At 43.5% G+C, this 251495-nt stretch overlaps 1 protein-coding gene across 3 annotated transcripts; it reads left to right on the top strand.

Annotated features, from left to right (window-relative positions):
* Nucleotides 1-20817: 20817 nt before the first annotated feature.
* On the top strand, nucleotides 20818-195350 carry SLC1A2 (solute carrier family 1 member 2). Of its 3 annotated transcripts, XM_077462948.1 has the most exons (12): nucleotides 86645-86821; nucleotides 128950-129089; nucleotides 138642-138794; nucleotides 151437-151687; nucleotides 155834-156002; nucleotides 157993-158119; nucleotides 164283-164516; nucleotides 169743-169937; nucleotides 171615-171749; nucleotides 175577-175805; nucleotides 181567-181637; nucleotides 194557-195350. In XM_077462948.1, exons 1-11 carry the CDS (start codon nucleotides 86793-86795, stop codon nucleotides 181600-181602), a joined length of 1698 nt encoding a protein of 565 aa, XP_077319074.1. In that variant the 5' UTR covers nucleotides 86645-86792; the 3' UTR covers nucleotides 181603-181637; nucleotides 194557-195350. The 3 variants fall into 3 exon arrangements, with proteins under 3 accessions (XP_077319063.1, XP_077319074.1, XP_077319052.1); XM_077462937.1 differs by lacking the exons at nucleotides 86645-86821; nucleotides 181567-181637 and adding an exon at nucleotides 20818-21240; XM_077462926.1 differs by lacking the exon at nucleotides 181567-181637.
* Nucleotides 195351-251495: the final 56145 nt, after the last annotated feature.

Genomic DNA, 251495 nt, shown 5'->3' with positions numbered 1-251495 from the left:
GCCCAGGACTTCATGTCCCAGGTGCGGGCGATGCAAATTGTGCATCATTGCAAAAGTGAGTGGGCTGACAAATGCCCAGGTGCCAGGAAACAATTTCTAGTCGCCATGGTGACCTGGTACTTGAGATTTGTCGAATCCTGCTCTAAGATCAGGTATATATTTGTGACGAACCCTTGTCCTCAACAGGACTATGGCAGCCGTAAATGCTTCCTTTGTCCAGAACCAGCACTATCCAAGACCCTTTAGCTCAACCAACTCTCATTATTCAAGCACATGTTACAACAGATATATAACTCAGGAAACAATCCCCCCTCCCTTTGGAATTCAGGCCAGGGTAAACTGTCCAATCAGCAAGGAGGGCTGTTGGAGGAACCCCCCCTCCACAGAGATACACATCCCATAATATACTTTTCTTCCACGGCAGACAAACACAATGGAATACAACTACACCCCAAACGATCCCAGCAAAGAGTCCACAACAGCATGAGACAACACACAATATATACATATATACAACATTCCAGTATGGTTGTACAGTGAGTCCGACTAGCACAGATCATAGTGGTGTTCTCAGTTATCCTGTGCCCCTAATGGACACAGGGTTATTTACACATAAGGGGGGGTGAGGAAGCTGGACATGGAGTTTCCAGAGCTCTCCTAGGTAGTCTGAGTCGCACAAACCCCCCACCCAAAGTGACTCCGGGAGCTCCTGTGGTAGTGGATGGGACTTTGGACTCCACTGGCACAACCTCAAAAATTGGTGCAGCACTGAGACAGGAGGATGTCAGCCATGCTTTTACAAGCACTGGAGGATTTTCACCTACCAAAAGTGGATGGGACTTCAGTCTCCACTTGTATATCCCAGGGATGTTGGGCAGTCGGCCCAGATCCCAAACAGCATGATGGAGTGAGCCCAGTCACCCTGTCTTCTCTCCAGCGGCTGAAAGGAATCCACGGAGAAGGGCTAGTCCACACCTCTCCCCAGTGGTGGGTATGTTCTCTGAGAGAGGCAGAGGTTGGCTGGGTGAGTAATGCTATGTTTGGTATAATTTATTTGGGGTACTGTGTGGATACCGGCATTGGGGGACTGGAACTACTGACTAATTTTGGAGTCAACTCATGTGGGGCCTCCTCCTGTGTTAGTCTCCTGCCGAAAGGGGAGATGTGTGACGGGAGTCACTTTGGGCGAGGGGTTTGTGCAACTCAGCTTACCTTGGAGAGCTCTGGAAACTGAGTCCAGCTTCCCCTCTTATGTGTAAATCACCCTGTGTCCATTAGGGGCATAGGTTGACTGAGAACCCCATTATGATCTGTTCTAATTGGACTCGCTGTAGTTGTATTCCATTGTGTCTGTCTGCCTTGGAATAAAAGTATATTATGGGATGTGTATCTCTGTAGGGGGAGGGAGGGGTTCCTCCAACACCTCTCCTTGCTGATTAGACAGTTTATATCTGTTGTAACATGTTCTTGAATAAAGAGAGTTTGATGTTTTTCACCCTACACTGAGTTACAGCTGGTGACTGGATGAGCTAAAGGGTCTTGGATAATGCTGGCTCTGGACAAAGGAAGCATTTACGTCAGACATAGTCCTGTTGAGCACAAGGGTTCATTACAGTATTGAAAATGGAAACATTTTTTTAAAATTCCATTATTTAATTCATGAAGGACCAGGGAAGACAAAATATAAGCGGATACAATTTCAGCTTTAAAGTGTACATAAACCCTGACACTAAAATCGAAACAAATAATCACGTTAATGTCATTTTTAAAGTAATTCAAACTATTTCAGCCTTTAGTAAAATAATAGCTGGTGATCCTTTCATAAAGGTCCCTGTTGGGACACTTCCTGTCATAGGGTGACAACATTCTGTCATTGTGTTCTAGTTGTGCTCCTGCTTACGTGGGCTTTCAATGGAACCAACAAGTTGTAGGCTAACACACATTAGGCAGGTATGGTCCACTGTTGTCACCATGGTGGTGGAGTGCATGCAGACAGGACATGGTTGCAAAGAGGCTGCTGGAGACCTGCAGCATGGGTATGCATTAGTGCTGGTTCACACAGGGGCGACTCAGATCTGACTTCAAGTCGCCCCAAGTCACCTCAGGTCGCACAACATGTAGAATTCAATGTAAGTGAATGAGAGCTGTCTTAATGCACACTACTGAAGTCGCTCCGACTTCAGAAAAGGTTCCTGTACTACTTCAATCCGACTTGTAAGCGACTGGTACCCATTGATTTCAATGGAGGTCGCCTCCAAGTCGGATCTCCGTCTATACGGAGGCGACTCTCAGAGAATTATCAGCTCTCAAAAGGAGTTCCCCCCTGAGAGCTCATTCTCTGATTGGCCACGGCAAGTCGCCTGGCCTGGGGCGACTTAAAGTAGTGTTGTAAGTCGTGTCCAAGTCACGTCCAAGTCACGTCCAAGTTGCCTCCAAAAGTCGTGTTGCCCCTGTGTGAACCGAGCCTTACAGGATGAAAAACAGATGAAAACAAGTTTTAATTTAACAATATGACAATTTCTTAAGATACAGTATATATGATACTTTAGCAAACCAAATACCATTCAGTTAGGGTTTATTTATACTTTAACAAGTTTTTTTTCTTCACTAGTGCAGGTTACTGCATTGGAAACTACGGGCACTTCAAAGAAAATGCCAAATCAAAAAATAAATGTAAATCAAAAATAAAGATGTATTAACACCATGCCATTTTATCCTTCCTGACAATCAGAACAAGAAGTCATATTATTTGTAGAACTTGAGAAACTGATATATGCATCAAACTACTTATAAGGCCCCCAAAGTTTAACTGGTTGTCCATCAGTGATGTAGTCTTAAAAGTAACATTTACTCACAAAGGCTATCATCGACAACGTCTCTTTCTCCAAATGCTAGTTGCCTATGTGTCATATTGACCCTCTGGCTTTAGTACTTTGAGCCACTAACCTAGCCTTTCTGAACCAGGATTTCATGGAATTCTAGGTTTACTCCAGTGGGTGCTCCTCCAACAGCAATGTTGCCTCTCATAATCAATCATTGACACCAATGATCTTTTTTAGCTATCTGCAAGGGGGGCATTCTTCCCACTGACCCCAGATGTGAGGAGCATTGTTCCCACTGTTCAGCAATGTAAGGAGCATCCCCCCCCCCCCCCCCGACCACCAATGTATGGACCATTCCACAGTACCCAGTGATCACCAACATAAGGAGCATTCTATCTACTGACCACCAATGTAAGGAGCATTCTTTCCACTGACCAGCAATGTAAGGAATATTCTTACTACGAATATCAGGAGCATTCTTACCACTGACCACTAATGTAAGGAGTAGTGATGGACGAACTTCCGACGGGACGTTTCGCGAAAGCGAAATGCGAACGGACCCAAACGTTCGCGAAACCGAACGTTCGCCGCGGGCCCCATTGACTTCAATGGGAGGCGAACTTTGCAAACCTTCATGTCGAATTTGCGGCCACGTGGTAATTATTAGGGGGTAAAACGTAGTCCCACCATCTGGACAATGACATAATACATGTATGAGGTGAATTTGGGATCGATAACTACAAGCATTTTTATTTTATTTGGGAAATTGTTCTAACAATTCAGGACTATGGAGCTAATGAAGGCAATGGAGGAGAGGGAAGGTCAGGGACCAGGGTAGGCAAAGAAGAGGGTGCAGGAGATGATCACCAGCAGCGTGACATACCGGAATGACACATGCACCGTGATAGAGGCATCTGACAGCAGCACCGTAATACAGAGCACTGACAGCAGCACCGTGACATACAGCGCTGACAGCAGCACCGTGACATACAGCGCTGACAGCAGCACCGTGACATACAGCGCTGACAGCAGCACCGTGACATACAGCGCTGACAGCAGCACCGTGACATACAGCGCTGACAGCAGCACCGTGACATACAGCGCTGACAGCAGCACCGTGACATACAGCGCTGACAGCAGCACCGTGACATACAGCACTGACAGCAGCACCGTAAGCAGCCCCAGGAGGAAGTCAGCACAGCACAGGGATGGTGTGATCCCCTCATAATAAGAACCCCCAGGAGGAAGTCAGCACAGCACAGGGATAGTGTGATCCCTTCATAATAAGAACCCCCAGGAGGAAGTCAGCACAGCACAGGGATATCATAAGCAGCCCCAGTAGAAATATGACACCGCTCAACCTCTTCAAAGAGGAGGGTAGGGGCATATAGTACGGTGTGCTTTTTTGGGTCAAGGAAGTGAGCAGACTGTACGTCAGTCCCTATACCGCTGAAGGACTGCTGCAGTATAGGGCAGCGGTCAGCAGTGGTGCACGTCAACCCTATCTATTGTGGACCGATAGCGGTCCTTACAGAACAGCAGACTGTACCGCACTCAAGCCTATGTACCGTAGCACCCTATACCAAGTTACCAGTCCTTATAAGAACTTTTGTGGAACAAGTGAGTTGTGAATGTTTAGCAGACTGCAGCAGAAGGGCAGCAGTCAAGTATAATATCCTTTCTATATTTGGAAGAAAGAATATTATACATGTACAAGCCTATTACTGTACCACTGATACCAGTCCTGAAAAGAACCTTTGTGGAACTAATAATAACAGCAAGTCTTTAAAATTACCCTCACTGCCTGACAACACTGCTTCCTTCCTGTCCCTATACAAATTGGCAAAAAAAGAGAACGATTAGTGGTTACTGGAACAGCTCTTTTGTGGACCTTGATAGTAACAGCTAATGATGATGATGATGATGATGATGATGAAAGACTAATCTGGCTGTCCCTGTAGCATACACCGTCCTTTCCCTTTCTCTAAACTAACAAAAGACACTCAGGCTGCTGCAAGAATCAGCAGCACAGCAAACCTATCAACACCTAACACCTATACCAGTCCTGAAAAGAACTTTTGTGTACCAAATAGCTAGTGGTTTATCTCTCCCTACTCCACACAGGAACCTGTCCCTATCGTAACAGAAGAAAGAATGTAAAATGGCCACCGGATCGGGTGTATTTATAGGTTAGGGGGAATGTCCAAGTGTCCATGTGCTGTCATGTCTCAATTGGCTGTCCTGTATCACATGATAAACGTGTCACCAAAGGTTAAAGTTCTTGTATACATTAAACACGTAAGTCCGCCGCGGCGAACGACGGAAAAAGGCGTTCGAACGTGCGGACCGCGAATGTCGGAAATTCGCCGCGAAACGACCGCCGGGCGAAACGTTCGTCCATCACTAGTAAGGAGCATTCTTTCAATTTACCACCAATGTAAGGAGCATTCTTCCCACTGAACACCAATGTAAGGAGCATTCTTCCCACTGAGATGTAGCTTTAATAAATATTGGCAGGGGTTCCCTGAGACCTGAAGGTTATTTTAAGGTCCATGCTAAAAAGGTTAAGAACCTGACAAGGACTTTTGACTTTTCTTCAACTTTTACAACCTGCATATTTTTTCTGGGTCAGCTACTCACAAAGCATTAAAAGCAGAGGGTTAGCACAAAAGTCAGCCAACTAGCATTTTCAAAAGGAGGTCAGCTACGGTCACCACCATCCAGGAAACATTTACTTTAAAATACCCAGAGAAAAAAGGATTGGAAGAAATGAATGTTTCTGGCACTGTGTAAAGGGTATTTCTTAAAGTTGTTTCAGATGCTGATTGGAGTTGCAGTTGGTTGCAGTTTTTCGTCTTGTAGTGACTTAGGATTCAGCAATGATACCTGGCTCTCGCACAGAAGGTCAACGCTTCCTGAAGTGCCAGTTTTTGCGCAGGCTTAAGCTTAAGATTTCCAATCAATGGTGTGGGGTTCAGCGCCAGGAAGGTATTAGCAATCTTACTTCCAGGTATAGCTCACTTTTAAGTGACAAAGTGCATTCCCTTGACCAGGGGCATTGCTAGACCCTGCCACCCAGGGCACATTTCCCAGGTCTTTTACACAGCACCCCGGGTTGCCTTTGAGGAGATGATACATTCTATGCATTTGTATCACAGACCCCGAATCAGTCTGGCAGTTTTTGTCCCAGGTTCTATTTCCTGTGAGGTACATGCCAGCCAGGCACACAGCAGCTTCGCAGCCTCACAACACAAGAAGCTGGCAGTGCATGTCTTTTTGTAGTTTAATGCTCATTAAACTTGGTAAGGCTGCAGGGTAAGCTTTGGTATAATCCAAAGTTAGTGTGCAGAGGACACTTTCTGGCTATAACGGAACTCTTCAGGGTGAACCCCCTTTGTGTCTAGGTGAACATACAGCTCAGAAAGCTCTAATGCATAAGCAATCATAAGCCAGCAACTCTGGAACGGTCTATGCAAGGGTTAGCAAGGATAGTCACTAGAATCTATCTCAGGTCTTTACTCACTGTGCCCTGCGTACTTGGGCGCCTTCTTCCAGTACCAGCTAGATTCTGTACTGTGAGCCTCCAGGCCAAATCTTTAGTGGGCTTCCTCCAAACTGCTCCCAGCTATTTCAGAAATAGGTCTCTGCTCTCCCTGAGCTGGAAACGTGTTGGCTTCCTGACCTCAGCTAAGTGACCCAGAGGGCTATAGCCCTCCAGGCTAAGTCTTCTCTGCCAAGACCAGGCCCAGCCTGTATACACACTCCAGCCTCCTACTGGTCATTCTTCCTCCCAGGAATTGGCTGAGGTTGTATGAATATGCAAGTCCCAGGTCTTCCTCTTCCAACCCACTAAATTCTAGAACTCCTTAGTAAGCAAGAGGAAGCAGTTGAACTTGCAACCAGCAGAACTCAGAGCAGTAAAAAGCAATCAAACTCTGCTCCACTGGCTACACAGGAGCAAAAAACTCAATTTGCCTTAAAGTGGAGTTACGCTTAAAAAAAATAAAAAAATGAAAAGTCAGCAGCTACAAATACTGCAGCTGCTGACTTAATAATCGGACACTTACCTGTCCCAGGGTCCAGCGATATGGTGGAACGAAGCCCCGCTCGTGTCCCCCTCCTCTCTGCGGCGCCGGTATTGTCATTGTGGGCACCCGGCTGTGGCTTCACAGTCGGTGCCCCGGGAGGAAGTGGAAGCTGGGACCCTCTAAAAAGAGAGTTTCCTCTCCCCCTCCAAAATAATTACATGCCAAATGTGGCATGTCAGGGGGTCAACTTCCCTTAAAGCAGAAGTTACATTTTTGGGTGGAACTCCGCTTTAATCCTACTAGCAACCTAACTGGGAGGGTGCTACACACTGTACAGTTTTGAAACATTGTATAATGTTTCTACTTTTCAAATCATCCATTGAATATTTTGCTTTCATATGACATTACAGTTTTTAGCCCAATTAATTTTTGTTCCGTTACAAACATTGGATTAGTCTTATGCCGCATACACACGACCGGACTTTTTCGAGGGACTAGGTCCGACGGTCTTTCCGACGGACTTTCGGCGGAGTTCTGACGGACTTTCCGAATGAACGGACTTGGCCACACACAATCACACCAAAGTCTGACGGATTCGAACGTGATGACGTACGACCGGACTAGAATAAGGAAGTTCATAACCAGTAGCCGATAGCTGCCCTAGCGACGGGTTTTTGTCCGTCGACTAGTATATACACAAACGTATTTCTCGGTCCGGTGGAGTTCCGGTGGGAAAATTTAAAACATGTTCTATTTCTAAAGTCCGCCGGATTTTTGGCAAGCAAAGGTCTGATGGAGCCCACACAAGATCGAATTGTCCGACGGACTCGTTTCGTCGGACCTTTGCTGTCAAAAAGTCCAGTCGTGTGTGCGTGGCATTAGATTTGATCCAAAGTAGTATCCTACAAACCACTTAACATTTTAATCTGTGTGCCCAGAGGTGCTCCTGGTCTATTAGGACTCTAGAAACGCCCGTGCCCTTGACTTCAATGCATTTCACCAAAATTAGTGCCAATTGTTCAAAATCTCCTGATTTCACCAAAAGTTTGGGAAAAGTTTGGGAAAAAAAACAAAACTCTGTTGCGCTCATTCCTAATCTTTGATGTTATTTTTGTTATTTGTAGGTCTAAAAATATAAGACAAGGAGACTTTTTTGCAAACTTTTTTTGCTTCTTGGGTGGGAAAAGTCTGAATGGCAATTCTAAAAACTAAATCTTTTTACTTTTATTATCCTGCTTATGGGAAACTCTCCAACACTTCAGAATTCTGACATCTTCTGGCTCTTCCCTCCATCCATATGTTCTTTGGATTATAAAACTGGGTCAATAATATTCATCTGCCCCCAAGGAAGACAGCTGCCAGCATCCTTCTGGCTACAGCAAATCTTTTCCTGGCAGTGGAGAGTGCACTCGGAATACTTACAACCCTACCTCGCAAAGGATCTGAAACAGAACTCATGTGACATGGGGTGACTTGTGTCAGTTATGTACGGGAGAATTTATACACTGCTGGAACCCATGACTGGGTGCTTGGAGGCCCCCGTGCAAGTCATTTCTGAAGTTCCTGTGAGATTACACCTCCTTCGCCCATGTAACATCAGATATGATGGAGGGATACCTGTGCTGGGAGAAGTGCATGAACTGACCTGAAAATGCTTGTTGACTGGCTGTCATGTTGATGCAATGGATATAGCTTTTGGCCTGAAACAAGCATGCAGCAAGTGGGGTCAGAAATTGCACATGAGTGCGTATTTGTTCTGGGTCAGTGACCCAAAAAGGTCTAAGGTGACTGAGTCAGGTGGCTAAATTGATGTATATGGGGGAAAATATTTTATTTTCTGTACTTTTACGATGTTGCTCGATTACAAAGCGCTTGTACATAGGTGTATTTATATCAGTTCTTATACCAGAGGAGCTTGCAATCTAATCACTCTAGCAGTTACCAGAGATCAGCAATATCACTGACAGTGCAGCCTATCCAATCACCAGAGACCACACAGATCACTGACAATGCAGACTATCCATTCACCAGAGACCACACAGATCACTGACAATGCAGCCTATCCAATCACCAGAGACCATGCAGATCACTGACAATGCAGACTATCCATTCACCAGAGACCACACATATCACTAACATTACAGCCTATCCATTCCCATGTGACCCGTGAGACTGTTCCATTGTCCATGGCCGTAAGGGCTCTTCACCATGATATAATCCAATTCCAGGTTATTTCCTCGCCTGAGTTTCCGCTGGTTATCCTTGGTTACAGAGGCACAACCCCTCTTTTGATCGGCTCTATGCTAAGGTTCTCTCCTGGTCGCCACAATGCAGTAAGACATGCTTCCAGACGATAGCCAAGGTCCTGTGCACCTCTTCACGCTTCTCCCTGCGAAAATCGCAATACTCCAGGGGTTCCCTCACTTTAGAGGGATTTCCTCTCACTTCCTGTTCTTTGTCTATAGGAGAGGAGGTGAAGGAAAATCTCTACACTGGGACATATAACCCTCCCATACTCTTTTTCCTTTAGTCCTTTAACCATTTCCCGACCAGCCGCTGTCATTATACTGTGGCAGGTTGGCTCGTTCCCACAAATCGCGTGCTCCCATTGGCCAGCGGGGGAGCCAATCAGCGGGTGGGGCGGACTCGCTGTCCGCTGGCCACCCGCGATTGTTCCCTGCAGTGACAGAACGGGGATCTGCCTGTGTAAACAAGGCAAAACTCCATTCTGACAGGGGAGATCATACAGATCCTGTGCTTTCTGCTATGCAGGAAGACGGATCTGTGTGTTTCCCCAGGCAGTTATCCCCCATACAGTTAGAAAACACAGTGAGGGAACACATTTAACCCTTTGATCGCCCCTGATGTTAACCCCTTCCCTGCCAGTGTCATTAGTACAATAACAGTGCATATTTTTAGCACTGATTACTGTAATGTCTCTGGTTCCCAAAAAATGTCAGTTATGTGTCCGATCTGTCCTCCCCAATGTAGCAGTTCTGCTAAAAATCACAGATCGCCGCCATTACTAGTACAAAAAAATAATAAAAATGCCGTAAATCTATCCCCTATTTTCTAGACGCGCTAACTTTTGCGCAAACTAGTCAATATACATTCATTGCAAATTTTTTGGCCGAAAATATGTAGCAGAATCCATATCGGCCTAAACTGATGAATAAAGTTGTTTTTTTTTAAGTTTTTTTTTTTTTGGAAATGTTTTATAGCAGAAAGTAAAAAAATTTAATTTGTCTTTTTTCGAAATTGTCGCTCTTTTTTTGTTTATAGCACACACAAAAAAAAAGCAGAGGTGATCAAATACCACCAAAAGAAAGCTCTATTTGTGGGAAAAAGAAGCACATCAATTTTGTTTGGGTACAATGTCGCACGACCGCGCAATTGTCAGTTAAAGCGACGCAGTGCCGTATCGGAAAAAAATGGCCTGGTCAGGAAGGGGGTAAATCCTTCCGGGGCTGAAGTGGTTAAGCAGCGCAATGAGAAAAGTGGTTTTCTCCAGGACCTGGCAATTGTCTGTTTTGCTGCAGTAAAGGCATCCAAAACTCGGATTTGTTATGGTGAAACACAATCATTTCATTTGGATTTAAAATGAGACGTTTTTATGATCTCACGTGCCTTTAGCGAAGGATGACTTGTATCCTTAGAAATAAATAATAACATCGACCACTAGGTGCCGCTCTCAGCACAGTAATGAGCCCCCCCCCCCCCCCCCCTTACCCTACAATAGCCAGACTCGGCCGTCTGCAAATTTTTATTATAAGCCCAGCGCTTTAGCAACCTATACATCAGCCTCACTTTATTAAATTGCTTAACAAGATCAGTAGAACCTCGGAAAGCCCATCACGGCTGTTTGATTCTTCTTATTTCTTCCTACACAGTTCTAATCCCTCAGATCAGGCCATTTGGTGAATGGGACCATTTTCTCGCCTTTTAAACAAATCTCTGTAGATTATTGTGAAATGAAAACGCGCAGAGATGTAAATGTCACAAGAACAAAATCCCTTCCTGTTGAGCATTAAAGCGTCTTTATTCTCCGATAAAGATCTTTCTCGTTTAATTACTTGTCCCGTTGTCAGACAAGCTGGGAATTCTGATTGGCTGGGCGACTTTATTTGCTTTCCGGATCATTTCTCTCGTTTTAAGGCCTTGCGCACATTGGCATCATGTTTTTTGGTATTTGGTATTTTTTCTGCCAGTGTCTTTTTGCCCAGAAAAAAATAAGATTGGAATGTGTAAAAACATGTCTGTTTACATCGCATAAGCAGTTAAACCCACGCTGAGCAGACCACGAAAAGCAATTTTTTTCTTGACTTGGTAATCAGATCTCAGTGTTTCTATTGGAAGAGGTTCTGACTGGTTCTGTTGCTTTTGGATCCGTTCACCAATGTTTGCTTTATGTGCCTGAACTCTCAGTTTTTGAAGCTAGTGTGTATGGGACCGTATCGCATAGCTCCCAATTGTCCCTGATTTGGAGGGACTGTCCCTGATTTTTAACAAAGTCCCTCTGTCCCTCATTCCTCCTCATTTGTCCCTCATTTTGGTCTGATCTCTATAGTTGTATAAAAAGTTCACTTTTTATCTTTTAAAAAGTGTTTCCCAGTGCTAAACCTTTCATCCAAATTCTAAGTTGTTGCATTTGTAAATTACAAAAGCCAACATAAAGGACTGGTGGTGGTAAAAATAAAGCACTGGGTTGCACTTTTTTTTTTTGTAGAATTCTCCATTAAGGGGGAGTGGCAGGGGGCATGTCCTATGCCTACATACTTTTACTAATAGGTGTCCCTCATTCCCATCTCAAAAAGTTGGGTGGTATGCCGTACTGGGAAGGGTTCAGAATATACGGCTTCATACACATGTCTACGAATGGTAATATAGCGAACAATATTATAGCTCTCAACTATCCTTGATTTGGAGGCACTGTCCCTGATTTGGAGAAATGTCCCTCTGGCCCTCCAAAATGTCCCTCTGGCCCTCCTTCCCCCTCATTTGTCCCTCATTTTGGTCTGATCTATATAGTTGTATAAAAAATGCACTTTTTATCTTTCAAAAAAGTGTTTCCCAGCGCTAAACCTTTCATTAAAATTATAAATTGCTGCATTTGTAAATTTTAAAAGCCAATATAAAGGAATAGTAGTGGTAAAAAAAAAAAGTCCCTTGTGGATTTAATTAACCTTTTTTTTGGGTTAATTCTCCTTTAAGGGGGTGTGCCAGGGGGCGTGTCCTATGCCTACATACATTTGCTAGTAGGTGTCCCTCATTCCCATCTCAAAATGTTGGGAGGTATGACAATATGACTGTCTCTTCTCTGCCAAGAGTGACAGGTGCAGCATACTGCTGCCGCCAACCTGTACAAATCAATGGCAGACAGCAAGCAACTGTGCACATATACGAGGTATGTCTATTGAATAACGAGACTGCGATCCCACCTAGTAAACAAAGCAGTCTAAACCGGTTATAACTGGTGACCTTGAACATGTTTGATGCATGACAAGCAGCAGCACTCTAGAATGTTCAGTTGATTGTGAGTCGCCATTTAGTTTGGTTGTGTTTTCTGTAGTGTGCCGAAAAAATGCTGAGTTTAAAAGTTGAACAACGTGTCAATTTGAAGATTTTTGTAAAATTTCACAAAACACCAACAGAATGTTTTCAAATGCTTACTACAGCTTATGGGAATGACGGCCTGTCTCGTGCGCGTGTGTTTGAGTGGCACAAAAGAATCTTGCGAGGGACGTGAGAATGAATTCCCAAAAGTTAAATCAGTGCTTAAAGGGACACGTTTTGTGTCAGTTGATGCAAATGGCAGATGTGTTGAAATAGCTGACAGAAATGTATTTTCTCCATGCCTTCGACCAGTGGAAAACAAGACTGCAGCAATGTATTAGTGCATATGGGGAATATATTAAAGGGGACAAGCATTCAATTTGGAACACATATAAACAATGGTGAGTTATTTAATCAGTCTCGTTATTTAGTAGACACGCCTCGTGCGTGCAAATCTGAGTGGCTACATGCATACAGGGCCATATCCATGGACAGTCAGTGTACAGGGAGGCACATAGGGTCCTGTACACATGTAGCTGTTTGGATATGCATTCAGCTGTCACCTGTCATCGAATCTCTACAGGCTGACAGGTGGTGGTCATACACTGCACCTAGCACACCCAGCAAAGAAAATATGGCTATATGGCCATTTACGGTGAAGCCTAAGATGACTGTAGTGTATAGGAGAGCATTTTCCCATAATGCTCTGAGAGCATGAAATGGATCATCTAAATCAATGTTGGTCAATGTTGTTTCATAAATGTGGTCCATGACATCTTCAAAGGGACTGCAGACATGCTACAAGAGATAGTCAGAGACTGCAGCCATACTACAAGAGATGATCAGAGACTGCAGCCATCCTACAAGAGATGGTCAGAGACTGCAGCCATCCTACAAGAGATGGTCAGAGACTGCGGACATGATACAAGAGGTGGTCAGAGACTGCGGACACGATACAAGAGGTGGTCAGAGACTGACAATCTCTTGTATTATGTCTACAGTCTTTGACCATCTCTTGTAGCATGTTTGCAGTCTCTGACCATCTCTTGTATCGTGTCTGCAGTCTCTGACCATCTCTTGTATTATGTCTGCAGTCTCTGACCATCTCTTGTATCATGTCTGCAGTCTCTGAACATCTCTTGTAGCATAGCTGCAGAGACTGCAGACACAATACAAGAGATGGTCAGAGACTGCAGACATACTACAACAGATGGGAAGACACTGTGGACATGATATAAGAGATGGTCAGAGACTGCAGACATGATACAAGAGGTGGTCAGAGACTGACCATCTCTTGTATTATGTCTGCAGTCTCTGACCATATCTTGTAGCATGTTAGCAGTCTCTGGCCATCTCTTGTATCGTGTCTGCAGTCTCTGACCATCTCTTGTATTATGTCTGCAGTCTCTGACCATCTCTTGTATCATGTCTGCAGTCTCTGAACATCTCTTGTAGCATGGCTGCAGAGACTGCAGACACAATACAAGAGATGGTCAGAGACTGCAGACATACTACAACAGATGGGAAGAGACTGTGGACATGATACAAGAGATGGTCAGAGACTGCAGACATGATACAAGAGATGGTCAGAGAATACAGACATGATACAAGAGATGGTCAAAGACTGCAGACATGATACAAGAGATGGTCAGAGACTGCAGACATGATACAAGAGATGATCAGAGACTGCAGACATGATACAAGAGATGGTCAGAGACTGCATACATGATACAAGAGATGGTCAGAGAATATAGACATGATATAAGAGATGGTCAGAGACTGCAGACATGATACAAGAGATGGTCAGAGAATACAGACATGATATAAGAGATGGTCAGAGACTGCATATATGATACAAGAGATGGTCAGAGATTATAGACATGATATAAGAGATGGTCAGAGAATACAGACCTGATACAAGAGATGGTCAGAGACTGCATACATGATACGAGAGATGGTCAAAGAACATAGACATGATACAAGAGATAGTCAGAGACTGCAGACATGATACAAGAGATGGTCAAAGACTTTAGACTTGTTATAAGAAATGGTAAAAGAATAGAGCTAAAGAAAATGATCAAAGATTGCAGGCATACTACAATAAAGGGCAAAGCATGCAGACACGCTGCATGAAAATGGTTGGAAACTAAGAATACAGGCTACAGAAACAAGGGACACATTACTAAGAAAACTGCTAGAGATCACTGCCATTACAATCCTTTTACAGACAAATACAAAATATAAGAAAAATAAGAATTTTTACTCTTACCGTAAAAACGGTTTCTTGAAATTCATTAAGGGACACAGGATCAGCAGTAAATCATAGACAATTCTGCAGTATAACCAATTGTCTATGATTTATTACTGATCTTGTCTCCCATAAGAAGCGATAAAGAAAAAACTCTCAAAGAAATGTAGGAAAGTTTAAAGAAAGAAACCAAATCATTTAGCTAGTAAAAATAATTTTAATGAACATTTTCCTCCACTGTCCCTGAGTAAGCAGTGAGGCTGCTAGGGTCATAGGATGAGCACCAGGTGTCTAAATGCTTGCTGTGTTTGCTATTATAGCCAATACTCATATAGTTACATAGTTACATAGTATGTGAGGTTGAAAAAAAGACACAAATCCATCAAGTCCAACCTAAGTGCCCGTTCACACTACCGCGACTTGTCAGGCGACTTGGTCGCCTGACAAGTCGCGCTCCGTTCTGTACTATGAAACCGTTCTAATAGGAGCGACTCAAGTCGCTCCGACTTAGAAAAAGGTTCCTGTACTATTTTTGGGGCGACTTCAGGCGACTTGCATTGACTTCTATACAGTCGTCGTTTTGCAAGTCGCTGCTGAAGTCGTGTGCAGGTCGCGTCTGTGAGTCGCGCTGCAAGTCGTGTCGCCCCTGTGTGAACGGGCTCTAAGTGTGTGATTATATGTCAGTATTACATTGTATATCCCTGTATGTTGCGGTCGTTACCCCCCACTGAGACCACCGCCTGTGGAAGGGAATTCCACATCCTTGCCGCTCTTACAGTAAAGAACTTTCTATGTAGTTTAAGGTTAAACCTCTTTTCTTCTAATTTTAATGAGTGGCCACGTGTCTTGTTAAACTCCCTCCCTCAAAAAAGTTTTATCCCTATTGTGGGGTCACCAGTACGGTTTTTATAAATTGAAATCATATCCCCTCTCAAGCATCTCTTCTCCAGAGAGAATAAGTTCAGTGCTCGCAACCTTTCCTCATAACTTATATCCTCCAGACCCTTTATTCGTTTTGTTGCCCTTCTTTGTACTCGCTCCATTTCCAGTACATCCTTCCTACTGGTGCCCAGAACTGGACAGCATACTTCAGGTGCGGCCGGACCAGAGTCTTGTAGAGCAGGAGAATTATCGTTTTGCCCTGCTTAGCTTAGTATTGTCCGTTGAACTTTATCCCATCCTCCAGGTCATTTATGAATAAATTAAATAGAATTGGTCCCAGCACAGAACCCTGGGGGACCCCACTACCCACCCTGACCATTCCCCATTTATCACCACCCTCTGAACTCGCCCTTGTAGCCAGTTTTCAATCCATGTACTCACCCAATGGTCCATGTCAAAGGACCTTATTTTGTACAGTAACCGTTTGTGGGCAACTGTGCCAAATGCTTTTGCAAAATCCAGATACATCACGTCAATGGGCCTTCCTTTATCTAGATGGCAACTCACCTACTCATAGAAGGTTAGTAGATTGGTTTTGCTCCTATCATGGATATCAGCCAACAAGAAATGTAATGAACTGGTGCAGATCATATAAAAAAAGCTTGTCAGGCTACAATCTGCTACAGCATAATGCCAACCGATCGCTCACAGGACGCTAACTCACTGTGACCAAAACTAAACCAGGTAATGGAAGCTAGCCTGAAAAGAACTTTGTTCCATGTATTGTCCCAGGACAGAAAGTACTGAAGCCAATGGATCAGCGTGACAGACAGGCATTTTCAGTGATCAAAGCCACTGCTTTAGTGATTTCTCAGTGGAGGTTTTCTTTAATAGGTAAGGTCCATAGTTGTCCCCAGTTATCAAGAGGCTTGTGGGAAAAATCATCTTAGGCAGTCAGTGCTGCCTTCCAGCCAGGGCCATGTTTAATATTGATTGGACCCCGGGCAAAAATTTTCTTGAGCCCCCCATGCAATTTCACTCATCACCTGCTCTGAGACATACAGTAAATAGCGGCTAGACTTAAAATCAGTTTACTATATTAGATCAGGCAGCAATTGCGATTGGTTGCCAGCTGTTACAGCATATCATTATTGCTTACTGACTGGTTGCTAGAGGTTACAGCACACATTAAAGCTCACTGATTAGTTGCTAGAGGTTACAGCAAATGATTTCTGCTTATTAATTGGTTTCTAGAGATTACTGTACAGTAATACTGCTCACTGATTGGTTGCTAGAGGTTACAGCACATCATCTCCTCATTGCAGGGGGGGGCATGATATACATATGAATGCCACCTTTATTTACATATCAATGCCGCTGGCCGCAGCTGTTTACTTATGAATGCCGCCGCTATTTACATATGAACGCCGGTTATTTACATGTAAACACAGGTCTGCAGGTGAGTCATCTGTACACAACAATAGGGCAGAGCTGGGCAGCATTAGCACCAGCACTTCAAACTGAGATATTGGGACACAGCACAGGATTAAAACTTCAAGAGACAAGGTAATTTAAACTGATATAGTTGGCAAGTATGAGGTAGCTCCTTTGTGCCCCACAACAATGACAGGGCCCAGGGCAGCTGCCCCTTTTGCCATGCCTTAAAGACGGCCCTGCTTCCAGCAACCAGTCAGCTGCTCCCTTTCCGTCTTTCAGTGCAGAATTGCTGAATGAATGGACAATTCTGGTTGGTTCCTATGGAGCACAAAGTTTGATACAGATGTCAAGTGTTTTGATCCAAAGATAGAATGGAGCTGGCTACCCAATGTCATCCATAAAGGTAAATCTTTATTGGCTACATGATGGAGTACAGCAAATATGACTCAAATGCATCCAGCTAGAGAGCCTTGCTCATAGCATGTGTTTTGATAAATGGCATTAAATGCAATTCACTTGTAAAAGGACAAAAAATAAATGATCTATTGTTTATATCAATGAATCAGATATTAAAGACATTTTCTTGAGCTGTTGAAAAGTGAACGATTGGTTGCTAGGTGTGATATCACCATTGTTCTGGTCCTATAAATGTGTTGTGATGTCTTTGTTTAGAGCCTATCCATCACATTTTTTATTTTTGAAAATTTCCTATTTACGCCAAAGATGTTTGCATAGGCAATGATTCCCATAAGTTGCCTTTGTTGACCATGAGAGGCCTACAGTTAATAGGCCATACACTTTGTTTTTGTAGCAGATCCTTTATAATTTAAAGCATGATTGGATTCAGTTAAATAATCCACCAATTATCCACCACAATCTTCCAGTTTCAATCACTCCCCATTTTCCAGTGAACACACAGCAGTGGGACTCAAACTACCAAAAGGTTGGGAGAAATGTTTCTTCTATACAGTATATTTCAGTCACAATTTCAATCATTTTGGTTGCTTGACACTGGGAAGTGAAAAGATGATAAGCAGATTGTTGGGGTGTGTGCAATTCCATGCAATCAAGTTTTTAGTGAAAAACTGGTGGTGTATTGACAGGAAACTGCTCAGGATTTGCCTTTTTTGAATATGGGGACTGATATTGGGAGTTGTTGAGTTGACCCTAATGGCATTGCCAAGTGTGTGCCCAACATAAGTGATAGCACAATCAGCTGCCCAGTAATACAAGTTATCTTTTTTTAGTTCACATCATTGGAGCCCTATGCTTGAATGCTATGCAGGAGATCTTTCCCTATTGCTTGAACACAGAACAGGGGATAAAGGGTCTTCTGCCATTGCTTGAACTCAGAGTATGGGACTGAAGGTCTTCTGCCATTGCTTGAACACTGAATGGGGGGCTGAGAGTCTTATGTCTTTGCTTACACACTAAGTAAGGTGATTTACGGTCTCCTGCTTTGCTTGAACAATTAACAGGGGATTAAGTATCTTCTGCTATTGCTTGGTTACTAAGCAGGAATTGAGGGTCTTCTGCTATTGCTTGAACACTGAGTAGGGTAATAGAGGGTTTTCTGCCATTGCCATGGAGTAGGAGATTCAGGGCCTTATTGCTCAAACATGGAGTAAGAGATTCAGGCCAATCACAGCGCAGGCAGCGAGGAGAGCCATAATTGGCCACAGGCAGGATGCCTGAGGCCAATTATAGCTCAGGGGGTGTAGTACACGGCCACACTATATAAGGCCACCAGCACAGCGGCCTTGTGTAGTGTGTTCCGGCGTGCAGGGAAAGAGCTAGATAGGCAGAGACAGTGTGTTCTTTTCTCAGGCATCTTAATGTTAAAATGGTATTGTGTGCCTCCAGCACAGTATACACCTGTATCTACCCTTTATTGCTGTTTTTCTCTAATACAGGCATCTGCAGGAGTTAGTGGGTGTTGTGTGCCTCCAGCACAGCACAGTATACACCTGTATTTACCCTTTATTGCTGGTGTTCTCTAATACAGCCATCTGCAGGAGTTAGTGGGTGTTGTGTGCCTCCAGCACAGCACAGTATACATCTGTATCTACCCTTCATTGTTGGTGTTCTCTAATACAGGCATCTGCAGGAGTTAGTGGGTGTTGTGTGCCTCCAGCACAGCACAGTATACACCTGTATCTACCTTTCATTGTTGGTGTTCTCTAATACAGGCATCTGCAGGAGTTAAAGTGGGTATTGCTGGTGTCGTCTGTTGCATATCTTGCATATTAGCCTTTAAAATTAGCACTTTTGATTTCGAATGTTCGAGTCCTATAGACTTTAATCGGGTTCTAAAGTTCGTGCGAATTTTCAGTCCGTTCGAAGGTTCTGGTGCGTACCGAACCGAGGGGTGTTCGGATCATCCCTATTTGTGACCCCCAGTACATTGTGGGAGCATCTAAGGATAGAAAGATCATCCCTACACCTCTCAGTCTCTGTTGCCTCTTGCATTATCAATGGCTACAACCTCAATTACTTTCTCATTACCTTTCCTTGTCATATGTCAGTTTTTTAATTATTTCCTCTATGTATGGAATTTCTTATAGAATCCAAACATTACAATTTATTTCAGCTATACAAAATCCAAAAAGTAAAATTTCTTTTGAGATTAAGAAATGGGTCCTAAACTATGATATATGAGTTGCAGTTCTTCTGGTATCCAAAACTCAGCATTGTAATAAAACCTCCAAATCATTAGATCAGTTAGTCCAAACCCCTATGATGAGGCCTAGGCTAAATTTTGATGTAAAGCGCACAAATGGCAAAGCTTAACCTAATTTTGGTTAATGTTCAGTATATCCCCCATCTGACCATATTTATTTAAATATATAATTATAAATAATAATAAATAATTTTAAATATAAAAATATCAATTGTACACTTGCCACTTTATCTCTTTTCAAATGGTTTATACTCTTTTTCAGTTATAAGCGATTCTCTCTAAAAATTGGCCTATGAAATATTTTAAATTAAAGAGAACAAATGAAAAAATGTAACCTTATTCTGATTCATGTATAACCCCCATCTGACCATATTTATTCAAATATGAATCGCATACTTATCACTATATTTTTCTTCAAATGGCTTAAAATATTCTGCAGTTATAATTGATTCCGTGTTTAAATCCCCACTAATTTGGTATAAATAATCTATGATTTAAAGAAAACAAATGGCAAAATGTAACATTAATCTGGTTTATATATATCCCTCATCTGAGCGTATTTATTCAAATATCAATTGTACACTTATCACTTCTTTCTTTTTCAGTGTATAATTGTGTTCAGTTTTTATTTGAGTTTCTGTATAAAAGTTACAATATCATAAAATTTTGGTAAGATAAATTTTAATATAAAAAGAAAAATGGCAAATTTGAAATCTCCTTCTGGTTTACATCCACCCCTCCCCCCTTCCCTTTTCCAACCACACGGCTGTATTTATTAAGATATCAATCATACATTTGTCCCTTTTTGTGCAACGGTCTATAATTTTTTGGGGTTTTCATCAATGCTTTGTATAAAACACCGATCTATGGGTATTTTCTATCTGATTCTATTTAAATTTTATTTTTATTTATTTTTTCCCTAAACAAGAACCATAATTTTCTCATCATCAAAGATAGCACATCAATAGTTGCGTACGATTGGCATTCATTGCTATACGATTCCAAGTCTAATGTAAGGACGGCTTCACTGGCAGACAGAGAATACCCAGCTCACAGCGAGCCCTCTACAGCTATGTGTAAAGGAAGGCTGAGGATTTAAAAGAGTAACAACAGCGAGTGATGTCAGCTCTGCCTAAAATAGAGAGGGATAGACTGCAAATCCACAGCTAGGGGACTTAAAGCTTTCAATCCCTCTGTAGCCAGCAGCAGGTCAACACATACAGCTCCTGAAAGAGGAGAAAGCAAAAGATCAAAGCTAGCCCACGAGTCCACCTCCCCCCCCTCCCCACCTTTTGTTTTGCCCCCCCTGGCATCAGCCAGCAAGAGCTCACTACTTCACCAGGGGTGGCAGTGCAAGCCCTTGAGTCATTTCAGGTCTGGATGCTGGAGAGGCATTGAACTGCAGACAGGTGCTCAGCTCTGCCGGTTCCTCGTCCCCTTGCTTGGGTTTTTGGTTGGAACTCTGAGGATTATTCCAAGCATCTTATGTCACCATTGACGGACTTCCCGAAGATTTTTTAAAGTGACCCAATCCCACGGGCTTGCTGGAGAAAATTGAAGAATCTACGGCGCCATGACGACCAATGAAAGGTGAGTTTCCATCGTCTAGGGTCTGTAACATGGTACCTTATTTTTAATTTTTTTTCCTTCCATCAATCAATGGGTGTTTTTGATTTTTTTTTTTCTGATGGCCCTGATTTGCCTTGGTCAAGGCACTTTAATGGCTTTATTGTTGGGGATAGGGATGCGGAGATCAGAGATGGCAGGGGGCACTCGTAGCAAATTAAGGGGCTTTTGTTGTCAACAGCTGTTCACATTCATTATGTATCAGGCGAACAAAAGACCCTGAGCTTGTAACTGGGGGGGTTTGTGTATGGTTGCCTCTAGCCGGAGCTCCATTGACACTATGGGGTCTACTGATAGGCTGACTTATTGTTGTTTTTTTTTCATCAAGTCGTCAATACACTTGTTCTTGGACTGCTTGCAAGGATTCGTTCATTGTTCCCCATCAGGAGAAAAAATAAATAAAGAAATCAGTGCCGTTCAGCTGAGACAGCAACTTGCACTCAGCTGCTTATTTAAATATAAGAATACACAGAAGAAGCAGTCATTCAGTCATAAGGTTGAACGACTTTCCTTTTTGAAAGAAACCCGATTACAACCAGACATTTTTGCATAACAATGAGGTATCTTTTTTAACATTGGATGAGCATCTGTGATTTGAAGAAGTGGCTTGGAGAAGCCACCAAACGTCTTCAGCATGACAGAACAAGTCCAGTTGAATGTGTCCAACTAATACTAGAAATCTGTGTTCCAACTAATTGTTCAAGACACCCCAAAATTCCAACTTGTCCAATGAACTATACGATCATTGTGTTCCAATTTCCTATTGGAACGCTTATGTGGTCGAATGGTCCTCTAGGACAGTTGGCATTGTTTATATCATATTAAAAAAAAGGGATCATGCATTGGGGCTTGGATTGCTGATGGGTCTTTGTGATGGTGTTCTGATTTCCTCTTGGAACGCTTAGGTGGTCAAATGGTCCTCTAGGACAGTTGGTATAGTTTATATCTTATAAAAAACAAAGGGATCGCGCATTGGGGCTTTGATTGCTGATGGGTCTTTGTGATGGTGTTCCAAATTCCTCTTGGAACTCTTATGTGGTCGAATGGTCCTCTAGGACAGTTGGTATAGTTTAAATCTTAAGAAAAAAAGAAAAGAGAGGGGGATCGTGCATTGGGGCTTGGATTGTTGGTGGGTCTTTGTGATGCTCTTGTAACAATTACCGTGTAGCTATGATGCCATTACGTTTTTTGTTGACTAGTTTTAATTTGGCATTTGTATGGGTGTCGTGAAAGTGCGGTTACATGCACAGAATTTCCAGAAAGCTGAGAATTGATCTGCAATTGATGCTATAATTAGGATCACTCAGTCCATGCATGGCTGGTCACAATGGGGGTTATTTACTAAAACTGGAGAGTGCAAAATCTGGTGCAACTATGCATAGGAACCAATCAGTTTCCTTTTATTTATTTTTTTGCCAAAGCTTAATTAATAAGCTGAAGTTAGAAGCTGATTGGCTACCAGCTGCAACAGATTCTGAGTGCTCCAGTCTTAGTAAATCTCCCCCAATACTGCCAAAAAAATCACACCGTGATACTTTGTAACCATGCACTAAGCTGGAGGGCTTATTCAATGTGACAGTGCAAAGGACAGTTAGGATGTGCAGTGCAATAACCAGTGATAACCAATCAGAATTTATCCTTTTATTGCATTGTCAGAAATCAGGTTCTTAGAACCATCACTGCTCTTTGTCTTGTTGGCTAAGCTTAAACATTCACTAAAGCTGCCATAATTCAATGATCTTTTTAAACAGACAGTTTCCCATTTGCTGAACCACTGGCTTCAGAAATTTTGCAGCATTGAATAAAAAAAAAAAAAAAAAAAGATTAACTGACAAATATCCAAAACAGAAATCACAAATTAAAACTGAGGCTGGAACAGGCAATCGATACACTCATGGGCAGATCCTGCGGTTGCCATGGCGATTTGCGGTCTCTTGACAGCTTATGAATAAATTCAAAGATCTTATTAATAACTGAAATTCTCACCACATCAATAATTGACGTTTAACACAATTTTCATCTTCGGGGTCAGGCTCGTCTGCGGTTTCCCTAATTGTAAAATAATGTCTTCATTTGATGTTGGCAGCCGTTGGCTCATTGAGTATTCTCAGCTTGTGGCAGCTCGGCGAAGTCTCCAGAGAGCGTCTCGAAAGATCGTTCCTAGATTAATACTTTCTACCATTGCAATCTCAGTGATTGAATTACTTTTTACCAACAGATAGAGCATGTCCCTTGGGACTTCGAGGTGGCAAAGGGCCACAGTTGATGAGCCTTTTAAACGCCGCTTCACTAGAGGGGGTGGTAGGACGGGCGTCTGGTCCCATATTATTTGTCAGCTCATTTTAAATGCCTCAGAGTCATTTTGCAGTTTGCAAGGGGCTGAGTGATATAAGAGGACCCTCTGTTATACGAATGAAGGAAGACTTTGGCAAATGCTATATTTTGAACTAACATACATAAGTCTTCCATTATCCTCATCTTGCTCCTGTACATGTTAAAAAAAAAAAGGGACTCATGTGCTTTACAATCTAGGAACTGCTATTGCTAAATTGTTATTAAAAGTGCAGGTTCCAGGGCTGTTACCTGTTGCTGGCTTCATTGCCTAGAAGGCAACACACATGCAGTGTGGCGCACATGGCAGCAGGGTGTAGTGCAGCACCTTACAAGGAGTAACATGGTAGTGCATGCGTTACAAGGAGTAACATGGTAGTGCATGCGTTACAAGGAGTAACATGGTAGTGCATTGCTTTACAAGGGGTAACATGGTAGTGCAGTGCGTTACAAGGGGTAACATGGTAGTGCAGTGCGTTACAAGGGGTAGCATGGTAGTGCATGCGTTACAAGGAGTAACATGGTAGTGCATGCGTTACAAGAAGTAACATGGTAGTGCATTGCTTTATAAGGGGTAACATGGTAGTGCATTGCTTTACAAGGGGTAACATGGTAGTGCAGTGCGTTACAAGGGGTAGCATGGTAGTGCAATGTGTTACAAGTAGTAGCATTGTAGAGCATTGCGTTACAAGAGGTAACATGGTAGTACACTGTGTTACAAGAAGTAACATGGTAGTGCACTGCTTTACAAGGGGTAACATGGTAGTGCATTGCATTACAAAGGGTAACAAGGGGTAACACAATAATAAAAAGTGTAAGCTCTTAACAAAGAAAAGCTGGTCCAGGGACTCAGATAGGCCAATTCCCTGGAATCGAAGTGCGTAATGACGTCACAAGCGTTGGCTCCTCCCTACGCGTTTCGTCACATTCGGCGTAATTAGGGGCAAGGACAGTTGTACTTGTAGTTGTATCTGCACTAATCAGTCTCGCCTACAACCACAGCCCTTTCTACTCCAAAACTTTGCACACCTTCTGTTTTGATGTGCCTGGAATGTATTTAGGTGATTCCAATTGAAAGTTTAGTTGTGCATTAATACAGGACCAAATTAAATCTCTGCCTAGGCTTTAGCTTTAAATAGAAAATCCGATGAGTCTTTGATATTTTTCAGTTTGTTTAAGTGGAAAGGTGAAATAGTATTTTAGTGACATTTTATAATACATTTATGGATAAAGCTAGTTAGAACAATGAGGCCAGACTCACATTGGTACATTGCAGTGATACGCGCAGTAGCATACATTATGCGTGTTGGTGCGCTGTGATGTCATTTATTCTAAATAGTACCCCAATGAATTTTGCCAATGGACAAGCATTGCAGGGCATCAGGTTCTTTGGGGTGAGCAACCAAAATGCTACTTTTGGGTGAATTTTGATGAATTAGACAGCCCATTCAAATAAATGGCCAGCCTTAAAGCAACACATTTTAATTTGCAACATTATGTGACTTACACGACCAGTGATTGTTATTATACAGGATAGATATTGGGCCAACAGTTTACACATCGCTTTACAATATAAAAAAGGAGATAGTACAAGTACAATTACAATAAAATTACAAGAGGTCTTATATGGAGGATAGCTATTATTCACAATGGTAAAAACAAAAAAAAACAAAAACAGAAAAAAAACTAATTTTAAAGCCAGTAGATTGGTTCATTCCCAGAATAGCCCGGAGTGTTACAAAGTCATACTCTTCTTAAATGTTATTGATCGGGAAAATCATGCAAGTATAAAATCATTGTCATCATTTTTTTGCCCACTGCAGGCACTATAGGCTCAACTCACAAAGCTAGACACCAAAATAAGAATTTTTCAAAAAAAAAAAATAAAGTGACAGTTATTTTCAGCCAATCAGATTTGAAATTTTCAGTCACATGGCTGTAAATAAATGTCCTAATTTTTGCATAAAGCTTTGCAAATTGAGCCAGATCTCACTATATCCTGAAAATAAATGATGCTCCCTTTTAGATTTCTTGTACAATGTTCCTTTAGATTTACAAAAAACAATACAATATGAGTTCAAACCTAAACAAAACTTTCAAATTGTATCCAATCAGGCCATTGCATTACATAAAACAAATGGTAACGACTAAGCTCACGTGAAGTGTGTGAAACGCGACTACCCAGCGTTCTGATGCCTGTAATTTTTGGAATGAACAAATAAAGAGGATTTTGATCTACAGTGGCCATAATTTCATTGTGAGCCAAGGCAAGGATCTGCTGGATCATTAGGCTTCCTCACCTACCCTGGAGCGGCAGGTTTTCTTTTTTCCATTGCACTACATAGTTGAAGGTAAATCTAAAGAAAATTGTACAGAAATTTTACAAGAAAATTGTATAATGTATCACCAGCTTAAGCCCGGCCATAGTTGGTCCAAATCTTGGCTGGATCAGCAGGGACCAGCCAAGATTCGAGACATTGTATGATTGTACCCATTTCGATTGTTGTACGACTTAGGTACAACCAGCATGCCGGATTTTACATGTGAGTATCACCAGAATAAATGAACATAATGACAGAGACAAACGACAGTCGAAGATAAAGTGCTAACATCTCCTAACCTCCCTAGTCCCTTACTTTAGACCTTTGGCTGCACCGTTATACCTGTTCAAGTTAAAGTCCAATACTAGTTGAGTCCATGTCTGGAATATAGCTCTGTTTTCAGCATGATACTGGCGATTCAGACTTTGGTAAAGGCATTGAGCACGGCTGGCAAAGTGGACCAGGCCTAACCCAAGCTCCTTCTCTTTCCCCTTGCTTCACTCTGCACCATGTCTCTCGCTGAGTACGGGCCTCCATGTATTTTATATCACACAGGACAAAAATTTACCAAGAAAACACAGAATTATAGTTAAACCCTAACTTCCTGCTGGGGCAGCAGTAAAAACAACAGTAAAACCTCGGATTGCGAGTAGCGCAGTTTACGAGCGTTTCGCAATACAAGCTGTTTTAAAAAAAAATCCTGACTCAGTTTGGGAGCGTTATCTCGCAAGAGAAGCAGGATTCAAGCCTCTGGGGTGTGCAGTACTGTATATGGCAAGAGGTGTGAGGCGCCGGTGACGCTCGTAGACGTTCAGAAAAACTCAGTTCCCAAGTGTCTTCCAACAGTTCCCGAGTGTCTCCAAGCATCTCTGAGTGACTCCGAGTGGTTTCTGAGTGTCTCCCAATGTCTCCGGTGCACCCCCACCTCTGGCCCCATGCGGTACTGTGTATACTAGCAGTGATACTGGAACAAATTATCTGAGTTCCCATTGATTCCTATGGGGAAACTCGCTTTGATATACGAGTACAAGCACTCTTCTGGAACAGATTATGCTCATAATCCAAGGTACTACTGTACCTGCATACAAGTTTACTAATGGCTTACCCTAAATGTGACTTTTTCCCCTTTTTTTCACCTCGTGAACCTGCCAAGAACACCCTTCCTGTCCTAGGCTGAAAACATACCTTGCCATACTGTACCTATGGAAAAGCAGCTTTGTCACCTTAGGAGAAGACTAAAGAACCCCCCCCCCCTCCCCCACACCACTCATCTCCATAACCTTGGGGAGGGGTTCTGTCATCCACAGAGGTGGCCTGGGCAGGGTTAATACGACTTTTTGGGATATTCATGATCACTGGATTTCTGGCAGGATCAGTATTTGTAACAGATATAACAAAATGTTTTCAATGTTGTATTTAACGGACCAAAAAGCAGCAAATTAGAGAAGTTCATTGCCAGGCTTTCCACTTTAACCTTTGAGTTAGCCCCTAAAGCAAATTTGTATTTTGCTAATACTGCACCAAGTATCAAGTGCACTATATAGGAGGCACCATAGGCAGGTTTTATTCCTCTTCCCTCCACTGCCAGGTATGGGAGAACCCCTAACATTCCCGCTTTGCTCGAGTCTCAGTACTTGTACATGGTGGAAGGGAGGAGATTCCTAAATTTTTTATGGAGATTCAACTTTCAGAAAATCAAAACTTGCTCAAAACTTCTGAATTTACCTGGCTGCAAATGGGGCAGAGGGATAACCGGAGAACGCTTATGGCATAGCCCACCACTGTCCATTTCTTGGATTGATAGGCCCTCTTCTGAAACCCAATATTCTATCCTTTTTTTCCATTTAGAGTGTTCCTCTATCTGATCTGATATATAAATCTCGCTATATAATTATACTATGGGGTAGATTTACTAAAACTTGAGCACTCAGAATCTGTTGCAGCTGTGCATGGTAGCCAATCAGCTTCTAACTTCAGCTTGTTCAATTAAGCTTTGGCAATAAAACATGCAAGCTGATTGGCTCCTATGCCGTGTTGCACCAGATTTTGCACTTGTCGGTTTTAGTAAATCTACCCCTATGTATCTGTCAAAAAGTTTTACATTGACTTAGTACTCAGCATTTATGCCTTGAAGCACTGGGATCCTTGGTTTGAATTGCAGCCAGGACACTATGTGCATAGGGTTTGCATGTTGTCTTTGTACTTGCATGGGTTTCCTCCAACGTTCAAAAGACATGCTGGTAGGGTAATTGGCTCCTGTCTAAATTGGACCCAGTATATATCTGTGGGTCCAAAAAAAAATCTCCACAGCAGACCAGGTAACACTCCATTGAGAGGCTTATGCAGCTCTGATACTAATTTCAGGCATGGAGCCACAGAAAATTGTGGTACTGAAGACCACAACTTGGTCATGGTCCTGGGATGGGATGGGAAGTATTACATTACACTAAACTTTTCATCCATCTTCTAACTGCATTTGTTATTTTTGCACTCAACTATGAAAAGAAAAAATCTAGTGATAAAAAACATCAACTGGTTTAACTGATCATTGCTTTCATTTGAATTCTTACTGGTCCAGGTAATGCGTCAAGGGGTGGGGTGTGCCTTGCCTTCATACTTTGCGCCAAAAGGTTTCTCTCTTTCTGTCGAAAAAAGTTTGGAGATTCCCCTATGACTCCTTATATTAAGGACACCTCTTAGCCCTTGTACACACGGTCGGAGATTCCATCGGAATGTTTCCTATCGGAGCGTTTTGTCGGATAATCCGACTGTGTGTGGTCTGCATCGGACTGTTTCCGTCGGAATATCCGCCGGACCAACTTTTCCAACTTAGCGGAAATATTTTCCGACAAAATGCTCCGATTAGACATACTCCGATCATGTGTAGCCTACTCCGACGGACAAAGTGCCACTCCGACGGACAAAGTGCCACGCATGCTCAGATGAAATTCCTAGACCAAAGCTATTGGCTACTAGCCTGAACGTAGTCCCGTCGTAACGAAATAACGTCATCATGTTATGTACGATCGGATTTTCCGACAACTTAGTCCGACCGTGTGTATGCAACATCACTTCCGGACCTCGTCCGGAATTCATCTGTCGGAATAACTCCGACGGATTTGGTTGTCGGAATCTCCGACCGTGTGTACAAGGGCTAACTTTGCCTAGTATGGTTTCAGCAATGTGATGTCTGCAAGCCCCCTTGCTGGTGCCAGCATCTTTTTCAGGTCCTGCCCAGTTTTGCCATCTTCGGCCATCTTGATTGGCCGGATCGAGGTGACATAACCCCCAAACATGTGCATGAAAGCTCATTTATCCCCGCAAAGAAGCATGCCGAGAATAAAATGGGTAGCTCATGTACATGCTACAGAAACTTGCGAGAAGGAAGGTAAGAAGGACTTACTGTAGAACAGACATTCCTACTGGCAAGGTTTTTTTTCTTTCTTTCAAGCTAAAGTTCGACTTAAAGCCCAAGTCTGGGCAACTAAAAAAAGTGCTTGTTTATGTCTAGGGGAACAATAAAAGATTTACTTACGCAATTTTCCGCCCCTCTCCACAGCTAGACTGGTTCCCATAGATTTTTCTCTCCCATGCTACATCATTCTAGGATCCTGAGGAACGTGAGTACACTGAGGGACAGTCCACCACCAGATCGCAGAGGAGCGCCATCTGCTGGAGGAACTGTGCTAGAAGGTGTTGCGGGGGATTTCAAATCAGACCCCCTCCAGTACAAATCCGATCCCCTCCTGAAGTACCCCCCAGCACATATTCTCTTACCCCCCCCATCCCTCCTCCAGATGTCAATCCTTATTACCAATCAGATGTTTATGTTTGTATATTAGCCCCTGAAGAAGGTGGAGTTAATTTTCCCCTTAAACGCATTGGCTCAATTTATACATTCTTTACTTTTAATAAACAATTGTTATCCTCTCATCAAGTGTGACATTACTCCTGACACTGGGCATGCCTCTCTCCTCATTCATGTATTTTCCCTGCTGAAGCAACATTGCTGTTGTACCAGTAAGGCAGCAGCCCATACCTCCAAAGGGAGTTAAACACCACCACTCATCCATGGAACCACCTAAGGCTCCATGTACACTGGCAGCTCCTAAGTCGAGTTTAGGAGCCTTTGGCATTTTTTTTGCCAAACCTCTTAAACTCAACTCCATAAAAGCCTATGGGGTTGATTTACTCAAGACAAATAGACTGTGCACTTTCTAAAGCGCATCTGCGTTCTGGAAGAACAGTTGCTCCAAAGTCTAGTAAATGAGCAGAAGCTCTGCTGACTTCCATCATCCAATCACGTGCAAGCAAAAATGCATTTCTTTTATATTTTCCTTACACATGGCACTGGTTAGGTATTCTTTGTAAAGTGAAGCTTTACCACATTTACTAAGCTCTGGAGCAACTGTACTTGGAGAGTGCAACTGTCTATTTGCCTTTAGTAAATCCACCCCAATGTGTCCATGCGCACATAGGCTTTTAGTAGAGTTTAGAGCTGTTGTAAGGTGAGGTTAAGGCCTCACGCACACTGGACGAATTAAAACCGCCAGTAGCATTAGCTGTAGAATGTTGTGTTAAAAAGTATACTTCTACACAGGGGCGGACTGACCATTGGGCCACTCGGGCACTGCCTGAGGGCCCCGTGCCACTAGGGGGCCCCATCAGGGTTGCCAGCCTCAGTAAAACCAGGGAAAGTATGTAAAAATCTGTGTTTTTTTTTACATCTTTCTCTGAAATGTCCCTTACCGACATCCTTTTGGTCTAAAAATCCTTAGATTATAGCTACCCCACCTCTCCAGTACCTTTTCAGCCAATAGAAACATGTCCGTGTATACTGTGTGATTGTATACTGTGTGTGTGTGTTTGTGTATACTGTGTGGCCCCATAATGTCTGATTGCCTGGGGGCCCCATAATCTCCTATTGCACGGGGGCCTCATGAGTTGTCAGTCTGCCCCTGCTTCTACAAAAGATTGAGGCTCAAAAACACCCAAACACCGGATAGCCACGTTTTGCTGCGTTTTTCAGCTTTAGAACATTTTTTTACAGCTGAAAAACTCCTTTTCAAATGCAGTAGTTCTGGGTCTATTTACAGCCTAAAAATGCCCCTGCCAAAAACATGCTGATAACAGCCTATGTGTGCATGGACACGTAGGCTAACATGCTGGGGAGTTTACTGAGTGCAGAAAAAAAACGCCTGACGCCCAAAACAGCAACTGTAAAAACGCCCAATGTGCATGAGGCCTTTAGGAATGTCTTGACTGCCGGCCACGTTTTGCGTTTTTGCCACGTTTTTCCGTGGTCAGTGTAGGCAAGTGTACAAGTAGACTAATATCGACTGCAAACAATTTAACCAGTCCAGCGTGGTTTCTAGCCCAAATTAAAGCGGTTGTATAGTAAAAAATTTAACTTTGATCTACAGTTAAGCCTATAATAATAATAACGCCTATAATAAGGCTTACCTATAGGTAAAAATAATATCTCCTAAACCTGTATGGTTTAGGAGATATTCCCCTCGCAATGAGCCGCTGACTTCAGCAGCGTTTGTGCATTGGGGATTCTCGGCTGCAAGTTTGGCACACGCCAGACCCAGCCTGGAAGAAATCTCTCACACGCATGCGCAGGAGCGGCCGGAGCCGCGATACCCATAAGACACGCAGAGGGAACATGTCGGCTCCCTCGGCATGGACCGGGTGAGATGCCGGCGCCTTGTTCTAAGGTAAGTATTTCATAATGAGCTAGTATGCGGCATTCTAGCTCATTATGCCTTTTCCCTTACTGGTATAAAAAAAAAAGTCAGCGGGTTTGTTTACTCCCGCTTTAACCACTTACAGGGGAAAGCTTCTAGTAATGCTAGTGATGCTTTTATGTAGGATGTTCCACTCCCACCGAATTGTTGGTAAATGTTCGGGTGCTCATCCGTATTGTCCCAACAGCCAAGGTTTAGTCCAAACTTGTGTTCAGACAGAACCTAAAGATTAATGTAAGCTGAGATCAACGTGTGCTGAGATGTCAGCACAGGATCAGTTGATCCATCTTTTCCTTTTTGGTGCAAAAGAGCAACGGCCATGTGCCATATGCAACCAGTCAATCAGATATCACTTCTTAACTGATGAATCTTAAATCCTATTGGCTACCACAATTAATGCACCATCAATGCTCTTTGCAAAAAGACCCACAATGATAAGACGGGCCTGGTGGGGGAAGATAAAACATACGAAGATACAAGGAGACATATGTTCCGGCCTCTATAGGTACGCAGCTAAGGAGATCGCTCTTTTAGTTGAGCGCCTGGAGCTGAGAAGATCAATGGAGTGCTGTCAAATCCCAAATCCCGAACTTCAAAGCTTGTCAATGGACAGCTCCTCCTTTCCCCACAATGTGTCACCAGAGAGAGGTGACATTTCAAAGCCACCACCTCCGTATACCTTGGGAAGGCCTAGAACACAATAATTTATACATCAAACGGGTGACTGAAGCTAGCAATATTAACGGCTCATGCATATTGCCAATCAAGGTGTCAGGGATGGCTGGGGAAATAAAGCCTGAACATACAAAGTTTAAAGGGAAACAACATTACACACCAGAAAATTAAAAAGAACAAACAATAGATCCTTTCCACGTGTTTATACTTTTTGTTTTCAGGATTCTCTGCGTGCATTAAATGAGTTGCACAACGCATTACTGGATTTTGGCTACATTTCACTGAATCTCAAATACTCATAGTTACATAGTTAGTCAGGTTGAAAAAAGAGTCCATCTAGTTCAACAATAAAAAAAAGCACAAAAAAACACACAAATCGAAGACCTCCATAACTAGAGGAGGCAAAAAAAAACAAAAAAAACTCAGTTTCACGCATTGAGCTACTTCAACAAAATATTCTACTCTTTTGTTTTTCCCCTTTTTTAGGGTGGGTTGATATGTTTTGGGTATCTTATTTTCTTTTATATAGCATTTCCATAAAAGAAAAAAAAAAAATGAAAGCAACGAAGTTAATGAGTAACTGTTTTTGACACAAGACAATGGTAGTAGAAAGGAGCTTACCCTCAGGAGCCATTTAAAGCCAATTCCACCCTGGAAAACCACCTTAAAGCACCTTAACCCCTTCCCACCGAGCGTACGCAGATGTGCGTACTCGGCTTCCGGGGGGTATACTGGGATGATGCCCGCACCTGTAGGCATCATCCCGGTACCGTTTTTTACAGCGGGCGATTGGCTATCCAGCCATAACAACCGAAGCGGCTAAAAGCCGCTCGGCTGTTATGCCGGAGGAGCGGGAGGGGACGTCCCCCCTCCCGCCGCCTCCCGCCGCTGTTACCGGTGCTCCCGTTCAATTGGGAGTACCGATTGCACATCCGATGCCTCCGGCTGCTGGGGAGGAACTGAGAGGATTACGGCTTCATTCCAGTCTCCTAATAGTAAACACGGAAGCAACGTCATGATGTCACTTCCCATTTACTTGGCTGCCAAATGCACCGGTTTTAAAAAAATATACAGTATTCAGAATCGCCGTTTTCGGCGATCTGAATACTTTGAAGTGTAAAGGAGGGATCGGGGGTCACATTCCTTGTGACAGCAATAAAAGTGATCAAATTTTTTATTTTTTTTTAAAAACAATTTATTAATTTTAAAATAAATAAAATAAAGGAAAAAAAAAAACATTTTAAAGGGCCCGCCGTCCCCGCGAGCTCGGGAAGCAAAGAAAACGCATACAGAAGTCGCGCCCGCATATGTTAAAGGGCGCGACTCTGTAACGCTAACCTGGTAACCGTAAAAAATAAAATAATTTAAAGCGTCGCCTATTGAGATTTTTAGGTACCATAATTTGTCGTCATTCCACGAGTGCGTGCAATTATAAAGTGTGACATGTTTGGTATCTATTTACTCGGCGTAACATTATCTTTCACATTATGCAAAAAAATTGGGCTAATTTTACTGTTTGATTTTTTTTTAATTCATGAAAGTGTCCCTTTTCCCAAAAAGTTGCGTTTAAAACACCACTGCGCAAATACCGTGTGACATAAAATATTGCAACAATCACCGTTTTATTCTCTAGAGTCTCTGCTAATATATATATATATATATATAATGTTTGGGGGTTCCAAGTAATTTTCTAGCAAAAAATATGGATTTTAACTTGTAAACACCAAATGCCACAAATAGGCTTAGTCATGAAAGGGTTAAAGGTTGAGTTCCCCTTTACAAGAAAATAGATAATGTTTCTTTTTTTTTAAATGTGAACTTAGCCTTTAATTGTGTCTTCCCTGTTGACTCATTTTGACAAACTCCCGAAATGTTGGGTATATGAAAACTCTCAATTTTTCTTATTACTACTGGTGGAGTGAATGATAAAAAAATGCATACCTTCAGTAAAAAACACCTGCCCAAATTGTTAGCCTATAGGGAAATAAAGGCAACTGAATTTATCTGCAAATTTCCATTTTTCCTGTGAAAGTCTTCCTTGGCCCCAATCCAGGAGCCTACATGTTGGTTGGTGGACCCACCTATCACTTTGAAGGGTCAGTAAGAGGAAGGGGGGCATGATTAAGCATGGAAATATCAAGATCTTAACCTAAATTCAGCCATGTATACCACTGCCTCTACAGACTGTGACCCTATGCTTACCTTTATCCAACCCTTGGGACATTATTCCTCCAACTAACATCAATGATGGAGCACCATTCCTCCCACTGATGCCATCCATGGGTCACTATTCCTCCCATTGACACCAACGATGGGGCACTATTCCTCCCACTGATACCAACAATCTGGCACTAATTCTCTTGCTAAAACAAGTGATGGACATTATTTACTCCCACTGATGGCAGGGCATTTTCTACTCCCGCTGGCCACAGTCTGGCCCTGCCAGAGCTTGAACGACAGTAAAGTGCGGAGACCTCTGGTTTATACTAAAGGTCTTCTCTAATTATATTATACATTTTTTTAATCCTACACTTAGTTTGCCCAGATGAAAGTTTTAGACAAATACAGTAACCCCATGTACTCAGAAAGATAAATAAAAACAATTATTTTGCCTAATTATTGCAAAATTTGCCATTGTACCAGAAAATATGACATGCTTGGAAGCTTGAAAATAGGTGCTCTAGGACCTTATTGGGGCCAGGGCCCAAAAAAATCTTCCATATTCTCCCATGCCCCAACAGTAAAAAATAAATAAATAAATATAGGAATATAAAATGTATTGAAATGCTGGAAGGCACTGAATGGGTATGGATGTCACCAGTGAGGGTGATGGTGGTTGTGGAATGTGTAAAGTAGGGGATTCAGCAACAGACTTGTTGGCCCTGTCGAATATTAGGTTTCTTTAGGGAGCTGGGGAGCACTGTGAGACACTGTTGGAGATTGGGAGCACTATGGCAGCAAGCTGAGGGGCACTGTGGTAGGCTGGGGGGCACCGTGAAAGGATGGGGGGGGGCAGTGTGAGGGCTGAGGGCTCTCCGCTGGCCTAGGGGCACTGTGGGTCACTATGGGAGGTTGGGGTTACTATGGAAGCCAGGAAGCACTGTAGAAAGTTAGGGATCTGCAGCTGGCTGGAGGCCTGGGAGAAGGGAGGCCAAATCCTGACAGTGAGCCATGGTCGAGTAGTTGAGAACCACAGCACTAGGACATTGGTTCTTAACCTTAGTATGACCTTAAAAAAATTAGAGGAATTTAAAATACATATTTAAAATTTACTAAAAAGGGAGAATAACACCCAAAGCATTGTTGTCAATAGGACTGTTACCCCTAAGGGAGAATACAGCTCATTATTTCTTTGGTGTCAGATAGATAGTGGCTCAGAAAAGTGATTATCCCCTCAAATCATTGGGAGAAGAGCCCCTCAGATCATTGGTGTCAGTGGATTAGTGGGTCTCAGGGGAGAATGCCCCTCCCCCAAAAAAAACATTGGTGTCAGTGCGATAGTGAACTTCAGAAAAAAGCGATCTTTTAAATCATTAGTATCAGTGGGATCCTGATCCCCAGGGGAGAAGAATCCCTTAGATCAGGGGTCTCCAAACTTTCTAAACAAAGGGCCAGTTTAATGTCCTTCAGACTGTCACCAGTGGAAGTGGAAATTTCAAAAAGCATCAGTGGGAGTAAATAGTGCCACATTTGGTATTAGGGCAAGGAATAGTGCCCCATCGTTGGTGTCAGTGGGAGGAATAGTGCCCCATTATTGGTGTCATTGGGGGGGAATAGTACCCCATCATGGGAGAAATAGTGCCTCATCATTGGTATCAATGGAATCGTGTCCCATTGATGATGTCATTAGGAGAAATGATGTCCTATAGTTGATGTCAGTTGGCAGAATAGTTTCTCGTATCAGTAAAAGGAATAGTGCTACAAGGGCCTAATAAAGGCAAGAAAGGGGTTGCATCAGTGGAATAGCGGGCCTCACAATAGTGGAGAATGGCCCCCAAATCACTGATGTCAGTGAGCCGCAGATGAAGAATGATGATCCAGCATGCTGCCCGCCAGTTCCCCATCTATTGACATCCTTCTGTGTGGAGGTGCATCAGTGGCAGAACTATTTCAGGTCCACTGGATGCAGATCAAGCTGCCCACAGAGTAATTTAATTCATAAATGGTAGTAGTAATATCCTGGCTTTTTTAATGCATTAATGCATTGGGGTACCATTGAAAGCAAATGGCATTGCAGCACAGCACACTTTAGTGCAGTACAAGCTTTGTGACAATGCGTTTGTGTGAATGAGCCCTCTGATTTTTGTTTTTTTTATTTGGGAGTGGTAGTGACTGTGGGATTGGGAAGAATTGTTATAACTTTCCGTCTCCCCAATGTAAAAATTCCTATAGTCGCCCACACCTCTGAGCAATGCAATAATAACAAATGTATTTGATCAATATCTGGCTTCACTACTGTCAGCCTATGGACACAGAGTGGCAATCTGGCTACTAAGGCATCAGCCAGAGTGGCTCGGTTGCCTGATGATACACTATATTACCAACAGTATTGGGACGCCTGCCTTTACACACACATGAAATGCAATGGCATCTTAGTCCATAGGGTTCAATATTGGGTTGGCCCACCCTTTAACAGCTTCAACTCTTCTGGGAAGGCCGTCCACAAGGTTTAGGATTGTGTCTTTGGGAATGTTTGACCGTTCTTCCAGAAGCGCATTTGTGAGGTCAAGCGCTGATGTGGACGAGAAGTGGGAATACAAGAAATTGTGAATGCAGCCACACAGATATATCACAATGTACAGCTACAATGTATTTTTCGAAAAAGCTCAACCTTTAGCCCTTGTTCACATTGAAGTGACTTGTCATGCGATTTGGAAGGCAAATCGCATGACAAGTCGCAGCCTATTCCTGGCAATGGCACCATTCTCATCAGTGCGGCTCTGTCTTTGCGGCACAGCACCGATAATTCCTGCACTACTTTTGCCGATTTCGAGTGCGACCTCCATAGACATCTGTGCATGAAGCCGCACAGATGTCTTTCAAGTCGGACTTGACAATGCAGCTTTGAAATCGCGCGAGTTCAGATGAAGTTGCACGATTTCAAAGCCATGTTCAGTGTGAACGAGGGCTTAATCATTAACCACTCAAGTTCTGGAAGATTTTACCCCCTTATGACCAGGCCGTTTTTTGCTATTCAGCAATTTTCTTGAGGGGGCAGCTATGAGGCAGGAAGTGAGGGGAACTCTCTTCAATGGGACACAGATGACAAAAAAATAAATAAACTGACATAGATTATAACCCTCCGTTACCCATCTCAGCGCTGACCCCCCTTCATGACCAGGACATGTTTTGCTATTCAGCACTGCGCCACTTTAACTGGCTATTGCGCAGCCATGCAACACTGTACCCAAACAATATTTATATAATTTTTTTTTGTTACACAAATAGGGCTTTCTTTACGTGGTATTTGATCACCACTGCGTTTTTTATTTTATATTATATAAAAGAAAAAATACAGAAAATATATATAAAAAAAGTTTACTTTCTGTTATAAACCAGATCCAATAAAATATATATATATTTTCTTAAAAAATGTAGGCCAAAATGTACTCTGCTGTATGTCTTGGGTAAAAAAAAAAGAAATCCCAATAAGTGTATACAGTATCTCACAAAAGTGAGTACACCTCTCACATTTTTGTAAATATTTTATCATATCTTTTCATGTGAGAACACTGAAGAAATGACACTTTGCTACATTGTAAAGTAGTGAGTGTACAGCTTGTATACATTTTCTGCTCCCTCAAAATAACTCAACACACAGCTATTAATGTCTAAACCCTTGACAACAAATGTGAGTACACCCCAAAGTGAAAATGTCCAAATTGGGCTCAATTAGCCATTTTTTTAACCTCCCCGGTGTCATGCGGCTCGTTAGTGTTACAAGGTCTCAGGTGTGAATGGGGGGCAGGTGTGTTAAATTTGGTGTTATCCCTCTAACACTCTGATACTGGTCACTGGAAGTTCAGCATGGCATCTCATGGCAAAGAACTCTCTGAAGATCTGAAAAAGTTATTGTTGCTCTACCTTAAGATGGCCTAGGCCAGTGATGGCGAACCTTGGCACCCCAGATGTTTTGGAACTACATTTCCCATGATGCTCAACTACACTGCAGAGTGCATGAGCATTATGGGAAATGTAGTTCCAAAACATCTGGGGTGCCAAGGTTCGCCATCACTGGCCTAGGCTATAATAAGACTACCAAGACCCTAAAACTAAGCTGCAGCACTGTGGGCAAGACCATACAGCGGTTGAACAGGACAGGTTCCACTCAGAACAGACCTCGCCATGGTCGACCAAGTCATATCCAGAGGTTGTCTTTGGGAAATAGACATATGAGTGCTGCCAGCATTGCTGCTTAGGTTGGAGGGGTGGGGGGGTCAGCCTGTCAGTGCTCAGACCATACGACGCACACTGCATCAAATTGGTCTGCATGGCTGTTGTTCCAGAAGGAAGCCTCTTCTAAAGATGATACACAGGAAAGCCTAAAAGTTTGCTGAAGACAAGCAGACTAAGGACATGGACAGGGCTGGACTGGGACAAAAATTTGGCCCTGGACTTCATCCAGACCGGCCCACTTTAATTTTGCAAACACGCAAAAAACAGTATATAAACTGTATGCAATTGCACAAAAAAGCCTCTAGAGAGCCCCCCTTACATCAGGGTCCCCAGAGAGCCTCCCCTTACATCAGGGTCCCCATATAGCCTTCCCCTTACATCAGGGTCCCCAGAGAGCCCCTCTTACATCAGAGTCCCCAGAGATCATCAGCCTTACATCAGGGTCCCTAGAGAGCCAACCCCTTACATCTGAGTCCCCACAGAGCCCCCCCTTACATCCGGGGTCCACAGAGAGCCTCTCTCTTATATCAGGTTCCCCAGAGAGCCCCTGGCTTACATCAGGGTCCCCAGAGAGCCCCTCCTTACATCTGGGTCACCAGAAAGAGGGCAGGTAGTGGGTCGGGACCCTGTGGTTGGGGACTCCTGGACTGACTTGGGGCTATGGGCCCTAGATTCAGGGCTATAGCCCCAAAAGTCCCCAACCCAGCGATGCCACTGGCTTTCAATGAAACTGGCCCACTGAGCCATCGGCCCACCGGGAAACTCCCTATAGTCCCTATGGCCAGTACATGCCTGGACATGGATTACTGAAACCATATCCTGTGGTCTGATGAGACCAAGATAAACTTATTTGGTTCAGATGGTGTCAAGTGTGTGTGGCGGCAACCAGGTGAGGAGTACAAAGACAAGTGTGTTTTGCTTATAGTCAATCATGGTGGTGGGAGTTTCATGGTCTGGAGCTGCATGAGTGCTGCCGGCACTAGGGAGCTACAGTTCATTGAGGGAACCATGAATGCCAACATGTACGACCGTGATGTCGTCGTGGAGGGGAAGAGGACTCCAGTGGTGGCCTGTGAAGCTCTAGTGAACTCCATGCCCAAGAGGGTTAACGAAGTGCTGGAAAATAATGGTGGCCACACAAAATATTGATGCTTTGGGCCCAATTTGGCCATTTTCACTTAGGGGTGTACTCATTTTTGTTGCCAGTGGTTTAGACATTAATGGCTGTGTGTTGAGTTATTTTGAGAGGACAGTAAATTTACACTGTTATACAAGCTGTACACTCACTACTTTACATTGTAGCAGTGTGCCATTTCTTCAGTGATGTCACATGAAAAGATAGAATTAAATATTTACAAAAATGTGAGGGGTGTACTGACTTTTGTAAGATACTGTATATATTGGTTTGCATGAAAATTATTGCATCTACAAACTAAGGTATATAGAGCCCTCTGATTCCTCCTGTATTGAACTATATTGTAACTGTACTGTCTGCCCTCATCTTGTAAACCACTGCGCAGACTGTTGGTACTATATAAATCTTGTATAATAATAATAATATTCTGGAATTATTATTTTATATTTATACTACTAATGGTGGTGGCGGTGACTAGCGACTTGTAATGGGGCTGTGATGGGCAGTCAGTCACTAACTGGCACTGAGTGGGAACTGACTAACTGCCACTGACATTACCAGTGACATTAATGAATGAATGAATGAAATACTTGTATAGCGCACAATGCGAACTGAATCGCCTCTAGGCGCTGTGGCGAGCTTTGGTCATCTGCTAAAAGAGGAAGGTCTTGAGTTTTTTCCTAAAAGCCAGGTGATTTTCTTCCAGGCGGATGTTGATTGGTAGAGCATTCCATAGCCGAGGCCCTTGGACAGCGAATCTCCGATCCCCCTTGGATTTATGCCGGGCTTTGGGCACGAGGAGGAGGTTTTTGTTGGCTGATCGAAGACTGCGGTTTGGTGTGTAATGATTTATTTTCTCCATTAGGTATTGCGGAGCTTCTCTATGCACGCATTTGTGGGTGAGGCAAAGGGTCTTGAACATGATCCGATTTTTTACGGTTAGCCAATGTAAGCTCCTCAGTGAAGGAGAAATGGATTCCCAGGGTTTTTTTCCTGTTATCAGCCTTGCCGCCGTGTTTTGGATCAGTTGTAATCGCGCAAGTTGATATTGTGGTAATCCTATGTAAAGTGAGTTTGCGTAGTCCAGTCGTGAATTAATGATTGTTCCAACTACCACTGCTTTGTCATTCTTTGGGATAAAAGGGAGGAGTCTGCGAAGCATGCGCAGCAGATGGTGAGATCGACTGACTACAGATCCTATTTGCGCATCCATTGACATTTGTGCGTCTAAAATAACCCCGAGACTCTTCGCTTTGGTCTTTGGGGAGATAGTCTGCCCAAAGACGGTTGGTGGAGACCAGGAGGTTTTGGTTGCGGGCTTATGATTTGGGTGTAAGATAAGAAGCTCTGTCTTTGATTCGTTCAGCTGGAGGGAGTTGGTGGTCATCCAGTCCTCTATTGATTTGAGGCAGTTTTCAAGTTGTTGTTGGTGATCTTTTTTTCCATTGATCCGGAAATAAAGTTGCGTGTCGTCAGCGTAAGAGTGGAAGCAGAGATCTGAGCATCTGATGATTTGGAGAAGTGGGCGAATGTAAATGTTGAAGAGAACGGGTGATAAAGGAGAGCCTTGAGGGACTCCGCAGGTGACTGCCCGAGTTTCGGAGAGGAATTTTCCTAGTTTCACTGTCTGTGACCGATTTCCTAGGAAGGACGCGAACCATTGGAGATCTATGTCTTGGACTCCGGCTACTTCTGTGAGTCGGGCGAGTAGAGTATTGTGATCTACTGTATCAAACACTGCACTTAGGTCTAGCAGTACGAGGAGACACGGCTCTACAGTGATACAGTGATCAGTAATAATACTAAACACTGTCACTGTACTAATGACACTGGGAAGGAGTTAACATCTATGGCAATCAAGGGGTTAATGCCTTAAGCCCAGAAACAGGCAGTGACGTGCCAGTACATCGATTTGCCTGCTCAGGCTGCCCGTCTGCAGTACATTGCGAGCGGGCAGTCCACAAGTAGTTACTCTATCGAAAATGAAATAAAAAAAAGTTTGCCTTTAGTTCTACTACTTTTAATAACGTTTTTGTGCCTGGTGATCAGCTTTAACCACTTGCCGACCGCAGTTATACCATACCTCCCAACTTTCAGCAACCTCCCAAAGGCCTCTGACCCCATGGTACCTGGAGCCCTTGTGAAGGAAGTACTCTATGTTCTCCTCAAAAATGTTGGCTTGTTGTCTTGAACTTGACTAAAGAAATATTCTGGGACACCAAAACTTATTGGTGTTGAAAATCCTGGACTTGAATGGATTATAAGCTGTGGAGTAGGATGACTCCCTGTAAGCCCTTGTACACACGGTCGGACATTCCGACAAAAAAATCCATCGGATTTTGTCCGACGGATTTTGTCCGAAACATACACACAGCATACACACAGTCGGACAAAGTTGTCGGAAAATCCGATCGTTCAGAACGTGATGACGTTTTTTCGTTACGACGGGACTACGTTCAGGCTTGTAGCCAATAGCTTTGGTCTAGGAATTTGATCTGAGCATGCGTGGCACTTTGTCCGATCGGAATTCTCTACAAACGATCGGACAAAGTCCGATCGGATCATGTTGTCGGAAAGTTTTATAGCCCAGCTCTAAAACTTTGTTGGTCGGATATCCAACGGAAACAGTCCGATGGAGCCCACACACGGTCGGATTATCCGACAACGCGGTCCGATCGGACATTTTCCGTCAGAATGTCCGACCGTGTGTACAAGGGCTTAGTGTTCACATTGAGAAGTTAGCAGTCAGTAAATATGCAGATTTTAAACTTTCTCCAACCTACTAAAAAATAATTCTTCTTGTTGTCACTTTCTTTGTTGAGGGGATTTTTCCTCATTTCTTGTCCCTCTGACCCCATGGCACCAGGACAGATAATGGAATCTGCCCAGTAAGGACATAAGGCAGATATAAACCCAACAGAGGTTCTAATGACGCGTACACGTGGCTGACCAGACTTTTTCGACCGACTAGGTCCGACGGAACGAATCCATTGGATATTCCGATCTAGTATGGGCTCCAGCTGACTTTTTTTCCCCAAAAGTCAGACGGACCTAGAAATAAAACATGTTTCAAATCTTTCCGACGGACTTGAGTCTGGTTGAAAAATCCATTCATCTGTATGCTAGTCCAACGGATGAAAACCGACGCTAGGGCAGCTATTGGCTACTGGCTATGAACTTCCTTATTCTAGTCCAGTCGTACGTCATCACGTTCGAATCCGTCGGACTTTGGTGTGCTTGTGTGTGGCCAAGTCCGTTCGGAAAGTCCGTCAGAACTCCGCCGAAAGTCTGTCGGGAAGACCATCGGACCTAGTCCCTCGAAAAGTCAGGTCGTATGTACGCAGCATAACTCTTCCCTACTTTATCCAAACCAAGGAAGAAAAAACCTGGAGTTGGACTTTTTAAACTATTTCAGCCAAAAATAGCAAGATAACAAAACCAGCTTTTGCTGCAATAACATCCTCAATTCAGATTTTTCCCCTGCGGTACTTTTCCTATGCTGCTAGATGTCCTCAGTCAGATGGCTGTTGTATCATGGCCACGTGATAGTTTATGTTTTTTAGGGTTTTTATTTGATATGTGCAAGGAGAGATCACAGACGAACTTATAAATATACATTTATTAAATATAATGACAGATACAGATAAAATTAGGAAAATATAACAAGAATCCTTAACTAAAGATGCTGTTTCGCCATGGAGTCCCCCATAATGGTGTGGCATAGGTGACCATAGACGCATGCATAACACAGCTCTGACACGAGACTAAAGTCTTACAAGTTTTGGCTGTGGAAATAAAGAACTTGAATGTAAGAAAAAAGCCAGAACAAAGTGGGCTCGGCCACATCCTGGTCAGTTAACAGTGACATTCCTTTAGTGTAAGGTAAAGCCATGCTTATATCCTTATATGGCCTCCTTAACCAAGATTTGGAGGCTTAAAATTCATTGTGAGCCACAATATGAGCCAACAATAATAAGGAAATATAAAATATACAAGTTCCCCATCAATGGCCAGCATAAATCAACCCACTTCCTGTGAGATCAGGCCATCCCGGACATGCCCCACCCTGTGACTGGACAGTGAACAGAGAGGCAGCACAGTGAAAAGCTCATCTCTTTGCGACTTTGCTCTCTCTTCCTGTCAACATGAACTGATTGGCTGCTTGTGCTGCTTCTTCCTCTCATACTGCAGCTTGGTTAATACCAGGTCATATCCAGATATTTACACTGCTCACATATAAAATATTATAGTTCATGGTATGTTAATGGTTATAGCGTTGCATTAATTGTGTTATTTACATCTGCCTGGAGTTCCCCTTTAATTCCTTGTTAGTTTCAGGCATGTGATGTCCTTCCTCCGTGAGTGTTGGAGATGTACACATGCTTTCCTTCCCAGAATAGTTGTAGTATTGGCATGTGGATGAAAAGGAGGTGAGCATCCCGGCCTTTCACTATCACTTGCAATCTTGTATATCCCTTAGGAGTGAGCTTAGTACCACCGCATGACACTAAGCACTTAGCAAAAGATTTAACTCATTGCTGGCAATTTCTTCATTTGCACTCCACTCATTTCAACTAAAGCTGTTGTACTCAGGTACTTGCAGTGTAACGTCAGGAAAAAAATAAAATAATCAAGCTATGTATATGGTAAAACCCAACTCCAGCATGCAATGGCGTCACTGGGGGGGGGGGCAGAGGGGGCCCTGACCCCCCCAACATTATGCTGTGCCCCGCCATGTGCCCCCCCCCCCCAATTATTTTTTTTATTTTTTTAACAAAAAGGCAATGTCTTTTAGTTTACATTCGTAGGGGATGCGCCACATCTTACTCAGGCCACCGCTGGAGTAACACAGTCTCTATTGAGAGGGAGAGCGTCCCCAGTCAGCTCCTGCGGTTGATTCCTCCCCCCTCCCTCTGTTCGCATAATGCGAATGCTCAGACAACCACGGCCGCCCTATCTGCTCCTTCCCCTGCATCCTCATTGGCAGGGAGAAGAGCGAGTTGCAGGAAGGACTCCACCAGGACTCTCAGTTACTGAAAAAACAGACTGATTTCTCCTGTCCTTAGGATAGGAGAACCAGCCTATAAATTCCAAGAGATGCCAGACCAGCATTGTCAATAGCAGGGGCAGGACAGCAAGAGGAGGCTGGGGAACCCCACAGTGGCAGAACAACAGGGTCCGGTGGCAAGACAACCTTTGCAACCCTGATAGTTCTTCCACTGCTTTGGACTTTATATTTTCTTGGTATGCTTGACATATACCTCTTGTTTTCTGCCACAATACAATAGGAAGGGAGCTCACTGCAGAACATGTGAAAGGGCCCGTTGTGGGATCGTAGTAAAGGGCCCCAGGATATATATATATATATATATATATATATATATATATAAATAAATTGCATTTTATAGTTGCCCCCCTACTTTTGTCCCTGTCCCCCCATGTGCCCCCCCTAAATATGAAAGCTGGAGACGCCACTGCCACAGATAGGTACCAGCCATAGAGACTGGGTACTTTTCTGGGGGTTCTGGCCTGGACTTGTGACTGTGTGTGGCTTTTTCAGCTTTGTTACTTCTTGGGGAGCACCTAATGGCACCTACCAGTCTCCAGGACAGCTCTCCTACTCAGTCCCAACACTATTGTTGGATTTGGTCACAGAGCAACAAAGACCAATACTAACTTGCATAGCAAAGTTTTTTTTCACCAAAATCCAAGGTTTGTCTTAAAGGGTTAGTTCATGGAAAACTGGATAGTTTTCCCTTCTCATAGGCCTACTTCTCCATAGGCTATCCCCTCTTCAGTCTATCATGAATGCTTCTGGCAGACTCATCTGTCTTACCAAACACTCAGTGTTTGCCATCCATCTCCGCCAATCCCTACACTGGCTTCTGATTGTCCAGAAAATTAGATTAAACACTAACTACAACATACAAAGCCATTCACATCTGTGCCCCAAGCTACATCACCAATCTTGTCTCCAAATATCGCCCAAACCGTCCTCTACGTTCCGCTTTTATGCTCTCAAGCTCCCTTGTCTCCTCCTCCCTTGCTCGTCTCCAGGACTTATTCAGAGCATCTCCCATCCTCTGGAACTCGCTACCTCAATCTGTCCAGCTAGCTCTTACTCTGGCTGCGTTTAGGCGATCTCTGAAAACTCACCTTGTCAAGGAAGCCTATCACGCCACCCAACTAATCTTTTATTACTTCCATCAGCTCATCCCCCACAGTTATAACCTTTTGTACCACTCAACCCTCCCTCTCAGACTTTGAGCTCTTCTGAGCAGGGCCCTCTTGTATTTTATTGTATTGTAACTGTACTGTCTCCCTTTTATATTGTAAAGCGCTGCATAAACTGTTGGTGCTATCAGCTAATGCCTGTACTGCTACAGAGATGGCCATGGCTTCCTCCTTAGAGACCCTCCGTAATAAAATTTACAGGCATTGTGTGCCGGCTCGTCCAAGTACATCAATATTACGTACTTCACTCTCCCTGTTTAACCACTTCAATACTGGGCACTTTCACCCCCTTCCTGCCCAGGCCATTTTTAGCTTTTAGCACTGTCACACTTTGAATGACAATTGCGCAGTCATGCAACACTGTACTCAAATTAATTTATCATTTTTTTCACACAAATAGAGCTTTCTTTTGATGGTATGTGATCAGCGGTATGTGATCAGCTCCTTCACTATTGTGCGCTGATGAGACTGCACTGATAAGCACTAATGAAGTGGCACTAATGGACACTGATGAGGCGACGCTGATGAGGAGGCACCAATGGGCACTGATAGGCAGCATTGATAGGTCGGCAATCGGTTAATGCATGCCGTAGAATGGGTGTACCAACCTGTGTCCATTTTTTGCCCCTTTGCTTCACTGTGCCCAGGACAACTTCCCCTCCTGCCCACCCCTCATCCCGACCCTGTACTTTAAGACCATTATTTAGGAGAGCCACTCAACCAACCTGCATGTCTTTGGAGAGTGGAAGGAAAGCCATGCAAGCACAATGGAAACGCCATATAGATAGTGTCCTGGCCAGTAGCATTGGATGATGGGTCTCAGGAGTCAGGACCCGCTTTCTGATTGGCCGAGAGGCGAATTAGGAAGACAATATTGAATATTAATACGCTATTGTCACACAACTGGGTGTGCTCTGCGCTCTTTTTGAAGCCAATTAGAGCCTCTAATCATGTACTTCTGCATGTAGATTAGGGGCCGGACGCGTGGATTAGGGGAGCGGCGCCCCTTCTCCTTATATGGACGGGCCACCACTGCTGGCCAGGACTTTAATAAAGGACCACAGTGCTGCAAGGAAGAAGTGCTAACCACTGAGCCACTGTGACGCCCATGGTGCACTGGTTATGACTATTATGATGGACTTCCACTCTGTTAGCTTGATTCGTTTTATTTTTTTATCATTAACCACTTAAAGTGGAGGGCCACCCAAAAAAAAATGCATTAATAAAATAAAAAATAAAAAAAATGTTTCACTTACCTGAAACGCTGTTACTAGGCAGTCTTCCTACTCTGCCTCTTCCTATTCCGCTGCACTTCCTCCTCTTGGTGAGCGGCCCCATTGCCTTCTGGGACATGTGTGTGTCCCAGAAAACAACGGGGCCATTCACAAAGCGCCGCGCGACTCGCGCATGCGCAGTAAGAAACGGGCAGTGAAGCCACAAGTCTCCACTGCCTGTTTCCCTTCGTTAGGATGGAGGCGCCGATGGACGGATCAGCCTCAGGGTGGCCGACATAGCGGGATCATTGGACAGGTAAGTGTTCTTATTAAAAGTCAGCAGCTACAGTGTTTGTAGCTGCTGACTTTTAAAAAAAAATAATAGCGGCCGGAACACCCCTTTAAGGACCGAGCCTCTTTTTTAGATGTGTTGTTTACAAGTTAAAAAAAAAATTCTGCTAGAAAATTACTTAGAACCCCCAAACATTATACATTTTTTTTCTAACACCCTAGAGAATAAAATGGCAGTCGTTGCAATACTTTCTGTCACACCGTATTTGCACAGCAGTCTTACAAGCGCACTTTTTAAAAAAAATACACTTTTTTGAATTAAAAAATAAGACAACAGTAAAGCCCAATTTTTTTTTATATTGCGAAAGATAATGTTACACCAAGTAAACTGATACCCAACATGTCACGCTTCAAAATGGCGCCCGCTTGTGGAATGGCGACAAACTTTTACCCTTAAAAATATCCATAGGCGACATTTAAAAAATTCTACAGGTTGCATGTTTTAAGTTACAGAGGAGCTTTGGAGCTAGAATTATTGCTCTTGCTCTACCGACCGCGGCGATACCTCACATGTGTGGTTTGAACACCGTTTTCATATGCAGGCGATACTCACGTATTCACTTCTGCGTGTGAGCTCGGTGGGACGGGGCGCGTTTAAAAATGTTTTCTTGCTTATTTATTTTACCTTTTATTTTTTATTTTTACACTGTTTTTTTTTTTTTTTTTTTTTTAAATGTGTCACTTTTATTCCTATTACTAGGAATGTAAACATCCCTTGTAATAGAAAAAAAAGCATGACAGGAACTCTTAAATATGAGATTTGGGGTCAAAAAAACCTCCCATCTCATATTTACACTAAAATACAATAAAAAAGAAAATAAAAATGTTATCATTTAAAAAAATGGCCCTTTAAGAGCTATGGGCGGAAGTGAAGTTTTGACGTCGCTCCTGCCCTGCAATGATATGGAGATGGCTGGGGGCCATCTTTCCCTCACTCGTCTCCATGTACAGCCATGGGAAGGACCCGATCGCCTCCGCTGCTGCCGATGGCTCTGGTAAGTGGCGAAGGGCCCCGGATTGTGGCGGGGGGGGGCCTCTCTCACCGCCGATAAAAGTGATCTTCCCGTGAATCTGCCACAGAGACCACTTTTATCTTGTACTGGACCACCAGCTGAAAACGGTGATAGCGGGGTTTAGGCAGCTAGCTGCTGCCATAACAAGGATATCCCTCAAAGTGAGGACGTACATCGGCGTGCGGCGGTCCGGAAGTGGTTAAGAATCCAACAGGAGAGGTGGGGACACCCAAATCTCCCCCCCCGGCGGACAGGAAAAGAGTTGTAAATTATGACTGGCGGTCTCACTGTTGGAATATGCAAGCCATAATAAGATGCCAGGGACTGACTAAGCCCACTAGTCTCCATCTACAGTAATACCTTGGATCACGAGCATAATTAGTTCCAGAAACATGCTTGTAATCCCAAGTACTTGTATATCAAAGTGAATGATATTAATATTTCCCCATAAGAAATAATGGAAACTCAAATGATTCATTCCACAACCATTTCTTCATAAGTCCTTCAGTTTATAGTCCATATAAAAAGATTATAGCAATGTGATAGGTTGCGTAACCATAAAATGTCCATCCACAAATAGAAGCCTCCACAAGGGGATTAGAAGCAAAATCCAGCAGGAGCTCCAGAGTATAAAAGAGAAGAGAGGCGCCTCTAAGTGTAGCAATATGGTTACATTTAATGAAGGTACAACATTTAGCAACTCACATGGTTGATCATTAAAAGAGGCACATCTCAGTATGCAGGCATCCGGGGTAAAGCTGTCCACATAGACCATCCTCCTAATCTCCGGCTCTCACCACTGTCAGTCTGCAATCGTGACCAGGAAGACTACCCTGCAGTAGAGCGATCTGAAAGCGAGGCTTGAAGCGCTCGTGGAGCGCAGCCTGGAAGGGACGACATTGATGGCGGTGCTGAGGACGGTCTACTCTATATGGACAGCTTTACCACAGATGCCTGCATACTTAGATGTGCCGCTTTTAATCATCAACCATGTGAGTTGCCAAATGTTATACCTTCATTAAATCTAACCATATTGCTACACTTAGAGGCGCCTCTCTTCTCTTTTATACTCATTTGTGACATGACACTACTTGTATATCAAGACATCGATTGTATATCAAGTCAAAATTTACAAAAACAAATGTTGATTGTCTTTCAAAACGCTCTCAAACCAAGTTACTCTCAAGCCAAGGTTTTACCGTATAGCTAAAATATCACTCACGATCGGAATGACCCTTTAAGACTTATCCTTTAACTGATCCTCTGTGTCTGGCTCTTACTATTATTATCCATTGTAGTTACACAAGTCTCTGCAACGGCCCAAAACAGAGCGGCGGCCAGAAAGAACCTCTTAATCCCAACAGAGGGCAGCATGCACCAACCTATAGAGGACAGATGGCGACTGATTCCACTTCATTTCAGAATCTCTTGTGGGTTCCCAGCTGCTAATTAAGAAACACAGACGATTCTCCGAGACAGCGGGGGGGGGGGGGGGGGGGGGTTGGGGATTCACTAAGGCTCGCGTGAAATACATTCCTGCAAAAATGTGCGCACTTTGCAGATTTCTGTCGGTAGAACGCGGTACAATTTCCCGTGTACATTTGTTTGATCTATTAGCATCATATGCAACATGATTTTCGGTTTTGCAACGCTTGTAAGTGCGTTTTATTTTTGGACACCTTGCAAGTCCCGTAACGTAGGTTGTGCTAATTGGCTCTGCCGCTAGTTAAATGAGTTGTACAAAAGCAGCGCCTGTAAAGAAAAGGGTTAATGCTTTCCCATCCCGCACCACTGTTCTGCCCTGTTTTGAAGAAATATGGTGGCTGAGGGATCTTCAGCATTTAAAGTTGAATTCCAGGCAGATATAAAAGACCCACAACTCTGTATTCACCAATACATAACTAAATGTATGTTTTAACCACTTCCCGTCTGCCGTATGCAGAATGATGGCCGCAAGGTGGTTGCATTATTCTGACTGGGCATCATATGACGTCCAGTAGGATAAGCCGCGAGGGCGCGCAGAGCGGCGATCGGTGGTGCAGTAAGTCGCTCTGACACACCGCACCTCTGATCTAGGTAAAGAGCCTATGACGTAGGCTCTTTACCATGTGATCAGCTGTGTCCAATCATAACATCCCTTGTAATAGAAATAAGGATAGTAGATCCTCTTTATAAAGAGATCTAGGGAAAAAAAACAAAATCTCTTCTTTACCTTTAAAAGCAAAAGATCATACATTTTATTTTTATTTTTTGATCTTTTGCTTTAACCACTTCAGCCCCAAAGGGTTTTACCCCCTTAAAGCGGAGTTCCGCTGGAATTTTTTTTTTTTTTAAGTCAGCAGCTACAAAAAAGTGTAGCTGCTGACTTCTTACCACTTAAGCCCCGGACCATTTGGCTGGCCAAAGACCAGAGCTTTTTTTGCGATTCGGCACTGCGTCCCTTTAACTTTTACATGTCTTCCAAACAAAATTGATGTCCCTTTTTCCCCACAAATAGAGCTTTCTTTTGGTGGTATTTGATCACCTCTGCGGTTTTTATTTTTTGCGCTATAAACAAAAAGCAGAGAAGTGAAAAAAAGAAAATAAGAAAGAAAGGAGACACTAATACAGAAAAAAAAAAAACAAAGGATCTATCACATTTACAATTTACATAAATACAATGATATATATAGATCGTCTGATGGATGTACTCTCACCCCAAGAAAGTGATTAAGGTTCCAAATGGTCCTCAGGGCCCACCAAGAGGTCCAATGAGGTGTCAGTGTGATATATGTCATATGGCACAATGAAACCTTATTGGACCTCTTGGTGGGCCCTGAGGACCATTTGGAACCTTAATCACTTTCTTGGGGTGAGAGTACATCCATCAGACGATCTATATATCATTGTATTTATGTAAATTATAAATGTGATAGATCCTTTGGGGGGTTTTTTTCTGTATTAGTGTCTCCTTTCTTATTTTCTTTTTTTTCCCCGTTCTCTGCTCATTTGGATTTATTAAAATGTATAATTTATTTATTTTCCTGACATTGTATTAAGGTCCTACAAAAGCTCCAGAAGAAGCCACGATTGTGGAGAAACATGTAGAGGCAACAAACTTTTGCATTGTGACCGCATGACTTTTCGTGCTCTAGTTTTAAATATTCTTGTCTTTTCTAACCATGCTTGTTTAAATAAAGTTATGAAATTTGTAATATTAATTTGATTCGATTTTTTGCACCTCCCAATTTGTGTTTCTTGGTACTCTTTGAATATATTTAGAAGAGGTGGTCCTTCATAAGAATTCTCCGGCCTCTAGTATCAAATTGACTTGTCTACGGTCCTGATAGGGGTTCTAACCCATCCCTTCTCTATCTTTTCTTCTCTAAAGTTTAGGCTTCTCATACTCCTTCAGATACCTTTCTATTGCTGGCAAAATGATATTTTATTGTAAAAGATTGCACCCGACGCCAAAAGCATCTTGCAAAACGGAAAAATCCTTCCCAATTGTTAGCTCCCCTCAGAGACGCTCATTTTTAGCTAATCCAATTTCAAACAAGAAGCATAATTAGGAAGTCATTTCCATTTTCCTCATAAAGCGATATAAATCCACTAAACTGGCAAAGCTTCATGATTCGGCTAATGATCATCAGAAAAGGAAAAATGGTCAAGACGTCTTGTTTGTTCTGCTATCATTCATTCCCATGCTTCGCGAATCTTTAAAAGGCAAGTATGGCCAAAGCTTTTTTGGCCACTCCAGGCTCTGAAAGCATTCTGGTCACAGGGGGTGTGACAGGTGTGCCTGGGCACACCCTAATCACTCTGTGCAGTGCTGATTCCCCCTACTGCCTGGGCTCCACCCCCCCCCCCCCCCCCAGAGTGCTGCTGGACTCCCACCTCTCCCACTGGGTCCTGCAGGGATGTTTCAGGATGGAGAGTGGGTGAAGTGGCTAATCAATATGTTATTTACCGACCCCTTCCTTTTCTAAATGAACACACTCACTCACTGTGTTAAATCATAACTCAAGCATAGTAAACTGGGCTTCTGCTTGTGAATGAATAGGAAGCCGCTCAGCACAGAGCACTCCCCATTCATTCACTGTCCCATTTTGCTGAAGCTGCAGAGAAAGTTATGTGTGTTTGAGCTTTGGGGTGCACACCCTAATGCAATAGGCTGTACATACCTGATCATATTATCGGGATCCACCCGGATACCTGATTAACAGCTGGCTCTGGCTTTTTAGCGTGCCTCTGAGAGCCTGAGCCGGCCGCTCGCTCCCCCACCACAGACAGGTGCTCCAGTGAGTGCTGGAGGGGCAAAGCAGAGAGCGGTGACTGGCGGGCACTGAACTCTGCTCCATGAAAAACGAAACCTGAGCAATCAGTGGTCATGTGAGGCGTTTTTCTTCTTGTTACATTGGTAACCTGTACAAAATCGCACTAAAAACGCAGTAGAAATCACTGTAAAAACTGGCAACTTTAAAAAAAGCTCAGGTGTGAATGCAGCCTTAACGTTGACCAATATAATGGGGGCTAAAGCATGCATGCATCATACATTCCAGGAGGGTAACAGCTGGGGAACCAATAGATCTGGGTGTTCTGGTAGATCTTAGCCCTTGTGCAGACGGTCGGACATTCCGACAACCAAATCCATCGGATTTTGTCCGACGGATTTTGTCCAAAACTGGTGTTGCATACATACGGTTGGACTAAGTTGTCGGAAAATCCGATCATTCAGAACGTGTTGACGTTTTTTCATTACGACGAGATTACGTTCAGGCTTGTAGCCAATAGCTTTGGTCTAGGAATTTGATCTGAGCATGCGTGGCACTTTGTCCAATCGGAATTCTCTACAAACGATCGGACAAAGTCTGATCAGATCATGTTGTCGGAAAATTTTACAGCCCAGCTCTAAAACTTTGTTGGTCGGATATTCCGACGGAAACAGTCTGATGGAGCCCACACACGGTCGGATTATCCGACAACATGGTGCGATTTGACATTTTCCGTCGGAATGTCCGACCGCGTATACAAGGGCTTAGATCTAATAATAGCATGCAGTGCCAAAGTGCAGTTTCTAAAGCTAGCAAAATACTTTCTGAAGAGGTATGGACTCCAGAGAGATATACCGGTACATCATTTTGCCCCCCTGTACAAATCATTAGGAAGACCTCATCTGGAATATGAAGTTCAGTTGGGCACCAGTTCGCAAAAAAGCATGTCGGAAGAACTGGAGAATGCTCTGGATCCACTATGGCTATAGGGTTCTGTAGATGGCGGGTTTCTATTTATTTATTCTATTTATTATTTTTTTCTATTGGTGGAACTAGATGGACTTGAGTCTTTTTTCAACCTAACTATGCCAGATATAATGCTTTTTTTCATATATGTATATCACTGGTATACAGTATTCAAATGTTTAGCTGGAGTTCAATTTCAAGAAAGATTTGTTTTCACAAATATGGTCTCAGTGCTGAAATACAGAAGAAGACTTCCTGATATAATATTTAACATTTGCAACATGAGTTCCTCACAATTCCATCACCTCACCTCACCTGCCAAACTAGTTACTTATCACTCTGTGTATTGCATTCACAATACATTTACCACTGATAACACATCCCGGGGAATGTGTGATGGGTGACAATTGCTGGATATGGCTTTTTGTGCTCACAATGAAAGATATATTTTACCAATTTAAAGCAGAAGCAGACTTATAGATTAAATATAGCAAGTAAAAGAACTATATCATTTTATTTTCCTTATGCCGCATACACACGACCGGACTTTTCGACGGACTTGGTCCGGCAGACTGGAATCCGTCAGACAATTAGATCGTGTGTGGGCTCCAGTGGACTTTTTCTTCCCAAAAGTCCGGCGGACCTAGAAATAAAACTTGCTTCAAATCTTTCCGATGGACTCGAGTCCGGTCGAAAAATCCGGTTGTCTGTGTGCTAGTCCGACGGACTAAAACCGACGATAGGGCAGCTATTGGCTACTGGCTATGAACTTCCTTATTCTACATCATCACATTCGAATCCGTCAGATTTTTGGAATGATCGTGTGTGGCCGTTTGTTGTTGTTAGTCTGGCGGACCTCAGCTGCAGAGTCCGTCGGATTGTCCGCCAGACCAAGTCCGGTCGTGTGTACGCGACATTAGTTGCATTTAGAATTATAGTTCTATTTTTTTTACATTTACAATTGGTTAAATATGGATTATATGAAAATAATTCTTGTAAACCATTTCGGTGGCATTAGCAATGTGTTGTTCTTAAAACCTTATTCATTCAGTAGAGCCTGGGTTCCTAGCCTGAATTTTCCATACACATTGGGGGGTATGGAAACCAAATCATAGGGGTATGGGAGTGGTTCTCTGAATAAAAAAAAAAAAAAAAGACACAATGGGGGTTATTTAAGGAAAATAAAAAAAAGCATTTTAGCTTGCACATGATTGGATGATAGAAATCAGCAGAGCTTCCACTCATTTCAGATCTACCCCTTAGATTTCGAGCGACTGCACTTCCAAGTGCACTTGTAGTGCAAAGTGGATTTGCCTTTGGTAAATAACCCACCAATATTTCTTGTAATAATGCAATAGGCTGCGCATACCTATGACTTCAGTGCATTTACAACACCCTGTCCCCAAACACTTACTAAAAAAATGGATTTGGTATCACTGTGTTATAATTGACTTGAAAATCAAGACATCAAATTACACAGTCTATTCACAGCATTATAGTAAATTAGTAAAAAAAAAAAAAGTGACGAAAAACAAGTTGGAGTGCACCACCCATTGGTAAATGTTAAGCCTCATACACACAATTGGACTTTGCACAAACGTTCCTGTCCCATGGACTTTTGTACAAAGAGCGTTGGCCGTAAGTTTGTATTGCATACACACAATCTGACTTTTTAGGCAACAAACACGAACGTACTGATGACACTTCAAAAGAGGATGTTCAATTACTCCAGCGCCACCTTTGGTCAACTTCTGTATTGTCGTCTGATCTTTTGCATTGGTTCTGAGCATGCGTGTTTGTACTTTGTACAAAAGTCCGATGGTTTTGTGTACCCACGATCAGACTTTGCTCCATCGGACTTCTGTTGTCAAAAAGTTTGTCCGTTCGCACAGCCAACAAAAGTCAGATGAAAACCGAAAAAGTTTGTCCGATGGAGTGTACACACAGTCGGATGTTGCTCCAAAACAGCTAATTTGCATGTTTGTTGTCAAAAAGTCCGGCCGTGTGTACGGGCCTTTAGATAGGATATATTCAAGTCCAGTATTTTGAATTTGCTTGACCTAAATAAATAAAAAAATAAATAAATAAATAAAAAATGAAATAAAATTTTCATCCTGAACAGAAATAAATTTAAAAAAATATATATTTAAAGAATGTAGATTTCCGTCTCGCCTGTGGTAAGCCCTGGTTGTGTAAGCACTATCATCAACCTATTAATGGTTGCGTCACAGACCTATAATCCCCCTACATCCCCTGCCTCCCGCTAACTGCCAGGTGAGCATAGTATGTTCTATAACAGAGCTATAGATCTCAATTAGGCAGCCCGATACACAGAAAACGTATATGAAGCCATACAGCTTAAGTGGCAGCCATGATGAATGTGTTATGCTTTGTGCTGATACCTGGATTTTCTCCAGTTTTAGGGCATGGGCTGTCTTTCAAAGATAAATGGCTTATTGTTTCTAAAGGCGGCATACACAGTACACCCTACAACACGCAACTGACAGCTAGAGATGTGCGGTGGGGAAAAAATAACGAGACTGCAGGGTTTCCTCTCAGCGTTTTGCTCGGTCAGCAGAATTCCGCTCTATTTTACTCAACAAAGGTGATCCAAATGTGCCAATAAATAACGGACTGATTTTAGAAGACGATTAAATTATGCTTGGTATTTAAATCATGGTCAGAACGTTATTTCAGGGGTATTTATTCCTTGATTCTCTTCTGAAGTACAATGTAATATTCTTTAAATGGAAAGTATTCACATGGCAATATTGGAATAAAAATGAGGTGCATTGCTCCACCACTATCCTACATTTGGGAATATACCTCTTTATTATTAGATTTTTATGTAAGTGTTAAAATGGTGCAGGAATTAATGCATGGTGCAGTTAAAAATGCAGGATTCAGAGGTGTGCTATGTACAGATTTCAGGGGTGCGCTATGCACCAAATGCAGGATTCAGGGGTGTGCTATGTACAGAGTTCAGGGGTGCGCTATGTACAGAGTTCAGGGGTGCGCTATGTACAGAGTTCAGGGGTGCGCTATGTACAGAGTTCAGGGGTGCGCTATGTACTAAGTGCAGGATTCAAGGGTGCGCTATGTACAGGGTTTAGGGGTGCGCTATGTACAGGGTTTAGGGATGCGCTATGTACCAAGTGCAGGATTCAGGGGTGCGCTATGTACAGATTGCAGAGTTCAGGGGTGCACTATGTACCAAATGCAGGATTCAGAGGTGTGCTATGTACAGAGTTCAGGGGTGTGCTATGTACTAAGTACAGGGTTCATGGATGCGCTATGTACAGGGTTCATGGATGCGCTATGTACAGGGTTCATGGATGCGCTATGTACCAAGTGCAGGATTCAGGGGTGCGCTATGTACCAAGTGCAGGATTCAGGGGTGCGCTATGTACCAAGTGCAGGATTCAGGGGTGCTCTATGTACCAAGTGCAGGATTCAGGGGTGCGCTATGTACCAAATGCAGGATTCAGAGGTGTGCTATGTACAGAGTTCAGAGTGCACTATGTAAGAAGTGCAGGATTCAGGGGTGCATTCACAATACATTTACCACTGATAACACATCCCGGGGAATGTGTGATGGGTGACAATTGCTGGATATGGCTTTTTGTGCTCACAATGATAGATATATTTTACCAATTTAAAGCAGAAGCAGACTTATAGATTAAATATAGCAAGTAAAAGAACTATATCATTTTATTTTCCTTATGCCGCATACACACGACTGGACTTTTCGACGGACTTGGTTTGGCAGACTGGAATCCGTCGGACAATTAGATCGTGTGTGGGCTCCAGCGGACTTTTTCTTCCCAAAAGTCCGGCGGACCTAGAAATAAAACTTGCTTCAAATCTTTCCGATGGACTCGAGTCTGGTCGAAAAATCCGGTTGTCTGTGTGCTAGTCCGACGGACTAAAACCGACGCTAGGGCAGCTATTGGCTACTGGCTATGAACTTCCTTATTCTACATCATCACATTCGAATCCGTCAGATTTTTGGAATGATCGTGTGTGGCCGTTTGTTGTTGTTAGTCTGGCGGACCTCAGCTGCAGAGTCCGTCGGATTGTCCGCCGGACCAAGTCCGGTCGTGTGTACGCGACATTAGTTGCATTTAGAATTATAGTTGTATTTTTTTTACATTTCCAATTGGTTAAATATGGATTATCATTATATATTATATGATCATCCTCCCAACCAGGATAGGCCCCACTGGGAAGCGGCTAGGAACACACAGGAGCCCCCAAATTTCAAATATGTCTTCTCAGATTAAAGACGTTCATGGCAATGTATTTATAAACATCTGACTGTACCGCCAGATCTCCAATATATAGCACATGGCGCAGCTGTGTCACTGATGCAACTGTGAACCTGATGTAACACTGTGACAGGTGCAGGAAATCAGGACATGCTTGTCTTCATGTACTGGAAGCCTTTACCACAAGAATGAGAAGAGTGCAATGATACAGCTGTCAGTAAACTGAGTATACCATACGGGACACTTCAGTCTGTCCAGTTGGTAAGTGGCACTCTGAACAAGCACTGCCCCCCAATCAGCTATAATGGTCACCCATGGGATGTCTATATCTTTAACCTGTAGGCCCCTAGTGCCCAACATGCAGCCTGGGAGCCATGTGGCACTCTTTCCCACGTATTGTGTGGCCCTTGGAGCCCCTGCACACAGCAGTCTTTGTTTTTCTTACCTAGGTGCATACTCAAGACAAGTGAAAGAAAAATATTCTTTAGATTGGATTCTATCAGGTAAATGGCCAGGCTTATTTCTTTCGTACTATCTGACTTTTTTTTTTCTTTGTATGTTTTTGTATCATTCAATCTTTTATATTGGCCTTGTTGTAAAACAAATAATTTATAAAGGGGTATTTTTTGTAAAAAGGGTATTAAAGCAGAACTTCAGTCATGTTTTCATCTTTCCATCTATGAAATCTTTTGCCCTTGTTGTTTTAACTTTGGATAGTAAAACATTTTTTTTCTGCCAGTAAATACCTTATACAGCCCACTTCCTGTTTCTTGTCTGGTCATTAGCCTAGGCTTATGACATCATGCACAGCTCTCTCTCTCACTCTCGTGAGAGTTTGTCGGATGGTGGGGGAGTCATTAGAGGGCCAATGAGATCTACAGAGCTGGAGCTGTGTCTGTGACAGGAAGCAGCTTCAGTTAAAATGGCTGCAGCCAGACTCAGTGGAGGGGGATTTCTGCAGCATATTTGGCAAGTACAGAATCACAGTGTATATAAAATAATATGCAAAGTGTCCCCGAATAGAAGAAGCAGCCGGCAACTTCATAACATCAAGCGTATTTATTTTCACGCCTTCATAGTGAGTACAGTCAGCAGCAGACTAGTTTCGGCGATAAGCAGCACAGCACTCATGTATGTTAAAAAGAATGAACATTTATACATAAAAGACTGTCCCATACAATCAGAAGGTCATCAATGTAGCGACCATAACTAATTGTAGAACCGGCACATGGGTTGTATTGGGAGAAGAGAAAGGTCTCCTCCCACCAGCCCATGTACAGGTTCGCCAGGGATGATGAAAAATGGACCCCCATCGAAGCTCCCCTACATTGCAGATAAAAAACCCTTGTCACATGTGGTTTGCACTGCATTGCAGTGCGAATCAAATGCGATCTCATACCACGCAGTAGTGTGGGCCGGCCCTGCATGTGCACTAACTTTTATGTATAGTCTTTATATTTCACATCAAGCAACATGATTTTTTAATCTATACATTTTTTTCATTAACCACTTAAGGACCGCCTCACGCCGATATATACGTCGGCCGAATGGCACGGCTGGGCACAAGCACGTACAGGTAGGTTGCCCTTTAAGTGCCCAGCGCGTGGGTCACGTGTGCACTGCTGGCGGCGCACTCGCAACCCGGTGGCACACTCGCAACCCGGTCCTGAGCTCCGTGAACATGGCCGCGGGACCCGCGGACCCGATTGTCGCCGGTGTCCTGCGAACGGGTCACAGAGCTGAAGAACAGGGAGAGGTAAGTGTAAACAAACCTCTCCCCGTGCTTCCTACTGAGCCTGTCACTGATCGTCTGTTCCCTGTCATAGGGAAAGACGATCAGTGACATCACACTCCCAGCCACGCCCCCTACAGTAAAAAAAACACACACACATTTAAGCCCTACACTGCCCCCTAGTGGTTAACCCCTTCACTGCCAGCAACATTTTTACAGTAATCAGTGCATGCACTGATCGCTTTATTAATGGCAATGGTCCCAAAATGTGTCAAAATTGTCCGACGTGTCCGCCATAATGTCGCAATCACAATAAAAACCACAGATCGCCGCCATTACTAGTAAAAAAAAAATATTAATAAAGATGCCATAAAACGATCCCCTATTTTGTAGACGTTATAAATTTTGCGCAAACCAATCAATAAACGCTTATTGTGATTTTTTTAACCAAAAATATGTAGAAGAATGTGTATCGGCCTAAAAAAAAAAAAAATTTTATATATTTTTTTCAGGGATATTATTATAGCAAAAAGTAAAAAATATTGAATTTTTTCAAAATTGTTGCTCTATTTTTGTTTATAGCGCAAAAAATAAAAACCGTAGAGGTGATCAAATACCACCAAAAGAAAGATATATTTGTGAGAAAAAAAGGATGCTTTTTTTGTTTGGGAGCCACGTCGTACGACCGCGCAATTGTCAGCTAAAGCGACGCAGTGCCGAATCGCAAAAAGGGGCTTGGTCCTTTAGCTGAATATTGGTCCGGGGCTTAAGTGGTTAAAGATTCTCTTATTGAGCATTTGATATACGTTTCTCTTCACATGTCAAGATAGTCTTTGTATTTTTTGTATCTCAAGTGTGTATTATAGCTAGACTTTTTGCTTCTCATTTGTCATCTACACATCTGTTGACAATTTGTAACCAATCACCTGACTTGAACTGAACACTCTGTTGATTGGAGAGGAGGAGTAGTCATGTGATAGTCTTTTATGTATAAATGTTCATGCTTTTTACATAGCTCCCAACTGTCCCTGATTTGGATCAATGTCCCTCTGTCCCTCATTTTGGTCTGATCCATATAGTTGTATATAAAATGCACTTTTTATCTATCAAAAAGTGTTTCCCAGTGCTAAACCTTTCATCTGATTTCTAAATTGCCGCATTTGTAAATTCCAAATGCCAATATAAATGAATAGTAGTGGGGAAATAAAACACTTGTGGGTTTAACCAATCTTGTTTTTTTGTACAATTCTCCTTTAAGGAGGCACGGCAAAGGGGTGTGTCCTATGCCTGCATACTTTTGCTGATAGGTGTCCCTCATTCCCATCAAAAAGTTGGGAAGTATGTTTTTAACATACATGCGTGCTTTGAACAAGGCTTATTGCCGAAACTATTCTGCTGCTGACTGTATTCACTGTGTGGCGATCTTACCAGGAAGTGGGAGCAGGTACCTGTCAAAACCAGGACTTGTCGTTCTATGGTGGCAACTGTGCAGGCCTGCTCATGAGCCGCCCTGTCTGCATCTATTGACACAGACTTAATGGCTTGGCCCTGCCCCCTGCTACCTCGTCACAGCATTAAGTAAGTATAAGTTGCACAGAAGGTTTTTTTTTTACCTTAAAGTGGTTGTAAAACCTCACATATACCCAGTGAAGTGAACAGTCTCAGGTGATACTCAGAGATGAAGCAAATCATCCTACATAAGTTTTACTTGTACATCTGCTGTCTTCCCCTTTATACACCCTTTGAGAAGTGTAGATCATGTTAAAAATCTTTCTTCATCTGCCAGCAGTACATAGGGGTGGGCAGGGAGACTTGACTTACACGGTCTGAAAGCTGATTGGAGGAAATGGACACCCCCCTTCTCCAGGCAGAAGAACGAAGGAACATGCAGAGCTGTATTCTGAATAGACAAGATCAGTGCTTATCTCCCTCTAAGCTCCCTCCCAGTCACAAGATTTTAGCTCATGTTATCTCATGTGTTGGAAAATTTGTCAGAAGTGACTCATGCTGATAATAGAGGAACAAAGCACCAGAGAGAAACGACACTAAGGCCGCGTACACACGCGCGGACTGTTCGCCCAACTTTGTCCGTCCAACAGTTTCGGCAAACAGTCCGCTCAAACTTAGCATGGACGGACATGGCCACACACGACGGACGAACAGTTTGCTGAAACCGTGCGCGATGACGTGAACGGCACGTACGACGGGACGAAAAATACGACGTCCTATACACTGCATTATAGCTTTCGGCGTGAAAATCCTTTCTGAGCATGCGCGCAACTTTGTTTGACGAACAAGCCTACACACGAGCGGACTGTTCGCTGAAACAAGGTTTCAGCGGACAGTTTTACGGAATTTCCGAAAAACCTTGTCCGTCAAACTGTCCGCTGAAACTGTCCGCTGAAAGCCCACACACGAGCGGACTGTCCGCCCAAACACTGTTCAGCGGAAAAAGTTGGGCGAACAGTCCGCGCGTGTGTACGCGGCCTTAGAGCTTTGGAGAGAGACAAGTAAACACAACAGATATATGTGCTTAGTTCAAATTTTACTGTACTTTAATGCATTGAAAAAAAAATAAATTTCTACAAAAATCAAGACATTGACACAGTGTTTGAAATTAGTTGAGTACATGATGAAGCCACCATCAAATGGTCTGACAAGCTATTTTTATACTTTCTTCCCGAACCTTCAAAAGACGTTCTACAGGTGAAAATCTAGCATCACTCTCTTGATTTCCAGTAGACAAATGAGCATTTAGGAAGTGAAGAGAAGATGAGCATGTGCAGCTGGTGGGGCTGCCAATGAAGTGAACCTGTTGATTTGCCCTGTATGAGCAAAGCATATACCCATATATTACCAAAAGTATTGGGACACCTGCCTCTACACACACATTAACTTTAATGGCATCCCAGTCTTAGTCTGTTGGGTTCAATATTGAGTTGGCCCACCCTTTGCAGCTATAACAGCTTCAACTCTTCTGGGAAGGCCGTCCTCAAGGTTTAGGAGTGTGTCTATGGGAATGTTTGTCCATTCTTTTTACAGAAGCGCATTGGTGAGGTCAGGCATTAATGCGGACGAGAAAGTCTGGCTCACAGTCTCCACTCTAATTAATCCCAAAGTTGTCCTATGGTGTTGAGGTCAGAGCTCTGTGCAGACCAGTCCACCCCAAACTTGCTCATCCATGTATTTATGGACCTTTTTTTGCACTAGTCCAAATCATTTGGTGGAGGGGGGATTATGGTGTGGGTTTCTCTTTCAAGGGTTGGGCTTGGCCCCTTAATTCCAGTGGAGAGAATTCTTAAGGTGTCAGCATACTAAGACATTTTGGACAATTTCATACTCCTAGCTTTGTGGGGACCGTTTGGGGATGGGCCCTTCCTGTTCCAACATGACTGTGCACCAGTTCACAAAGCAAGGTCCATAAAGACATGCATGAGTGAGTTTGGGGTGGAGGAACTTGACTGACCTTCACAGAGCCCTGAACACCTTTGGGATGATTTAGAGCAGGGGACTGCGAGCCAGGCCTTCTCATCCACATCAGTGCCTGACCTCACAAATGCGCTTCTGGAAGAATGGTCATACATTCCCATAGACACACTCCTAAACCTTGTGGACAGCCTTCCCAGAAGAGTTGAAGCTGTTATAGCTGCAAAGGGTGGGCCAACTCAATACTGAACCCTACGGACTAAGACTGGGATGCCATTAAAGTTCATGTGCGTGTAAAGGCAGATAGCTCAATACTTTTGGTAATATAGTGTATATAGTTTAATTTGCCCCTTAACTCTTATCCCCCTCTTTAAGCAATCTGGTCAGAAAAACACATTTAGAAAAAAAAAAGCTCCCCATGTAAAAGAAGACAGTAAATTCCCCCTTGCCCATGCTACGCAGCACTGCTCTACTGAAGAAATACCTTCCTCTGAAGTCTCCTGAGAAACTGACCCCGGGTCCCCTGTCCCTTTTGCTGATTGATATATACGTTGGTTGGTGGAAGAACCACTGTGCAATGGGAGACCAGCCAATCGACACACAGGGTCTCTTCAAAGTAAAAAAAAAAAAATTCAAAAACTATGTTCAGTAGTCTGAAGCAGCACAGCACTCATGTATGTTAAAAAGAATCAACATTTATACATAAAAGACTGTCCCATACAATCAGAAGGTCATCAATGTAGCGACCATAACTAATTGTAGAGCCTGCACATGGGTTGTATTGGGAGAAGAGAAAGGTCTCCTCCAACCAGCCCATGTACAGGTTCACCAGGGATGATGAAAACTGGACCCCCATCGAAGCTCCCCTACATTGCAGATAAAAAACTCGATCAATCATAAAATAATTATGGCTAAGCAGAAATTCAACTGCAATAATTATAAACTTTCTCAAATTGGTGTCATAAGTGCTGTAGCATGTCAGATGATGTTCTATGGCAGGGGTAGGGAACCTTGGCTCTCCAGCTGTTTTGAAACTACAAATCCCATCATGCCTCTGCCTCTAGGAGTCATGCCTGTGATTGTTAGGGTCTTGCAATGTCTCATGGGACTTGTAGTTTCAAAACAGCTGGAGAGCCAAGGTTCCCTACCTGTGTTCTATGGCTTTAACCGCAAGATTGTGTGGAATACAGGAATATATATGTCTAAGCACTTTAAGTATGAACATAATGGCAATATGGCATCCTTCTCGTACTCAGGGTTGAAAAGAGTTAAATTATCCTCACATGGGGGGGGGGGGGGGGGATCCACCATGCACTTCTTTTATGTGAAGTTTGGTGGATTTTCCACCTACAGACAAGGGCACCTGTGGGAATGAACCATCGCTACGATGTGGACCTTTTTATGAAATAAGTGTTATAAAGAGTCCTGGAGCAATGGACATTGTATTATGCCCATGGCTTGTGATACACTTTTGGGTCTACTTCACACTGCTGCGATGCGGGAGCCCTGCGAATGCACTGTTTTCGCAACTGCACTGTTTCCGCATCGCACCAACTCACACGGCAGTTTGTGCTGCCGTATGCAAACTGCAGGGGAGTGCCAATACTCAGCTAGCGGCACCCCCATTTCAGCTTGCGTGTCACACTGCGGGCTGTCAGTTCGGGCACGAATTGGATCGCTTGGGTCCTGTGCATTTCTGGAGTCGCATCGCACAGATGTCACGTTTGCACTGCATTGCAGTGCGAATCAAATGCGATCTCATACTACGCAGTAGTGTGGGCCGGCCCTGCATGTGCACTAACTTTTATGTATAGTCTTTATATTTCACATCAAGCAACATGATTTTTTAATCTATACATTTTTTTCATTAACCACTTAAGGACCGCCTCACGCCGATATATATGTCGGCCGAATGGCACGGCTGGGCACAAGCACGTACAGGTAGGTTGCCCTTTAATTGCCCAGCCGTGGGTCACGCGTGCACTGCTGGCGGTGCACTCGCAACCCGGTGGCGCACTGACAACCCGGTCCTGAGCTCCGTGAATGTGGCCGCGGGAGCCGCGGACCTGATCGCCGCCGGTGTCCCGCGAACGGGTCACAGAGCTGAAGAACAGGGAGAGGTAAGTGTAAACAAACCTCTCCCCGTGCTTCCTACTGAGCCTGTCACTGATCGTCTGTTCCCTGTCATAGGGAAAGACAATCAGTGACATCACACTCCAAGCCACGCCCCCTACAGTAAAAAAACACACACACACTTAAGCCCTACACTGCCCCCTAGTGGTTAACCCCTTCACTGCCAGCAACATTTTTACAGTAATCAGTGCATTTTTAATCGCACTGATCGCTTTATTAATGGCAATGGTCCCAAAAATGTGTCAAAATTGTCGGACGTTACCGCCATAATGTCGCAATCACAATAAAAACCACAGATCGCCGCCATTACTAGTAAAAAAAAAAAATATTAATAAAGATGCCATAAAACTATCCCCTATTTTGTAGACGTTATAAATTTTGCGCAAACCAATCAATAAACGCTTATTGTGATTTTTCTAACCAAAAATATGCAGAAGAATGTGTATCGGCCTAAAAAAAAAAAAATTTTATATATTTTTTTCGGAGATATTATTATAGCAAAAAGTAAAAAATATTGCATTTTTTCAAAATTGTTGCTCTATTTTTGTTTATAGCGCAAAAAATAAAAACCGTAGAGGTGATCAAATACCACCAAAAGAAAGATATATTTGTGAGAAAAAAAGGACGCCAATTTTGTTTGGGAGCCACGTCGTACGACCGCGCAATTGTCAGCTAAAGCGACGCAGCGCCGAATCGCAAAAAGGTGCTTGGTCCTTTAGCTGAATATTGGTCCGGGGCTTAAGTGGTTAAAGATTCTCTTATTGAGCTTTTGATATACGTTTCTCTTCACATGTCAAGATAGTCTTTGTATTTTTTGTATCTCAAGTGTGTATTATAGCTAGACTTTTTGCTTCTCATTTGTCATCTACACATCTGTTGACAATTTGTAACCAATCACCTGACTTGAACTGAACACTCTGTTGATTGGAGAGGAGGAGTAGTCATGTGATAGTCTTTTATGTATAAATGTTCATGCTTTTTACATAGCTCCCAACTGTCCCTGATTTGGATCAATGTCCCTCTGTCCCTCATTTTGGTCTGATCCATATAGTTGTATATAAAATGCACTTTTTATCTATCAAAAAGTGTTTCCCAGTGCTAAACCTTTCATCTGATTTCTAAATTGCCGCATTTGTAAATTCCAAATAGTGATGGACGAACTTCCGACGGGACGTTTCGCGAAAGCGAAATGCGAACGGACCCAAACGTTCGCGAAACCGAACGTTCGCCGCGGGCCCCATTGACTTCAATGGGAGGCGAACTTTGCAAACCTTCATGTCGAATTTGCGGCCACGTGGTAATTATTAGGGGGTAAAACGTAGTCCCACCATCTGGACAATGACATAATACATGTATGAGGTGAATTTGGGATCGATAACTACAAGCATTTTTATTTTATTTGGGAAATTGTTCTAACAATTCAGGACTATGGAGCTAATGAAGGCAATGGAGGAGAGGGAAGGTCAGGGACCAGGGTAGGCAAAGAAGAGGGTGCAGGAGATGATCACCAGCAGCGTGACATACCGGAATGACACATGCACCGTGATAGAGGCATCTGACAGCAGCACCGTAATACAGAGCACTGACAGCAGCACCGTGACATACAGCGCTGACAGCAGCACCGTGACATACAGCGCTGACAGCAGCACCGTGACATACAACGCTGACAGCAGCACCGTGACATACAGCGCTGACAGCAGCACCGTGACATACAGCGCTGACAGCAGCACCGTGACATACAGCGCTGACAGCAGCACCGTGACATACAGCGCTGACAGCAGCACCGTGACATACAGAGCTGACAGCAGCACCGTGACATACAGCACTGACAGCAGCACCGTAAGCAGCCCCAGGAGGAAGTCAGCACAGCACAGGGATGGTGTGATCCCCTCATAATAAGAACCCCCAGGAGGAAGTCAGCACAGCACAGGGATAGTGTGATCCCTTCATAATAAGAACCCCCAGGAGGAAGTCAGCACAGCACAGGGATATCATAAGCAGCCCCAGTAGAAATATGACACCGCTCAACCTCTTCAAAGAGGAGGGTAGGGGCATATAGTACGGTGTGCTTTTTTGGGTCAAGGAAGTGAGCCAAATGAATTAAGAAGGTCTGTGTGCTTGATTAAAAAAATAGTTTATAGACATATACATGGTCTACTGGTCACATGTGTTGAATTCCTCCGAGATCCATGCCTCATTCATTTTTAGAAATGTGAGGTAGTTAACACTGTGGTGAGCTAGGCGAGTACGCTTATCGGTCACAATCCCCCCTGCTGCGCTGAACGTCCTTTCGGACAGGACACTGGATGAGGGGCAAGCCAACAGTTCGATTGCAAATTGGGCAAGCTCTGGCCAGAGGTCAAGCCTGCCCACCCAGTAGTCTAGGGGTTCATCACTCCTCAGAGCGTCCACATCGGCCGTTAACCCAATGTAGTCGGACACCTGACGGTCTAGGCGTTCCCTGATGCTGGATCCGGATGACACCTGTCGATGGGTCGGCTGAAAGAATGACCTCATATCCGAAGTCACCAACACATCTTCAAACCGGCCTCTTCTTGCAGGCGCTGTTGGATTGGTACCCGCAAATCCTTCTCTGGGAGTGGGAATTGCTCCTCTGCCAGCGCACGCAAAAGCAGAATGCAGCATTTCTCGAAGCAAGGCCTGGAAGTGCTGCATTCTGACAGCCCTCTGCGACGGCGGTAACATTTCCGCCATTTTGTGTTTGTACCGGGGGTCTAAGTACGTTGCCACCCAGTACTGGTCCTTGACCCTCATGCTTTTTATACGGGGGTCCCTATTAAAACACTGGAGCATGAAGGCCCCCATTTGCACTAAAGTGGAAGCGGTGTGGTGGCCTGGCTCCTGCTCATCATCCAGGATAATGTCGTCCTCTTCATTCTCCTCTCCCCATCCTCGCACAACAGGGATCCCAGAAAGGTTTAAAGCATGCTCTTCTTGCTCCTGCTCATCCGCCCCGGCACCATCCTCCTCTGACTCCTCATCAGACTCCTGTTGTTGACTTGTCTCAGATAGAGTAGCCCCCCCTGGGAATTCATCCAGCATTGCGACTTCCTCATCTTCCCGCTCCTGCTCCTCCACAGCCTGATCAATGACACGACGCAATGCACGCTCCAGAAAGAAGGCATAAGGTACCATGTCACTGATGGCGCCATGGCTGCGACTGACCAGTTTGGTGATCTCCTCAAATGGCCGCAGAAGTCTGCATGTGTCGCGCATGAGCAGCCACTGGCGCGGTGAAAAAAAACCCAGCTCCCCAGAACCGTTTCTTTCGCAGAGTTCATACAGGTAGACGTTAACTGCACGTTTCTGCTGGAGCAGCCTATCAAGCATATAGAAGGTTGAGTTCCATCGCGTCGGGCAATCGCAAATAAGACGTCTGACCGGCAGATGGTGTCGCCGCTGAATGTCAGCAAGGCGAGCCATGGCCGTGTAAGATCTTCTGAAATGGGCCGAGATTTTCCTTGCCTGCCGCAAGATGTCCTGGACCCCAGGGTATTTGACAAGGAATCGCTGCACGACCAAGTTTAAGACGTGTGCCATGCACGGCACGTGCGTGATTTTGCCCTGTTTCAATGCGCTAAGCAGATTGGCACCGTTGTCACACACCACTTTACCAACTGTCAAATTGAGCGGTGTTAGCCACTCATCTGCCTGTGAACGCAAAGCTGAAAGGAGTGCCGGGCCAGTGTGGCTCTTTGCTTCCAGGCACAACAGACGCAGCACGGCATGGCAACGTCTCACCTGGCATGTGGAATAGGTTCTGGGGAGCTTGGGCGGTGCAGTGGAAGAGACGCTAGCAGCGGAAAAGGAGGAGGCAGCTGAGGAGGAGAGGGAGGAGGATGGAGTAGGAGGAGGAGAAGAAGAGTCAGGCCTGCATGCAATCCGTGGCGGTAAAACCAAATCTACACGGGTGCCACGGGTTACATGCTTGACGGCCGTCAGAAGGTTCACCCAGTGGGCAGTAAAACTGATATACCTTCCCTGCCCGTGTTTGCTAGACCACGTGTCTGTGGTCAGATGTATCTTGGCACCGACACTGTGTGCCAGAGATACATTCACTTGCCGCTGAACATGGCCATATAGCTCTGGGATGCCCTTCTCTGAGAAATACTTCCTTCCTGGGACCTTCCATTGTGGTGTTCCAATGGCCACAAATTTGCGAAAGGCCTCCGAGTCCACCAGTTTATATGGCAGTAGTTGGCGGGCTATGAGTTCTGACAAGCCAGCCGCCAACCGTTGGGCAAGAGGGTTATCCGGCGTCATCATTTTTTTACGCTCAAACATTAGGCCCACGGAAGCCTGCCTTTTTGCAGAAAAATGTGAGCTTGGCGTGATGGAAGGTGGAGTGGAGGACAATTGTGAGGAGAGAGGAGAAGGAGAAGTAGAAGACGAGGCTGGACGGTGAGAGCCTGCAGTGTGGCTTTGTGTGTTCCGTTGCTCCCACTGGGCTCGGTGATGGCTGCTCATGTGCCTTCTTAAGGCGGTCGTCCCTAGGTGAGTATTGGGCTTACCGCGACTAACGCGTTGACTGCAAAGATTGCAGATGGCAACGCTATTGTCAGCAGCGGACACGTTAAAAAAAGCCCACACTGCGGAGCCATGTGCCGGTGTCCTGGGAGCGCCAGATGTGACCGTACATGGTCGATGACTCGCTCCTGATACATTTGCAGTCTGCTTTGTCCCTGCTGTGCAATGTAAGTCATTGCTGCTTCTCCTCCCTATCTGCTGGTCCATATCTCCCTCTGAACTCCCCTCCTCTTCCTCTCTTGTGGGCACCCACGTGACATCACTAGACACGTCATCATCAACGTCACCTTCCCCACCGCTATAAGTAGAGATCTCGGAGTAGGCAGCAACACCGGGGACCAACCTCCTCCTTGGGCTGATCTGGGTACTGGCGTCAGACTGCTGAGTAGCGCTTGTTGCTACCTCCTCTTCCTGATCCAATACCAAGAGTGGCTGCGCATCAGAAATGTCCTCTTGATATGGATCGGAAAATAATTCCAGTGACTCAAGCGGAAGGTATGTGGTGGTGGTGGTGGTGGTCGTGTTGTTGGTGGTAGTGTCTTTGGGGGTGCACATAGCAGAGAGTGAAGAAGAGGGTGCAGATCGAGAGGATGAGGAGGGTGCAGAAGAGTAAGGCTGAGCGAGCCACTCAACCAAGTCTGGTGCATCCTTTAAAGTAATTGAACGCACCTTCTGCAACTTCCCACTTTGGCTCAAGCCTGTTGCTCCTGCCCTACCCCTACCACCCCTGCGGAAGGGCCTGCCTCTTCCTCTGCCTGTCATTTTTTAAATGACCCTGTGACAAAACTCTTAGTCCCTATACCGATGAAGGACTGCTGCAGTATAGGGCAGCGGTCAGCAGTGGTGCACGTCAACCCTATCTATTGTGGACCGATAGCGGTCCTTACAGAACAGCAGACTGTACCGCACTCAAGCCTATGTACCGTAGCACCCTATACCAAGTTACCAGTCCTTATAAGAACTTTTGTGGACCAAGCAGGTTGTGTATTAGTGTTTAGCAGACTGTACGTCAGTCCCTATACCGCTGAAGGACTGCTGCAGTATAGGGCAGCGGTCAGCAGTGGTGCACGTCAACCCTATCTATTGTGGACCGATAGCGGTCCTTACAGAACAGCAGACTGTACCGCACTCAAGCCTATGTACCGTAGCACCCTATACCAAGTTACCAGTCCTTATAAGAACTTTTGTGGACCAAGCAGGTTGTGTATTAGTGTTTAGCAGACTGTACGTCAGTCCCTATACCGCTGAAGGACTGCTGCAGTATAGGGCAGCGGTCAGCAGTGGTGCACGTCAACCCTATCTATTGTGGACCGATAGCGGTCCTTACAGAACAGCAGACTGTACCGCACTCAAGCCTATGTACCGTAGCACCCTATACCAAGTTACCAGTCCTTATAAGAACTTTTGTGGAACAAGCAGGTTGTGTGTTAGTGATTAGCAGACTGTACGTCAGTCCCTATACCGCTGAAGGACTGCTGCAGTATAGGTGAGCGGTCAGCAGTGGTGCACGTCAACCCTATCTATTGTGGACCTATAGCGGTCCTTACAGAACAGCAGACTGTACCGCACTCAAGCCTATGTACCGTAGCACCCTATACCAAGTTACCAGTCCTTATAAGAACTTTTGTGGACCAAGCAGGTTGTGTATTAGTGTTTAGCAGACTGTACGTCAGTCCCTATACCGCTGAAGGACTGCTGCAGTATAGGTGAGCGGTCAGCAGTGGTGCACGTCAACCCTATCTATTGTGGACCGATAGCGGTCCTTACAGAACAGCAGACTGTACCGCACTCAAGCCTATGTACCGTAGCACCCTATACCAAGTTACCAGTCCTTATAAGAACTTTTGTGGACCAAGCAGGTTGTGTATTAGTGTTTAGCAGACTGTACGTCAGTCCCTATACCGCTGAAGGACTGCTGCAGTATAGGGCAGCGGTCAGCAGTGGTGCACGTCAACCCTATCTATTGTGGACCGATAGCGGTCCTTACAGAACAGCAGACTGTACCGCACTCAAGCCTATGTACCGTAGCACCCTATACCAAGTTACCAGTCCTTATAAGAACTTTTGTGGACCAAGCAGGTTGTGTATTAGTGTTTAGCAGACTGTACGTCAGTCCCTATACCGCTGAAGGACTGCTGCAGTATAGGGCAGCGGTCAGCAGTGGTGCACGTCAACCCTATCTATTGTGGACCGATAGCGGTCCTTACAGAACAGCAGACTGTACCGCACTCAAGCCTATGTACCGTAGCACCCTATACCAAGTTACCAGTCCTTATAAGAACTTTTGTGGAACAAGCAGGTTGTGTGTTAGTGATTAGCAGACTGTACGTCAGTCCCTATACCGCTGAAGGACTGCTGCAGTATAGGTGAGCGGTCAGCAGTGGTGCACGTCAACCCTATCTATTGTGGACCGATAGCGGTCCTTACAGAACAGCAGACTGTACCGCACTCAAGCCTATGTACCGTAGCACCCTATACCAAGTTACCAGTCCTTATAAGAACTTTTGTGGACCAAGCAGGTTGTGTATTAGTGTTTAGCAGACTGTACGTCAGTCCCTATACCGCTGAAGGACTGCTGCAGTATAGGGCAGCGGTCAGCAGTGGTGCACGTCAACCCTATCTATTGTGGACCGATAGCGGTCCTTACAGAACAGCAGACTGTACCGCACTCAAGCCTATGTACCGTAGCACCCTATACCAAGTTACCAGTCCTTATAAGAACTTTTGTGGAACAAGCAGGTTGTGTGTTAGTGATTAGCAGACTGTACGTCAGTCCCTATACCGCTGAAGGACTGCTGCAGTATAGGTGAGCGGTCAGCAGTGGTGCACGTCAACCCTATCTATTGTGGACCTATAGCGGTCCTTACAGAACAGCAGACTGTACCGCACTCAAGCCTATGTACCGTAGCACCCTATACCAAGTTACCAGTCCTTATAAGAACTTTTGTGGACCAAGCAGGTTGTGTATTAGTGTTTAGCAGACTGTACGTCAGTCCCTATACCGCTGAAGGACTGCTGCAGTATAGGGCAGCGGTCAGCAGTGGTGCACGTCAACCCTATCTATTGTGGACCGATAGCGGTCCTTACAGAACAGCAGACTGTACCGCACTCAAGCCTATGTACCGTAGCACCCTATACCAAGTTACCAGTCCTTATAAGAACTTTTGTGGACCAAGCAGGTTGTGTATTAGTGTTTAGCAGACTGTACGTCAGTCCCTATACCGCTGAAGGACTGCTGCAGTATAGGGCAGCGGTCAGCAGTGGTGCACGTCAACCCTATCTATTGTGGACCGATAGCGGTCCTTACAGAACAGCAGACTGTACCGCACTCAAGCCTATGTACCGTAGCACCCTATACCAAGTTACCAGTCCTTATAAGAACTTTTGTGGAACAAGCAGGTTGTGTGTTAGTGATTAGCAGACTGTACGTCAGTCCCTATACCGCTGAAGGACTGCTGCAGTATAGGTGAGCGGTCAGCAGTGGTGCACGTCAACCCTATCTATTGTGGACCGATAGCGGTCCTTACAGAACAGCAGACTGTACCGCACTCAAGCCTATGTACCGTAGCACCCTATACCAAGTTACCAGTCCTTATAAGAACTTTTGTGGACCAAGCAGGTTGTGTATTAGTGTTTAGCAGACTGTACGTCAGTCCCTATACCGCTGAAGGACTGCTGCAGTATAGGGCAGCGGTCAGCAGTGGTGCACGTCAACCCTATCTATTGTGGACCGATAGCGGTCCTTACAGAACAGCAGACTGTACCGCACTCAAGCCTATGTACCGTAGCACCCTATACCAAGTTACCAGTCCTTATAAGAACTTTTGTGGAACAAGCAGGTTGTGTGTTAGTGATTAGCAGACTGTACGTCAGTCCCTATACCGCTGAAGGACTGCTGCAGTATAGGTGAGCGGTCAGCAGTGGTGCACGTCAACCCTATCTATTGTGGACCGATAGCGGTCCTTACAGAACAGCAGACTGTACCGCACTCAAGCCTATGTACCGTAGCACCCTATACCAAGTTACCAGTCCTTATAAGAACTTTTGTGGAACAAGTGAGTTGTGAATGTTTAGCAGACTGCAGCAGAAGGGCAGCAGTCAAGTATAATATCCTTTCTATATTTGGAAGAAAGAATATTATACATGTACAAGCCTATTACTGTACCACTGATACCAGTCCTGAAAAGAACCTTTGTGGAACTAATAATAACAGCAAGTCTTTAAAATTACCCTCACTGCCTGACAACACTGCTTCCTTCCTGTCCCTATACAAATTGGCAAAAAAAGAGAACGATTAGTGGTTACTGGAACAGCTCTTTTGTGGACCTTGATAGTAACAGCTAATGATGATGATGATGATGATGATGATGAAAGACTAATCTGGCTGTCCCTGTAGCATACACCGTCCTTTCCCTTTCTCTAAACTAACAAAAGACACTCAGGCTGCTGCAAGAATCAGCAGCACAGCAAACCTATCAACACCTAACACCTATACCAGTCCTGAAAAGAACTTTTGTGTACCAAATAGCTAGTGGTTTATCTCTCCCTACTCCACACAGGAACCTGTCCCTATCGTAACAGAAGAAAGAATGTAAAATGGCCACCGGATCGGGTGTATTTATAGGTTAGGGGGAATGTACAAGTGTCCATGTGCTGTCATGTCTCAATTGGCTGTCCTGTATCACATGATAAACGTGTCACCAAAGGTTAAAGTTCTTGTATACATTAAACACGTAAGTCCGCCGCGGCGAACGACGGAAAAAGGCGTTCGAACGTGCGGACCGCGAATGTCGGAAATTCGCCGCGAAACGACCGCCGGGCGAACCGTTCGGCCATCACTAATTCCAAATGCCAATATAAATGAATAGTAGTGGGGAAATAAAACACTTGTGGGTTTAACCAATCTTGTTTTTTTGTACAATTCTCCTTTAAGGAGGCACGGCAAAGGGGTGTGTCCTATGCCTGCATACTTTTGCTGATAGGTGTCCCTCATTCCCATCAAAAAGTTGGGAAGTATGTTTTTAACATACATGCGTGCTTTGAACAAGGCTTATTGCCGAAACTATTCTGCTGCTGACTGTATTCACTGTGTGGCGATCTTACCAGGAAGTGGGAGCAGGTACCTGTCAAAACCAGGACTTGTCGTTCTATGGTGGCAACTGTGCAGGCCTGCTCATGAGCCGCCCTGTCTGCATCTATTGACACAGACTTAATGGCTTGGCCCTGACCCCTGCTACCTCGTCACAGCATTAAGTAAGTATAAGTTGCACAGAAGGTTTTTTTTTTACCTTAAAGTGGTTGTAAAACCTCACATATACCCAGTGAAGTGAACAGTCTCAGGTGATACTCAGAGATGAAGCAAATCATCCTACATAAGTTTTACTTGTACATCTGCTGTCTTCCCCTTTATACACCCTTTGAGAAGTGTAGATCATGTTAAAAATCTTTCTTCATCTGCCAGCAGTACATAGGGGTGGGCAGGGAGACTTGACTTACACGGTCTGAAAGCTGATTGGAGGAAATGGACACCCCCCTTCTCCAGGCAGAAGAACGAAGGAACATGCAGAGCTGTATTCTGAATAGACAAGATCAGTGCTTATCTCCCTCTAAGCTCCCTCCCAGTCACAAGATTTTAGCTCATGTTATCTCATGTGTTGGAAAATTTGTCAGAAGTGACTCATGCTGATAATAGAGGAACAAAGCACCAGAGAGAAACGACACTAAGGCCGCGTACACACGCGCGGACTGTTCGCCCAACTTTGTCCGTCCAACAGTTTCGGCAAACAGTCCGCTCAAACTTAGCATGGACGGACATGGCCACACACGACGGACGAACAGTTTGCTGAAACCGTGCGCGATGACGTGAACGGCACGTACGACGGGACGAAAAATACGACGTCCTATACACTGCATTATAGCTTTCGGCGTGAAAATCCTTTCTGAGCATGCGCGCAACTTTGTTTGACGAACAAGCCTACACATGAGCGGACTGTTCGCTGAAACAAGGTTTCAGCGGACAGTTTTACGGAATTTCCGAAAAACCTTGTTCAGCGGACTGTTCGCTGAAACTGTCCGCTGAAAGCCCACACACAAGCGGACTGTCCGCCCAAACACTGTTCAGCGGACAAAGTTGGGCGAACAGTCTGCGCGTGTGTACGCGGCCTTAGAGCTTTGGAGAGAGACAAGTAAACACAACAGATATATGTGCTTAGTTCAAATTTTACTGTACTTTAATGCATTGAATGCATTACTGTAAAAAATATTAAGGCTTTAGAACCACTTTAAACATAATGTAATGTTTTTTTTTAATAATAAATATACAACCTGAATAGAAATATGTTCCTGGAAGTCAGATTGAGCGCCACCACACTAGTACATTAACAGCCTTTAACACATGTCCAATTAGCCACATATTTCTCAGCTGTCCCTATAAGATCTCATCTACTGGCCTCCTTCTTTATTGATCTAGCCATGAGATACACTTTTATCGGCTCAGCATCAATCACCCACAACCCAATATCGCATGAAATATCACCCCACCTCTATTTCAAGCCCCAAGGCTCCTTAGAGGTCAGGAGGTTAAACAAGCAATCTGCAGCTTGTACAGCAATTCATCAGAACACATCTGTCATGAGAATCACTTATTGATTGCTTCATTATTTATAAAAAGGCCCGGGTCATGAATGGCAAATGAGGATCCCAATTATCAATAAAGACTACCTCAAAACACAAGTCACCCAGTGTCCAGTACCAGTTCCTAGGTAGTAGTTCCTAGGTAATACAGGTTCTCTTACCTATTTCACTCCATCAAGATAAGCAAAACTGTAGATTCTCAAAGAAGGATAATTCCAGATATAGTAAACGCTTTATATTATAAGTAGTCATTCTTCTAAAATGAAAAAGGACTTGGAGCTTACATGGGGCTAAACCTGGCTCATAAAATGTTGTTGGAATATTGTTGTTTTCAGAACATTCATTTGATTACCTAAGAGTTAAAGGGGAAAATTCGCCCATTGGCTTTGACCAGAGCGATTCAAAAATGGAAGGCCAAGGATGGAAAATTTTTGTTCACTGTAATGGGAACACATGCATTTCTAATTGCTGAATATGCTCGCGAAGGAGAAAAAACTGTATCAAGTCTTATGTGCATGTACTTGTCAAAAAAAAAAACATTTCTACAAAAATCAAGACATTGACACAGTGTTTGAAATTAGTTGAGTACATGATGAAGCCACCATCAAATGGTCTGACAAGCTATTTTTATACTTTCTTCCCGAACGTTCAAAAGACGTTCTACAGGTGAAAATCTAGCATCACTCTCTTTATTTCCAGCAGACAAATGAGCATTTAGGAAGTGAAGAGAAGATGAGCATGTGCAGCTGGTGGGGCTGCCAATGAAATGAACCTGTTGATTTGCCCTGTATGAGCAAAGCATATACCCATATATTACCAAAAGTATTGGGAGGCCTGCCTCTACACACACATTAACTTTAATGGCATCCCAGTCTTAGTCCGTTGGGTTCAATATTGAGTTGGCTCACCCTTTGCAGCTATAACAGCTTCAACTCTTCTGGGAAGGCTGTACACAAGGTTTAGGAGTGTGTCTATGGGAATGTTTGTCCATTCTTTTTACAGAAGCGCATTGGTGAGGTCAGGCATTAATGCGGACGAGAAAGTCTGGCTCACAGTCTCCGCTCTAATTAGTCCCAAAGTTGTCCTATCATGTTGAGGTCAGAACTCTGTGCAGACCAGTCCACCCCAAACTTGCTCATCCATGTCTATGGACCTTTTTTTGCACTAGTCCAAATCATTTGGTGGAGGGGGGATTATGGTGTGGGTTTCTTTTTCAAGGGTTGGGCTTGCCCCCTTAATTCCAGTGGAAGGAATTATTAAGGTGTCAGCATACCAAGACATTTTGGACAATTTCATGCTCCTAGCTTTGTGGGAACAGTTTGGGAATGGGCCCTTCCTGTTCCAACATAACTGCGCACCAGTTCACAAAGCAAGGTCCATAAAGACATGCATGAGTGAGTTTGGGGTGGAGGAACTTGACTGACCTTCACAGAGCCCTGAACACCTTTGGGATTAATTAGAGCAGGGGACTGCGAGCCAGGCCTTCTTGTCCACATCAGTGCCTGACCTCACAAATGCGCTTCTGGAAGAATGGTCATACATTCCCATAGACACACTCCTAAACCTTGTGGACAGCCTTCCCAGAAGAGTTGAAGCTGTTATAGCTGCAAAGGGTGGGCCAACTCAATATTGAACCCTACGGACTAAGACTGGGATGCCATTAAAGTTCATGTGCGTGTAAAGGCAGATAGCTCAATACTTTTGGTAATATAGTGTATATAGTTTAATTTGCCCCTTAACTCTTACCCCCCTCTTTAAGCAATCTGGTCAGAAAAATACATTTAGAAAAAAAAAGCTCCCCATGTAAAAGAAGACAGTAAATTTCCCCTTGCCCATGCTACGCAGCACTGCTCTACTGAAGAAATACCTTCCTCTGAAGTCTCCTGAGAAACTGACCCCGGGTCCCCTGTCCCTTTTGCTGATTGATATATACGTTGGTTGGTGGAAGAACCATTGTGCAATGGGAGACCAGCCAATCGACACACAGGGTCTCTTCAAAGTAAAAAAAAAAAAAAATCAAAAAATATGTTCAGTAGTCTGAACATCCTTAAGATTCCGAGGCCTAGAAGAAGGGTGAACACATCAAGCTATTCACAGCATAGTTAATACATTTACTCAAGCATGTATAAAATATGTTTAAATGTATTGTTGTAAATTTAAAAGAAAGACTTAAAAGAAATTAACGATTTGTTTCATCCACATAAACATAAAAAAAAATATATATACAATACACCCATAGTTAAAATACATGTAATACACACTCTAGAATGTCTATAAAAATAGTAGTGAAACAAAAGAAGGGAAAAAAACATACATAAAACAAAAAGACACACAACGGTCCTTTTAAATGAGCTCAATAAGGTTTACAACACTGCAGTACAGAACTGGTTAATAGACAGTAAAATGCAATGCTTTGGAAGGCTGAACCCAGAGCAACAATATGTGACAACTTCACGTGTCACAATGTGACAGCTGTGCAAAGAAGGGCTGACAGCCTTTACTGTCACATCTACACATCCATTTGGGCAAATGAAGTTAAATGAGGGACATAAAATTCTGATTACTTCCCATTCCAGCCTTTAATAGTGTAAGCGTCACCCATTAATGTCTAGCTCACAGCACTGGGCAATGCATGTTTTATATATACTGTATATGTATGTATGAATATATATATATATATATATATATATATATTGTATCATCAGAAAACATTTTTATAATCTCCAAGTATCCGTCTGTCTCTATAGACATACTCATCTACTATACTAAATGTAATTCTGACCGTAAATGCTGTTACAGACATGGTAATAGTAGAGATGGGGGCATATAGGCAGCCACCCATTATGTAGCTTTATAGTGGGTCCTCAGCCAACTATGAAGGTCTTGTGGCTCCCTAAGGACAATGCTAGTTGAAAATGAAAAGCTTTGTCAATTGGTTTTAAGGACCATTTGGTTTCCTTCACTGGTGTATCTGTAGAAACGCAACCATGGGTCTTAAAAACAACAACCTCCCTATAGAAACATATGGATCATTTGGATCCCTTAGGACAGTGGTCTCCAAACTGCAGCCCTGGGGACAGATGCCCCTTTGCTTGCCTTTATCCGGCCCTTGGGGTACTATTCCTCCCAGTGACACCAACGGTGAGGCACTATCCCTCTCACGGACACCAATGATGGGGTACTATTCCTCCCACTGACACCAACAATGGGGCTTTCACACTGGAGCGGTGCGCTGGCAGGACCTTTGAGGCGCTTTAGGAGTGGTGTATACAATGCTCCCTGCCCACTTTGCCAGCGCTTTTATCCCTTTTTCGGCCGCTAGCGAGGGTTAAAAGCGCTGCTAAAACAACGGTAAAGTGCCGCTAAAAATAGTGCCGCAGTGTGAAAGTTCCCTCATTATTCATTATTCATAAATAATAATTTAAAAAACTATAATAATGGTTAGTAATTAAATTATATATAATAGAAAATACGAAAAATTTCATTATCCATATGTTTTTTGTTCTTTCGGATTTTTCGTTCTTATTTTTGGATTTTCCCCCCTCCGTGACTCTTCCATCAAAATCAATAATGCAGCCATCAGTCCCTCCCCTCACTCCAGGGTTCTCGGGTGTAATCTTATGCCACCTACACACGACCGGACTTTTCAACAGCAAAGGTCAGACAGAGCGAATCCGTCGGACAATTCGATTGTGTGTGGGCTCCAGCTTTGCTGTCCAAAAATCTGACGGACTTTAGAAATAGAACATGTTTCAAATTTTTTCGCCGGAACTCCGCCGGATCCAGTTCCTATCGAGAAATCCGCTCGTGTGTATGCTAGTCCGACGGATGAAAACCGACGCGAGGGCAGCTATTGGCTACTGGCTATGAACTTCCTTTATTCTAGTCCAGTCGTACGTCATCACGTTCAAATCCGTCGGACTTTGGTGTGATTGTGTGTGGCCAAGTCCGTTCATTCGGAAAGTCCATCGGAACTCCGCCGAAAGTCTATCGGAAAGACCGTCGGACCTAGTCCGTCAAAAAGTCTGCTCGTGTGTACATGGCATTAGACTCTGACTTTTCTGACTCATTTCAGCCCCAAGTGCAATCGTTGTCAAAAGTTTGTAGAATTCACCTCTTTAACATCTCTTAAATTTGCCCCTTTTTAACAAATGAAACCACCACGCTCCGCATTCACTCCCTTGTTATCTCTCGCCTTGACTATTGCAACTCCCTTCTCGTTGGCCTGCCTCTCCATAGGCTCCTCCCCTCTTCAGTCTATCGTGAATTCTGCTGCCAGACTTATCCACCTTACCAACCCCTCAGCGTCTGCCAACCCTCTCCTCCAATCCCTACACTGGCTCCCAATCAGCCAGCGAATTAAATTCAAAATACTCACCACAACATACAATGCCATTCACAACTCTGCCCCGAGCTACAACTCCAATCTCGTCTCCAAATATTACCAAAATCATCCTCTCCGCTCTTCTCAAGACCTCCTACTCTCAAGCTCTCTCGTCTCTTCCTCCCATGCTCGTCTCCAGGATTTCTCCAGAGAATCTCCCATCCTCTGGAACTCGCTAGCTCCACTGGTCTGGCCATCCCCTACTCTTGCTACCTTCAGGCGATCCCTGAAAACTCATCTCTTCAGGGAAGCCCATCACGTCTCCAACTAATCTTCTACCACTTCCATCAGCTCATTCCCCACAGTTACAACCTTTTGTACCACCTGCCCCACCCTATTAGATTGTAAGCTCTTCTGAGCAGGGCCCTCTTAATCCTCTTGTATTTTATTGTATTGTAACTGTATTGTCTCCTTTAATATTGTAAAGCGCTGCGTAAACTGTTGGCGCTATATAAATCCTTTATAATAATAATAATTTTCAGATTTTTGTTCTTATTTTCAGATTTTCGTTTTTTCAGATTTTCTGATTTTTGCTCTTATTTTCGTTGTTTTCGAATTTTGGTTCTTTCTGATTTTCGTTTTTATTTTCGTTCTTTGTGAATTTATGATTTTCGTTCTTATTTTCGTTCTTGGTGAATTTATGATTTTCATTCTTTTGAATTTTCCTTCTTTCTGATTTTCAGATTTTCGTTCTTTCGAATTTTCCTTCTTTTAGATTTTTTTTTTTTTTTTTTAATTATTAGTCAAATAGTCTATTGTTCAATCGAATGCTTCCAAATAAATGAATATGCTGAATTTTGATGAAAAACTAATTTGGAACAAAACGAATTGCACATGTCTACCCAGAATGCTTTTTTTTCTCAACAAAAGTGAAGTTACTCTTTAAAGCGGGGTTCCACCCTAAAGTGGAACCTCCGCTGATCGGATCCCTCCCCCCCTCCGGTGTCACAATTGGCACCTTTCAGGGGGGAGGGGGGTGGAGATACCTGTCAAAGACAGGTATTTACACCCACTTCTGGGCATAGATTCCCGTGGGAGTCTACGCCATTTCCTGTCCTGCCGCGCTGTCTGCTGGGACACACACGGGTCTCAGAGACAGCGCGGAGAATTCCTATTGCGCTGCGCATGCGCAGTAGGGAACCGGGAAGTGAAGCCGATTCGCTTCACTTCCTGATTCCCTCACCTAGAATGGTGGTGGCAGCAGCCGAGAGCCGAGCGATCGATCGGCCTCGGCTGCCGGCATCGCTGGAACCCGGGACAGGCAAGTGTCCATTTATTAAAAGTCAGCAGCTGTAGTATTTATAGCTGCTGGCTTTTAATATTTATTTTTTTGGTGGAATCCCTCTTTAAGGTTGTATTTGTAGCAGATGTAGAACACTCACTATTTGGCACTCATTTTGAAACCTTTCAGCAATGCCATTGTGAAGGTATGTGCTCAATTATATTTAGTAAATAAATATTTTCTTTAATGATTTTTTTATTTAACCTGGGGTGTAATGCAAAGAGTGTAAAGAAATGTCGATTGCCTATAGTGGTTGTAACCTGTTCTAAATTATTCTTACTCATTCTTTTATTGCTTGCCAAGTCAGTTTTGGCAGAATGTTCATTGCCGACATCACAGCTGCTGCTCTCGTGATCATTCACTATGGGCTCTCGGCTCTGCCCATACAAGAATCTGCTTGCATCTAATTACAAGGAACACTCATCGATGCATTTCTATAATTACCAGTTTTACCAGCTTCAGTACATGACCCATCAAGTATTGTCTGATACCATGTCCCCGCAACCAGTCTTCAAGACAAAGCCTATATCTCCGAATGAATGTACAATTTCATACATGACTGTATTTAGAACAGGCACTGCCCATGGCATATGTAGTGAAATGTTGTCTTGCAAATGTAAAAGGAAATAACATACTTTAAAGTGGAACTTTAGTGAGAAAATGAAGTCCCGCTAGATGATGTCAGGTTGTCCCCTTTTGCAGGTATAGCTATGTAAAACATTAAAAATAAGTGCCTATACTGTTTAAATGAAAGTAATATATTGGCGTTGATTTACCAAAACTAGAGAGCGCAAAGTTTGGTGCAGCTGTGCATAGCAGCCAATCAGCTTATAATTTCAGTTTGTTCAATTAAGCTTTTACAAAAAAAAAAAAAAACCCTGGAAGCTGATTGGTTTTTATGCAGAGCTGCACCAGATTTTGAACTTTCTAGTTACAAAAAATCAACCCTGTTGTCTCACCCTGCTCTGCATATGCTCAGTTGCTCTCTATTTTTAGGCAATGTGCCAAAACTGTTGAGGCCAATTTGCTGACAGCTTACAGATTTACTGCTGCTCAGGGGCTCTGGGCTTCATTAAAATGGCGGCCTCCAGCAAGAAGACACAGGAGCAATGTTGGAGGCAATTTACAGCGCACGCTAATTTTGGTAGCATAATTATTAATGTGGAATGTACGTGCCTTGTTCCACTGTACATAAACAGTGGGGGTGGGAGCTTTGTTGTTCTAAGTCGACGTATCGGTACATCGCTCAGAACGAGTGCCAGTGTGTGGCCATGCAGCGGCGTGATCCTGTGATGGTTGTAAATCAAACACAGATTGGGATATGGGCGCTGTGATTGGCCCTCCAAACTGCAGCCAGTGCTGACAACTCTGCGTGTAAGTGATGATTTTACACAGAGCTGTCACAGATCACACAGACTACAGCCATCCCCACACATAGTAGACCAAGCACCACTGTCCCAGTCCCATGAACATCTGTCCAAGTGTCCCCATCAACATCTGTACTGGTGCACAAAACATCCACCACAGTGCCCCATCAACTTCTGTACCAGTGCACAAAACATCTGTCACAGTGCCCCATCAACATCTTTACCAGTGCAAAAAACATCTGTCACAGCGCCCCATCAACATCCGTACCAGTGCACAAAACATCTGTTATGGTGCCCCATCAACTTCTGTACCAGTGCACAAAACATCTGTTATGGTGCCCCATCAACTTCTGTACCAGTGCACAAAACATCTGTCACAGCGCCCCATCAACATCCGTACCAGTGCACAAAACATCTGTTATGGTGCCCCATCAACTTCTGTACCAGTGCACAAAACATCTGTCACTGTACCCCATCAACATCTGTACCAGTGCAAAAAACATTTCTCACAGCGCCCCATCAACATCCGTACCAGTGCACAAAACAACAAAACATCTGTCATAGTGCCCCATCAACATCTGTACCAGTGCACAAAAGATCCGCCACAGCGCCCCATCATCATCTGTACCAGTGCACAAAACATCTGCAATAGTGTTTCACTGTGACATCAACGTCTGTCAGAGTCTGCCGGTGGACAATCAACATCTGTCATAGTGTACAAGTGCACAAAAACATCCGTAATTGTAACACCAATAAATAAATAAAAAATGTAAAGTGTCCCGAGATGCAACCCCCCCCGGCCATGCTCGCATGCAAAGGCGAACACACACATTGGTCCCATAGGCCCATAGGCTTTCGTAAAATGGCTATCGCACCACACATGTGAGAAATCGTTGCGAACATCAGAGTGAGAGCAATAATTCTAGCACCAGACCTCCTGTGTAACTCTAAACTGGGAAGTAATAAAGGCTAATAAAGCATTGCCTATGGAGATCTAAAAATACAGAAATTTAGCTCCATTGCACAAGCATGCGCAATTTAGAAGTGTGACGTCTTTGTCATCTGTTTACCCGGTGCAACGCCATATTTTATGTTTTACCAAATACCTTTGGGTATTATATTGTCTCTATGTGCATTGTAATTTGTAAAAATGTGTTAGAAAAACTGCTGCGCAAATACTGTGTGACATAAAAATTAGCAAAACCCACCATTTTATTCTTTAGGGCCTCTACTACACACATATATCATTTTTGGGGGTTCTAAGTAATTTTCTAGCAAAAATACATATTTTTACTTGTAAACAAAAAGTGTCTGAATAAAGTCTTGTCTTAAAGTGGTTGTAAACCCTTACAAATAGGGTTGCCACCTGTCCAGGATTCACCCGGACAGTTCGGGTTTGGAATCATGTGTCCAGGTTTCAGACTGTCTGAAACCCGGACACATTATTTAGACTGGACTATGGTTTCCCAGCAGGGTTTCTGGCTGCAGTTTTCACTGCTGAGAGTGTCTGTTACACTGTCTTTCACACTGCCAAAGCCACCACTAACAAACCATACCCTCCACCCCCCCACCAACACATAGAGACGGGAGAAGAGAGAGGGCTTGATCTGCACCTCTTCCCCCCCATCCCTACCCCTCTGTGTCTGCCCACACTCCAATCCCCGGTGCTGTGCCTCAGAAAAGGAAAGTTGAGGCTGGAAATTTGAAGTCCAGCAGCCTCAGATCCATCTGAATGAGAGGTGCAGACTGCCAAGGGGTGAGTGAGCTCACCATCCATCCCTGTCTCTGAATGAAGTCTCCCCCCTTCCCTCTCCTTCCTCAGAGAGAGTACACTAAGTCAAATCAGGGTTCTCAGAGCACCCCTTACATCAGAGTTACCCTTTACACCAGTGTTTCCCCTTACAGCAGAGTCCTCTCTGTACATCAGAGTACTCAGTGTTCCCCCATTAATCGGGGTTCACAGAGCATTCCTTATGTCAGAGTCCCCAGAGTTCAGAGGTCTGTGGACTCTGATGTAAAAGAGGACTTTTGTTATTAACTTATATACATATGATTAGAAATGTTATTTAGTAGCAAAATATATGTATAGCTTATACTATAAAAAAGAAATTTCTGTGGGCCACAAAACTGTTCGGGTTTGACTTGAAGAAAAGGTGGCAACCCTACTTACAAACCACTTTGACCTACAGGTAAGCCTAGATTAAGGCTTACCTGTAGGTCCAAGAAATATCTCCTAAACCTACACGGTTTAGGAGATATTTCGCATGCACCGCAGACAGCGGCGCGCAGGCGCACTGAGCGTGCCACTGTCAACGGCGATATGCCGCCAGTGACGGCTCCCGTGCGCATGCACCTGAGTGACGTCATCGTGGCTTCGTCGAATGACAGCGGCGGAGCAGCGAGACCCACCGAGAAGATGGATGCGCCGGACTACAGGGGACAGCGGTGACTTCGCTGGCTCCTGTGTCAGGTAAGTGACACATAATGGACTACTATGCGATGCATAGTAGCCCATTATGCTTTACCTTTGCAGGGAATGAAAGAGGAAGTAAACCCATCAGGGTTTACTTCCTCTTTAAAGTAGATAATGACCGAAGGTGCTTCTGGATGCCTGTTTGTTTGTTTTTTTGTTTTTTTATAATACCGATGTAGTATGTTTGGATTTAAGACTAGTTTACTTTAATATTACTTCAGCCGCTGTAGGCCACAGAAACAATGGGGGCACCTAATAAATCAGCCCACCCTATAAAATAGGTGCCTAAATAGGTGGATGGTCAATGTGCGCAGGACACAGGTTCTCTTAGGTATGATGATCTCTGGATCTCCTATGGGATGTAATTAGTGTAGCGGCGTAGCTGATATTCCCAAATGAACTGAAATGATCCCAAGGTGGGAGAAAAAATAGACACTAGAAAACAAGTGCAGCTGTTGTATGGTGATGTTAGTTTGGATGACGCTGAGTGCAGCGAGAGGTGGAGAGAAAGACTCTGCAGAGGAGAGGTAGACAACAAAAATTGATATGTGGAATCGTAAAGAATTTCCTGGTACATGGAGTGCACACTAGAACAACCATCATAGTTCTGTTTTAGAAGCCTCCTTGGATCATGAGGGGGATCCAAATACGCAACCAAAGGTCAGTAGATCCAAAAATTTTATAGATCCTGTTTGTGTGTCATAATCCTTTAATTTATTTTACTAATATGCCAGTAATTATAAAAGGTCATTTCACCCAGGTTTTATATTTTAGTATAAGTGCAGCCTACCCAGCTTCTTTAGCTTCATAAAAGTCTCAGATGTTCCAAACGTGAGATTTCCCAACCATCTTTCTTAACTTTCTTCCTGTCTACCTGGAAGTTTTAGGTGTCCCCCCCCCCCACCTCTTGGGGTTCCAGCTCTTACTGTTAAATTCCCCATAATATAAAATCCATTAAAAATCAATAAGGCAGAGCAGGAGCTCTCATAATGATCATCCCAGGCAACCATTGAGGAATCCAAATATTGATGGCGCCCCACAAGTAGAGGCAAGAGCTAGCAACAAAGGGAGTGGTGGAGCCAAGTGGTCGCATGACAAGCAGCCTATTACTTTTGCCACTGTTGATAATTGCCTGTACACTGGAATTTGCCATCATTGTCTATATACTATGCCAGCATCCTACAAAATAGTCATTGCAACCTGTTTTAGCCCTTGTACACACGGTCGGAGATTCCGTCAGAATGTGTCCGATCGGAGCATTTTGTCGGATATTCCGACTGTGTGTGGTCTGCATCGGACTGTTTCCATCAGAATATCCGTCGGACCAACTTTTCCAACTTGCCGGAAATATTTTCCAACAAAATGCTCCGATCGGACATACTCCGATCATGTGTAGAGAATTCCGATCGGACAAAGTGCCACGCATGCTCAGATCAAATTCCTACATCAAAGCTATTGGCTACTAGCCTGAACATAGTCCCGTCGTAACGAAATAACGTCATCACGCTCTGAACGATCTGATTTTCCGACAACTTCGTCCGACCGTGTGTATAAAACAGTTTCGGACAAAATCCGTCGGACAAAATCCGACGGATTTGGTTGTCGGAATCTCCGACCGCGTGTACAAGGGCTTAATGTTCCACCTTTCACTTCTACTCCAATTAAAAGCCCTGAACATCCTTGTCGCTCTTGAGGGTGGCCAACTCTGACAAAAACCATGAAGAAGGGGACATAGTAAATTCTCAAAAGGCGTTTTCTGTGGTTACAATTAAATAAATAATCTTTGAATAAGAACCACTGGATCTAGGGGAGGACATAGAGGATGAGGACTGGAGGTGTGGTCCCTTTTGACCTACAAGGATATTATGAACATTGCTCTTGCAGAAGCGGACTTTAAAGAACTTTCTAGATGTTATCTGATCTGATGGGGGAAACTCTCATATGATGGGAAGACCTCTGATGTGATGAGAGGACCTCTAATGTGATGAGGGGAACTCTGATGTGATGGAGGACCTCTGATGTGATGGGAGGACCTTTGATGTGATGGGGGAACTCTGATGAGATGGGAGGACCTCTCATGTTATGGGGGACCTCTGATGTGATGGGGGTCCTTGATGTGATGGGAGAACCTCTCGTGTGATGGGGGGAACTCTCCCTGCCCCTCCACAGCTCAGCGCTCCAGTGAGCATGGAGGAGCAGAGCAGGAGAGCTCCGGCATGACAGGCAGCAGCTCTCCAAAGGGGGAGGTGAGAGAACCGAGCCATCGGCAGTGTTCGGTGGCTTAGTTCTCAGTTAGGAGGCAGCGGGTGGGGGGGGAGGGGGGATTGCAGCATCAGCCTGATTCTGCATCCACATAGATAAGTATGAATTTACAGAAGAAAAAAAAAACATACTTCTCATTTAAAGGTTAACCTCCAAATACCCACATTCAATAGAATAACACAAATAAGGGCAAACACGTAAAAAGGGGAAAATCACATATAAATGACTTTCAATTAAACACTACAATAATAGTTCATTAAAAAAAAAACTACACTCTACTTATAAACAGTCGAATTATATAGGTGTAAAAATGCTCGATATTTGCATTTTTGCTGGCGACCTTTAATTGTTCATGTATGTAAAACAGACAAATGTGCAGCAGCGGGGGTTTTTAAACTGTACACTACATTTATCCCACTTATTTTATATTGATTTCTCCATTAAGCCATGTATTCACCTCTGTGACCAAGCTGCAGTTTACCATAGGAATATCTCAATAGTATGGATTGCCCTAAATAACAGAAGCAAATGGCCCACTGAAAAAATAGGTGGAAAAATATAATAATTTTATATTGACGTATAATGATTTTCTCGGGGGTTCATTGCAGGACACAATTCTTTACATGTAGGTATATATTGACACTGTAGGAAAAGAGATTTTATCTCCAAGTACGGAAAGGTTTCTTCACAGTAAGAACTGTGAAAATGTAGAATAGACTCCCTCAAGAGCTAGATCTGTCCAGCTCAGTGGATTGTTTAAAGAAAGGCCGGGATTCTTTCCTAAATGTACATAATATAACAGGATACTAACATTCATAGGTAAAGTTGATCCAGGTAATATCCAATTGCCTCGGGGCATCAGGAAAGCATATTTTCGTCTGGAGCAAAAGGGATCATGCTTTATGGATCAACTGTGGGTATTGGATAGTGTATATGGAGGTTTTCTAATTGTGTGTGTTGTTTTTTTTTTTCCTTTGCTGGTTAAATGGGATGGGCTTGTGTCTTTTTTCAACCAGATTAACTACAAGACTATGTAACTATGCAAATAAAAAAATGGAGCCAGCTCCCTCTAGTGGCTGCACACATGCACCTGCAGAAAAAGAGCTCAGTTTTAACTTTGTGTCCTGAAGAAGTAGAACATGTTTCCCAAGCTCTGTTGGATCTGGACATAGGGCCAGTTTCGACTGGCTTTTGTTCACAACTGCTTATCTCCCCAAGTCTACAAGAAATGCAAAGGTAGCTTATAGCAGGTTAGAAGGAGGTCAACCTATAGGTGGGACCTAGGCCCAGGGTATCCAATCAAAGACAGACACACGCACACACAGTTCTTGATGTTGTAATATATCTTGTAGATTGTATACAGGTTAACAGTAATGAAAGAAGACAGTTTTTATAGGCACTGATAAGAGGTAATATAGCAGTTGCAATTTATACATTGTCATGTTGTCACCAGTCTTGGACCTGTATTCCCATAGGACGGGTTCTGCCAGAGGGGTCTTAGTTTGCAGGGTGTTGGGATGACCCTATAATGCTGCTGTGAAGAGCCATACATTGCTGGTCCAGATACTGGAGTGCTTCCTTAGAAACAAGCATTGTCTTGGAGTTGACCCTACTCGCCAAGAACCTTTCCCTGTGCTATACACTCTTCATAACCAGTGGGGTCTCTGTCCCTGACAAGCATGCCCAAATGATTTGGGTACCCTAATATATAGGGTCCCAGACCAAGATTGCTGCCAGTGATCCCGAGAGGTTGCAGCTTCCAATCAGACAGCTCTCTCCTCAGAGATACTGACAAAGTCCCAAGGAGGACAATTGCCCTAAAAAACTCTTCTCCATCTGTAATAATGGCACAATGCCAACCTACAGAATGGAGGGGGACCTGGACCTGCCTACAAACTTCACTTGTCATTAAATTTTGAATGATCTCAGGTGCATATTACATTGATGTCTAAAACATGCATTTAATCAAGCATTTACTGGCAGTTTTGTGTCTTGTTTTTTTGTTTTATTACTGACTTGCTGTTTCCATGGGGGGTCGGGGGACGGTTTACTTACGTTGGCTTTAAAAAATAAGGTTAATCCATAATGTATACTGTTATTTTCAATACAATGGTTTTGTATTCAGGACTATGAGCACGTTGACACATATCCTTAGCTGCACCCAGCCATCGATAAAGACATTGTTCATATTCCATGTGCATGGCAGATGAATTCTTTTTCGAAAAAGCAATTTATTTTCCTCTAAACACCAGCCAGCACACAGCCTCTGCCATTTCTAACAAGCTCACATCGGTAAAAAGAGTTGGATGTTTTGTATAAATGTGTAATGCACATGCCAGCTGTGATCTGGAACATATGGAGGTAGAAAGGGCTTTGTATTGTGTTAGCACAGGTGATAAATCTAGCAAATGATAAGATTTGAGATGGCAGAAAATGATTAACACCAATAGGATAACCTGTGTTTCAGAAAGCAGTAAGTTCTATCCATAGATTTTATAGGACGTTTTTAAAACTTGGTTAGTGTTTGAATAAGCAATCATGGTCCGCGTTGCACCTTTGGATGTCCATCAGAATGTTGGTCGCATTTATGAAGCTTGGTGGCTTGGTGGCCATGAAGCTTGGTGCTCTTCAAGAGAAGATACTAATCCCCCCTTCCATCTAGGGGCCGCCATTGGAAATCATGGGTTCCTGTACAGCCTATCTAACAAGTCCACCTTGCCACTGCCCTGATGTGGTTGCTGGAGAGGTGTTGTGTGAATGGTGGTCACACTGAGATACCCATACACAGCAAGGCTGTCATGAGCGGCTCCTCTTTATGCCGCGTACACATGACCAGACTTTTCGACAGACTTGGACAATCCGATGGACTTTGCAGCTGAGGTCCGCCGAACTGTCAAACGAATGGACTTGGCCACACGCGATCACTCCAAAAGTCCGAAGGATTCGAACGTGATGACGTAGAATAAGGAAGTTCATAGCCAGTAGCCAATAGCTGCCCTAGCGTCGGACTAGCACACAGACGACCGGATTTTTTGTCCAGACTCGAGTCCGTAGGAAAGATTTGAAGCAAGTTTTATTTCTAGGTCCGCCGGACTTTTGGGAAGAAAAAGTCTGCTGGAGCCCACACACGATCGAATTGTCCGACAGATACCAGTCCGCGGGACCAAGGCCATTGAAAAGTCTGGTCGTGTGTATGCGGCATTACTCTCCAGGCAGCTTTTGCTTCTTCCTGTATTTTCTATACTGCTGCTTCTTGCTTTACACGGAGCTGCCTCAATTGAACTGTACCTGGATCACATATGGACTACTCCTAATGGACTCTGTTTCCTATGAGCCATTTTTTTAAATGATTGTTTATCAATTGCTTCCCCTTTTGCTTTTATACTGATTGTATGATTAAGTGCCCTCAATATCCATCCTCTCACTTTTCATTGTCCAAGGAGTGAATGGAACACCTCTGCTGACCCAAAGGGGCCTGGTTTGGAAGTACTGCCTAGACCCAAAGTACTTCCAAACCAGACCCAAAGGGGCCTGGTTTTGAAGGTTTTGAAGTACTGCCTAGACCGCCCCCCCCCCATCGATGGTAATGCTCTCCATTCTTTGCTCACACCACCCACCTCGCCATCTCTTCTACCAGTATGCACTGATGGCACGCGCACTGCACTTGTCAAACAGCTGGCATCTCTCCTGCACTGGTGACATGCCTACCAGTCACACATTTCAATGCAATAACCCAGCCCAAAGCCCAATGACACAGGCCCACGGTCATCTTGCTAGAGCCCCAACACCATTCCTTATTCTCTCAGAGAGCACTATAATCTCAAGTGTCAAGCAGTATCTGACTTTAGGGGGAGTATTGACATCACTCCCTCAGTCATGACAGTATGTGGGCCTTGAAACTGGCACAATGATTGGGGCAGTGCAATATTGGAGGAAGTTCCTTTTTTCTTTATTACAGGTACTTATATAGCACCATCAATTTATGTATATATAATGCATTGACATCAGTCCCTGCCCTCCAGGAGCTTACAATCTAAGGTTCCTAACTCACACATACATACACATACTAGGGCCGATTTAGACAGGTGTCAATTAACCCACCAGCATGACTTCGGAGTGTGGGAGGAAACCCATGCAGGCTCAGGGAGAATATGCAGACTCCATGCAGGTATTGCCATGGTTTGGATTCAATCCAATGACCCAGGGGTGGACTGACCATTCGGCCACTCGGGCACTGCCCGAGGGCCCCAGGCCACTAGGGGGCCCCATCAGGGTTGCCAGCCTCAGTAAAACCAGGGACAGTATGTAAAAATTTGTGTTTTCTGTTACATCTGTCTCTGAAATGTCCCTTACCGACATTCTTTTGGTCTAAAAATCCTGAGATTATAGCTGCCCCACCTCTCCAGTACCTTCTCAGCCAATAGAAACCTGTCTGTGTATACTGTGTGTATATGTATGTGATTGTATACTGTGTGTGTGTATACTGTGTGGCCCCATAATCTCTGATTGACTGGGGGACCCATAATCTCCTATTGCCCGGGGGCCCCATAAGTTGTCAGTCCGCCCCTGCAATGACCCTAGTGCTGCTAAGCGATAGTGCCAACCACTTAGCCATTATGCTGCCCAGGCTTCCTCATACACAGAAGCACTGGGTGTTGTTGCTGGTTGTGAAGGAGTGGTGGGAAAATGTTGACCATGTGACTATTAATGGATCAAGGGGCCCTTTGCCGAGACTCTTGCATTGTCTGTTCGCCCTGAATGGGCATGCTGACAGTGTCTCTTTAAATAGCCATGTATTCAGATTGTTCCAGTATATAGATGAAGCTACAGAGCAGAAGATGTCTAAAATTCTTGAATTCCAGACCACACAGAGCTGAGTTTTTCTCCTCGTCACATGCCAATAAGGATTGGTGGAGAAGTAAAGGACAGGAAGGGAACATGTCACCCAGGCTGGAGACTCATTTCCCCCCTCTGGTGATAAATTGGTGTATACAGGGGTCCCTGTGCTCTTTGAATTCCCTTCTTGGCTGAGGCTGAACATCTTTATTTATCCTGCTGCAGCTGCCCTGAATGTTGGAGATTGATGGTGGCCCAGGCTGTCCTCTACCAGCTCATATATCTCTTTAATGCATTCCTGCCTGGTGACATTTGTATATTTGTTATTCAGAAAGAGGGCACAGAAAGGTTTATGGCCTGTCTACGTACAGCCATTGGATGCATCGAAAGAAAGAGAGGAAGTAAAGTGATAGCAATACAAAACCTTCAACAGTTTTCTCCAGCATGCTCGGGTTCCTTAGGTTTCTCTTTTTTTGCTCTATTTTCGATGTGGCCACTTACTTGTTTCCTTCTCCCTGGAAAATTCTTATCTTCTTTACGTGAAAAGCGCCAGAGCGCTAAAAACATACAAATATTTATGAAGGTTAAAGCAGAACTAAACTTTATATGAGCATCACATACTGAAATCTGTATTAAATTCTGCTGCTGCCAGACGTATCCACCTTACCAACCGCTCAGTGTCTGCCAACCCTCTCCTCCAATCCCTACACTGGCTCCCAATCAGCCAGCGAATTAAATTCAAAATACTAACCACAACATACAAAGCCATTCACAAATCTGCCCCGAGCTTCATCTCCAATCTCGTCTCCAAATATCACCCAAATAGTCCTCTCCGCTCTTCTCAAAACCTCCTAATCTCAACCTCTCTCGTCTCCTCCTCCCATGCTCCTCTCCAGGATTTCTCCAGAGCCTCTCCCATCCTCTGGAACTCGCTACCTCCACTGGATTGGCTATCCCCTACTCTTGCTACCTTCAGGCAATCCCTGAAAACTCAACTCTTCAGGGAAGCCTATCATGTCTCCAACTAATCTCCTACCACTTCCATCAGCTCATTCCCCACAGTTTAAAGTGGCTGTAAACCCTTACAAACCACTTTGACCTACAGGTAAGCCTAGATTAAGGCTTACCTGTAGGTCCAAGAAATATCTCCTAAACCGACACAGTTTAGAAGAAATGTATTAAGTCACAGCTGTCTACGGCGCATGCGCCGTAGACAGCTGTGACTTAGTAGTTAGTTAGCCGTTAGTGGCAGCTCCCGTGCGCATGCGCGGGAGTGACGTCATCGCTGCTCCGGCGCTGTGAGTGGCCGGAGCAGCGATACCTGGAAGAAGATGGACGCTCCGGACTACAGGGGACAGCGGTGACATCGCTGGCTCCTGTGTCAGGTAAGTGACACATAATGGGCTACTATGCGATGCATAGTAGCCCATTATGCTTTACCTTTGCAGGGAGACAAAGAGGAAGTAAATTCATCAGGGTTTACTTCCTCTTTAACCTTTTGTACCAACTGCCCCACCCTACTAGATTGTAAGCTCTTCTGAGCAGGGCCCTCTTAATCCTCTTGTATTTTATTGTATTGTAACTGTATTGTCTCCTTTTATATTGTAAAGCGCTGTGTAAATTGTTGGCGCTATATAAATCCTGAATAATAATAATACATTTAAATATTGAAAGCAAACTCCCCCATCCATCCATGTCTCCATGCTTTAATTTGTTATGAAATCACTTTGAAAAAAAAAAAAACCCTATAATTTCTAGCTGTGGCCATCTTGAGTAACTGAAGATGATTCTTTTAGCATTCACTTCCTGGAATCCATCTGCTTTTAACTCAGGCATGCAGGTAGGAAGGTGTACTTAGCAGAGAAAGCCCCTCCTCCAGATGAAATAAAAAAAAAAGGAAGACTTCTACCATGTATGACATCATTTTGGCCTAGGCCCAAAACCCGGAAGCAACTGAAATGTAAAAAAAAGTTTAAAACAAACATAATATACCTTCCAATCTATTTACTACTGCTAGGATTAAGGATTAAAAATAGCTAATGTTGATTGATAGAATTTAGCTCCTCATGTATCTAAAGCCAACTTTTTAGTTTTGGCTATGGTAGAAAAGGGTTAGAATCCCTGTCAGGTTTATTAATTGGGAAAGATGTTTTTTTTATATACAGTATATGTATTTAGCATTATTTTCATTATTAACCACTTCAGCCCCGGAAAGGATTTACCCCCTTCCTGACCAGAGAATTTTTTGCGATTCGGCACTGCGTCGATTTAGCTGACGTGCAACGTGGCTCCCAAACAAAATTGACATCCTTTTTTCCCCACAAATACAGTTTTCTTTGGTGGTATTTGATCACCTCTGTGTTTTTTTTAGTTTTTGCGCTATAAACAAAAAAAGAGCGACAATTTTGAAAAAAAAAAAGCTATATTTTTACTTTTTGCTATAATAAATATCCCCCAAAAATATATAAAAAAACAAAATTCTTCCACAGCTTAGGCCTAAACTACAAAAACTATAGCTGCTGACTTGTAGCCTCCCTGGTGCTATGATTATGTCAGATTTTTGAATCTCAAAGCGGGACAATTGTTTTGCATATAAATTTGTTTTTTTATATTGTAGCCCTGAAATTCTTAGAAATAACGCACTTAAATCTGTCCAAACTAGTAGACAGAAGTTTGAAACACTAAATCATAAATTATAATATAATAAATAACTATAAATAATTATAAAAAAATAATAATATAATAATAACAAAATTGGTCTAAAACCACGTTTGATGTAAAGGGACACTTTTTTGTTGATATGGACATTCTCCAGTTTCCAGGCAGAAAGAACAGTATATATAATATAAAACTGCATGCAGGGCACTGGACAAAGCACTGGGGACAAAAGGGAAGTGAAATGATTTGATACAGTAATGTAATCTTAGAGAATACAGTGTACTGTATGTGTTGTGTTTTTTGAATTTGCTGCCAGGCTCTGCCCCCCTCATGCGTCACGACGCTTGCAGGGAATGGAGCCCGGACCACAGAGCATCGGACAGATGATCTGGCAGAGGACACAGCGAGGGGACATCGCAGGATCCTGGTGATATGGTAAGTACATTGTACCAGGATTCTGCAGTGGCTCAGGGTTACCGCTAATGGTACTGAAATGTAACCCTGAGCCACTTTCAGGAATACCACCAGGAGGGCCAAAACACAGCCACTCACCTTCTCAAGATCCAGTGGTGTGCTCACCCCAGTCGGTCTCACCTGCTGCCTTCGGTCCCTGGCGCCGGCACCTTCACTATGGGCACCCGGCTGTGACAGCCAGCCGCGTTCCCACTGCGAGTCGCGCTGTGAATCGTGGATGATGGATGCAGTCTTCTGGGTAACATATTACATTATACACTCTGTTGCAAATTTAACTTGAAGTTTCCATGTTCCAGCACTTACAGTTTTGCATGCTCCCTTCTCTCTGAAGCAGACAGTACTCATTCAAAAAACATTTAGTGTGCTTGCACACTGAGGCGTTGGGGGGCGCCGGCGATAAATTTCACTATGACCATGTACCCTGCCAATGGCAACCTGTTTGCAAAGCCAAGGCATTTCAGGGCTATAATTTCACCCGCTCAATACTTGAAATTGAAACAATGTATGCAGACTCAAAAATTAATGTATAGTTGAGTGTCAAGATAATGTATAACACCAACCAGCTGGGCAAACCCACTCACCAGTTCTCCTCTTCAACATTTACATCCGCCCACTCCTCCAAATCATTAGATGTTCAGACCTCTGCTTTCACTCATACGCTGACGACACGCAACTTTACTTCCGTATCACTGGACAAAAAGATCACCACCAACAATTAGAAAACTGCCTCAATTCAGTAGAAGACTGGATGACCACCAACTCCCTCAAACTCAACAAATCAAAGACAGAGCTTCTTATCCTTCACCCAAATCATAATTCCGTAACCAAAACCTCCTGGACACCACCCACCGTCTTTGGGCAGACCATCTCCCCAAAGGCCAAGAGTCTCGGGGTTATTTTAGACTGTCAATGGATGCACAAATAGGAGCAGTAGTCAGTGGATCTCACCATCTGCTACGCATGCTACACAGACTCATCCCTTTTATCCCAAAGAATGACAAAGCAGTGGTAGTTGGAACAATCATTAATTCACGACTGGACTATGCAAACCTGCTTTACATAGGATTACCACAATATCAACTTGCGCAATTACAACTGATCCAAAACACGGCGGCAAGGCTGATAACAGGAAAAAAACCTGAGGAGCTTACATTGGCTAACCATAAAAAATCGGATCACATTCAAGACCCTTTGCCTCACCCACAAATGCGTGCATAGAGAAGCTCCTCAATACCTAGCTGAGAAAATAATTCATTACACACCAAACCGCAGTCTTCGATCAGCCAACAAAAACCTCCTCCTCGTGCCCAAATCCCGATACAAATCTAAGGGTGATCGGAGATTCACTGTCCAAGGGCCTCGGCTATGGAATGCTCTACCAATCAAAATCCGCCTGGAAGAAAATCACCTGGCTTTTAGGAAAAAACTCAAGACCTTCCTCTTCTAGCTGATGTTTAAAGCTCGTCACAGCGCCTTGAGGCGATTCAGTTCGCGTTGTGCCCTATACAAATATTTCATTCATTCATTCACTATTAGAACACCTATCGACTGTACAATGATTTTTTTATTTCATTTTCTTCAAGTTCTGATAAAAGGGGAAAAAAATTGCAGCCCCCCGAAAGGCCTTGACATTGTAAACAGTTTGTCATTGACCTAAACTTATATCTGGACCGGAACATTACAAGGTGGTGCATCAATTCTAGATTACTCAGGGGTGCCCCTATATATTTAAATGTAGTGCTGCTGTAGTAATAGTTCTGTTTTCTGTAGGTTTTCCCCTAAGTTCCAGGCTTTAGCCTGCTTTTGGGGATTGCCCCTGGAAATAGTGCAAGAAGGACCAATAGCCTGAGGTATCAATATTTATGACTTCCTGGCCACATGCTAGAAGGTTTGGTGCCAGTGGGGCATGTTGGAAGGGGGGGTATAAATATTAGTGGGAACCTCCCGGAAGCTCTTTTGCCTCCCGGGCTTTGCCTGGGGAGGATGTGTGTTCAGTTGTTGCTGCCTGGGGTAGACACGTGCTTGAAGACGGAAGGCCTGAGTTTGGGGCCTGAAAGTTTGCCCTGCCTGGCCGGAGGATATAGGTGAAGCTGGATAGGAGCATGAGGGAGGAACTTCATCTGCCAGAGAGTGTTCTGAAGGGCAAAGGGAATACTTGAACACTGCAGGAAGTTTGGTGGCTCATCCAGAGGATTGGTGGAAAAACTGATAACCTTTTCAAAAGAGACTGCACCCATTTCTTTCCACTCCACTAACAGTCAAGAATCCAACTCTGATAAGCAATGCTAGGCCAACAAGCCACTTGATGGTCCCTGTGTGCCTCCAGGGGGTGAGTGGTGCTTCAACTGAATCAGGATGTGGTGGGAAATTTTCCAGTGGGCAGCCCTTTGGAAGCGCCGTAACATGGGCATTTTTAATCCCTTTTTGCCCGCTAGCAGGGGTTTGAAAGTTCCCCCGCTAGAGGCCAAAAAGTGCTGCTTAAATAGTGGTAAAGCGCCGCTAAAACAAGCGATGCTTTACTGCTAACGCATGGACGGCCCCAGTGTGAAAAGGATCTTAATGACGAGGAGAGGGAGCAAGCTCTGAAAAATGTATTTGCGGTATCCTCATCCTCCTCACAGCGTTTGACTCATTCGTAGATCCCATTATACTCCTTTAAAGTTACATTCCTGGAGCAAAGCAACCACATCAAATTTTGATGATACAGGTACACTTATACATATGCTGTGCCCATTTCCTAAACTGCATCTCTACTGGTCATGTGTATTTGATACTTTAAATTCCTTTTGTTTTACACAGGTTCATTTTGATCCAAAATAGCATTGTTAGGGATTGTATCTGAAGGCACTCTATCAGCTGAAATGCATGTGATGTGGTTGAGATCTTTGTATATGGCTCGTAAACTTATATTATAAAAATGGATATAAAACTATCCGCCAACAATAAATCAATGCGTTGAAGTGGTCAATCTTATTTGAAGACAGGAGGAATTGACATATAAACATAGGAGGAGTCCTAAAAAATTTGTGAAAATCTGCTACTGGTGGCTAGTTTCCTATGTGAGCAGTCAGCACATAGCTCCAGCCAATGGGTGTCTTCAGGAGACTTCAGTGTCCAACTTTAAATATATTTTTTAACCACTTGCCGACCGCCTCCTGTACATTTACGTTGGCGCTTTGAAGAGGGATATCTCGGTAATGGCAGCAGCTGCTGCCACAACAGAGATATCCATCTTTTCAGGAGCCGGTTGTGTTTATGATAATGGTGATCTCTGTGGCAGATTCGCCGCGAGATCACCGTTATCGGTGGTGGGAGAAGGGCCCCCCTCCCACTGCTCACCCGCGCCCTCTGCCGCTGCCGACGGCTCCGGTAAGGTCCTCTCAGTGCCTGGGTATGGAGATGAGTGAGGGGAAGATGGCCCCCACTCATCTCCATACCATAGCAGGGCGGAAGTGACGTCAAAATTTCACTTCCGCGCATAGCTCTTAAAGGGAGATTTTTTCAAAGTAATTTTTTCGCATGCCACTTTTTTTTTTTTTGTCCAAATATGAGATCTGAGGACCTGCCATGCTTTTTTCTATTACAAGGGATGTTTACATTTCTTGTAATATAAATAAAAGTGATCCAGATTTTTTTTTTAAAACAGTGAAAAAAGTAATAAAATGAAGAAAAATAAATAAGACATTTTTTTTTTTTAAGCGATCTGTCCCGACGAGCTCGCGTGCAGAAGTGAACACATACGTGCGTAGCGCCCGCATATGAAAACGGTGGTCAAACCACGCATGGGAGGTATTGTCGCGATCGGTAGAGTGAGAGCAATAATTCTAGCCCTAGACCTCCTCTATAACTGACAACTGGCAACCTGTAGAATTTTTAAAACGTCGCCTATGGAGATTTTTGAGGGTAAAAGTTTGATGCCATTCCACGAGCAGGCGCAATTTTGAAGCGTGACATGTTGGAAATCAATTTACTTGGCATAACATAATTTTTCTCAATATAAAAAAAAATTGGACTAAATTTACTGTTGTCTTATTTTTTTTATTCAAAAAAATGATTTTTTTCCAAAAAAAGTAAGACCGATGCGCAAATACGATGTGAAAAAAAGTATTGCATTGACCGCCATTTTATTCTCTAGGGGTTCCTCCAGAGGTTGTAGGGGTTCCTTGAGCTGTGGCTGATGAACCATCTTTTTGATGATGCCTACAGTGTTCAAGGTTCAGCATCACTTAGCAAAGCCAGCAGCATGACACCAAATATCTTTTTAGCTGTCTTTAAGGGTGGCATTCGGAGCACCACTTTAAAGGGAACATTATTCCTATTGGTCACCAGTATCTGGGGCATTGTTCCTATTGACCCCTGATAAATTGGTTTTAGTAAGGCTTCCTCGAGACCTGAAAATACTTTTTGGGGTTTCTCTTGGGTTAAAAGGTTGAGCAAGCCTGCTCCAGGGTGTTAGAAAATATATATAATGTTTGGGGGTTCTAAGTAATTTTCTAGCAAAAAAATATGTTTTAAACATGTAAACACCTAAATTCCAAAACAAGGCTAGTCCTTTTAATAACTATTTAACAAATATAAATACAAACACACGTGTACTTGGAATAAGCGTCAGCCATGTCCCTCTATATCCACCTTTCTCAACTTTTTATCCCAAAGGAACAGTTTTCAGGTCTCGGGAACCTCTGCTAAAATCAATCTATTGGTGGCCAATGGCCCTTACAATGGTGGCTACTAGGAAGAATACGCCTTTTACATTGGTGGTCAGAATGCCACCCTCTACCCGCTTCCAATAACATCAACCATTGAGTTCATGCAACTGGCTCTGTCAAGTAGCACTAACCCTGAAACTATACAAGCACCAACCCACAGGAGGTCAAACAGCTACAGCTCAAGGATCCTCTAGCAACCTCTTGAGGAACCCTAGGGCTCCATGGAACCATGGTTGACAATGGCTGTTCTAAATGATCTTGAGTTATCACACCCAGTATACACTGTGCTCTCATTTCCCAACAACAGGAAAGTTTGCTGTTTGTCCTTGTATAATGTCTTGTAGAGCAAATTGGGTTAAGAGAGGAAAAGATTAATCCTCCTAAACATACACCGCATCCTGTATGACAGAATGGCCTGCAAATGTCGCCGCATATTGTCAGTTATTGGGATTTCTCCACTGAAACGTCTCAAGCAGATGGCGCGAATCCTGTGCCATACTGCACACACAGCAGAGGGGAGCATCTGCCAGGGAGGATAAAAGGCGTACGCTAAGCCTTGAGACCCAAATAAAGCGCCTCATGAGATTCCTTAACGCTGGGCTTCGCTCTCATAATCCTTTCAATGCAGTCCGAGCCCCGGCCTGAGACGCAAAGACGTCTGAAGGTGTAAGAGGCAGAGATTATTGGTCCAACAGTCTCGCACAGGGCCTTGTGCATCTCTGTGCCTCCTGACCTGTTCTCTGTAGTGACTAATCATGTGCCTTCTTTGATATTTGGAGTGCCGAATCGGAGAAGAGGACAGAAAATCTGATTGGCTGTTTTATGTAAAAAGAAAGAAAATACATTTTGGGAAAGTTGTAGTATCTAGGTTCTTTGAGACAGAAATGCCATTTGTTGATTTTGCTTAGAGAGTTAGTGATTTTATATAGTACATATTATTTATAAAGCATTTGTCTTTTAAAAAAGCAATATAGTAAACAATATATAATATAATATAATGTAATTTTATATAATACAATACAATATAATCGAAAGAAAATCCCAGTGGCTTAGTGGTATCTCTATCAAGCATCTGAGACGCTGCTCTCCCAACCCATCTTGTGTGCAGTGTTATACGGCCTCAGCCAGCTCTGTTGTACTGACCATGCAACTTTTACTGCTTCTTCCCCTCTTTCTCTCAGCATTAAAATATGTGCCCACTTATAGCCATTTTTCACCAAGTGGGTTCTTACACGGGTCACCTTTTGTAGCATGCAGGCAAGTGTGAACGGCCTTAAAGAGAGAGGTAAAACCGTCCAGCTGAGTCACTGTTTTACCTCCCCCAACTGCCCTCCTGAGCACAGACATACAGCTGTTCAGGGCTGTACATGTGCAATGGTAAAGATGTTGTGCAAAACTCTACCCATGCAAGTCTTTTTTTTTATCTCAAAAAGAAGTTTATTGAGATCATACAACAATAAACAAACAGACCTCCGTTCCATAGATGTTACAATTCGCAAGGCTATACAACAAACCAATATTCAGTATTTGTCACATCATCACAAAAGTGGTTTTGTTTTTGTTTTATTTTTCAAAAACCCACTCCGGCAGTAGTATAACCTGTTAATCTAGCACCATCTTCCACACCGATACCTCTAGCAATCAGAACTCCAATTATCCCACAAAAGTCTGTTCAGAATTACTGGTAGGTGTACTGGGGAATGGGGATAAGCCTTGCGTGTCCAACCAAGGAGACCAAACCACCTGGTACATTCCCGAGCAGCCTTTGTGTTGGAAAATATATTTTTCTAAATGTAATGTGTTTCCCATTTGGACTACCCACTCCTTCCAGGAGGTCCATTGACTTCCAGTGTCTAAGAATCAGAATACAGGCCTGAAACAGAGCCCTGGCTAAAGCTTGTTTAGTGACTTCCTCTACCTGGAGATCATCCACAATACCCAATAGACAAAGTTTGGGATTTTGGATCAACTGGAGACACCCTACCAAGAGTATCCACTAACTTCCTCCAATATATATGTATATATGATCTCTTAAGAACCTGGTACACATAGGGTCATCTCTCTTCCCCATTTTGAATAGCCTCTCAGGTGTTAGGTGGAAGTAGTATATATAATTGTGATAGCCGCTGTGTGACAATAAGGGAACACAACTACACAGCCTGCATGGCCTCCTCCCCCTGCTCCTCTCCAAAAGGTCCCACATCCTGCTCCCATCTATGTTCAGCTTTGGAAGGAAAATCCTTCAAGAAAATGAGCAGCAGCATGTAATAGCTCCTGGATATAAAACCCCGGTATATTTCCACCTACGACATAGTTAAAGATTGGGGTAGGAGACATTACCCATATGTCTTCTCCTAGCTGTGCCTTAATGGTGTGTTGCAGTTGCAAATAGTAAAAGTGCATCGATTGTGTGAGATTGTACTTAATTCATAAAATGGGGAAGGGACGTAGTTTACCGTTATTAAATATGTAAGACAGATGTGTTATACCATACTGTTAAAACTTAGCACTGTATTGTAAAGGCTTCAACTCCGTGTAATGCTCATTGCCCCATATAGGGCTAAATCTGAAACCCGATGACCTCCTTGTACCTGCCTTACCTTGTTCTAGACGTTTTGCATAAGGGCAAAAGTGTGAAAAACCTTACTGGGCTTACTAAAAGTTTAGGGCCTCCAGTCTCATGGGAATACTCTTTACCCCGTAACATAATACAATATATGAGTGGTGGGATCTACCCTGGCATCTTATGGAAGCATGGTGCGAGCAATATGTTGCAGCCATGCCACCAAGTAATATAGCCATGGGTTAGGCAAGGCTAGACCACCCCCTTCCTTCGACCTTTGGAGTTGTTCCAGCTTGATACATGGAGGTTTAGTGTGCCAAATAAATTATCTGAATATGGAGGTAATAACTGAATATTTTTAGAGGAATAACTATCAGGGAGTTGTGTAAGATATACAACTGTGGCATTTTTAGAGGAATAACCATCGGGGAATTGTGTAAGATATACAACTGTGGCATGAAATCATCTTTATAAGGTTAATTTTCCCACTAATGAAAGCTTAAGTCTAGCCCACATCTTAGTCTTGTCAGTTATACGAGTTAGCAGAGATGACAAATTTAGATACAGGTAGTCAAGTGGGCTTGAAGTAATTTGTATTCCCAGATATTTAAATTGGGATGAAACATGGATATTATGTAGATCTGATGCTGGACTACCAGGGATCCCATCTGGGAGCATCATAGATGATTTGGACCAATTAATTGTGAGACCTGAATATTTATGACTGACATTGCCTCCTGGAGTGAAGCGGCAGTGTCTCCAGTAGGAGCATGGTGTCATCGGCATAGAGCATAAACTTGGTCTTGAGTATTTCCATATTTAAAGCCACAGATGGATGGACTGGACCGGATCATAGCCGTCAAGGGATATGGCAAAAAGTAGAGGGGACAACGGGCATCCCTGACGGGTACTTCTGCTCAAGGAAAAGGTGTGTGAAATGCCGCCTGCTTCTCTAATTGCTGTTTGGGGGGAACTATACAGCAGTTGTACCCAGAAAAAGAATGTTGGCCCATTCCCAAACTTAACCAATACTGCCCATAGAAATTGCCATTTAATGCTGTCAAACCCATGTAAGTCTTTAGGGCCATGCCACAACCACCCCCCCCCCCCCCTCATGCTTTGCACACGGTTGCGGAGCAGTGGTGTGGCATTTATAGGGTTAAGTCAGGCAGTGAGGAGGTGATCCAGCAGCCTCAGCTCCCTTATGTCGGAGAAGAGCTGCAACAGGGGAAAAGATGGAGTACTGACAAGAGATGGGCCATGGGAGCCTATAGGTGACATGGCTGGGTAGGAAAGGGTTAGATGATGCTGCATGTCCTCCAGCTAGGAAAAGAAATAAGCTCTGTTTTACCGGGGATTTTTTTTTTCATTATTTACCCGAGTCAATTTAATTTTTTTCATTATTTTTCCTAGTCTTACATAACATGACAGGTCTATATTAGAGATGTCTGTAGAGATCTCTGACTGATAAACTTGTCATTACTCCAGCCTTGTTTACACACAACAAAACACAATCAAATAAGGATTACATTTAATGAATGGCAGGAATGTGTGACAAAGGTAAGGTTGTACCCCAGGGCCCGTATAGCACTCTTTTTCTCCAAATAAGCGTTTTCTGATTGTTAATGGAGCGGTGACCCTATTCTAGCCTCATGTAATTCCTAATAACTCCCTCCCCCCCATGTCTCATTCACCCCTTGAGAGGACAAAAATAAATCCAATTCATTCTTGCAGAACGAGACTTGGCAAGCCATTCGATTCAGATGGGCAGACGCAGCCAAGCAACAAAATTGGCTGATCTGGCTGAATTTAATCAGTCGGTGAAATGAAATTACAAGTATCACTTGTTACAAAGAACAGACAGGCTCCTGTGATATCAACCTTCCAGCCCAGACTGGCAATCTGTACAATTAGGTGTTTGCCAAAAATGGTTGGATAGAGGTTCTATTTTAGAAAAACAGTTTGGACTTTCCTTTGACACTTGTAGACTTTACTCGTTCATAGGTGCTCATTCCTTGCTGCCTTGGTGCTGACACCAGTCTCCATCAGGAACTTATTGTGCTTGTACTATGGGACTTGTAAGCCATTCCTAGGTGAAGACACCAGAATAAAACCAGGCTCCTTTAATACTGACCTTCTAGTTCTGGCTGGCAATCTGTACACTTTGGTGCTTGCCAAAAAGAGTTGGACGGAGATTCTATGCGTAGCAAAATTTAGGCTCTCCGACACTTGTTGGTTTTAATTGTTCACATATGTTCATGCCTTCCTGCCCTGGTGCTGGTCGGGTCTCTATAAAAAACTAATTGAGCTTGTACTATGGGACTTAGGAGCCATTTCCTAGGTGAAGATGCCAGAATAAAACCAGGCTCCAGTTATTTCTACCTTCTGGTTCAGACTGGCAATCCGTACATTCAGATGTTTGCCGAAAGGAGTTGGACAGAGATTCTGTGTGTAACAAAGTTTCGGGTACTCTTTGACACGGGTTGGTTTTAATCATTCATACGTGTTCATGCTTTCCTGCTGTGGTGCTGAGACCAGACTCTATCAGGAACTTATCGAGAGTGTTGAGCCCCTGGGTACTCATCCACTGGCCTACTCATCTGCATCCACAGCCCTACAGAGCGGGTTCGTTGGCCATCATCTGTGGCAGCAGCCATACAGAGCAGGTTCACCAGAGCTCAAGCCATTGTTCCTTAAGGGGCCCTCTGCTGCTGGAACCCACCACTGAAGAGCTGCATTGGGGAGAGAGTTACCAACCCACCAAACATTCTACACCACAAAACCCAGCAAGAGTTCAGTTACACAGTTTGTCATCAGACTCCTTAGACCTTACCGTACTTATGCGGCATACCACTGAGCAGTGCCACATCGCCTGTTCTGGATTACCTAACAGCTCACGTTCACTTAACCCCTTAGTGAAATTGTTTCTTGCTCTTTTAATTGCAGTTAAGCCTCATTCAAGTTATTCTTGCCAGAGCTCTTCCTCAAATCCACATCTTCTTGATCAGAGAGTATCTGGAAGTCACTCAGCATCACGATTGGTACACCATCGAAAGGGCCCCAACCACGCTGGCAGAAATAACTATTTTTTTCTCATTTATTTGAGATTTTCCCTCCCTGTTTCAAAGTATTTGCAAAACTCCACCTTTCTGATCACTGAAGCCTGCAGGCAGACTTGGACCTAGCAGTATCACTCCAGGCCTACAATGTATACTATTCATTCCTGGCTGCCCTTATGATACTCTAGGTGACTCTGTAGTTTAAAGCTGGTTGGTAATGTCTGGACCCAGTCACTCACCAATATCCTGTATTTTCATGTATTGCTACAATTGTTATTCATTTCACCTTTTATTCTCACCTGCCTTTACCCACTTTATTTTATGCCAATATATTAAGTTTGTCTTACTAATTGGTCTGGTGCGTGCTTTCTTTAACCACTTCAGACCAGGAATATTTTACCCCCATCCTGACCAGTCCATTTGTAGCGCTACGGCACTGTGTTGCTTTAACTAACAATTGCAAGGTTGTGCAACGCTGTACCCAAATAAAATTTATATATATTTTTACCCACAAATAGAGCTTTCTTTTGGTGGTATTTGATCAATAAACAAAAAAACAGACAATTTTGAAAAAAAAATTTTTTTTTACTTTCTGCTATAAAACACATCCAATAAAAAAAATGTCAAAAAATGAATTTCTTCATCAATTTAGGCCAATATGTATTCTGCTACATGTTTTTGGTAAAAAAAATCCCAATAAGCGTATATTGATTGGTTTGCGCAAAAGTTATAGCGTCTACAAACTATGGGATATATTTTTGAACTTTAAATTTTTTATTGTTTTTACTAGTAATGGCACTGATCAGCGATTTTTAGCGAGAATGCGACATTGCGAAAGACAATTCTCACACTAAGTGACACTTTTTGGGGACCAGTGACACCAATACAGTGATCAGTGCTAAAAAAAAATGCACTGTCACTGTATAAATGACACTGGCAGGGAAATGGTTAACATCAGGGGCGATCAAAGGGTTAAGTGTGTTCCTAGGAAGTGCTTTATAACTGCGGGGGGGGGGGGGGTGCTGTGACTGTAGGAAAATAGAGATCCCTGTTTTTGCTGAAACAGAAACACAAGATCTCCATCTTCCTCCCTCACAGAATGGCAGTCTGCCTTGTTTACATAGGCAGGCGGCCACTCTGCCTCTCTTGTGAACGGCGGGTCTCGGCTGCTCTCAGACACAATTTAGCCTTCCTAAAGGGAGGCTGAATTGTGTTAAGGCAGCCCAATCAAACAAATGGACTGGCAATGCACCAAAATTCCCATGAAAATGGGCATGTACCTTTTTTTGGCAAATTAGCCACCATGACAACAGCACCCCCAGTGGGTTTAATGTTGTTTCTAGTAATAATAGTATGATCGTTATGGGATAGGCATCCAATAGGATCGCCTGACGCTTTGGCTAAACGGGAAACAGGTTTCATGAGCTGCCTCCTGATATGTGGGGAGGAGCTTTAGTGTGAAAATATCAAAAATGTATTCACTATTAATGGGTGGGCTCGGAGCGCAATGCTCTGCACTCTGAGGTCAGCCTTTTTTGTAGCCTATTACAGCCTCTGGCTCTAATCAGGTGCTTCAAAAAACATCACCTCCCACATTGGAAATCAAAGTGTGGTGCTCTAATATGTAGATCAGGGGGCCGAGTGCATGTATAGGGGAGGTGGCCCCGTGCACGCTCTATGGACAGGCCGCAGCTGGTCCAGTAGCCAGGGGATGGAAGAGGTGTCTTGTGGCATGGTGCGATGTGACACTGTGCTCCTGGATGATGTTACCGTAACCACGAAAGCAGAAGTCTGGGACCAAAGATGTGGATGCTGCTTTAACCAGCATGGAACACAAATAGGATATGTTGCTGTGGCAACGCATTTCACTTGCATGATTGATTACCATAATCAAATGCCAAGCACCCAGCACTAGTTTAAAAAAAACTAATTTAGATGGCCACTGGTGGCCTGTAAAACTAGTCCAATCGTAATCCAAAATTACATAATGGTATGCAATTCGTTAAGGCCATTAAGGCACAAGGATCCAAATTTATAAATCCAAAAATTCTCCCTCCTTTGCCTTTCGTTTTCTGTCAATGTTCCCTTAGGAATGGCTTTAATTGCCATAACCTCCAGACAACAAATATCTTTATTATGTGCCTGAAGGAAATGGCATGGGACACTATGTTCATCACAGCCTTTTTGGATAAATCTACAGTGTTCCCCTATTCGTTTCCACATTGTGCGTGTTGTACAGCCCACATATAGTAGGTTGCAGGGACACCTAAGAACATAGATCACAAATTCAGTCGAACATGTAATACAATGTTTGATCTGGGAGATATTGCCCTGGTTTTCAGTGATGGTGGAACACCTATGTGATATACATTGGAATGTTAGAAATCCTATTTTCTGCACTGAAATACCCCTGTTCTGTTGTCAAATTAGGATATAATGTCTGAGATGGGCCTCTTTTTAGTAGACTGTAATTTACTCGGGGCCAGGATGTTTTTTTTTATAGTTCGTGCCCTCCTGAAGATGACCTGAGGAGCGGGTGACAAGACGGAACCTAAACTCTGGTCCAACCTTAGAATATTATAATATTTACAAATTATATTGGAGATTGATCTGTATTGATCATTGTAAGACATGATGAACCTTACTGCATTAGGATTCTTATTTGGTGATGTGGTTTTACTTCTCTTGGAAAAGGGTTTGGTGTGCATATTGAAAGCCTCTTGTATCGGCCCCAGAGGATAGCCTTTTTCGAGGAATTTTTGTGCCATTAATGCTCCCTGTGCTATATAGTCCTCCTCTTTGGAACAATTCCTCCTCAGTCTATTACATTGGCTACTAGGGATATTTTTTTGCATGTTGGATGGTGGCAGCTTGAGAAATGGAGGTAAGAATTGCCACCAGTGGGTTTAACGTGGTTTCTAGTAATAATTGTATGATTGTTACGGGATAGAACTAAATCCTGGGCGATGAAATGCCAGGTACCATCAAGTAAGGTAATGCGCATGTTCTTCAACAAACTGCACTGGAATGTGAATGGGCCTTATATCAGAGATTATTTTATTATTTTCTTCCCTTCCTGTCTGAGATAACATCATAATTGGGATTCTTCTTCACTCCTATGTAAGACTAAAAATAACTTTTTGGATGGTGTGGATTTTCATTTCAAATAATTTGTAAAGAGATATCTATATTATAAGGATGGATTAGGAAATTTTGAACAGTGTGTGTTTTTTTTTTTAATGCTACTCATGTATTTCCTTGAATTTTCCTTGATTTCAGACTCTTCTAATTGTAGCAATCTCTAGTGTACTACCAGTGTGAGAGTAGGTAAAACATAGTTTGGCACAGGGTAACCCTGAGCCATGGAATTTGGGTCAGGGTTCACTAAAGTTCAGGGCTGGATGACTCATGCAGGCAGCTCTCTGGTGCCTCCCCCTGGTTCTAGAATGTTGGAAAATGTTCTAGAAATTAGAGGGCAGAGGCTAGGAGGGTTGTCTTGCATATTTAGGGGAATTTAGCCAATCCCCGGGTGTTGGGCCTGGCAGGGGACTAAGTGAGCCCTTAAATATGTTTGAGTCATGCCAGCAGGGGAGGGTGGAAGATGGAAATGCAGTGCTGAGGGAGACTGTTGGTGGCCCTCGAGGGACCCCTGCAAGGGAGGGGCTCTACCTAGGGCTGGGACTGGAAGAATCCTGCCACAGAAGAAGTTGTAAGGAGGCTTTTCTGAGAAGCAGCGGGAGCAAGGAGAGGACAGTGTGAGTGACATCCAAGTGCTTACCCCCCCCCAATAAAACATAAAAATAAAGTTCAAGGACTGTTCACTGAGTCTGGATTAAAGCAGAAGTTGTTGTGTGACTGGCTGTGCAGCAGTGGGGAACCCTGTCATCTGCAACCCCTACTGGGGGATAGTGCTATGTAATCAAATGAACTCAGGCTTGGAGAGTGAGGGTTGGTACTCAGGGCCAGTCAGTTGCCCTGCATGCCCAGGTGCTGACATGCAGCTCTCTGCATCAGTCCACCCCACTACATCTGGTCTCTATTTTGGTGATCTGGGAACCTATTTTTGATAGATGAGAACAATTCTTATACATACCCACTGTAGCCTCCTTACCTTACTGTCTCCCATACAGAAATTCAGATGTAGAAATAATTCTCAGGGCTAGGAAGTTTCTCCTAGACAGATCTTATGTGAATCACAGCATATACTATATTGCCAAAAGTAGCTGAAACAACCCTTTGTTCAGTTCACAGCAGAACTCACGAACAGAGGAAAAGTTCTAACCCGAACGGCGAAACCCCATTTAAGCCTATGGGAGCCAAACAAGAAAAATAAAATGTGCCTATTTTGAAGGCTTATATGCAAGTTATTGGCCATAAAAGGGGTATGGGGGTCCGGGTACTGCCCTAAGGGTCATGTATCAATGTATACATTTTTTTTTAAAACAATCATTTTTGCAGGAGCAGTGATTTTAATGATGCTTAAAGCGTAACTCCACTTTTGTTTCGTACTCTAGTTGATCTATGTACATTGCAAGGATTTTAACAACCATTGTTGCAGATTCCTACCTTTTGTTAATCTAAAGAAATCCATGTGTGTTTGCGCCTCAGTGCTGAAGGGGTCTAATAGGAGTGGTTTCATAATCATCTATCAGCTGTGGCAGCTGCAGAGCACTAATAAGGAAAGCTGTTATGTTTGCATTTCTTTAGACGTGCTCCTATTGGAAATAGCTCACCAAAAATTGCATTTTTGTTGCAGGGGATGCCTGAAGTCTGACTTGTATCTTAGGCAGACTTCTGGGAAAATTGGTAAGCCAATCACACAAGCAGGAAATTATGTTTCTGGGGAGTGGTCAATACACATTCAGTGTACAGAACAACTTCATATAGCCATATTGCTTTGGATTTATATAAAATTACAGCGGCTGCAGATTGAAAAGGAAAGGTCATTTGTAATAACATTCAATTACAATATAACTTGTATGGCAATTGTATATGCTATATTATTTCTTCTTTGCAATTTTTTATCCCACAAAAGGAGAGTTACCCTTTAAAGTGCAGCAATACAGATGAAAAAAACCTTTAAATATAGTGCCTAGGGGGTCCCCTTAGTCAAATCACATTTAAATTGACTCCCAGTTACAATTGCCAGTACCTGGCTATTGAAAAAAATTTAAGAAACAAATGGCGTGGGGTCGCCACTACCAGTCCTTACCAGACCCAGAGGGTGTGGTTTGGATTTTAAGGGGAACCCTACATAAAAAAAAAAAACGGTGTGGGGTCCTCCCCAAAATCCATACCAGACCATTATCCGAGCACAAAGTCTGGTAGGCGAGCCCCCCCCCCTTCTGAACCATACCAGGCCACATGCCCTCAACATGGGGGGGTGGTGGGTGCTTTGGGGCGGGGGATGGCTCTGCCCACCCCCACCCCAAAGCACCTTGTCCCCATGTTGAAGGCCTTTTCCCCACAACTCTGGAATGTGGTAGTGGGGGTCTGCGGGCAGGGGGGCTTATCGGAATCTGGAAACCCTCCATGTGAATGAGTATGAGGTACATTCAACAAAAAGCGTCAAAAAGTAATAAAAACACAGCGCCAGTTTTTGACATTTCCTATTAAAAAATAAAAAAATTGTGTCCCCTGATTTAAATCTATCGTCAATCCCATCGCCCACCAGACCAGTGCATGCTGGGTCGGTGCCCTCACAAGGGGTGGTGCCACCAGGTGACATAGCCAGGTGGCCCCACTCTTACCTATATAAGAACTGTAAAATAGTGGAGCCTGCAGTATGCAGCCAGCCTTTATAGACGGTAGGAGCTTTTTTTTTCTTATTTTGGGTACGGTGGGCAGCATGATTGACGGTGTATTTACATTGGGGGACACTTTTTTTTTTTTAATAAAGAAATTGTCAAAAATTGTCTCTATGTTAAGGGCATGTCGCTTGCTCATCCTTCCCCCTCCTTCCTGACCTGCCAGGCTGCATGCTCGGATAAGGGTCTGGTATGTATTTTGGGGGGGGGGGGGGCGCCATTTTATTTTCTAATTTTAAATACTTTTTCTTTACCGGCATTTTTTTTCATTATTATTATTCAGTTTTCAGCAGGGAAGCCCATAGACAGTTTCTGACTCACCAGTTATTAAGGAGAGGGGCCGGGAAGCCAACTGTGGCATCCTTAACAATCAATTTTACTGTGCCCTAATTGGGCCAAGCCTTGTCCAGCCAAGAATGCACTGTGCAGCATGCAGTGCATTGCAGGGCATTCGGCGGGGTGAATACCTGCCGAACACAATGCAAATTTGTGTGTTTCCCAAAAGGTGCGAGCAGCCAATGTTCAGCCCGAACTGATGCTCGGGCCGAACCGTTCGCCCAACTCTACCCAAAAGTATTGGGACACCTTGCCTTTATACGCACATAAACTTTAATGGTATCCCAGTCCGTAGACTTCAATATTGAGTTGGCCTACCCTTTGCAGCTATAACAACTTCAACTCTTCTGGGAAGGCTGTCCACAAGGTTTAGGAGTGTGTCTATGGGAATGTTTGACCATTCTTCCAGAAGTGCATTTGTGACCTTATTCCCAAAGATGTTCTATCAGGTTGAGGTCAGGACTCTGTGCAGGCCAGTCAAGTTCCTCCACTCCAAACTCGCTCATCCATGTCTTTATGGACCCTGCTTTGTGCACTGGTGCGCAGTCATGTTGGAACAGGAAGGGGCCATCCCCAAACTGTTCCCACAAATTTGGGAGTATGAAATTTTCCAAAATGTCTTCATATGCTGACTGCTTAAGAGTTCCCTTCACTAGAACTAAGAGGCCAAGTCCAACCCCTGAAAAACAACCCCACACCATAATCCCCCCTTCACCAAACTTTACACTTGGCACAATGCAGTCAGGCAAGTACCATTCTCCTGACAACCACCAAACCCAGACACTTCCAGCAGATTGCCAGACAGAGAAGTGTGATTTGTCACTCTAGAGAACACGTCTCCATGGCTCTAGAGTCCAGTGGCGGTGTGCTTTACACCACTGCCTTTGTACTTGGTGATGGAAGGCTTTGGATACAGCTGCTTGGCCATGGAAGCCCATTCCATGAAGTGCTCTACGCACTGTTGTTGTGCTAAGCTGAAGGCCACACAAAGTTTGGAGGTCTGTAGCTATTGACTCTGCAGACAGTTGGCGACTTCTGCACACTGTGCGCTTCAGCATGCACTGACCACACTCTGTCATTTTACGTGGCCTGTCAGTTCGTGGCTGAGCTGCTGTTGTTCCCAGTTGCCTCCGCTTTGTTATAATATCAATAACAGTAGACTGTGGAATATTTAGTAGCAAGGACATTTTACAGATGGATTTATTGCACAGGTGGCAACCTATCACAGTACCATGGTTGAATTCACTGAGCTCCTTAGAGCAACTCATTCTTTCACAAATGTTTGTAGAAGCCATCTGCATGCCTCGGTGATTGATTTTATACACCCATGGCCATGGAGGTGATTGGAACACCTGAATCCAATGATTTGGAGGGGTATCCCAAAACTTTTGGCATTATAGTGTACATCAAAAGATCAGAAGGCTAAGGCTGGGTTCACACTAATAGACATGTGCACTGACAAAAAAATTAGTTCATTTTCGTTTTAGTTTCATTAGTTTGTTCGATTTTTTCGGAAATTTGGAAATTCGCAAAATCAAAAATTCAGAAATTAGAAAATTCGGAATTTGTAAATTTTGGGAATTTTCACATTTCAATTTTTCGGAATTCCTAATTTCCGAATTTCGAATTTTCAGATTTACGAATTTTCAATTTTCCGAATTTGTGATTTTCGGATTTCCGAATTTTCAAATTTTCGGATTTACGAATTTCCGGATTTTTGATTTTCTAAATTTCCCATTTCCGAATTTCCGAATTTTGGATTTTCAGAACTCCGAATTTCCGAATTTTCGGATTTTCGGAATTTGAGAATTCAAAGATTTGAAAGTCAAAAAAATTTTAAAATCTGAAAAAAAGAAAGAAAATCAGTTTAATTAATAACTAACTATTAAATTAACGAGTGTGAATTTATCCAAAGTTACAAATTATCTGAAATAACAAATGCCACATCGAAACAAATAGAACGGAACAAATTAATAATAAATAATTAATAATAAATAATTAATAATAATTAAAAGGTTTTATTATTATTATTAGATCGTTACGTTCCATTTGGTTAGATGCGGCATTCGTTACTTCGGATAAATTCGTACTCGTTACATTCACTAACAGACAAATTTGAAAGGGAATTCCAATACCTATAATTTAATAGTTAGTTATTATTTAGAATTAAAAAGATTTTCTTTCTCTTTTTCTGATTTTTGAATTTTTGAATTTCGGAATTTCCGAAAATTCGGAATTCCGAAATTTGGAAATTCGGAAATTCAGAAATCCGAAAGTCTGAAAATCCGAAAGGCAACAATATAATTAGAGTTTAATTTATCATATTAATGGAATCCTGCAGGAAGAAATATACCAGGCAGCCATTTTTCCTTCTAAAAATACTAGTTGCCTGGCTGTTTTTTCTTTCTATATAAGTCGCTGGAACGAGCATGATTAGAAAATCAAAGTGAAGTCAAATCTCTTGATCTGCACACTCAGCTCAGTGCCTTAAATTTAAGCCATTGGATCAGCATGACAGTTACTAGCCACTAGAGACCAAGGATGGCAGCCTTCAGATTGTCTCAGAACGGGTTTCCCTTAGTTGTCACAGAGAAATTGTTCTAGTACTGACTAGAGATATAGTAAGAGATTTTTACAAATTAAGCAGATTAACTGTCACTGAGCACATGTGGGCCTGGAGTGTCTGTAGGAGTATGGAGGGGACATTGAAGTATAAGCACTTTTAAGAAAGAGGGAAAGAGAGATAAATAATATAATAAAAGAGAGGGAGAAAGAGAATTAGAGAGGGAAAGAGAGTGAGAATGAGAGAGGAAAAGAGAGAGAGAGAATGAGAAGGAAAGAGAGAACGAGAGAGGAAAAAAGAGAGAGCGAGAAGGAGAGAGGCAAAGAAAGAGAGAGAGAGAGAGAGAACAAGAGAGGGAAAGAGAATGAGAGAGGGAAAGAAAGAGAGAGAGAATGAGAAAGAATTAGGGAAAGAAAAAGAAAGAGAGAGAGAGAGGGAACGAATGAGAGAGAGGGAGAGAGAGAGAATGAAAGAGGGAAAGAGAGAGAGAGAGAGAGAGAGAATGAAAGAGGGAAAGAGAGAGAGAGAATGAGAAAGGGAAAGAAAGAGAGAGAATGATACAGGGAAAGAGAATGAGAGAGGGAAAGAATTAGGGAAAGAAAAAGAAAAAGAGAGAGAATGAGAGGGAATGAGAGAGGGGGGAGAAAGAGAGAGAGAGAATGAGAAAGGGAAAGAATTAGGGAAAGAAAGTGACGGGGGGGGGGGAGGAGACAGAGAATGAGAGGGAACGAGAGAGAGAGTGAGAGAGGCAAAGAAAGAGAGAGAGAATGAGAGAGGGAAATAATTAGGGAAAGAAAGAGAGAGGGGGGAGAGAGAGAATGAGAGAGGGAAAGAGAGCGAGAGAAGGAAAGAAATAGAGAGTGAGAGAATGAGAGAGGGAAAGAAAGAGAGAGCAAGAAAAAAGAAGGAAAGGAAAGAAGGAAGGAAGGAAGGAAGGAAGGGGAATGCAGGAAGGAAGGAAGGAAAGAATTACTGCTTAAAGCGGGAGTTCCGCCGTTTTTTTTTTCTTTCTAAAAAGCCAGCAGCTACAAATACTGCAGCTGCTGACTTTTAAAATAAGGACACTTACCTGCCCAGCGCGCCCGCGATGTCGGCACCCGAAGCCGATCTCTCGATCGTCTCTCGGGTGCTGCCGCCGCCATCTTGGGTGGGGGAATCAGGAAGTGGAGCCTTGCGGCTTCATTTCCCGGTTCCCTACTGTGCATGCGCGAGTCGCGCTGCGCAATAAGGATGGTCCCCGCCGTCTCTGGGATCCGTGTGTTTCCCAGCAGACAACGGGGGACCCGCAGGAAGTGGCGTAAATATCCGCAGATTCTGAAGATATCTATGCCGAAAGTGGGTGCAGATACCTGTACTGTACAGGTATCTGCACCCCCCTCCCCCCTGAAAGGTGACAATTGTGGCGCCGGAGGGGGGGGAGGTTTCCAATGAGCCGAACTTCCACTTTAGGTTGGAGCTCCGATTTAATATATAAGCACATTTGAAAGAGAGGGAAAGAAAGAGAAAGAAAAAGAATGATCGTGGTAAAGAGAGAGAGAATGAGAGAGTGGGAAAGAAAGAGAGCAGGAAGGAGAAAGGGGATGAAAGAGGGAAAGAAAGAAAGAGAGGGAGAGAGAGAGAGAATGAGAGAGGGAAAGAGAATGAGAGAGGGAAAGAGAATGAGAGAGGGAAAAAAGAGAGAGCAAGAATAAAGAGGGAAAGGAAGGAAGGGGAATGCATGAAGGAAGGAAAGAGTTACTGTTTAATATATAAGCACTTTTGAGAGAGAGGGAAACAAAGAGAGAGAAAAATAATGATTGTGGTAAAGAGAGATAGGATGAGAGAGTAGGAAAGAAAGAGAGCAGGAACGAGAGAGGGGATGAAAGAGAGAGCAAGAATGAGAGAGAGAAAGAAATATGTAACGAGAAAGGGAAATGAAAGGAATTACTGTCCAGACTATAGCAAAAATACTTTATGAAGAATGGCAGCAGAGATATACATTTTGAGGTACAACAGCGATTTCTCATAATCTCTCCTTGAGGAGGCATTGTTGTAGAGCAAAACATGTGAGGGCTTTATCTGTGCTGTGGTTATTTAAAGGAGCTTTGCAATAGCCTGGAGTGTGCTAATCCTTTCCCACTACTATTTAAGGTGAGAGATAACCTGGAAATGAATTGAATAGACTGTTTATGTAGGCTGTTGCCATACACACTTTCCACTATATGGTTGATGTGCCCACATTTTCCCGAGTTGGACCAGCACCCGTATATTTGTAGTGACCTCAGTGTTGCATAGTTGTAGTGTCTTATCCCACACCTGGGGTCCCCAAATTCCTTAATTAATCAACTCTGTTCATGAATTTCAGAATGTTAACAGGCCTCCAAACATTTTTTGAGTTTGAGGTGGGTGTACTCACACACTGTCCAACAGAGTTTGAGGCGAATGTACTCAGTGGCTCTACAATAGAGTTGGAGGTGGGTGTACTCTTTGGCTCATCAACATAGTTAGAGGTGGATGTACTAACTGTCTCACCAACAAAGTTTGTGGTGTATGTACTCCCTGGCTTACCAATAGAGTTGGAGGTAGGTGTACTGACTGGATCACCTACAGAGTTTGAAGTAGGTGTACTGACTGGCTCACCTACAGAGTTTTAGGTAGGTATACTCACTGGCTCACCAACAGAGTTTAAGGTAAGTGTAATCACTGGCCCACCGAAAGAATTTGAGGTGTACTCACTGGTTGACCAACAGAGTTATAGTTGGGTATATTCACTGCCTCACCAACAAGGTTTTTGGTGTGTGTACTCAATAGCTGACCAACAGAGTGTGAAGTGTGAGAGTACTCACAGTCCTGGAAATGAGCACACATGTATATCTTTCCTATTAGCTAATGGACATAGACACACAACACAAAGTACATGGGCCAGTCACAACGCAGGGTTGATATAGGCAACTCAAGTCCACTCTTGCTGGTGGCTGACAATCCAACCCTAAGTAACATGGTCTCAACATTAGCCATCCTACCTTCAGGTCTAGGGACTGGCATGGAGCTCTAAAGAGACCCCAAAAGATGAACTGACCCAGACAACATTCCATCATTTATTGACTATGTTTTGACCTCCAGACTTTTACTGACCCCAGCCATTTTATCCATCTCTTGGATAGTCCCATCAAGCCTTAGCCCTTGTACACACGGTCAGAGAATCTGTCGGAATGAGTCTTATCGGACCGTGTCGTCAGATAATCCGACTGTGTGTGGTATGCATCGGACTGATTCCGTCCGAATCTCCGTCCGACCCAATTTTCCAACATGTTGGAAATATTTCCCGACCAACTGGGCCGGACGGACCTAATCCGATCATGTGTAGAGCATTTTCATCGGACCAAGTGCCACGCATGCTCAGATCAAATTCCTACATCAAAGCTATTGGCTACTAGCCTGAATGTAGTCCCATCGTAACGAAATAACGTCATCACGTTCTGAATGATTGGATTTTTTGCCAACTTGGCCCGACCGTGTGTATGCAACAGTTTCGGACACAATCCGTCGGACTAAATCCGACGGGCAAAATCCAACGGATTTGGTTGCCAAAATCTCCGACCGTGTGTACGTGGGCTAAGTGTTCAGTACTGACCATTTTGGAGAATTCTGCCCTACATAGTCGTTAGTAAATTTGAAGGAGACCGTTGAATCAGATTTTGATGTGTGTGGTCAAGTTAATACAATCAATGTACACCAGCCAATTTCCACTCTGCTCAGTGGAATCATTACCAACTGCACCCCGCCATACTCATTTGGCATAGACTTGGCCTATAAATCCCCCGTCCAATGAAGGGACACAAGTTCACTAAGCTGTATAAATACAAGAAATAAATAATAAGTATGTTATTCTGGAACCTTGACAAATGAAGGCTTTGTTTTGCCAGTTTAGTCTTCCATATGCCAAGTCCCACACCGAGCTCTGCCAGGCAAGACACTTTCCCAAATTAGCCCAACTACCACCTCTCACAGGTCGGCGGAGAAGCTAACAGTCCCGGCTGCGTCACACACCATATCACCTCTCCCTATAAATAACGCAACTGACAGAAGCTATAATTGTCTTTTTTTCTTTTTTTTTTCGTTTCTATGGTAATCGCTAAACTGTGCGCGGCAGATGTTCGCCGCTTGCAAATTAAATTAAGCAAAATAACTCAAACTGTTGTTTACTGGCAAGCGTCCGCTCCTTTGAGCTTCCAGTTCATCTGTGTCCCCGCGCTGATTAATATAAATCAAGGCAGCCTCAAAAGCGTTGAGGTTTTTCAGCGGATGAATTTGTGAAATTCGTTCAACGTCCTGGACGAGAAGTAGCTGTTTGCGTAGAGGGAGGTATGTGTTTTTCCGGGAGCTGTCCGCCGGTCTCCAGGAGATAGCATGACCCACGATTATAAGAAGAGGCAGGCAGATGTTACACAGATTACAATAAGTCACAACGCATTAATGGAAATGTCACAGAAACCTACAATATTTATAAAATGGATTTCCTTGAGTAATCCTCAATAATTCTCTCAGCATTAGAGAGAAACTAAACCGGATAGCTATGGTGTAGGTGTGGTTGAATCCCACCAGTGGTTAAAGTATATCCATAGCCCTTTTATTAATTTGGATAGGAAGGGGTAAGAAAGGTATTAAAAAAAAGTTTGAAGGACCATTCCATCTTCTGTGTCCTCCTTTGCAGCTGCCTGCCAGTCAGTTTTAAAGGTTGTATGACACTCAGCATCATCCAACCCACTTCCTATGAGTCCAGGGTGTCATGGACCCGCCCCCATTTAGGGAGGCATCATCACACAGCCTGTGCTTGTAATATTCCTGGAATGAGGGGTGCTCACACATCTAAGTGCTGCTCAGTCCGGAAATAAGGTGCACTCACTACTACTGCTGGAGAAGAAGAGGGAGGACCTGTGTTGTCACTGGATCGACCAGAGGACTGCATGAATAAAATATGTATAAAGCCAAAAAATTGTGGTAAGACTTCAAGGAAGGAAGGTGGGGGGATGGGATAAGTTAGAGTTCTGATTTAAAGCTTAAAAGTGTTCTGTTTCAGATGCCATTTTATGCGTTGATATCATAGGCGTGCACAAGGGTGTCCTTTTCTGAATGAACACAGTGAGTGATCAGTACAGATCATTCACTGTGTTCGTTTATAACTATATTTACGGTGCTTCCGTTTAAGAATGAACAGGAAGGCTGTGTAAAGCTCTTCCTGTCCATGCATTATGTGCAGTTGAGGCTGCAGAAAGGAACTGGGGAATGTGTTTCCTTAGTAGCTTTCTCTGTTTCAAAAGTGAGACTTCAGGGGTCTTTTTAGACCCTTGATATTTACCCAAGGCCCCCTCAAAAAGCATTGTGAAAAAAAACAAAAAACATTACAACAAAAAATATAAAAAAAATTACAAATAATTAAAAGTGTAAAAGAAAAAATATTAAAAAAATAAGGGCTCATTCACACCAGTTCTCTGCATGTGTATATACATATACACACTCATGCCACACCTGCATGTGTGTTTGAGCTTTGGGGTGCACGCCCTATAGCAATAGGCTGCTCACACCTATGATTGACATACTTCCTTAGACCTAGAACAGTGGGAGTGACCAAATTGCACTACCAGTGGGAGGATCTTAAAGGGGCAATAAATACCAGGAGTGCGTTATATACAGAGTTCAGTGATTCACTATGTACAGATTGCAGAGTTCAGGGGTGCACAATGTACCAAGCGCAGGATTCAGGGGTGCGCTATGTACAGAGTTCAGGGATGCGCTATGTACAGAGTTCAGGGGTGCGCTATGTACAGAGTTCAGGGGTGCGCTATGTACAGAGTTCAGGGATGCGCTATGTACAGAGTTCAGGGGTGCGCTATGTACAGAGTTCAGGGGTGCGCTATGTACAGAGTTCAGGGGTGCGCTATGTACAGAGTTCAGGGGTGCGCTATGTACAGAGTTCAGGGGTGCGCTATGTACAGAGTTCAGGGGTGCGCTATGTACAGAGTTCAGGGTGCGCTATGTACCAATCGCAGGATTCAGGGGTGCACAATGTACAGAGTGCAGAGTTCAGGGGTTTGCTACGTACAGAGTGCAGAGTTCAGGAGTACAATGTGTACTGAGTGCAGGGTTGAGGAGTGTGCTACATACAGACTGCAGGATGTAGGAGTGTGCAGGGTTCTGGCTGAAAAAAATACCCTGAGTGCAGGGCCGGACTGGCCTACCGTGATACTGGGAAATTTCCCAGTAGGGCGCATATCCTGGGGGTGCCATCGCAGATCGCTGCCATTACTAGTAAAAAAGAAATAATAACAAAAATGCTATAAATCTAGCCCCTACTTTATAGACGCTATAACTTTTGCGCAAACCAATCAATATACGCTTATTGTGATTTTTTTTAACCAAAAATAAGTGGCAGCACAGTGGTGTAGTGGTTAGCACTCTCACCTAGCAGTAAGAAGGGTCACTGGTTCAAATCCCAACCATGACACTACCTGCCTGGAGTTTGCATGTTCTCTCTGTGCCTGTGTGTTTCCTCCCACAATCCAAAGACATGCAGGTAAGTTAATTGGCTTCTGTCCAAAATTTGCCCTAGTATATAAATGGGGACCTTGGATTGTGGGCTCCCTGAGGGTAGGGACCAATGTGAGTGTGTAATGTACAGGGGTAGGAACAATTGGAGACACTCACTCAGGATGGACTGGTGTCTTTATTCAACTTTACAAACTATGAAACTATGTAGAAGAATACATATCGGCCAGCAAAAAGTACAAAATATCATTGATTTTTTTTTAATTGTTGCTCTTTTTTGTTTATAGCGCAAAAAATAAAAAAAAATGCAGAGGCGATCAAATACAACCAAAAGAAATCTCTATTTGTGGGAAAAAAAGTACGTCAATTGTGTTTGGGGTGCAACATCGCACGACTGCGCAATTGTCAGTTAAAGCAACGCAGTGCCAAATCGTTAAAAAAAAATGGCCCCGGTCATTCTGCAGCCAAATCTTCCGGGGCTGAAGTGCCTAAAAAGAAGACGTTTAGAAATGCTACATATTCTATTTAAAGAGGAAGTAAACCCTGGTGAGTTTACTTCCTCTTTCATTCCCTGTAAAGGCAAAGCATAATGGACTACTATGCATCGCATAGTAGTCCATTATGTGTCACTTACCTGACACAGGAGCCAGCGATGTCACCGCTGTCCCCTGTAGTTCCGAGCGTCCATCTTCTTGGTGTGTCTCCGTGGGTCTCGCTGCTCCGGCGCTGTGATTCGCCGGAGCAGCGATGACGTCACTCCCGCGCATGCGCACGGGAGCCGAGACTCGCGGCATTGCCGTCATCGACGATGCCCCGCTCAGTGCGCCTGCGCGCCGTTGTCTACGGCGCATGCGCCGTAGATAGTGGTGCCCGTCTTCGGGCAAATATCTCCTAAACCGTATAGGTTTGGGAGATATTTCTTGGACCTACAGGTAAGCCTTAATCTAGGCTTACCTGTAGGTCAAAGTGGTTTGTAAGGGTTTACAACCACTTTAAAGGAATACATTGCATGAAAAGCTAAAAGGACAATTAAACTGTGTACAACTCACCAGTCTTCAGATTCATACACTCATAGCTTTAATCAACCATAACAATGTGATTGTAGCCATATCAGTGCAATTGTGACAGAGAAAATTGAGTACTGTCCGTGATATTTTTTTTATTTGCACTAACATACAATTTTTCAGGACAAGCTTTCGGGGTATGTCCCCTTGTTCAAGGTCCAAACAGTACTGATTTACAAATTTTTAAGCAGAATGTAAAAAAAAAAAAAAAAAAAAAAGAAACACATCTCTGAGGGAAAGGAGAGAGAAAATAGAAAAAACAAACAAACAAACACATACAAATCAATGGCAATAAAGATAGCAGCAGAGTTAAGTAAGATAAGACAGAGGGAGAGCTATAGAATGGAGTGGGGATGCTAGTCACAGAGGGGGCCGTAAAACTTTAGTATAATGGGTAAGGAAACCTATATCTAAATTCAGGCCATTATTTTTTGTGTCAAAAAGAATTAGCATTCTTAGTTCAAAGGTTTTCCTTTCCTGGATAGTTCTGAAATTCACTTTGAGGTCTTTGAGTTCTTCTATAGTGTGATCCGGTTGTGAGAGTAGTGATGTCTCACCATGTTCCTTGATGGTATGTCTGTGTAAATTCATGACTAGGGTAGCCAGATACCATACTTCCGTACTACCCAAACCATACATGCATAGACATACTCTACTTACTTTATATAATAAAGACACCGACACCTGCTGGATGTAAATGGCCTGTCTGGTCTTTATTAACAATAAACCAAAACTATCAACTTTATTGAAACTTCTGAAACTATATTATACTTATAACCATATATTTCAAAATATATCTATTCCAGCTCATCCAGATAATTAGTTGCAGATCCCTGATGACCCACTTCTCTTTTGAGCCTGTAATCCCATTTCTGTTGGCATTCGTCCCCAGCTGCCAACTCGCCTCTGGGACTTGCCAACTGATCGAAGACCCCCAACTTATTAACCCGTCAGTCTGGCCAACCGCCAGACCACCCGGGAGGACTCCATACCTGTGATGGGTCCTAACTTTATCAATACCTTGTCTTAAACTGGGTAACTGCTTATCTGCCGTCAAGGACCCAACCGCAACCCAGCTATCCACAAACCACCACCCCAACCCTACCTATATTAGGGCGGGCGGGCGGGAACGTCTCTCCTATCCTGCTGACTTCGGACTGCTGACTTTCCTACACTCCCTTTCCAACACTATCTCCTATACTCCACCCCTCCAATCAATACTCCAGTCAGGTAAGCCCCTTACTCACTCAACCACACCTATTACCTTCTCATCCCAGTAAGACTTGCACCCTGTCATGTCTGCACTACGCTTACATTTCACTGCAGCTGCGTGCATGTCTTCCACGCTTGCAACTTCTGTCCTGTTTCACCAACAAAAGATCCTTTGCTGCACCTTTTGCATTGGATGAGGTACACAACATTACTGGAGGAACAGTTGTAAGATCCCATGATATTGAAGGTCCCATTTGTGTGTGTGACACTTTTGGATAGATTGATCTGGTTGCATAGTTTGCCGCGTGTTTTTATTGCAGGGTTTGCTTCCATTATTTGTGACTTCATAATCAGAGTAAAGTTTCCTGCTGATTAGTTTGTGTCTGAGGTTGGGTGGTTGTCTAAAAGCCAATAATGGGGGTTGTTGGAATATTCCTCTGAAACTCTGAAAGGAATGTTCCAACAACCAGTCTTCCCATAATGCATTCTAACCACAGCATAGCTATGATTATCATTAATACACCTCCCATTCGCTGTATTTCTCATCGGGGTATATCATTCAGGATGTATATTCTCTCTACTCACTGGCAGGTTCTCATATGAGGGAAGGGGGGGGGGGGTTTCCAGGGGAAGAGGAGGGGAATGGATACTCTCCGGATTGGGAGTGTGTGTTGTATTCTAAAGTACTTGGCGTGGCCGCCGCTTAGATAGTGTGGCACACACGCCGCAATGTAACCAGGAAGTGCGGGTAGATTTGCTCTCCACCCACCACTTCCGGTAACAGCAAACGTCACTTCCGCCCCTCTGATACTTCCGGTTTGAGGTAATTTCTGGCACAGCAGTTTAGTATAGACAAGCTTGCGGTGGCTAATACACTGAGTCCTTCTCCCTCTAGTGGTTCGGTGGGCTATTACAGATGGACCAATAGTACCACTCACGCACACACACTTTGGGGTGTTTGGGGGTGGCCCTTTCCTGTTCCAACGTGACTGCACACCAGTGCACGAAGCAAGGTCCATAAAGACATGGATGAGCAGGTTTTGAGTGGAGGAAATTGACTGGCCTACACAGGGTCCTGACCTCAACCTGGTAGAGGATCTTTGGGATGAATTAGAGCGCAGACTGCGAGCCAGGCCTTCTTGTTCAACATCAGTGCCTGACCTCACGAATTTGCTTATGGAAGAATGGTCAAAAATTCCCATAGACACACTCCTAAACCTTGTGGACAGCCTTCCCAGAAGAGTTGAAGCTGTTATAGCTGCAAAGGGTGGGCCAACTCAATATTGAACCCTACAGACTAAGACTGGGATGCCATTAACGTTCATGTGCATCCCAATACTTTTAAAAAACAAATTCAGGCGCCTTTAGACCATAAAGTATGTATTAATAAAAACACATAGTAACTTACATCTAGGTAAACAAGGAAGGGTACATCTGTGGGTATAAGCTCTGTGAGGCATCCATCACACTGGTCAGTAGAAGGTACTTGTACACTGACACTGACTGCACTGGTGTGCAGTCATGTTGGAACAGGAAGGGGCCATCCCCAAAGTGTGTGTGTGTGTCTGAGGCACCTGCATTTGTTTTTTCTTGCATATCTTGGAGACCGTTTCTCCTTCCCTGCTAAGGCTGGCCCTGAATCAATAGACTATTTTTAGGCTGCATAGCAGCCTAATGGCCACTTAGACTTCAGTCCTATAGGATCTGTTTAAATATCAGCGCACAAGTATATTTTTTTGTCCCAATACTTTTGGCAGTATAGTGTATCTTGATAGGACCTTAGGTCCTTTTTGGGGGTCTTTATTTCTTCTTTTTTTTTTTTTAATGGATAGGACTTTTTTTTAGATTGGGGATGTTCAAAACAAAGCATTCACTTTTCTTGACCATACTTTCTTGGAGCTGCCCTTGTTCATAGGACGCGGCTGCATCATACCTCCCAACTTTCTGAGATGGGAACAAGGGACACCTATTAGCAAAAGTATGTAGACATAGGACACACACCCCTGCCACACCCCGCTTAAAGGAGACATGTACAAAAAAATTATTGGTTAAACCCACAAGTGCTTTTTTACCACTACTATTCAATTGTAATGGCTTTTGGAAATTACAAATGCAGCAATTTAGAAGTTGGATAATAGGTTTAGCATTGGGAAACACTTTTTGATAGATAAGTAGTGCATTTTATATACAACTAAATAGATCAGACTAAAATGATGAACAAATAAGGAGGAAAGAGGGACAGAGGGACATTGTTTCAAATGAGGCACAGTCCCTCGAAATCAGGCACAGTTGGGAGCTATGGTTAAAATAAAAGTTAGGCATACACTGGTTAGACCTATTAACTACTTATGTCATTGTAATTGGGCTGTTTGAAGTGGAATGCCGTTGTTAAGGTAGCAGATAGTTGCCACAACCCCGGTATCCTCTTCAACAGTGGGCGGTCCACTTTCAGATAAAAATGGTATCTGTGGAGGATTCGCCACAAGATCACTTTTATCAGGGGCTGGAGAGGGTGCCCGCCCCTCTCCGGTCGACTCTGCCGCTTACCGGAGCAGCAGAGACTATCTGGCCCTCTCTCCCCTGAGGCTGGATGCCGAGTGAGGGTAAGATGGCCCCCACTCGGCTCCATACCACTGAATGGCAGAAGCAACGTCTTAAAGGGGAAAAAATACATTTTTGTATTGCATTTTAGTGTAAATCTGAGATCTGAGGTCTTTTTGACCCCAGATCTCACATTAAAGAGGTCCTGTCATGTTTTTCTTCTATTACAAGCGATGTTTACATTCCTTGTAATAGGAACAAAAGTGACCCAATTTTTTTCTTAAAAGGACAGTGTAAAAATAGAAAAGAAAAAGTAAAATAAATAAGAAAAAAAAATGTTAAAGTGCCCTGTCCCGCCGAGCTTGTGCACAGAAGCGAGCCCATACGTAAGTCACTTGCATATGAGAATGCTGTTCAAACCACACATGTGAGGTATCGCCGCAATTTTTAGCGTAAGAGCAATAATTATAGCCCTAGATGTCCTCCGTAACCCAAAACTGGCAACCTGTAGACATTTTTAAATGCTGCCTATGGAGATTTTTAAGGGTCAAAGTTTGTTGCCATTCCATGAGCGGGCGCAAATTTGAAGTGTGATATGTTGGGTATCAATTTACTCAGCATAACATTATCTTTCACAGTATTAAAAAAAAAATTGGGATAACTTTACTGTTGTTTTATTTTTTAATTAAAAAAAGTGTATTTTTTCTTAAAAAATTGCGCTTGTAAGACTGATGCGCAAATACAATGTGACATAAAGTATTGCAACAACCACCATTTTATTCTCTAGGTTGTCTGGAAAAATATATATATAATGTTTTGGGGTTCTAAGTAATTTTCTAGCAAAAAAAAAACAACTGATTTTAACTGGTAAATACCAAGTTCATGAAATTTGAGCTGGGCACATCTATCTGTAGTGTTTTCTTCTCTCTCTTTAAAGAGCTACATCTCATAGCTGTCTCTTCCTTAGTAGCTCTGTTATCAGCCTGATAAGTTCTCAAAAGTTCTAGGAGAAGGCAGCCTGAGCTGTGTGTTGGAGGAGGTTGCTATAAATTGATTAGCACAAAGCTAAACAATTCATAGACATGCTCTGCATGTGTGGGGAGGGGGGTGTGTGCCTTTCCTCCAATCAGCTTTCTCACGGTGTCTCACAGTCTCTAACAATGATCTACTCCTACAGGGGAACCAGCAAGTGAAAATTCAAACAGGACATGCACTTTCTAAACAGTACATCGAGCTGAAGACAGCAGATATACATGTAAAATGTATGTAGGGAGATTTGTTTTATCTCTGTGTATCACTGGGTATATGTGAGGGTTTAAATCCACTTTAAGTAATGCATAATTGACATTAATTGGGACTTTTAACGAAGCTCTGGCCTGGTAAGGTCATGTGTTTCCATCCCACGGGACTTTAAATGAAACCATGGCCTGGTAAGGTCATGCGTTTCCATCCCTATTGTATTCAAAAAAAGGGGGAACAAGGAGGACATTGGGACTTTAAGGTGGTCATTTATGGCACAGTCTGATCATACCAGCTATTACATTTGAAAGAAATTAGCTAACTTAAGATTCAATGTATTCCTAACATTTTGTTAAAGTGATATGAAATCGTATTTTGCCCAAGCTGAGAAATTGTTAATGGCCAGCATGTGTGGCCAGCTTTAGAGTGACTTGAATGATCCATTCCAATTGTATGCAGAACATTTCCAGACACCCCCAGGAATGATAATGAGGTTTTCTGAATTCAAAAGTGCCCATTAATGCTCATGCACATTTTCAGCTCCCTTTTCCTAATAAAAGAAAAAAAAAAGGAAGTGACAACCACAAGGATTGTCAACCTAGGAGACATGGGGGCCCCATGAACAGTAAGCATTCTTTTACATGTTCTGCTGTTGCGTTTCTTGGATATCGGTGAGATTATGTCATGTTACCAGCTTAGGCGCAAGGGGGAGATTTACTAAAACTGGTGCACACAAAATCTAGTACAGCTGTGCATTTTAACCAATCAGGTTGTAACTTCAGCTTGTTCAATTAAGCTTTGACAATGAAACCTGGAAGCTGATGGGTTTCTATTCAGAGCTGCACCAGATTTGTCCTCTCCAGTTTTAGTAAATAACCGTGCAAGGTGTTCTCTGTGGAGTTCTTATTTTAACAGTTTTTTACAACTTTTTATCTTTCAGTGCCAACAACACCCCGAAACAGGTGGAGGTGCGCATGCACGATAGTCAGCTGACCTCAGATGAAGTTCACCCCAGATCACCATGTCTGAGGCTATGCGACAAGCTTTGGAGCAACCTCCTGTTGACCCTTACAGTATTCGGTAAGTCATGGTTATAATATCATTACTGATCTCTGGCCATCAATATTTAAGGCAAGATTTTCACCACATGTGCCCACACCACTGCAGCGTGTGGTAGGACATAATTGCCTTGTCCATGCATTGGAAACTTTTTGGACATTGCTGCCTATTGCAGCACAATGGGACTAAAAACAAGACCTAATAGTGCAATTAGCGGGAAGGGACAGGTTGGTGACCAATGGTTGGTGACAGTAGTGGGTAATCAAGATTACAAACTATTTGGTAAGATGGCATGCATAATTTATATTTTTATTCACCTATTGGCTTCATATGTAATTTTAAGTACCAATAGGTAGGCATTGTGACCATGTTTGGTAGAGAAAAACAAGCAAAGGAGGAGAATGCTGTCATCCCATGGTCTACAAGTAACATATGATAAAGGTGATAGGACTTCTTTGCAGGTCTGACAGTTGGGTCTGGGTAGGTCTTCCCTTTTCTGGCAGAACCCATCACAGTTTGCACTGGTGGTGGTGGTGCAATACTTAATAGAAGAAGGCTGGGGTTGGGAGAGCCAAGTGTAGCCTGGTGTGTTGTGTGCAAAGACATACATGTGTAGTATCACCAGTAGTAAGAAGGTGTGATGGAAGAGCAGGATTTAGAAGCTTGGATGAAGTGTGACTGGCCAAGGAGGACACAAAGCTCCAAGGAGGAGTTGTTGTGTGCAAAGACATACATGAGTAGTATTACCATTAGTAATTTATGTAGTAGTTCCTGTTCAGCAGAGTACAGAGGAGCTTGGATGACACGTGACTGGCCAAGGAGGCCAAAAAGCTCCAGCTCTGCAGGTTGTGAAGGCCATTGAGGCCCATTCTACAGTACGGAGCACTGTTGGGTGTGCCCCCCAATAATGTGGCATCCTGAACAACATGCTAAAAGACATACTGGGAACCTTTAGACCTGCATGTGTATTCAAAAGCGTTAGTGATGCAATTCCCACACAGCAAGGCTTCCTTTCGATGGGCACCCAACAGTAGCTCAAACCATAGAAATAAAGAAAGAAGCACCAGACCAAAGATAAAGGAGTTTAAGATCATTTTAATTGTTGGTAAAAAAAAAGTAATCTAAAATAATCCAACATGTTTCGAGGGCAACACCACTTCCACTTCATCAGGGCACAGGCTTAAACCTGGATGGATTTGAAGAAAATAGTGACTTTGCAGATCTATATTAGAACCAGTATTGAACTCTCCTCACGGAGTAACAACTTGGCAGCAGTTGCTGTCAGTATAGTGTTAGTAAAGGCCAAGAGACACTGTCAGTCACAGCAGGTGAAGTAACAGTGATGATCCAGAATACCCATCTGTTTTACTATTTTTGACTGTCTACCTCAGAGGCTGGCTCTCCAAGGACCGCCTGCAGTTATTTTACTTTGGTGAAGTTTCCACCATCTTAGACTGACTTGTTGATACTTGAGGTCTGACTGCAGCTGTCAACACTGTTATAACCTGTGTACCAATTTGTGTTTCTGCTGCCAAATATCCCCTCCTGAAGATCTGCTACAAATATAGAATAAAAGAGATGTATATCATGTATTAAACTATGAGCATGAAGGTTGAAAACAGATAACACTGGACAAAGATTTTCTTCCTGAGCACTTTTTGGTGTATCTTATAGATTTTTGGCTTCTGATCACAAAAATAACTTAGTAAGTAGTTTACCCTATTGCAAACCGTTTGATAGAAATCTTCCGTTTTTGCAATTTGCAATACCTATTGACTATGCTGCACACATAAGGGAAACATACAAAAACAAGGAATTGTTGTTGAAGCACATCCAATATACCAAGTACAACTGTTATATCTGTGTAGAAGCTTGGAATGCAGATCAGCTATACCAAGTACTCTTGTTACATATGTGAATGGGATAACCATGCATACATTATATTAAATTTCATAAAAATTTAGTCCCAAGACAAAAAAAAAAAGTACACAAACCACTTGCTGACCCAAAAGATATTTTTGCCTTATGTCACGTACACACGACCAGACTTTCCGGCAGACTAGGTCCGACGGTCTTCCCAATGGACTTTTGGTGGAGTTCCGACTGACTTTCCGAACGAATGTACTTGGCCACACACGAACAGACTAATTCCGTTCGAAAGTCCATTCATTTTGAACGTGATGACTTAAGACAGGACTAAAAAAGGAAGTCCAATAGCCAGTAGCCAATAGCTTCCCTTGTGTCGTATTTGGTTTGTCAGACCAGGGAGGGATATTAAATGGTGAGCCTGAATCTGTATTAAATTCCTGTATTCCAATGCAGAGAAGACTGGTAAAGGAAGGGTCAGCAGTTTGAGTTATGGAAGGTCTCACTGCATTGTACATTTCTACCAGTCTACAGTGGAGACGGAAAATATTCAGACCCCCTTAAATTTTTCACTCTTTGTTATATTGCAGCTATTTGCTAAAATCATTTGAGTTGATTTTTTTTTCCTCATTAATGTACACACAGCACCCCATATTGACAGAAAAACACAAAATTGTTGACATGTTTGCAGATTTATTTAAAAAGAAAAACTGAAATGTCACATGGTCCTAAGTATTCAGACCCTTTGCTCAGTATTTAGTAGAAGCCCCCTTTTGATCTAATACAGCCATGAGTCTTTCCTCCTTGCAGTTCCTCTCCAGTTCTGTCAGGTTGGATGGTAAACGTTGGTGGACAGCCATTTTTAGGTCTCTTCAGAGATGCTCAATTGGGTTTAAGTCAGGGCTCTGGCTGGGCCATTCAAGAACAGTCACGGAGTTGTTGTGAAGCCACTCCTTCGTTATTTTAGCTGTGTGCTTAGGGTCATTGTCTTGTTGGAAGGTAAACCTTTCAGCCCAGTCTGAGGTCCTGAGCACTCTGGAGAAGGTTTTCGTCCAGAATATCCCTGTACTTGGCCGCATTCATCTTGAAAAGCACCCCCACAGCATGATAATGCCACCACCATGCTTCACTGTTGGGACTGTATTGGACAGGTGATGAGCAGTGCCTGTTTTTTTCCAGAATTAAGGCCAAAAAGTTCTATCTTGGTCTCATCAGACAAGAGAATCTTATTTCTCCCCATCTTGGAGTCCTTCAGGTGTTTTTTTAGCAAACTCCATGCAGGCTTTCATGTGTCTTGCACTGAGGAGAGGCTTCCGTTGGGCCACTTTGTCATAAAGCCCCGACTGGTGGAGGACTGCAGTGATGGTTGACTTTCTACAACTTTCTCCCATCTCCTGACTGCATCTCTGGAGCTCAGCCAAAGTGATCTTTGGGTTCTCCTTTACCTCTCACACCAAGGCTCTTCTCCCCCGATAGCTCAGTTTGGCCGGACGGCCAGCTCTAGGAAGGCTTCTGGTCGCCCCAATTCCATTTAAGGATTATGGAGGCCACTGTGCTCTTAGGATCCTTAAGTGCAGCAGAATTTGTTTTGTAACCTTGGCCAGATCTGTGCCTTGCCACAATTCTGTCTCTGAGCTCTTCAGGCAGTTTCTTTGACCTCATGATTCTCATTTGCTCTGTATTTTAATGGTGATTTGTTATGCTGTGCATGTTCTGTTTCTTGGGCCATTTCTCCTTTTCTATTTTACCCTTACATATAGCCTTACATTCTGCATCTCATTGTAAAACTGGAAAGACCTATGTCGCCCATAGCAAACAATCAGATTCCAGCCAGTCATTTTTCCAGGCTGCAAATTAAAATTTTGATTAGTTACCACAGGCAACAGCTTCCTTTAAGACTCTTTCATAAAGAAGGACAGCCTAGAGTGGTCTCTTAGGATTCTCTTATCGAGTCTTCAAAATAGCAAGGCTTTGCTGATGGGTTTCAAATATATTTTTCTTAGCTAATGAGTAATTTAGAAATGTGTTTTGGCTGGAAACCCTCATTAGCAGAAGTAATAGAGGATGGATAATTAAAGCAAGATGTTCTCATGTTATATTTCAGGCTATTGTCAAGCATGCAGGGAAGACCAAAGGAACTGTGTAGTGTACATAGTGCATCGTATAACAGAAATACAGCATAATTTGTATATCATGGATGGTTACAAAAAGCAAAAGTGTATCTAAGTACATCTTAGCCCTTGTACGCACGGTCGGACATTCCGACAGGAAAAAGTCCGATCGGACCGTGTTGTCGCATAATCCGACCATGTGTGGGCTTTATCTGACTGTTTCTGTCTGAATGTCCGACCAACAAAGTTTGAGAGCTGGATATAAAAATTTTCCGACAACATGATCCGATCGGAATTTATCCGATCGTTTGTAGAGAATTCCAATCGGACAAAGGGCCATGCATGCTCAGATCGAATTCCTAGACCAAAGCTATTAGCTACTAGCCTGAACGTCGTCCTGTCATAACTAAATAACGTCATCACGTTAAGAACGATCGGATTTTCCGACAACTTTGTTCGACCGCGTGTATGCAACACCAGTTTCAGACAAAATCCGTCAGACAAAATCCAACTGATTTTGTTGTCGGAATGTCCAACCGTGTGTACAAGGGCTTACACTAACTGATAGGTATAGTGAGGATTGCTTAACCACTTCAGCTCCTGAAGATTTACCCCCCTTCATGACCAGGTCTTTTTTTGCGATACGGCACTGCGTTATTTTAACCAACAATTGCGTGGACCTGCGACGCTGTACACAAAAAAATGGATGTCCTCTTTTTCCCACAAACAGATATTTCTTTTGGTAGTATTTGATCACCTCTGCATTTTTTTTGTGTTTTTTTTTTGCGCTATAAACAGAAAAAGAGCAACAATTTTGAAAAAACAAACAATATTTTTAACTTTTTCCTATAAAACACATCCAATAAAAAAAAATAAAAAAAATAGAATTTCTTCACCAATTTAGGCCAATTTGTATTCTGCTACATATTTTTGGTAAAAAAAAAAAAAAAAACTGTGAGCGTATACTGACTGGTTTGCACAAAAGTTATTACGTCTACAAACTATGGGATATTTTTATGGAATTTGTATATATATATTTTTTTTTACTGTGGCGGCGATCAGCGACTTATAGTGGGACTGCGATAAATCTGACACTAAGGCTGCATTCACACCTGAGCGTTGTTTCAAAGTAGCGCGTTTTTACTGCCATTTTGCCGCATTTTTTTTACTGTGTTTTTTACCGCATTTTAGAGGCAGTTTTGTTCAGTAAAAGGCAGAAAAACTCCTGTAATCTGCCCCAAAGAAGCTCATGTTCTTTTCTGAGCTCAGGGCGTTTTTCAGGCATTTTGCTTCAAGTGACAAAATGCTCAGATGTGAACAGGTGCCTTTGAAATGAATGGGATTTTGATTGTTGGGCATTTTTCAGGTGTTTTTTCGGGTGTTTTATAAGTATTTTATGAGCTGAAAATGCTCAGGTGTGAATGCAGCCTTAGTAACACTTTTGACACTTTTTTGGGGACTAGTTACACTAATACAGTGATCATCAGTGCTAAAAGTATGTCGCGTACACACGATCGCACATTCTGACAAAATCTGTGGTTTTTTTCCAACGAATGTTGGCTCAAACTTGTCTTGCATACACACGGTCATACAAATCTTGTCAGAAATTCAGAACATCAAGAGCACGGTGACGTACGACGAGCCAAAAAAATTGAAGTTCAATAGCCAGTGCGGCTCTTCTGCATGATTCCGTGCGTGCGTGGAATTTTGTGCGTCGGAATTGTGTAGTGTACACACGACCGGAATTTCCGACAACAGGAATTTTGTTGTCGGAAAAATTTGAGATCCAGATCTCAAATTTTGTTTGTCGGAAATTCTGGCGGAAAATGTCCGATGGAGCCTACACACGGTCGGAATTTCCGACAACAAGCTCCTATCGAACATTTGTTGTCGGAAATTCCTCCCGTGTGTACGGGGCATTACTGTACTAATGAAACTGGCAGGGAAGGGGTTAACATCAGGGGCAAATGGGTTAAATGTGTCCCTAGGGAACTGTGTGGGGGAGGTGTTTTAACTGTGGGAAGACAGAGATCCGTGTTCCTGCTTAACAGAAACTCAAGATCTCTGTCTTCTCCTGTCACAGAACGGTGATCTGCCTTGTTTACATTGGCAGACCACTGTTATGCCTCTCTTGGGAATGATTGGTGGGTCCCGGCGGATATCGGATTGGCTCCCACTGTGCCCAATCACAGTGGGAGCTGGTTGTTGGAGGCGCACGTGCGCTGCAGACCTGAAAAGGCGAAATCACGTACTGGTACGTGATTTTGTGCAAGAGAGACGCTGCTCTGCAGGTGTGTGGGGTGGTCGGCAAGTAGTGTGAAAGTGTACCTGTGCCCAGTCTATGGCCATTAAAATATTTACCAATTCTTAACCGATTTATGCCAACTGATGAAATGCCATGGCCTGCACAGTGATAAGGTCATTGGAAGTTCAACCCACTACGTCTTGATCATCAGTACTTGACTTGACATCAGTCCATGACAGCTCAGTCACAGTTCTGGGGGCCCCAGAAAGGGACAATGATCCATACAGGGGCTTGGACAAAAAAAACTGAAAGACTACACGATTTTCAGGTGTGAAAGTGATGATACGTTTCACATTGAAAGTGGAAGTGATGTAACATTCTTTTTCTTCTACTGTTTTATGAGACACCTAACTAACAAGTGGGAAGCCTCACTTTCGTCATTCACTGCATGCTCTGCTAGTAATACAGAGTCATGCCAGGGCTTACTGAGCTTCAAAGAGGGCAAATTGTTGGTGCCGCTTAGCTGGTGCCTCCGTGACTGAAGTTGCCAATTTATTTGCGGTGCGAGGTACAGTATCACAGCATATACAGTTTCCAGGAAAACACCGTCTGTAAAAGCATAAGTGAGGTCGTCTTGGTCAACTGACCAAAAGAGGCAAAAGGACATTGCACAGGATTGTGACCCGGAATAAGAAAACACTTGCTGCAAAAGTGACTGCAGAGCGCAATCTAGTTATATTCTAATCTGCGTATATTTAGCTTTCCCAGGTTCCTCCCTACCGCACTTGTTAACCGCTTGCCGACCGCATACTGTATACAGTGCCTTGAAAAAGTATTCCTGCCCCTTGAAATTTTACACATTTTGTCATGCTACAACCAAAAACGTAAACGTTTTTTATTAATGCTCTCCTTGCCCGGCCTGTCAGTTTAGGTGTACGGCCATGTCGTGGTAGGTTTGCAGTTGTGCCATATTCTTTCCATTCTCGGATGATGGATTGAACAGAGCTCCGTGAGATGTTCAAAGCTTGGAATATTTTTTTATAACCTAACCCTGCTTTAAACTTCTCCACAACTTTATCCCTGACCTGTCTGGTGTGTTCCTTGGCCTTCAGGATACTGTTTATTCACTAAGGTTCTCTAACAAAACCTCTGAAGGCTTCACAGAACAGCTGTATTTATACTGAGACTGGTGGTCTCTATTTACTAATTGGGTGATTTCTGAAGGCAATTGTTTCCACCAGATTTTAGTTGGGGGTATCAGAGTAAAGGGGGCTGAATACAAATGAACACCACACTTTTCACATATTTATTTGTAAAAAATTTGGAAAATCATTTATCAATTTCCTTCCACTTCACAATTATGTGCCACTTTGTGTTGATCTATCACATAAAATCCCAATAAAACACATTTATGTTTTTGACTGTAACATGACAAAATGTGGAAAATGTCAAGGAGTATGACTACTTTTTCAAGGCAGTGTATATATGGCGGCAAGGTGGCTCCTCTGTTTATAGTCATGTACCTGTAAGTAATTCTTCATTTCCGAATCTGGGGCGTGCACCACCGCTGGCCTGCTGTGATTGGGCGATGTCCATCGGGACCCGCCGATTGTTGCCGAGAGCAGCAGAATGGCAGTCTGCTAATGTAAACAAGGCAGATCACCGTTCTTTGAGAAGGGGCGGTAGTGATCCTGTGTTTCTGCTAAGCAGAAACCCTGAGCTCTGCCTTCTCACAGTACACGCACCTCCCACACAGTTAGCAAGCACTCCCTAGGAACACATTTTAGCCTTTGATCACCCCTGATGTTAACCCCTTCCCTGCCAGTGTCATTAGTACAGTGACAGTGCATAGTTTTAGCACTGATCACTGTATTGGTATAACTGGTTCCCCCAAAAAAGTGTCACTTAGTGCCGATTTATCCACCGCAATGTCGCAGTCCCGCTATAAGTCTTTGATTGCCGCAATTACTAGTAAAAATAAGTCAATAAATAAAAAATTCCATAAAAATATCCCATAGTTTGTAAACGCTATAACTTATGCGCAAACCATTTAATATACGCTTATTGGGGTTTTTTAACCAAAAATATGTAGCAGATTACATATTGGCCTAAATTGATGAATAAATTTGTTTTTTTTTACATTTTTTATTTGTATATGTTGTATAGCAGAAAGTTAAAACATATATATATTTTTTCAAAATTGTTGGTCGTCCTCTAGCGCAAAAAATAAAAAACGCAGAGGCGATCAAATGCCGCCAAAAGAAAGCTCTATTTGTGGGATGTAAATTTGGGTACAGTGTCGCACAACCGTGCAATTATCAGTTAAGCCCCGTACACACGAGCGGACTTATGTCCGACAGACTTCCGAAGGAGTTCTGCCGGAGTTCTGCCGGAGTTCTGACAGAGTTCTGACGGACTTTCCGAATGAGCGGACTTGGCCACACACAATCACACCAAACTCCGACGGATTCGAACGTGATGACGTACGACTGGACTCGAATAAGGAAGTTCATAGCCAGTAGCCAATAGCTGCCCTAGCGTCGGTTTTAGTCCGTCGGAATAGCATACACACGAGCAAATTTTTCGGTAGGAACTGGGTCCGGCGGAGTTCCGTCGGAAAAATTTGAAGTATGTTCCATTTTCTAAAGTCTGTCAGACTTTTGCGAATCAAAAGTCCGTTGCAGCCCACACACGATCGAATAGTCTGCCGGAATCATTCCGTCAGACTTTGGATGTTGAAAAGTCCGCTCGTGTGTACGGGGCTTTAAAGTCCTGCAGTGCCGTATCGCAAAAAATGGCCTGGTCATGAAGTAAATCTTCCGGAGCTGAAGTGGTAAAAGTGCTAATTCAATTTTTAAATACTTATTTTTTTATAATTTTGTATATCTCATTTAAGACCCAGTGATGTTATTCCTGAGTCTCTATGCTTCTGTGTGCAATGCATGCAGATCATGGCTGGAGGATGACATTTTTTTTTAAAGAATATATAACTGGATTAAATAGTCTTTTTATACCTGTCAAAAGTACTTTAACAGATAAGTCTTGTCAATAAGCGGCAGCCAGAATACCCAAATGGTGGCTGCATTTGATTGGATAAGGCCACTGTTCGGCCAACAGTTTTCCTCCTAGGTCCTTGTATTTTCCGATCGAAGGATGTTGGGTATAATGTGCCAACAGGGCTACCCAGAGTTTACACCTCAGTCGGTTTCTGATTAATTTGCTCCGTTTATGGCCAGATTTAGTCTGTGACAGATTATAATACTGGGCCACTTGTGAGGTTTCTTAGTATTTCGTGCTGTCTGTCATTATCCTGACTCTTCCCTAATGTCTGTCCCTCATTTTTTCTTTCAGGTGTCATTTTGGGAGCAGTGCTTGGTGGTCTCCTTCGGATGGCCTCTCCCATCCACCCCGATATCATAATGGTGATAGCCTTTCCAGGAGACATTCTCATGAGGATGCTGAAGATGTTGATCCTTCCTTTAATTATCTCCAGTTTAATCACAGGTCAGTCTATACAGATTCCAAATATTAAATGGTATTAAATTTAACAGTATCATGGGTCACTGGGCAAAGTAATACTCTGGGGCCCCTACCAGCCTGCCCCAATTTACGCATCTACCCTCAAGAATTAAAGTATAAATACAGTAGTTCATAGAATGAAACGCATATTTATTAGTACTTTTAATAAAATTGATTTTAAACAAAAAGAAAACATACCAAAAATTAAAGACTAATCAAGACAAAGGGCACATTACGGAGGAGGGGGGGGGGGGGCACAAGGGCACCATACAGGGGGAGCTAGGAGGGCACAGTACTGGGATCGGAAGGGCACAGTACAGTTTTTGGAATGCTGCTCAGAATATGGCCATCCCAGGACAGCTTAGTAGAAAGCACGACTGTCCCGGGACAGTTGGCAAGTATGATGTATTGCAAGATTATCATAGGGCCCCCATTCACCTGGGGCCCCTGAGCAGTGCCCGGGGGTGCGCATGCATTAAGACAGCCCTGAGTGTGTGCTGTGTCTGGTGCAATATTAATCTGATGCTAGACGTTGGAGACAAAGACTCTCATCCGGTGGAACCCTTAGGAAGTATCAGGGGTTACATCTGATACCTGCCATTGGGCAGAGTTTTAGCAAGGTTGACCCATGCTAAATAATGTGATTTCGCTGTTTTAGTTCTACTATAATATAAGCCTTGTCAACACATTTACCAATATGATAGGAAAAGCTGTAGCCTGGTATCCTTTTAGTCTGTAAGACTTTTTGGGACTATCTCACCAAAAATTAATCACCTATCTAAGAGGATGCCTGTAATTGACTTAGTTCCTATTAAAGACACCTGGGAAAAACAATGAATCTATCACTAAATCAGGGAATCTGATTTTTGAGGACATTCTAAACAAAATGCATAATTATTATTATACCGGATTTATATAGTGCCAACGGTTTGTGCAGCGCTTTATAATGTTAGGGCAGACAGTACAGTTACAATACAATTCAGTACAGGAGGAATCAGAGAGCCCTGTTCGTTAGAGCTTACAATCTAGGAGGGAGAGTTAAGTGATACAGAAGGGTAAAAACTGTGGGGGGTGAGCTGATGAAGAAAATTAAAGAACAGTTGTTATGTGGAGGCAGGATAGGATTCTATGAAGAAAAAAGTTTCCAGGGATCGCCTAAAAATGGATAGATTTGGAGATAGTCTGATAGATTGGGTTAGGGAGTTCCAGAGGATGGGAGAGACTCACCAGAAGTCCTGGAGGCGAGTATAGGAGGAGGTGATGAGGGAGCTAGAGAGCAGGAGGTCTTGGGAGAAATAAAGAGGATGATTAGGTTGTATTTTGAGACAAGGCTAGTCATGTAGCTGGGGGTAGAGTTGTGGATGGCTTTGTAAGTTATTGTTAGTATTTTGAATTTAACTTGTTGGGTGAGTGTCAGCCAATGGAGTAATTGGCAGAGGTGGGTGGCAGACGCTGAGCAGTTTGTAAGCTGGATGAGTCTGGCAGCAGCATTCATGATGGACTGAAGGGGGGATAGCCTATGTAAAGGTAAGCCAATGAGGAGGGAGTTGCAGTAGCTGAAGCAGGAGATAACCAGGGAGTGAATCAGGCGCTTTGTAGTTTCATTGGTTAAGAATGGACATCGTTTGGAAATGTTGTGGAGGTCGAGGTGGCAAGCTTTGGAAAGTGATTGGATGTGGGGCCAAAATTAGATTTCAGAGTCCAGGATAACACTTAGCACCCTAGCATGCGGGGATGGGTGGATGGTTGTGCCACTGATCTTGACAGAGAAGTCAGGGAAAGAGGCACGCGGGGGAGGAAATATTATGAGCTCGGTTTTGGACAGGTTGAGTTTGAGGAAGTGGTGTGACATCCAGACAGATATGTTTGTTAGTAAGTTAGTGATGCATGAGGAGACTGATGAAGTGAGCTGAGGGGTGAAGAGATAGATTTGGGTGTCATCAGCGTATAAATGATATTGGAAGCCATGGGAGGCTATCAGCTGACCCAGGGAGAAGGTATAGATTGAAAATATGAGAGGTCCAAGAACAGAAACTTGGGGGACCCAGATGGAGCAAGGAAGAGAAGAGGAAAATGTCACAGAAGTTGAATCCAACACAATTTTACTTAAGACTATTGTAGAACAGAGGATGTTTTTCCAGTCTTTTGAAATGTAAGAAGACAATTGGGTTGATTTACTAAAACTGGAGAGTGCAAAATCTGGTGCAGCTCTGCATACACCCCAATTCAGCCTCTAGGTGTTTATGCGGCATGGTCGTATATGCACCAGATGTTGCACTCTCCATTTTTTGTAACTCAACCCCAGTGACTTTCCTAAGCCTTGTCTCTGTGAATAACTAACATCGACTGAGAGGACATGGAAGAAGTGAGGAAAGTCTACCTAGGAGCAACTATATCTAAAAAGGAGAGGGCACCGGGAGATACCAAAATGACATTTGTGAACAAGTTGTAGGCTTCTCAAACCACCACTAGTCACCATACTATAGAAAAATTATAACCTCATGCAGTTCAATACAAGACACAAAAACATGCATGAAAGTGGGGTAGAACAGCAGTCTTGGCACCTTCTGTGGCCATTATGAAGGGCGACCAATCTGGATCTTTTATGTATAGTATGTTTTATAAGCTAAAAAACAAAAAGGTGGGTGAGAAAACCTAAAACTAAAAAACTATAGCAGGGAGATCTCACTACTGCTGCAGCATCCAAGGCTAACAAGAATGTCTCAACCCGCATGCTCCACCAGTAACTAAAATATTACTTTTCAGTGGACCGAAATACAATAGTATATACAGTATATGTTTACTTCTCACTCCAAACACATCATCCATCATTCTTTCACATAAAGACTAGCCAGAAACATCAATGATCTTTGTGGCCCCTGTAATGATTAATTGCTGGACTGATACGTAGCAGTGCAGTGATGCCACAATATCTATGGATGTATTTTTGAATTAAGATTGGCACAGCAGAGTCACCCAATGGCAATGATATAGTTAAACCATACTGTAACAGAGGGGAGGGGGGGGGCTTTGTTCTGTAAACTCACCCTTTAAATAGATATATTAAGTTTTCACTTGTAATGTCCTACAGAACATGTACCCAAAGCCATTCACGGATTTATTTAATTGAAGAGTGAGAGATGCAGTTTGGTTTGGTATCCACTTTGATGTTTTTCCTTGTTGGCCTGTATTTGTGCATACTGCTAAGTGGACAAAAACTTCTTCATAAACCTGCAGGGCATTAGAAGTATGCCGTGCCAAGTGCTGCTGTCCTTTCTGTGTCTTTTCACCTTTCATTACCCTGCTCTCTCCATCTGCTCCCTCCTTGGCATCATCAGCATCAATGGCATCCCTTTATGTGCTGATACTGGCACCAAGCCCAACTCTGGGTTAGATTAAAAAAATGTATAATTTATGTATGATAGGGCAAAATAAATGTGAAAAACATATGCAGTACATCTCTGTAATTATTCCTTTAAAGACCCCACGTGTACAGAAAAATACTAGTTGGTGTTCCAGAAGTGCACTCAGCTTCTAAATCCTGTTGTGGGCTGACCAACACACATCAGTTTTGTGACTTAAGTGGTGTCAGCCCTGCACAGTTGTCTTTTGCTAAACTACTCAAACCTTCCCGTATCCTTTTCTCAACATAAAGGCTATTTCATAATTACACTATAGTATTGGCATGGGACTTTTAAGGCACAGCATACTTTACTATTAAAATATATTATTATATTTTATATATTATTAAAAAAGAGACAGCAATATGATTTCCAAATCAGATTACAAAGTACGTCATAAGAAAAAATACAGTCAGCGTTAGTAATGCAGTATATTCACGTTTTTTTGGACATTGTCCTCTTCATCAGGAGCCACCGATATAGACTTTATATAATAATGCCATCTAGACAGAATAACAAATTATCAGTGATCACATTTTGATCACTTGCTTAGTAGTTGCTTAGTAGTTCTACCACCGCCCGTTGCATTAAAGTTCTTCCATACATGGAGGGGAAAGGGAAGGAAAAGAAGGGGAAAGGGAAAGGAGGGGGAAGGGAGAGGAGGGGGAGGGGGGAAAGAAGGTGGGGGAGGGAAAGGGGAAGAAAAGGGGAGGAATGAGAAGGCGGGGAAAAGGGGAGAGAGGAAGGAGGGGTCTAAAGAGGCGAGCCAACCAAGTGTCATGGGAAACCCCCAGTACACATACGGATACCCATAAGTCCCACACCCATTCCCTCCATATCCCTCTACCAAGGCTTGGGTATAATATTGTATGCAAGATTCAATGTCATTCAGCATGAAATTTACTCAACCAAAATTGGGGAATTAAAAGGCTATTTGTTCTGCAGTCTGTCAGCGAAATTTGGCCATGCGCAGAGTACAGAGCCAAATCTCCTGTTTCTATTAATAATAACATTTCTGTCTCAATGATATAATACTTCTTACCTTTCAGCCATCAACCCACTCATCCAAGTAAACAGATACAACCATCCTTAAGTTCTCAGTTCCATCAGCCTCACTGCCTTCACACCAGCCAGCATGGCCTTTTATTATGACAAACAGGAAGTGCAGATTCTAGCCAATGACTTCTTACATGGGAAGTGACATCACAGAAAATTACAAACAGTAACCCTTCCAACAGGGTTCATTCAAAAGAACCAATCACAGACATGTATACATTCAAATAGACTAACAGTGATGTGTGTAAACGATCAGATGCAGAGCCATGCCTTCTGTGAGACAAAGGTTACACTAGAAAGCTGGCTCTGCACAAAACCACATGCAATTCGACCAACTGTTTTCAATGACATGAACCATACAAAACCATGGCTCAGTAGCAGGGGCATACCTAGAGCATTTGGCACCCGGGGCGGATCCTATATCTGGCACCCCCACCATAAAATGTAAAAACACCCACTGTGTCCCCTGCATACCTCTGCATCCTTCAATATCTTTTTGTCACTACTGTGTACCCCCCCTCTCCACAACTGCACCTCTGGACCCCTTTAAATTACACAGCACCCTGCACCTCTGGACCCCTTTACATTACACAGCACCCTGCACCTCTGGACCCCTTTACATTACACAGGACCTTGCACCTAAGGACCTCTTTACATTACACAGCAGTCTGCACCTCTGGACCCCTTTACATTACACAGCTCTTGTACCTCTGGACCCCTTTACATAACATAGCACCCTGAACCTCCTGACCCCTTTACATTACACAGCACCCTGCACCTCTGGACCCCTTTACATTACACAGGACCTTGCACCTAAGGACCTCTTTACATTACACAGCAGCCTGCACCTCTGGACCCCTTTACATTACACAGCAGCCTGCACCTCTGGACCCCTTTACATTACACAGCTCTTGTACCTCTGGACCCCTTTACATAACATAGCACCCTGAACCTCCTGACCCCTTTACATTACACAGCGCCCTGCACCTCTGGACCCCTTTACATTACACAGGACCTTGCGCCTAAGGACCTCTTTACATTACACGGCACCCTGCACCTCTGGACCCCTTTACATTACACAGGACCTTGCACCTAAGGACCTCTTTACATTACACAGCAGCCTGCACCTCTGGACCCCTTTACATTACACAGCAGCCTGCACCTCTGGACCCCTTTACATTACACAGCTCTTGTACCTCTGGACCCCTTTACATAACATAGCACCCTGAACCTCCTGATCCCTTTACATTACACAGCACCCTGAACCTCTGGACCCCTTTACATTACACAGCCCTTGTACCTCTAGACCCCTTTACATTACACAGCACCCTGCACCTCTGCACCCCTTTACATTACACAGCCCCTCACAGCTCTGGACCCTCTGCATGTTACACAGACCCCCTACAGTGCAGACCCCCCTCCCTACCATACAGACCCCCATCTACAGTGTAGACCCCCCTACAGTACAGAATCCTCCCCTACAGTGCAGACCCTCCTACAGTACAGACCCCTCCACCCTATAGCGCAGACCCCCCCCCTACAGTGCAGACCCTCCTACAGTACAGACCCCTCCCCCTACAGCGCAGACCCCCCTACAGTATAGACTCCCCTACAGTACAGAATCCTCACCTACAGTACAGACCCCCCTACAGTGCCGAATCTTCCCCTACAGTACAGACCCCCCCTACAGTGCAGGACCCCTCCTACAGTGCAGGACCCCCCTACAGTGCACACCCCCTACAGTACAGGACCCCTTCTACAGTGCAGGACCCCCTACAGTGCAGGACCCCCCTACAGTGCAGGACCCCCCCCCCCCTACAGTGCAAGACCCCTTCTACAGTGCAGGACCCCTTCTACAGTGCAGGACCCCCTACAGTGCAGGACCCCCCTACAGTGCAGGACCCCCTACAGTGCAGGACCCCTTCTACAGTGTAGACCCCCCTACAGTGTAGACCCCCCCTACAGTGCAGACCCCCTACAGTGCAGACCCCCCTACAGTGCAGGACCCCCCCTACAGTGCAGGACCCACCACAGTAAAGAACCCCCCTACAGTGCACAGCCTCCCCTAAGGACCCATAGTGTACCTCGAGCCCAAGGCAGCGGCATTGCAGGGGGGAGGTGCGAGCAGCACCCGAGTGGAGTGTCACCTGTCGGCTCAGTGATCCGGGACCCGGCGCAACAATCCCCTTCTCTCTGTGATCGTGTGACTCACGTTGCACCGTTCTGATCAGTCTCGGGCAGCGGCTGTCACCCACAGCCGAGCAGAGTGAAGCCGCCTCCCCCTCCTTGTCTACACAGTGCTGTGCATGCAGGAGGGGGAGGCGGCTTCACTCTGCTCGGCTGTGAGTGACAGCCGCTGCCCCAGACTGATCAGAACGGCAGCGCGACGTGAGTCACGCGACCACAGAGAGAAGGGGATTATTGTGCTGGGTCCTGGATCACTGAGCTGACAGATGTCACTCTCCACTCGAGTGCTGCTCGCACCCCCCCCCCCCCCTGCAATGCCGCTCACTGCCAGTGCCTCGGGCTCCTCTGTGTGGGCTGCGAACCCGAGGCACAGCGCTGTCTCCTCTTTAGTTGCGGAGGGGGGGGCGCTGGCCTGACACCCCCCCCGTGTGTGCCACCCGGGGCGGCTCGCCCCCCCACTTAGTACGCCACTGCTCAGTGGGCCATAATATTCATATAGTTATGCTATAGTTCCCATGTACACAGACATGTCTGCTCGGAGTCATTAACGCAGTTGCCAGGAAGTGGTCAGTCTTCTGGCGAGGTATAAACGAACATCCTTAAAAGAGCAACCGTATCTGCAGTGTCCACAGGAAGGTTATCGTGGCCACTGGTCTTCCGCCAATGTCTGTATGTGCGAATACGCTCACATGAGCGTATTACAGCAAAACCGACACTGGAGGACATCTGACAACATACATTTATAGTAATTTCCACAACAAGTCCCAATATAAGAATTAAAACGGGAGTCCGCCGGGAGTCCGCGTTTTTTTTTTTTTAAAAGCCAGCAGCTACAAATACTGCAGCTGCTGACTTTTGAAATAGTGACACTTACCTGTCCAGCGCGCCCGCGATGTCGGCACCCGCAGCCGATCTCTCGATCGTCTCTCGGGTGCTGCCGCCGCCATCTTGGGTATGGGAATCATTTCCCGGTTCCCTACTGCGCATGCCCGAGTCGTGCTGCGCAATAAGGATGGTCCCCGCTGTCTCTGGGATCCGTGTGTTTCCCAGCAGGCAGCGAGGGACTTTCAGAAAGGGGCGTAGATTCTTCGGAAAGGGGCGTACCTTTTGCAGAATCTACGCCGGAAGTGGGTGCAGATATCTGTACTGTACAGGTACCTGCACCCCCCTCCCCCCTGAAAGGTGCCAATTGTGGCGCCAGAGGGGGGGAGGATTCCAATGAGCGGAAGGTCCACTTTAGGGTGGACCTCCGCTTTAAGAGGTCCATCTAGAGTCCTTGAGATAACATAAGAAGTGTGCAAAGGAAATATAGGACAGTTCTGAATTTCTAACAGGATTAACAGATCTTTTTTTTCTTTTTCTTAAAAAAATGCCTTTCATTGTAAATTTAAGAAACCCAAATAGAGTGATGGATCACCTTCAGTACAACTAGTTTTCCCATAGACAGATGGAAATGTGGCCGATGCCTGCTAACCCAGCTGAATTTTGATCCATCTATGGCCAGCTTAAGGGCTCATTCACACGTGTGATTAAGGGGTAGTAAAACCCTAAATTTTTTGCCCCCCCCCACCAACTGATTCCCCTTTAGCTGCAGAAGCAATGGTGGGGGGTGTACACACGCCACGGCTACAATAATCCCTGTTGCTTTGAAGTCCAACATTGGATAATATTAGAGAAAGTGGTGTAATTTGCATGTTGGTCATTTGATCTGTTACTTTTTTTTTTCAGTCGGTGCAATTTATTCTATGTAGTATTTTAATAGGATGGTGTGGTCCATTACAATACAGTACTAATTTAGTTTTATGTGGTATTAATTGCTGTTATCAGTTATTTTAGTGTTGTGCCTTGTTATTGCGATCTTTGTATTGTCTTGTTGAATGTATTGTATCTTAGTAATTTCCCTTTGGAAATAAAGTATTCTGGGTCTGAATTTAGGAGGTTAAAATAGGTGGTGAGGAGCCTCCTCACCACCTGTCAAATGACCTGTGAACAGCGATCCGAACGTGGATCACGCTACAAAGCTCAAGGCACGTTTAAACAAACCCTAACAGCCAACTGAAGAAGCTCACTCAGTAGGCTAACAATGCTGCTGCTAATGGCGAGGCATGGGTAGGGTAACGTTGTCAGCTTGCAATGGGAAAGTGCTGTTACTGACAGGCAGTGCCAGGACAAGGTCATCTAGAGCCCAGGTCGAACATGCCAAATTGCGTCCCGTCCCCCCCTCACCACCAAACTTATTGAGCATTTATGTTTCTACAAAAATCCCCTCCTCCCTAAAAAGTTAAGCGCTAATCTGCATGATTAGCTCAAATTCTCTCATTCCACATATACTCTCAGCACAATTCACCCCCCAAAAGATAAATTCCTTCTCCCTAACACAAATCCTCTAACTCTCATAATTCCCCTCCAAGCACAAATCCCTCTTCCAAAAAAAAAAATTCCCCCCCCCCCCCATTACCTTTTCTAGCACAATACCACAAATTCCCCATCCTAGCACATATCATCTTGCCCCCAAATTCCCACTCCGAGCACAAATCCTACCCCCCACTCCAAATCCTCCCTGCCAGCATATATTCCCCACCCCAATCCCCCATCCTAGCACAAATGCACCCCCCCCCACAATCATCCCTACTAGCACAATGCACCTTCCCAAAAAAAGTCCCCTCTTCGCACATATCCTCCCCCACCACATTACCTTTTCTAGCACAAATCCTCTTCACCCATCTCCCCTCTCAAGCCAAATCCCCACTCCTAACACACCTCACAAAAATTCCCCATCTAAAACAATTCTTATCTCCTGCCCCCCCCCCCCCATTCCCCCTCCCAACACAATTCCCCTCCATCCCAACTCTCTTGTGGTGCCTCCCCACCTCACCTGATACCACAGTGCTCAGGGCAGCCACCCCTCCTGCCCACTCCTTGTCCCAGCCCTGCTGCCAGGATCTCCAGGTTAGACATTTTACAACAGATTCAAATAAAAATGATGCTGCTTTAGAAAAGTGTATACAGTGAGGCACGGTGCCAAACATACTAAAAAATAAATGTAGGATTTGCACATACTGTTCTTTATGCATTTGCCAGGAGTTCTGCTTTAATCCTCAAAATCTACATTCTGTTTTATTTTTGTTCTGTGATACCTGTGTGCAGACTGGATCCGGTGGATGAGCATCACATATCTAAGATCAGTTTGTCTGCAGGCAGAAGCCTCATTAGTGCTTTTTGTCAACGCTTTGCAGCGGAGAAGCCGTAATAGGCTGGGGACTCCGCGATCGATCGTAGCGCTTTCTTTCTCTCTCTCTCTCCAGCAATTAAAACCAGAACATGTCAAGTGGATGGGAACATCTGCAGCCCCTGTTCTGCAACACACACTTAAATCCCTTGTGACAGCTGGAATTAAACCATATATTAATCTGGTAAATCAAAGAATGCAGTCCTGAGACAGATATATCCCATGCTGAATAACCCTTTCCGTGACTACCAGGCTGGAACAAAACTCCAGCCTAAAATAAACACAATCAAACTAGGCGGAATAACTGTGAGCTGTTTATGTAGCAAGGGAAGACATCTTTTGTCAACTGCTGTTACTTCCTGAGGATTGCAGAGACATCTGGGTCTGCTGAGGAACAGCACTCAAAACTTAAAGGAGTTATCCATTATTAATAAAAAGTGAACCCCTGTTAAAGGGGACCGAGCTCTAGATAAACTGTCATGATAAGAACATGCAAGCTAAGTGTAGCCCTACCCCTGAAGGAGCTGATGAGTTTTACCACTACCAATCACACAGGCAACAGTACATTGGCTTCCCGCTCCAGTAAACAGTCTAGGGCAGGGTTTCTCAACCAGGAACCCTAGGGTTCCTCCAGAGGTTGCTAGGGGTTCCTTGAGCAATGAGCAATTTCTGCCTCTCAGAAAAGTTTCCACTAGGAGTGCCTTGCCTTAAGCAATGCGGATTACTTGAGCAATGAGAAAATTCTGCCTCTCAGTTAAGTTCCCAATGACACCATTGATCTTTTTAGCTATCTGTAAGGGGGTCATTTCTCCCGATGACCAGAAATGTAAGGAACATTCTTCCCACTGACCATCACACAGTTGTAATAATTTTTAGCAGGGGTTCCCTAAACACTGGAAAGTAATTTCAAGGGTTCCTCTGTGTTGGAAAGGTTGTTAAAGGCTGGTCTAGGGGATGTATTTTTAAATATTTATTTTTATTATAAATTGCTAGTAGAACTTGTAACAAGAGAGGGGTTAAGGTGGAATTGTATACTCCAGAGCTTCAGACTTTTAACAGGACAATGTGTTTAGCTGGGTGAAACTCTTTTGACCAGTCTTTAATCCAGAAAAAAAGGGGAAGACCAGAACAAAGACCCAATAGAAATAATCTCAGGAACAGCTACAGCTGGCACTCCCCCCCATGCAGGAGGCAGGTGAGAATGTGGTGATCAACCACCCCCCTGTGGGAGACAGACAGGATGGCGGCGATCAGGGCATTACCTTTGGAGCCAGGGGGAAGGAAGAGTAGGGCCGTTGATTATCCTACCGGACGAACAGGATTCGTGTCCTAAGACTCCCTGGCCTATCATGTCACAGGAACTGCTTCCTGATTGGCTGGGAGAAGAATCAGGAAGCCAATAGTGAATATTAATTTGCTGTTGTCACACAACTGAGTGGGCTCAGGTCGAAACGTTGCTGATGCAGAAGAGGTTGGGGGACATACCTTAAATTGTGCCGTTTTCTGGAAGTTTTTGTGACATCACAATTCTTCTTCTTCTTTGTGATGGTAATGGGCACTACTTACTGTGAGCCTGCACTGCTTACTGTGAGCCCGCACTGCTTACTGTGAGCCCAGGAAGATATAATGATATGCCCCTTAAAAGTGTGTCTATGACAGCCTGGACTCACAGGAAGTGGATTACAATAAACGGGTCGTCATCAAACCCAAAAGAATGACAGCAGCTGGATAGAGCAGACCTTTTGCAAGGGACAATGCTGGACTGAAATTAATCTTTGTTGGACTATTTATGTTTGCACAGATTGCCAAAGCTGCAACTCCACTTATAAGTTAGACCAGTCAAACAAAATGTTATCATCCGTCTCCCACTTTGGTGAAGGTGTAACCCAGGGTTTCTTAACCACTGTTCTATGGAACCCTAGGGTTCCTCCAAAGGTTGCCAAAGGTTCCTTGAGCAATGAGCAATTTCTGTCTCTCAGATACGTTTCCACTGACACATTGATTTTTTTTTAGCTATCTGTAATTCTTCCTAATGGCCCCAAGTGTAAAGAGCATTCTTCCTACTGACTATCACACTAATTTATCATGAGTTGTAGATACAGTCATTTTAAACAGGGATTCCCTGAGACTGGAAAGTTATTTTAAGGGTTCCACTGTGTTGAAAAAGTCGAAAAAAAGCTGGTGTAACCATTCTAGGTGAACTTTATTATATGTTTTCTGGGAATACACACGTTTGCAATCCTTTTAGCGAGAAATCCAAAGACTTTTTGCACAACTTACGGAAATGCCTCTTGTAGATGATCCTTAGACCCTACTTTTACATTTAACACCATTCCCCCAAATCAGTTATAAGAAATATTTGCTCATTCATTTTTTTATTGTATAAGAAAGCCCTGTGGAGGGTGAAACGTGTTAACGCTTGGCCTCAAGTGGGAGATTGCCTGTGTGTACTGCTTGTCCTTACTGTTTGCTCATTAAACTCACTGGATGTTTCAACACCACTGGTGTGCATCTGGGTTCTTTCTTAATCAGTGTCCACTTAAAAGTGGACATGAACCCAGACAGCACAAATTTGCTCTGCTATATAGAAGAACATTTAGAAACGTTACTTGTGGGTAAACAGTGATCTGAAAATAGTACCATTTGTCTTGAACATATAGCTATTTTGTTTAGAATGTATATATATATAAAACCTCACAATATTGGAATTGCCCTTAGAAACATTAACATAATATTCTTCTTTCTACCCCGCAGGCCTGTCTGGGTTGGATGCCAAATCAAGTGGACGCCTTGGAACCAGGGCAATGGTATATTATATGGCTACCACCATTATCGCTGCTGTGCTGGGAGTAATTTTGGTCTTGGCTATTCATCCTGGAGACCCCAAACTAAAGCAACAGCTTGGGAAGGGTCAAGAAAATGATGAGGTGTCCAGCTTAGATGCCTTCTTTGATCTTATAAGGAACCTCTTCCCCGAGAACTTGGTGCAAGCTTGTTTCCAGCAGGTAACCAAATTCCCTGTGTTTACGGATTGGTGAAGGACCTAAAAAAAAATATAATCTTGGCAAACTCTCGAATTTAACAATGTACTTGACACACATAAAGAATCATATGAACATTACTGATGCATGTATTTTAAATGAGAGTGATTGCATCACCACCATTGAATGTTTGGTGAAAGTCACCTTTATAAATATGCTCCTAAATAGGGTTATAGACAACAGAGTTGACAAGGGTTTTCAAAAAGAAACCCTCTCATGTCTATTTGGAATCCCTACATGTAGACCCTATCAATTTTGTGGAGGTTTGTTAGAAGGTCTGAATTTATACCTTGCATTTGCTTGTAATATATGGTATTGCAGTGTGACCTTGAAACAAACAACAATCTGGTAGGATCCTGTTGGTGGGTAGAGGCAGAGAAAGGTGGGCATTTCTCTGCGTTAGCACACACAGGGGCTCCAACCAAATAGGGAACTCACATTTTTTAAAAGCATATTCCAGTTCAAATACAAATTCATCCTTGAGATCTCTACAGGGAGCATAACCTTCCTGCCGAGTAGTAATTCAGTCTTTCATTCAGACAATGGTTATTACCCCAGTCCTTTCCAATCAATTTTGTCAAATTTGCACAAATGTCAATTTAGCTTTACTATTTCTATTTTCGGAGTAGCAGATCCTACAAATGTGGGAATGAGCAAAAAAATCGTACTTCCCTCCAATGGTTATTCTATTCTGCAAAAGAGGAAGTATCAAGTGAGACGGTAGTAGGTCATATTTTCTAGTATAGACCAAGAATTATAAGCAAGCTTTTTGTATCAGCCAAGGATACCTGTCTACCTATCTACCTATCACTTATTCTTAACCCCTTCCCACCTAAGAGTAAAACAAATGTGAACGCCTTAGCACAATTTTGCAGCTTTGACATGTGTTAGTAAAACCGTATATATATTATCACAATACATTGTGCCTCCAGGTGGATTATACCTTTTTTTTTCAAGACAAATTGGGCTTTCATTTGGTGGTAAATGGTAATGGATATCTCCTGATTTTTTTTTTTAATTATTATTACCAAAGGAAAACTTGCCTAAAATAGTAAAACATTTTTTTTTAATTTAGCCATATATTTTTTGTTTCTACCATAAGCTACCACCAAAGGACAACCCAAAATTAATTCTTCTGCTCCTGACGATCACGATGATAACACATATGTGTATGTTAGTTGTTTGCTCCCGTAGTATAGCCCAGTAACAATAGTGCACATTTTGCTTTTTTTATCCTACCTAAATCACACTGAAACTAACTGACACTGAGACTAATTTAAAAATAAATAAAATTCTTGCTCAAAATATACTGACCCTCACCTTAATCTTTGACGCTTATTGACCCAAACACTTACCCGGAGACTGACCTAGATCAAACCTTGATCTAAATTTTTTTTTCTTTATTTTTTTTCTGCACACAGTTGTTTATTCCTCTCTCTGCAAGGAAAGAGAGAGATACATTGTATCTTTCCTTTCCATTCACAGAGAGAGAAACGCAGGGACAGGCTTCACAGTGACTGATCACTGTGGTAGCCAATTAAAGGCTATCACAGTGATCAGGTGACCCAGAACTGGTAGTTTGTTAGTACGGGATTCGGGGCTCCTGCTGAGATCCTGGTCTCTGTGCTGTGAGCATGCTGTGCGGCGTGCTCCCAGCACAAAGACAGATACGCATATATGCAGCCCCATGGAATAAAGACCAGTCCAGTATGGTTGCATATATGTGTACTGTCCGCGCCAAGGGCTTAATAGATAGACCGATTAACACAGAACATATATGGGAATTTTTCAAAAAGACTGTTTGGGACCTCACTGCAAAGTATATTCCCATGGGCAATACGTTTAAAAGGCTAAAAATAAAATCTATGTGGCTCGCGGTCAAAGTTAAAAAAGCTATAAACAATAAGAAAAGAGCTTTTAAAAAATATAAAAATGAAGGAACACTAGTGTTGTTTAAATGTTACAAATAATTTAACAGAATATGTAAAAAGGAAATCAAGGACTCAAAAATTCAAAATGAAAGACAGATTGCAAATGATAGTAGGACAAACCCCCAAACATTCTTCAAATATCGTAATAGTAAAAAGGTCAGGTCTGAGCATGTAGGCCCTTTACAAAATAATCTAGAGTGAGTGACTGGGGACAAAGAGAAGGCTGATTTATTAATTACTTTCTTCAGCTCTGTGTATACAAAGGAGCATGGGGGAGCTCATGTCCATAATGGGGGTGGTATTGACATAGCCCCAAATGATCCACAATGGCTCAAAAGTGATATGGTCCAGAAATATTTAGACAGAATAAAGGTGGATAAAGCACCTGGCCCTGATGGCATCCACCCACGGATCCTAAAAGAATTGGGCTCTGTAATTTCAAACCATTGCATCTAATTTTTAGGGATTCATTAATGACGGGAATAGTACCTCTGGATTGATGCAGGGCGAACGTGGTGCCTATATTTAAAAAAGGAACAAAGTCTACCAAGTAACTATAGACCTGTTAGTTTAACTTCTATAGTTGGGAAGATACTGGAGCATTTAATAAAAGACCACATAGACAAGTTCTTGCTGGAAAAAACATTTTAAGCAACAGACAGCATAGATTCATGAAAGACAGAAGTTTTCAGACAAGCCTGATTTCTTTTTATGAAGAGGTAAGTAAGACCTTGGACAAAGCTGTGGCGGTGGACGTGGTATACTTGGATTTTGCAAAAGCATTCGATACAGTTCCCCACACACGGCTCATGTGTAAGGTAAAGTCTACAGGCTTGGAAATATCAGTTTGTAAATGGATAGAAAACTGACTAAAAGACAGAATTCAGAGAGTAGTGGTTAATGATTCTTACTCTAAATGGTCTAAGGTTATCAGTGGTGTACCCCAAGATTCAGTGTTGGGACCCTTACTTTTTAATAACTTTATATTGGGTCTGGGATCAAAAGTAACATTTCTGTCTTTGCAAATGACACCAAGCTATGCAGTGGAATAACGTCCTTACAAAATGTCTCCAATTTACAAGCCAACCTCAATGCTATGTCTAATTGGGTGACTATGTGGCAGATGAGGTTTAATGTTGATAAATGTGAAGTTATGCACTTAGGGCTAAGAATATGCATGTGTCATACATACTAGGGGGGAGTACAACTGGGGGAATCCATAGTGGAGAAGGATCTGGAGATTTTGGTAGATCATAAGCTCAATAATAACATGCAATGCCAAGCTGCTGTTTCCAAAGTGAGTCCTTTCTTGTATTAAGAGAGGTATGGACTCCAGAGAGAGAGATATCATGTTGCCCCTGTTCAAATCATTAGTAAGACCTCATCTGGAATATGCAGTTCAGTTTTGGGCACCAGTTCTCAAAAATAATGTTGTGGAACTGGAGAAAGTGCAGAGGAGGGCAACCAAACTGATAAGAGGCATGGAGGAACTCAGCTATGAGGAAAGATTAGAGGAACTGAATGTATTCACTCTTGAGAAGAAGAGATTAAGGGGAGCTATGATCAACATGTTCAAATATATAAGGGGTCCATATAGTGAACTTGTTGGTGAGTTATTCATTTTACGGTCAACACAGAGGACACAGGGGCACTCTTTACGTCTAGAGGAAAAGAGATTTCATCTCCAAATACAGAAAGGTTTCTTCACAGTAAGAGCTGTGAACATGTGGAATAAACTCCCTCCAGAGGTGGTTCTGGCTAGCTCAGTAGTGTTTTAAGAAAGGCCCGAATACTTTCCCAAATGTACATAAAATATCTGGTTACTAACATTTATAGGTAAAGTTGATGAAGGGAAAATCCGATTGCCTCTTGGGGGATCGAGAAGGAATTTTTTCCCCTGCTGTAGCAAATTGGAGCATGCTCTGCTGGGGTTTTTTGCCTTTCTCTGGATCAACTGTGGGTATAGAATTGGGTATATGGGATTGTACGATATTTTTTTATTTATTTATTTTTTATTTTTTTTATGGTTGAACTGCATGGACTTGTGTCTTTTTTCAACCTGACTAACTATGTAACTATGTAATTCTGGCCTGGTTGACCAAACCTGTCTACATATGACAGGTACACTTTAAAATACCCATAATTTTTTAAAACTCATACCTTCTTCTTTGGTTCACAGATTCAGACGGTCACCAAGAAGGTTGTGGTGGAAAATCCTGTAGAAGAGCCAACCAATGTCACCGACTATTTTATGGCCGCGATTAACGACACTGTAAATGCGACTGTGGTCAGAACAACAGAAGAAATCAAAAAGAAACTGGAATTCAAAGATGGGATGAACGTACTGGGTATGGAGTTCTGTTCATCACATTTTTCATATCTTATCTAATGGGTGTTTTCTTGTAGCTACTTATAGACAATGAAGTTGATTACTGAAGGCAAATAGACAGTGCAAATGCAGTTGCACTAATTTTCCCCAGAGCTTAGTGAATGTGGTGAAGCTCTACTGATTTTCATCATCCAATCATGTGCAAACAAAATTGCTGTTTTTATTTTGCCTACACCTGATTGGGTATTTTTTTTACAAAGTGAAGCTAGTTCACCACATTTACTAAACTCTGGGAAAAATTTGATAAATTAGATTACTTGCACTTTAATAGGAAGAATTGATCAAAACTGCAGCAGACAGAATCTAAAGCAACCGTGCATAGTGACCAATCATCTTCTACCTTCAGCTTGCTCAGTTAAGCTTTGAAAATAATAGATCAAAGCTGATTGGTTGCCATGCACAGCTGCTGCAGATTCTGGCTGCCCAAGTTTTGATAAATGTCCTTCAATGGGTTTTACATCAGCATGCTAATAGATTGGGGATCTTAGCCTCAGATCAGAAACTAGGAACAAGCTGTCTTCTCTCGAGTCTGGACTTCCACCCTTGTGATTTATGCCACTAAATGCATTTTTGAATGGATGCCACATCCCCAAACAGTGTGAGAGACTCCGAATAACAGATTGTTGACTACTGCAACCAAATGTTGTATTTTCATAATTGATTTGCTTTCTGTTCCAATGATTTCAACACAATCATAATCCTAAATTTATGTCATCTAAAATTACCCTTCATTGAGAGGACGATGGTATCATCTGCTGAGTTCTCTCCTTCCTCGCTATATATCATCATTAAAGCATAACTACAAGGGAACCTTCACCTTGGAAATTGCGAGCTTTAGCGTAAGTCAGGGTTTATCAACCTGTGTTTCATGGAACCCGAAGGTTCCTCCAGAGGTTGCTAGGGGTTCCTTGAGCAGTGAGCAATTTCTGCCTCTCAGTTAAGCTCCCACTGACACCATTATTATTTTTTTTAGCTATCTGTAAGGGGGTAATTCATCCCAATGACCACACATGTAAGGAGCATTCCCACTGACCATCACACTAATGTATAATGAGTTCTAGATATAATCCTTTCAGTAGGGTTCCTTGAGACTGTAATGTTATTTCAAGGGTTCTGCTGTGTTGAAAAGGTAGAGAAAGGTTGTCCTAAGTACTAAAAACTTCAAAAGTTTAGATAGAATGTGGAAGTGTTGAAACTGTTGGAATAGGAGGCAAATCAGTTGAGAAAACATACAGTTGGTCCTGAAGTCAACAGTCCAAGTATATAGCGGAGTTTCTTGCGCTGTTTGAGGATAAGTGGCATATATCCAACAGAGCATTTATTGGAAGGGTAGGAGGTCTGGACTCAGAGGACTGTGTATTTGTAATATCCAGCCTGAGGCAAGACCCCACTGAATTTGTATGTCGATGATCATGAGCAGCAAGATCAGGAAACAGCATTACTACCCTCTATGCTAGTAAAACATGTTTTGAATTGTGAGTGCAATATTATTATTAGGGAAGGTCTACACTGTGCCAGTTATCTTTGTTTTCCCTTTGTGTTTCTCAGTGTACTGAGCACCCCACTTTTCTAAACGAAAGCTGCAAGGCTGGGGCTGTTCAAGTCTTCTGATGGTGGCTAGCTAGACATTTATTGGGGGAATTCAATAAATCCCTTAGAACACTTTTATGGTGCTGTGGTCCTTAATTGACCGTCTGTTTTCACAGCTTTACCAACAAGTTTGGCAGATTCACTCTTATTAATGCATGAAATTAAAAAATAATTACCTCCAAATCCTAGATAATGAAACCTTGGTAACTAAGACCAACTCTAAGCTGGCATACAGACACAGTAAAACATACACTTTAAAGCAGAGCTTCACTGCAGAATACCTGGGATGCACCAGAAAGAGGAGACTTCTATATTTGATTATGGACCAATGACTGACACATTGTTTTATCTGGATGCAGGTCTGATTGGTTTCTTCATAGCGTTTGGCATTGCGATGGGAAAGATGGGGGAACAGGCACGGCTGATGGTGGAATTCTTCAGCATCCTTAATGAGATTGTCATGAAACTTGTGACTATGATCATGTGGTAAGTTGATACATGAGCCTTTCTGGGGTGCTGAAATGAAAGCAAAATACATTGTGGCTTACATACTAGTGTGCACAAATGGCCCAGGGACAACTGTTGCGGCAGTGCTCTGAACCATTTATGATCCCACTCACTCTTCATCAGAATTCAAATTTGCTTTAATCGATATGAGAGGTTAGAGTAAACCTTTTGCTTTACCCTGTATTGACTGACATATTACAGGTTTACTTTAAAAGAGTACTTTGGGTGCCTAGTGAAATACCACAATAGGTGGCCTCCTTTTTACAAAACACACCTAAACTCTATATGTCCTACAAAGACCTCCTACAAGCCAAGCTCCTGTGACATAGCTTTATTCTACCAAATAAAGTGGGATGGAAAATGGGACAAAATATTACTAGGACCACATGTTCCTGCCTGCCTTCTCACCAATCATAGCATGCTATCTACATGGTTCCACCTTCTACATAACCCTTGAATTCCCATAAAGGCTACATTTTCCTTAACATCTTCAGACCTGATCTTTCACGACTCATTCATAAAGCCCCTCTGCCTAGGCTTTGTATCGTTTTAAGGTTTTTTCTTTCCTTCCACTTCTCATAAATCAGTCCCATTGTATGCTCAGCTCTATTCACCCTCAGGTTCAGATTCACTTGTTGCCAATATCTTGTAGCTGAATGTGATGCTGCAATTGGCAACACACTTCTCCATTGGCCTTAGTTGCAGGTTGAACAATGACCATCCTGTCTGAGGTTAGAAGCCACCTCAGAGGACAAAATTTCCTCACCGTTTATCATGAGTCCTTTGTCAATTCTTGCGAAAGCAGCAGGCTCAGTATACGAGAGACAATGAGGTCTCTTGGGAGATCCTGGACTGGATACAGGTGGACAGGCTCCATGTTCTCAGAGGAAATGAGCTCAGGAACTGTCACAGCCATTGATCTCTCCTTAAGAAAAGAGCCATTTGCAAAACAGTTTAGAGAGAACAATGCGTTCCCAGTTTCACAAATTGCTACATTCTAACTTCCCCATGAAATCACATCTGGTTCCTTATTATAAATTGTTTTAGTGTTTATATTTTGTGGTTTTCATCAGGTGACAGGGGATCATTAAGTTTGGCCTGATTTGTAGATACTAAAAACAAACATCACCTGCCAAATCATTTTAATTCGTCATTCCACCCAAATATGGTATTTGATTTTTTGGTAGATGCTAGTATGTTGAAACTACAATCAATTTCTGGTCTCTTTATGGACATAGGATATTCACAGTATCAATTATATACCTTTATCATTGGCCTTGTGCCCCCTTTTGGGGGTTGAATTGGTTCTGTTAAGTTTTTGACTCACTGGTATTACTGTGTTTTGTGGGTTTTCTGAAATGCGATATGCTGCAGCTTTTAAAGAAACCCTGTAGTCGAGATAAATATATTTGGGTTGCCTTTGCTGACTTCTTTCTGAAAAAGGCTAGGTGCCTGGCAGTTTACTTTGAGTCAATGAACAAAGATCACTGGCCCTAAATTCACTTGTAAGTCCTTGTACACACGGTCAGAGATTCCGACGAAATGTGTCCGATCGGACCGTTTTGTCGGATATTCTGACTGTGTGTGGTCTCCATTGGACTGTTTCCATCGGAGTATCCGACGGACCAAGTTTTCCAACTTGTTGGTAATATTTTCCGACAAAATGCTCCAATCGGACATACTCCGATCATGTGTAGAGAATTCCGATCGGACAAAGTGCCACGCATGCTCAGATCAAATTCCTACATCAAAGTTATTGGCTACTAGCCTGAACGTAGTCCCGTCGTAACGAAATAACGTCTTCACGTTCTGAACGATCGGATTTTTCGATAACTTTGTCAGATAGTGTGTATGCAACAGTTTCGGGCAGAATCCGTCGGACAAAATCCGACGGATTTGGTGGTCGGAATGTCCGACCGTGTGTACAAGGGCTTACATATTTGTTCTGGGTCTGTGTGCCTTTCAATTTTTGCATAAAATTCAGCATGACCCAAAATTTTGTGTGTTACAACCCGCAGAGCAAAATTTAGTATCATGGGCAATTCCAGAGTGATTAAAAATCCCATTTCCATCTTAATTTATAGCTGTTGTGATATACTAGGGGCATGCACTAAATTTCCACATGTTGAGGTGCATTACACCTCATTCATTTTAACAGGTTGTCCTTCCTTACAACCTGGTAAAGTTCTGTACTCACTATGTACTCTCCTAGAAATTCTGTTAGACTACCGGTATCTAATTTTTTGGTGAGGTCTATTTCTATGACTCATCTACGTCTCAAAGGAAGAAAATACTGGGGCTATTTTTGCATAATTTTATATTGCTCGAGTGATTATATTTAACAGTTCGTTTGAGAAAAGACTTGGTAAGGCAAAGTGCAATTTCTTCTGTAGAAAAGATTTGCTAAACTATTTACACTATATATTCTTTATTTGTAGGGAGTTTTTTCTTTCTCGAAAAACATTTTTGAGCATAGTCACCTTTTTTTTAGTTTATTTTTTTCTGGAAAAAACTATGCTCAAAAACAAAATGTTATGCTGCTTAGGTGTGCACTTGGCCTTGTGTTCATTACTGAAAGGTAGAATCAGATGGTAGACTAGACATGTGCATTCCTTTTTTGTTCAAATGCATTCTCGTCCGAATTTCAGGTATTTTCGTTATCGGAACATGCAGAATCTGAAAACCGAAAGATCTGACATAAACAAATGCTTTATTTTCGTTTTTGTTGTGACAACACTTGGATATAGATAGAAGATTCGACATGACACTGACAATAGCAATCTGTGTCCTTCAAACCTGTGGTCGAATGTGCTTAACCTTAGCTCTATTAGTCCAAGGTTATTCTACATAGAGAGAAAAGATTCGACATTATAGAGACTATAGTAAAAAAGGTTGAATGTGCCTAACCTAACTCTATTAGTCCAAGATTATTCGACATAGAGAGAAAAGATTTGACATGAAGATTTGACTAAGCAGCTGCCGCGAGTAGACATTTATGGTCAAATGCTCCGCCCATAGGCTATAGAAGAAGTCTAATGTTGGTTGACTATTAATAATAATTAATAAATATAATTATTACTAGTGTCATACAACATTAGAATTCTACTATAGCTTGTAGGCGGAACATTCGAGCGGAAATGTATGATTGCAGCGTCGTACAGTTTAGCTGCTCCGTCGAATCTTCATGGAACATTTGACAGACACCATAAGCCTTCAATGACAGATTCAACTTTAATTATTTCGGATTTTCGGATGAATGCATTTTTTAACAAAACATAATAAATAAAAATAATTTCGGGAGTAACTAAATTAATTTATTTTTCAGACGAAAACAAAATTCAGAAACAAAATATTTCAGTGTGCACATGTCTATGGTAGACTGATTCTTTCCTCAGGCCATCAGACATGTTCCTAGCTTTGAAGAGAGCCTACAACATCTTCTCAAGAAAGGCAATCAGGGACAGAGGGATGGTGGGATGGGATCAGGGACAGAGGGATGGTGGGTGGGATAGTATCAGGGACAGAGGGATGGGATCAGGGACAGAGGGATGGAGGTGGGGTGGGATAAGGGACAGAGGGATGGGATCAGGGGCAGAGGGATGGTGGGTGGGATAGGATCAGGGACAGAGGGATGGTAGGTGGGATGGTATCAGGGTCAGAGGGATGATGGGTGGGATAGAATCAGGGACAGAGGGATGGTGGGTGGGATGTGATCAGGGATAGAGGGCTGGTGGGATGGCATCAGGGACAGAGGGGTGGTGGGTGGGATAGGATCAGGGACAAAAGGATAGTGGGTGGGATTGGATCAGGACAGAGGGATGGTGGTGGGGTGGGATCAGGGACAAAGGAATGGTGGGTAGGATGGGACCAGGGGCAGAGGGATGGTGGTGGGGTGGGATCAGGGACAGAGGGATGGTGGTGGATGGGGGGATGAGGGGACGGGGGTGGGGGGATGAGGGGACGGGGGTGGGAGTATTACTCACTTGCTCTTAGTTTCAGTCGATTCCCTCTCCCTGCTCAGTGTTCTCAGTCTGGACTCACAGTGCCTCCGGTAATGGCTCTCCTGACATGGGGACAATGTCTGCACATCTCACTAAGGGGAGAGTTCTCCCCCCTTCACTGGACTGACCTGGCTGACTTTCTCCCCCACTCCAGTTTTCTTCCTCCCAACATGGATCTGCTTTAAGGAATGGGCGGGGCTGCTGTACCAGTCAGTGAGTGCTCACTCAGGCACAGTTTACATGACTGTTTCCTGTAACTAGAAACGGTGAGCAGCATGCAGAGTGCGGCGACCCCCCAGAGTACTGCTTTCAGCTCCACTCCATGCAAAGAACGGAGCTGCTGACGTCACTTCCAGTTTTTGTCTATTACACGAAACCCGGGCGGAAGCTAATTGGCACTTTTGATTGTGCCGCAAGGCAGGTTAAAAGCCCTCAAATGAAGCGTCACGTCTGTATTGACGTGGCGTTTCAATAGTGCATTGTGTCCGGCGCCCGGACACAGTGCACTTAGTTAAAGGACATTTTTTTAATTTTTTTTTTCTTAAAGGGGCCGTTTAAAAAAAAAAATGATTTTATTTTTTATTTTTTGTTGACTACAAGAGGGGGGGCAGTGCCCGGGCACCCCCTATGGACGGGCCGCCACTGAAGCTCACTTTCAACATTTGTTGTCGGAAAATCCGATCGTATGTACGGGGCATAACTGTCATTCCTTGTCTACAATGTGTTGTCCTTTTTGGCAAAAAAAATTTCAATAATTATATTGAAAAATAAGGAATTTAAATCAATAAAAAGATATGTGATCAAACAGTCCTCCTTCATTACTACTGCGATTTGTCAGATTCAGACTCTCGATCCAGTGAACCCAATTTGTAAAGTACATTGCTGTACTTTATAAATGTGGGAGTTTATTTTTTATTTTTAGTTATTAAAATTTTCGTGTTCGATTAATCGTTTTTTTTAAATCGATTAATCGACTAATTTTGATTAATTATAACGCACATACAGATCCAGCTACTTTTAGCTGATCTCCTTGCATTGCAACTCTGCATTAGTCAGTGGTAAATGTGGTATACACTATATACAATCACCCGCCACTAGTTTGTTTCCACAATCCATGACTTAACTTTACAGTTCACACAAATATGTTTTAAATTCAATCTGTAGCACTGACGTTAGTAATGTTTTTTCCACAGTAGCGTGACAATCCCTCCACCTCTGGTCTAACTAATCACTCTCACCTTATGGCATGGACCCCTGTGCAAACAGGTGGTCATGCAAGCGGGTATCAAAAGGGTTAACACGGACCATTAACTTCTCTCACGTCTCCTTAGATCTCATCAAGGACGCCAGGTCATGGGTAGAAAGAAATGATCCAAGTGCTCACCACTTAAGTATAAGATTTAATTTGTGTTCAAACACAAACGACTCACATAAAGATGATAAAAACACAGCATGTAAAGCCGACAATCATATTAGTTCCGTAGGGCAGCAGCGGGTGACGTCATGCGTAACTCCTCCCCCGTACGCGTTACGTTCATTCAGAACTTTGACGTCACCGGACTCCTTCCACACTTGGGGAAGGGGGGAGGAGTCCAGTGATGTCCTGTCCGTGACGCCACCGGATCTCCGACGGAACTCCCTGAAGACCCGGAAGCCGGTGGAGAGGTGAGTACCAATCAAAAGAATTTTGATCGATCAAAAAAAAAAAAACGATTAATCAAGGAATTAATCTTTAATTTTCCACAGCCCTATTTATTTTTATTTATTTTTTCTTATTAAAGTAGTGTTATGTTTGCAGTACAATCATTTTTTCAATCATTCTTCTGGATGTAAGTTACATTGAAACGGACAGGACAGCAAGCTCATGCAATGTGCCATAGAAAAAAATTATTCATAGATGCAGTCAAACATCCCAGTTGGATTTTTAAAAACTTAATGTACAAATATGTTTGTATGTATACAGCCAGCATTAACATATTAACTAAAACCCAGATTTATTCAGGATTCTAGTAGTCAAAAAGGGAGTCTTCTATGTCTTATTTGCAAGTATTTTTTCCATACTCCTGGGGATTATGTCATATGGCTGATTGCACTACATCACTATTTTTTGGTTTAATGAACCCAACATGTTTCCCTCCTAGGTACTCTCCTTTTGGTATCGCCTGTCTAATCTGTGGGAAAATCATCGCCATTAAAGACCTGGAACAGGTCGCCAGACAGCTGGGAATGTACATGGTTACTGTCATCATTGGACTAATTATCCATGGAGGTATCTTCTTGCCGTTACTGTACTTCGCCATCACCAGGAAAAGCCCGTTCTCCTTCCTGGCTGGTATTTTCCAGGCTTGGATTACCGCTCTGGGTACAGCTTCCAGGTATGATCTCCCCACCTTTGTGCCATCATCTTTGCTGGACAGAAAATGAGAGCATCATTATTAGACATGTGTAGAATGGAAAAATGTGTTTTGTTTCTTATAGATTCATTATGTTACTAATTTTATTTCGTTGATTCGTTTCCAAATTAGTTTAGTTTAGTTTTTTGTTAAATGTAATTCATTTTCGAATGAAATCCAAATCTTCGTGGGTGATTCAAATTCGGATCGGTCGAAAAATGATCAACTGATCCAAATTGTGTGTGAAAAATAGTTGGCAGCCGCAACCTCAACAACCGATGACGCATCAGCTGTCAACGGGGTTCCCCACTGACAGCTGAAATGTATATAAAAGAATGCCAGCAATAGAAAATTCCAGAAAAAAAAACTGCACCCATCCCAATCCTAACATGGCCCTTCAGGTCTGGTATGGATTTTAAGGGAAACCCCACGCCAAAATAAAAAAAAAAAAAAACAGTGTGGGGCCCCCCTCAAAATCCACACCAGATCCTTATTCGAGTATGCAGCCCGGCAGGCTAGAAAGGGGAGGGGGACGAGCATGTGCCCCCTCCCCCTCCTGAACCATACCAGGCCACATACCCTCAACATGGGGGGGCGCTTTGGGGCACCTTGTCCCCATGTTGATGGGGACAAGGGTCTCCTCCCCACAACCCTGGGCTGTGGTTGTAGGGGTCCGCAGGCGGACGGGCTTATAAGAATCTGGAAGCCCCCATTAATAAGGGGACCCCCAGATCCCATCCCCCCACATGGGAATGAGTATGACTACCGATTCCCCAAAAAAGTGTACAAAGTGAATAAAGACAGTACTCAATTTTGACAATTCCTCTATTAAAAAACAAGCAACAGTGTCCCCCGATGTAAATCCATTGTCAATCACAATGCCCGCCAACACCGCCAGACCCGCAGACTGCCTGCTCTTCCATATGACATTTCTTAAATAGCTAAGGGGCACAGTGACTCAATGATGTCAGCGGGTGACTCTGCCCCTTTGTGACATCACCGACCCATCATGTCTTGGTCTGTGATGTCACAAGGGGGCGGGGTCACTGGTTAACATCATTTGGCGACCCTAAGCTATTTAAGAAACGTCAGATGGAGGAGCAGGCAGTCAGCGGGGAGCCTTTGACAAGACATGAGTTTTTTTTTCTTCTTCTTTTTTTCATTATTGGCGGCAGGTGGTGTGATTGATGATGAATCTACATTGGGAACATTGTTTTTTGTGCTTTCTTTTTTAATAAAGGAGTTGTCCAAAACTCGTCTTTATTCACTTTTTACACTTTTACCCTTTTTACACTTTTTTGGTGTATGGGTAGGCCATAATCATTCACATAGGGGTCCGAGATCTGGGGGATTGTTTAAGGGGGCTTCCAGATTCCGATAAGTCCCCCGCCCGCAGATCCCCACAGCCACAGCCCAGGGTTGTGGGGAAGGGACTCTTGTCCCCATCAACATTGGTAGAAGGTGCTTTGGGGTGGGGAATCGCTCAGCCTGCCAGCATTTTTGGGAGGACCTCAAGCTGTTTTTTTTTTTTGTTTTTTTGGTATGATGTTCCCCTTAAAATCCATACCAGACCCGAAGGACTTGGTATGGATTGGGGGAGGACCCCACGCTGTTTTTTTTCAGAATTTTTTATGGCCTCAGCGGGGAACCCGGCAGCCGGCTTCCTGGCCCGCTGCTTAACTACCAGCTGTTCTTCACATAGAATTCAAATTGGCCGATCACTTTTCACCCAATCCAAAGTCGTTTTGGAATTCATTAGCAAACAAATAAACAAATTTTAACAAATTTCAACTAAATTCGTTACTATTTAATTCGGAGATTTGGATGTAAAAGCTTTTATTAGGTTGTTCATTGTTTTGTTTTGGCTAGATTTATGATTTAATTGCATTTTTACATTTTTGCCACAGATTTGTTGATTTTTTTTTTTTCCTAATTCAGTCCTGAGCGGTATAAGACAAAAGAAACAAAGGGAACAAGGCCCCTGCTTCCCCTATAATGAAGGCAACGTACTCTAATGGTATCATAAGGTCACCCCTCCCTCCCCTCTCCTTGTTGAGCAGTTGGGAAGTTTGTGAGTATAGTAATAGGAGACAACCCTTAACTGATACTTTACAGCTGGAGGGTATGAAGGCCACAGCCTACCAGTAGCTGGAAGTTAATGGGTGTTTATTTTATTTGGCAATAACAGCGCAAAGCGCTCCTTTTGCTGCACTAAATATCTCTAGACTGTGCTGACTTCCCTTGCTTCAGCAAATTTAATTTCACGGCTGGCGCTCGCAGGTAATCTTTTCACCCGCCTACAAAAAAAAAAAAAAAAAAATGTGTGCATGCTGGTTTTAATTCCGAGAGGTCCTACTGTGAAGTTTAAAAGCATATGTTGTTCTGATATATCAATTTGGGTGGCGACAGCCCACACCGGTTTCCTTGTGTGTACATTTCATGTTTTACATGAAGACGGAGATTAAAAAGGCGATAGCGCATCTGCTTTCTATCCATTGGATGTCGGTTAGTCTGTTCCATATATCATTACAAGGGATCTGCTAAGCAGAAGGGTTTCCAAGAATGGCGATCATAAGCTCAGCTGTTTGATGTGATTGTGTGGAGAGGTGAAGGGAGGATCTAAAAAGATACCATGGTGGAAGCAGGTCTTTTTTTTTAATTGTAATGTTACAAGTTTTTATTAAATCATTAGAATGCATTCTCTAAAATAAAGTTTCTCAACCTGGGTGTCGGGTGCCATCTGGGCTCATCAGGGGTGCCGTGCTGCTTCCCATATTTTTGGAGAGCATCATGCATTTCTATGGCGCAAGCGAGCTGGCCTCCAGCTGTATGGACGCACATAACACTAAGGGTGGGGGGGGGGGGGGGCATTTTTCGGTTCTGCTTCAGCATTCAGAAAGAGCGAAGTCTGCCTCCATCTACACTTGCTCAAACTCTTGCCCACTGGGGTGAAGATCGCTGTGGTGAAAACCCTGATGTAAAGGCTGAGGACTCTGATGTGAAAGTGGGGGGAGCTGATGTGAAAGGAGGGGAGCAAGAACCCTGATTTAAAGAAGGGAGCTGTGATTTAATAAGGGGAGCTGAGGGCTCTAGTGTGGAAGGAGGGGACTAAGGACTCTAATGTGAAGTGTGGGGACTAAGGACTCTGAAGATGAAGAAGGAGGTCTTCTGATGTAATGGGGGGACATGGGTGTCTTGAGATTTTACATATATTTAAAGGGTCCTCCCGCAAATTGGCATTTAAATGCTCTATTAACATGATTGGATCCCAGTAAGTTCAGGGCTGCATTAATTATTTGTTTCTATCATTCACACTTTTTTTCAAGCCACAAGCTTAAGATTTATTTACATCTGCTTTTCTGAGTCCCTTTAAGCCATTTCAAATATCACTGAGCCCTGATGAAGTGGGTGTATGTTGGCCCCCGAAACCTGCTAGCTGTTTTATATGATCACTTTATGAACAATTAAAGCATTTTGTACTTTTCCACCATTGTTTGGTGCTCGCAGTGTATGTATATGCTTTGAGTACTAGAACATTATACTGCCAAGTAGGGATGAGCTTAAGTTCAGCTCCAAGTTTGGTCCAAACCTGTGTTTGACCAAATGCAAAAGCAAACAATAAATGCCGGGCTAGCAAGCTGCAAGCAGGGAAATACCTGCCCTGAAGTGCACATGTACAAGGGGAGGGAATGCTTGTGGCCAAGGTACTAGGTGTAATCCTAGACTCTGAGCTGTCCTTTCAGTCCTAAATCCAATTACTGTCCAAATCGTCCAGACTTCACCCCTGAAACATCTCCAAAATACGCCCCTTTCTAACCATAAAACCAGTAAGCAACTTATTCACTCCCTTTTTATCTCTTGCCTTGACTATTGTAGCTCCTTCCTCATTGGCCTACCTCTCCGTAAGCTATCCTCTCTTCAGCCTATTATGAATGCCACTGCCAGGCTCATCCACCTTACCAACCGTTCACTCCTCTCTGCCAATCCCTCCTGTGGCTTCCCATTGCACAACAAATAAAATACAAAACACTAACATGAACATACAAAGCCATTCACAATTCTGCCCCGAGCTACATCACAAATCTTATCTCTTATCTTATCCCAAACCATCTCCTCCCAAGACCTTCTGCTCTCTAGCTCCCTTGTCTCCTCCTCCCATGCTCGTCCCCAGGACTTCTCCAGAGCTTCTCCCATCCTCTGGAACTCACTGCCCCAATCTGTCCAGCTATCTCCTACTCTGTCCACTTTTTTTTTTAATGTTTACATGTTTGTATATATTTGTTGGCTATTATTAAACTCTTGTACACTTTTTTATTATATTCGGTTGACATTTATTATCAAGTACCGAGATAGTCCATGAACCCCAGACAATCTTGTAGGTTTGGATACACCAGGTACAGTATAGGCAACTGCCCCACCATTCCTATAACCTCTTGTTTTTAAAAAATTATTGATTCGGATGATGGTACACTTATTTGTTTGTGATTTAATGTTTATCTGAGGCTAAAACTTACCTTATTGCTCTGTCCACTTTTAGGCGATCCCTGAAAACTCATCTCTTCAGGGTGGCCTATCCAGTCTCCAGCTAACAACCAAATCTTCTACTACCTCATCAGTTCATCTCTCACAGTCCCTAATTTTTGTTTCACCAGCCCCTACCTATTAGATTGTAAGCTCGCAGGAGCAGGGCTCCTCCAACCCTGTTATTTTGAATTGTACTGTTGGTGTAGTGTCTACCTACATTGTAAAGTGCTGCGCAAACTGTTGATGATATATAAATCCTGTATAATAATAATAATAATAATAATAATAATATCAGGTCACTGGTTTCAAAAGCATCCCCAACCCTTGTGTATGTGTCACTGCGGGGCAGGGAATGTCCTGACTGTAGCTTATTGGCCACAGAATGACAGCTTACTTCCAGGTGACACCATTCATGGGTTTGAACCAAACCCAAACTTAAACTTATCCCTACTTGACAAGGAGCCACCCCCAAGCTCATCACTACCATTAGAGACAGCATGTGGACTGTTTTTTAAGCAAGAATGTTGACCAAAGCCACTGGTGCCACCTTTACATTAAGGATCAGATATGCATGGAGTTGGGTTAACATTGCAACAAAGTGCAAGAACCTCTAAACTTTTTTCACAATGTTTTCTCCCTGCAGTGTGCACAATTTTAATACCATTTACTGTTGTTGTATTGTAGTGCCGGGACCCTGCCAGTCACTTTCCGCTGTCTTGAAGAGAACTTGGGCATTGACAAAAGAGTGACACGATTTGTGCTTCCTGTTGGGGCCACGATCAACATGGATGGTACAGCTCTGTACGAGGCAGTGGCTGCTATCTTTATTGCTCAGATGAACGGAATTGTGTTGGATGGTGGTCAGATAGTGACAGTGAGGTAAGTAACAAGATGTATGAAAAAAAATTAATGACCAGACAAGGAAATTAATAAATTGTTATAGTTGCTAATGTTGTACTCTAGGTCAGTAATTCTCAGCCAACTGGCTGTGGAACATTGCCAGGCCACAACCTCCCTCCTCCTGGGCCTCCAGTCAACTGCACATTCCCTAACCTGCCACAGTGCCTTCCAGTTATCATAGTGTCACCCAGCTTGCAATAGTGGCCCCCAACCTCCCACTGTGCTCACAAGCCCCTGAAAGCCTTGGCCCCACAGTGCTGCTTAACCTGCCACAAAACTACCAGCCCCCTACAGTGCCCCCTTTAGCTTGCTGCAGAACTTCCAGCCCCCTCATATTGCCCTTAAACTCCAACAGTGTCCCATTCCAGTCCCCCACAGTGCCCTCCACTCTCCCACTTTGCCAATGCAAACCCCCCAGCCTCGTAGAGACCCACAGCCTCCTCTAGACACCCCACTCCCCACAGTTGTCTCCAGCTTCCTCCAGAAATCTCATCCCTTACAGGCTGGCCAAATCTGCTGCAGAGTCCCCTAACTCCCTCCACCTGTAAGCCCCACAGTGCTGCTTAACCTGCCACAAAACTACCAGCCCCCTACAGTGCCCCTTTACCTTGCTGCAGAACTTCCAACCCCCTCATATTGCCCTTAAATTCCAACAGTGTCCCATTCCAGTCCCCCACAGTGCCCTCCACTCTCCCACTTTGCCAATGCAAACCCCACAGCCTCATAGAGACCCACAGCCTCCTCTAGACACCCCACTCCGCACAGTTGTCTCCAGCTTCCTCCAGAAATCTCATCCCTTACAGGCTGGCCAAATCTGCTGCAGAGTCCCCTAACTCCCTCCACCTGTATCACAGCACTGACCAGCCACATCCGGAACCTTCCAGAAATTCCATACATACTGTATTTTATATTCTCATACTTTTATTGTGAAAATATAAACTTTTTTTTTACTGTTGAGGCATGGAAAGTTTTGGAAGAATTTACCAGGTCCTGGTACTATACGGTTGAGAACCACTACTATAGGTGTCATAAAGCATACAACCAGGTCCATTGTATGGTCTAAAGCAGAGGCCTCCAAATGTTCTAGACAAATGACCAGTTTACTCTCCTTCCAACTTTAGGGGGGCTGAATTGTGGCCAGTGGGGGGAGGGGGGGGATATCCTAGATTCAATGGAAATAAAAACTCCCTCCTGCTTTGTGGTCAGTGGGAGTATAGAAATGACCACCTGTGTTCAGTAGAAGAAATAGTGCCCCATTATTGATATTATGCTGGAGGAATAGTGCCCCATTGTTGCAGTCGGTGGCAGAAATTATGCCCCACTCTTGGTCTAAGCAGGATTAATAGCGCCAGGAGAGCTAACAAAGGGCAGCATTTGGCCTGTGGGCCGCAGTTTGGAGCACAGGTCTGAAGGAAATAATGTTTTTGTATCTAGTGGCAAGCAATCAGATTCTCTGTTTCAGGTTTTCAGATAATTTTACTGGTCCTTCCTTCGATTGCTATAAATTCTTTCTGGGGTTCTGTCTCCTTTGCATAGTAGCTCCTCTGAAAAGTGTAAGTAATGCCATAGGTACAGGCCAGGCCTAAAAAATTAATAGCTTCAAATCGTCTTGAACTCTGTTTGATTCTCTCTTATGTGTATTATTTTGCTTCCAAGCTTGACCGCGACGTTGGCCAGTGTGGGGGCAGCGAGTATCCCTAGCGCAGGTCTGGTTACCATGCTTCTCATCCTGACGGCTGTAGGATTGCCCACCCAGGACATTAGCCTGCTGGTCGCTGTGGACTGGCTATTGTAAGTATAAGAGCTCCAATTCCTAATCATTTAGTCCTCACCAGAAACATGTGAACATATACTAATAGTAGCTACCCAGGCATTCATTTTCAGTTACCTGTTTTTTTTTTAATTGTATTTGCAAACATTTTTTATTTATTCAAAATGATAACTACAACAATTATTTATTTTTAATGTTATTTTAATTCAATTTTGTCTGCAGGCTCTAAAAAGTGGGTATTTTATAATTTTTTTTAAAAAGGCCAGTTTACTGTCCAATAGATTTTTTTTTTGTTTTCGGGGTTGGACTGTGGCTGGTAGGAGAAAAATAAATGCTTCAGAAGTCAAGAGCAGTAAAAATATACCCCAGTGCTAGTGTTAAGTGAGAGCAAAAAAATGCTCCTGCATCAGTCATCAGAGAGCATAATAGTCCCCGGGGTCAGAAGGAGTATTCATTGGAAGTAATAAATATCACTGCATCAGAGAGAGTAATAAATGATCCCATGTTATTAATCAGTGGGAGTAATAGAAGCATGGGATTTAGTGATTATTGGTTGTAATAAATGCCCCATTGTCGGTGGGGGTAATAAATATCCCACTATCAGTGGGAGTAATAAATGCTCCATTGTCATTGATCATTGGGAGTAATAAATACCTCATTGACAGTGGAGGTAAAAATTGTCACAGCATTAGTGGGGGTAATAAATCTCCCAGTATCAGTCAGAGTAATAAATGTCACAGTGTCAGGGGGATGAATAAACACCCTTGTCAGTGACCAATGGTAAGAGAACAAATGCCCCTGTGTCCGTGGAAGGAAAAAATACCTCTTTATCAGTGTGATGAATAAGATATCTGTTTTAGGGGGAGGAATAAATGCCCTTGTGTTAGAGAAGGTAGTAAATGCCCCTGTGTCAGTGAGAGTAATGAATGCCACAGTGTCAGGGGGATTAATAAACACCCTTGTCAGTGACCAATGTGAATAATTATTTATTACCCCTGTGTCAGTAAGAGAAAAAAAAATGTCCCTGTGTTAGTGCGAGTAATAAATGCCCCTGTGTTAGTGCGAGTAATACATGCCCCTGTGTTAGTGCGAGTAATAAATGACCCTGTGTCTGTGGAAGGAATAAATACCCCTTTTTCAGTGGGATGAATAAATACTTCTGTCTCAGGGGGAGTAATAAATGCCCTTGTGTTAGTGGAAGTAATGAATGCCCCTGTGCCAGTGAGAGTAATAAATGCCACAGCATCAGTGGGAGTAATAAATTCTCTTGTCAGTGGTATAGGGGAATACTTCATGCCCCTATGTCAGAGGGAGTAATAAATGCCCCATGTCAGAGAGAGTAATAAATGCCCCCATGTCAGAGGGAGTAATAAATGCCCCCGTGTCAGAGGGAGCAATAAATGCCCTCATGTCAGTGGGAGTAATAAATGCCCTTGTCGTTGGTCAATGGGAATACTTCATGCCCCTATGTCAGAGGGAGTAATAAATGCCCCCATATCAGAGTGAGTAATAAATGCCCCCATTTCAGAGGGAATAATAAATGCCCCTGTGTCAGTGGGAGTAATAAATGCCCCCATGTCAGTGGGAGTAATAAATGCCCTCCATGTCAGAGAGAGTAATAAATGCTCTTGTCATTGGTCAATGGGAATACTTCATGCCCCTATGTCAGAGGGAGTAATACATGTCCCCATATCAGAGTGAGTAAATAAATGCCCCTATTTCAGAGGGAATAATAAATGCCCCTGTGTCAGTGGGAATAATAAATGCCCCCGTGTCAGAGAGAGTAATAAATGCCCCCATGTCAGAGGGAGTAATAAATGCCCCCATGTCAGATGGAGTAATAAAACCCCCCATGTCATTGGGAGAAATCATTGCCCCTGTGCCAGTAAGAGTGATAAATGTCTATGGGGAGATTTACTAAAACTGGTGCACTCAGAATCTGGTGCAGCTGTGCATGGGAGCCAATCAGCTTGTAACTTTAGCTTGTTCAATTAAGCTTTGGCCAAAAAAAAAAAACTGGAAGCTGATTGGTTTCTATGCAGAGCTGCACCAGATATTGCCCTCTCTGGGTTTAATAAATAACCCCCTTATGTGTCAGTGGGGGTAATAGATGACCCCGTGTCAGCAGTCACCAGGAGGAAAAAATGCTACTGTGTTAATGGGGAAGGTGCCCCATCTTTAAAGTCAATGGTATTCTGAAAGTCCCCCCAGCATACGTGTCAGTGGCACTTTCCTCTCTGCAGGATCTATGCCCTCATGGAGATTTTGCCACTTTATAGTGCCTGCTATAGATTGCACCTGTGTGTCCTCTGCCATTCGGCCCAAAAAGCTTATGGCTTGCTATGAGGGGCCAGTTTACAGCAACCACTGGGCTGTAACAGATGCAACCCAAAGTTTAGTATTGCTGCAACAAGCAGGCACATATTGTCAGGGTGGGAAAAAAATAAGCAAAAAATAATCAATGCAAGAAATCTATGATCTACACCACCTTGTAATTAGAATCTTTTATTCCAAGTCATAAACCATTCTGTAAATAACAGACACAGCATAAAACCCCAAACCAACAACCATTTCTTATGGTTTGTCCCAACCACTTGTCGCTGACACTTTTGCTGGACCAGTTGGTCTGCATGTAAATGTTTTAAAAAATAAAATAACAAATGACATAAAAACTTGGAAAGTTATTTGTAAGTCAACTATAACACTTAACTGATAGACTTTAGCCCTTGTACACACGGTCGGAGAATCCGTCAGAATGTGTCCTATCGGACCGTGTCGTCGGATAATCCGACTGTGTGTGGTATGCATCAGACTGATTCCATCGGAATATCCGTCGGACCCAATTTTCCAACTTGTTGGAAATATTTTCCGACCAACTGGTTCGATCGGACATACTCCGATCATGTGTAGAGAATTTTGATTGGACCAAGTGCCACGCATGCTCAGATCAAATTCCTACATCAAAGCTATTGGCTACTAGCCTGAACGTAGTCCCATCGTAACGAAATTACGTCATCACGTTCTGAATGATCGGATTTTTCGACAACTTCGTCTGACCGTGTGTATGCAACAGTTTCGGACAAGATCCGACGGCAAAATCCGACGGACAAAATCCGACGGATTTGGTTGTTGAAATCTCCGACCGTGTGTACAGGGGCTAAGACTGGGCATTTTACAGCCATCAGGCCACATCTGGCACCTTGGCTGTCTCTGCTTGGACTGCGTGAGGTCAATCAGAAATTAGAAATCGAATGTAAATAAGTATACGCCATACCAATACAGCTGCTTTGCTTTTATTTTGAAAGCTGAACTTCCACACCTCCCCGGGGCATGTGACATTGCTTCATGGTTCTGGGCGGAGTGTGGGTTCCCTAGATCCAGGCCAGCAAGTCAACAAGATGACAGGAGCTGTGCTCTCATGGGTCTGCCGGATGCCAAGATGGTGACGGTAGCACTTCCGTCCTTTCTAAGCAGCTTCAAACATATAGGAGGGGTGATGCTGTCTCTCAAGTAACTGGGGAAGACCATAGTAGGTGGACAACAAGGATATGATGCAGATGAGGGTATATGGGGATTTGTTTCCAGGTCCCGCTCTCCATCCCACAGGCCAAGGGCAGAGCCTAAGGCCCCATTATTCGGCCATAACTTCTGACTTGCTGAAAAAGTGATGTCACATGGGAGTATATACCCGTGAATGGAATTTATAAATCCAGGCCCCATCAATTTGGCCCCCTCCACAATAGTCCCAGTTTCTCATGTGACCCCTTAGGAAAATGAATTACCCACCCTTGTGTTTGACCATTTACTGTGTCTTCTCTGAATCCTCTTTTTGTCCACTCTACCCCAGGGATCGAATGAGGACTTCCGTCAACGTCGTCGGTGACTCCTTCGGTGCCGGCATCGTTTACCATCTATCCAAGGCAGAGCTGGACATTCTGGATAAGCAGCATGCACAGCAGGAAATTGAAATGACCAAGACTCAGTCCATTTATGATGACATGAAAAACCACAGGGAGAACAATTCCAACCAATGCATTTACGCAGCGCACAATTCTGTGGTAGTTGACGACTGCAAGGTACCCTTCACCTTTATGGATATCGAGACCTGTATATAGACTGCATGCTCCTCCTTTGCACTTGCATGTACTGTGTATTCTGTTGTATGGTTGTAATGTTTACAGTTACAACCGGTCAGGTCACCCCCAATATACTGGTTAAGACTTGGAGGGTAACATTGTAACATCCTGTGAAGTTTATAGAAGAGAGTGTTCTCTAGAACTGCTACAATGTATCATGGAAGGAAAAAAAAAAGCAGGGGGCAATACATTGTGGGTGCTCGTTAGTGAGACAAGGATTTGTAGTTCCAATACCAAGTAAGAGTTGTGCAGTTAAAAACAACTATTAAGTATTTATATATTATAACAGAGATAATCAGAAATAAATAAGGACTCAGCAAACCAATCTCAACTGGTAAGATAAAATGGCCCTCTTTATAAAATAGAAACTCGACCATCCCATTACTCATGGGGATCAGGAAGGTTTTTATTTTTTACCCAGTTGCTTTATGCTTTTTTTTTTGGGGGGGGGGGGGGGTTGCCTTCCTCTGGATCGATTGAGGGTTCTGGAGATGTGGGTTTTAATTTTTTTTTCAACCTGATTAACTATGTACTATGTACATTTAAAAAATATAATTACTTCGATTACATCCCCATGCCTTTTAACAGTCGTACACAAAACATAAATCTTTTCTGTGCCCATTGGTGAGCTACGGGTAATGGTGGTGCGAATGAACACACCATGACATTTAATGATATTATGTGTTGATGGAGCACTGGACCCTAGGGTAGATAGAGAGCAGAAGCTTGATCCTAATTTCTAGAGGCTCTCTGTGTCAACTGGAATACCCCAAAAGATTCCTGGAGCAGTCTGTGGAACATTAGAAGGATGATAGTGGCGCAAAGGTTGAGTAAGTTAGTAAAAATGTTATATCATGGCACAAAATCAAAAAGCCAACGTGTTTCTGCATCTAAAGGTTCCCCTTCATCAGGACTTGTGTGTTGGCAATAAGGTCAAATTCATACTGGACAACAGTTGAAAAATAAATTTGATCTTAATACCATGCGCACAAGCCCTGATGAACAGGTAATGGAGCTTACTTTTTTTTTTTTGTGGATTTACTAAAACTTTCCAGCCCTCTCAATTTTTAAATTATATTTAAGCAACAAATTATTCTGGGTGTCTATTTTTGCAGAGCTCATTTGCATATTACAGCAACCTAGAGAATAGATCAGATGCATTTATACTTAATAACATCTCCATTCCATAAGGAAATCCTTTTAACCCGTTTGATGCTATGAATTTTTTAAAGTGCTCTCATCACTTTCCAGTCCATGTATTGTTTCCTATTCTTAAAGCAGAGCTCCAGACGTTTTTGTATTTATTAAAAGTCAGCAGCTACAAAAAGTGTATATGCTGACTTTTACTAAACCCGTACTCACCTGTCCCTTAATCCAGTGACGTGGCCGCTCAAACCTTTGATTCTCTCCATCATCTCTCCCCGGTGCCGGCATTACAAGTGTGGGCACCTGGGTGTGACAGCTTGCGGCTTCACAGCCAGGTGCGTACTGTGCGCTTCACGCTGCGCCTCCTCAATGGCCAGGCTTGTGACGTGTCCCAGAAGATTGCAGAGATGGAGGGGGGAGAGGAAAACTTCCGCTTGAGTCGCCTAGGCGGCCCATGTGGAAGTGGGAGCAGGTGTCTGTCAACACTAGGTACCTGCCCCCCCCAAAAAAATGACATGCCAAATGTGGCATAGGAGGGGGGGAGTAATTCTTAATGCGGAAATTTCCCTTTTTGTGTGGAGCTCCACTTTAAGCCTGGAGGAAGGGGGCATTTTTTGGTCCCCGAAACAAGTTGGCTTTCTTGTGACGTTTGGCGTTATTGTATCCTAACTAATAAATCATGGTGAGGCACTTCAAAATCAGATATATTTGCATAACATACCATGGAATCTGTGTAAACACAGCTACGACACTATTGGATAGCAATACCAATAAGACAATCTCAGGGTTCCAGCACTACATATCCATTACTTCAGGTAACAATTGCTGTCTTTTCTTTACATATGTCCCAATGAGCACTGTCTCTGCAACTGCAAGTGAGGAGAAACCAAACCAGTATGAGCTTGGGTTGCCACCTTTTCATTATGCCAAACACAAACACTTAAGCGGCGCACAACAATTTATATTTTTAGTTTTTGTGCAGTTTACCCTATAGGATCCTAAAAGACCTGGAACACCTTTGGGTTCCCCAAGAAGAGTAGTATTGCAGCGCATGTAGCGTTCAATGACGAACAGTGGGTGTGGCTAAATTGTGGTAATAATGGGAGAAGTTTAAGGAGCTTTGTTAAATCAATCAAGGTCAGTCTGTCCCCCCAGGTCATTCTACCCCAGTACATCCCTTCTGGGTCAATCTGTCCTCCAGTATAATCCCTCCTTGGTCAGTCTGCTCCCCAGTACATCACCCCCAGGTCTATCTGTCCCTCAGTATAATACCTCCCAGGTCAGTTTTTCCCCCAGTATAATCTCCCAGGTCAGTCTGTTCCTGCAGTATAATCCCCCCAGCGCCCCCCCATCAATATAATTAAAAGCACTGGAAGCTTTTTTTTATTATAGGTATTTATATACACCAACAATTTAGCCAGCACTTTACATACTGTACATTTACATCAGTCCTCGTCCTCAAGGAGCTTACAATCTAAGGTCCCCATCTCACATAAACACATACACATACTAGGGCGAATTTTGGGCAGGAGCCAGTTTATATGCCAGCTACCTATCTAACTTGTCCTGCCAAATTGCTAGCAAAAACGATTAAAACTTCTAGTTGTTGGTCTATAATCTCTCACAGACCAAAGTTGGTTACTCCAAAGGACTTTTGAAGCTTTAGAACAGGCTTTCTCAACTTTTTTAACATTGGGAAACCCTTGAAATAATTTTCAGGTGTCAGGGAGCTCCTGCTAATAATTTCTCTAGTTATGGCTCATGGTTTATTAGCATTAACAGTAAACCAGGATATAAGAATAAATGAAAAACAAAGGATTGTAGCATACCTGGCATACTTGACACCACGGACTGCTCCATACAACACAGTTGTTTTTACCAATAATAAAATTAAGCAAATACTTCATAATTGGCAGAAAAGAAATGCAGACAGTGAAAATTGTAGTGTCTCACATTGGTGGCCAGTGAGGAAGAACCCCCTTTACCTTGATGGTCACATTGGTCAGTGGCAAATGAGTGCCCTCTTACAGTGGGGGTAGGTGAAATGTTCCCTTACACTATGCTTTTTGTGGTCAGTTTAGTGCCCCACTACATTTGTGGTCACTGGAGAAGGACCTCCTTAGATCAATGGTCAACAGTAGAAGGACTCCCTTCTCATTGGCAATCATTGGGAAAAGGGTCCCTTTCACTGTTGGTCAGTGGTAAGAATGACCCCTACCTCCCTATTAAATACAGTAGCTAAAAACAATATTGGTGTGCTCATTGCTCAAAGAACCTCTAGCAACCTTTGAAGGAACCCAAGTGTTCTTGGAATCTTGGTTGAGAAAGGTTGCATTAAAACATTGCATGATGCCAAGCAAAAGAGGCAGTATGTGACAGGTGTGGACATTAATGCAGGTATTAGTAATTAGGTCCCTAAAGTGTAACTTAGTTTATATATTGCTATAATTATATTTAGCTAAAGCTGAGCTAGAATTATGTTTCAACACTTCTGCAATGCAAATGAAATGCATTGACTCGTGATGATAACCAGTGTCAAATTCGTCAACAATATTTTCATCTACGAAATTAACACTGGTACTGGGGATTTTAGTTGACTAAAATACGATTAAAACTAAAACAATTCAGATGACTAAAATATGCTTAAAACTAAAATGTTTTTTAGTCAAAAAACTATGACTAAAACTAAATCAAAAGGAACACTGGTCTTTTCTAAATCAGCAACACAATTCCATCCCCAGCCTATAATAGTAGCACATTAAAGTTTAAACATGTATTGGGCTACTGCACTACCACATAAGAATAAGTAGCGGCATCTACTAAGCTGCTGAAAGAAAAAAAAAATTAACAAAAAGGCTTTTCTTATTTATTTATATTTTGTATTTTGTCCTTAATATTTAATGTTGTATAATAAATTCAGGTATTATGTGCAATGGCATTACAACCAATTTTTATTTGTTTTATATATATATTTTGTTGCACTTCTGTGTGTCAAAAAGCAATATTTTTGTTTGTTTATGAAACTTGGTTTTGTTTATATATATATATATATATATATATATATATATATATATATATATATATATATATATATATATATAAAAACAAAACCAAGCCAAAAACAAAACCAAGTTTCATACATATATATATTAGCCAGTGTGATATATAATATAATTAATATTATATAAAATATATATATATATATATATATATATATATATATATATATATATATCTTTTTTTTATATAATATTAATTATATTATATATCACACCAGCTAATTCTGTGTCTGTAGTGCATATTCAAACCTTAATACCATCAATAATATATTATTAGATTTTTACTCCAGCAGTATATAATGAAGTGGGCAATTTTAGATGCTTTAATTATTAATTATTTAAATGCTTAAATAATGCATCACAATTTACCTAAACCTATTCGATTTTTGCTGACTAAAATGTACTGGAGATTTTAGTCAACTAAAATACGACTAACTAAACAATGAAAATGAAATGCATTGACTCGTGATGATAACCAATGTTCAATTCATCAACAATATTTTCATCCACGAAATTAACACTGGTACTGGAGATTTTAGTCGACTAAAATACGACTAAAACTAAAACAATTCAGATAACTCAAATACGACTAAAACTAAAATGGCATTTTAGTCAAAAGACTATGTTATTTTCAAAGTCAAACTTGTTAAAGACTATGTTATTTCAAAGTCAAACTTAGATTCAGTTTTAGTAACTGAATCTAAGTTTGACTTTGAAAATAACACTGGTCACCAGATATCATTCTCCAGCAGTCAGGGGGATTCTGATGGGTGCTAATCTCTGATCAATTGCCAATGCTTATAGCACATCATTGGCAATTAATGTGCTATGTCTTCCATGATACAAAGTAGCAATAGAGCAGTCCTAGGGGTGATAGCTCCTGGTGTATGTGTTCAAAGAATACCTCTGTCATTGAAACACTGTGCCTTTTTTGCTGATTGAGGGGTTTGTAGCCTATGAAATGGGGCACCTTGACACCAACTTCTCCAACAGCAAAGAGGTTATTGAGATGCCATATGTACATATACTGTATATAAATTGTATCAAATATACATAACTGAAGCGTTTCTTTGTGCATAGAGTTGGCCATTTTGTTCTATACAATACCAGCCTTCCATGCACTAGGTGCTCTTGGCTCTCGCCTAGTTAATTAAAAGGCTTTGTATTGGTTTACTTTACAAAATGGCCTCCATAGACGTGTCTAAGACTCTAGCAGCTGGCGTTGTCAGTCTGGCAGTGATGTATCTTACTATATTTGGGGTAGATTGGCTAACATTGCATGATTTATCTTTTGTAAATAATGCTTTTTTTTTTTTCCTATGTTCATCTTTTCATTGTAACTTTGTATCTTCCTTACTTTATGTTTTTTTTTTTCTCTCTTTTTTTGTAATGCATGCATGTCCCTGTCCATCCATTAAGGATTGGAGGGATGTTTTGTTTTGAAATGTTGGTGCAATTTGTCACTTTTCCATGTCCCAATGCTCTCACACATGCAGTCTTTCCATCGTGTCGAGTACCAGTCGTGTCTCTAAATGTTGTGTACACTACGAGGACCTTAGCATGTAAGGTAAGGAGCAGAACTCCTAATAGGGGTAGATGTAGTATACTAGTGTCTTTTTATAAGAGTGTAGCGAGAGGTTGGGTTTAAGTCTGGAACTCAATTATAGACAATTAATGCTACTTTTATAATGCTACTCCACTCCCTGTGACCACACAGCTTACCCTTCAATTTAAATCAGGTAAATTACATTATAGGTGCATCAAAAATGTGTTCAAAGACTTACAATTGGTTCCCTTTGGAAAGCAGCTACAGCCTAAATATAAAAGGCTGTCCCCTGCCAACATGCTGTGGAAGAAGACCCTTGCTCTTTGTTGGGGAGCAGTGATCTCTCTGCATAGATCGGATACAGCGAAAAAAAAAAAAAGGTAATGAAAAATCCCACTCTCACACTCAGGTGTTCCACAGCTCTATGACAATATCTTCCTTTTTTGCATCTAGTTCTTATGTGGCCTTTCCTATCCCTTTGGTCTTTAACAAGGATTGCAGAAAGCTGCTGCTCCTCCTCTATTTAGGGAAAGGCCTGAGGCATGCTGGTATGCTTAAGAAAGGGGCCATGCCCCCAAAATGCATTGGCAGGATTGATATTATTTCATGCCCACAATATTATTCATGATATTATTTCATGATATTATTTCATAACCACAAAATTAAATAGATAACAGAATTAAGTAAATTAAATAAATAAAAAAATAAAAACACTGTGATCAGTCATTTTAAATACCCATAAGCAGTGCTGGGACAAGATCATCCAGGGCCCAGGGCAAAGATGCAAAACTGCGCCCCCCTTTCCCTTAGGGTTAGGGTGCCCCCTACCCCTGCAATAAACCATTGCGCCAGGGGCAGTCGCCCCTCCTGCCCACCCCTTGTCCCGGCCCTGCTCATAAGGCTCCCATCAGTCAAAATTAATTTACTGAAAGTGACTCTTGTATAGCAACAGTTCATTCACAAGAAAGGAAAAAAGTTGTAGAAACACAATCCTTTATGGTAGTTCTGATCAGGACACCACAGTGATTCCACACAAAAATAGTAAGCAAGTGCCCATCAACGAGAAGGGAATGCACTTACCAAAGGGCAAAGCTAAAGAGGCTTTTAAATGTGAACCATCCGCATCCTTAACCATACGCCAGGAATCAGGGATCAACCTTGAACAGGACCTCTACAGCATCACTTAGATCTCCCAAAGTCAACACAAGTAGCAAAAAGATGTTTCACTAGACTTTACTGCTGTAGGTTGGCTAGCATCTGTTGTTCCACTAGCTGGTGTTCAGCTCTGTGCACTCTGCAGCTATGGCTGTCGCCACCCATCACCTGTTGCCTAATATATGATCCCTTCCTGCTGCTTCTCCTCTATTTAGGGAAATGCCCAAGGCATGCTGGTATGCTTAAGAAAGGGGGCCATGCCCCCAAGATGTGTTGTATCCTAGGCAATCCACCAAGCTCTTCTTGGATGAGTACTACTCGTCCGTTCTGCCGTCACCCCTCCTGCATTACAGTGATGGTGCGCCCAGGCTTCCTCTCTCCAGCACACCAGCAGCACTGCATAAGACAGCATAAGATCTTTAGAGAGAAAAAATCCAAAATCCCAGTCGGGTGTTTTCTAGAAGTCCACACGAACTCCTGGTTTGGCCGTCTAGGATTCTGCTGCATGATTGGCACAATGACAAGTACAGAGCGTGTGAGTGCTTTTTAGTAAAGGGGTTTATTTTTTATTCTTCTTTTTTACTCTTCTAGAGCTTTTGCTCCCTGCTGATTGGAGAGCTTTGGCTCGGACTCATCAGGGGGTGTGTCAGACCTCTACATAGAGACCGCTACTTCCACAAATTAGCAAGGTTTTTTTGCAGGAGACAGGTCTTTCTTTAGGCTGTGACTGCTTTCTAAGGCCCCTTTCACACAGGCGCCTCTCTGAAGCGGGATTCGCTTGCTCAGCAGGGGATCTCTCCGCTAATCCCCAATGAGCAGGCAGGTGACAGGTCCATGTCTGCTCCACTATCAGCCCATCAATTAGGGGCAGCCGGATGCCGCCCCGTCTCTCCACAACACCCCCTATATGAACAATGGATAGATTCATGCATAAGATAAATCTGTCCATGGCCACTGGGGCCACCCCCTAGTAATGCGTCCGGTCCCTTTCAGGACACCGGGTGAATGAATTACAGTGGCAGGGATGTTTTTTTTGGAAGCACCTAATTAGAGCCTTAGGCTCTAATAGGCTTCAAAATAGGGTGGGCTTGGAGCACAGAGAATTGCGCCATGAGCCCACCCAGGTGTTACAAAAGCGAATGAATATTCGCTGATGTAACACCGACCTCAATCCGGCCAATCAGAAGCAAGTCTGAGACCCATTTTCCGATTGGCTGAAAACAGAAGAGTCCCAATTGGCCACCGAGGAGGAGGGAAGAAAAAGAAGCCACCAATGCCCGTGGGCAGCAGGGGAAGGGAGAGCTGTCAGAGAGGAGCAAGGGAAGCGCCAGTGAAGAGCTGTATAGATAGGGTAAATGCACCTGATCCGCCCACCGACCGACTGCCGGGGGGAGGGGTACTGTTTGCCATCCCCCTAAAAATGACCGCTGTCCACCACTGTCCACTATGCAGACACAGCCTGCTCTCATCTATGGGGCATTTGGATGGAAACGGACCTCCTGTCCCTTTCTATCCGATCCGATTCGCCAGACGTGGACAGGATTGGATGGTGGCAGGTGGCAGTGGACATGTGTCTGCTGACATCCACTGCTTCATAGAAGAGACTGGAGGGTTCGATCGGGTCCGCCTGAAAAACTGACAGGTGGACCTGATCAGACAGCCCATGTGAAAGGGGCCTAAAGCAGACATTTACACCTTTTTTGTTTTAATGCACCTGGCATGTGTTTAGCTAATTTAAACTAAAGGTTCAATTTGGCTTAAATACACCTCGAATAGTAGCTGTATCGAAGGCTTATGTCGTAATATTTTTTCTCCAAAGGCATTTTATTGGAAATGCATATTAAAAATATAAAACAAAAGCCAGTCACATCCTATTTTATTGACTCTATAGCAGGGATATGGAATTAGCGGACCTCTAGCTGTTGCAGAACTACAAGTCCCATGAGGCATGATGGGACTTGTAGTTTTGCAACAGCTGGAGGTCCGCTAATTGCAGATCCCTGCTCTATAGGCTGAAGCTGCTTTTTACAGAGCCAAGCCTGGTCTTATAAAAGTCAATGGGGGTTGATTAACTAAAACTGAATAGTGCAAAATCTGGTGCAGCTCTGCATTTTAGCCAATCAGCTTCTAACTTCAACTTGTTCAATAAAGATTTGACAAAAAAAACAAAAAAAAAAACTGGAAGAGCTGCACCAGATTTGGCACTCTCCAGTTTTAGTAAATAACCCCCACTGTGTCAGGGAATTCCATTTATACAATTCAGTTTAATGTTCACATTCTAGCTCCAGATGCATTGTCCAGCATAGCACACAAGCCAGCCCAGTATATGCAAAGGATTGTGAACAATGCCTATGGGGTTGATTTACTAAAACCAGAAAAATCTGGTGCCGCTCTGCATAGAAACCAATCAGCTTCCAGTTTTTTTTTTGTCAAAGCTTAATTGAACAAGCTGATGTTAGAAGCTTATTGGCTACAATGCACAGCTGCACTAGATTTTGCACTCTCCAGTTTTAGTAAATCAACTCCACTGACTCAAATGCGCTCTGTTTCCAGTTGACTTTGCAGCATGTCAGATGGAACTTATTTATATCTTCTTTTTTCTTGCATGCTTTGAAATCTTTCTTTAAAAATTCAAGTTATAAAAAAAAGTGTGACCTGGACAGTGAAGTGCATTGAAGCACATTCAGTGCAACCTGTCCTAAGGGTCATTCTCCTAAAACTATTGGTCACTGGTAGGTGGACTTTTGGTGAGTTTAACCATTTGCTGCTCTGTCAAAGGTCCAATGAAAGAAAACCTCCTTTCCAAGATCCAAAGCTGAACTTTCACCCTTGGCTATAGCCGCAACGAGCCCTCTACTAGTATAAAATTGGTGTCATTTTGGCCCCTCCTGAATTCTTCCTGAAGGTGGTTGAAGAATCCAGTATGAGAGGGATGAGATTACGAATGAGTTGGGAACTTGCGTTCTTCCTTTTGGCCCCTGAGACACTAAACGAGACTGCATCTGATTGAACCTTGCTAAAAGCCTTTCAAAACTCAATCACCATTCCTACTTTCTACTTGCAACCACATGGCAGGGTTAAATTAAGACCTAAAATTCTTCTCTCCGGGAGCTAGCATGTGATGGATGATGCCACCTCAGGTGGCCACAGTAGAGTGGTTTGACTCTTAAAGGCCAGTTCTCCACTGCGAGAAAAGAACAGCAGGTACAAGGTCTCGACAAATGCTGTCTATTTTCTACGATAATACTGAACTCCTACAATTATTTTAAAATATTCTTAGCTCCAGCAGTTAAAAAGCTTTTTGGCTACTTATGCTTTGCTTACACCAATAATTATCTGCCATTAGATGACCAGAGAAGATAACTAGGGCCAGTGCACCCAGAAGGCATTTTTTATCCTGATCCCCTCTTGATTGACTAGGTCTTCATTTAAAATGCACAGATAAGCATGCAAATGCAGCAACCCCTATAAACCAATCAAAAGACATATTTCATTAATAAAATTCTTGACATCTGGTTAATATGGATAGCTACACACAATCTTTTGCTGCAGCCTATTAAAAAAAAAAAGGCTATATGATTTTTTTTTAATTCTTTATTATAGAATTTGCTAGTAGATACAACAAGGGTATAGCAGTAAAAGAAGAGGAAAGGGAATTCAAATGGCGGAGAGCAACAGATACAAGGCCATCTGATTTTAACATATTGGCAGATGGTGTTCTTGAAAATGGAGCTTCTTAAATATTTTAGCTAACATTCTGCCCTTCCATCCTAGAAAATATTTAAACTTTAGTTATTACATTTTCTATTGCCTTATGGTGGAAAGGGAGTGAATCTATATTATCGTTTTTAAAGTGAAACAATAAAAATGAAATATTCCTTTAAATATCATGCCTGAGGGGTCCCCTTAGTCTGCCTGTAAAGTAGCATCTCTTTCCCATGTTTATAACAGCAAAATTACATTTCTAAAGGAAAAAATTACTTTTAAAATAGCTTGCGGCTGTAATGAATTGTCGGATCCCAGCAATATACATAAAAAATCATTGAAAAAACAGTATGGGTTCATTATCAGGCCCTCAGGGTCTGGTATGGATATAAAGGGGAACTCCACGCCAAAATTTTGAAAAAAAAATGGCTTGGGGGTCTCCCCCCAAAATCCATACCAGATCCTTATCTGAGCATGCATCCTAGCAGGCCGCATGAAAAGGGGGGGGGGGGATGTTAGAGTCCCCCCTCCCCCGAACTGTACCAGGCCACATGCCCTCAACATAGGGAGGTTGCTTTGGGGTCCCCCCAAAGCATCTTGTCCCAGTGTTGAGGGGGACAAGGGCCTCATCCACACAACCCATGCCCGGTGGTTGTGGGGGTCTGTGGGTGGGGGCTTATCGGAATATGGAAGCAAGGGGGGCCCCAGATCCTGCCCCTCCCCCTATGTGAATGGGTAGGGGGTACTCTACCCATTCACCAAAAAAGTGTCAGAAAAGTAAAAACGACAGCAGACAGTTTTTGACAATTCCTTTGTTAAAAAAAAAAAGTATCCTGCAATGTAAATCCATCGTCAATCACGGCGCCGACGGTCCCGAGAAAATAAAACAAAAAAACTCTGCCTCCCGCTGACTGCAGCCTTTTCATAGTGACAGTTGTTATATAGCCAAGGGTGGGGCCACCCAGTGACGTAAACGGTGACCTGAAGGGCCTGGTATGGATTAAGGCGGGGAGGCAAACTATCTTCATCCACACACTATACATGGCCACTATGTAAGCAGCCTTATATAGTGTGGGGTGAGGACTTGGTCCCCCCGAGCCCTGATTGGCCAGAGGCACCCTGCCTTTGGCCAATTATGGCTCTCTCAGCAGAGCGCCCTGTGATTGGCCAAAGCATGTAGGTCTGGTGCATGCTTTGACCAATCATCATACAGCAATGCACTACGAACTCGCAGTGCAATATGGGGCATTCCGCAGCACTCTAATTTCCCGCGAACGCCCCATAATATTCGCTGTTCGGTGAACGGGCGTACACCCGATGTTCGAGTCGAACTTGCGTTCGATTCGAACATCAAGCTCATCCCTATTCCAGATGTACCAGTGTTTATGGGATTTATTTTTCTAAGATGATTGTATGTAAACCTATGAGTTTGTGTTAGTAATGCTAGATGCATATTCTTTTTGTACATTTGTATATAATCAATCTGACATGGTTACTGTTTCTATCAACACCTTATGTGTAACATAATAACGTGAACATTGGGCAATTCACAATTGGGGTGCTCTGCACATTGACTGTGCCTAGTTTAGAGAACATGATGTGTTAGAAGGTACATTTGTTCTGTAATGTTCATGAATTCTTCATCTCCAGCCATTGACGAAAAGCAGCTGTTATTTTTTAATACATTAAACTTATTTGCTAGATGCTTCTGCTTGTCTTGCTGTATCTCCTGGAGCTTGCTTGGGGCATGTGTGAATTTTGCTGTACTCTATTGCATGCCACCGATATCTCTGAATTCTTCCTGCTTGCCTCTCTGTCTGCATGGACTATACTAATCTTGCATCCTAATGCCTCTTACTAATAAAGAATATTTTTGTGGTTTATTGATGCTAGTGAGATAGCTAGCATACACTTCAGTTGCTTAACAATACCCACGGGCATAAAACAGCAATTTAAAAAATCTATTGCGACCAACTTATATTACAGAAGGGTTATGGTAAAAACGTAAATGAACACGCTGGCCCTGTGCTCTGGCGCTTTATGCCATATCAAGATGCTTCCATACCAAGGCCAAGGGCAAACATTGCATGGGTGGATGCCCATTCTGTCTTTTCAGTCCAACCAGCACAAAAATAACATACACATTTCAAATATAAAGAACAGCACTGCCTTTAGAAATCACCTACATGTGAGCAGATATGCCTAAGGCTGGGCAGAGCCCATGGGCACGGCTGTGAATGCTGTATAATGGTGGTTCCTGAAGAAGGGGCAGAGCCACCTGGGAGAGGCAGACTTATTGTTCTGCTCTAGTTCTGCTTTAATACCCGCCCCAGACTTTTTCTTCGGTGAAGGACTGACATCCTGCAATAGTGCAGGGCCCCATACAGCCTACCCACAGGGTCTCCCACCACCGTGGACACCCAGCTGAAAAGTAAAAAGGAAAAGTTGACAAGGGAAATCGTGACAATCAGGAAAACCGCATCCTATCTTTAACAGCTAGAATATGAAAACCATCTATATACTATTTATGCTACATGTTTCACGGACTTGGCCGCTTCTTCAGGAGATTTGTATGGTTAGATGGTATAGAGGAGTGATTGTCATACAACTAAGGAAATAAAGAAAATATGCATATTATTTAAGAATACTTTGTATAAATGTAACAAATAACATTTCATGCATATATGAACTGTTATTCGTTGTATTTATACAAAGTATTCTGTGCATAATATTTATATTTTCTTTATTTCCTTAGTTGTATCTTAGTCACTCCTACCATCTAACTATACAAAGCTCCTGAAGAAGTGGCCAAGTCCGCGAAACATGTAGAGTAACTAGTATATAGATGGTTTTGATATTCCAGCTGTTAAAGATAGGGTGCTATTTTCTTGATTGTCATGGTTTTTTTTAAATCTATTTTTGTAATATGAGCTATCGTATTCACTTCTGTAATAACATTTCTTGAATAATTTTATTCCTGACTGTCTAATATCACTTATACGGTACCATGAAAGTCCGAATCAGAGTCCTATGTTATAGGTTGATAAAGACTGTGAGGGTCCTTTGGTCAGGATGGAGAGTGAGGAATATTATCTGACTTTTTTCTCACTTGCGTTCTGATACGTGCATGAAAACATTTTTAGACATTTGCAAATTTTAGCAGAAAATACGAAGCATTAGTTCTGCACATTATATCACAATGCAAAAATATTCTTTAGCTATGTGATAGGAACATAGTGTGGAATAGAGCAAAATGCGTACTTAGCATTTACATGCTGCTTTTATAGAAATGGTTTATGAGCCGCTTAGAGGCAAAATTCCTCATCTTCACTTGAACAAGCTTTTTGTTCTTCTTTGCTAAATCTTTTCCTAATTGATGCTTTGCTCTCATTTCAGCATTAAAGGACTACTAAAGCTAAAGAGGACATAATCTCATATGAAAAAAATCATTAGCAGGAGGCAAAGGAAAATCAGCACAGGAAAACTGATGGGTTACCAGTAGAAACCAGATAAGCCGATAAGGCCAAGGGCAGTTCCCGTGCTCTGTCTTTCTCTGGGCTCTTCAACTATGAAATATTTAAATTTCTCCATACCATAATAATATGAAATAATTTAAATCAGGGTGGATAAAACGTAAAGCTAGATTGAAAAAAAAAAAAAAACACAGTTGAAATAGATATACAGTATGAGACCTGCTTTACCTGCCATAGGGTTTTTAATTCTGTTTAGCTAGGCTTTTGATCTAGACAGCCCTGCCAGACAGCATAGCTAGATCGTGACCTCACTTTTCTCCATTGCAGTTACAGTAAGTCATACACATTGTTCTCTGGCCTACTCCAACCTGCTGATTGGACAATAGAGAGCGGCAGCATATTGATGAGGTTTTCTCTCTCCCATCCTTTCTAAAGCAATATTTACGAAGATAGACCAGTGTTTCTCAACTCTAGTCCTCAAGACGCCCCAACATGTTTTTAGGCTTCCCATTATTTTGCACAGGTGATTTGATCAGTTTCACTGCCTTAGTAATTACCACAGCCGTTTCATCTGAGGGAAATCCTGACAACATGACCTGTTGGGGTGCCTTGAGGACTGGAGTTGAGAAACACTGAGATAGACTGAATGAATGGTGCAATGCAGAAGATTGATTAGCTCAGAGCATCATCACTCCCTCTCCGAGACTGAATGCTGCTCGGTATGAGATTACAGAAGGCTGTTGTAAAGCCAGATTTAGAAACATTTACTAGCTGCATTCTCAATACATGCAATTCTAACAGGCATTGTAAAGTGCTTGGGTAATCTTTAATTTCACTCTTTGGGGTTGATTTACTAAAGACAAATTAACTGTGCACTTTGCACTTGCAGTTTGCAAGAGCAGTTGCTCCAGAGTGTCGGTCTCCAAACTGTGACCTGAGGGCCAGATGCAGCCCTTTGATTGCCTTTATCCGGCCTTTGGGGCACTATTTCATCCACTGATACCAACAATTACTCCCAATGATACTAATTATGGGGTACAATTACTTCCAATGATACCAATGATGGGACACAATTTCTCCCAATGACACCAATGATGGGACATGATTCCTCTCAACCAACAATAAGCGTACAATGACATCAATGATGGGACACAATTCTTCCCAATTACACCAATGATGGGGCACAATTTCTCCCAATAACACCAATGATGGGACATGATTCCTCCCAACCTACAATAAAGGGTACAATCACATGAATGATGGGACACAATTCTTCCCAATTACACCAATGATTGGGCACAATTGCTCCCAATGACACTAATAATGGAACACAATTCCTCCCAATGACACTGATTATGGAACACAATTACTCCCAATGACACCAATGATGGGGGACAATTTCTCCCAATGACACCAAAAATTAGGCCAAATTCCTCCCATTGACACCAACAATGAGACCCAGTGACACCAATGATGGGACACAATTCCTCACAACCAACAATAAGGGTACAATGACACCAATGATGGGACACAACTCTTCCGAATTACACCATTGATGGGGTGCAAATTCTCCCAATGACACTAATAATGGGGCCCAATTACTCCAAGGATGGAACATAATTACTCCCAATGACACCAATGATGGGGAACAATTTCTCCCAATGACACTAAAAAGTAGGCCAAATTCCTCCCATTAACACTAACAATGAGGCCCAATGACAACTCTTCCGAATTACACCATTGATGGGGTGCAAATTCACCCAATGACACTAATAATGGGGCCCAATTACTCCAAGGATGGAACATAATTACTCCCAATGACACCAATGATGGGGAACAATTTCTCCCAATGACACTAAAAAGTAGGCCAAATTCCTCCCATTAACACTAACAATGAGGCCCAATGACACCAATGATAGGACATAATTCCTCCCACTGACACCACTCAGGGGCATTGTTTTTTTTACCAACTACCATCGGGACATGTTCTACTCCCAATTGCCACAGTCTGCCCCCCCCCCCCAGTCTGAAGTCTGAAGGACAGTACACTTTGTTTAGAAAGTTTGGAGACCCCTGCTCCAGAGCATAGTAAATGAGCAGGTGCTGTGCTGATTTCCATCATCCAATCATGTGCAAGCAAAAATGCTGTTTTTTTTTTTACCTGCATGTGATTGGATATTCTTTGCAAAAGTGTAGCTTTGCCTCATTTACTAAGCTCTGGAGCAACTGCACTTGCAGAATGCACAGTCTATTTGCCTTTAGTAAATCAACCCGTATGCCCCTGCAGCGTACTGATGGAGCCCCTCCTCCAACATGCTTATTTCAATTTAGACTTCCTAAAATTTGCAGTATAGGCACATCCTGGGTGGCCTAGCAGTGTCATGAGGGATGTGGACAGTGACATAATATGGTATAGCAATTCTATCTGTGCGGAGCTTGTATGTCCCCTCTATCTTTGGAAGGGATTGCTCCAGTTTCCACTCTTAAAAGAGAATTATGGCCAAAGCTCTTTTGTGGGTCACTGGAGTACACTTACTTGTGATCTCCTATGACCCAGAATCAGCTGACAGCAGGCTAAAGCCATTGTCATTCCCAGAATGGACCTGTGCGAAACACATCACCGAGAGGAATATTTACATACAAAGCTTCTAATATAGGCGCGTTGGTCCTTTAATGCATAAAAAAAAAACTGACACCTCCATATTGTGACAGTATCTGTTTTGTTTGGTCAAGAGATACTCAACCAACCGTGGCCTGATTTGCTAGGAAACCATGACATCATTGAAGCAACTTATTACCATGGCAGTTCTGATAGACCCCAGTCCCTAGCTAACCAGTATTGCACAAAATGGCCGCCTTCACAATATATGGTGAACAGTTCCTCTTTAAAGCTGAAGTTAGGTAATTAAAAAGCATTTTCTTTACAGCTTTAGTTATGTTACTTACCTGGAACAAAATATGTCCTACGATGTTCAGGTTGATAGATTATGTAGACTTCTTCACTGTAGGGTTGCCCTGTCCTATTTCTGTTGAATTCTGGTGGGGGTTAAGAGTTTTGGGCAGGGCTTTTGTTCTCAGAGGATGGGCACAGGAATCCCCCCCTTCTGTGTCACCCCTTGTCTCCGCCCCCTACCCACCTCCGAGCACCGTCACTTGCTTCCACCCCCTACCCACCTCCCAGTACCGCCCCTTTTAGAGAATACAGAACCAAGTACCATTTTGTGGTGCTAGGTAATTTTTATGGAATTTGTTAATGATAACAAGAAAGGCATGAAAATAAATCTTCTGCCGCCAGCAATAATAGACCCCTCAGAAACAATAGACCCCACCAGCAACAATAGATCTTCCTTAGCAACAACAGACCCCCCCCCCCAGCAAAAACAGACAACAATAGCCTCCCATAGCTCCATACCATCCCTGATTTTGAGGGAATGTCCCTGATTTGTTGCAATGTCCCTCTGTCCCTCATTCCCCCTCATTTGTCCCTCATTTTGGTCTGATCTATAGAGATGTATATAGAATGCACTTTTTATCTATCAAAAGTGTTTTCTAGCACTAAACCTTTTATCTGATTTCTAATTGCTGCATTTGTAAATTCCAAAAGCCAATATAAAGAATGATAGTGGTACAAAAAACACTTGTGGGTTTAATCTTGTTATTTTTGAACAATTCTCCTTTAAGGGGGCGTGGCAAGGGGTGTGCCTGCATACTTTTGCTGATAGGTGTCCCTCATTCCCATCTCAAAAAGCTGGGAGGTATGCCCCCCCCCCCCCCCAACCAACAGATCCACCACACCTCACTATCAGTGCTCTGCGCCCCGAGCCAATTAAAACTTACGGCCCTAATTACGTGCTTCACAGAAAGAAAACCCGCCATAGAGCTCTATGCGTCCGGTGCCCTGCATGGAGCTTAGGGGCTGGGTACATAAAGATTAGGGGGGCGGTGCCCCTGCTTTCCTTATGGATGGGTTGCCGCTGCCATAACAATAGATCCCCCAGCAAAAATAGAAACTCCCAGCTACAACAGAAACCCCCAGTAACAACTGACCCCCCAAACCAAAATATCCCCCAGCAACAATAGAACCTAACAGAAACAATAGTTCCCCAGAAGACAGTATTAATAGACACTTCCCTCAACAATAGATCGCTCCTATCAACAACTGCCCCCAAGCAACATAGAATACCCCCAAGCAACAATAGATCCCCTCACCGGCAGCAATAGACCTACTCAGCAACAATAGATCCCCCAGCAACAATAGATCCCATAGCACCTTTTGGCATTACATACATCAAGTGCCGGAGGTGCTGCGTTCCCCTGTGTTCCCACTGAAAAAAAGCCCTGCAGGTAAGTAATGTAAAAAAAAAACGCAGTAGAGAAAAAAATGTTTTGTAGCCACACTTCAGCTTTAACACTAAATTCTAGATTTTCTTCTCTTGCCGTGCTTTCAGCGCTAGTTAATAAAAAATACTATCTCAAGTACAATACGATTCTCTAACACACACGAGGGGGACCTATGAGGACCAATAGAACAATCACATTACACTTTAGGTAGTGAAGGACCTATGTTGTCTTCTTTTAAACCAGACCATAACACTGATTGTTTTCAGGTAACACTGGCAAACAACGGCAAAACGGCAGACTTCAACGCTGTTGTGGAGGAGACCCAGGAAGCGTAAGAGTCCGGAAAGCCCACCGCTGCAGCCTGTCTTCTCGAAGAGAGTCAACTTACAGTATGACATGACTATCTCATAACTACCATTACCCCACAATAATCTCTACTGCCACAGCACAGAAATACCTTCTTCGGGGCCTCCGTGTTTTCGCAATATGCAAAAGGGGAATATCAGATCAACGATCAATATGGGGTGTCGAGAATGTATGAGTGAGCTCGCACCTCATTGTATGGACTCAGGTAACAAAAGAAAAAAAAAGAAAAAAAATTACAAAAACCTGCAGCCTTGTCGAGGGTTCTGTCTGCAGAACAGTGTTCACTACATTCCGTTCAATGGTTGATCCCCTACCAATGTCAGGATCTACATTCCTTCTTCATAGTATTACATAGTTCTTGTTACTCAGTGACCAGTATGTTTACACAGTGCGCACTACTGAGCTAGTGTATCTGCATATTACGTCTTATGTCATGTTTCTCAATATTTCCAAATCATTATGTTCCGTTCTAACTTAGCAAAGTCTTCTCATAACTAACCAATAAGACCAATATTTCCTCAGGGCCATGCCCATTTTTAGCAAGCTCAGCCCCCTAGGGGCTCAAACAATTAGGCTGTCTTGTGAAAATAGGGACTTCATATCTCAATAGGGAGCTCTATGTGTACTATAGAATAGCAAATTATTCCTTACTGGACAGTCTTCCTGGTGCACTATAAAACATTTACAATTTTAATATTTTTTATTTATTTCGTTTATCTTAATATATATTTATATATAGACAGCGATTATCATCCATTTTTAGACACTGCCTAAAGAGTGCTACCTTAGCTGCCTAAATATTAATACAGATTTGTATATACGTATGATCCATACCTATAATTTATTTATAATCAAATCAATATTATATTTTATTTCTATTTATTTATATTACGCTATTTAAAGTAATATTTTAGTTCTTTTTGGGTATTAGCATCACTTATTCAAAACAAAATGTTTAAATCTGCTTGTGTTTTCCGATATTTAAAACTTCCTAGAAAAGGTTTACAGTTCTCATGGTTACTGAAGCACATTTGTTGAAGGTAAAGGGCCTTTGTTCAATGAGAAAATGTTATTCTTAAAGTGGAAGTAGATTGTGGAGGGATTGGTGTGTGTATATACCGGTTCTTGTCCAATCCGTATAGTCAGAAAAATAGACCTAGTAGTGCCCTAGGGCACAAACCAAAACCCCTGAAGGATTTGACAAGGGTCAGATCAGTGAGAGGTTTTGGTTTGCGCCCTAGGGCACTACTAGGTCTATTTTTCTATTTTAAAGTGGAAGTAAATGCTCCTATAGTTTTCAGCCAAGGAAGCTGCCATCTTGGCCTCTGTTTAATCTTCATCTGCCATGATGCTGCACATGTAATTAATTATGACACCAGCCATTGGATGGTTTGACAGTTTGGTTGATAGCACAACCAGCCTGTGCTGGGAATGTAACTGTTTTTTTGAAACTGTTAAATTGCTGGGTTTACTTCCACTTTAAAGTGGAACTAAACTTATCTATTTAATGGTTTAAAAAGAAACAGTTGCATTCCCAAGAATGCTAACTGTCCCATTTGCTTGTGATGACCACCAAACTGTCAAACCATTAAATGGCTTGAGTCATAACTGATCACATGTGTAGCACCACTGAAAAGGAGAGGAGGGTTTAGTTCCGGTTTAACGGTTTCCCAAAATACTTACATTTAGACCCCTTTCACACCACACCGCCCATTGCGTCGGCGGTAAAACGCCGATATTTTTAGCGGCGTTATACCGCCGGATTTGCGGCGCATTTACCCTCTGCTAGCAGTCGCAAAAGGGTTAAAACCGCCGGCAATACGCCGCAATAGCGGCGTTTTGCTGGCGGTATTACAGCGCTGCCCCATTGATTTCAATGGGGAGCAGCGGTGGAGGAGCGGTAAACACACCGCTCCTTCACCGCTCCAAAGAAGCTGCTGGCAGGACTTTTTTCTGACGTCCTGCCAGCGCACTGCTGTAGTGTGAAAGCCCTTGGGCTTTCACACTACATACAATGGTGCAGCTTCTTTAGGGGGGATTGCAGGCGCTATTTCTAACACTATAGCGCCTGCAAAATGCCCTGGTGTGAAAGGGGTCATAAGGCAAGCCGAGAATATTAACTGTTACAGCTGCTCGTGCTTTAAACCAGACCGTCAAGCCATTCAATGGCTGTTATCATAATTAATAACATGTGCGGCACCATGGCAACTGCAGATCAAACAGAGACTAAGAAGGCAGCTTCCTTGGACATAAAGAATAGGAAGGTTTAGTTCTACTTTAAGTAATAATTCCTAGGAGGAGTAACCCACAGCGACCATTTAACAACTATCTTGTATTGGTTTGACCGAATACATTTTGGTTGCAGTGAGTTACTGCACCGGAGAGTTAGCATGCGCCTTTTTATTAATATTTATAAGCACAAATAAAATAAGGAAAAAAGTGGAGAAACGAGTATCAGGCCAGTGTTTGAAGGAATAAATGCATTTTTTGTGCCCATGGCAACTATAAGTACAAAAAGCAGTAGCTTCTTGGTAACCATAGGCAACAAAGTCTGTAGTTTTTCTTTTCAGCTTACTTGATTGCAAGAAGCCCAGTATCTCTGTTGCCCATAGCAGCAAGATAGTTGAAGGAATACAAGTTTTTTGTGCCCATGGCAACCAATCAGAACCTCTTCACACTGTTCCACTAGAAGTACAAAAGGCAGTAGCTTATTGGTTACCATAGGAAACAAAGTCTGTTGTTGTTTTAGTTCACTTTATTGCATGAGGCCCAGTATCTATATTTCCCATAGCAACAAGATAGTTGAAGGTATACCAGCTTTTTGTGCCCATGGCAACCAATCAGAAGCTCTTCCCATGGTTGCATAAGCACAAAGCTTAATTACCCTAGGCATGAGGCCCAGAGTCTCTGCTGCCCATAGAAACTAGATTCCTAGTATCATTTTTTCTAGAGCAAGGTTGAGATCGGTTGCTTTAGGCAACATAGACCCTTTCCTCCAGTTCTCCTAATTCTGTCCACAATCAAATATCGAAGAGGCATCAGGGCGCAAGCAGTACAACGATGGCTATCAAGCACAGTTAAAGATCTGGAGCTGCTTGCGCTGTGAATTTCTGTAGACCATAATAGTCAATTTATCATTCATCAGAAGCACAATTAGAAGTATTGTAGAGAACCTGCAGCAATCACATCCCCACAGGCATCCCTAAGCATGCAACATCAACCCATCCCTCATTAGAGCCTGCAGGGTGACGAGAGTAGGTTAGTGGTACCCTGGAGACAGTTGCCATGAAAACCATGTATTAGCACCTGGCTCAGCACAGCAGTACAAGCATTGCGATGCTCTATTTAAATTTAGCGCAGGTGATGCTACAGTTTACAACGTGCAAAAATAACCAGAAAAAATAAAATTCCTTCCCAAAGGATAGAATGGCAGTTTACAGTATCACAGAGAGTTTATTTTAGTAGACAATAATCACCTCTTGCAGACTCAAAGCATATGAGGGCTTTTGAAGATTATTTGGGAACAGTCTATATTTTATCGTCTTTGAAAACACATTTTCTGAATATAAAACTAGAATTATTTAAAAGATTTATATAATCAAAGGTAACCTTTCTCAACCTTTTTACCCCAGTGGAACCCTCTGCAGATCCTGGAAAACCCCCACTAAATTGAATTTATCAGGGATCCCCTTGTAGTGGTGGGAGATCAATCTGTGACATCTCAAGGAGCCTTTAGCCACCTCCAGAGGAACCCTATGTTTCCATGGAACCCCGGTAGAGAATGATCCAAGAGAACTACCAGTCCCAATTTGCATAACTGCTGTAATTGCTATAAGGTTACCGTGTATCCATTTTTAGTTTTGAATTCGTAATTAATCGCACAGTAAATAGTGAACCTTACTAATCAAAAAACCTTATATTCTGGCTAAATCCAGAATTGACATATTAATTTGAAACCATCGTCATTTTTCCAAGCTCTGCCTCTTCCAGGTTCTGATCAGGATTGCATTGTCTAAACAGGGTTGTAGTTTGGAGGTGTTGGGTTGGAAGAATGAGGTACTGTGTTATTTCCTACGCAAACCATGCACCTAATTTATGAAATTGTCCATGGTGGCGCCAACCAACCAAGGGTGTCTTTGAGTTCAGGTTAGAAACTGAAACGAACAATCTGATTACTATACTGTACTTTCATTTCTAGATGCCTAATGAAGCTCATGTCAAGTGTATGCTTGATATATATATATATATATTTTTAATCATGGTTAAAGCACAAATAGATAAAGCACAAAGAATTAAGCACACAATAATGATAATACCGATGGTTTTTCTTCATGAATCGTGTCCCCTGTCCTGCCTACGCCATTACTAATTTCGCAACCAATACATCCCTGCCAAAGGTTGACAATATAACCCAGGATGAAAAGGATGCATTGTTATAGAGAAGATACAGAGTACAGCATAGATTGTATGATTTATTGTGGTGTGTTATACAACTTTGTGCACGTTCTTTGCTGCATTTTAGAAGCCTTTTCTCAAAGTGTTTTGCTTTTCCTGGTCATTTTGCCATCATGGCTGTGCAAAAAATACAGACTTAATGAACTGTTGCAGTCCTCACTTAGGAATAGATTTTTCCAGGCAGGACAATATGCCAACTTTTGCACTTACTTGACAAATACCAACTTGTGTTTGTAGAACAGGCACAACTGAGCTCAATAACTAATCACTTGGTCAACTGCAATAAGCAGTCATACACAGGATTATAGCAAACTCAAAGGAGTGTTGCACCTTCCAATGGCTTAAATTCATTGGCATGTATAAACTGGCAAACAACCCTTTGCAAAGCACATTGGTGTATATATATATATATATATATATATATATATATATATATATATATATATATATATATATATATATATATATATATATATATATATATACTATATTATCAAAAGTATTGGGACACCTGCCTTTACAGGCACATTAAATTTAATGGCATCCCAGTCTTAGTCTGTAGGGTTCAATATTGACCTCACAAATGCGCTTCTGGAAGAATGGTCAAGCATTCCCATAGACACACTCATAAACCTTGTGGACAGCCTTCCCAGAAGAGTTGAAGCTGTTATAGCTGCAAAGGGTGGGCCAACTCAATATTGAACCCTACGGACTAAGACTGTGATGCCATTAATTTTAATGTGCGTGTAAAGATATATATAGATATATATCTATATATAGATATATATATATATATATATATGTCTATATATATATATATATATATATATATATATATATATATATATATATATTTTTTTTTTTAAATATATATATATAGATGTATAGATAGATCTATAGATGTATAGATAGATCTATAGATAGATCTATAGATATATCTATAGATATATATAGCTATAGATATATATATATATATATATATAAATATATATATATATATATATATATATATATATAATTATTTTAAATGCATTTTTCTGCCACTTATTTTTTACTGTCGTAAAAAACTACACATTTTTGTTGACCTGAGAAATGATGCTCTCTGGCATCAACAGAATGCCCAGCATAGCAGTGTTATGGCCCAGGGAAATGGAAATATACGGCTTTGCCCGAACAGCTAAAAAACTGTTGAGCAGAAAAAGCAAAGCACAATATTTTGTAAACATTGCTGAATAAGACAAGAACATTCTAAGTGAGCAGAATTACCTCAGAATGGAAACTTCCTTTAAGGATTTTGAACACATAAAAATGAAGTCAAAGCTTTGGAAATTGACAATTGCTATTTACTGTTTCTTCCATCCTTGCAAAGCACAAATTCAATAACATTATATTAAAATCTATATTGTTCTACTTATATGAATAGAATTTGCACAGATCAAGGGGGTCTAGAGCTGGTCCATGGGCAAAAATCTTTGACACAATATTTATTATCCCCGTCAGCCTTAATTACATCCTCAGCTTTACCTCTCTCTGGTTGGTTTACATATTTAGATATTACTATAATGGTATCAACCATCATACATAAATCATTCAGTTCCAATATGGCCTCCCATCCAGCTGCAGGCTCCAGGCTGACCTAGGCCCTAGGGTGTTGTGTAAGTAATTTAGGCCTCTAGTCACCAATCAGATACCTAGTTTATCCTACAGAATCTAAAACTCATTGTGTTATTAAAGAGGACTAGATACCTAATTTCTCCAAGAACATAGTCAGTCATGTACTTTCCCATTTGCACTGGCAAATGAAAAGGATATTCTGACTGCCATGTGCAATACAACCAATTCCTCTTTCAGACAGGCTAATAAATTAAGTCTTCTGTGTTAATAGATGGCAAGGAAACTTCCAGATAATAAACTAGGCCTGGACAACTGTCACTCTGCACTGGTGGATAGACTACATGTATCAGTATGCCTAAGCTGTGTGTAGGCTTATAATACATCTATAGCAGTAAACTTGTTGTCTAGGCCTTGTTGGATACCAAGTCATGTAGTTTACAAAATGAAACATTTGCCTTTACAATTATGGACCAAATATTATAAGAATGGGATCAGTAACTTTTCTTCTGAAAAATGCCCTCATACCATTATTATGGCAGGAACGTTGAAAAACCGATCCATACATTCCTTTTTTATATCAACACCCTTTTGGTAATAAATGAACAGAAGCTTTTTTTTAGAAGTTACCAACTCAATCCTTCCTCCATTCAATTTTTGTAAAGAAAAGAGTTCATCAAGTTATAATTTGTTATTACATTGCCAAACTATTTGTAACATAATCGTTTTTGCTTTTTAAAATTTTATATTTTTATGATTTTTTTTTTTTTTTTTTTTTTTTTTTACTTTTATTTTTATTTTATGAAAATCTTTAGTTGTAGTGATAATGCTGGCCTTACACATTCATTGGCTCTAATGATTATTTCAATGAAAGTGTTGTCTTCCAAAAATGGATTGCACTGAAATAACTTCCACTCTGCAATAATTTTCATCTCAAAGGAGCAATCTGGAGTAAAAAAACAAACAAAGGTAACCAAATTGATCCCTGATTTGTTCAATAAATTAGTCTACGATTGACTTTACGTGAATGGCCAGCATTAGGGCGTGTTTGAAAATATTGTTATTGTTTCAGCAGTTAAGAAAGCTGGCAAATCCAATCCCAAAAAGAGCTTAAAAACTGCCCAGGTGCAGTCAATAGAAGATTTTAATGAATTGCACCTTTTTAAAGATCTGTTGCCTGCTTTCCTACTTTAAAAATGATTCAGAACAGCAGGTTTAGAGTGTTTGTTTTAATCAAAATATTTTGTGAAAAACGACGCTCAATGTCGCCTTCAAAATAACAGTACAAATTTTTTATCACCATCAAAAAGTGATGGAATTGAACAGTTTTATAAACAGGCAAACCTGTCAAAATCAACACATTCTTTAAAAGAGAGCAGAATTTTTTTTTTTAAATCCTTTATAAATTAAAGAAAAGTTTGGTCAAGAATGGCACTGGATCTAAGGGACTTTGTAGGTCCCGATGATGTAGACAACTGTAGGTTCAGTATAGCAGTTCGACTGTTTCCTATATTAGGGTTAAACTATACCAGTGATGGTGAACCTTGGCACCCCATATGTTTTGGAACTACATTTCCCATGATGTACACTGTAGTGCAGTTAAGCATCATGAGAAATGTAGTTCCAAAACATTTGGAGTGCCAAGGTTTGTCATCACTGCACTATACCAATTGTGGGACCTTGGATGATGATTTAAAGTGTAAAATAAAAAGAATGCCAAGGAGGCTTGAATTGTAGAAGAAAAGGAATGCCAAACAGGATGAATCAATGAGTCAGCTAGGTGCGAATAAACATCTTTTATTACAAGCTGATAACAAACGCATTTCAGTGGCAGAAGATTCTGGTCCTAAAGCAGGGTGGTTCTGTTATTCCTGAAACAAGAGGTATCAAAATCATAAAATATGATCTTTTGGCACCTAAAAACTTAATCGATTTGCATTTTTCACTTAGTAAATCTCTATTAAGCTTGAACTCCTAATCATGTGCAGAAGATTTTGAAAAATAGAAGGTTCTTTACACATGATTTCCTGGTTGATGTTGGGACAACTTCACTGAGCCGAGCAAAGAGCATGCTCATCTGTCAAATCACCATTTGTCATCCAACCTATTAATACTTTAACTGCTGACTATTAAATAGGAGGAAAAAAAAACAATACAGCAATGGCAGCTCCCATATTTTTGTCCTATGTGGTAGAGGAAAAACCAAAGCACTGGAGCAAATGCTTAGAGATCAAGAATAGTTCTTTTCATCATAAAAGGTCAGGAAAACAAGCCAACACATTTTTGGGACTCTAACAGGACCTCTTCAAGTTTAAAGTTGATGGTAAGAATCTGTGTAGTCTTTATAAACATTATTAAAAAACAAAAAAAACAAAGAAAGTAGCACATCAATCATAAATGTATCTTTTTTTTTTATTTACTCTAATGCCACGTACACACGAGGGACTAGGTCCGACGGACTTTCGGCGGAGTTCCGACGGACTTTCCGAATGAACGGACTTGGCCACACACAATCACACCAAAGTCCGACGGATTCGAACGTGATGACGTACGACTGGACTAGAATAAGGAAGTTCATAGCCAGTAGCCAATAGCTGCCCTAGCGTCGGTTTTTGTCCGTCGGACTAGCATACACACGAACAGGTTTCTTGGTCCGGCGGAGTTCTGGTGGAAAAATTTAAAACATGTTCTATTTCTAAAGTCCACCGGATTTTTGGCAAGCAAAGGTCCGATGGAGCCCACACAAGATCGAATTGTCCGACGGACTCGTTCCGTCGGACCTTTGCTGTCAAAAAGTCCGGTCGTTTGTACGCGGCATAACATTAAAAAGATACTTAAATATGGAATATTGTATACAAATTCTTATGATGTTGATGTGTACACGGCATTAGACTAAAACTAGATCGAAATTTGCTGCCAAAATTAACACTGCTGTGAAATCAATCCACCTCTAGATCTAGCACCTCCAACTATCGGTACCTTCAACTATCCGTACCTGTTTATTTATTTATTTTGCCTTTAAAAAGTTCCATTAAAATACGTCTGCTTTCTTAACCAACAATAACTATTATATTATCTACATGGCCTATTAAAATTTATATTTTGACCACCAGTTTTGTTTCAATGTGAAGGTGTATTGCCTACAAATGGATGATTGGAGATTGAGTTGGTTACTAAGACCTAAAGGCAATTTTTTATGCTACAGAAGAAAACTTTTTTTTCCTATTAAATATTTAAGACAAAGAAGCATGAAATTCTTATAAATGTATTAATGGACAGTTTGTGCCAGCATGAAGTTAAGTGCCTCCCGCACTTTGCCTAGATAAATGTTAGACAAGCAGTGTGTATTTTTTCAGTGGAAATAGTTTGCAATGCAGTAAAAATATTTCAAATAAAATAATGCCTTGCTTATTTAACAGGACAAAGAAAAACGTGCAAAGGGCAATAAAACATATCTAGAAATCAGAATTCCTCTTTTTTTGCTCTTAGCGCTAAAATCTGGTTGGTTGCTTGGAGTTACGGCGGTTGGCGCAACATACTGCCCTGTCCAGTTAGATAAGTCTAAAGGCTTCCAATCCAACTTTCACTTGGAAAAAGAAACAATCTCCCCTTTCTACCACTATACATCTTAAAGTGTATATACATATACATATACATATATATACAGCTGGTGTTTTGTAAATATATTTTGAATGTGTCTCACGGTTTCTGTAAGCGGCAACGCTTGTGATGTTGAATTGATGATAAATCATGACAGTGACAACTCCAGATTGTGATGTACAATGGCCGTAACAATGGGATATTTTTTACTTATTTATTTTTGATGATTTTTATTTTTTTTTGCTAATCAGTGGCTTAGTGATTTAGATGTGTTATAGACAGAGACTATAAGCTAGCTAGAACATTATTATGTAACTTGGCATGTTACAGCAGTAGACAGGTATGGTTAGTTAAAGTAGCACAAATGTTGGTAATTTTATAGAATAGATACAATTATTGTTGTTAATGCCTTTTAGGGCATCTTTACGTTCCAAAGGGCACAGTGGATTTCATGTAATTGTGGGACTTTTTTTGTTTTTCAGGAGCCTGATATATAGGCCACGTCATAACTCTCAACATTTCATGTCCCCAATCTAAAACATGTTAAGCCCTGTCCCCTTGTCTGACCCACTAGCATCAGTACAGTGCCATGGACCCAGTGCTGGGGCAAGGGGTGGGCAGGAGGGTCGGCTGCCCTGGGCGAATTGGATTATTGCAGGGTTGTGGGTGCCCTGACCCTAACCCTAATGAAGGTGGAGGGAGGGGGGGGCACAGTTTGGCATCTATGCCCTGGATGCTAGATGGCCTTGTCCATGCACTGCATGGACCTATTGGGACATATTTCAGAGTGTACCCAGGACACCACGGCTAGTTAGCTCTGCCGCCTAGGTGGAAATAATAAGGTTTGCTGGCAATTATATTATTGGAAAGAGGTAATATTTTTTTCCTAAGAAATGGTAGCACCCTTAAAGGACACTTTTACTTTTATACAAAAACCCACCAGCCATATACCATAGCCCCCTAACCTATTCTAACCTACATACCCACTTCAGAGGTGCTTACTTCTTAATAAACAATGAAAACAGAGAATGTAAGCACAGGCACCCCTATCAGGCAGCACCCACATCCACTGTTTAGCTCCCTCCAGCTGGCCACAGTTTTGCACTTAGAAAAGTGACAGCAGAAAAAGACCCCTTTTTTTATTTTTTTTACTTTTTTTGTCCTAGTATAGATCTATGGTTTCCACATACTTTTGACTGACTTAGTATCTCTGCCTGAAATCTATTCCATGCATCAACTACTCTTTTGGTTAAATAACACTTTCCAAGGCTACTTTTGAATTTCCTCCTGCTCGTTTGAGGTCATGTGCCTGTGTTCTTGAACTTGAAGTTTATATACACCCTTCATGTATTTAAAGTGGTTGTAAAGGCACAGGGTTTTTTACCTTCATGCATTCTATGCAACAGCCCCCCCCCCCCCCCCCCAGCCCCCCTAATACTTACCCGAGCCCCATCTTGATTCAACGAGAGCCTTGCCTTTCTGGGGACTTACACTCCTGATTGGCTATTGGCAGCAGCGGAAGCCAATGTCAATCACAGCCAGTGAGCCAATCAGGAGATGGAGGGGGCAGGGCCAAAGCGTGGCTCTGTGTGCTAATGGACACACAGAGCAGCGGCTTGGCTCTGGTGCCCCCATATCAAACTGCTTGCTGTGGGGGCACCGAACAGGAGGGAGGAGCCAGGAGCGCCAGCATGGGACCCAAGAAGAGGAGGATCCGGGCCAGTCTGTGCAAAAGCATTGCACAGAGCAAGTAAGTATAACATGTTTATTACTTCAATTAAAAAAAAATAAAGCTTTACAGTCACTTTAAAGGTTTTAAATCATGTCTCTCCCTTTCCCTTCTTTACTCGAGATTGTTCATATTAAAGTGTTACTGAACCCACAACAGTAAAATCAGTCTGTATATGCAGTAAAGCATGCTTGTTATACTGTTATACTTACAGCTACTGTGGAACCTAAGGGGTTAATCTTTCGCATTCTGTAAAATGGCTGTCTAATCCTCCCCTTCTACTGTCCTCAATCCATCTCCTGATAGAGCAGAGCATTTGGAGTCACTCTGCACATGCTCAGTTTGGTGTGTATTGTTAGAGAGTTTTTTTTTTTTCTAGGAAGGGTGTATATGATCAGCACAGGGCCAATCAACACTATCCAGACAGAGGGTCAGGGGTCCTGCAGCCTCATAGGACAGTCAGAGTAGAATGAAAACTCATACAAGCTTTAACTATACACTAATAGAAATCAGGAGACTGCTATATACTGCTGATGAGAAAAGGTATTTAGCAGTTCATATTTTCAAAAATAATTGCATTTCCATGTTCTGTTTACTGTGGGAGACCAGATATAGTGAATGCAGGGTCCTGGGTTTAGTAACACTTTAAGTTCCTGAAGTCTCTCCTGATATGTTTTATCCCTCAGACCTTTCATCATTTTTCTTTCCCATCTCTGGACTGGTTCTGAATATGACTATACTCCTACACTAGAGATGCTAGGAATACGGCCCCATTTACGTCTATGGGGACTTTGTATAAAAGTAAATTTGTACTTTAATTATGACCCCAAACTAATGTACAGCATATAAAAAAATCCATATGATGTATAAGAAACAAAAAAAATGTCAGCTTTATCTAGATTAAGTGGCAGCCCTTCTGCAGAATGACCCGAAGCTAGGTTTACTTTTTCACAATTTCCAAGGAATGGACTCATCCTCTGATGCCACTCCTATAACTCCCAGTAGAACCAACGTATTGGGCTTGTTCATGGTATAAAGGTCAGTATACAATACCATAGCAAGTAATCATGGCCAGTGCCATCACTATGGTTGGTGTCACCTGGTGCAGTAAAACATGGTGTCACCCCCCCCCCCCTTGGGTCTGGTAACATGCTGTCACCCCCCACCCACCCATGCGGTAAAACATGGTGTCAACCCCCCCCATCAGCCCCTCTCCTGTCTAGCCTGCCACAGTACCCTGCAGGGCGCTGGGCAGGCTAGTTTCAGGCCGGCAGTGCACGGTCTCGGTGCGCACACCAGACCGGCTCCTCCTACTTGATAGTGTCACCCCTCTGGTGGGACGTCATCCCCTGCACCCCCATAGCGACACCACTGATCATGGCTTACTAGTAAATTGATTGCAACAGGAACCACAGTCCGGGCCTAGAATTGTGTTCCTCTTTTCTGAGTATGACCAAACATGCAAGAGCACAACGGCTGCTTCCTTAAAGTTTTGTACATCTGCTCTGTTGTCAGCAGAAAATAGATAAGTTTTCCTGTTAATACAGCTGCACAACAATATTTTTATTTCTTCCGTTTTTATTGGGTCCCAGGCTTTATTTTTCATTTTCCCTTTTAAATAATACCTTAGAAACCCAGCAGAAGACAGCTATTGAATATTGTTTACAAAGGTGAAAACATTCAGAAGCACATTTCAAGGGTTGTCTAATGCAGCAAAGAGCAATATCAACCTACAGAAACCCAGAGGTACAGGCTATGACACTGCTGCCATTAAGGAATTACCCTGGGTATGCTTTATACGTATGTGCACCCCAGAAGCTACTGGTCAGAACTTGGTAAAATTCAGATAAAGGGAACTGCTCTGCTGTCTCTACAGTCAATACACGGTGCTTTGGGAATCCTTTATCACAAATTAAATTTTTATTTGTAAAAATTATACTTGCAGTAAAAAAAAAAAGAACAAAATCAAACAAGATTACAAACATTCCATCTAATACCATACAGTAAAACTAAACTAAAAGCATTTATAGATTTTATTTAGGGCCTGTGCCGATTGGGCTTTGGTTTTTTTCCAATAGGCAAATGCATCTTGTTTTGGACATTAGTTTGAGATACTTTTGAGATCATTGAAGTGGTTGTAAAGCCTCAAATGCATTAAGGTGGAAAAACCTTCTGTTTTGTAGTTCTCCCCCCATTTTCTTACCTGAGCCCCATCCGATCCAGCGATGTGCACAAGTGCAATGGCTCCAGCTGCTGTCTATCTCTTCCTTGGACAGATTGATAGCAGCCGGAGCCTGTCAATCAAATCCAGTGACAAGGGTGAGCGGGAGCTGGGACGAGTCCCGCTGTCTGTGTCAATAGACGTAGCAGTGGGACTCGGGGGCGAGCTTGCACAGATGCCCCCAGAGAAATCGGCTTTCTGCGGGGGAGGGCGCCCGATGAAAAGGAGGGGCCAAGAGCGACAGTGGGACACCCCAGAAGAAGAGGATCAGAGCTGCTCTGTGAAAAAGGATTGCACAGAGCAGCTATGTACAAGCTGGTTTTGACAGGTACCCGCTCCCACCATGGTGGTCTGAACCAAAATTCCAGTCTACCTACTCCCCCTTCCCCAGCAATCTTCTGGAACACATCATAGGTCCCAGAAGACTATGGGACCATTAACTAGGGGCAGAGCGACTCGTGAATGTGCAGTAGGAAACTGGCTGCACAGTCGCAAGGCTTCACTTCCTGTTTCCCTTACTTGCTTTCTTGAAGAATTGGCTCGGGTGAGGATATCGCTGGATCCCTGGACAGGTAAGTGTCCTTATATTAAAAGTCAGCAGCTACAGTATTTGTAGCTGTTGACTTTCATTTTTTTGTGAGAAAGCCTGGAGCTCCTCTTTGAGTGAAATCAAAACAATTATTAATGACTTTTGGTTATACATTTATTCGGCTATTGCTCTTTGCTTCATTAGCAGAAATTAGTCAATTTTGCAATATTCGTCCTGCTGAATATTCGAATCCCTTATGAACCCTCTCACGGGTATTTGTTAATTTGTCCACTTTTTAATATTTTTTGTCAATCACCTAAATAGGGAGTACCACTTTGGTTTTCTTGAAACCAATATGAAGATGTATAGCTACTCACAAAACTTTCAGACAAACTCCGCCTCCTATCTCTGCTAATTAATTTAAGCCAATCGGGTTAATTTATTGTCTGCTATATAACTTTTGGTAATTTTACTTGACAAACCAGTAAAGATGTTCATTTAAAGATGCAAATTATTAATCCAATTCAATAAGTAAAAGGGAATTATTAATCTGATTTGTACTTGTGTAAAATTATTGAAGTATATCGAGATGTTTTTTTTTTAAGCAGGAAATGCTTAAATATGTGTGTAAAATGTTCATTGGATGACTTTTAAATGGGAAACTCCGCCCTTGTGTTTTTCTCTTGACCTATAGGATTTCTCCTTTGTGATGTGTCTGTTGTTTAGCGTGATTTACCTTCTGAATTTCAGGTGTAGAGAACGTTGCTCTCAAACCGTGTCACATCATTTTTCTGTAACTTATGTATAAAACTGGAAATTCTTTATACAAAACAATATGAATATAAAATACTTTGCTATGTGTCGTACCTCTGATGTACATATCAATAAATGTTGGTATATAAAGCTTTTCGTTCTTGTGTCTTTTGTTTGAACCTGCTGCATGCCTGAACTAAGGCTCAATTCACATCTAGGCATGTTGCTTTTGAGCATTTCTGCAGTGCTTTCTGCTGGGTTTTTTTTTTTGCCACGATTTTGCGTTTTTTTTTTTTGTTTCTTTTTACATTCACTGTATATAGCCTGTTGCTACGAAGTGAGCCGGGATGCCGTCTGCCACATCCTTAAGAACCCCCCACCCCAAAGCAGCACCTTGTCCCCATGTTGTCCCCAAGGGCCTCTTCCCGACAACTATGGGCAGAGGCTGTGAGGGACTGCGGGCAGGGGATATTGGAATCTAGAAGACCTCTTTAAAGCGGGAGTTCCGACGTTTTTTTTTTTAAAAGCCAGCAGCTACAAATACTGCAGCTGCTGACTTTTAAAATAAGTACACTTACCCACCCAGCGCGCTCGCGATGTCGGCACCCGAAGGCCGATCTCTCGGTCGTCTCTCGGGTGCTGCCGCTGCCATCTTAGGTATGGGAATCACGAAGTGGAGCCTTGCGGCTTCATTTCCCGGTTGCCTACTGCGCATGCGCGAGTCGCGCTGCGCAATAAGGATGGTCCCCGCTGTCTCTGGGATCCGTGTGTTTCCCAGCAGACAGCGGGGGACCTGCGGAAAGGGGCGTAAATATCCACAGATTCTGCGGATATCTATGCCGGAAGTGGGTGCAGATATCTGTACTGTACAGGTACCTGCACCCCCTCCCCCCTGAAAGGTGCCAATTGTGGCGGTGGAGGGGGGGAAGGTTCCAGTGAGTGGAAGCTCCACTTTAGGGTGGAGCTCCGCTTTAACAAGGGGACCCCCAGATCCCGCCCCCCCCCCTGTGTGATTGAATATGGGCCACATTATACCCTTCTCATTCACCAAAAAAAAAGAAGTGTAGTGTTACAAAACACAAGAGATGGTTTTTGACAAGTCCTTTATTAAAAATTGTGTCTTCTCCCTCTGGTCTTCCTTCTCCCTTTTCTCTTGGGTAGTTCCTTCTCTCTCCAGTGTTTTCTTCCTCCGTTGTTTCTTCTCCCTCTTCTCTCCACCATTTTCAGTAAAGGACTTGTCAAAAATGATCTCTTGAGTTTTTTAACACTACACTTTGGTGAGTGGGTAGGGGTGCAATGTGCCCAATACCCATTCACATATGGGGGGGCTGGCATCTGGGGGTCTTCTTGTTATTGGGGGCTTCCAGATTACAATAAGCCCCCCTGCCCACAGACCCCCCCAACCACTGCTCAGGGTTGTTGAGAAGAGGCCCTTGTCCCCATCAACATGGGGACAAGGTGCTTTGGAGTGGGGGTGTTGGCAAAGCCCCCCCCCCCCGCCACAAGAAGAACCCTCTCCTGAGGGCATGCCGCCTGGTATGCTTGTCGCCTCGCTTGTCCCCTCTCTTACCTGACTTGCTGGGCTGCATGCTTGAATAAGGGTCTGGTATGGATTTTGGGGGGGACCCAACGCCGCTTTGTTTTACATTTTGCTGTGGGAGTGTCCCCTCCAGATTCATACCAGACCTGAAGGGCCTGGTATGGACCAGGGGGGAGGACCCCACTCCATTTCTTTCACGATTTTTTTATTTTGCTAGCAATTTTTTCTTTTTACATTCAGCTGTCAGCAGGGAGCCCCGCTGACAGCTGATGATTAATCAGTTGCTAAGGACGCAACAGCCAGCTTCCTGCCCCGATCCTTAGCAACCGGCTATATATAGTGAATGTAAAGTAAAAAAAAAACACAACATGCAAATTGGTGCAAAATCGCAGTACTTGAGTTTTGGATGCAGGTCCATTGAAGTCTATTACATGCAAAACGCTGCATGCTGTGGTAGAAAAGTCCCTGACCCTTTCAAAAAACGAAGAGGCACAAAAATGCATTCATGTGAATGTGTTCCATAGGAACCTATGTTAAAAATAATGTCCTGCTTTTCTGCAAAAACCATGAAAAAACACATCAGTGTGAATGGAGCCTATGGGCCGATGGATTCCAGGAAGTGAATGCTACATGAATCATGTGCCCTTACTCAAGATGGCCACAGTGAGAATTGCTAGGGGGATGTTGTTCAAAGCATTGATGAATGGATGAGCTTGCTTTGAAAATTAAAAATGATATAAATAGCATTTAAAGGGTAACTTCACTCTCATGGGAAAAAAAATCATACTTAAGTCATATTGCAATTGAATGTTATTAAAAATTACCTTTCCTTTTCAATCAGCAGCTCTGTAATTTTCTGTAAAAGGCAATGCAATATGGCTACCTGGAGGTGTTATGTGTACAGAACGCCCCCCAGAAACATAATTTACTGCAATTCCTGTTATTGGCTCACTGATTTTCCCAGAAGTCTGCCTTAAGATAGAAGTCAGATATCAGGCATCCCCTGCAACAAAAATGTCATTTTTGGTAAGATACTGCCAATAGGAAATCACATCTAAAAGGATGCAGACTCTGCAGCTTTTCTCATTAGATCCCTGCAGGTGCAGAAGCTGATTAATAATTATGAAACCACTCCCATTAGATTCACTTACCACATGGACACAGACAAACACACAGTGATTTTTTCAGAATAACAAAAGGTAGGAGTTTGCAACAAAGTTTGTTTAACCCTTTCCCGCCGAGCGTACGCAGATCTGCGTACTCGGCTTCCGGGGGTTATACCGGGATGATGCCCGCACCTGCAGGCATCATCCCGGTACCATTTTTTGCAGCAGGCGATTGGCTATCCAGGCATAACAACCGATGCGGCTAAAAGCCGCTGGGCTGTTATGCCGGAGGAGCGGGAGGGGACGTCCCCCCCTCCCGCCGCCTCTCGCCGCTGTTACCGGTGCTCCCGCTCGATCGGGAGCACCGATTAGTGATCCGACGCCTCCGGCTGCTGGGGAGGAACTGGAACGAAGCCGTAATCGGCTTCGTTCCAGTCTCCTCATCGTAAACACGGAAGCGACGTCATGACGTCACTTCCCGTTTACTCGGCTGCCAATGGCGCCGGTTTAAAAAAAATATCCGGTATTCAGAATCGCCGTTTTCGGCAATCTGAATACATTGAAGTGTAAAGGAGGGGTGGGGGGTCTTTTAGACCCCCCCGATCCCTCCATAAAGAGGACCTGTCACCGCCTATTACTGTCATAAGGGATGTTTACATTCCTTGTGACAGCAATAAAAGTGATCAATTTTTTTTTTTAAACAATTTAGTCATTTTAAAATAAATAAAATAAATAAAAAAAAATAAAAAATTTTTAAAGCGCCCGCCGTCCCCGCGAGCTCGCGAAGCAAAGAAAACGCATACGGAAGTCACGCCCGCGTATATAAACGGTGTTTAAATCACACATGTGAGGTATCGCCGCGATCGTCAGAGCGAGAGCAATAATTCTAGCACTAGACCTCCTCTGTAAAGCTAACCTGGTAACCGTAAAAAAAAATTAAAGCGTCGCCTATTGAGATTTTTAGGTACCGTACTTTGTCGTCAATCTACAAGTGCGCGCAATTATAAAGTGTGACATGTTTGGTATCTATTTACTCGGTGTAACATTATCTTTCACATTACATAAAAAAATTGGGCTAATTTTACTGTTTTGTTTTTTTTTTATTCATGAAAGTGTCCCTTTTCCCAAAAAGTTGCATTTAAAACACCACTGCGCAAATACCGTGTGACATAAAATATTGCAACAATCGCCGTTTTATTGTCTAGAGTCTCTGCTAAAAATATATATATATATAATGTTTGGGGGTTCCAAGTAATTTTCTAGCAAAAAATATGGATTTTAACTTGTAAACACCAAATTCCAAAAATAGGCTTAGTCATGAAAGGGTTAAATCCCTAATGTACATAGATCACCCAAAGATGATTTTTTTCTCAACAAAAGCGAAGTTACTTTTTAAGTTCTGCTTTAAACTATACCTGTGCTCAAAAAAGGAAAGATGTGCTATTATTTAGTGAGCACCTAGGGGTAATTATTGCACCATAAAAAACTGACCATTTCCAATTATTAGCAATTAAATTCCTGTGCCTAGACATGCTTGTGCTTCTTAGCTGTATATCTATTACATACTGCTGCCTATGCCCTTGTACACACGGTCGGACATTCCGACAACAAAATCTGTCAGATTTTGTCCGAAACCGGTGTTGCATACACATGGTCGGACAAAGTTGTCGGAAAATCTGATCGTTCTGAACGTGATGACATTTTTTCGTTACAACGGGACTACGTTCAGACTAGTAGCCAATAGCTTTGGTTTAGGAATTTGATCTGAGCATGCGTGGCACTTTGTCCGATCGGAATTCTCTACAAACGATCGGACAAAGTCTGATCGGATCATGTTGTCGGAAAATTTTATAGCCCAGCTCTAAAACTTTGTCGGTCGGATATTCCTACGGAAACAGTCCGATGAAGCCCACACATGGTCGGATTATTCGACAACGCAGTCCGATCTGACATTTTCCGTCGGAATGTCCGACCGTGTGTACAGGGGCTAAGACTGCTAGTCTCACAAGATTTGAAGTGAGATTCGGTGTTATCACTACTGTGTTGCTCACTGTTGTCCTTGCTAAAGGGGAAGCTGTACCTGAGGGCCAGCAGTGCAAGGATCTCCCTGCTTCTGCTTCATTCATTGTTGATCTTCACCTCTCCTGTTGCTTCTTAATTATGCCCACAAACTTCATCAAATCACCAGTCATCAGGAGAACAGCTGCTTAACAGTGTCTCAGGTTCCTCTCCCACTAGTGCAGCGGCATTCACTCCTCTGGCTAAGAAAATAGTCTAGGGGTTGCCTTTCTTTTTAAAGTTTATTGCAAATTAACTTGGATGGGGTTTAGGGAAGCTGTGGGATACTCCAGAACACTAAACAGGAATATAAGGACACACTTATCTTTGCAAGTACATCTTGGACAGCACTGGGACACCATTAGCAATGTCCCAGGCAAGGCAAGGCAAGCCTTAAACTTGGTGCACCAGGGTTCAGGGGTTAACAGCAGTAACAGTCAATAAGATCCCTCTCTTAGGTCTCTACTCACAGTGTCCACCGGAGTTGGATGTCTCCTTAAAGAGGAAGTAAACCCTGATGGGTTTACTTCCTCTTTGTTTCCCCGCAAAGGCAAAGCATGATGGGCTACTATGCATCGCATAGTAGCCCATTATGTGTCACTTACCTGACACAGGAGCCACTGATGTCCCCGATTTCCTCGCCGGCTTGAAGTGTCCATCTTCCTTCCGGGGTCAAGGACTCCGGCTCTGTGACTGTCCGGAGTCACGTGATGTCCCTCCCGCGCACGGGAGCCGACAGTCACGGCATGTAGTTTAATGAAAACAGCACGCCGTGACCCTTCTAAAGTGTGCATGCACCGAGTACATCGTAGCATGCGCAGAAGAAATCCCTGTACAGGGAATTGTAAATATCTCCTAAAACATGTAGGTTTAGGAGATATTTGCAGCACCTACAGGTAAGGCCGCGTACACACGGGCGGACTGTTCGCCCAACCTTGTCCGCTGAACAGTGTTTGGGCGGACAGTCCGCTCGTGTGTGGGCTTTCAGCGGACAGTTTCAGCGGACAGTTGGACGGACAAAGTCTTTCGGAAATTCCGAAAAACTGTCCGCTGAAACTGTGTTTGAGCGAACAGTCCGCCCGTGTGTGGGCCTGTCCGCTGTACTTTCGAAATGAGCGGACTGTTCCCGCTCGGAAAGTCCGCCCATTTCGAGCGCGTGTACAGGTAGGCGGGGCCCGCGAAGGAGACGTCGCGGGCTCCGCCGCCTGGAATGGGCTTAAAGGGGAACCCCAACGCCGAAAAAAATCGGCGTGGGGGTTCCCCCCAAGTCCACACCAGACCCTTGTCCGAGCACGCTACCCGGCCGGCCAGGAAAGGGGGGCGAGCGAGCGCGCCCCCCCTCCTGAGCCGTACCAGGCCGCGTGCCCTCAACATGGGGGGTGCCTTGGGGAAGGGGGGGCCGCGCGGCCCCCCCACCCCAAAGCACCTTGTCCCCATGTTGATGAGGACAAGGGCCTCTTCCCGACAACCCTGGCCGTTGGTTGTCGGGGTCTGCGGGCGGGGGGCTCATCGGAATCCGGGAGCCCCCTTTAAGAAGGGGGCCCCCGGATACCGGCCCCCCACCCTATGTGAATGAGTATGGGGTACAATGTACCCCTACCCATTCACCTGTGAAATAAAGTACAAAAAAAAACACAACACATGGAAAAAGTATTTTATTGCACAGCTCCGGGGGTCTTCCGTCTTCGGGGGTCTTCTCGCCGGACTCCTCCGCTATGTGTGTGTAGCTCTTTTACTAGCGGAGGAGTCCGGCTTTCTTCCTCCCCGCCGCCGGCCTCTTCTCCCGACTTCGGGGTTCTTGTCCCCCTCTTCGGTTCTTCTGCCGGGCCACCGCGCCTTCTTGTAGCTCTTTTACAGGCGGTGGCCCGGTCTTCTGTCGCCGCTGTCGTCGTCGCCGCCGCCGCCGCCTTCCGTTCTTGTTCTTCTTCTTGTTCTTCTTCTTCTTCTCCTGGAGATGTTGACTCGACGATCTCTCCGGCCGGAATGCCAGGGACACGCTCCGCTGCCACTTATATAGTGACAATGGGGCGGTGTCACATGGTATATGTCACATGGGTTGGTCACATGGGTTGATGTCACATGGGGACTATGACATCGTAAGGGGGCGGGGTCACCATGTGACCAACCCATGTGACATATACCATGTGACACCGCCCCATTGTCACTATATAAGTGACCGCACAGCGCGGCTCTGGCATTCCGGCCGGAGAGATCGTCGAGTCAACATCTCCAGGAGAAGAAGAAGAAGAACAAGAAGAAGAACAAGAACGGAAGGCGGCGGCGGCGGCGACGACGACAGCGGCGACAGAAGACCGGGCCACCGCCTGTAAAAGAGCTACAAGAAGGCGCGGTGGCCCGGCAGAAGAACCGAAGAGGGGGACAAGACCCCCGAAGTCGGGAGAAGAGGCCGGCGGCGGGGAGGAAGAAAGCCGGACTCCTCCGCTAGTAAAAGAGCTACACACAGATAGCGGAGGAGTCCGGCGAGAAGACCCCCGAAGACGGAAGACCCCCGGAGCTGTGCAATAAAATACTTTTTCCATGTGTTGTGTTTTTTTTTGTACTTTATTTCACAGGTGAATGGGTAGGGGTACATTGTACCCCATACTCATTCACATAGGGTGGGGGGCCGGTATCCGGGGGCCCCCTTCTTAAAGGGGGCTCCCGGATTCCGATGAGCCCCCCGCCCGCAGACCCCGACAACCAACGGCCAGGGTTGTCGGGAAGAGGCCCTTGTCCTCATCAACATGGGGACAAGGTGCTTTGGGGTGGGGGGGCCGCGCGGCCCCCCCTTCCCCAAGGCACCCCCCATGTTGAGGGCACGCGGCCTGGTACGGCTCAGGAGGGGGGGCGCGCTCGCTCGCCCCCCTTTCCTGGCCGGCCGGGTAGCGTGCTCGGACAAGGGTCTGGTGTGGACTTGGGGGGAACCCCCACGCCGATTTTTTTCGGCGTTGGGGTTCCCCTTTAAGCCCATTCCAGGCGGCGGAGCCCGCGACGTCTCCTTCGCGGGCCCCGCCTACCTGTACACGCGCTCGAAATGGGCGGATTTGCCTCCTCCTTACGTGGGCGAGTCCGTTCATTTCAAAAGTTGAGCGAACTGTTTGCCCAACCTTGTTCGTCAAACAGTCCGCTCGTGTGTGGGCAAGTCCGCTCATGCAAATTTTGAGCGGACTGTTTGCCGAAACTGTTTGACGAACAAGGTTGGGCAAACAGTCCGCGCGTGTGTACGCGGCCTAAGCCTTAATCTAGGCTTACCTGTAGGTTAAAGTGTGTTGTAAGGGTTTACAACCACTTTAAGACTCAGGTGGAATGACTTCTCTATGAAGCTTCCAGACCGGATCATCAGTGAAACCCCCCTCCAGCTCTCACAGGATTAGCAGCAAAATAGGTCCTCCAGCTATGCACAGCTGGGACCTCGATGAGACTAGCAGGATCTTCGGCTGAACAGCCAGGAAGGGCTGGCAGCCCTCATGGCTGGAAACCTCTCCTCTTGGGGAAGAACCCTGCTGTCTGAAGCGCCAAACTATTTATGCACTTCCCAACCACCATCTGGCCACACCTCCTGCAGCATTGGCTAGAGCTGCCTAAGTAATCAGGCTGCTCATTTAATTGTCCCACCCACTATATTCTGGAAACCACCAGAAGACAGGGGGAAGCAATCAAACGTGTAGCCTTCAGAGCAATCAAACGCTGCTCTGCTGATCTTCTTTCACCCCCTCTCCTATGTAACTCACTGGGAACGAGACTTGGCAACTGAGATAGACTTGGTGGATTGAAGCGGAGCCTGGTCTCCTGTGTCTAAAGGCTCATTTATTATTACCTTGGAGGCGACATATAAGGTGCTTCTCTTTTTGTACTGGGTCCCTGCCCGCATTGCCTATGCCAATCCATACTATAGTAACCGCTGCTTCCGTGGCTGTGGTCATCGGGGGGACTTCGTTCACACATGCCCTAGACTGATTTGTTTCTGAGTTTTTTGCCTCCTATTCACTTTTTCAACTTCCCCATACAAAGAGAAGTCAAGTTTGCCCTGCTACACTGACCAAATCTGGGCCTGTTCGCCTACCAGTGGAAAATTACTTCCTACCTATTTTTGTCAGCCAAAAGAACGATTGCTCAAGCTTGGAAGAAACCCTCTATTTCCTTTCAGACATCGCATTGATGCTTAAGGAACAGATGCCCAGCCTCCGCAACAACACTTATGCTAAGTTGCTGAAAGTTTGGGAACCATGGCTGCCTTATGCATTTCCTGCTTTCCCCCAACCAGCTTAGGTCACCTATAATGGATGGCCTCGATGTTCCTGGGCCCTTACCTCTCTCCCTCTCTAGGCCTCTTAACAGGGCCCTTTTTCCCCTCTAACTTTCTTCATTCTGTCCCTGGCTCCCCACTCATTAGGTGCCCCTTCTCTCTTTCCTTAGCACCACCTTTCTACCTACCTTCTTCTTGATTTCTGATCTATCTCTTCTTCTTAGATCTGTATAGGCTATAAATTGCACCATTGTGTGGATATTGGTGGGCCTAGCAGACACCCTGTTGTTGTAGGGAACCTCCCCAAGGATCCCTTGGCCCTTGTGGCATTATGGAAAGGCCTATCTCCTATTGTTACATCAGTCCTCGTTTCATGCTGCTGCAGTTTATCTATCTTTGTTAGCTAATTTTTGTCACCACTGTCAATGCTAGCCCCTGCGTGGGAGGAACAATAACATGTTAGCTACTTGTGGAAATGAAGAAACATTATTGAAACAGAATTAGGGTGTGTATCTACTTCAACACTTACTGATTAATAATCTTAGGTCCCTTCTAGATATACAAAATCTTCCAAGCCACATCTTGTACTAAACCACTCCCATTCTCCATTAAGCTCACCCCCTAGGAATTACAGAACCACAAGCAAACCGCAATGATAGATGTTTTTAGTTGGAGGTAAATTTCTGGCCTTTGCCAAGAGTTTGGCAAACATGTGGGCCCTATGACGTCACAATGTGACAAAGTTCCTATTGAACGAATAGGCTGAATCTTGATCCACAAAATGGTTTCAAACTCCATTGATGGGTCCACTTTAAGACTACAGTGCAGTACAGCGCCAGTAGTTCTTGTACAATTTCCATGGTATTTAGAATTCCTTCTGTGCTCTTCCAAACCTCATTCTTCAAGTGGAATCTTTACTGTCCAGCTGGCTCGGCTCCTGGGAAGCTGAGCTCTACTAATGTGTTTGCAATACAGGGAGAAGCCTTTGTTGGTGGCTGCCTGTGTTCTATAAAAGAAAAAAAAAAGGTTTGCCATGCAGAGAACTTAAAAGGCCTGTTCTGTAAACAAAATTTAAAGAGAACCTTCACTTAAAAGGAAAGTATCTATGCATGGTACGTGAAGAGATCACTGGCATAAATTCTAATTATCTCAACTGTGCTGATGACTCTAACACATAAATCACCTAGAAAATGATGAAATACTAGCAATGGGGACAAAGCACAGAGTAATTGGGGCTTTTACGTCTCTGAAGCTTATACTTGATAAAAGGATAATTCTACTTTTATACACATTTGTACCTAAGCTGTTACATTGCGCCAGTATAGCAAAATAATCAACTATGTAAAAAATTATACATAATACATGTATTGCTGTATTACAGTTTAAACGGGGCCTTGAAATTTCTACTGGAGCCAGTTGAGAATTTATATTTTGCTTGTTGCTAGGTGAAAATTGTTACATGCTCTAATGTAATGCCATGAGCCCTAAGGAAAAGGGTATAACCCTCGAAATACATTCACACTTTCTTCTGCCATTTGATGTTGCTTGTGTCTGCCTAGAGACACTGCCCGAGCCCTCAACTGAGGCTGGCTTGCAAACATTTATGAGCCTAATTTTCAGTTTTTTTGTGAAAATAGCTATTTGTATTTTTTTTTGATCATGTACAAGGCTGGAGCACCGTTCTTGCTTCTTGTCATGTAGCTCTTAGGATCCCCTATATCTGAAGAGGACAGCAAGGTCTGGAGTGTACCTGGTCACCCATGGAAGTATGAAGCTAGCAACTGAGACTGCTTCATGGTTGTTATGCTTATCTGCTGCTGGCCCCCAACTCTTCAGTGCTGTAGTGGTTGTTTGTTGACAATGTAATGCGTGTCTGTCTGACCTGTTGACTGGGGACAAGCCAAGCTGCCCGGGATTCAGTCCAAAGAAGTTTGGATGCTGAACCCGAATCCCACTAAAATGGATGGAACCAAATCTATCAAATAAAAATAAATAAAAGAAAGATCAGGTAAGGTGGTGTAAAAAAATCAATCATGATGGCCGTTGGCCGTGCAATAAGTAGCGTCAGGAACAGTCGATATAGTTGTCATCGGGAAGGGCAGGGATGGTGGTGGTGGTAACCAGGGCTTTTTTTTCCTCAGAGAATAGGTGCAGGAACTCCCCCTTTCTGTGTCAATTCTTGTCTTCACCCCCTACCCATCTCCGAGCACTAATTCTTTATTCCACCCCCCACGCACCTCTCAATAATGCCCCTTTTAGAGAATACAGAGCCAAGTAATTTGTATGGAATGTGGTAATACCAGGAGAAACAGTAAAATAGATCCCCCGCAGACAGCAGCAATAGACCCCTCCTAAGCAACAATAGATTTCCCCCAGCAATAATGGAGCCCTGCAAAAACAGATCTCCCAGCAGCCAGCACCAGTAGACCACTCTCTCCACAGCAGATCCCTTCTAGCAACAATGACCCCGCAAAACAACATAAGCCTTCCCCCTGGCCAGCAAACCAGCAACAATAGACCACCATGCAAACATAAAACCCTTCTAGAAACAATAGATCCCCCAGTAGCCAGTATCAATAGACCCTCCAGCACACTCCAGTGCCCCTTGTCATTATATAGAGTACATTCAGTACTGGAGGTACCAGAACTGCGTTCTCCTCATGTGATGGTGACATCATTGACCAAACATGACCAATGGCCAGATTTGAGCAGTAATGTCACTCCTATCCCTGACCCTTTGCTTAAGTGATGGGGATTTCGGATGAAGTTAGTGGTTCCTAGGGACACGACGGACTCAAGCACTGTTAGGAAACAGTGATAGCAGGAATCTGTGAAATATAGAAGCATTAAAGATACCGCTTCTACATACAATGCACGGTTAATGCCAAATGAGCAAACCTTTTGGCGTTCGAACAAAAGCAGACTACGCATTCCTCTTGTTAACTGTTGGACACTGACACCCTGTGCATATTAGACTGTCGGATTCGGATATCTTAATTAAATATAATAAAACAATATATGGAACAGATATTTTGTACAAAGCTGAATATTTTGATGTCCTGGCTCAGAATATTAGCCTAGCCAAAAAAGTGTTTGCTTAATTTCAATGCGGGCCTGGGTGGTTTGCACATTTCATTGCCGTGGGGTTTATAAGCTATAGAGAGTGATGCTTTGTAATAGACCAAGCACAGGTTTGCCTAATGCAGTGATGGCGAACCTTGGCACCCCAGATGTTTTGGAACTACATTTCCCATGATGCTCAACTACACATGCAGCGTGCATGAGCATCATGGGAAATGTAGTTCCAAAACATCTGGGGTGCCAAGGTTCGACATCACTCGTCTAATATAAAGGGGTTTTTCACTGTCAGGGCGGCAAAGGATGTGGAAATCTCTTCCACAATCGGTGGTGTCGGCAGGAAGTATGGATAGTTTTAAAAGACTCTTGGATGTGCATCTTAGTGAAAACAATATACAGGGATAAGGGATATTATTTTTCTACACACACACACCTACACAGGTTGAACTAGATGGGCCATTGTCTTTATTCAACCTTACCCACTATGTAACTATGGATATGTAATATATTTGAAAACTTTATTTCAACAGTAATTACCGGGCAGACGTTTTTTTTTTATGCCATTGCATTTTTATTTTCATATGATTGATGCACATTCAGCATTTAGCTCCACGCACCAAATGCAGTGACTAGAGAATCATATCAGGACCTGTCAGATTTTTCACAGCACAGACACACTCCACATGTGACCTTTGGCACACCATATGTGATGAAATGGTAGAAGGACTCATGGTGCCACCCAACATGTGTAAATAAGGTTTTAGGAACTGTTTGGTGGATTAACTCTCCAGCATCTACCAAAAGACACAGACGGGGGGGATATTTATTATAGCAAAATGTAAAAAATATTGCGCTTTTTTTAAAAATTGACGCTCTTTTTTTGTTTATAGCGCAAAAAATAAAAACCGCAGAGGTGATCAAATACCACCAAAAGAAAGCTCTATTTGTGGGGAAAAAAGGACGCCAATTTTTTATTTCAGAGCCACGTGACAAGACCGCGCAATTGTCAGTTAAAGCGACGCAGTGCCAAAGCGCAAAAAGGGGCTTTGTCCTTTAGCTGGAAAATGGTCCGGGGCTTAAGTGGTTATGAGACCACACTTGAATTTGGAGTATAAATGCCATAGCAGCCTTTTTTATTAACGAAATATTAATATTTCAAAACTTTTAACATATAAACATCTGTAAATGACAACTATCAATCACTCAGTCTGTTGGTCTTTGATGGCACCCCAAACTTAACACATATTCCACCACTACACTGTGGGACTTTTCTACATGATAGGTCTCCAGCCGTACCACAACAGCTCGGAGACAACCCCTTCCCGAAGTGCATCCATTACTGTATTCCAGCTAACTGTTCTAACTGGAATACACCAGATGGGCACATACTACCGATGAGTGCCCAACACTTCCATTTCGTATGTTTTCTGACACCATCAAAGACCAAAAAAACGCTGCAGCCCGCAAGGATAACACCTTACCCTTAAGGGCCCCTCCAGACCTGCAGGGCCTGCTGAATCCCATCCTGTAGACCCAGCACCCATAAATCAATCCCCACTGCGGACAAGTGAACCCCATCACCTCGGAGGTACAGGCAGGTATTAGATTCCAACTCCATGTGGCGGATGACCATGCCCCCATTCCAAGTAATAAATCTTCCCACCACCTTGTTCACTTTTATGCGAGCCTTATTGAGCCTCGCCACTGACCGTGCCAGGGGCCAAGTTTCCAAGCAACAATGTCAGTCCACAACACCAGCATGTCAGGAAAGGGCATGGGAAGCCTCAAGAAATCAGACTTGACGTTCATAATTAACTCTCGAATAGACCAAACTCCGAAATCGTTCCCGCCAACATGAAGTACTAAAATGTCAGGCGGCTGGTCCAGGTGTTGCAAAACAATGCACCTCCGGCACGACCCTACTCCACATCATCTCAGGTATCCCCAACCAGCGAATACACACCTCCCTCCTAGAAATACCCAGCTGTCTGCCATCTGGTCTGAAGGCTGGTCGCCTGGCCCCCCAAAAGACATATGAATGGTCCATAATTCAGAGGCATATGTGCACTCCATCTGAAAGAAAAGAACAAACAACCACCACAGGAGAGCACCAATACAAAACACTCACAACAAATGAAAAAGAAAAACACATAATGACATACACCCCACTACTATCCCTCCCTCTCCTTCAACAGCTAATCCACCAACAACTGCAGGCAAATGTAGGTCTTGTGGATTCCCATCTACCAATCCGTTTTACGGCTGCCTCATCCAACACGCACCGGGCTGTCTCTGTGTCTGCCCCGATGCAGAAGGAGTGCTAGACGTATTGTGTGTGATCCAAACCCACTGCCATAAGACTTTTCCGGAAAACTGGCACAAATTGAAATTTAGGTAAAGGAGACCCATCCCCATGTAGCAAGAACGTCCTGACTGGGCAAACAGCCGAGAACTCCCTTACAGCCCCCACTGGGAAAACTGGGGAACCCAGCAGTGGAAACAACTGCACACGCATTCCTTTACCCCCCGTTCCGTCTTTGACCTGTGCAGCAATAACAGAACCCTGTCGTCACTACAAATCACGTCCTGTGCCATAAACCCACCCGCAACCCTCTTAGCTCCTGTACACAGAATCCAGAATACCGAATCCGTCGGAATGTGTCCTATCGGACCGTGTCGTCGGATAATCCGACTGTGTGTGGTATGCATCGGACTGATTCCGTCTGAATATCCGTCCGACCCAATTTTCCAACATGTTGGAAATATTTCCCGACCAACTGGGCCGGTCGGACATACTCCGATCATGTGTAGCGAATTTTGATCGGACCAAGTGCCACACATGCTCAGATCAAATTGCTACATCAAAGCTATTGGCTACTAGCCTGAATGTAGTCCCATCGTAAGGAAATTACATCATCACGTTCTGAAAGATCGGATTTTTCGGCAACTTAGTCCGACCGTGTGTATGCAACAGTTTCGGACAAGATCCGACGGAGAAAATCCGACGGATTTGGTTGTCGAAATCTCCGACCGTGTGTACAGGGGCTAAGAGGGGCTGACCAATTCCCGAATCCGAAATGCACCAAAAAATGCTAAAGAAAGCGCTGCCTTAAAAAGGGACTCAATATACACAAAGACCCCAGTCGACCAAAAATGGCCTGAAAATTTGAAAAGGATATGGGCTGCCTAGTATCCTTGCACTTTTGTAGCTTCCGATACCCCTTAACTGCCTGCCGGATCCAAAAATCCTTTGTGAAATCCACCACGCCCCATAGTTTTAAGAAGAAGGCCAAGCCAGCCAGTTTCCGCTCAATGGCAGACACTTACCCACCTCCCTCCATGTTCCTGGAAATGAAATAAAGAACCAGCAACCTCACCTCCAGACTTTCCTGCTCCACCCCGGCTTGCCGAACCATCCCCAACCATTCCTGCCATACCGTGGCGTAGGCCGCCCACGTGGACTCACTCACCAATCGTCTGATCCATCCAGCGGTGACTCCAAGGCAAACTCCCATAGCCATCCTGGACAAGGGACTCCTTCCTTCTCTGCCACCAGAGCCAGCTCTCTGAACTTGTCCCACTGAAACCAATATAAGGAGTCAGTCAAAGTATTGTCAACGCCCAGAAGGTGGAAGGCATATAGAAAAATGTTCAACTGCAAGCAACATAGCACCATGTGGTGCAGCAGCCGTATTACTGGTTGTGACGACGCTGAGATGCCGTTGATGACCCACCACTCCCATGTTGTCACAGTTCAGCCGTATCTTCAAGTTCTGACAAGACTCACCCCATATCTCCATGGCCAGCCCAGCACCGCCGGGAAAAGTTTCTGGAGCATCAGGTTCTACGCTCCAGTGACCCTGATAGAAGGAGCCATACCCAGTAGACCCAGACGCATCCATAAACAGCTCCAAGTCAAAGTTACTCACTGGGCAGGACATCCAGACAGATCGATCGTTATAAAATTCCAAAAACATGTGCCACACCTTCAAGTCCTCCCAATGTTCTTTATTGAGATGGATAAAATGGGTCAGGGCCTTAACCTCTGCTGTAGCTGCCGACAGCCGTCGGCAAAAAACCATACCCATAATAATAATACGACATGCAAAATTAAATGTACCCAGCAATGATTGTAGCTTGCACTGTCCCAAAATCCCCCGAATCTCCATCTTGAGCGCCACCAATTTATCCTCAGCAAGCGGCACTCCTTGGCGCCAGACTCTAAAACTATGCCCAAGAAACTGATCACGGTATTTGGGCCTTCTGTCTTATCCGCAGCCAACGGAATACCGAATCTACCCGCAATGTGCTGCAACCTGGACAGGAGAATCGCACACACATTAGAGGAACTGACCCAACAGCTGCGTCAAAGAAAGTATATGACACCGTACAAGCTTTGGGATCTTTAGAATCGTTGACCGAACCTCCTTTGGGGAAAGACAGGTGGTGAATAAAGCGAAACCGCAAATTCCGTGCCATAGGCGGGACAGCAGTCAGAGAACACGGGATCCTAAAACTCTCCAAGAATCCCCCAGCCAAGAGCTTCACCGATTCCCGGTCTAGGTATCTATTTAGAAAAGGTTGCATCCTTTGCCCCCTCACCGGTGTCATCCCTTTTGAAGCAGCGGAACACTCGTGTTTAAAATGGTAGGACCCCCCCAAACTTACATGATTCCTCATTGTACTGCCAGCATAGACCCCATTTCTTTCCATCCGGTTATGCCCAACCCCCCCCCCCCCCCCACCAAAAAACTGATTCAGGCCTGAGTCGAGGACATCAGGCGCATCCAGAGGCTAATGTCTTTGTGATCCCAGCGAAGAGAAGGACAGACGGCCCTGCGCTGTCGGAACTTCTTGTTGTACCTTAACCAGGCCGATTCCTGATAGACTCGATGAGCCTCTCCAATGGTGTCCATGTAACAACACAGAGCTGAACAATGTTCCGGCTTTTCTCCCCTATAACGTTTGACATAATGGCAAAAGCCAGAAAACAGTTAGCGAACATCCACGGAATCAATCTGTACCTTCGCTTCTCCTCATCCTCCTTCTTGGAGTCATCGGGCTTGATCCTATCCAAGTTAAACTTTTCTAGGGGCAGTAAGGAAAAGATCTCCACGTACTCACCCCCGCAAATTTTTTCCCACAATTCCTGTTTTAAATGTGCCCCCAACGGTCCTTCAAAGCACAAGTACATCTCACATTTTGCGGCATCAGCAATCCTAACCACATATGTCCAGCCCGTGACCTCCTGCGATGCTCCTGCTTTTTCCCCAGCCTTCGTACTCACTGACACCGTGGCTAGGGGCATTACAATAAGCTCTGTGAGGGGGTGGGGGGCCCCCGTTCGACCCCAGCCCCCCGCCATCCACACTAGCCCCTCCAACTGATTGGACCCAAGGTGACACCTTTTCCGCCTGAAAATCACTGCACCAAATCCCGCAGACCCCCCAGCAAGTCTTGCAGCTGCGCCTCTGTCCCAGAATTGGCAGACGGAGTGCCCGATACCTGTGGGCCTGCCGCCATGGCCGCAGATGACTGTGGCGTGGCTCTAGCAGCCACTGCCACACCCCCATCCACTACACCCAACAACCTACACAGTGCAGCAGTCAATGAAATATTAGGTAAAGCAGAGGACTTACCGGGCTGACCAGGAATGCCCCAACAGCTGTCGCTCCAGCATCCATCGGTATTGTGCGACTCTGCAACTCCTCCTCCTCCGAGCATGGCAGCTCGCCTTCCAACTGTACTTTAAGAGCCTGTTGATCTGGCATCTGCAGCATCCCAGACAAGGAGGGCCTGGATGCCGTAGATCCTTGCCGTTGTCTGCCCTGCCCACCAGCACTGGATCTGCCCCTGGAGTTGGGCCCTGGCCAGCTGTTCCAGATCGTCTGCCGCCTCTCTGCCCTCTATCCTCACTGCTGGAGGACCCCTCTCATCAGGGGAGCCACCGGCCACCTCTGATAACGGCCCGGCAGCCATGGCTGCGCTTCTTGCTTGCCGAGACTTCCCCCACGCAGGCACCACTGAGGCGGAGGAGTCCGCTGGCTCCTGACCTGTGCGACGAGCGGGCGGGGGAGAGGCACCCACTCAGCTCCACCAATTGTGAGAATTCCAACCAGGACCCCCACTAGCAGAAGCAGATGGGCGCTTTGCCGGGGGGGGGGGGTCTGACGGGTCCCATGGGGGGGGCTCCTGATGTGGCGTGAAGCTCTGGGGGAGGGTGCTGGCGAAAAATGCTCTGGAGGCCTAGACCTCTGAGCCCATGGAGACACTTGACCTCCCGCTGCTGATCCCAATGCTTGGTCCTGGAGCAAGGAGGACACCTGGCTGTGAAGCCACTCCAGTCCCCTGGTTGCAGAAGTCGCCCTCAGCGGGACTAGGATGAGGTCAGTGTTGGCCATGGTGTGAAATGTCAGTAGCATGGAAACTACTCCCTCTTTTCTGCCCTAGCCTCTTCTGCCCATAAGTCCTGCCTCCCCCTTAAACAAACAACATCCCTCCCACTCTGCTCATTTACCAATCCATACCATCCCCTTCCTTGCAAACTTCCCTGCTTTTAACCCATTGTCATCTCCCCTCTACACACTGCCATACCTGACCCTGCACTACTTTCTCTTTTTTCCTTTCCCCCCGTCAGAAGGGGATCTGCCTTGCTTACATTGGCATATCTCGGTTCTCTGTTTATTGCTGACAATCGGTGGGTGCCAGAGGACATTGAGTGCCCGGCACCTACAGATCAGTTTCTAATGTGAATTATCATAGCAGAAGCTGCCCGCCGGTGGCATGCATGCACCCCCTGCAGTGGGAAGTCTGTAATCACATATATATACGTGATTTGTCGCACAGCTGCTGGTGTGTAGCAGTAAGAGTGCTATAGGGCAATCAGCAAGCAGTTAAGAAAATATACAAAATGTTTCCCACGGTTGTTTTATTTGAAAATTATATATGAGCTGCTGGGAAGTAGTAAGCTGATGTTTTTAATTAACACAACATTTTTACTTAACCACACTGAAAGGATGATATAACAACAAATTAAGTCTTATCACAATCACTTTGTAATTACGTTGAGGGCCCGATTACATTTATGCGGTGCAATAACAAGTGTGCATAATGTTTCGCAATGACATGCATTGTCTAAATACATGCATCAATTTTAACAATGCAGTACACTACCAAGCAGGGGTGTTGAGCCTGGTAAGGTTCATTGGGGGGGGGGGCTCCCCATCCCCTTTCCTGACCGGCCAGGCTGAGTGCTCGGATAAGGGTCTGGTATGGACTTTGAGGGGACCCCCACGCGGTTTTTTCAGGGGGGAACCCCACGCCGTTTTTTCCATACCAGGCGATGGGGCTAGCAAGGTGTCAATCTCGCCGATGGAGGCGGCGACATTGACTTCCATCGCTAGTCCCATCGTACTTGAAGTCACGTTAAAAAACTGACTTTACTCCCTGTGTGGGCAAGTCCGTTCATTTGAAAAGTCCGGCGGACCTCCGCCAAAAGTCCGGCGGATTGTCAGCCGGAAAAATCAATTCGTGTGTGGGCAAGTCCGCACGTTCAAAAAAGTCCGGCGGATTGTCCGCCGGACTAAGTCCTCCGGATAGTCTAATCGTGTGTATGCAGCATTAGAGAAAAAGGTTGCCAGTAAAAAAAATGGCTGTGAGGCTTGGCTCGGAAATGCGCATGCTCACCTCTGGTCCGAAGCCGGCCGAGACCTTCCAAGTGTGTGTTCGGGCGTTACCGGCGAGGGGAGCATCTGGCAGATGTGGTGCCTGAGCATGTCGTGTGATGTCATGACGCAAGGGAGCGGAGTGGCCAGAGCTTCATTTGCAGGTCTGCGGGACGGGAACAAGGCAACCAGGAGTGGGACCGTTAGTGCTGTTTGGAGCGGACTGAAGAAGGAAGGAAGGGGAGAGCGTAAGAAAGAAAGAAAAGAAAGAAAGAAAAAAAAGAAAGAAAGAAAGAAGAAAGGAAAGAAAGAAAGAAAGAAGGAAAGAAAGAAAAATCAAACTGTCATGAATGTGATCCTCTTTAGCTGATGATTATATAAAATTATGAAATTCCGAGCACACTGAGCAGTGTGCACATATCTGACATGCTGTCTAATGCTGTCTCGTGGTGCCGCAGAGAAAGCCACAGACCTTCTGTTCAGTTACAGGAATGAGATCGGGGGAAAGTCGGGCTCCCCACAATGACACCTCTTCTTGTTGGTGGTGAGGATGGAAATTCCGGGTCACAGAAAATTTACCTTTTCAACTTTCAGAAATAAACCAAACATGAAAGTTAGTTTTTTCTACATTTCCCTTTTACTTCTAGAAGGGAAAATAAACTTTTGACCTGCATGGTTGTGTTATTCATCTTTCTCACTTCCTATGACATGTCCTTGTGAACCTTGTTCAATATAGAGCTATATATTGCTAAAGTAGAACTTAAAAATTCCCTCAACATTTCCAGAGGACCACACAATAGCAGCGCATTTTCTCACCACGACGCACCAAAAATGTTGGTTTTACTGCATTTTTTTGCAGCGCATCACAATGCACACTGAAGTTGGATTACCAACCCTCATCATGGTGTCAGTGGACACATTAATTAATAACCCTCATCATGGTGTCAGTGGACACATTAATTAATAACCCTCATCATGGTGTCAGTGGACACATTAATTAATAACCCTCATCATGGTGTCAGTGGACACATTAATTAATAACCCTCATCATGGTGTCAGTGGACACAGTAATAACCCTCACCACGGTGTCAGTGGACACATTAATAACCCTCACCACGGTGTCAGTGGACACATTAATAACCCTCACCACGGTGTCAGTGGACACATTAACCACTTTCAGACCGGACCATTTTGCTGGTCAAAGACCAGACCACTTTTTGCGATTCGGCACTGCGTCGCTTTAACTGACAATTGCGCGGTCGGGCGACGTAGCTCCCAAACAAAATTGACGTCATTTTTTTCCCACAAATAGAGCTTTCTTTTGGTGGTATTTGATCACCCCTGCGGTTTTTCTTTTTTGCGCTATAAACAAAAATAGAGCGACAATTTTGAAAAAAACACATTATTTTTTACTTTTTGTTATAATAAATATCCCCCAAAAATATATATATAAAAAAAAAATTTTCCCTCAGTTTAGGCCGATACGTATTCTTCTACATATTTTTGGTAAAAAAAAATCGCAATAAGCGATTATTGATTGGTTTGCGCAAAAGTTATAGCATTTACAAAATAGGGATAGTTTTATAGCATTTTTATTAATAATTTTTTATTATTTTTTTTTTACTAGTAATGGCGGCGGTCAGCGATTTTTATTGTGACTGCGACATTGTGGGGGACCCATCGGACATTTTTGACCCATTTTTGGGACCATTGTCATTTATACAGTAATCACTGCTATATAAATGCAGTGATTCCTGTGTAAATGACACTGGCAGTGAAGGGGTTAACCAGGGGGTGGCAGTGTAGGGGTTAAGTGTTCCTAGGAGTGTGTTACTAACTGTGGGGGGGTTGGGCGTTTTCGTTTTGTGAACACTGATCTCTGCTCCAATCACATGGAGCAGAGATCAGCGTCACTAGTTGCTAGGCAGAATGGAGAAATGCTGTTTACACGGCATTTCCTCCATTCAGCCGTCCCATGAGACGATCGCGGGTATGCCCGTGGCGACCGAGTCCGCGGGTCCCGCGACCAGACTCACGGGGGTCCCGACCAGCGTGGGAGCGCGCCGCCGGCAGCGCGCTCCAGATGGCAGTGCGGCATTGAAGATTGGACGTACATGTACGCCAATATGCCTGCCCGTGCTATTCTGTCGACGTACATCGTCTTTCCGCTGGTCGGGAACCGGTTAATAACCCTCACCATGGTGTCAGTGGACACATTAATAACCCTCACCATGGTGTCAGTGGACACATTAATAACCCTCACCATGGTGTCAGTGGACACATTAATAACCCTCACCACGGTGTCAGTGGACACAGTAATAACCCTCATCATGGTGTCAGTGGACACATTAATAACCCTCACCACGGTGTCAGTGGACACAGTAATAACCCTCATCATGGTGTCAGTGGAACCCAGTAATAACCCTCATCATGGTGTCAGTGAACACAGTAATAACCCTCATCATGGTGTCAGTGGACACAGTAATAACCCTCATCATGGTGTCAGTGGAACCCAGTAATAACTCTCATCATGGTGTCAGTGGATGCAATAATAACCCCCATCATGTAAACAAGTCGCAAATTCTGTTACTAGGTAATACATAAGCCTTAAAAGCAAAACAAAACATTTCCCTTATTTTCTTTGACTGAGCCGAATCCTCAAGGAGACACATCAATGTCAACAATATGTCACCAGTGGTGCTGATTCAGCTGTCCGAATGGGCCCATAGATTTGTTTACTGCTGTGCAGAGATGCAAATAAAACTAGATGCTGTATTCATCTATATGCTGCATTTTCAAGTGTGAATGAGCCCTAAGGAGATTATGTCTCATTTCTGGATAGTGGACAGATCCAGGAAAGAAAATCATTATTCGCCTTTATGTCCTGGGCTAAATAAGCTGACGGCCAATGCAGGTCTATTACTAATGATGGGCTCTGGTGTGTTCTAATCGGATCCACCAAGAAGCCATCACTGCACACCACTAATCATAGGCAGCGTGTGTATGTGCAGCTGCGGGCCGGAAAATGTCTCATTGCCTATGATTGGCGGTGTGCAGTAACGGCTTTCTGGCGGGTACGATCCAAAAACACATGAGCCTAACATTTATTACCATTTGATGTGTCCCTGCTAGTTTTTCAAGCTATGTAAGCCAAGTCAGCCAAGGCGCAATACAATTAGGTGGTTGAGCCTCCATTTTACTGCTGCCCAACCACGCAGCCAATAGTTATGATGGCCAGCAGCCATGTTTGTACACTCTGTGGTTGCGGTGGGGCAAAATTGATACAGCAGGTTGCATTCACCAGGCAGTATAGCCACCAAACTAGACCCTTTCAAACGATAGGGGCCATGTGACGATGTTGCTTTTCCAGATGTATGAAAAGTCCCTGTCCTTGTTGTTCGGCATATATATATATATGTAGTGCCCTGCTCTTGATGAGCAAACGCTATTGTTTTTTTCAAATTTAATTATCTGAAGCTGTAGTTTGGCTCAGACTAATTTCTCTAAAAGTTCTGGTTTCTGTACCAGTGCAGTTGGGTTGCACTGATTCCCACCTGACCGTAGGTGTCGCTGTCATCGTAGGTGGGTGCGGAACAGCAGCAGGCTGGATGCATTGAATGCCACCTCTTGCTTGGAAATTGTTCAGTGGGTGTGGTTTCCCTGCTGTGCATTCTGGGAGAGGACATTTAAGGTACCGATGCCATTTTTTTTCATTCGTTTTCCAGGGTCCATGACGGCTGGCCCGGGGTTTTGCAACTGAGAGTGTAGGCCCAGGAATGTTTTGGGGCCTACTGATCCAGGGGTGGTCCTGTGCTGTCTCTGCTGTGGGGAGAAGCCAAGAAAAGCTGGAGGATCCAGGGGAGGACTTTTCCAGTGGAGGACCAAGCGCAAGGCTGGTGTCTCTGGAGGAGCCTGGAAACTCCGTTTGAGGATCAATACAGTATCGCCGGGTCGGCTGAAAGAATCTGGTACTGTATGGTAGTTCTTCCTAAAAACTCTCAAAAATCTCTAAGTCCAGTTAACAAGTCTGTGGCAGAGACTTTATTTGGCATCTCATCGGCTGTTAGGTCAAGTGAGAGGGGCCTATCCGGTGACTGCTGGATCCAGTCTGTGGAGCTGTTTGTCCTTTGGATCTGACTAATACCTCTAACCCACAATTACTAGGTGCCTGAACTCCCCTTATCCTTGAACCCTCTATTGAAGGTCTGTGTCTTGTGTCTTTCTTTGGTGTTACCCCTAAATTAATCTTCAAAAATGACCACGTGTCTGATCTATCATCATTTGGGCTACTTTTCACAGGACCCCCCCTAAGATGAAGAGGTGAACAGGTGAGGTAACGGTAAGCCTGAATAAAACCAGCAGCTCCTTCGGGGGTTAGTGCTATATATATAGTATACACAGTATCTCACAAAAGTGAGTACACCCCTCAAATTATTGCTTTTTTTTTTTTTTTTTTATATCTTTTCATGTGACAACACTGAAGAAATTACACTTTGCTACAATATAAAGTAGTGAGTGTACAGCTTGTATAACAGTGTAAACTTGCTATCCCATCAAAATAACAACACACAGACATTAATGTCTAATCCGCTGGCAACAAAATTGGACACAATTAGCCATTTTCCCTCCCCGGTGTCATGTGACTCGTTAGTGTTACAAGGTCTCAGGTGTGAATGGGAAGCAGGTGTGTTAAATTTGGTGTTATCACTCTCACTCTGTCATACTGGTTACTGGAAGTTCAACATTGCACCTCCTGGCAAAGAACTCTCTGAGGATCTGAAAAAAGAATTGTTGCTCTACATAAAACTGGCCTAGGCTATAAGAAGATTGCCAAGACCCTGAAACTGAGCTGTAACACGGTGGCCAAGACCATACAGCAGTTTAACAGGACAGGTTTCACTCAGAACAGGCCTCTCCATGGTCGACCAAAGGAGTTGAGTGCACGTGCTCAGCGTCATATCCACAGGTTGTCTTTGGGAAATAGACGTATGAGTGCTGGCAGCATTGCTGCAGAGGTTGAAGGGAAGGGGGGTCAGCCTGTCAGTTGATCAGACCATACGCCACACACTGCATCAAATTGGTCTGCATGGCTGTCATCCCAGAAGGAAGCCTCTTCTAAAGATGATGCCTCAAGAAAGGCTGCAAACAGTTTGCTGAAGACAAGCAGACTAAGGACATGGATTACTGGAACCATGTCCTGTGGTCTGATGAGACCAAGATAAACGTATTTTGTTCAGATGATGTCAAGCGTGTGTGGCAACAACCAGTTGAGGAGTACAAAGACAAGTGTGTCTTGTCTACAGTCAAGTATGATGGTGGGAGTGTCATGGTCTGGGGCTGCATGAGTGCTGCTGGCACTGGGGAGCTACAGATCATTGAGGAAACCATGAATGCCAACATGTTCTGTGACATACTGCAGCAGAGCATGATCCCCTCCCTTCGGAGACTGGGCCGCAGGGCAGTATTTCAACATGATAACAACCCCCAACACACCTCCAAGACGACCACTGTCTTGCAAAAGAAGCTGAGGGTAAAGGTGATGCACTGGCCAAGCATGTCTCCAGACCTAAACCTTATTGAGCATCTGTGAGGCATCCTCATATGGAAGGTGGAGGAGCACAAGGTCTCTAACATCCACCAGCTCTGTGATGTCATCATGGAGGGGTGGAAGAGGACTCCAGTGCCAACCTGTGAAGCTCTGGTGAACTCCAAGACCAAGAGGGGTAAGGCAGTGCTGTTAAATAATGGTGGCCACACAAAATATTGACACTTTGGGCCAAATATGGACATTTTCACTTAGGGGTGTACTCACTTTTATTGCCAGCGGTTTAGACATTAATGGCTGTTTGTTGAGTTATTCTGAGGGGACAACAAATTTACACTGTTAGCTGTACACTCACTACTTTACATCGTTGCAAAGTGTCATTTCTTCTGTTTTGTCACATGAAAAGATATAATAAAATATTTACAAAAATGGGAGGGGTGTATTCACTTTTGTGAGGTACTGTATGTTTGAATTTCTACATGTCCCCCTCTAACAGTTCACAGCTCCCCATGCAGTTTGCCTAATATCCCTAAAAATGGCCAGACATTTACAAGAATAGTCCTCATAGATATCTGTGGGATTCACCACCAAGTTTTGTATGCCGAATTGGAACAAAAATTTATGGAATCATGGCAATACGAATCCGAGCAGATCTGCCCATCACTATTTATATATATATATATATATATATATATATATATATATATATATAGATCATGAATACAGATTCTTGAAGCATCTTTTATATTCAGTTCAGGTTTTGCTTATGACCATGGAGAAACTGTAAGCACATGGAATGTATCTGTATGAGGATATTATACACAGATGTATATAACTATACACAGCTGTAATAATGGTGACTGCAGTCTCCACTGCAAAGAACAAATATGAACATTTATAGAAGACTTCAGTAGTTTATACAGACATTATAGTGCAAAATAGTTTATAAAATGTATATACAAGTTACAGTTAAATTGATGATTTCATTGTCCATGGTAAAATGTAATTAATATACTGATGGACAGATCAACTATCTGCATACAGCTTCTGTTTTCTATCCAGGAATGACTGTGGTACTCCAAGGCACTCCGCTATATAAATAACCTTCTAGATAGTAATCAAGTATTTTGGGGACACCAGATGTGGAGCCATGTGAATATGCAGGCCACTAATTCTCAATCCTTTCCACTGAGGGCTGCTTGTTGGGGGAATGGGATGGGAGGGTGGAGAGGTATCAAAACTCCAACCCAGTAACTTGTATAAATTGAAGAAATTCAGACCTAGAAACTCCAATACATTTTCAGGGATCACCTAAAGGCAGGCAGAGTAGAAGATAGGTGGACAGATTGGGGCAGGGAGTTCCAGAGGATGTGAGGGGCTCTTCAGAAGTACTGGAGGTGAGCATAGGAGGTGATGAGGGCACTACAGAGTAAGAGGTCTTGGGAGGAGCAGACAGGATGGTTTGCGTGATATTTTTAAATGAGGTTGGAGATGTAGCTGGAGTAAGAGTTATGGATGACTTTGTACGTTGTTGTATACCTTGGGTAAATGGAGCCAGTGAAGGACAGAGAGGCGTAGGCAGGTGTTACGTCCCTGCATGATTAAGTCTTATGGGAAAGTCTATTCTCATGTGACCACAATATAGGCTATGGGGAAGCTAGGAACATACACCTCTAGGGAAGGCCATTGGACAATCCTATTAGAAGGAACCCAAACTGAGGACTGCTATTGGAGATATTTGATTTTATAGGAAGGCTGTGCAGAATTATTTCAGTTCTTGTAAGGTTCTGAAGAAGAAGGAAGGGACTTTGGCAATGTTCTGTGTCTTTGAACATCTCATTGTGGTTCAAAGAAAAATATCTGATAAACTAGTGGTGTGGACAATCATTTATTGCAAGAAACCCTCTGATATATGGTATGCAGACCTCAAGCCTGGAGACTACAAGTAGCCAAGATGGCAGAATGGCTTTGCAATTCAGGTATGTGTATACCATGCCTAAATCCGGTATTTGGAGAGGAAGTAAGGTGCCCCTGGCCAGCTTGTAGGGAGATGAGGGTGAATCAGGGCTGCCAGCAGAGGGGTAGATAGATAGATAGATAGATAGATAGATAGATAGATAGATAGATAGATAGATAGATAGATAGATAGATAGATATGTGGTATTTACCCCCTATAAGATCTGCTGATTTTCCATATGTTCCTCTACTCACTAGTGCAGCAGCAGCTTTCACTCTCCTGGCTCAAGAACAGTCTAGAGGTTGCATTTTTTTATATTTATTGCTGAACAAACTTGGGCACGGGTAATAAGAGGGCACTCTTCACTCTGCAGCTACTTCCTAGAACAGGAGCTGGAGCCTTCCAGAAGGCAGGGAGAAGCAATCGAATCCTGCAGGCTGTGAGACCTTGATCAGTCCAAAACAATCAGAAACGACTCCACTGATTACAAGAGCCCAAAGAGAACTACATTATAGATAGATAGATAGATAGATAGATAGATAGATAGATAGATAGATAGATAGATAGATATGGAGAGATAGAAGTAACTTTCACACAGTAGTGACTGGTATGTTGCATGTCTCTGGGATTCTCATGAATGGGCAATGTTATGGCCTGGGGTGAAGGATGCTTCCTGGCCTTCACAGGTATGAGCCTTCAGAGGCCAGGCTACCTTTGTTCATTGTGAAGGAAGATCTGGAGAATCTTTGAGCTCCTCACAGTCTACACACATCTGGAGGCCATATGGATAATGTAAAACATGTGTGCTCTGCATTCCACAGACCAGAGGCCGTCTCTCCTGCTAATCTGCTGAATCGGCTGAAGACGTGTTTGGTGAAGGAGCTAACGATGAAAGAAATATAATTAAAATATAAGCAGTGCTCATTTCAAATTATAACTTTCTGTCAGCAGAAATTATATCCGTATTCTCTCTATGCGACATCAAATATTATATGGCCATTTTCAGCGGTTTTCAGATTATAAATTCCCTTAGCATGCGGAGAGCAGCGATATATGATATATGACAAATGACAGTGGCATGTGGCTCGTATTCAATTCCCAGCATGTCAACAAGTTTGGGTTACTAGCTATTAAAAATAGGGGTTTTAAAGGGGACGTCCACCCAAGAGGGAGACTTGTTTGTAATGGGAGTGAGAGGTGGGCTGTTCACAGTGGCAGTGACCTAGATATTAGATGTCACCAGCACTTAAAATCCAATCGAACGTTTGAAATGGACTTATTACTACTGGTTTCAGATGTCTTTGGCAGGAAAATTCTACTGTTGAGTGAATTGTGACAGGTCAGTTAGCCCTTGTACACACGGTCGGACATTCTGACAACCAAATCCATTGGACTTGGTCCGACTGATTTTGTCCGAAACTGTTGCATACACACGGTCGGACAAAGTTGTCGGAAAATCCGATTGTACATAACGTGATGACATTATTTCCTTACGACGGGACTACGTTCAGGCTAGTAGCCAATAGCTTTGGTCTCGGAATTTGATCTGAGCATGCATGGCACTTTGTCCGTCGGAGTAGGCTACACATGATCGGAGTATGTCCGATCGGAGCAGTTTGTCGGAAAATATTTCCAGCAAGTTGGAAAATTTGGTCAGACGGATATTCCGACGGAAACAGTCCAATGCAGACCACACACAGTCGGAATATCCGACAAAACGGTCCGATAGGACACATTCCGATGGAATCTCCGACCGTGTGTACAAGGGCTTAGTCTGCAGGAATTAGACTATGTTCACATCTGTGTGTCTCAGAAACACGCTGGCCTTTAGCAGAGCAACCATGCAGTTTGGTGTGGTGCGATTTTGCAAAAGGGTCAGGTACATTTCACGTACATTTCTCGCACATAGGATAGCCCAGTGTGTGCGCTCTCCATCGCTCCTGCCTAGTATGAATGAAGCCTTACATATAAAGGTAATCATTAGTTCAGGTTCAGTCCACCCAAAAAATTTATATTACCTTTATATAACCAATAAAAAGCAATCCAAAAAAGAAGTCCACTTCTGAATATCTTTGATCCTGTATACACTATCAGTGTATATCTTGCAAATCCAACTTCCAAATGTGAAAGAAAACATTTTATCCAAGTATTGTAAACTCTGTGTAAAGAGGACGAATGCGTACCCACCATATATAAGGTGTGCCTGCCACTGTTCTGGAGAGTGGACTTACTGCTCAAACAGGTGGCAGAACAGGTAGTGCGACAGCGATCCACAGATGGCACACTTACTTCCACAATAGTTACCAGAAGTAGACACGTTGATCATATGGTTGCTGCTTAGCTCTGGCTCTAGGAGGGGAACCCTGCAGGGGCCTGACTTGTCCTTTGCACTGGGCATCAGGCAGCTATCTTGGGGAAGCCTGTGTTGGATTGGACACTGAGCCCTTATGAGTATAGGGCAGCCATATTGGAAGCAGAGAGGCTATATTTAGTACCTGCTGGGTCAATCTTAGAGGCCCTGCAGTGTGGAGAGTACCTAGAATGGGAAAGTTACACACTGGTTAGGAAGAGATAGGATTAGCATTGGGGAAGGTTACCATGGAGGAGGCACAGCTTAGGGTTGGTCCTGTTACTCCTGAAAACTGCCAAGTTTGAAGAAGGACCTTCCTGCCAGCCTGCATAGGTATTTGTGCAACCTTGAACCCTGTGTCACCATTTCAGATACTATCTGGGAAGGCACTGTTCAAGCCAGAGAGGACCTGTTTAACCACTTAAGGACCAGAAGGATTTGCCCCCATAATGATCAGGCCATTTTTTGCGATACAGCACTGCGTTGCTTTAACTGACACTTGCGCGATTCTGTACGCCAAAAAAATGTACGTCTTTTTTTCCCCACAAATAGAACTTTTTGTGGTGGTATTTGATCACCTCTGTAGTTTTAATTTTTTGCGCTATAAACTAACATAGAGCCACAATTTTCGCAATAGATGTATATTGATTGGTTTGCGCAAAAGTTATCGTGTCTAAAAACTATGGGATAGATTTAGGGACTTTCATTTTTTATTTTTTTGTTTCTACTGGTTATGGTGGCAATCTGAGATTTTTAGCAGGATTGTGACATTGCGGCAGACAAATCTGACCCCAAATTACACTTTTTGGGGACCAGTGACATTATTACATTGATCAGTGCTATAAAAACTGATCAATATAAAAATGACACTGGCAGAGAAGGGGTTAACACTAGGGGGCGATCAAGGGGTTAATGGTGTTCCCTAGGTGTGTTCTAACTGTAGGGAGAGGGGCTGCTTGGGACATGACAGTGATCATTGTTCCTGATGACTGGGAACAGTAGATCTCTGTCATGTCATCTGTCAGAATGGGGATCCACCTTGTTTACCAAGGCAGATCCCCATTCTGCCTTTGTACTATGTTATCATATCGTGCAGCGGGCGCCCACAGCTGCTCATGCCAATGACAACGATTTGCGCAAAGGGGCCAAAGTGGTTAAGGAAGCTGCATGTACTTCTATATACTTGAACCACCTACAGAACTGTAAAAGGGAAAATCATTACCTGCTAAGTGAGCAATACAAATAAAAAGAAAAAATGAAGAAAACAAAAACAGCAGCAGCTCAATATGGGATACACACATAAACAAGTAAAGATAGAAATGGAGCTGCGCTAAAAAATAAAAATAACCACAGACTGATAAAACACACAAAAAGTGCAAATATTGTGCATGTATGTTGAAATTGCTCCCAACACCACAAGAGGTTATAGATTAGTCCATAATCATAAACATGTGAAATCTTGATATAATTTGTGACAACACTACAAACTCGTGCTCCTCCACCACATAAATTGTGTGCTTACCAGAGGCAAGCTAAATTGGGCTTGCGGCTATTAACCCCGCCAGGGTCTTGTACCAAAGAAATGGCGATGACAGCTCTCAAGTGCTTGATGTAATGAAGCAAGAACACACAGCAAACAGCCAAGGAAACTTGATCATTCAGTGGTCTCGATTGAGGACCTCCACTGCTGCCACTTCCAGCAATGTCTCCTCTCTACTGTAAAATGGCCTTACTGCCATACAGATACCTTGGGATTACCACTGTAATGTTATACTGTTCATTATTTATTACATAAACAATAAAATTCCCAGAAGCCTAACCTGGCCACACCAGAGCCGCTGATAAGGCAGTACAACCGGTCCTATAGTACTGGGTCCAGGCCTAATCAGCTAAACAGGGGGGGGGGGGGGTTGGGGGCCCAGGGCAACTTTATTGTTCACTTCTGCCTAAACAAATAAATGTATTTTACTAGTCCATATCCCCCCTCCTACTTGCTCACAGTGATAAAATTACATTTCCATGGGTCAAAAGAGGAGCCCTGAAGGTGGGAGCAGTGTTGCTGTGTTTACTGCACCTTGAGGGTAGGTGGGGCGTATGTGGAGTTGGGGGGGGGGGGGGCTCAGTCAGGAAACCTGTACAGGGCCCCATGATTTCTAACAGTGGCCCTGGGCCACACAGTTAGCCCCTTCCAGACGTTTGAGTCTTTACATCCAGTGGACCCAGGACTGACTTTTCTGAATGGATCTTAACTAACCTACATTAGAAAGATTAAGCAGGTTTGTTTCCCAATACAGGGTTAAAACCCTTGGTGTTATGCTTTATCAAAGTACTATATCCCATTAAGGACTTGGTCTATGTCCCCCTGACTAAGTCCTTTGGATGTAAGGTGTAGGATGGAATCTGGTGATGTTGGCACGCATGCCAGGTGGGATGTGGAGATTCTGAGACTTGCTGGGAATGTACAGGTGGCAAATTTCTGATGCTGGACGCCTAGTGCACCAGTTTAGCTTTTTGCCTATAGTTCAACTTTTAGGGGTTATAGTATGGTTCAAAGGACTATTCCTGGACATGACCAGTGTAGTTAAGATATCACCAACTTGACCCGTCCACCATTTTTAACCATACCTTACCCCAACCACTTTTCCTTACCCCACCAATGATAAGACCACACATGAGTTTGGAGTTTAAATGGCCATAACAGCCTTTTTATTAACCAAAACTTAAATAATTTTCCAAATAACATTTGTAACGGCATCTTTTTAACATACAGGTTGTTGGTCTTTGACAGCGCCCCCACTTAACATTATCCACTAATACACTGCGGGACTTTTATACCATACCATGTCTCCAGCTGTATAACAGCTTGGAGACAACCCCTTTCCCGCAGTGCAACCATAACTGTATTCCAGCATCCCGTTCCACTGGAATACCCCAGAGGGCCCATAGCACCGATGAGCCCCCCACCACTTCCATCACATATGTTATCTTCCACCCTCAAAGACCAAGTTCACCACCGCTATGGGGCTGCTATGACGTCCTGAATCCATTGACCTGATAGAAAAGAAAACAAACAAACAACACACAAAGACCACAAAAAGCAAGGGAGGTGGGTGGGAAAAACTGCCTCCTTCTGTTTCAGTTCCTGAACTGTTGCCGAAAGAATCCACCTCCCCTTTTATACAGCTCCTCTCCCTTCCAAACATTTCCACATCCTGTCCCCTCCCATTCATTGCTCCTCTCACTTAACCCTTTTGTTGCCTCTCTTTCCACCTTGTCATGCCCGACACTGCACTACTTGTTCTTTGTTCTTTCCGTTTCGGGCCTCACTTGACCAGTGTAGTTAAGATATCACCACCTTGTCCCATCCACCATTTTTAAACATACCTTACCCCAATCACTTTCCCTTACCCCACCACTGATAAGACCACACATGAGTTTGGAGCTTAAATGGCCATAGCAGCCTTTTTATTAACCAAAACTTAAATAATTTTCCACATAACATTTGTAACGGCAACTTTTTAACATACAGTTTGTTGGTCTTTGACGGTGCCCCCACTTAACATTATCCACCAATACTCTGCGGAACCTTTATACCATACTAGGCCTCCAGCTGTATAACAGCTCGGAGACAACCCCTTTCCCGCATTGCAACCATAACCAGTATCCCGTTCCACTGGAATACCCCAGAGGGGCTCATACCACCGATGAGCCCCCCACCACTTCCATCACATATGTTATCTGCCACCATCAAAGACCAAGGACACCGCCAGAGCCTGCAAGGATAACACCTTACCCTTAAGGGCCCCTCCACACCCACAGGGGTGCCATCCTGCAGACCCAGCGCCCAACGGTCAATTCCCACAGCAGTCAAATGAACACCATCACCCCGCAGGTATAATCCCACATTAAGCTCCAACTCCATGCATCTGATGATTAAACCCCCATTACCAGCAACAAATCTTCCCACAACTTTATTCACTTTAATCTGAGTTTTGTTTAATCTCCTCATCGATCTAGAAGTAGTCCACGCAACTATGTCGAACCACACCAACACCATATCAGGGAAGGCCAAACAGAGCGGCAGGAAATCCGACATAAATGGCTGAAATCAATTCCCTGCTCGGTCTTATCCCCAAATCTTTCCCTCCCACATGGAGAACCAAAATGTCTGACGGACGATCTAGTCGGACCTAAAGCTGCACCTCTGACACCACCCGACTCCATACCATCCCAGGGATGCCCAATCACTGGATACATGCCTCCCTCCTAGATATGCTCAGCTGTCTCTCATCCGGTCTAACCTCTGCTCTCCTCGCTCTCCAAAAGACATAGGAATATCCCAAAATCCAGATGAGCGGCTCTACCCCCATCTGAAATGACAGAATGGCAAACAAGGGATAACACCAATGACAAAACACATCACACAAATCGTGAATGCCGCAAAACCTACCCATCAAACTGCACCCTCGCTCTATCACCCTTAAAATCCCTCTGTTAACAGTTGTGGACGCACATAAGAATGGAATCTCCTGGATTCCCAATGCCCAATCTTCTTAACTGTAGCCTCATCCAACCCACAGCGGGCAGCTTCCGTGGCCGCCTCGATGCGGAAGGAATGTGAAGCAAATTGCAGCAATCAAACCCTGCCTGAAGGCACCTCCTAAAAACTGCCACAAACTAAAACCTGGATAAGTAAGATTCATCCTCGTGCACCAAGAACAGCCCACCCATATTTGGGCAAACACCCAAGAAGGCCCCCACCCCCTTTACCGGGCAAACTTCCAAACCATACAGGCGAAATAGCTCAACCAGCTTCCCTTTTCCCCTCTGATCAATTTTAGACTTCCGTAGCCATAACACCACCCTGTCTTCCGCTGCTCCCACATCCTGAAACCTAAAACCTCCCGCTACCCTTTTGGATGGGCTCACCAGCTCCCCTACCCAAAATGCCCAAAAAATGCAAGCGAAAAAGCAGCTTTAAACAAAAACCTTTCATAAACTGATAAACACACCTGACCCAACTGAGCACATATGTCCTGAAGGATCGAAAAGGAGAGCGGCCTACGAGTATCCTTTCTGTAATGGCTCTTCCTATACCCCTTTATTGCTTGCTTCACCCAAAAATCTTTTGTGAAGTCCGGCGGACCCTGCAGCTTGACCAAAAAGGCCAAACCTTCCATCTTCCTTGTAATGGCAGATACTGAACCCCCACCCTCTATGTTCCTAGAAACAAAGTATATTAGCAACAACCTTGACTTGGACTCACCCAGCTCAACTCCCACCAGCCGTACCAAATCGAACCACTCGCTCCATACCTTGGAGTAAGCAGCCCAAGTCTACCAGGTAAATGACCTCCTGATCCATCCAGTGGTGACTCCAAGGCAATCTTCCAAAGCCATCTCGGGCAAGGAACTCCATCCTTCTCTGCATCCAGAGCCAGTTCCCTGAACCTGTCCCACTGAAATCAAGACAGGGAATCAGCTAGCATGTTATCAATGTTCAACTGTAAACAACACAGCACCAGGTTCCGCAACAAGCGTATGACTGGCTGTGATGACACGGACATCCAATTAATGACCTGAACCACCCCTGTGTTTCCAGCCTAATCTTCATATTCCTGCATGCCTCCCCCCACAACTCCATTGCCAGTACCACTGGAAACAATTTCAGCAACACCATGTTCTTAAGGAAGCCCGCCTCCCCCCAGGATTTAGGCCAAGGATCCACACTCCATTGACTCTGAAAGAAAGCCCCGTAGCTCATTGACCCAGCCGCATCCATGGCCAAGTCTAAATCAAAGTTACTCACCGGTCCTTCCATCCACAACGAACGTCTGTTATATGTCTCCAAAAACGTGTGCCATAATCTCAGATCTTCCTTCATCTCCCTGGTAAGTTTGATGAAATGATTTGGGGCCCGCGCCAGTGGTAGCTGCCGACAACAGCAGAACACCCTACCCATTGGAATAATGCGACAGGCAAAATTAAACTTACTTAACAATGACTGTAACTTCCGGAGTTGAACCTTACTCTGTCCCATCATTCCCCGAATCTCAATCCTGAGATTATCTATCTTGTCGGGCAGCATCCGACACTCCATGGCCTTGGAATTAATCACAATACCCAGAAAAAACCCCAAAAAATTCCGTAGTCGGGCTTTCAGTTTTTTCCCCCGCCAAAGGGACCCCGAACCTACCCGAAATGTGTTGCAACGTTGCCAAAAGAATCACACATACACTAGATGAAGGAGGTCCCACACACAAAAAATCATCCAGGTAGTGTATGACGGAATCCAGACCCGACACGTCCTTAACTACCCATTCCAAAAATGAACTAAACATTCCAAACAGTGCGCATGAAGTAGAGCAACCCATGGGCAAACATTGATCCACGTAAAATTTCCCTTGCCAACAGCACCCTAACAGACTAAAGCTGTCCGGGTGTACTGGCAGCAAATGAAAAGCAGACTCAATATCCGATTTTGCCATGAGAGCACCCTGTCCATAGTGCCTAACCCATCCCACCGCAGCAACGAAAGAAGTGTATGACACTGTGAATGCATTTGAATCTATGGAATCATTAACCGACCCCCCAAAACTATAGGTGATGAATGAACCGGAACTTATTTGGTTCCTTCTTAGGCACCACCCCTAACAGTGAAACCACCAAATCCTGCAACGGTTGAACCGTATACAGCCCCCCATATGCCCCAGCGTCAGTTCCTTCGTCAATTTCTTTAGCACCATCCCCGGTTGCTGAAGAGCAGACTTCAAATTCCTCGCAATAGGCACTTCAGTCAAAGAACATGGTATCCTAAAACCTTCCGAAAAACCAGATGCCAATATCCTAGCCGCATCCCTATCCAGGTACCTATTTAATAAAGGCCGCATCCTTTCCTCCCTCACCGGAGTCCTCCCTCTTGTTCGCAGACTCACCGACACGATTTCCTTTCTTGAAGCAATGGGACAAGGAATGATTAACCCCGCACCCGTAACACACGTGCTTAAATCAACATGACCCCCCAAACTTACAGGACCCTTTGTTAAATGTCCAGCACACCCCCTACTTCTTTCCAGCCGGCAGTCCAGAGGCGGGTGTCCCCCCGCCCCCCCCTTAAAAAACTGATTTGGGGGCCGCGATGAAGACATAAGGCGCATCCAAAGACTAATGTCTTTGTGATCCCAACGGAGCGACGGCTGAACCGCCCTACGTTGCTTAAACTGCTTGTCATACCTAAGCCACACAGTCCTTCCATACACCCTATGGACCTCACCTATAGCATCCATATAACAGAACAGCGCTGAGTAATGTTCCGGGCTCTTCTCCGCAATGACACTGGCCATAATGGCGAATGCCTGTAGCCAATTTGCAAATGTCTGTGGGATTAAACAGTACCTCCTCTTCTCCTTGTCCTTCTTTGAGTCATCTGGCTTAACCCTATCCAGATTAAACTTTTCCAGGGGGAGCAACGAGAAGATTTCCACATACTCACGCTTAATCTCATCCCGTACCCCTAAGGGCTCTTCAAAACAAACGTACACTTCACATCTTGCAGCACCTGCAATTCTTACCACGTCCGACCTGACGGGTCACCGATTTGCCACTTTTTTCCCCTTGCATACTCACCGTCACTACTCACGGCGTAACCACTGTGCTGTCACTCAGACCCGCAGGGGTTCCTCCACCTTCTCACTACTCCCACCAGCCCAAGGCGTTACCTGTGGCGGTACCCCTTGCCCACTTAAAAAGCATTGTACCATATCCTGAACCCCCTTCGCTAAATCCTGCAGCTGCCCTGCTGAACCAAAGGTGGCAGGTGGACACCCGACACCCGTGAGCCAGTCCCTCCCCACCAGAGCCCTCTGTACAGCCACCCCCGACCCCATGGACCCCCACCCCCTACACCTAACAACCGGCACAAAGCATCAGATACATCCACATTGTCTAAAGAAGTAGACTTAAAGAGCTGACCGGGTAGGCCCCCCGCAGCCGTTGCATCTGCATCTCCAGCTGGCCTCCGATCATCCTGTTCTTCCTCCTCCGAGCCTGAGACTGCTCATTCCGATTGAGCTTCCGTGGCCGGCAGCATAGACGTAATCAGCCCCCCAGGCTTAGAAGGCCTGGATGCCGTGGATTCACTCCTGTCTGCAGCGTTCAGCTCCAAGCCTGTCCCAGTCACATCTGCATCACTGCGCCCTCTGGCCCGCATGTTGCCCCTGGCAGGCTACACAACCTGTCCTCCATCCGCCCATGGTCCCCTGCTGCTCTGTCATGTCCCCAAACCTCCGGCCATGTCTAAGAATGGCCCAGCCAGTGTGCCGCTGCTCATCCCCCGCCGAATCTCCCCCCCAGATGGGACCGGTGTAGTGAGGGGATTGTGCTCTCCCAAGGCCCCCGAAGAGCTGGCGAGGTCTGAGCCATCACAGCCCATAGCCCCGTCCCCTGGTCTCCGTCAATGATGAGGATTCCACCCAGTCACCCGCCCGGTCAAAGCAGGTGTTCGCTTCACTGGCGGGGCCGACGGGTCCACCTGTAGGCTCCTGGGATGGCGTTGAGCCCTGCCTGAGGGTCCGTGCGAAAAGAACTCAAGAGGCCACGACCTCCGAGCTCATGGGGAAGCCTCACTTCTGGTGGATGACCCCTCCGCTTGGTCCTGGATCAACGTACCAACCTGGCTCCGTAGCCATTCTGACCCCTCGGGCATGCCAGAATGAGGTCCACGTCCGCCATTACAGAGGAGCCGTGTGTATAAAAAACTGCCTCCTTCTGTTTCACTTCCTGAACTGTTCCCAAAACACTCTGTCTCCCCTTTTATACAGCTCCTCCCCCTTCCAAACATATCCACATCCTGTCCCCCTCCCGTTCATTGCTCCTCTCACTTAACCCTTTTGTTGCCTCACTTTCCACCTTGTCATGCCCAGCCCTGCACTACTTTGTTCTTTTTGTTCCGGGCCTCACTATTCTGGCCTTTGCAACTGACCATTATCTTGCAGACAACACCCATGTTGTTAGGTCTAGACTCAATGATGACACCTAAGCCTGATATTAAAGATAATACCTATTTTATGATATGCTTTGACTAGTGGGCAGTTTAATAAGCAGTTGGTCAGTAAATGCATATTCAGAGTGAATCGGAACTAAGAATAGAAGACTGTGGTTTGGAATTATTATAGGATTTAACAAAAGTAGATTTAAAAATGGAAAATAATCACTCATGCAGGAAAATATGATTGTTATAAAGCTTATAAAAAAACATTTCATTGGTACTACTCAGACTTAGATGGGTTCTTCACTGTTCACATCATCATTACTCCTTTTGGTCCCAGTAAATATGTCTCAATCCTAGATGAGGCTTATTTAATAATGTTATGCAAATAATGAAGTGCAAAGTGCATAACAACTAATAACAGTTATTAGATGAAAACATAGGCCAACTGGTAAAGTGGACCAGAACTCTTAAATTGGGGATTTGCTGAATTATAGGGAACATCTAGGAATGTTAAATCCAGGGCTGGACTGGGACAAAAATGTGGCCCTGGACTTCATCCATAGCGGCCCACTTTAATTTTGCAAACAAGCACAAAAACAGTATATAAACTATACACAATTGTGCAAAAAACCATAAGTAGCATAACATAAGGAGCCCTCACTAACCTCTTTTATTATTTCACTTATTCTTCTCTGCATTTTTCTCGTCCTTCTCACATCACTGCATGAATTTGAGGGTGAGCCGCGCAGCCATTACTTTGACGGGCTGTCACTGAAACCGGCCCACTGATCCATCGGCCCACCGTGAAACTCCCTGAAATCCCGATGGCCAGTACATGACTGGTTAAGGCTGAACTCCGGGTATATGAAATTTCTTGCATAGTAATAGCGGTCCAGCTTGGACCAATGTAAGTTAGTATAGTCCATACCTGGAATACCTAGGAAATACCTTATCATAGGGGGTAACCATAGGGGGCTGCTTGTTCTACTCAGGTGCCATTCAGATAGCGCCTTGTACTTTTCTACATGAATAGTGCTCTCTGATTGGACAAGGTGGAAATTAAGATATCACCACCTTGTCTCTCCACCTTTTTCAATCAGAGATCACTTTGCATTCACTGAGAAAATGCAAAGCATTCTCTGTATGGCACTCATGGTAAGCAAGCAACCCCCTGTAGTTACTATGCAGTTGAGTAGAAGTTGAGGACAGAATCCACAAGAGAGTGAGCATCACCATAGTAGTGATGGTTACTACAGTAATTCACAACTTCTGCAGGGTTTGGCCAGGTATGAAATATGCTTACTTACATTGTTCCAAGCTTCAGCTTTAACTGTGTCTGCACCCTGAAAAATGTACTTGTATGTCTTGAATTCCTCCTAAAAAATAGTAATGCTTTACCTGTGCCCTGAGCATCATAGCTGTATTTCCGCATCGTGAAGTCTAAGGCAGTGTGCCTCTGACTGCTAGTCTCAGGAGATTTGTAGTGAGATTTCGTGATATCACTACAGCTCTACTCACTGTTCTCCTTGCTGGAAAGGAAGCTGTATCTGAAGACTTGCAGTGCAAGGATTTCCCTGATAATGCCTCATCTGTTCTGTGGATCTGGGACTTCTGCGCCTCTCGTTCTGGTTCTACATGATTATTCTTCCAAGTTATTGGATTACCAGCCTTTAGGGGGAAGTTCTAACATGAGGATGCAAAGCCCTGCCTTTACCAATATAGTAATGAAAGCCTGACTGGATTGCATTTCTGCCCCCCCCCCCCCCACCCAATTGGAAAAAAGTCTGGATGAAGGAGCACAGGGGCACCTTTGGAAAGCAGCATTGTTAATCTGGGGGGAGGGGAGTGTTAAGTGTACTAGCAGATTTAGATATACTAAGAAATTAAAGCCAAAATCCAGCTCACATTTTATAAGCAGTTACAGCAACAGTTTTTCTTTCTCGGATGAAAATTTTACATAACTAAATAATTGTTATTATTATACAGGATTTATTTAGTGCCGTCAGTTTATGCAGCGCTTTACAACATGAGGGCAGATGCAATAAAGTTTAATACAGTAGGAATCAGAGAGCCCTGCTCGTTAAAGCTTATAAATAAAAACAGATCCTTGTAAGCACCCCTGTCAGTGGTATATGGTTTGTCTCGTCTCTCTAAGTGCTACATCTGCAAGAAACCTTGTTCTTTTGAAAGCAACAGACGTACTGGCTGAATCACCAGGTGAAAATAGAAGAAAGAAGGACTAGAAAAGAAAACTAAAGCAGCAATCAAATCTAAGGCCCCTTGCACACTTGAACAACTTGAAAGTTGCATGACTTTGACGCGACATTACCACAACTTCGACTTGAAGCAATGCCTGTTTAATCTTGAGGTCTATGGACGCATCAAAAACAGACCAATGTAGTGCAGGGGCTACTCTTAAGTCACTGCAAATTGAATCGAATTGAAAACATTGCACAGATATGAATGGTACTTATTGGAAATCATGGGGTACGACTTGTCATGTGACTTTGGAGTTGCATGTTGCAGGCCAAGTCGCACAAGTGTGAAAGGGGCCAAGAGTTGGTATGCTGCAATATAATAAATGCTTGCCTTTGAGTTTAATAATTATTTAAGGCTAATTCTGTTTTTTGCTAAACATAAAAAAAAAAAAAACTAATTTTGATTAACCTCCTGGCGGTTTTCCCGAGTGTCGCTCGGGGTTAAATTTCAGCACCATTAGCGGTAACGTCGGGATTGTATTGCAGGATCCTGGAGCGGTATACTTACCTTGTCCCCAGGATCCTGCAATGTCGCCCCGTTGTGTCTATGGGCTCTGTCCTCCGCCCCGATGCCTCTTTGGGCCGGGCTCGGTTCCTTGCGAGTGTTGCGATGCATGGGGGCAGAGCCCGGGGGCAAATTCAAAAAAGTGAAAAATCATAATACATACAGTACAGTGTAATCTTATGGATAACATTACTGTATGATCATCCCCTTTGTCCCCAGTGCTTTGTCCATTGACCTGCATGCAGTTTTATATCATAAATACTGTTCTTTCTGCCTGGAAGCTGGAGATTGTCCATAGCAACCAAAAAGTGTCCCGTTACGTCAAAATTGGTTTTACACCATCTAGAAAACAGCGATAGTAAATTGGAACACTTGCAAAATTGAGAGATAGTGAATCGTGGGGAAATTAATTTTATTATTATTATATTATTAATTTTTATAATTATTTATATTTATTTATTATATTATAATTTATGATTTTGAGTTTCAAACATCATACCTGGGATGTCTATTAGACTCTGGTTTGGACAGATTTAAGTGTGTTATTGCTAAGAATTACAGGCCTACAATATAAAATGCCAAATTTTCTATGCAAAATAATTGCACCGCTTTGAGACGCAAAAATCTGACATAATCATACCGCCAG

This window comes from Lithobates pipiens, unplaced genomic scaffold (assembly GCF_037356315.1).
Source record: "Lithobates pipiens isolate NorthernLeopardFrog02 unplaced genomic scaffold, aLitPip1_a1.2 Scaffold_10, whole genome shotgun sequence".
Lineage (NCBI taxonomy): Eukaryota > Metazoa > Chordata > Amphibia > Anura > Ranidae > Lithobates > Lithobates pipiens.
The sequence above is the reverse complement of the archived record's forward strand: the minus strand, read 5'-3'. Positions and strand labels throughout refer to the sequence as shown.

Excerpts from the sequence above, each read along its gene's own strand:
- SLC1A2 (XM_077462926.1), top strand. The coding sequence starts at position 86,793 with ATGAGGGGGATCCAAATACGCAACCAAAG. Across the intron at positions 129,090-138,641 it reads GTTGACCCTTACAGTATTCG|GTGTCATTTTGGGAGCAGTG; the intron begins GTAAGTCATGGT and ends TTTTTCTTTCAG. Across the intron at positions 164,517-169,742 it reads GCTCTGGGTACAGCTTCCAG|TGCCGGGACCCTGCCAGTCA; the intron begins GTATGATCTCCC and ends GTTGTATTGTAG.